Source organism: Ranitomeya imitator, chromosome 2 (genome assembly GCF_032444005.1).
Source record: "Ranitomeya imitator isolate aRanImi1 chromosome 2, aRanImi1.pri, whole genome shotgun sequence".
In the NCBI taxonomy this organism is placed as follows: Eukaryota; Metazoa; Chordata; class Amphibia; order Anura; family Dendrobatidae; genus Ranitomeya; species Ranitomeya imitator.
In genome coordinates, this window is record NC_091283.1 from 337,656,650 (window position 1) to 337,905,682 (window position 249,033).

At 45.5% G+C, this 249,033-nt stretch overlaps 2 protein-coding genes and 1 non-coding gene across 5 annotated transcripts; 2 read left to right on the forward strand and 1 right to left on the reverse strand.

Moving 5' to 3' along the window:
* Positions 1 to 15,575: 15,575 nt before the first annotated feature.
* Positions 15,576 to 15,729, forward strand: LOC138668353 (5.8S ribosomal RNA). The gene has a single exon (XR_011319179.1). It is a non-coding gene; the product is annotated as a 5.8S ribosomal RNA (ribosomal RNA).
* Positions 15,730 to 30,265: 14,536 nt separating this feature from the next.
* Positions 30,266 to 136,071, reverse strand: LOC138663641 (zinc finger protein 773-like). Its single transcript, XM_069749918.1, has 11 exons — positions 136,019 to 136,071; positions 105,257 to 105,406; positions 104,948 to 105,127; positions 104,741 to 104,864; positions 104,564 to 104,661; positions 47,494 to 47,643; positions 47,185 to 47,364; positions 46,978 to 47,101; positions 46,797 to 46,894; positions 46,508 to 46,598; positions 30,266 to 31,326 (listed from the first exon to the last, which is right to left on the reverse strand). The coding sequence occupies exons 2-11, from the start codon at positions 105,326 to 105,328 to the stop codon at positions 30,386 to 30,388; spliced, it is 2,058 nt and encodes a 685-aa protein (XP_069606019.1). The 5' UTR covers positions 105,329 to 105,406; positions 136,019 to 136,071; the 3' UTR covers positions 30,266 to 30,385.
* Positions 136,072 to 143,308: 7,237 nt separating this feature from the next.
* On the forward strand, positions 143,309 to 183,388 carry LOC138663644 (gastrula zinc finger protein XlCGF26.1-like). 3 transcript variants are annotated; one of them, XM_069749924.1, is made up of 8 exons: positions 143,338 to 143,367; positions 145,893 to 145,995; positions 158,149 to 158,296; positions 158,426 to 158,605; positions 158,689 to 158,812; positions 158,896 to 158,993; positions 159,193 to 159,283; positions 181,804 to 183,388. In XM_069749924.1, exons 3-8 carry the CDS (start codon positions 158,219 to 158,221, stop codon positions 183,042 to 183,044), a joined length of 1,812 nt encoding a protein of 603 aa, XP_069606025.1. In that variant the 5' UTR covers positions 143,338 to 143,367; positions 145,893 to 145,995; positions 158,149 to 158,218; the 3' UTR covers positions 183,045 to 183,388. The 3 variants fall into 3 exon arrangements, with proteins under 3 accessions (XP_069606024.1, XP_069606025.1, XP_069606022.1); XM_069749923.1 differs by lacking the exon at positions 145,893 to 145,995 and having other exon boundaries at positions 143,309 to 143,367; XM_069749921.1 differs by lacking the exons at positions 143,338 to 143,367; positions 145,893 to 145,995 and having other exon boundaries at positions 157,961 to 158,296; positions 181,804 to 183,187.
* The last annotated feature ends 65,645 nt before the right edge of the window (positions 183,389 to 249,033 follow it).

Sequence of the window (249,033 nt, forward strand, 5' to 3'; positions counted from 1 at the left end):
CACTCCTGTGGTCACAAGTGGTACTGCAGCTTCTGAGCTTCCTTCCTCAGGTGTTCTGGTGAGCTCATTAGCTGCTTCGTTACTTAACTCCACCTGATGCTGCTATCCTTGCTCCTAGTCAATGTTCCAGTGTTGGATCTGAGCTTCTCCTGATTGTTCCTGTGACCTGCTGCTCTGTATAGCTAAGTGCTTTTTTGCTATTTTGTTGCCTTTTTTCTGTCCAGCTTGTCTTTTGTTTTGCTGGAAGCTCTGAGACGCAAAGGGTGTACCGCCGTGCCGTTAGTCCGGCACGGTGGGTCTTTTTTGCCCCCTTTGCGTGGGTTTTGCTTTAGGGTTTTTTGTAGACTGCAAAGTTCGCTTTACTGTCCTCGCTCTGTCTAAGAATATCGGGCCCCACTTTGCTGAATCTATTTCATCCCTACGTTTTGTCTTTTCATCTTACTCACAGTCATTATATGTGGGGGGCTGCCTTTTCCTTTGGGGTATTTCTCTGGGGGCAAGTCAGGCCTATTTTTCTATCTTCAGGCTAGCTAGTTTCTTAGGCTGTGCCGAGTTGCATAGGTAGTGGTTAGGCGCAATCCACAGCCACTTTTAGTTGTGTTTAGGATAGGATCAGGTGTGCAGTCTACAGAGTTTCCACGTCTCAGAGCTCGTTCTTTTGTTTTTGGGTATTTGTCAGATCACTGTGTGCGCTCTGATCGCTAGGCACACTGTGTCTCTGGATTGCCTTCATTACACTTTTCATTAGCAGACATAACAGTTGTCCAATTTGTCCTGTGTATGCTGATACCCAATATGTGGGGGGGGAACCACTGTTTGGGCGCATGGCAGAGCTCGGAAGGGAAGGAGCGCCATTTGGAATGCAGACTTAGATGGATTGGTCTGCAGGAGTCAAGTTGCATTTGCAGAGCCCCTGATGTACCCAAACAGTACAAACCCCCCACAAGTGACCCCATATTAGAAACTAGACCTCCCAAGGAACTTATCTAGATGTGTTGTGAGAACTTTGAACCCCTAAGTGTTTCACTACAGTTTATAACGCAGAGCCGTGAAAATAAAAATTCTTTTTTTTGTTTCACAAAAATTATTTTTTAGCCCCCAGCTTTGTATTTTTACAAGGGTAACAGAATAAATTGGACCCCAAAAGTTGTTGTCCAATTTGTCCTGAGTACGCTGATACCCCATATGTGGGGGGGAACCACTGTTTGGGCGCATGGCAGAGCTCGGAAGGGAAGGAGCGCCATTTGGAATGCAGACTTAGATGGATTGGTCTGCAGGCGTCACGTTGCATTTGCAGAGCCCCTGATGTACCCAAACAGTACAAACCCCCCACAAGTGACCTCATATTGGAAACTAGACCTCCCAAGGAACTTATCTAGATGTGTTGTGAAAACTTTGAACCCCCAAGTGTTTCACTACAGTTTACAACGCAGAGCCGTGAAAATAAAAAATCCTTTTTTTTTCCCACAAAAATGATTTTTAGCCCCCCAAATTTTTATTTTCCCAAGGATAACAAGAGAACTTGGACCCAAAAAGTTGTTGTCCAATTTGTCTCGAGTACGCTGATACCCCATATGTTGGGGTAAACCCCTGTTTGGGCGCACGGGAGAGCTCGGAAGTGAAGGAGCACTGTTTTACTTTTTCAATGCAGAATTGGCTGGAATTGAGATCGGACGCCATGTCACGTTTGGAGAGCCCCTGATGTGCCTAAACAGTGGAAACCCCCCAATTATAACTGAAACCCTAATCCAAACGCACCCCTAACCCTAATCCCAACTGTAACCCTAACCACACACCTAACCCTGACACACCCCTAATTCTAATCCCAACCCTAATCCCAACCGTAAACGTAATCCAAACCCTAACCCTAGCCCTAACCCTAGCGCTAACCCTAGCCCTAACCCTAGCCCTAACCCTAGCCCTAACCCTAATGGGAAAATGGAAATAAATACATTTTTTTTAATTTTATTATTTTTCCCTAAGGTTAGGTTCACATTGCGTTAGGGAAATCCGTTTAGCGCTAGCGGATTGCGCTAACGCAATGTCTTTTTAGGTGTCGCGTTTAGTGGTCGCGTTAACGTCCCCGCTCTGGAAGATCGGGGATCGAACCTCGGGCGCGCCACAAAAGAACGGCACCTTGCTAGCGCGAGCCGAAAATGGCACGCTCTAGCGATGCGCTACACCCGAAAATCACATTGCTGTCAATGGGTGTGCTAACGGACCCGTTGCACGGCGTTAACTGTGACATTTTCGCCGTGCAACGCTGTCCGTTAGCGTTAACCCATTAACGCAATGTGAACCTAGCCTAACTAAGGGGTTGATGAAGGGGGGTTTGATTTACTTTTATAGCGTTTTTTATATCGGATTTTTATGATTGGCAGCCGTCACACACTAAAAGACGCTTTTTATAGCAAAAAAGTTTTTGCGTCTCCACATTTTGAGACCTATAATTTTTCCATATTTTGGTCCACAGAGTCATGTGAGGTCTTGTTTTTTGCGGGACGAGTTGACGTTTTTATTGGTATCATTTTCGGACACGTGACAGTTTTTGATCGCTTTTTATTCCGATTTTTTGTGAGGCAGAATGACCAAAAACCAGCTATTCATGAATTTCTTTTGGGGGAGGTGTTTATACCGTTCCGCGTTTGGTAAAATTGATTTTTCGGGTCAGTACGATTACAGCGATACCTCATTTATATCATTTTTTTATGTTTTGGCGCTTTTATACGATAAAAGCTATTTTATAGAAAAAATAATTATTTTGGCATCGCTTTATTCTGAGGACTATAACTTTTTTATTTTTTTGGTTATGATGCTATATGGTGGCTCGTTTTTTGCGGGACAAGATGATATTTTCAGAGGTACCATGGTTATTTATATCCGTCTTTTTGATCGCGTGTTATTCCACTTTTTGTTCAGAATTATGATAATAAAGCGTTGTTTTTTGGCTCGTTTTTTTTTTTTTTCTTACGGTGTTCACTGAAGGGGTTAACTAGTGGGCCAGTTTTATAGGTTGGGTCGTTACGGACGCGGCGATACTAAATATGTGTACTTTTATTGTTTTTTTTTAGATAAAGAAATGTATTTATGGGAATAATATTTTTTTTTTCTTCTTTATTTAGGAATTATTATTATTTTTTTTTTTTACACGTGATTATTTTTTTTTACTTTTTCACTTTTTCCCAGGGGGGGACATCACAGCACTCTGTCAGATCGGTGATCTGACAAACAGCCGGGCAGGATTAGAGCTGCAGCCTGATCCTGACCCGGAAGTGCTCCCTGCAGGACCCGGATGCAGCCCCGCGGCCATTTTGGATCCGGGGCCTGCAGGGAGAAGACGTTCGGTTATGATGCTATATGGTGGCTCGTTTTTTGCGGGACAAGATGATATTTTCAGAGGTACCATGGTTATTTATATCCGTCTTTTTGATCGCGTGTTATTCCACTTTTTGTTCAGAATTATGATAATAAAGCGTTGTTTTTTGGCTCGTTTTTTTTTTTTTTCTTACGGTGTTCACTGAAGGGGTTAACTAGTGGGCCAGTTTTATAGGTTGGGTCGTTACGGACGCGGCGATACTAAATATGTGTACTTTTATTGTTTTTTTTTAGATAAAGAAATGTATTTATGGGAATAATATTTTTTTTTTCTTCTTTATTTAGGAATTATTATTATTTTTTTTTTTTACACGTGATTATTTTTTTTTACTTTTTCACTTTTTCCCAGGGGGGGACATCACAGCACTCTGTCAGATCGGTGATCTGACAAACAGCCGGGCAGGATTAGAGCTGCAGCCTGATCCTGACCCGGAAGTGCTCCCTGCAGGACCCGGATGCAGCCCCGCGGCCATTTTGGATCCGGGGCCTGCAGGGAGAAGACGTTCGGTACAAGGTGAGCACATCACCGTGTACCGATCGTCTCAGGGAAGCCCGCAGGGAGCCCCCTCCCTGCGCGATGCTTCCCTGCACCGCCAGCACACCGCGATCATCTTTCATCGCGGTGTGCTGGGGGTTAATGTGCCGGGAGCGGTCCGTGACCGCTCCTGGCACATAGTGCCGGATGTCAGCTGCGATAGGCAGCTGACACCCGGCCGCGATCGGCCGCGCTCCCCCCGTGAGCGCGGCCGATCGCATATGACGTACTATCCCGTCACTGGGAATTAAGTCCCAGGTCACCTTGACGGGATAGTACGTCATATGGGATTAAGGGGTTAAAATTCAAAGTCTGTATTTTCCAAGTTAAAACTTCATAATCATCAAAGAATCCTTGTACATCATGGATGCATAGGCAGCGAAAAAGAAAGGTATAAGGCTGGTTTCACATTTGCATTTTTTGGCGCTGCGTTTTAGCGCAAAAAAACGCATGCGTTTTTTTTCTATATTTAACATTAAAAACGCATGCGTTTTTTTTTTGTATGCGTTTTGCCGCATTTGACGACGCATGCGTCGTTTCTCTGCTTGCGTTTTGTTGCAGAAATGCAACATGTAGTAATTTCTAGAGGCGTTTTTTTGCAGCAAAAAAACGTATTGCTGTCTATGGAAACGCATGCGTTTTTAAGCGTTTGGTTGCGTTTTTAAACGCATGCGTTTCCATAGAAAAAAACAAGTCTACACATTGATAAGCCACCCCCCACCATCAAGGTGATAAAGGGATCCAAACCCTAACCCCCCACCATCAAGGTGATAAAGGGAACCTAACCCTAACCCCCCACCATCAAGGTGATAAAGGGATCCAAACCCTAACCCTACCCCCCACCATCAAGGTGATAAAGGGATCCAAACCCTAACCCTATCCCTAACCCCCCACCATCAAGGTGATAAAGGGAACCTAACCCTAACCCCCCACCATCAAGGTGATAAAGGGAACCTAACCCTAACCCCCCACCAGCAAGGTGATAAAGGGATCCAAACCCTAACCCCCCACCATCAAGGTGATAAAGGGAACCTAACTCTAACCTTAACCCTAACCCCCCACCATCAAGGTGATAAAGGGATCCAAACCCTAACCCTAACCCCCCACCATCAAGGTGATAAAGGGAACCTAACCCTAACCCCCCACCATCAAGGTGATAAAGGGAACCTAACCCTAACCCCCCACCATCAAGGTGATAAAGGGATCCTAACCCTAACCCTAGGGATCCAAACCCTAACCCTAACCTGATCCACCCGCCATAATCACCTATACAGCATCACAGGGGATGACTCAGCCCCAGGGGTGGCACCTGACCGGATCCACCTGCCATAATCACCTATACGGCATCATGGGGGATGACTCAGTCCCAGGGGTGGCACCTACACGGCTCTCGAGCAGCCATGGCTGTAACGGATGGGGTACTAACTGGATCCATCGATCCCAATCAAAGCACGGTGGTTCACTTGTTAGCGCTGGGGCCTTGCCGAGCTGGCGTCACGGGTTCGAATCCTCTTGTGTCATGCATTCAGAAAGGGAAAAATCTCAGGTGTTATGTCAAGGACACTTCCAGGAGCCTGGGGAAAGTTTGCAGGAAGAGTCCTTGACACTTTGAAACATTTTGAGACAATCCTGATTTTCTAAAAAAAAATCTCACATTTTCCCTACTTCAACCTCAGGAGTCATCAATATGTTGTAAAGTACCCCAAGATAGAGTAGGATAGATAGTGTGGGTAAAGTGTGGGGTTCATGGGCGCAAAGTTGAATTTTCGGTGAAAAACCACATTTTCATACTCTAAAAATTTCAGACAAGTGTCAGACTTCCATGCGGGGAAAACCGCTGGAGGTGTACCGAGGACGCTTCCAGGAGCCTGGGGAAGCTTTTCAGGAAGCGTCCTTGGGACTTGCGTGTCCCAAGTGAGAGAGGCGAATCTGGGTGACCCGAGCTTGGCAGGACCCTTCCCACAGGGGTCCTGGTTCTCTGGAGGTTATCACTGTCAGAAGGGCACATCTTGAGACCTTACCCAGGTGAGGGCTCTCGGAAGGCGGACGCCCTTCTGTCTTTGTCCCCCCAGAGCAGGCTCGGTGTTTGTCGGAAATCCCCTGCGGACGTTGGCTGGTCGCGTGTCCCGAGTGAGAGAGGCGAATCTGGGTGACCCGAGCCTGGAGGGACCCTCCCCATGGGGGTCCTGGTTCTCTGGAGGTTATCACTGTCAGAAGGGCACATCTTGAGTCCTCACCCAGGTGAGGGCTCTCGGAAGGCGGACGCCCTTCTGTCTTTGTCCCCCCCAGAGCAGGCTCGGTGTTTGTCGGAAGTCTTCTGCGGACGTTGGCTGGGCGCGTGTCCCGAGTGAGAGAGGTGAATCTGGGTGACCCGAGCCTGGAGGGACCCTCCCCACGGGGGTCCTGGTTCTCTGGAGGTTATCACTGTCAGAAGGGCACATCTTGAGACCTTACCCAGGTGAGGGCTCTTGGAAGGCGGACGCCCTTCTGTCTTTGTTTCCCCAGAGTAGGCTCGGTGTTTGTCGGAAATCCCCTGCGGACGTTGGCTGGTCGCGTGTCCCGAGTGAGAGAGGCGAATCTGGGTGACCCGAGCCTGGAGGGACCCTCCCCATGGGGGCCCTGGTTCTCTGGAGGTTATCACTGTCAGAAGGGCACATTTTGAGTCCTCACCCAGGTGAGGGCTCTCGGAAGGCGGACGCCCTTCTGTCTTTGTCCCCCCCAGAGCAGGCTCGGTGTTTGTCGGAAGTCTTCTGCGGACGTTGGCTGGGCGTGTGTCCCGAGTGAGAGAGGTGAATCTGGGTGACCCGAGCCTGGAGGGACCCTCCCCACGGGGGTCCTGGTTCTCTGGAGGTTATCACTGTTATAAGGGCACATCTTGAGTCCTCACCCAGGTGAGGGCTCTCGAAAGGCGGACGCCCTTTTGTCTTTGTCCCCCCAGAGCAGGCTCGGTGTTTGTTGGAAGTCTTCTGCGGACGTTGGTTGGGCGTGTGTCCCGAGTGAGAGAGGCGAATCTGGGTGACCGAGCTTGGCAGGACCCTTACCACGGGGGTCCTGGTTCTCTGGAGGTTATCACTGTCAGAAAGGCACATCTTGAGACATTATCCAGGTGAGGGCTCTCGGAAGGCGGACGCCCTTCTGTCTTTGTCCCCCCATAGCAGGCTCGGTGTTTGTCGGAAATCCCCTGCGGACATTGGCTGGTCGTGTGTCCCGAGTGAGAGAGGCGAAGACTGGGTGACCCGAGCCTGGAGGGACCCTCCCCACGGGGGTCCTGGTTCTCTGAAGGTTATCACTGTCAGAAGGGCACATCTTGAGACCTTACCCAGGTGAGGGCTCTCGGAAGGCGGACGCCCTTCTGTCCCTGTCCCCTAGAGCAGGCTCGGTGTTTCTCTGTAGGATGTCCCCACCGTTTTTGTTTTTGTGTCCCAAGGTAGAGGGTGTATCCTCGCAGCTTGGCCTGAACAAACATCCACCTTCATCGGTGGGGACAGCGATGACCGTGGTTGAGCTCTTTGGGCGCGGCTGGGAGGCAGACACCCCACCCGCCCCAGCTCAGGCCCTGGCTGAGTGGACTCCGAGGGGGGCTTAATAGTCAGCCTGTGGAAGTCAGCGGAGGGCTTAATAGTCGGCCTGAGGAAGTCAGTGGAGGGCTTAATAGTCGGCCTGTGGAAGTCGGCGGAGGGCTTAATAGTCGGCCTGTGGAAGTCGGCGGAGGGCTTAATAGTCGGCCTGTGGAAGTCGGCGGAGAGCTTAATAGACGGCCTGAGTACCCCAAAAAAATCTCCAAAGTGGGGTCAAAGTGTGAGTTCCATGGGCGGAAAGTTGAATTTTGAGCGAAAAACTGTATTTTCATACTTTAAAAATTTCAGACTTCCAGGCAGGGGGAAACCGCAGGAGGTGTACCGAGGAGGTTTCCAGGAGCCTGGGGAAGTTTTTCTGGAAGTGTCCTTGACACTTCCATACTTCCAGGGGGGTGAACTCACAGGCGTTATACCAAGGAGGCTCCCCTGAGCCCGGGGAAGCTGTTCTGGAAGAGCTGTTGATACTTCCATACTTCCAGGGGGGTGAACTCGCAGGCGTTATACCGAGAAGGCTCCCCGGAGCCCGGGGAAGCTGTTCTGGAAGAGCCGTTGATACTTCTATACTTCCAGGGGGATGAACTCGCAGGCGTTATACCGAGGACGCTTTCAGGAGCCTGGGGAAGCTTTTCAGAAAGTGTCCTTGGGACTTATAAAGATTTTCAGAAATTTTCGATTTTTGTGAAAAATGACCCATTTCCCCTACTTCCACCCCAGGGGGGCGTCAATATGTTGTGAGGCACCCCAAGGCAGTGACCTGAGTGGGGATGAAGTTTGGGTCTGATGGATGAAAAACTGAAAAAAAGCGATTTTTTTAAGTTTGAGAACAAACAGAGAACTTTCAGACTTCTAGGGAGAACAAACAGAGAACTTTCAGACTTCCAGGGAGAACAAACAGAGAACTTTCAGACTTCCAGGGAGAACAAACAGAGAACTTTCAGACTTCCCGGCGGGGGAAAGCTCTGAGGCTGTACCGAGGACACTTCCATGGCCCCCGAATTGATTTTCAAGAAAGAGTCCTTGGGACTTTGAAATTTTGCAGCGAGGTGTTTTTGGCTTCCGGGAGCCGTAGAACTTTGGGAAATTCATTCCGCTCACTGGTTCAGAGTGTTTCGAGCTAGTCCAGGTCCCAGCTACGCCGCCTGGCCGCCAAATTTTGCAAAATCTAGAAACAAAAAATTGAACCGGAATGAGGGAATTTCGGACGGCCGCATCCGCCGCACGGCTCCAGGAGGTCGGACACTTTTTGACTTTGTTCCCTTTAAGTGGGGGTCGGTGTTTCGCCATGCAAATACCCACTTTTGCACACCAGCTGCAGGATATAGGAGAGAGGGGTACCTCTCGGGCCCGACTGATTTCCATTGTTTTCGTGGTTCCTAGACTCGGGTAGGCGGTTTGGTGAGTACCCCCTGTTTGCATGGAAGTTTGCACTTGCTTTGAGACCAGGCTTCCGCGGCTCCCGGGGGACTTTTGCTGGTTGTCTGTCCCGAGTCACAGACGCGTTTCCTGGGTCGCCCAAGACCGAATGGACTCTTCCCACATGGGCCCTGGTTCTCCGGAGGTGACGGATGTCAGAAGGGAGGCAAATCTGGAGTCCTCGTGCGCAAGAGGGCTCCAGAAGGGCGGATTGCTCCTTCTGACTTAGTCCCCTCAGAGCCGGCTTGGCGTTTCTCTGTGTCGGATGTCTCCCGCTTCCACGCCACCGGGGAGACCTATGAGAGAATCGCACCGTGACCCGGATTCCGTCTTGAGGGCTCCAGGGGGACTTTTGCCGGTCGTCTCTCCCGAGTCTGAGATGAGTTTCCTGGGTCGCCCGAGCCCAAATGGACCCTCCCACGTGGGTTCTGGTTCTCTGGAGGTGACGGATGTCAGAAGGGAGGCAAATCTGGAGTCCTCGTGCGCAGGAGGGCTCCAGAAGGGCGGATTGCTCCTTTTGACTTAGTCCCCTCAGAGCCGGCTTGGCGTTTCTCTGTGTCGGATGTCTCCTGTTTCCACGCCACCGGGGAGACCTATGAGAGAATCGCACCGTGACCCGGATTCCGTCTTGAGGTCTCCATGGGGACTTTTGCCCGGTCATCTGTCCCGAGTCTGAGACGAGTTTCCTGGGTCGCCCAAGACCGAATGGACCCTCCCACGTGGGTTCTGGTTCTCTGGAGGTGACGGATGTCAGAAGGGAGGCAAATCTGGAGTCCTCGTCCGCAGGAGGGCTCCAAAAGGGCGGATTGCTCCTTCTGACTTAGTCCCCTCAGAGCCGGCTTGGCGTTTCTCTGTGTCGGATGTCTCCTGCTTCCACGCCATCGGGGAGACCTATGGGAGAATCGCACTGTGACCCGGATTCCGTCTCGAGCGTGCCCGTAGCGTGTCAGAGATGTACTTCCAGGACTCTCTGGCACATGTCTTCCCTGTCTCCCTGAGGGGAAGGATGGCAGCAGGGGTTTCACCCGAGCCCCAGCTCTTCCTCCACTCGATTTGGCTCAGCGCTCCCGGGTGGGGAGGTGGTGCTGCTCGCTCGGCCCGGGCTTTGGAGCCCACGTCGGTTTATGGCGGGCGGTCTCCTTCCTCCTTTACCCCCCGGGTTTCAGTCACTCAGGCTCATCGCTTCCCGGGTGGGGAGGTGGTGCCGCTCGCTCGGCCCGGGCTTTTGAGCCCGGTCGGTTTATGGTGGTCGGTCTCCTTCCTCCTTTACCCCCGGGTTTCAGTCACTCATCCTTGGGCATGCACACTGGCCGTCACCTCCTGTTTTGTGGATGGAGGTGGCTGAGCTGTGGGGACCCAAACCGTGGTACGTCAGCGGTCCGACGACCCGCATGGGCGAATGGCGGGGCGCCCACCCACCCCGGTGTGGGGGCCCATCGTCCGAATCGCTCCCCGTGTGGGGTAGCACAATGATCTTCTCCGAGGGCGGCCTTTTGACTTCCAGATGCACAGCTCGCCTGACTTAGTCCCCTCAGAGCCGGCTTGGCATTTCTCTGTGTCGGATGTCTCCCGCTTCCACGCCACCGGGGAGACCTATGAGAGAATCACACCGTGACCCGGATTCCGTCTTGAGGGCTCCAGGGGGACTTTTGCCGATCATCTGTCCCGAGTCTGAGACGAGTTTCCTGGGTCGCCAGAGCCCGAATGGACCCTCCCACGTGGGTTCTGGTTCTCTGGAGGTGACGGATGTCAGAAGGGAGGCAAATCTGGAGTCCTCGTCCGCAGGGGAGCTCCAGAAGGGCGGATTGCTCCTTCTGACTTACTCCCCTCAGAGCCGGCTTGGCGTTTCTTTGTGTCGGATGTCTCCCGCTTCCACGCCACCGGAGAGACCTATGAGAGAATCGCACTGTCAGGAATCCCCTGACCGCTGCCACCAATTGTCAGGATTCCCCTGACCGCTGCCACCAATTAGTCACGATTCACACCGTGACCATCACCCCTACGTCACAGATCGGGGTGACTTTGGGCCAACAGACGGCTATCACATGTGCAGGGGGGCTTATCTTAGTTATCCCTCCACTGCCGGACAATGTGATGAAAAACACACACAAGGCTATTGACCTCTTAGTTTACAGCAGGGGCTTATCTTAGGTATCCCACTGCTTTTCAATATACCACGAACTGCAGGGATTTATGTATATCCCGCTTACAGTTCCACTCAACACTTGCAGTTCTCTGGCGCCCCCCTTACTCTCAGGTCAGATTAGGTACTGCACCCTGGGTAATTAGTCGCCAGACAGGCTGCCTGCTATGTACTGGCTATTGGGCACGCTGCAGCGACGCGATAAACTACTCCCGCTCAGGCAGGAACAATAATTATCAACGCAGCAGTCGCTACAACATCACCCCAAAAGCCTGCACGGTATCACTGCCACCAGCTTCGATTAAACGGGTCCGAAGCTAACCCAACACAGTAGCGTATTTCCCTTCAGAAGACTTAGGGTACGGTTTTTAGAGCATGGAGAATGAACTAATATTAAATATTATATCCCATAAAAATTTGGCAGTGCTTTATCAAAAATATTTTATAAAGATGTTACAAATGAGACAATTGCAAATATGTACAAAGGTAATTATAAAATAAACAGGGATTAAATGAGAAAAGATAACACTCACATGTTCTCAGTTCATTGCATGGCAGGCAACCATACGTCCCAGCTCATTGGACGTGCTCAGGGCTTTCCAGAAGAAGCAGCAAGCAAGCAAGGAAGAAGAAGACTGAGCTGGGGATCGTGGCAGACAGTTATAGCTTCAGCCTGTGACATCCCAGAAAGGGGTTGGATCACCTCGTCCCTCCTACCTCTTCAGTTAACTCATTTTATCCTAATCTATATCTAATTTCAGTAACTCCGCTACAAAACATGTCATAGTCATAACAAACCCAGCATTCATCTCGGATTCACGTGGGCATTCTAATGAGATCAAATATGTCATACTTGGGATACATATTTACAGAGAAATCCCTACTTCTTTACCAGACGGAGTTAGAAGCCCGTGTTTCGATGGATGGGTAGATCCACCGAGGGAGAATAAGAATATATATTTTTGTGTTCTTAACGTAAACATTGTTAATATCTTACAAAAAACAAACAAATAACTTTCATGGATCCTAGAAGTTTCTAGTTCACTTATAGCTGGACAAGAGCTTAAACGGCAGGAAATGCCGGTCGTAAATACCTTGGCTCTCCTAAAACCCCCACACTCTCTGAGAAGGAAAGCTAAACTCTGAAGTAATGGGAAGGGGGGGTTTTGAGCCCAGGGTCTGTCATGTGTTTTTGGAACCATGGTCAGAAGTGCCAAAAATCCCTCAGCTATGGTGCTAACAGGCAAAGAAACTACTACTTATTTTATACAGTTTCCTCACACGCACCATGACCCGGATTCCGTCTTGAGGGCACCCGGAGCGTGTCAGTAAATCCGGAATGAGGGACTTTCTGGCTGCCGCATCCGCCGCACAGCTCCAGGTGGTCAGACACTTTTCGACTTTGGTCCCTTAAAGTGGGGTCGTGTTTCACCATGCAAATACCCAGTTTTGCACACCAGCTGCAGGATATAGGAGAGAGAGGTACGTCTCAGCCCTGACTAATATCCGTTGTTTTTGTGGTTCCTTGAGTCGTGTAGGCGATTTGGCGAGTACCCCCTGTTAGCATGGAAGTTCGCCCTTGTGTCGAGACCAGGCTTCCGCGGCTTCAGGAGGGACTTTTGCCGGTTGTCTGTCCCAAGTCAGAGACGAGTTTCCTGGGTTGCCTGAGCCTGAACGGACCCTCCCCACGTGGGTTCTGGTTCTCCGGAGGTGACGAATGTCAGAAGGGAGGAAAATCTGAAGTCCTCGTCCCAAGGAGGGCTCCAGAAGGGCGGATTGCTCCTTCTGACTTAGTCCCCTCAGAGCAGGCTTGGCGTTTCTCTGTGTTGGATGTCTCCTGCTTCCACGCCACCGGTGAGACCTATGGGAGAATCGCACTGTGACCCGGATTCCGTCTCGAGGGTGCCCGTAACGTGTCAGAGATGTACTTCCAGGACTCTCTGGCACATGTCTTCCCTGTCTCCCTGAGGGGAAGGATGGCAGCAGGGGTTTCACCCGAGCCCCAGCTCTTCCTCCGATTGATTTGGCTCAGCACTCCCGGGTGGGGAGGTGGTGCTGTTCGCTCGGCCCGGGCTTTTGAGCCCGGTCGGTTTATGGCGGGTGGTCTCCTTCCTCCTTTACCCCCCGGGTTTCAGTCACTCAGGTTCATTGCATCCCGGGTGGGGAGGTGGTGCCGCTCGCTCGGCCCGGGCTTTTGAGCCCGGTCGGTTTATGGTGGGCGGTCTCCTTCCTCCTTTACCCCCCGGATTTCAGTCACTCATCCTTGGGCGTGCACACTGGCCGTCACCTCCTGTTTTGTGGATGGAGGCGGCTGAGCTGTGGGGAGTTTGACCCGAACCGTGGTACGTCAGCGGTCCGACGACCCGCATGGGCGAATGGCGGGGCGGCCACCCACCCCGGTGTGGGGGCCCATCGTCCGAATCGCTCTCCGTGTGGGGTAGCACAATGATCTTCTCCGAGGGCGGCCTTTTGACTTCCAGATGCACAGCTCACCTGTAGAGGCCCGCACCGCACCCCAGTGTCTTGAGGGCGGCCTCCGCAGTGGGCATCGGCGAGAGCGGCGGTGGTGGGTGGCGCTTCCATGCCACTGCCGAGCTCAGCATTTTCCAGCCTTTTCCCGAGCCCCTCCGTGGTGGGCATCGGTGAGAGCAGCAGCGGTGGGTGGTGCTTCCATGCCACTGCCGAGCTCCACGTTTTTTCAGTCTTTTCCCGAGCCCCTACGCTAGTGGGGGGATGACAGATTTGTGGGGAGGCAGGCGAGTGGGTTCTCACCGTGTGGTGTGCCCCCCGACCGAACGCCATTGCCTTCCCCTCATCCGTTGTCCTCCGAGGCAGCTCGGCAGGGAGCGCGAGAGTGAGAGTGAGACCAAGTGGACGCCCCAGAGCAAGAAGGGAGGATGGAGAAGGGAAAGACGAATCGTACACGAGGGGGCAAAGAGTTTGGCGAAGGGAGTACCTGGCGAACTGCCGTCCCGAGCTTCTTCTGTTCTCAACAGCGGAGGCATGGCTTTGGGGGGAGACGCCGCTCGGTTGGCCACCTTTGAGGTTTCGGGCAAGAGCCCGGGACGAGGGACTACGCTGTAGGGTGACGCCAACACGGCCAGGCCGACTACGCCCCACGCGACCTCCGCGTCGCTGGTGGGCTTGCGCCGGAGCCGCGGTGGACCCCGACGGCCAGCCCCCCTCTCCCACTCCTCGCGCCCTTCCGCCGGTGGGTCGAGGACCCCCGCGGCGGAGGCAGGTCTAAGCCAGACGGAGGCCCCCCACCGCCCTGGCCCCTCTCCCCAGCAGCGACTGTGTGTCGCCCCGGGAGCGGTGGGTCACGAGGCAGGGCGGCCGTGGCATCCTCCGGAGGCCAGTCACCTACGGCCCTCCCCGCGCAAGGGGTGGTTTTTACAACAGATGCCCTCCGTTCGGGAGGCCGGGTCTAAGCCAGACGGCGGCGCCGCATAGGCCCACCACAAACCTTGCCCCTCTCCCCAGCAGCGACTCTGTGTGTCGCCACGGGAGCGGTGGGTCACGAGGCAGGGGGGCCGTGGTGTCCTCCGGAGGCCAGTCACCTTGCCCTCTCCGTGCAAGGTGAGTATTTTCCAGACACCCAACTGCATCGGTGGCCTCGCACTGTACAGCGTGCACGATCTCACGGTGGCAGTGCACTCGCCGATCAGGCTCTCTTTTCTTCTGCGGGTTACGCCCCAGGATGCCGCCTGCCGGCACGGATGACAGCAAGGATTTCCCCTTCCTCCGGGCGCCCTTCCTGCTACGGGGCTTCCTTTCCGGCTTCTCTTCCTCTCTCCCTCGATTGATTATGTCCCTGCCCTTTGTACACACCGCCCGTCGCTACTACCGATTGGATGGTTTAGTGAGGTCCTTGGATCGGCCCCGCCGGGGTCGGCCAAGACCCATGGTGGAGAGCCGAGAAGACGATCGAACTTGACTAGAGGAAGTAAAAGTCGTAACAAGGTTTCCATAGGTGAACCTGCAGAAGGATCATTAACGGGCGAGAGAGAAAACCGATGAGGCGCGGAGCTGGAAGCCGTGGCCAGCCGCCCGCCAACCCCCGACGGCAGAATGCGATGGGGGCGGTGGTGGGTCTCCTTCCGCTTCGCCGGCGCGATCCGCAGGGTGGGGGCGGCAGGGGCATGCGAGGATAGCTGCCGGGTGGGCGACATCGGGAGGGTGCGGGGAGCCCCTCTCGCTCCGTCGCCCAGAAAGACGCCCGGCCTCGCGCTGACAATTTTGCCCTGCCGCAGCCCACCGAGGAAAAACGAAGCCCCCCACACGCGAAAGGCCGTCCCGGGTACCATTCTCCCGGGTGCTCGCACACCCCCTCCCCGGGGTATGCGGGTCCAGGCGGTAGGTTGAGAAGCCTCGAGCCCTCCTTCGTTCTCCTCCCCGCCGGAGGGAAGGATGGGGGAGGCCGAGCGCCCGGGGCAACAGGGCCGAGATAGAAAACCCCCTCCGAAGCACCCACACTTTTGTGGCCGGCTGACACGAGAGTGAAAGGGGGTGCCTCTGAGCGTCCCAAACCCAGAAAGCGCGGTGGATCACTCGGCTCGCGTGTCGATGAAGAACGCAGCTAGCTGCGATAATTAGTGTGAATTGCAGGGCACATTGATCATCGACACTTCGAACGCACCTTGCGGCCCTGGGTTGCTCCTGGGGCTACGCCTGTCTGAGGGTCGCCCCTCCGTCGATCGCCTCTGTGGCGCAGCTGGGGTCCCCTCGCAAGGGTGACATCGAGGGAGGCCTGAGGTTCCGTGCCCCGATGTTCTCTCCTCCTTTATCCCTTACGCCCCCCCAAGGCCAGACTCACCCGCCCTGGGCCCACCTGATGGGGTTTACCGTCCGTCACTCCCCCCGGTGCGTGCCACGAGGCTGTCTGTGGAGACACAGGGCTGCCTCCGGCGATGAGAGGGTAACGCTAAGCGAACGTGGGCGCCGAACCTCCTCCGGGTGGTGTGGATGGGCAAAACGTGGCGCCCGGCAGCCAGCTGCCGGCTCCCGGACTTGACTAAAGACCTCAGATCAGACGTGGCGACCCGCTGAATTTAAGCATATTACTAAGCGGAGGAAAAGAAACTAACCAGGATTCCCTCAGTAACGGCGAGTGAAGAGGGAAGAGCCCAGCGCTGAATCTCCATCCGCCTGGCGGGCGTTGGGAAATGTGGCGTACGGGAGACCGGACCACCCCGATGTCGCTCGGGGGCCCGAGTCCTTCTAATAGTGGCCCCAGTCCTTGGACGGTGGTAGGCCGGTAGCGACCCCCGGCGCAGCGGGACCCGGTATTCCTATGAGTCGGGTTGTTTGTGAATGCAGCCCAAAGCGGGTGGTAAACTCCATCTCAGGCTAAATACCGGCGCAAGACCGATAGCGGACAAGTACCGTGAGGGAAAGTTGAAAAGAACTTTGAAGAGAGAGTTCAACAGGGCGTGAAACCACTAAGAGGTAAACGGTTGGGGTCTGTGTGGTCTGCCCGGAGGATTCAGCCAGGCGGGTTTGGCGTCGGCCGACCCGGGTCCCGCGCTACTTCCCACCCCGGCTCGCCCCGGCAGTTGCCTTCCCCTCTCCCTCTTCTGGAGATCCGGGAGAGTGGGCGCTGTCGGTCCGCAGGCGCTGGGGGCGAATGTGGCCCGGGTGGCTCCGGCCCTCGCAGGGTGCATTTCCTCCGCGGTGGTGCGCTGTGTCCGGCTCCGAGCTGACTGTGAAGGCCTTGGGGGCGGAAAGTGGCCGAGCGGTTGACCTCCCGGTGTTACATCCCCCTCTTGGCACCAGCAGTCGCCATCGCCCGGGGCCGAGGGAGACGACTGCCTCCGTGACCTCCTCCGGAACCGCTCCGTCCCTCCGTCTCCCGGCCGGCGTCACCTCCCGCAAAGGAGGCCGTCGGTCGGAGGCGGGGGTCCCGCTGGGGGAAGCGGGGTTTGGCTACGGGGGATGGGGACCCCCTCTCCCGGCACGGCTGTCAACTGGTGCGGACTGTCCTCAGTGCGCCCCAACTGCACCGTGCCAAGCTGGGAGGGCCCACCGCCTCAGCCTTCCAGGGCTGGGGTCTGGTCGCCAGGGGTCCGCAGTGAAGTCGGCGACCCACCCGACCCGTCTTGAAACACGGACCAAGGAGTCTAATGCGCGCGTGAGTCAGAGGGCTCGACGCGAAACCCTGTGTCGCAATGAAGGTGAAGGCTGGGGCACCCCGGCCGAGGTGGGATCCCGCCGCCCGCTTCGGGGGGTTGACACGGCGGGTGCACCACCGGCCCGCTCTGTCGGGGAGGTGGAGCAGGAGCGCGCACGATAGGACCCGAAAGATGGTGAACTATGCCTGGGCAGGATGAAGCCAGAGGAAACTCAGGTGGAGGTCCGCAGCGGTCCTGACGTGCAAATCGGTCGTCTGACCTGGGTATAGGGGCGAAAGACTAATCGAACCATCTAGTAGCTGGTTCCCTCCGAAGTTTCCTTCAGTCATCCCTCGAGACAAGCTTTTGTCCTTTGCCTCCGATGTGTATCCTGTTGTGAATTCTGCTCTTGGGTTCCCTCTGGTGGTTGGAGGTGGGAATGCAGTTGTCTCTGAGTCACAGTTCTGGCCAGGTGTATCTGATAATTACAATTCGGACTGGGATATTTAGGTGTGCAGGATCCTTTAGCCCTTGCCAGTTGTCAATGTTCCTTGTGAAGTGATGGATCACTTTCTGGCTTCTCCTGCCTGCTGCCAAATTCAGCAAAGATAAGTGTTTGGTTCTTTGTATCTGTTGCACACTGCTGTGTGCTTGTTTCAGTTTTATTCCTGCTCTGATTGTAGGATTCACTGGAGTTGCAGATTTACGCTCCTACATCTATTAGTTAGATGTAGGAAGTTTTTGTAATTTCTGCTGTGGATGTTTTTGAAGGGTTTTTTACTGACCGCACAGAACTCTGTCCTATTCTATCCTATCTAGCTAGTGTGGCCTCCTGTGCTAAATTCTGTTTTCTGCCTGTGTATGTTTTTTCCTCTCCGACTCACCGCCAATATTTGTGGGGGGCGGTCTATCCTTTGGGGATTTTCTCTGAGGCAAGATAGTTTTCCTCTTTCCATCTTTAGGGGTAATTAGTCCTCCGGCTGTGACGAGGTGTCTAGGTGTGTTAGGTACACTCCATGGCTACTTCTAGTTGCAGTGTTAAGTTCAGGTTTGTGGTCAGTACAGTGGCCACCATCTCTAGTGAAAGTTCTCATGCAGCTCCAAAGTCACCGGACACAGGAGCCTGGGGAAGCTTGTCTGGAAGTGTCCTCGACACTTAGAAAAATTTTGAGAAAATTCCGATTTTGTGAAAAAAATCTCGCCTTTCCCCTACTTCCACCACAGGGGGCGTCAATATGTTGTAAAGTACACCAAGACAGTGACCTAAGTGTGGGTGAAGACTGTGGTTCATGGGCGGAAAGTTGAATTTTGGGTGAAAAACCATACTTTCACACTTTAAAAATTTCAGACAAGTGTCAGACTTCCAGGCGGGGAAACCGCTGGAGGTGTATCGAGGACACTTCCAGAAGCCTGGGGAAGCTTTTCTGGAAGAGTCCTTGACACTTAGAAAATTTTGGGCAATTTTCTGAAAAAAAAAAAAAAATCACATTTCCCCTTACCTCCACCCAAGAGGGGCTTCAATATGTTGCGGAGTACCCCGAGAGGGTCCCCAAAGTGGGAGAGAAGTGATTTTGGTCCGAGTCAAAGAGGCAAAGATGAACGTACATTTGAATAATTTTATTAATGGCAGATCAAAATTGACAGATTCACATGGGCTTTGTTCTTCTGATTGGGATGAGCCGAATATTCTTGAGTCTATACCCCTCAGTTGACTCGGTTGACTCGGTATCACTTTCCGTGAGGTCTACCACCTCGTTATCCAATTCACTGGTTGATGCCATTACTGGTGATAGAATCTCGGCATCATCACGATTTCCTGCGTTGAACACCAGCTCTTGGGCATGGCACATATCTGTCAGGGTCTTCTCCCGGTAAACTCTCTCAGCCACATCGTTTGTATGTGCCAAGTAGCATGCAAACAAGCGCTTTTCGCAATCCGTGTATTGTGACAAAGTCCATGTCTCGCATACCGTACAAGGTGGCTGGTGATGTTTGGGAGGTTGTAGCTACGGAGGAAAGCACATTGTTAGTACCGGTTGCTGCTTATGGCTGTGGGTCACTTGACTTGTGGCCACCTTACCTTGAATGGTATCGTCTGAGGCTCACGGATGGATTTTCTGTGACCTTCCCGATACACGTCACAAAAAAGTTTTTGATAGTGATAATCTTTCGGCCAGCGGTAAAGACCGGTCTGACATATTCCGCATACGCTTTGAACCACTGAAAAAGAAAAAAAAATATGTTAATGTCCAGCCAGAGGGCACCCCTCCAAAAGGTTTTACATGGGGACAAGAGAATGTTTTGCTCCCCATAATGAGTGGGGTTGCCTGGGTTCCCTGGCTTTGAGAAAAGCTTACCGATTCCTCTTCCTCTGAAAGTACAAAAGTTGCTACCTGAGAGGTGGAGCACTTGTGAGTCTTCACACCCACAATTGCCTTGTGTCTTCCTTGGTACGCGTGATGGATCCTCTCATTCCACTCTGAAACCTACGATGTGAAAAAAGGTGGAAAAATATTGAACCAGTTCAGCAAATACCGCTGACCCACAGGGCCCGACGACTTACCATCATGTTACGAACAACACCTGGTCTTTGGAGATGTTTTAGAATCAGAAGGGCCTCGAGGTACAGTACGACTTCCCGGCGATCTACTTCCGATCCGCCATCTTTCACAGCCTCGACGCTGGCTAGAAATGTTGGCCTTGCCTCCTCCAGTATGATCTGGCAGTCCTTGGGTGACTTTGATGGCTTCATCAATAGATCGTACCTGCGGGTAAAAATAAAGGCAATTAACCAACATCCAAGGTTTGGTAACAATCCGCTGAATATTGGCTCTTTTGAACGGTGTACCTTTTACTTACAGACTCTCGACAGGCTCCCTTGTACAATGATTTCTGAAGGTCTGTTGTAAAATTCATGAACACTTCACATGCCTTATAAAGTTGAGGATTCTCTATGCTTCAACATTTTGAGGGAGGTCTGGCTCGATAGACAGAGTTTTCCAAGTTGTTCAAAAAAATTATTAACCTTGTTTGGTTTTACGAGGTACTCCAGAGTAACAGATCTTGGGTTCACAAAAAATAGAAACCGTGCTACGTTTGATACCTCCTGTTGACAGTTTGGGACCCCATGGGTAACTGTTAGGTATGAGTGGAACCCCTTTAACATGGGGTGATTCAATGAGTGACGCTTGTACAATCCGGTGGCCTTGGTAGCCGTGCGGTTTTTGTCTTTCCATTCCCTTTTCTGAATACTTAAATCGCTGCCATCCACGACCTCCTCATCGCCTATGCGGACAGAAACGCTCCCTGTGTGGTCAGGCTCAGGGCACGGGTCTCCCTCCCGACTGTCTACCAGCCGTAAAAGGAAAGGCACGTCCATCTCATCCGAATCTAGCTCTGCCAGGGGCGGGGGGCACAGGTCTCCCTCCAGACTGTCTACCGGCCGTAAAAGGAAAGGCACATCCATCACATCTGAATCTAGCTCTGCCAGGGGCACGGAGCCTGGGCGGAGCTCCGGATTGTCAGTTGGTACCTGAGCGGACCCTTCAGGAGGTCAGTGGTGTGTTTTGTGACTCAAACCTAGGCTTGTTTGCTATTAAAAAGCCGCAACCTTCTAAGAAGGCGACAGTCTCCTCCAAGGATTGGAGGGGCTTGAGCTCACTGAATTGGATCGTTGTCCCCTTGTTAGCGATACAGCGAAGTTGACACTTGGCCGAGGCTATGGCGGTTTTTATCTCCGAATCAACGTGGGACCTCAGGCATACCCTTCTCAGATGTGTGGATATATATTTGGTTACCCTGTGGCACACGGGGCATGTAAGCGGTGTCCATGGGTGCCTGCGGGGGGACACAAGCAATAAAACCGGTCACCTTGCCAGCAAGCGTACAACTCCGCTACAAAGTACATTCATGTGTCTCTATGTGGCCGACAAATGTCTTCTACTCACCGCTCCATTGCAAAGGGATTCCCGCAGTCAAACGGAGCTTCTCATAATAGTTGATTAAAACGCTTTGTTTCTCTGTGTCTTGAACTGTGGCAAAATGATTTTCCTCCGCGTGAGTCAGCCACACAGGTGAAAGACGCCAGCCGAGGTGATTAAAATTAACCGGATGTGTTTTGTCGTACTCTGATATACGTCACCACGGTGGTTGAGTCAGCCCCGGGGGTGGCACCTCCATGGCTGCTAAACATCCGTAGGGTTGATGATATATCCCTAACTTTAGCACCAACCCTAACCCTAGCCCTAACCCTAACTTTAGCCCCAACCCTAACCCTAACTTTAGCACCAACCCTAACCCTAGCCCTAACCGGAAAATGGAAATACATACTTTTTTTATTTTATTGTTTTTCCCTAACTAAGGGGGTGATAAAGGGGGATGGGTATTTATTATTTTTTCTATTTTGATCACTGTGATAGGATCTCATAGTGACCAACATAAAACTAGAGGAAGAATCTTCCTCTGCCGGCCGGCACATCACGGCGGGCGTACTGCGCATGCGCCCGCCATTTTCTTCCTGGAGGAAGAAGCTGGCAACCAGGAGGGGACACAGCAGGACCCAGGGACACCGGTAAGCATAACAGGGTCCCCGATCCTCCTATTTCTCTGTCCTCTGATGTGCGATCACATCAGAGGACAGAGAATGACACCCCTATTTTTTTTTGCGGTCGCCGGTAAACGGTTAATTACCGGCGATCGCAAAACAGGGGTCGGTAAAAACCGACCCCGATCATGTTCTTTGGAGTCTCGGCTACCCCCGGCAGCCGAGACCCCAAAGATCTGCCGGGTGCCAGAAGGCGGGCGCACTGCGCATGCGCCCGCCATTTTGTTCCCGGAAAAAGATGGCACCGCCCATCGGGAGCCACGAGGAGCATCGAGGGAGACAGGTGAGTATTGGGGGCAATCGGGGACCCCATTTCTCTGTCCTCTGATGTGTGATCACATCGGAGGACAGAGAAATTAAATGGGAAATCGCGTTTTTTGGGGTTTTTTTGCGCCCGCCGGTAAACGGTTAATCACCGGCGATCGCAACCCGGGTGTCGATAAAAAACAAACCCGAATCAGGTTCTCTGGGGTCTCGGCTACCCCCAGCAACCGAGACCACAGAGAAAATCTGACTCTGGGGGGCTATGGTTTAAGTACCCTTAACTGCCGCCGTTAAAAGGCGTATTGGCAATTGTTAAGGGGTTAAATACATATAGTGATTACGTATATATGAAGATTAACTACATACAGTATACTTAGATCATCTCCAAGAGGCTTTTAAACATCATCCGTCTGAAATATCAGAAGCAACACCAAGACAGAGAACTCCTGGGAGATTACCTACACTGCATGGGCGTCCCCAATTATACAGGTATGAGCACACTGTACAGGTACCCCAGTTTTAGCATCTGTCTTAGTCATGTTTCTCTGGTCTTATATAGTGATTTACACTATGTAGTCACTCTAGTTTCACCCAGACCTTCAAGTGGCCACTTTTCAAGGTTGGATGAAACTGAGATATCATGGAGTCATCACACGAGGGGCCATAAACCCCCTAGAAAATAAAAGACACAAGGATTTAGATCAAACCACCACAGGCATAGTTTCAGTAAACTTTAATGTTTTACAATGACAAACAGCAAACATATAGAGGCTTAGAACTGTGTGTGAAGTGAACAAACATTTATCAAGATTGTGTCACTATGAGTATTGTCTGTCACATCTGTAAATGTTTTATAAGAAATGCAGCTATGTGATTGTCTGAATGCATTCAGTATACAGTATTTCAATCTTGTTTACAAATCACCATTTGTATATTCGCCATTTGTACATTTGGGGCAGCCAAACTTAAGGCTCTCAAGGAGAGAAACTAATATAGTGGACAAAGAATTAATTTTAATGAACTACTGAGCCAAACTAACAGCATTGCTTTATGAAATTTATATGAAGTGTATTGTGTCCAATGTTAGCAACCATGCAACACAAAAAGGAGCTTTTCAAGTGAGCTCTTTAAGGTACACAAATGTTATGAAGTGTTTGCCAACAAGGATGTGGTTTCACCAATGTGGGGTACCTTTTTAAAAAATATACTAGTGCCATCACAGCCCCCCTTGCCCAAACTTCACCAGCCTATAACAGTACAAAGCACGTTCACCCTGGTTATCTAGAGGCAGTTAAACAAGAGACATTGCAGGAGACAGAGTTAAGAATTAGGCCCAGTGTAGTGTGTGTCTCTGAGACTTGTAATGCAGTGTATGATCTGCCAAACAATTCCCCAATGGAGGTACCTTTTTTAAAAATAGACTAATGCCCTCGCAGGCCCCTTGGCCAAACTTCACCGGCCTATAACAGTACAAAGCACGTTCACCCTGGTGATCTACTGGCAGGTACAGGACAGATGGCAGGAGACCGAGTTAAGAAGTAGGCCCAAAGTAATGTCATGCCCAATTCCCCAATGTGGGATCATTTTAAAAAAAAAATAAGAGTGCTATCACAGACCCCTTGGCCAAAATGCACCGTACAGACCACGTTCACCCTGGTGATATAGTGTTCTGGATGATGAGGATGAGGATAAGGAGGAGGATAAGAACAAACAGACCAAATCTGGAAGCTTATACCCATGTGTGGTTGTGAAGAGGTGCATGAGAATACACCTCCCCAAAAGAGAGAATGTATTTGAGGTTATGTTTCACTGTTTCACTTGGTGGTGTACAGAAGTCTTTCCCAATCCAGCCCTTCATTTTTATAAGAGTCAGCCTGTCAGCATTTTCAATTGACAGGCGAATGCGCTTATCTGTTATAATTCCACCAGCGGCACTAAAAACCCTCTTTGACAGAACACTAGCAGCAGGGCAGGCCAGGACCTCCAAGGCGTAGAGAGCTAGCTCACGCCACATGTCCAGCTTGGATACCCAATATTTAAAACCCACAGAGGAAGGACGGAGGACGTTTGTACGATCTGCAAGATACTCCCTCACCATCTTCATAAACATTGCACGTCTTGTGACAGCACCACTTGCCTCTGGGCCGCCACGATGGGAGGGTCTGAGAAAACTGTCCCAGAACTTAGCCATTGTTCCCTTGCCTGAGCTGGATTGCACTTCTGTCTCTCTCGCTTGGACTCCTTGGCTAAGGGTGCTTGGTCACCAGAAACGCATTGATATCACATTTTATTCTCTGTAATTGCTGATGTTTTTATCCTCCACTGAACACATTTTCCAAATGAATAAAGAAAAGGTTTTCACCATCTCGTTGAGCTGGATTCCTCATCATTTCCTGGATTCTTCCACGCCCTGACACAGCGGTTCTGTGCTCCGAGTTTCCAAGGATGTCGACCATGGTGAGCTGGACTTTGTTTGAACTCCTTGGTTGTACAACAAACTGACGTCTGCTGACAGCGTTCTCAGATGAGAATTTTCTAAGTAATTCCGCTACAAAGGCCCTCTGGTACTGCAACATTTTAGTACACCTCTCTGGTTCAGGCAGAAGAGATTGGAAGTTCTCCTTGTAGCGTGGGTCTAGAAGTGTCACCAACCAGTATTAAGTGTCACCCAAAATTTTGATAATGTGAGGGTCACGTGAAATGCAGCGCAACATAAAGTCAGCCATGAGTGCCAGACTGTTAACAGGCAAGACTTCCGTGTCCTCACCAACAGGACGACTGACCAAGAGTTCCAGCGCGTGGGGACATCACACAACAGTCGGGGATCTGGAAGCTAAAAACGCTGCTGAAGCACGGCAAGGGTGGCTGAAGCTGTAGCTGACTTTCTAAAATGGGCAGACAGACAGCGTACTTTCACTACTGGCAGCCCCCGTTAGCTGTTCAAAAAAATGTTGAACCATGAGGTTAAGCACATGGGCCAAGCAAGGTACGTTGTTATGATAGGCAATTCAGTAACACAATGTACATAGCGATCAGAGCACATACAGTGATCTGACAATAACCCAAAATAATAGAACGAGCTCTGAGACGTGGGAACTCTGTAGACCGCAATTCCTGATCCTCTCCAAACACAACTAGAGGCAGCCGTGGATTGCGCCTAACGCTACCTATGCAACTCGGCACAGCCTGAGAAACTAACTAGCCTGAAGATAGAAAAATAAGCCTACCTTGCCTCAGAGAAATACCCCAAAGGAAAAGGCAGCCCCCCACATATAATGACTGTGAGTAAGATGAAAAGACAAACGTAGGGATGAAATAGATTCAGCAAAGTGAGGCCCGATATTCTAGACAGAACGAGGATAGGAAAGATAACTTTGCGGTCTACACAAAACCCTAAAGAGAACCACGCAAAGGGGGCAAAAAGACCCTCCGCACAGAACTAACGGCACGGAGGTACACCCTTTGCGTCCCAGAGCTTCCAGCAAAACAAATAGACAAGCTGGACAGAAAAAATAGCAACAATAGCAAAGAAGCACTTAGCTATGCAGAGCAGCAGGCCACAGGAATGATCCAGAGAAACACAAGTCCAACACTGGAACATTGACAGGAAGCCTGGATCAAAGCATTAGGTGGAGTTAAGTAGAGAAGCAGCTAACGACCTCACCAGATCACCTGAGGGAGGAACCTCAGAAGCTGCAGTACCACTTTCCTCCACAAACGGAAGCTCCCAGAGAGAATCAGCCGAAGTACCACTTGTGACCACAGGAGTGAACTCTGCCACAGAATTCACAACAGTACGTGTGTGCGCTCACCTTGCCTCAGAGCTGCCACAAGGTTACGGCCATTGTCACACATGACCATGCCTGGCTGTAGGTTCAACGGTGTCATCCAAACAACTGACAGCTCTTTCAGAGCTGTCCACAACTCTTCTGCATTGTGCGGTTTGTCACCTACGCAGATTAGCTTCAGCACAGCCTGTTGCCACTTGGCTGAGGCAGTGCTGCAGTGCTTCCAGCTTTGGACTCATGTGTTGATTTCAAAGATGGATGATAAAGAGGAGGAGGTGCAGGAGCTGTAGACTGTGGGGGCAACCCTGATTGACGTAGAGCCAGCAATCCTCGGCGTGGAGAGGACGTGTTCCATCCCAAGGTCCGACTGGGTCCTGGCTTCCACTATCTTAACCCTGCTGTTCTGTTCGGTCTGGGGAGACCTATTTTGAACTTTGGTATTTTTTGGGGTGTTCAAGATGCGGTTCTGACACTTGTGGTTGATTGACTTAAATGAGGATGGGTCGGTTGGCCACGGGTTTCAGAGCCGCATCTTGAATATTTTAAAGAATATTGAAGTTCAAAGTCGGTCATTTTTGACCAACAGAACAGCAGGGTTAACGCAGTGTGCCGTCAGTGAGATGTACCGTCCCTGCCCACAAGCACTTGTCCACGTGTCCGTGGTTAGGTGGACTTTCCCTGTGACAGCATTGTTGAGGGCACGGGTAATGTTGTGGGACACATGCTGGTGTAATACCATGTAAAACTAAGTATGTTGTCTACATTATTTTCTGTCCGTGCTGCTTTTTCTATGTAGGCAAGACCATAAGATCGGTTTATGTAAGATTCCGTGAACATTTCAACTCTGTTACATTCGGTAAGGGTTCGCCCAGATTCATTAAACATATTCAGGATAAACATGACTCCAATCCACGTTGCCTGCATTTTGCAGGCTTGGAAGTGGTTAAATTACCACCAAGCGGGGGGATCATAACAAAATCCTTTTAAGACATGAGGCCCAATGGATTATCAGAGCAAATGCACAAGGCCTGTTGGGATTAAACGAAAGGTTGGATTATTCATGCTTTTTATAAATGTTCTTCATTAGTGCTAAACAAGTTCTTTAGTCAGCGAATTTTTTGTACTGTGTTTTAATATTATGTCACTATGTATATGTATCTCTAATTAGAGTTGTTTTAAATTCTAAGCACATATTATTTTTTATGCTATGCAAATTGTTAACACATGTGATTTTTAATGATATGCAAATATCGCCACATGTGATCGCTTAAAGGAAATGACATACTATTCATTGTATCTGGACCCGTGGAAGCGTGAACAACGCGAAACGGCCGTCGTCCTGTCTTTTTGCCTGCATAACCTGCACTTGTCCTGCCCGCACCACCTTGTCCATGTAACTCGTTGAGAAATAAAGGACTAAGGTTATTTATCACAGATTCACTGACAAAAGGATAAATCTAAACTTTATTAATTCCAAATGTAAAACTATACCCATAATTCAATCCCTGAAGGTTAGTCAGAAGGCGACTAATAGAATAAACATATACCCCACGTCTCATTATATACACTATATGGAGGCACATAGGTGACATTACAAATATATTTTTATTTTATTTTTTTCTCTTAAGGTTGGGGCCCAATTACAGCTATTGCTGTGGGATCTGTGATTTCTATCTACTTCAATTTCTATATAACAATAGAGTATAATAAAGTAGTTATGGTCGTGACTTAACTAACATTGTGCACTGACTGTTTTCCCTAAACTGATGGATATTGTGCAGTGGTCTCTTAATTTTTTCCAGAGCTGTAGGGTGAGATGACGTATACACACTCGCTCTCCAAGCCGCTCATTTCTACGGGTTTCATCATCCTCACCAAAGGCGACTTATCAAGAGACTATTTAATATTGACCTATATTCAAGTGAGACTAGATGAAGAAAACCCTAAAATCATGTATAAGGTTATCCGAAACAGAAAACTATCCACATATTGGCAGACCCCGGACTTCAAACTATTTACCATATATACTCTTGTATAAGCTGAGATTTTCATCACATTTTTTGTGTGCTGAAAATGCCCCACCTCAGCTTATACACAAGTCATTGTCCAGAAAGCCTGCTGGGGAGGGGGAGTGGCGGCAGGAGTCGGCGGCAGTGGCTGTAACTGTGTCGCTGCTAAGGAGAAATTAATATTCATTTCTCTTATAGCGCACAGTGACAGCTGCAGTCGCCGGCTTCCAGAAGACATCATACTCACCCTCCTACACGCGGTCGCTGCATCTCCATTGGTCCCGGAGCCGGCAGCTCTTCCTGTTCCTTTGCTGAGCGATGACGTGGCACCGCTCATTAAGGTAATGAATATGCACATGTTTCCACTCCCATATGCGTGGAGCGCATATTCGTTACCTCAATAAGCGGTGCCACGAGATCGGTCAGCACCGGAATAGCTGCTGGAAGCCGGAAAGAGATGATGCCCCTGTGAGGGCACGCTGGAGGAGGGGGAGTAGGATTTTTTTTATTGTAATAGGAAGCATGCATACCTGGATGGGTGGGAGCCATGCATACAACGATGGGATGGGGGAGCTATACATGCAACATGGGACCGGGGGAGCCCATGCATACAATGACAGGACTGGGGAAGCCATGCATGCAACATGGGACCGGGGGAGCCCATGCATACAATGACAGGACCGGGGAAGCCATGCATACAACGATGGTATGGGGGATCCATGGATACAACAACAGGACTGAGGGAGCCATGCATACAACGACAGGACCGGGGGAGCCATGCATTCAACGACGGGACTGGGAGAGCCATGCATACAACGACGGGACCGGGGGAGCCCATGCATACAATGACAGGACCGGGGAAGCCATGCATACAACGATGGTATGGGGGATCCATGGATACAACAACGGGACTGAGGGAGCCATGCATACAACGACAGGACCGGGGGAGCCATGCATTCAACGACGGGACTGGGGGAGCCATGCATTCATTGACGGGACTGGGGGGCCATGCATACAATGACGGGACCAGGGGAGCCATGCACACAACGCGATGGAGGGAGCCATGCATACAACGATGGGACAGAGGGATCCATACATACAACAACGGGAATGGGGGAGCAATGCATACTAAGGGGCAAGGGGAGCCATGCATACAACGACGGGACCAGGACAGCCATGCATACAACAACAGGATGGGGGGAGCCATGCATACAACGACGGGAGGGGGGAGCCACACATACCAGGCCACGAAGTACCGTATATGCTCAAGTATAAGCTGACCCGATTATAAGCCGAGGCACCTAATTTTGCCACGGAAAACTGGGTAAGCTTATTGACTCAAGTATAAGTTGGGTATGCATTGTCCTCTAATCCCTGTCCTGGCATGTGTGGTTCCTCCCATCCTGTCCTGGCATGTGTGGTTCCTCCCATCCTGTCCTATGTGTGGATCCCCCATCCTGTCCTGGTATGTGTGGCTCCGCCTGTTGTATGCATGGCTCCCCTGGTCCCGTTGTTGTATGCATGGCTCACCCCCCGTCTGGTTGTTGCATGCATGGTTCACCCACTGTCCCATCGTATGCATGGCTCACCCCTCCGTCCTGTCATTGTATGCTTGGCTCACCCCTCGTCCCAATGTTGTATGCATGGCTCACCCCCCCCCCTGTCCTACTCACCCTCCTTGTGCAGTCGCTGCATCTCCATCCCTGCATCTCCGTCCCTGCATCTCCGTCCTGGCGCCAGCAGCTCTTCTTGTGCTGAACGGTCACATGGTACCGCTCATTAAGGTAATGAATATGCACTTCACACCTATGGGAGCGGAAATGCGTACATATTCATTACATGAATGAGTGGTATCACGTGACTGCTCAGCACAGGAAGAGCTGCCGGCATCAGACGGAAATGCAGGGATGGAAAAGCAGTGCCGGCTCAAGGAGGGTGAGTATGATGTCCCAGCCGCTGTCTCCTACCGCTGCTCTCCCTCCCCCGGGCTTTCTGGACAATGACTCGTGTATAAGCCGAGGGGGGTATTTTCTGCACACAAAAAATGTGCTGAAAATCTCGGCTTATACACGAGTATATACGGTATATAGTTTTAAGTCTGGGATCTGCCTATATGTGGCTAGTTTTCTGACTGTTTCGGATAACATGATACATGATTTCAATTATTTTTTGTCTAGTCTCGCTTGAATATAGGTCAATATTAAAAAAAGTTTCCTGATGAGTCGTCTTTGGTGAGACCGATGAAACCCGTAGATATAAGAGGCTTGGAGAGTGAGTGTGTATACGTCACCTCACCCTATATACTGAAAAGTGGGTTACATGTTTTCTCTATTAATCACCTTCTGACTAACCTTCAGGGGGTGAATTATGGGTATAGTTGGAATTAATAAAGTTTAGTTTTATCCTTTTGTCAGCAAACATGAGGAATGACAAGAGACAACCCCTTTAAAAAGATCCAATTTTAGTTAAAACTATTCCAACATTATGAACATAAAAAAAGGCTTCTTCCCTTTGTGACATCTCTGATGTTTATTAACAGTTGATTTTCAAGTAAAATATTTCCCACATTAAGAAAATGAAAAAGGTTTCTTCCCTGTGTGACTGCTCTGATGTTTAACAAGAAGCTCTTTCCGGTTAAAACATTTCTCACATTCTGAACAGGAAAAAGGCTTCTCCCCTGTGTGACTGTGCTGATGTCTAACAAGATGCATTTTCCGATTAAAACATTTTCCACATTCTGAACATGAAAAAGGCTTCTCCCCTGTGTGAGTTCTCAGGTGAGAAACACAACCTGATTTATGTGAAAAACATTTCCCACATTCTGAACATGAAAAAGGCTTCTCTCCTGTGTGCGTTCTCTTGTGAGAATCACAACCTGATTTCTGTGTAAAACATTTCCCACATTCTGAACATGAAAAAGGCTTCTCCCCTGTGTGGGTTCTCTTGTGGCTATCAAGATGCAGTCTCTGTTTAAAACATTTCCCACATTCTGAACAGGAAAAAGGTTTCACTCCTGTGTGAATTCTCTGGTGAGTAACAAAATGTACTTTATGTGCAAAACATTTCCCACATTCTGAACATGAAAAAGGCTTCTCCCCTGTGTGAGTTCTTTGGTGACTAACAAGATGTGTTTTCCGGTTAAAACATTTCTCACATTCTGAACATGAAAAAGGCTTTTCCCCTGTGTGGATTCTCTCGTGCTTAACACAATCTGATTTATTGTTAAAACACTTCCCACATTCTAAACAGGAAAAGGACTTCTTTGCTTTCAGAGCAGTTTGTTTTTTAATGCTTATTTTGTGACTTTGATTTTCCTTAGTAGTCGGTAATGAATCAGAAGACAGGACCTGTTTCATAGGATCTGATGATATATCTTTGCTGTGAAGGGATGATGGTATATCTGGAATAATAGCATTCACTTCAGTTGTATCTTGTAGGATCTCAGGATCATCAGATTTAAAAATTGAAGATGACAGCTGTCCCTTTGATCTCCTGGTACAGTCATCTGCTAAGATAAAAAAAAACAATTATTTTTTAATAAAATATCCTTGAGTTTTATATTTTTGAACATTTCTACTTAAACTGTCCATAAAAATCGCAAGCTATGTAAAAAACTTTAATTATTTACCAAGACAATGACAGTTCACAGTATAATAGAAAACCTTGCTGGATGAACCAGTAGTGTGTACTGTTCAACTCTTTGTTCATTCTGCCTCCCAAATATCGAATAAAAAGAAAACAATCAAAGTAATGTACATGAAAATAGTACCAATTAACATCTCACAAAAACAAGTCCCCACTCAGGTCCATCATCTGTCAATGGAAAAACAGAGGTTCCCAAAATATTAGTTGCTCAAAGGCTGTTGAAAAGTAACAGAGGTTCTATAAACCAATCCAGCAAAATCTGTTCTCACTTCTGAGTCTTGCAGTGTGCTCAAATAACATTTAGGATCCCTGTATTTAGCAATATTTTAGTGAGAAGAATCCACTTAATTTGCAGTGTGTGTCTCCTGGAGCCCAATCTGGGCACTATTTGTTGGGTAATAAAATGTCAAATGTGTAATTTTCACTCTCCAACATCCACTGCGTATTAATTTCCAGAAAGTGGCCGTGGAGTCAAAATATGCAATCCTCCTACACACTTGGTCAAAATTGTTGGTACCCCTCATTTAATAACAGAAAATCACACAATGGTCACAGAAATAACTTGAATCTGACAAAAGTAATAATAAATAAAAAATTTATGAACAAATGAAAGCCAGACATTGCTTTTCAACCATGCTTCCACAGAATAAAAAAAAAAAATAAAGCTCATGAAATAGGCCTGGACAGAAATGATGGTACCTCCTTCTGGATCTGGGAGGGATATTTATACCCCAATCTAAGTGATTCTGTGTCTGACGCTGAGCCCATGGAGGTAGGCGCTATCTCGTTGAAGGAAAGAGAGAGAAGACGCCGTACAGACAATCGTGTTTTTACTGTGGAGCCTCTGGACATTGGAAAAAAGACTGTCCCTCTTGTCTTTCTTCAGCTAAGCCGTCGGTAAATGCCTAAGTCCAACGATTGAGGAGGTTGACCAGACTATAGGTACATTTTTCCTCACTTGCTAAAATTCTTCTCCAGGTGGAGTTGGAACTTGCTTGCGGTCCCAGTGTGACCACCGCCTTTGTTGACTGTGGTTCTACTATTAACCTGATCGATGCCCGGGTGGTGACTCTTAATAATATAGGGACAGTCAGGCTTAACACTAGGACTACTGGACTCTTGACCTCCACTAGAGCTACTGAAGTGCAAGTAGTCAAAATGATTATACCAGTAGTCCTAGTGTTAAAGATCTTGTTAAAATTGTGGCGAATGACTCCTCTCCTCTCACCCAGGATGGAATTTGTGTTATGTCTGAAGTTTTTTTTGCTGAAAGTCCCACTCATGTGGAAAAAGTTGTTTTGTTCTGAATAATTTGCCTGCAGGTCTGGTACTGGGGATGCCTTGGCTTCAACACCAGAATCCTATCCTATCATTGATTGGGTTAAGGGGGAGATCATTCAATGGGGATGTAAGGCTAACGGTCTGTGTTGTAACTTGGCACCTCTTGTCACTCCTGTAAAATCTGTGTCAGGGTCTGTCGGTCTGGAGGGTATTCTGGAGTACATGAAGGACTTTGAGGACGTGTTTTCCGAAAGTGAAGCTGAAGCGTTACCACCACATAGACCTTTTGATTGCGCCACTGATTTAGTCCCAGGAGTCAAGTTACCCATGGCTCGTCTGTTTAACCCCTTTTTGCCATCGGATGGAATATTACGTCCGATGGCAGATTGCCTGCTTTGATACGGGCTCCCGTGGTGTCAGCTGTTTTGTACATCCACCCGTTGCTATTAACTAGTTAAATGCTGCATTTAACAAGTGCTTCCGGCCAACGGGCCGGAAATGTACACACCGCTGACCCCAGTCACGTGATCAAGGGTCAGCGGTGCGTTGGCATAAAAACCAGAGGTCTCCTGAACACCTCTTTGGTTGTTGATGCCGGATTGCTGTGAGCGTCACCCTGTGGTCGGCGCTCATAGCAATGCAGCAATTCTACTACATAGGACCTTGGAGGCTATTGAAGCATGGCAAAAGTGAAAAAAAAAAGTTTTAAAAATTATGAAAAAAATAAAAAATATAAAAGTTTCACCCCCCTTTCGCCCCATTTAAAATAAAACAATAAAAAATCAAACATACACATATTTGGTATCGCACGTTCAGAATCGCCCAATCTATCAATAAAAAAAGGATTAACCTGATCGCTAAACGACGTAGCGAGAAAAAAATTGAAAATGCCAGAATAAAATTTTTTGAGTCGCTGCGACATTGCATTAAAATACAATAATGGGCGATCAAAAGAACGCATCTGCACCGAAATGGTATCATTAAAAATGTCAGCTCAGGGGGGCGTGGCCTGGGAAGCTAACAAGACGGATGTGTTTTTAACAGCTCCCGTCCCCAGGCTGGAATCTGGTAATAAATAGACTTTTCCTGCAACAGGAGCCACCGGTAAACTATATTAAACAACACCTGCAACGAGAGAGGACACAGCGGTGACTTTTGAATCGATCTCCTGAACCCCAGAGGAACGCATACAGGGGGTGGCTGCGTTAGCCTGGTGAGTTGAGGACCCGACCCGGGCCTCGCCGCATCAGTGGCGAAAATCCCCCCTTACAACTCCTGGATACAGCACACACCGGACCTCGCTGGGACTCTGCTCATTCCCGACGGAGAGTTAAGTGCGGGTGCTGGAGCTCACCTGTGGCACTGGGACGGCAACATCCGGACCCCTGTGACGAGCTGTTCTCCTGAAAGTGACTCGCCTTTGTGCCTGTGAGGTGAGCGGCGGAGGGGGGGAGGTAGACAGTCGGGACAAGCAGAGATCCCTTCTTTCCCTCCTGCCTGAGGGTGAGGGGTTTCTGTCGGTTCGGCGCTCCTCCCCCACATCCCAGACCTCGCTCCGGACCCCCCACGAGGTCGGCGCCATCTTCTCTCCTACGGCTGACAGTGGGAACAGAGTGAAGGCGGGAAACACCCCCTCCCCTTCTTCTTCCCTCAGCATCTGCTCCTGACTGCGCTTTGGGCTGCTACACAGCAATTAGGAGGGGACTCCACACACAGGGTCCCTCCACCATCTCGTCTGGAACAGAGAGGTGCCTTTTAATGTGACCACCCCTTATACATAAGTGCCGCACGGGTTGGGAAACTCTTCTCTATAAAAGAGCAGTTGTAGCTGACTGAGTTAACTCCTTAGCATCCAGAGCTGTTATACATGAACCCTGCTGTGCCCACTTGACTCTTGCTCTAGACCCTGGTGACCAAGCCCTATACAGTTTCATTTAATTTTATTTAGTTTTTTCTCTTTTTTATTTTTTTATTAAGCCTACCATAATCGTATTCCCACGGAAGAATGACAACTTCTGCTTAACCTTCTCTCTAAGTCTGACACTTTAGACAACTCAGAGAAAATCCTTTTCTTTGCTCAAACTATGGCATTGTGCAGCTCTATTCAACTACAACCAATATGATGACCTAAGCGTCAGGCTGGCGCACATGTGGTGAGCTTCAAAGCGAGCGCTACATTTAGATAGAATGGTTAAACTTCATAAAGAGCGCCGCAACTCTTCTCTCTCTGCTACTAGACAAGACAAACAAAAAGCTATGGAGAAATTCCTAAAACACAAGCCTTCGTCAACCAGGTCTACCAGCAAGACCTCTCAATCAGGTGCCACAGTGGATGAACAAGTCAACGACTACGATTCAAGTGATGAAGCCTCAGGAAGCGACACTACACATATGGACTCTGGAGGAATCACAAAATCCTTCCTTAAAAAAGCACTAATTCAAGCAATGAAGTCATTGATTGCAGAGGTCTCAGGCCTACGAGCAGATATTCAACAAATTGGCAACAGAGTTGAGTCTCTAGAGGCCACCCAATCTTCTATTATAAGTCATTCTAACAAAATAAAAGACCATCTGGACTTCCACAAATCTCATTTAAACATGGTGTCCCTATCCATAGAGGACCAAGAAAATCGGAGTCGCAGAAAAAATATCAGAATCAAAGGGATACCTGAAAGTGTCTCTAACGAGATCCTCGAAAAATCGGCCAAGGAAATATTTGCATTATTACTGTCTCAAGAAAGATGCGATCAAATGGTCATTGAGCGGATACATCGCTCACTTAGGCCTAAACCTAAACCCGCAGATCCCCCGAGGGATGTGATATGTGGTCTCCTGAATTACCTGGATACCTCGGCAATCTTAAATGCTGCCGGGGATAATAAAAATTTGTCCTACGAAGGATCTATGGAAGTTATACCAGGACCTTGCACCATCGACTCTTGCCAAACGGAGGGTTCTGAAGCCTCTTCTTGACACACTTCGTGCGAATAAGATACTATATAAATGGTTATTCCCTTTTGGCCTGACTATACACGGCGGAGGAAAACAAGTTACAATTCACCATCCAGATGATCTTGCCAAAGTTTGGGCTACATTCGACATCGAGGAAGTGGATGTTCCTTCCTGGCTACCCTTGGATATGATGCTGAATATTCCACCCAGCCTTCGCCCCTTGTTGGATCATGGCGAGTGGTCTCCAGCCAAGAGACTTGCCTCCCCGAAAGAAGGCAAAACTGGAGCTAAAAAGAAACTGCCTCCTTGAAGAGCTTATGTGACGCTTCTGCTCCTGATCTTGGATGGGTTGCTGGACCTGATCTTGCTGGTATATATAGATCGGGTACAGCTCAAAGTTCGATTGGATAATGGAATTTGTCCTCTACATTGTCTTTGTTATAGAATTTAACGGTATTAGTTATAGTTATTTTGATCGCCACTTGTGTGCCCGTAATGGACTGTCCTGTCTGTTTTTGGAGGATGTTTTGGGCCCCTACCTCCGCCACAGATGGGATGTTTGATGTTTATATGTTACATTTTTTCTTCCTTAATGTTTTTACTACTGTTATGGTTCCCTTGTTAATTTGGTACACGTGTGCAGATGTCCTCCTAACTTCTTTTTTGGTTCATGACCGTTAGCGATTTAAAATCAGCCACCTTAGTGGTGGCCTCATATAATGTGAAGGGCATGCACTCCCCAAGGAAAAGAGGGCAACTGATGAGACTTCTGCAATCTAAAAATTCTAGTATAGTATTTTTCCAGGAAACCCACTTTAAAAAAGATAGGACCCCTGATATGTCAAGAACACAATTCCCTATATGGTATCATAATACCGGTACCACTGCTTCCAGGGGAGTCAGTATAGCATAAAAAAAATGTTCCTTTCACCTTAAAGGATATCTTATCTGATGCTGATGGGAGATATATTATGGTAAAGGGTCTGCTAGCCAACACAAAAGTTACCCTTTGCAACATCTACGCCCCAAATCAAAATCAAATTGGTTGGCTGTGTCAAGTATTGAATACCCTTAGCTTATTCAAAGAAGGGATCATAATTCTAGGTGGGGATTTTAATGTTTCTCTCAACCCAGCGATAGATTCCTCGTCAGGAAAATCCTCTATCTCACAAAAAGCACTAAGAAAACTGCATACTAGCCTGCAATCTTTAAAATTAATCGACCCATGGAGAACGCTATATCCGTCGACTAAAGACTTTACTTTATTTTCCTCTCCCCACAATAACTACCATAGATTAGACTACCTTCTAACTGAATTTTGTCACCTTCAATTGGTGAAATCTGCAAAAATAGATGTTATTTCTCTTTCAGACCATGCCCCGATTTTCCTAGAGATGATTATTAAATCACTTCCCCTCCCGTCATTTACTTGGACGCTGAACGAAACTCTGCTAAGCTCTAGTTCCCATGTAACTAAATTTTTAAACTCTATCAATCTATTCTTCAGGGAAAACTGTCTCCCGGGTACCTCCATGCCCTTGGTCTGGGAGACACATAAAGTGGTCTTGAGGGGAGAATTTATAGCCCTGGACTCATATTTGAAAAAGGAAAGGTCAAAAGAAGTAATGTCTATCCTTCATCAGATTAATACTATAGAATGGTTACACAAACGCTCTCAGACAGATAAAACACAGAAAGAACTCATTGCACTCAGAAGATCCTTGAAAGATCTTTTGAACATACATTCAGCTAAGATCTATATGAGAAGTCAACAACGGTTCTACCTCCACGGTAACAGAGGAAGTAAGCTCATGACGTCTCTCTTGAGAAAGCGTAGTGGACGAACCTATATCACACAATTAAAGGGTAGGAATGGATCAATTATTTCTGAGACCAAGGACATTGCCAAGGAATTTACACATTTCTATGAAAACCTTTATAATTTAGAGGTACCGGGGGGCATGGAGGAACCTGGGACAGCCTCGGAGGCAATAGACACCTTTCTTTCCTCTTTGAGGCTTCCCTCAATGTCTACAGATGACATTACATCTTTAGTGACTCCAATCACTCCTGAGGAAGTCTTAGAAACTCTATCTAACATTACCAACGGGAAAGCCCCGGGCCCTGATGGCCTACCAATCATCTACTATAAAAAATTAATAAAATCCCTATTACCCCACCTGGTTACACTATTCAACTCTTATATGGCAGGAGAATCTCTCCCGAAACAAGCCTTAGAAGCCTTTATCACAGTACTGCCAAAGGAGGGTAAAGATCCCAATCTTTGCTCTAGCTACAGACTGATATCCCTCCTCAACGCAGATACAAAGCTTTGGGCAAAACTCCTAGCGACCAGATTGGGTAACATCCTCCCTAGACTGATTCGCTCGGACCAGGCGGGTTTTATACGAGGGAGGGAGGGCAGGGATAATTCAACTAAAGTTCTCCAATCCATAATGTATGCTAGAAAGCGGAATCTGCCACTGACTCTTTTATCTACTGACGCCGAGAAGGCTTTTGATAGAGTGAGTTGGAGATACATGGAGAGGGTCTTGCATCGGTTTGGCTTTCCTCCTCAGTTTATTACAGCTGTTTTTTCCTTGTATTCCCTTCCCACCGCCAGGGTCCGAGTGAACGGTATACTATCAGACGTTTTTAATATCAGTAATGGTACCAGGCAGGGGTGCCCCTTGTCCCCTTCTTTGTTTATACTAGTTATCGAAACACTGATTCAGAGAATTAGACAGGAGGTCCAGGTCAGGGGATTGCAGATAGTATGGAAATAAAAACCTTAGCATTTGCAGATGATCTGCTTTTCCTCATCACTAATCCTTTTAAAGCATTCCCTATTATCCTCAATATACTTAATCAGTTTGGTAAATTATCAAATTTTAAAATTAACTACTCTAAATCGGAGGCTCTCAATATTACCTTATCAAACTTTCAGCTATCTAATTTACGTAAAATAACCCCCTTCTCTTGGTCTGCTTCCTCCATAAAATATTTGGGAGTATGGGTTACCAGGGATCCCATGGACTTGTTCAGTTCTAACTTTTCTCCCTTACTAAAGAAATTAGATACGTTGATGAAATCTTACAACTTACCCACTTTATCGTGGATAGGACGTATCAACGTATTCAAGGCGTACCTGATGCCTATACTACTATACTGCATGAGTATGGTCCCCATTCGTCTCTCCCTTACTTTCTTCAAAAAAATTAGGTCCTTAATATCTAAATTCATATGGAGAAACAAACCAGCTAGGCTTCCCTTCAAATTGTTAACATACCCCACTTCATGCGGTGGCTTGGGAGTCCCGGACCCTTATATGTAAATATAAATATAAATAAAAAATTATTATTATATGTATTGTAAAGCTATACACTTAAGTAGATGACTGAGAATCGTACTTGGCTTTGAGAGGGGTACACTAGACTTGATAGATATGGCCCTACTAGGCAATGGGGGGATCTCACTCTTATGGTCACATTCAAAACCATGGGCTTCGCTTGGTCTGGATGATATAACCTTAGCAACTCTGCATATCAGACGCTCCCTATTGAATGAATTGCCACCGGAGTCGTTTCCTTCTTCACTAACCCCTATTGCAGTCATCCCCTTTCTAGTTAATCCTAACTTTAAGGATTCATATAACTTATGGTCAAAACTTCCAATGGACTCTCTTACTAACTTTTATGATGGAAAAACCCTTAAAAATGATAGCTGGCCTAGTAATGCTCTAACCTCTCCAAAAAACTTCCTTCAAAAACACCATACTATACGTATTCTAACGCAATTCAGAAAACAATTCCCACACAAGTCTAACTGGTCGTGGTTGGATCTCATGCTCAAAACAGGACCAGCTAGATATAAAGTAATATCTCGTATATACTCCCGACTTATTACCCCTCCTCAATACTCTAAGCCCTCTTTTATTTACTCCTGGGAATCTGAATTTAATGTTATTTTTACAGACGATCAGATCTCCAAGATGTTGAGGTTTGCCAGTGGTTTTTCCCGTTGTATCCTGTTACAGGAAAACTCATACAAGGTGCTAACCAGATGGCATATGACTCCGGTCAAGCTCCACCATCTGGGTCTATCAGACTCAGACTTATTTTGGCGATGCCAAGCCGCCCAAGGAAACCATGGACACATATTTTGGGAATGTTCTCAGATAAAAAAAATTTTTTTGGGGAAAAAACTCCACGCTTAAAGAGCTAAAACTAATCATAACCAATTTGTTGGCCTCTGAGGCCATTCTCTTGTGCCCATCGAATAACTTCAGACGATCGAGGCATGGCCTTCTTCCATTGTTGCTTAGTGCTGCAAAGCACTTGATAACTCCAACGATGGGTGAGTGGTTTAACAAAATTGACCATATCCACAGACTAGAGGAACTCTCAAGTTGGGAAACATATTCTCATGAACGTTTTGTTGCTGATTGGCTCCCCTGGAAATCATTTAGATCCAGTGCGCCTTAATATTGTTCTTTACTTGTCTCTGCCCCTTCGCAAACTCCATGATATCGGTCAGTCTACTTTAGAGTAATGTCCTCACGTGTACTTGAAATGTTATGTTTATTGTTCCCCTCCCTCCCCCCATCTCCCTCCTTGTGTTTCCCCCTCAGCCTCACCCCCTTGCCCTACCCTTCCCCTCTCCATCCCTCCCCCTTTCCTATCCTTCCCAAAGGATGGTAGTTTTGGTTTGTTTAATGCCATTAATGTAATGGACATGATTTATTTACGCTAATATAAACTATGCGATTGTTCTTTGCCTTTACTTTAAATAAAGAATTTACAAAAAAAAAAAAAAAAAAATGTCAGCTCAGCGTGCAAGAAAAAAACCCTCACCCGACCCGAGATCCCTAAAAATGGGAACTCTAAGGGTCTCGGAAAATTGCACTTTTTTTTTTTTAAAGCAAATATTGGATTTTTTTTCACCACTTAGATAACAAAGAACCTAGACATGTTTGGTGTCTATGAACTCGTAATGATCTGGAGAATCATAATGGCAGGTCAGTTTAAGTATTTAGTGAACCTAGCAAAAAAGCCAAACACAAAACTTGTGTGCGATTGCAGCTTTTTTGCAATTTCACCGCACTTGGAATTTTGTTTCCCGTTTTCTAGTACACGACATGGTAAGACCAATGGTGTCTTTCAAAAGTACAACTCGTCCTGCAAAATAAGCCCTCTTATGGCAATATTAATGGAAAAATAAAAAAGTTATGGCTCTGGGAAGGAGGGGAGCGAAAAACGAAAAAGGAAAACTGAAAAAAGTTCCGGGGGTTAATTTATCTATACGTCAAGCCATGTAGGAGTACATCGCTGAGAGTCTCTGCAAGGGGCATATTCGGCCTTCTGTCTCACCTGTCGCAGCGAGGTTCTTTTTTCAGGAACTGAACAATATTAGGCCGCCGTCACACTTGGGAGTTTTACGGACATAAGAGCACAGAAAATACGTCCGTCATTAGACACATATATGTATATATATTATTACTTCATACAGCGCTAGATAGCTTTAAAGCTATTCAATTACCGGCTTTTGCTATCTCCATCATAAACCCGACATGATTTGTGACATGGTTTACATACAGTAAACCATGTCATATCACCTTTTTTTTTGCATATTCCACACTACTGTTAGTAGTGTGTATATGCAAAATTTGGCCGTTCTATCTACTAAATTAAAGGGTTAAATGGCGGAAAAAATTGGCGTGGGCTCCCGTGCAATTTTCTCCGCCAGAGTAGTAAAGCCAGTGACTGAGGGCAGATATTAATAGCCTAGAGAGGGTCCATGGTTATTGGCCCCCCCAGCTAAAAACATCTGCCCCCAGCCACCCCAGAATAGGCACATCTGGAAGATGCGCCTATTCTGGCACTTGGCCACTCTCTTCCCATTCCCGTGTAGCGGTGGGATATGGGGTAATGAAGGGTTAATGCCACCTTGCTATTGTAAGGTGACATTAAGCCAAATTAATAATGGAGAGGCGTCAATTATGACACCTATCCATTATTAATCCAATAGTAGTAAGGGGTTAAAAAAACACAAACACATTATTAAAAATTATTTTAATGAAATAAACACAAAGGTTGTTGTAATATTTTATTCAACGCCCAATCCAGTCACTGAAGACCCTCGTTCTGTAACAAAAAAAAACAAAAAACCAACAATATCCTTACCTTCCGAAGATCTGTAATGTCCAACGATGTAAATCCATCTGAAGGGGTTAAAATATTTTGCAGCCACGAGCTTTGCTAATGCAACATTGTTCGTGGCTGCAAAACCCCGGGGAATGAAGGTAAAGTAGGTCAATGACCTATATTTACCTTCATTTGCGGTGAGGCGCCCTCTGCTGGTTGTCCCTAGATCGTGGGAACTTTCCTAGAAAGCTCCCAGGCTCGAGTTCATAAGAGGCGCCCTCTGCTGGTTGTCCTCACTTGCACCATCCGCATATGGTTCTCATGAGATTCAGGGAGAATCATTTGTATGCCAAATTGGAGAAATGTGCATTTTTTTTTACAAGAAGTATCGTTTCTCCTTGCGGAGATTGACATGCTAAGCATGCCGAGATGAGGAGACTTAAAGCCGCAATGCTCCTCTGGGAAATATGTTAATTATGAAAATTGTCTCTTGTCTGCCTAGTGGAAGGTAGCAATCCTACAAGTCAATGTCAACCCTTTAATGAACCTTGTCACATGACATAGGATAATAGCCAAACGAGAATCTCAATTTGCAGACACTGTGTTTCGGGATACTGCCCTTCGTCACTGCAAAGTGGTGATCTGGTTTGGCTGTGTGAGAGGCGTCCGACCGATATCCAATAAGTATTGTTTCTCCATGCGGAGATTGACATGTTAAGCATGCCGAGATGAGGAGACTTAAAGCCGCAATGCTCCTCTGGGAAATAGGCCAATTCTGCAAATTGTCTCTTCAGAGAGGAAGAGAACTAGAACTCTAGTGCCACCTAATGGAAGGTAGCAATTTTTTTTTACAGGAACTGTCCTTTCTATGTTTAATTGTGTCAGGGGAGGGGTTTTGCATGGATCCTAAGAAGGTCCAAGCATTACGGATTGGGTGCAGCCTCATGACTTAAAGGGGTTTCAGCAATTTTTGGGTTTTGCTAACTTCTAAAGGAAGTTTATTAAGGGTTTTTCGCAGGTGGTAAAACCTTTGATGGACCTCACTCTCAAGGGGGCTGATGTGAAAAATTGGTCTGTGGCTACGAAAAATTGTTTTACTTCAGCCCTTGTGGAGTCATTTCCTGGAGGGGGACATGCAATACATTACAGTTATCATTGATAAAAATTTGGCCTATATCGAGTCTACCAAGAGATTGACCCCCAGACAGGCTCGGTGGGCGCTTTTTTTTTTCTCGATTTCATTTCACTATCACATTCTGCCCAGGATCTAAGAATATTAAGACTGATGCATTATCCCGAAGCATTAATTCTGTGTCCCCACAAGAACCTCCCTCCTCCATTCTTCAGCCAGGAGCAGTGGTGGCCGAAATCTCATCCGATTTACAGAGAGAAATTTTGGAGGCCCAAGCGCGAGCTCCTGGTAATAAAACCTCAGGTAAATTGTTTGCACCAGAAAGTTTCCGTCACAGACTCCTGCAGGAGTTCCATGATTCTGTATTGAGTGCTCATCCTGGGATTGCAGCTAACCGGGGGGCAGTTGTGAGGGGTTTTTGGCAGCCCTCAATGGTAACAGATGTCAAAAAGTTTGTGACTGCATGTAGGGTGTGAGCCCGTTCTATAATTTCTAATTGCCGGCCAGGGAATTGGTGCCTTTGCAAATTCCGGATAGACCATGGACACATTTGGCCATGGACTTTATCACAAATCTTCCTCCTTCCAGGGGCAACTCAGTGGTATGGGTGGTGGTGGATAGGTTCTCCAAACAAGCCCACTTTGCCAGCGTTACCATCAGCTGAAACCTTGGCCCGCTTATTTTTTCAACATATAGTTGGGTTGCATGGAGTGCCTGTGAATGTGGTGTCGGACAGAGGGGTACAGTTTGTGGCCAGGTTTTGGAGGGCTTTTTGTAGGAAGCTGGGGATTACGTTGTCCTTTTCCTCTGCCTATCACCTGGAGTCTAATGGACAGACTGAATGCACAAACCATTCCTTGGAGCAAATTCTAAGATGTCTGGCCTCTTCTAGACAGGAGGACTGATGTGAGGTATAGCCAGCGGCAGAATTTGCGTTCAATGGCTGTGTGAGCCAGTCTACTGGGTCTCCCTTTCAGGTCAACTATGGGTTTAACCCACATTTTGGAGAGTTCTCCTGCATGGATTCAGATTGTCCTGCAGGTTCAGAAGAACATCTCTGAGGCCCAGAGGAGATACAAACGGTTTGCAGACAGGAGGAGGGGGTCAGGGCCGGCGTTTGTAGTGGGGGAGAAGTTGTGGTTATCCACCTGCAATATCAAGCTTAAGATACCCTATATGAAGCTGGGCCCCAGGTTTATTGGCCCATACAAAATTGTGGAGGTTGCCAATCCGGTGGCCTACAGACTACTGCTGCCCGCCTCCTTTAAAATTTCTGATGTCTTCCACAGGTCCCTGTTAAAGCCAGTGGGGATGGTGAGGGAGGATTAATCGTCCAATGCTTCGTCAGTATTAGCAGAGGGGCAGTTGGAGTACTAGGTAGGGTGCATCATTGCCTCTTGGTGGGTGCGCCTGGAGATCCAGTATCTTATACACTGGAAAGGGTTTTCTCTTGAGGATCGGTCATGGGTCCCGGCCAGTTCGGTGCACGCCGATCGACTGGTGTGGGCCTTCCATGCCAGGTACCCAGAGAAGCCTGGGGGTCCAGTGGACCCTCATTAAGAGGGGGGGTACTGTCATGGTTTGGACAGGGTTCATGCCCTGCCTTCTCAGGGTTAATTATAGGTAGCCTCCTTTTGAATCGGGGAGGGATATTTATACCCACACTGAACCTGGATTCCCTGTCAGGCATACTCTCGTTTGGTCTGTATTCCTGACCCCCTGGTGTGCGTGTGCCTACTGTGTTTTGCTTTGATCTTCCGTGTATGATCTGGCCCGTTTGTTTGACTCCGCTACCTCGTGTCTCTTTTGGTCTTGGCTTCCGACCTTCGGCTTCCTCCTGACTATTCTTCTGTACCTCGTTGTCCTCCTGGTTCTGACCTTGGCACGTTATACTCCTCTCCGGCGCCGGTTGGCTCACCCACTCTCCGGCCCTCGGTCATTCCCCCTTAGTCACGTGGTTCAGGTCCTGCTCAATTCTCAGTGAGTTCTCCACCGCTCTGCCCTTGTATCCCTTACTGCGGCGAACCGCCCTCCCTGCAGCAAGTACTTCCGGGGTTTGTGACAATAATATTGTGGCTAATATGAATCTTAGAAAAAAAATACATCCAGCAAAATGTCACCAGCGATGGCGGCGCCAGCGCAGTAGCATCTATAAGTAAAAGATAGATGATACTGGACAGGTGCCACCGGTGTCATTTTGCTGGACATAGTTTTTTTTTCTAAGCCTCACAATAGCCACAATATTATAGGCATTAACAATAATAACAACACTATTATATGCATTATGTAAAATATGGGGCAGGTCACTGAAGGATCAGTAACCTATTATAAGCCAATACAGATGAATATGTAAGAAGAACACCACATAAAACCCCGCCCACAGCACTGGTACAAAGCCATGCCCAAGAGCACGAGAATCTCATTAACTTAAAACTACAAATACAGATTAAACAACAACCACAAGATGGATTTCATCACTAGGACTATCAGGGAGCTACAGACTCACACAAGTGAGGCAGGACAATCCCACTACAATCAAACTATCCTACAGAATAAACAGGTAAAAAAAAGACATAGAATAAAAAAACAGGTTACATCCACAACAAAAACGTATGTACAAGGGGAGAACTTTAAAATTAAACCAGCGTTGCATTCATTTATGGTGGACCATTGGAGCTACTATGAGTCCTGACCAGAAGATTAGAGAAAATAATATTGCTCCCCATTTCAGGAGAGGTGTGCAGTAATCTGAATTTCTTAGGACTGAAAACAATGTAATTTATGACGTGGAGTGAATCCATGAAACCAGGGCCCGAGCCATGCCAACATATTTCTTGCAGGCGTCAGTAAATGTATATTACAGCCATCAACCACGCACAGCTTAGAGATATATCATGGCACAGGGGTAATGTTTTTATGTAGTTTATCACAGTCCTCCTTGAAATAAGTTAGTTTTAATACAAATTGAATAGTCAGGATAAAGGAAAATTCTCTTGTTATTGTACAGAAATTCACACTTGGCCTCACTGCACATTTAATGTCAATCATAAAAGCGAAGTTTGGCCAGAAAGACTGGACCTGGTCTTGTAGGGACCATATGAGAAATTCAGCAGGACAGAAGGGGGAGAAGGTAGATTCACTCAATAAGATATCAGGGTTCTAGGAAGCTAACAGCATCATTACCCTCCGCTTTCTCTTACAGGCCAATGATAATCACTTCTTCAAGTGATTTTCTAACTTATCAGCAGATTCTACATACTCTGTCATTTGGCTTTGTAGTTTACAGATCTGGGCAGGTAAGGGTCAGCGTCTTCTAATCCCAGGGGGTAGGTGGATCTTCCAAGTGGTAAGTTGTGTATAAAAGGGCTTTCAATGCCCAAAGTCATTTGAACAGTTCTGTGTGGAGGAGAATGTTGTGGTCTAGAGGCAAAATGGTGATCATGGTAATACAGCCAGACTAAACCACCGATAAAGCATCCACAGCTGGTGACCGAGAAGAATCTGTGACTTCGCTGCATTTAGTGGTTACTACTCACCTGGGTAGTCATATGTGGGAATCTCCTCTTTACACCACTCATCACCCCTCACATATGTCTCTGTAGTATTAATATGAGTCAGATCTTCACCCTGAAACAAACATTGTAAAAATCACAGACAGATGGAGAAGTCAGATGTATAATCGGCGCTAATCCTGCTATCTCCATCGTTCTTATTACACAAGTATAAATCATATAATACTGGTGGATAAAACAAGACTGAGCACAAGACCTTCACAGCCGTCTACACATCATAGGGGAGATCTCATGACACCTTCTCTCCATCTACCTGATGATCCTGAGGAACATTGGGATCTTCTTGTTTATAGTTCTGTGGAAGAAGAGGACGGGGACATCTCTCTGGTATTGTTCTCTTACTGGATAGATCTGGAGAAAACACATACAGGGACTGAATACATAATTTGCATACAGATAATTAAAGGTCGTGTGTATTTAGTCCTGTCTATTACCTGGTGATGTGAGGGGCTGGGGAACCTCCATCATGACGTCCTTGTACATATTTTTGTTTCCTTCTAAATACTCCCGCTCCTCCATGGAGAAATAGATGGCGACATCCTGACATCTTATAGGAACCTGACACATACAATGATACCATCATCTCCCCGATCCCTTCATAGTGTTACTGTATAATGTCCCAGCATTCCCAGCAGTGTCACCTCTCCAGTCAGCAGCTCAGTCATCTTGTAGATGAGGTCTAGGATTTTCTGGTCCTTGATGTCCTCATGTATCAGGGGGTGTGGTGGAGGCCCCGTGATTGGGCTCAGGAGTCTTCCCCATCCCTCAGACACAGGGTCCTGACAGTGCTCACTAGAGGTCTTCTTCGCTACTGTGTGATCCTGGTTATGGAGAGACACATTAATAAATCTCACTACAGACATTTCCAGAGTCCTCACCTCTCCAGTTCTGTCCATCTGTTATTCTCATAGATAAGAATGATGTAATGTGACGTCATCAAAATCTCTCACCTCTCCAGTAAGCCGGAAGAGGATCTCTAGGGTGAGGTGTAATATCCTCTCCTCCATCTTGTCTCTGTCCATATCTGTCTTTGATGGGTAAATCAAGAAAATTCTCTTATATAGAATATCTGCACTGAGATGATCCGTTATTGTAGAGACCTGAATGATAAGAAGACGTAACATCATAAAATCCTGTGTAATAATACAATTACTGGAGATAATAAGGGAAACATATGAGGAGATTTACTATTTTACAGTATTTAGTTTTCTTCTTTACATCTACTAATAAAACCTATATATTTTCGGCCACAGACAACAAGCAGTTTCTTCCTCGGAGTCGGCAGCTGAATACGTTCCTCATAGACTCATCTTCCATAACGCTAATTCTCGTCTCATTTACCGACACTGGAATCGGCATTAGCAATACTGCAGGAGATAATCATTACACGTGACAGGAGAAATAACTACTTCATGATGAGGACGACATCTTCATCTTCTACTACGACTCTAGACACATATTTGTCCAGAGTCCGTCACTGACTCCATCACCACCGGCCGTCTATATGAAGGTTTCCCGTCTTCCCCGCACTGTAATCTTCTATCACGTTAGATCTCAGCTCTGATTCACACACAGAAGTTTGAGGCTTTTATAAAAGCTTTTTTGTTTCCACAAACTCAAGGGACAGAAATGATCTAAACCCAAAGTCTCCATATACAGTGATTTATGGGGTTTATTCCTAGCTTTAGGATTTCCCATATTACAAGAAAACTACCCAAAAAAAAAACACGGATATTAAAATGCTTCTAAAGAAACTTGGCTCCAACAATTCTTGTAAAAAGAAAAAAAAAACATGGAAAATGCAGAAGACAGATTTTTTTTTCACACAATAAACAACTGCTTTAAAAAAAATTAACTCATTTGGTCCCCAGAACATAGATGTACACCGCAGGGACAGCACAGGGGCGGCTGTAACAAAAACCCTGGTGGGGGGCGTGGCCTGGATCCGGAGATGAACGGACGCGTCTCACAGGAGCTCCTCCAGGCATCTCCTAAAAACCCCGGATAAAAGCACAAAATCCCCTCACAGAACCACCGGAACAGGTGATCAGAGGCCCCCTTACCTCGTACCTCCTGAGCGCTGTGCCAGGAGAGGTCCGGTGACAGAGGGAAGCGGGACGGCGCCTGAAGCCTTGGAGCGAGGAGACGCCATCGCCATTGCAGCCTTTCTTTGCCGCCTTCTTGCGGAGCCTGGGAGGAGAACCTACCAGCGGCGGCAGCAGACAGGAGCGAGGCAGGGAGGGAGACCGCGGCGCAGCACAAAGAGACACCGGTGAGTGTGGGAGCGCCAGCGGTGCAGGGAGAGGACGCGTGTCACAGTGGCGGCCATCTTGCACCTAAAGCCGCAGGGAGCAGAAAGACTCATGGTGCAGGCCGCATATAACGCACCCCTGCCTTCTCCATCGTCCCCTCATGTCCCTCCATACCGTGCACACCTAACCTGACCTGGCAAAGAGACGTGGAGCCACCTGGGGCTGTGGAGAATCTGACCTGGATCCCCCCCCCTCACTTTTTTTGGCGCCAAGAGGGGCAGCTACACAGCATACTGACAGTAACGCTGCTCCTGCAGCCCTGCTCACAGCTCATAAGACACTAGGCTGTCCCCCTACTTACACTGGAAGCATAATAGGGGAGAGGCAGTTGCTGCTGAGGGAGCTGGCTGTCTAATGTAGACAGGCTTGCCTCACTGATCCCCCCCCACAACCATATCTTAACCACCAAACCTACTGAGGTATATGGGCAGATCCAAAAGACGGTCTCGTTTACACCCGGATTCTGAATCTCACCCTGACAATATGGATCGCTTTTTAAATACAAATAACCAACATAGGAACACTAGATCCAAGTCTTCCACTAAGGGGTTAAGTGACAGCTCCTTCTTGCGAGATTCCTCAGCCTCTCGGAGCTCCCCTGACAGAATGACAGATGAGGGGGAAGACAACAATGACTCCTTAGACGACATGACCGGCAGTGATCTTAGCAAATTTATTAGAACACTACCCACCAAAAAAGACTTGGAAGTTTTTGCCTGCCGCATAGAGAATTCCTATAAAAAGGAGTTCCACGCGCTAAAATCGGAATTCACGTCCCGAGTGGAAGACATAGAAAAGTCTCAGGAGGCCATTTTACAGGAACTACAAACCCACAGGGAGGTCATTACCAACCACACACTACGACTAGAGGAGAGGGCGACCGGAATGGAGAACTTAGAAAACCGTAACAAGCGAAACAACATCAGAATACGTGGTCTTCCTAAGTCTGTGGGCCCATCTGATCTAGATTCCACGGTGCAGAAACTGTTTCTTGAATTATTAAATGATGAAGGAGCAGGGTCCATAGAGTTTGATCGTATACACAGGTCACTTGGTCCTAAACCATCTTCTGAATCGAGACCCAGAGATGTCATTTGCAGAGTACACTATTATAAAATCAAAGAAGCCATCATGATGGCCGCCAGACAGAGGGACACCATCAATTACTGTGGAACTCAGATTCTATTACTATCGGATCTCTCTAGGCGCACTCTGCAGCTCGGAAGAGCGCTGCGACCTCTGCTATCCCTCCTAAAAGAAAAAGACATCCCTTATAGATGGGGATTTCCGTTTCAACTGATAGCCTTTAAAGGGGGGAAGACGGCCATCTTTCGTAATCTAGGTGATCTAGCTAACTTTCTGGGCACTTTCGAATTACCAATGACTGATCTCCCCGAGTGGCCTCATTCTCCCCAACTCCCAGATATCCCCCCTAGATGGCTGAAAGCGCAGCGCACTAAACAACACAAGAAGAGCAGTCCCCCCTCGACTTCGACATGAGGGGAGCACGTTTCTCCTTGGACCCTCTCCTGTCTTGCAATGTGTATTGCTATATTTGTACCAATTTAAACATGTGTTAATGGGGTTTTTTTTTTTGAGGTGGCTAGACCCTCAGTCATTTATGACCCGCCATGTGGAAAACACTCCTTGCTGACATGTGGACCCGGTACCCACTACCGGGATAACCCTAAAGAATGGTTGATTTGCCTATGTGCCTAACTGTTTTTACTGTTAAAATTTAAATTTGAACCTAGTCCGGCCTAGATTGGATATTAGTTGACAAAGTTTGGTTTAATATTTTATTGTTTAGGTTGTGGGGGTGACGAGCAGGGGCCAGTTCTCATCTTCAGCTTCTTTCCACCCCGACTGTTGTTGTTCTTGGTGACCTTCCGCCAAGTGACCACATAATGATTTCTCTTTCTCATTCTCGGTGTTTACTCACCACGCACTTAATCTTTCTCTACTACTTTCTATCTATTTGCCCCTACCTTTTCCTTATCCCACCCTTCTTTCCTCACCCCTCTGTCCTGCTCCCATCCCAGCAAACACACAAAATCCTTCATAGGTTCTGGTCCAGATGTCCACATTACCAGCTCATTGAAATAAACACTAGTTATGACTGGAATTAAATTTTGCTCCCATAATGTTAAAGGTTGAACGTGCCCAAGAAAAGGAGATAAATTATGTACTCCAACCACAAACAACATATCTCAATCCTGATGCTCCAGGAGACGCACTTTAAAACCGGAGTGACCCCTAATTGTTCCTCTTATTACTACCCAAAATGGTTCCATAGTACCAATCCTTGCTCCAAATCTAAAGGAGTGTCCATAGGCTTCCATAAATCCTTTCAACCTGAGATCCTTGACTCACTAATAGACACGGAGGGTAGATATCTTTTCTTGAAGGTGGCCTTCGGGGCACGCACTATTATCCTAACAAACGTCTATTTCCCCAACCAGGGCCAACAGAAATTTGGTTACACTTGTAAACGACTCTTGGAAAAATTTGCAGGCGCACTGCCGATAATCCTTGGAGGCGACTTTAATCTCCCAATGGATCCCCTAGTGGATGTCTCGTCGGGTAGAACCTCTTACCCTTTGGCCTCTATTAAAAAGGTTAAGAGGCAGTTGCACGATCTACGCTTAGTGGATGTGTGGAGGGTTCTCCATCCGGGCACGAAAGACTATAGTTTTTATTCTCAAGTACACTCTACATACAGTAGAATTGATTATTTTTTCATATCCCATGGCTTACTGGACTCTGGGGTAGGGGCGGAGGTGGGATCTGTGCTATGGTCCAACCACGCGCCCATTTATTTTTCGATTCAGCTCGACCCCTCTGCGAGATCTGGATTCTCGTGGCGGTTAATTGAAGGCCTGCTGCAGGATCAGATATGCGTAGCGGCGGTGAAGCGCTCAATAGAGGGCTTTGTGGTGGACCATGCCGGGGACCCGACTTCCCCCTCCATACAATGGGAGGCACTGAAGAGCGTCCTACGGGGGGTGTTGATTTCACAAGGAGCACGTCTTAAGAGGGAGCGCCTGACAGACATTCCCGACCTTTCTACACAGATACACAAACTGGAGATGCAACCTAAAAAAGATCTTCTCCACATACTTTATCAAACCTGTCCACAGATAGACAGAAACTCCTCACAATCCTAGACCAGAAATCATGGTGCTATAGAGAAAGAATCAGAAGTCGTTTTTATCACCTTGGGAACAAGAGCGGTAAACTCCTAGCGAGGGCTCTACACCCACGAGATCCACAAACATATATCCCACACATTAAAAACGCCAAGGGCAAAAAAGTACATAGCTCCAAAGACATCCTATCCAGTTTCTATGATTACTATAAGTCCCTTTATAATATAAATGGCCAATATAGAGACCTCCCCACCCATAGCTTACAGGGGAAAATCAAATCCTATATTCAGCAAAATAAACTACCCACGATCTCCGAGGAGACTTTGGCTGATCTAGAAAACGATTTCTCTTTAGAGGAGATCTCCTCCGTGGTCGGAGACCTAAAAATGGGCAAAAGCCCGGGTCCTGACGGGTACACAGCAGGTTTCTACAAACAGTTCTTAGACCTATTAGGCCCTCCATTTCTCACAACATGCAACTTTGTTTCCTCGGCGGGTTCCTTTCCTTCGCAGGCCCTAACCGCCCACATCACAGTCATACTAAAAGCAGGAAAAGATCCATCCCTCTGTAGCAATTACCGCCCTATCTCCCTCATAAACGTAGATGTAAAAATTTACGCTAAAATGATCTCAAAGAGACTTAGTAGCCTCTTGCCCTACCTAATTAATCACGACCAGGTGGGTTTTGTACCAGGAAGGGAGGCAAGAGATAATACTATCAGATCCATTTCCCTGATCGATAATGCAAACCGAAGAGGTGACCCATTATATATCTTATCGATTGATGCAGAAAAAGCATTCGATAGAGTGGGATGGGATTTCATGTATCAAACATTGGAGGGAATTGGCTTACAGAGAAGGGCGTTGTGGAGTATTAGGGCCCTCTACGAATTTCCTTCTGCTCGGGTAAAGGTGAATGGCTCGCTGTCGGACCCCTTTCATATACGGAACGGCACAAGGCAGGGATGTCCCCTGTCCCCTTTGCTATACATACTAACTATGGAACACCTGGCAATAGCCATTCGTAACAACCCATCTATAGCAGGCATACGAATCCAATCAGAAGAGCATAAACTGGCATTATTTGCGGACGATGTACTTACGTATGTTACCTCCCCCATTACTAGTTTGCCTAATATCTTATCAGAATTACACAGTTTTGGCGCACTAAGTAACTTTAAAATCAATACGCATAAGTCCGAAATGCTAAACGTTTCATTGCCATCCTCTTTAGTCTCCCAGTTAAGCTCTTCCTTTCCATTTAGATGGCGGTCTGACTCCCTGGCCTACCTGGGCATAAGATTGACTGGTAGGTCACAACAACTATATGATGCCAATTATAAAATAGCCCTGAACAGGGCGGAACTTGACCTGGAGAAATGGAACAAATTGAATCTATCATGGCTGGGAAGAATTAACGCTATTAAAATGGACTTACTACCATGCCTTCTTTACTTCTTCCAGACCATTCCTCTGTTTCTACCAGCATCTTTTTTCTCCAGACTTAAGACAGCAATAACGAGATTTATTTGGTCAGGAAGGCGTCCGCGCTTGGCATATCATCTCCTGAGCAGAACTAAACAAACCGGGGGGCTAGGTCTCCCAGATTTTTCACTCTACAAAAGTGCATCCCTTGGAACCTGTGTTCTAGATCTATTTCACCACAAACTCAGTAAAAAATGGGTTGGCTTGGAGATGAAGCTCTCGGATCATAATCCTATAGCTCAAATTTGGAGGGAGGGAACCACAAACGCCCAGCGAAACGACATCATCACTCCCATCTGACAATTAAATGAATTAAATAACTTTCCGACTCATACGGAAACAGAATAATGGGAGATCAGGAGGCACAATATAAGAAAAATTATATTCCAAAACCAATGAATATTCAAAGTAGCTAGAAGTATTATGTTCATAGGACTGAAAATACAATATCCTGTTTTCAATCCTGTTTTCAATCTCTTTAGGAGTCAGTCATATCTATATCTTAATAACGTAAGAGAGACATTTATTGACTTCAAGCAAAGCTGTTCATCTATTGCATTCACTTTATCCCATTGTAAGTGAATATAACTGCAATTTATTGTTCTGATTCTTGTATATGCTCATGTACAACTTAATAAACTTGATTTACACAAAAAAACCCTGGCAGTGTAACCACTTGCTGCAAACATGGCATCGAAGAAGGTGTGACAGAGTTCGGCTGAATGCCCTCTGCCCCCATGTACTCGATAGTATGGGGCGGCCTAGCTACTACGATACTTACAGTATATACCCGAGTATAAGCCGAGATTTTCAGCCCATTTTTTAGGCTAAATCTGCCCCTCTCAGCTTATACTTGAGTCATTGTCCCAGGGGGTCGGTGGGGGAGGGAGCGCCAGCAGTGGCGGCTGTCACATCATACTCACCCGCTCCCGGCGCGGTCTCTACACTTCCCTGCTTCTCCGATGGTCTCCGGCACCCGGAGCTTTTCCTATGTTCAGCGGTCACATGGTACCACTCATTAAAGTAATGAATATTCATTACTTTAATGAGCGGTACCATGTGACCGCCGAACACAGGAACAAGCTGTCAGCGCGCCGGAGACCATCGGAGAAGCAGGGACTGTGCCAGGAGGGCGAGCCATGTGATATTCACCTGTCCCCGTTCCACCACCGGGCTGTGCCTTCCACGTCCTCTGGCTGTGACATTCAGGTCAGAGAAAACACAGTGGCGCGCGGCGGTGGAGTGGGGACAGGTGAATATCGCAAGTGCCGGGGGCCTGAGCCAGCGGCGACTTGGGCACCTGGCTAGCAGCGACGAGAGGTGAGTATGTCATTTATTTATTTTTTATCGCCCACCATACGGGGCATAATATTCAATGCAGCATCTTATGGGGCCATCAACCTTTGTGCAGCATTATATGGGGCATAATAGTCTATGGAGCATCTTATGGGGCCATCAACCTTTGTTCAGCACTATATGGAGCATAATATTCTATGGAGCATCTTTTGGGGCCATCAATAACCTTTTATGCAGCACTATATGGGGCATATTTTAATATGGAGCATCTTATGGGGCCCATCATGAACTTTATGGAGCATTATATGGAGCTCCTGATTCAATATGGATATTCAAAAACACTTAGTTACTGATGTCTCAATTAATTTTACTTTTTATTGGTATCTATTTTTATTTTTGAAATTTACCTGTAGCTGCTGCATTTTCCACCCTAGGCTTATACTCGAGTCAATAAGTTTTCCCAGTTTCTTGTGGCAAAATTAGGGGTCTCGGCTTATACTCGGGTCGGCTTATACTCGAGTATATGTGGTACATGCCGAATAATAGTATGTGATAAAGAAACTTGGCACTCAATTTTTGAAGATATGAGGTAATTTTAATACAGTCAAAACTGTACTACAGTATCCAGATGTTACGGTCAAACAGTGACCTTCATCAGTGTACTAACAATGGAAACAAAGAATGCAAACAAAATAAATAATGAAGTCACACATAATAAAATAAAACATACCAATAAAGACCATAAGAAAAAATGTGTGATCTTGTACGTCATACGGAGAGTGGTAATTCCACAAAACCTGAAACCTCTCAATAACAGAGTAATAATCATAGAATAATCCTCCATATTTATATCTGTAGAACACGCTATTCTGAAGAGGAAGTAGTATAGTATAGTAAAGAACCTACCTGACGGCTGTTTGGTGCGGTGTATTAATGAAGGGGAATGAGACACCGTGTCTCTTTGCATCCCGTTAAACAAATAAGGTGGTGTAAGTGGCAGATTGATTTTATTAGGAGTGATTACTCTGAGACACCCACCTATGATGTTACTACTGGCTTCGCAGAATTAGTTGACCGTTTGGGTTTTTTTGAAAAAAGGATGTGGTCTACGATATAATAGAGAGAATTAATGATGTGATCACATTACAGTTAGGTCCTTATATATTTGGACAGAGACAACATTTTTCTAATTTTGGTTATAGACATTACCACAATGAATTTTAAACAAAACAATTCAGATGCAGTTGAAGTTCAGACTTTCAGCTTTCATTTGAGGGTATCCACATTAAAATTGGATGAAGGGTTTAGGAGTTTCAGCTCCTTAACATGTGCCACCCTGTTTTTAAAGGGACCAAAAGTAATTGGATAGATTAAATAATTTTAAATAAAATGTTCATTTTTAGTACTTGGTTGAAAACCCTTTGTTGGCAATGACTGCCTGAAGTCTTGAACTCTTGGACATCACCAGACACTGTGTTTCCTCCTGTTTGATGCTCTGCCAGGCCTTCACTGCGGTGGTTTTCAGTTGCTGTTTGTTTGTGGGCTTTTCTGTCTGAAGTTTAGTCTTTAACAAGTGAAATGCATGCTCAATTGGGTTGAGATCAGGTGACTGACTTGGCCATTCAAGAATATTCCATTTCGTTGCTTTAATAAACTCCTGGGTTGCTTTGGCTTTATGTTTTGGGTCATTGTCCATCTGTAGTATGAAACGACGACCAATTAGTTTGGCTGCATTTGGCTGGATCAGAGCACACAGTATGGCTCTGAATACCTCAGAATTCTTTCGGCGGCTTCTGTTCTGGGTCACATCATCAATAAACACTAGTGACCCAGTGCCACTGGCAGCCATGCATGCCCAAGCCATCACACTGCCTCCGCCGTGTTTTACAGATGATGTGGTATGCTTTGGATCATGAGCTGTACCATGCCTTCACCATACTTTTCTCTTTCCATCATTCTGGTAGAGGTTGATCTTGGTTTCATCTGTCCAAAGAATGTTCTTCCAGAACTGTGCTGGCTTTTTTAGATGTTTTTTAGCAAAGTCCAGTCTAGCCTTTTTATTCTTGATGCTTATGAGTGGCTTGCACCGTGCAGTGAACCCTCTGTATTGACTTTCATGCAGTCTTCTCTTTATTGGAGATTTGGATATTGATACGTCTACCTCCTGGAGAGTGTTGTTCACTTGGTTGGCTGTTGTGAAGGGGTTTCTCTTCACCATGGAGATTATTCTGCGATCATCCACCACTGTTCTCTTCCGTGTCTTTTTGCATTGATGAGTTCACCAGTGCTTTTCTTTTCTTTTCTCAGGATGTACCAAACTGTAGATTTTGCCACTCCTAATATTGTAGCAATTTCTCAGATGGGTTTTTTCTGTTTTCGAAGCTTAAGGATGGCTTGTTTCACCTGCATGGAGAGCTCCTTTGACTGCATGTTTAATTCACTTCAAAACCTTCCACATGCAAGCACCACACCTCAAATCAACTCCAGGCATTTAATCTCCTTAATTGAGAATAACATAACAAAGGGGTTGCCCACACCTGTTCATGAAATAGCCTTGGAGTCAATTGTCCAATTACTTTTGGTCACTTTAAAAACAAGGTGGCACATGTTAAGGAGCTGAAACTCCTAACCCTTCATCCAATTTTAATGTGGATACCCTGAAATGAAAGCTGTAAGTCTGAACTACAACTGCATCTGAATTGTTTTGTTTAAAATTCATTGTAATAATCTCTATAACCAAAATTAGAAAAATGTTGTCTCTGTCCAAATATATATGGACCTAACTGTACATGTTAGGTAAAGAATATGACTATACCTTTAAGTCAGAGAGGCACTGTATGCAGTGGGGTACCCTCCATATTTCCTATGGTAAATTATATCTGTAATGCACAGATAGAGTGAGTGACCAATGTTGCTAATACAGAGGTATGAGTTGAGGTTGATTGTATGATCTTAAAAAAAGTGTGTCCGTACCTTAAATTTAGAGAGGCACTGTGTGCCATGGAGCATCCGCTGTGCTCCCTGTTACAAGTTGTATCTGTGATATAACGATAAGGTAAGTAACTGACGTGTCCCCATTAAAGAAGTAGTGCTAGTGTCAGAGTTTTAGAACATACCGGTTTCAGTAGAGTGGAGTCTGGTGCGTGGTCTTACGCGGTATACGCCACTTCTTGTGAACGCATGTATGTCAGGATGTGACAGTTATATCGGCGAGGGTCAGGGATAACCTCCATGTGGTACCTAACGCGAAGGGAGGCTAAAATGGAAGTGAGGTAATCCGAAAGCTTCAGTGCGTTCTAATGGGTGGAAGTGCTCAGTTAGCGCGTTGCATAGGTATGGATTTGGCCGCATATGTGTTCCAGAGCCCAATTTGGATGCGTGCCACTTATCAGAAAGTGAGCCTGGAGTTGTTTTCATTAAAGAAGGGTGAAAAAATAGGGATTAGACCTACCGGTAATTGTGTTTGCATGAGTCCATCCTGACAGCACCATGGAGGATGTCCTCCTCCTCCTTGCAGGGACAGGAAGCACACAAGAGGTTAAAAAGAACCCTCCCCACCCTCATTCCCTCAGTGTTTTAACAAGTACCACACCATGGATGATGCAACCTAACACATTTATTAAAATATCATATTATGATATATGACATGCATAATTGTTAGGTGTCGAGTTCCCACCTCTGCACAGGGGGAATCTCAAACCATCTCCGCTGCGGTCTCCCATTCTCCAGCCGCAGTGGAGTCTGCTCAGCGGAGACGTCGGTCCCAGCGTCTAGCTCAGGCTGATACTGGACGACTGGTTACTACTGCCCTTCCAGGCTCTGTCCTTCTAGCCAGCAATGTTCAGCAGCGAGCAGGTCTTTCTGGGACTAAATCCTGCTTTTCCCTTACTGACCATGCCCATTGGAGGAAGGGGGTCACATGCTCAGGTCCTGTTGTGGCTCCTATTGGTCCATCTGGAAGGTCTTGTAGCACTGCCGCTATAAAAGGTTCGCATGGCCGCTAGGCCATGTGCTAATGTACACTTGTGATTGTGTGTGTGTTGATGAGAGAAAGTCGCTTTTTAATTATCCCCTCCCTTGTGTTTGACTGCTCGCGAAAGGTGGATGATTGCTATCTAGCGCCCGACTTTGTTATCAACACTTGAACACACAAAACAGCGTGTATTTGCTGTGATCGCTAGTACGGCGCCGTGCGCTATCACAGTGCTTTCCCTACCCAAGCCTGGGTGGTTAGTGGCGTCCGCCAGAGCGGGACCGCACGCGGCACCGCACGCACTCCTGTGCATCTAAATTATTATTTCGGTTACGCTGACACCCCAGTTGCGGTGTCAAGCGCAAGAGGTTTATTTGTACTATAATCCTGAGTCTAGGGGTAGAGTTCTGTGACTCCTTGCTTGTGCTCTTTGTGATGTACTGCGGCCCTGTGACGCAACAGGGTTTGCTTTCTTCATGCTGGGTGATGATAACCCGTGTGTGAATCCATATTGTACCGCCATATCGTCCGTCATTACTTAGCAGCAGGTTCTATCTCTGCACGGTGGACCCCGGGCTGTGAACGCACCTTACTCAATCTTTCTTATTATTTCGTGTGTCCGCTAGCCCTAACAATAATCAGGGAGGGAACTAACTGTGCCGTCAGGATGGACTCCTGGAAACACAATTACCAGTAAGTCCCTCCTGACAGCACCATGGAGAATACCAAAGAAACTTTTCAGGGTGGGATCACAGCCTGGAGAACCTTAGATAATACGTCTAGTTTGTAGTGTTTACAAAACGTGTCCAGTCTGACCAGGTTGCGGCCCTACAAATTTGGCTTACTGACGCTCCAGCTGTCTGTGCCCAAGAAGTTGATAACGCTCGAGTTGAGTGGGCTGTTAATCCTACAGGGGAACTAATGCCGTGCGACTGGTATGCTAGGGAGATCACTGAAGTAATCCACCTTGAGATGGTGGACTTGGAGGCTTTTTTTCCTTTATTTTTCCCCCCAAACAGAACGAATAAACTCTGATCCTTCCTCCACCTATGTGTGGCCTCAATGTAGTCAATGACCGCTTGTCTAACATCTAAGTTCGAATGAAGGAAGTACAATCTCCTGATTTAAATTGTGACAGGACGCAACTTTTGGTAGGAAGGAGAGGTCTAACTTCATGATTATCCGGTCCTACCAAATTCGGAGGTATGGGTCTCGAATGGACTAAATTTCCCCTATCCGTTTTGCTGTGGTGATAGCCACTAAGAATGCCACCTTCATAGTTAGATGCGAGATGGATATCTGATTCCCAGAAATGACAGGGTCTGATTATAGGAAACGAAGAACTAGATCTAGGTCCCAAGGGGGAACTGAACGCCTGATCATGGGGCGCAAACGCTGAATTGCCCTGAAGAATCTTATTACCCATGGATGAGAAGCCAGGGAATAGTCGAGGAAGGCACTTAAGGCTGAGATCTGGACTTTTAGGGTACTGGGTCCAAGTCCCTTATTAATGCCCGCCTGCAGAAAATCTAAGACCCTTGGGATATATTAGGCTTTCTTCCGGAAAGGTCTCACCTGCCACCCTCCAGACCAGTAGCGTAGCTACCAGGGGGGCAGAGGGTGCGGCCGCCCCGGGCCCACCGCTCACAGGGGCCCACCCGAAGCTACACTACACTTAATTATATCAGCGTGCACAGCCCGCTGATATAGTTAATCTCCATGCTCCGTTGTAGAGCAGGGAGACACGATCTCTCTGCACTACTGCGGGCAGTGACCGGGGAGAGCCAGAGGAACTCATGCACAAGGGAGGATAGGTGCCGGCACTGTACCTGTCTGCTGGCTGACTCCAGTATACAGCAGACGGTCACGCCCACAATGCACGCTGTGTGAGCATGTCTGCTCTGCTGCAGAGAAGTCAGGAGGACTACAGCACAGCACGGCTTCTGAGTGTCCAGAGAAGAACAAGACAGTCACAGGACAGTGGTGCTGTATCAGTACAGATTTCTGTGTGTGTGTGTGTGTGTGTGTGTGTATCTGAGGCACTGTAGAGTCTGTGTGTGTGTGTGTATCTGAGGCACTGTAGAGTCTGTGTGTGTGTGTATCTGAGGCACTGTAGAGTCTGTGTGTGTGTCTATCTGAGGCACTGTAGAGTCTGTGTGTGTGTATCTGAGGCACTGTAGAGTGTGTGTGTGTATCTGAGGCACTGTAGAGTGTGTGTGTGTGTGTGTATCTGAGGCACTGTAGAGTCTGTGTGTGTGTGTATCTGAGGCACTGTAGAGTCTGTGTGTGTGTATCTGAGGCACTGTAGAGTGTGTGTGTGTATCTGAGGCACTGTAGAGTGTGTGTGTGTATCTGAGGCACTGTAGAGTGTGTGTGTGTGTGTGTGTATCTGAGGCACTGTAGAGTGTGTGTGTGTGTGTGTGTGTGTGTCTGAGGCCCTGTAGTGTGTGTGTGTGTGTATCTGAGGCACTGTAGAGTGTGTGTGTGTGTGTATCTGAGGCACTGTAGAGTGTGTGTGTATCTGAGGCACTGTAGAGTGTGTGTGTGTATCTGAGGCACTGTAGAGTGTGTGTGTGTATCTGAGGCACTGTAGAGTGTGTGTGTGTATCCGAGGCACTGTAGAGTGTGTGTGTGTGTATCTGAGGCACTGTAGAGTGTGTGTGTGTGTATCTGAGGCACTGTAGAGTGTGTGTGTGTGTGTGTGTGTGTATCTGAGGCACTGTAGTGTGTGTGTGTGTGTATCTGAGGCACTGTAGAGTGTGTGTGTGTGTGTGTATCTGAGGCACTGTAGAGTGTGTGTGTATCTGAGGCACTGTAGAGTGTGTGTGTGTATCTGAGGCACTGTAGAGTGTGTGTGTGTATCTGAGGCACTGTAGAGTGTGTGTGTGTGTATCCAAGGCACTGTAGAGTGTGTGTGTGTGTGTATCTGAGGCACTGTAGAGTGTGTGTGTGTGTACCTGAGGCACTGTAGAGTGTGTGTGTGTGCGTGTGTGTGTGTGTCATATATACTTCTCTGTGGGGTCCTGCAGCCGGGGTCAAATCTTGACCTGTCTTGTTAGTATATATATACACACACTGCATTTACTGATATGAGATCACACAAACACTGGTCTGATAGGACCCTGATCCCGGCTATAGGATATCTATCCATCCATCCTATAGCCAAGGTCAGGATCCTATCAGTACAGTGTCGGCATGATCTCATATCAGTAAATCCAAGGTAGTAAACATGAAAACCCCATTATGAAACTTTGTATTAAAAACAAAAAAGTTGAGGCTGAATATATGTATGATAAATAGCAAGACAGAAGAAAATAGAAACCGCAAATAGGTGCGTATAGGAGATCATATATTGGTGCAGGACCCTGAACAAATACTCTGTCTAGACAGCAAAACCCCCTAAGGGCAGTCTCACACGTCCAGATAATTCCGGTACAGGAAAAATCGGTACCGGAATTATCCGTGTCCGTGTGCCCATGCATTTCTGTGGCACATCAGTGTGGTGCCGCCAGTGTGCCCACTGGGTACCACACGCACCATGCTGGGTACCACACGCACCAGCATCTGGTGCTGAATCCGCCATTTATTTCTTCCCTGCAGCAGCGTTTTCTGTAGAGAAGATATGAATATTCCTTTTTTTTAAGTTTCTCATGTTTAAAATAAAGATCCATGTCCCCATCCCCCTCCCACCCCCTGTGCGCCCCCCGCTGTTCTTAAAATACTCACCCGGCTCGCTCCCTCGCTGGCGCTGCTTCCTGTTCTGGCCGCACCTTCTCATGTATGCGGTCACGTGGGGCCGCTCATTTACAGTAATGAATATGTGGCTCCACCCCTATGGGAGGTGAAGCCGCATATTCATGACTGTAATCAGCGGCCCCACGTGACCGCATACAGTACAAGGTGCGGCCAGGACAGGAAGCAGCGCCAGCGAGGGAGCGAGCCGGGTGAGTATTTTAAGAACAGCGTGGGGGGGGGGGGGGGACAGGGGGTGGGGACATGGACCTTTATTTTAAACAAGAGAAACTTAAAAAAAAAGGAATTTTCATATCTTCTCTACAGCAAACGCTGCTGTAGAGAAGATATCAATGGCGGCCTCAGCACCACGTGGGGGGGACAGCGCTTACTGTAGCGCTGTCTCCTGCACGGCACACGGACTGCACACGGACGTCTGTGTGCGGTATGTGTTTTACACGGACCCATTGACTTTAATGGGTCCGTGTAATACGTGCGCTCCCACGAACACTGACATGTCTCCATGTTTGGCACACGGAGACACGGTCCGCAAAAAATCAATGACATCTGCACAGATGCATTGATTTGAATGTGTCTATGTGTGTCAGTGGCTCCGGTACGTGAGGAAACTGTCACCTCACGTACCGGAGCCACTGACGTGTGAACCCGGCCTAAGGGGGAGAAGGGGAAAAGGAACAGACGAACAAGGGGGTGTACTTCTTTAGATTGGTAATATTCTACCTCCCTCTCTTTCTTCTGGTTGCCTTCCTTTCTATTTCCCTCTTTTGGTTCTTCTCCAGACAAGAGTATTCCTTTAGGGTTACCTGGATACATTCAGGGAGCTATGCCCATTTGCTGGACTCTATATGCACTTACTAGCGCTTTCTATTTTCTTCTATTTAGCTTTGTCATAAATATCAGAGCTGTGCAAGTATCAGCCCACAGAATCCAAGGAGTGGGAGCTATTGCGGGGGTCATTATACAACATGGGAGCTATTGTGGGTACCAATATAGAGCTAATACGGAGTCATTATACAGCGTGAATGATAATGCAGGGGCCATTATACAGTGTGGGAGATAATGCAGGGGTCATTATACAGTGTGGGAGCTACTGTGGGGGAGTTTGGGGCTACTGTGAGGGCACAAAGGAGACATTTTACTATGTAAGGGCACAGTGGTGGTATTACTATGTGAATCAGTATGAGGAGCATTGCTGTTGTACCACACTGCAGGAGCAGTAATAGGGACACATATGGCAGCGGCTCAGTATTGGGATGACATAAGGATGAGGAATTTGTGCAGGTTGAGAATAGTCCCATTGGGGACAGTGCTGAAAATGTGAAAAGTGAACTGTGTCTTTGTTGTAATCTCTGCAGCAGTCCTGGGTGGAAGAAGTGATGTCGGTCTGGTCCAGATGGAAAAGACAGGAAAAATGAACGATTCCATCAAAAAGAACGTCAGCTGTAGGTCACCATCTACAAGTGTACTGTAATCACTTGTATGCTTTGTACGACTGGTATCCACCACTATATGGTCACTGTATGGTGGTAATATCAGTGTTGGTCTTTTTGGAGATCTTTTTTTACCTACAACAGGATCATCTGCTGACGTTCTACTATGCCCACGATTAGAGTGCACCATCATAGTTGTAATCAGGGGTAAGGGGCCCACTGAGAAGTTTGGCCCCCCCTGAGCTGAACACCTAGCTACGCCTCTGCTCCAGATAGAACCTCTTCCAGATTTTAAAGTAGATTGCGGATGTAACTGGTTTTCGGCTGGATTGGATTGTGGATATAACCTGGTCAGATAATCCTCGAGCCCTCAGGATGTCCTGCTCAGGATCCAAGCTGACAGATGAAGACTCCCCAAATTCTGATGGAAGACTGGACCTTGGTGGATAATATCTTCCCTCGGTGGCAGCAGCATAGGGTGTTCCTCTGCCATAATCCCCAGAAGCGGAAACCAACTCCTTCTTGGTCAATAGGGTACAATAAGAAGTACTCTCGCTCGATCTTCCTGTATCTTCCTGAGGAAGGTTGGAATGAGATATATCGGTGGAAAAACATAAGAGAGGGATCTTCCCCAATTCTGACTCAGCGATGGCACCAATCCTGGAACCCCTCCCCGTTTAGCTCCCATTCGGTTAGCCAGATCTTTCGTCTGCGACGACGTTCCGGGATCCCTGTAGATGGATGGCTGTTATCGATAAGACTGTTCTTTCCACCCAGGAAAATATCTTCCCTGATAGTTCCTGGAGTTTTCGATGCCTGGTACCTCCCTGATGGCGCAAGAAGGATACCGCCGTCATGTTGTCCTTCAGGATTTTGATGTGTCTACCTCTCAGCTGGGCCTGACTTTGTCTTAGAGCTTCCCATATGGCGTAAAGTTCCCTGAAATTGGAGGAGCTGGATTGTATGTTTACTGGCCACTCTCCTTGGAGAATTCTTCCCTCCATGTGCTCCCCCCATCCCCACTTGCTGGCATCTGTGGTGATTGTGACGCATGGACAAGTAATCCAAGGAACACACTCCTTTAGGTTCCTTTATTGAATCCACCATAGTGACTTCTTGCCTGATGGGGATAAAAATATTTTCTCGTCCAGGGAGGATTGGTGACTATCCCAGACAGCCAGGATCTCCCGCTGTAAAACGCTCGAATGAAACTGAGCCCAGTGAACGCAGGGGATACAGGCAATCATGAGGCCCAAAACTCGCATCACAGTCCTGATAGAGATACGACCAATCATAAGCTCCTTTACTCTGCTCCGCACAGTCCTTTGTTTCTCCAGGGGCAAAAAGGCAGTTCTGCGACTGGAATCCAGCGAGACTCCCAAGAAAACTTTCTTTCTTGCCGGAGTTAGGTCTGATTTGTTCCTGTTTATAATCCAGCTGAGGGATTCCATAACTGCTATGGATTTCTCTCTGTGTTGTTGGAGCTCTTCCGCCGAAATCGCCACTAAGAGGAAGTCGCCCAGGCATGGTATGATGATTATTCCCAGGTTTCTTAGAAAAGCTACTATCTCTGAGACTAGCTTGGTGAATACTCGAGGAGCTGACACTAGGCCAAATGGAAGACACTGGAACTGAAAGTGGCAGGTCTGATCTGGCAGCCTCACTGCAAATCTCAGGAACCTTTGGGATACTGGGTGGACAGGAACCTGATAGTAGGCATTTTTCAAGTGTATTGTGCACATTAGGGCGTTTTTGTTTATTAGGTGGACCGTGGACCTGACCGACTCCATCTGGAATCGTTTGTAAGAGTATACACACAACTAATCCCACATAATTTCATGTGAGAAGGAAGAAGAGATCCCATAAGTAAAACCAATGTTTATTAATATTAATTAAAAATAACAGAATAAAAAAGCAAAATTACCATAGGGAACACCATAAGACAAGGCTATACATCAACAGTCCATACTCAATAGCAGCTAAACTGTACAGGTGGATATCCACTCCAAAGCAGCAGTTTGGTTCCACAATAAATATTAAATGACACCAGAAACCAATGGGTGGTCTGCTAGTACAGGACCTAGCCATACATAGACTGCCCTAAGAAAAAATGATAAACAATGGCTAGCACAGTGGCTTAATACATTGGCATTATTGTTGAAGGAGATAACCGAGACCAACACCACCTGACTGCAGTGGAACAGCGTGAATACCCGCTCGAAAATGATCCAAAAGTACAGTATATGTTACCTTGCGATGATGGCGTCCCCTCACCCCGACGTGCGTTTCGCCTCCTGCTTCTTCCGGGGGCGTCCATCATCATCAAGGTAACATATACTTTTGGATGTAGCACCTTCTTATGCAAATTGCTACATGGTAGAATTTGAGACTAAAATGTGCCTATCCTAACTCACTATTTCAATCACATGTCATTGTCTGGAAAAGGTACATAGACAACATTTTCTGCATTTGGAACGGTACATCAGAAACCCTCGAGAGTTTCTTTCATGAATTGAATACCCTCTGGCCTGGCCTAAATTTCACAAGGACTAGAGATGAATATCAAGTCAATTTCTTGGACATTATGATCCCTAAAGACCAAAATGGTTCACTATCCACAGACCTATACACCAAACAAATTGACAGGAATATCTTATTGCATTTTCAGAGTTTTCATCCACCATCTGTCAAAAAATCAATTCCAAAATCACAGTTCTAACGTGTTCAAAAGGTTGTATCATGCACCATTTGTACATACAGTGGGGGAAAAAAGTAGTTAGTCAGTGTTAGGGCTAGAGGAACGCACCAAATAATAAGATAGGTAGAATAAGGTGCGTTCGCAGCCCGGGGTCCACTGTGCAGAAATGGAACCTGCTGCCAAGTAATGACGGACTATATGGTGGTACAATGTGAATACACACGGGTTAACTTCACCCTGTGTGAAGGAAGCGAACCCTGTTAAGTCACAGGGCCGCGGTACCGCACACAAGAGCACAAGCAAGGAGTCTCCGAGCTCAGTCCTAAGACTTGGGATCTGAGTCTGTGTAGACTACTTGCGGTCGACACCGCAACTGGGGTGTCAGCGTAACCAAAATAATAACAAAGGAATGCACGAGAGTGCGTGCGATGCCGCATTGGCGGACGCCACTAACCACCCAGGCTTGGGTCAGGAAAGCGCTGTGAAAGCGCACGGCGCCACACTGGCGGACACAGCAACTAGACGCTGTATTAGTGTGTAACGTGCTGTTGGATAAGTCGGGCGCTAGATAGCAGTCATACACCTTCCACAAACAGTCATCCAATAGGGAGGGTTATTTAAAAAGCGACTTTCGCTCACAACACACACACGTCTACAAATGTACACTAGCGCATGGCTGTGCGGCCATGCGAGCCTTAAATAGCTGCAGCAGGTATAGGACCTTTCAAAGAAGGACCAATGGAATTGCTGCAGTACCTGAGCATGTGACCCTAGATCTCCACTGAGAGATCTTGCCCTGGGCATGCTCAGTGTGCAAAGCAGAACTTAGTCCTAGTACCTACAGGACCTTCCGTGAGAAGGACCAATGGAAGTCGCTGCAGTACCTGAGCATGTGACCCTAGATCTCCACTGAGAGATCTTGCCCTGGGCATGCTCAGTGTGTGCAAAGTAGGACTTAGTCTCAGAAGCGTCTGCTCGCCGCTGCCCAGCACTGGCTTCAATGGCAGAAGCTGGAAAAGCAGCAGCAACCCTATGCACAGCGTGAGACTGAGCAAGACACTGGGACCGAAGTCTCCGCTGAGCAGATTCCACTGCGGCTGGAGAAGAATGTGAGACCACAGCAGAGATGGTTCGAGATTCCTCCTGTGCAGAGGCGGGAACTTGACACCTAATAGTCAGCCATCAATTGTGCACGTTCTCCAACTTAACCCATTATCTACCAATGTTCTTTTTTTGGGACGCCTAATCTTTTAACTTCTAGCAACTAAGATTTTATAATTTATATAATTAGGTCCAATTTTTTGTGTTGTGTTTGTAAAATGAATGTTTTCAAAATAGGAAATCATGTCATTGTCATTTTTAATTGAATATTGGGACGCCCTTTTCTGAAAAATCCGTACATATAAAAATTTTAATTTGGCAAGTAATGGGTTAAAAAGATGAGAGAGGCCTGTAATTGACATCATAGGCAGACCACAGATATGAGAGACAAAATGAGAAATCCTGAAAATCAACTTGTCTGATATGGCAAAATGTATCTTGAAAATTATGGTGGAAAATAAGTATTTGGTCATTGACAAAAGTTCATCTCAATATTTTGTTATACATCCTTTGTTGGCCATGACAGAGGTCAAAACGTTTTCAGTAAGTCTTCACAAGGTTGGTTCACACTGTTGGTGGTATGTTGGCCCATTCCTCCATGCAGATCCCCTCTAGAGCAGTGATGTTTTGAGCCTGTTGCTGGGCAACACAGACTTTCATATCCCTCCAAAGATTTTCTATGGGGTTGAGATCTAGAGACTGGCTAAGCCACTCCAGGACCTTTATATGCTTCTTATGAAGCTAGTTCTTCATTGCCCTGGGGGTGAGCTTGGGAGCATTATCATGCTGAAAGACCCATCCATATTTCATCTTCAATGCCCTTGCTGATGGGAGGAGGTTTGCACTCAAAATCTCATGATACAAGGCCCCATTCACTCTTTCATGTACATGGATCAGTCACCCTGGTCACTTTGCAGAGAAACAGCTCCAAAGTATGATTTTGCCATCCCCATGCTTCACAGTAGGTATGGTGTTCTTTGGATGCATCTCAGCATTGTCTCCTCCAAACATGACAAGTTTTGTTTCTACCAAACAGTTTTACTTTGGTTTCATCAGACCATTTGACATTCTCCCAATACTCTTCTGGATAATCTAAATGCTCTCTAGAAAACTTCAGACAGGTCTGGACATGTACTGGCTTAAGCAGGGGGACACGTCTGGCACTGCAGGATCTGAGACCCTGGCGGCGTAGTGTGTTACTGATGGTAGCCTTTGTTACGGTGGTCCTAGCTCTATGCAGGTCATTCACTAGGTCCCCCCGTGTGGTTCTGGGATTTTTGTTCACTGTTTTTGTGATCATTTTGACCCCACGGGGTGAGATCTTGCGTGAAGCTCCAGATAGAGGGAGATTATCAGTGGTCTTATATGTCTTCCATTTTTTTATTATTGCTCCCACAGATGATTTAACCACACCAAGCTGCTTGCCTATTGCAGATTTAGTCTTCCCAGCCTGGTGCAGGGCTACGATTTTGTTTCTGGTGTCCAACAGCTCATTGGTCTTCACCATAGTGGAGTTTGGAGTGTGACTGTTTGAGGTTGTGGACAGGTGTCTTTTATTATTATTTATTTATATTTATTTAGACTGATAAGTTCAAACAGGTGCCATTACTACAGGTAATGAGTGGAGGACAGAAGAGCCTCTTAAAACAGAAGTTAGTGGTCTGTGAGAGCCAAAAATCTTGCATGTTTTTAGGTGACCAAATACTTATTTTCCACCATAATTTGCAAAATAAATCTTGCCAAATCAGACAATATATAGATTTTTTTTCTCATTTTGTCTCTCATAGTTGCAGTCTACTTATGTCGTCAATTACAGGCATCTCTCATCATTTTAAGTGGGAGAACTTGCACAATTGGTGGCTGGCTGTACCTATCACCCCTTTTCATATATTATGCACCAAACCATTAGGAAACATTGGGGCATATTATGCACTGCTTACCCTGATGTGGAAGAATTCCAACACCCCTTTTTAACCCTGCTTTAAAGGAGCCTCCAACATCAGAGACTCAATAGTCAGAGCTGACATAGGCACCTCACGGTCAGGACAGACACAAAGATTCCTCCAGAACCCCAAAACTCGCACATTCCGGTGCCTGCAACGCAACAACATTTTTAAAGGTAATGTCATTCACCAGCCACACTCTGGCAAGAGATACCCCATTAAAAATTTCTCTACCTGTAACACATCTTTTGTGATTTATTTGATTAAATGTCCATGCGGCCTACTATATATAGGAGAAACTACACAACCTGTCAAAGATAGAATTTCGAAACACAAGTCCACAATCAGGTGTAAAAATCTCCTTTTACCCTTACCACACCATTATATCTCTACAGGGCACAATGTCTCACAATTCAGATTTCAGGTCATCGAGCATGCGTAGAAATCACAGGAATGAGGGATGTCGTCAGGCCTACAGCCTGCAGTGATCCTCAACCTACTGAACAGCCGTACAGCCAGCTCTTCCCTCTCCTAGTGTATCCTCACCCACCCCCTGCAGACTGTGAGCCCTCGCGGGCAGGGTCCTCCCTCCTTATGTACTCGTGTGCCTTGTTATCTGCTCATGTTTAATGTATTTATCTATATTTGCCCCGTATTCACATGTAAAGCGCCATGGAATAAATGGCGCTATAAAAATGTATAATAATAATAATAATAATAATAATGGACAGGAGACAGACCAAAAGTTAAAGGTTTTATTTAACAATAAATGCTCTCCACACAGGGAGTAATAGGTTGCAGGGTGAAGATAGGGTATGGGACAGAACTGACAGAGTAGAAGGGAAGGATAGGGATGAACGAGAGGTCAGTAATTAAAGATAGACTTATCAATCTGTAGTCTTCTGATATGCAATGTCTCAGGGTTCCAACGGTGGCACCGACAACAGCGGTACGTAACGTCTAAAAGAAGTCTGTGAGAAGAGGGTAGCTTTCCCGTGCTCACACATATCTAGCACGGTACTAAGTCCAATGTGTGGAACCGCCGAAACGAGACTTCGCTCGGCAATGTAGCCAAGTCTTTAATGGTGAGACCCTGGCCTAACCGTAAGTTTCTCACGGTGTCGCTCACCCAGTGCGGTCTCAGGCATCGGCCCTGAGTCACTTCCTGGAGTGGAGAGTAGTTGGGGACTTTCGGCTGGTCGCCCACTAGCGGTGGACTTCTCTGCAGGGGTGCTGTCAGAACGGCCTGCACAGACTGTATGCTCTGCCTTAACAGCGGACACAGCACCCAACTCATCACTTTCCCGCCCGGGCTCTTGTTCCTTTCCCGTGCGCAGCGCTATTTATGTCTGCCCCATCTACTACAGTCACATGCACAGGCTTTTCCTGGGCTAAAAGTCTCCCCCTGCAACATGGGTGATAGCCCCGGCAGTTCTGAAACCGGCGTGAGAAAGGTACCCCCGTTCTTGTGCTTCCTCTTACATTCCCCCTCTCATTTAGCTTGCAATTCCACAGGTGAGAATTTCTTTATCTCATGCTGACATTCTTCCAGCCCTTGAACTATGTGCTGCCAAACAAACTGATCTTGATTGTAGCAAATAGAGGGTAGACCTGCGGTGGATCATTTGAAGCGCCGTAGAGTAGAAGGAGTAGTAAATTCCATTGGAACATCTGAGTTAGGTTGTCCTTGGGGACTGGCAGACTTGCTTTCCCCAGCTGAACTGTCAACATCGGGCTCTTCTTCTTCTTCATCTCTCACGAGTATTGTTGGCATTTTGTTTGGAGCATCCAGCACCTCTTGCTCTTGGTTGGGATCTCTTGATAAGCAGTGTCGTAACATGTTCCGGTGAACTATGCGAGTGGGAGCACCTTCCTTCCTCTCAGGCTGAATGTCATATACAGGCCCACCTAGCATCGACTCTTTGTTTCACCCGATATGGGTTCTTCTCCCATCGGAACTCTAGCTTGTCATGAGGGCGTCTCTGTCATACCAGAACACGATCCCAAACTTGCAGAGCTGTCCCACGTAGGGGAGCGTTTTCAGGATGTTCCAGTTCTCGAAGCTTGGTCTGTACCAGACGATGCAAGGTCTGTAACCAATGTCTATGTTCACGAACCCAGGAAGACCAAACAGAAGAGTGTAAGGCGTGTAACCGGTGGTACTGTGTCTTCGGTTTTTATATATCCACACAAGCTGGGCCACGTATTCAGGCCATCGGGCCTTCCAAGGTTCTCAACATCTGGATTAGAGTGCGGTTGAACAGCTCACAGGCTCCATTCCCTTGAGGATGGTAAGGCGTTGTCCGAGATTTCCCAATTTGATACAAATGATGTAGTTCTTCCATCAGTTTTCCAAGGAAACAGGCACCCTGATATGAGTGTATGCGTTTTTGGACACCCATACACCTGAATGAAGTTCTTGCAGATGAAATAGGCAGCAGTTTCGGCAGTTTGGTCTCGCGTCAGGGTCACAACAGCAATCTTCGTGAAGTGATACATCATTATCAAGCAATGTTCATACCTCTGATTCGCTGGGCCAATGGTCAGATAATCTATCATTAGCAATTCCAGTGGAGCAGACGTTACTATGGCTTGTGTGGGGGCCCTGTTCAGGTGGCTTGGCCAATTGGCAGCTCTGACAATGTTGACAAGTTTCTTCCACAGCTGGTTTCAAAAGAGAACGATATACCAGTCGTTGCAGCCACCTAAAGTTTTTTTATTATCAGAAATGATCCCCTCTTTTGTGCACCTCTGTGGCCACTTGAAACAGTAGCGTCTAAGGAATCACCATTTGCCAGGTGACACTTAGTTCCTGCAGTAGTAGGACTTTTCGGTAGAGAGTCCCATCACTCAACTATTAATTTTCCCAGTGCATCCGCAGGACACCAAGGGACAGAGTATCTCTCTCTTGCTGGCTGGGCAATTGCTTGGAAGACACCAATTGTGTGAGTCGAGCCAGCTCTTCGTCCTCCTGTTGTATTTGGACCCATTCATCACGGGACTGTCCCAATAGACAGGCTTGAGTCGACGTCTGCACCTGCTCCAACATGGCTGCCACCGTCCTGGCAGGGTCTCTGAATACAGGCACCTTCTCAGCCTCCAAATGTTAGTCATGGTTGGGCCCGGGTTTCCCATAATTTACTCGGGATAAGGCATCAACATGGGTATTCTCATTGGTATGCTCACCGCTTGTAAGTGATTTTGTAAGGGAACTTCGCCATCCAGGCAACCCAACGCTGTTCCAGTGCCCCAAGTTTTGCTCTCTTCAAATGGGCCAATGGATTGCTATCCTTGCGTACATGGAATTCGGAGCCGGACAGATACTTGGCAAACTTCTTCATCATGGCCCACACCAACGCCAACAACTCCAGCTTAAAGGAACTGTAGTTTTCAGAGTTCCTCTCAGAATCATGTAGGGAACGACTCACATAGGTAATCACTCGCTCTTCTCCCTTCTGGATCTGGGACAACACTGCTCTGAGCCCTTTCAAACTCCCATTTGCATACAGAATGAACGGTTGCGTGAAGTCGGCATAGGCCAGCACTGGTGCCTCCGTCAAGGCTAATTTCAGAGCTCGAAATGCTTTCTCTTGTCGTTTGCCCCATTGTACAGTTCTGTTCTTCGCACTGGAAGGCACTCCCTTTAATAATTCCAGTAGTGGTTTCACGATGCGGGTGAAATTCTTGACAAAATGCCTGAAATATCCTGTGAGTCCCAGGAAAGCTCGTACATCTTTCACGGTTTTTGGGGTAGGCCAATCTTGCACCGCAGCAATCTTTTCATGAGATGGTCTCACTCCTTCCGCAGAGACGACATGCCCCAGATATTCAATTTGAGTAAGGAACAGATGACACTTCTGAGGCTTCACTTTCATCCCATGTTGCTGTAGACGACTCAGAACTTGTTTCAGTCTCTGAAGATGTCCTTCAAACAAGGGGTAAAAACAATGATGTTGTCCATATAAATCAAAGTAGCCTCAAAGTTTAAATCTCCTAAGCATCTTTACATGAGCCGCTGAAACATACCTGGGGTGCTGGCTAGGCCAAATGGCATCTGATCAAACTCAAATAACCCCATGGGAAGTATGAAGGCTATTTTAGCTCAAACTTGCTCAAACATAGGCACATGCCAGTAGACACTGGCGAGATCAAGGGTAGTAAAGTACTTAGCATTTCCCAGAGCAGATAGGGACTCTTCTATCCTCAGCAGTGGGTATAACGATGGGGGTACCCCGATGGGGGCAGCCCAGGGGCTCTGACTCTCTCGAATCACCCCCATCTGGATCATCTGGGACAGCATACCTTTCACCTTCTGGCACATTTGAGGAGGGATCTGACGGTAACGTTCTCTTTTTCTTTTTTTAATCAGAAACATTTTTATTATCAAAATTCAAATTAACAGACAAGTTCAATTTTGTCAAAATAGACATGTTTACATATTTCAAATTACTCCCTTACTCCTCCCTCCCCTCCCCCCTTATTATACATATGAACAGCAACAGGGCAGTAATATACATCAAAATAGCATCCTATTGGGATGAGCCCCTTTCCATCCACGGTTACCACAGTGTTTCAAAGGTTTTCCCCCCTTTTCTTTTTTCATAAATACTTTTTTCCACATTAACAATATCAGACTGTCTTGCAGCGTCGGTGGCTCTTCACTTATTCACTTATCCAGTGTCTGGTGATTAATTTCAGCGCAATATACAACAATCTGGCTATTGCCAGTTTATGACAATTATGCACCTCCTCCACATAGCCCAAAATGCATACCACAGGGTCCCTTTCAATTTTACAACCATATGTTTTCTCAATTGCTTCCCCCACATCTTCAGTTCAGCCTTGGACATTGCTATAACGTGCTGAATTCCTGCCTCTTCAGACTGACATCTAGGACACTCAGAGGTCTGTCTCAACCCGGCTCTATACAGCCTATCTGAAGTTCTATATACTCTATGAAGCATAATTGAGCCAGGTGTATAAACCACAAATTCCCACAGGAAATAATAGTAGTAGATAGATATGTATATATATATAGTTTATATATAAGTGGAAAGTGGTCGATACACCAAAAAAAAGTGGATAACCACTCAGAATATATATCAGAGCACAACAAACAGAAACCTGAAGCTAATCACAAATATAACATGGAAATAATAAAAGGACAAAATTATATATATAAAAGTGCCTTTATTTAAATATATGGCAATGGCACTAACAATGTGCCTGTTCTTGGAGAAAAATTATATAGAAAAAATGACAATAATAAAATATATACGGACGGACAACAACCAAAAATAACAAATCAATGGGTATACCACATACACTGTCTCATTATACCATAAGGTTATACCGATATCTACCAGAGTCTAGACCAAAACTAATATTGGAGTATGTGCAGCCATATAAAAAAGTGCATAAAACCGAAAACAATTATAAAAAATATAATGAAAAAATAATAATAATAATAAATACCTCATACAAAGGTGGTGCCAATATATGAAAAAAATGTGAAAAATACCAAGTGTATAGCAATGTAAAAAAATATATATAATATATATATATATATATTATGGAAGGTAAATAGGTGCAAAAATTAAGTGTGTAAAATGTAAAAAAAGAATATATTGAACCTGATGTAAGATAAGAATGATATATATTGTGAAAAAATGTAATGTAATGGTCTAGAAAAGCCTATGGTAGATACAGGTGCATCACATGATATAGATATGTCCAGGAATAAAGTGCACAATACACCTAGATATGACTACATAAGGTCAGGTTGCACAATATACCTGAATATGTAAACGTGCACAATATGGCAGAATAGATATACCTAGGTGCACAGAAGTGCACGCTATGCCGTGGAAAGTTAAAGGAAAATCACTCGGACAGTGTATAACCTGAAGGAAATAATAATAGATACGTAGGTGGCAATAGAAAAAATAATAAAATAAAAGTGATTATAGTGTTACCTATAGGTGTCCGTCCCTCCAAGATACAGAGCACCCCGACGCGCGTTTCGGACGCGCGTCGGGGTGCTCTGTATCTTGGAGGGACGGACACCTATAGGTAACACTATAATCACTTTTATTTTATTATTTTTTCTATTGCCACCTGCGTATCTATTATTATTTCCTTCAGGTTATACACTGTCCGAGTGATTTTCCTTTAACTTTCCACGGCATAGCGTGCACTTCTGTGCACCTAGGTATATCTATTCTGCCATATTGTGCACGTTTACATATTCAGGTATATTGTGCAACCTGACCTTATGTAGTCATATCTAGGTGTATTGTGCACTTTATTCCTGGACATATCTATATCATGTGATGCACCTGTATCTACCATAGGCTTTTCTAGACCATTACATTACATTTTTTCACAATATATATCATTCTTATCTTACATCAGGTTCAATATATTCTTTTTTTACATTTTACACACTTAATTTTTGCACCTATTTACCTTCCATAATATATATATATATTATATTTTTTTTTTTTACATTGCTATACACTTGGTATTTTTCACATTTTTTTCATATATTGGCACCACCTTTGTATGAGGTATTTATTATTATTATTATTTTTTCATTATATTTTTTATAATTGTTTTCGGTTTTATGCACTTTTTTATATGGCTGCACATACTCCAATATTAGTTTTGGTCTAGACTCTGGTAGATATCGGTATAACCTTATGGTATAATGAGACAGTGTATGTGGTATACCCATTGATTTGTTATTTTTGGTTGTTGTCCGTCCGTATATATTTTATTATTGTCATTTTTTCTATATAATTTTTCTCCAAGAACAGGCACATTGTTAGTGCCATTGCCATATATTTAAATAAAGGCACTTTTATATATATAATTTTGTCCTTTTATTATTTCCATATTATATTTGTCATTAGCTTCAGGTTTCTGTTTGTTGTGCTCTGATATATACTCTATGAAGCATGTATATCTGCGAGAGTCTACCCGGCTCACTTAATGATAATTGGGGGATATAGTCCATAATATCTTCCCATTTATCCTCCTCTATCCTTCCCAACTCTTCCTCCCATTTCTCTTTTGCTGTGATCGGATACTTGTTTAGAAAGGTATATAACAAATCTTTGTAACTATCTGAAACCACCCCTTTTGTTCCCCCCTTCGCGGAAACATAGTCCACCAGAATATCTTTATGAATCTCCATAGTAACTGTAACTTCCAATTTTTGAATTCCCCCATTTTAATAAATTCCGATAATACTTTGTTATGCCATATTAGAGAACCACTCCCCTAGTCTTTTTAATTGCCTCCCATACCTTTTGTAGTAGTGTCAAAGTGGGACAGGCCACCTCCTAGTTCCTAAAACTACCCGTCTAAAAGACCTGAACTAATTGATCCCTTCCCAACTGAACCAAAATCCTTTGAACCGAGCCCATGCCATTCACCTCCCTCCAGCCTCTCATCTGCTGACCCTGCGCTGCCAAAAAATAGATCCAAGGGTTCAGAAATGCCAGTCCCCATCAGTCCTTAGGACTCGGCAGTAATTCCAATCGGATTCTTGGCTGTTTTTTCCCCCAAACAATGTCCCGAAATATAGAATTGATGGTGTGAAACCATCTTTGGGGCAGCAATATGGGGGCATTGTGCAGTACGTACAGTAATTGGGGCATGAGAATCATTTTAATCAGGTTTATTCTTCCAACCACTGAGAGATATAATCTACACTACGCCCCTATTTTCATTCTAAATCTATCCAGCAATGGGGACAAATTCAGGTCCACATAGCTCAAAAGGGGAAGTGACATCTGGATACCCAAATATTTAAACTGTTGGACCACTGCCAACTTACTAAACTGCCCCTCTATCAGGATATCATCGCAACCTCCATCCACCACCAGAATATTAGATTTCTCCCAGTTAATTTCAAGGCCTGATACATTCCCAAATGTCTTAAGGATGTTCATCGCTCCCAACAATAACTCCCCAGAGTCCTCCAAGAAAAGCAGTAGGTCATCAGCATACAGTGCTATTTGTTCTTCTACTAGGCCATATCTAAATCCCCTAACTGAGACCGTATTTCTAACTGTCTTCACCTGGGGCTCCACTGCCAATGCAAAAAGCAGCGAAGACAGTGGGCACCCCTGCCTAGTCCCCATATAAAGATTAAAACTTCCAGACAACTGTCCATTAACTCTAACCCTAGCAGTCGGGGATGTATATAATAGTCGCACCCATGAAATAAAGTTCGGCAAAAATCCAAAACCTCTTAATACCTCCCAAAGATAACACCATTCCACACTGTCAAACGCTTTACATGCATTCAGCGATACCACAACCCTACTACCCCCGTTATCTGACGGCAGCTGCAAGTTCAAAAATAGTCCACGCGAATTTATCGCTGTAGACTTATTTGGCATAAAACCGGATTGATCAGGATGGACCAGGTCCTGGAAAACACTCGCCAAGCGGTTAGCCACTACCTTGGCCAATATCTTAACATCTGCCGTCAGCAAGGAAATGGGCCTATAAGATTCTGCCAACCCCGAGTCCTTACCTTCTTTCGGAATAATCACCACTACTGCCTCTCTCATGGACGTCGGCAGCTCCCCTTCCTTTAACACCTCTTCAAAGATTACCTTTATTTTAGCCACCGATACATTCATCAAGTTTTTATATATCCCAACCGGGAGTCCATCAGCTCCAGGGGCCCTATTATTTGTCATTGACATGATAGCAATTTTAATCTCTTCTTCCAATCTCCTATCACAATCCTTAATCCGGGGAAGTCCCGCCACTCTAAGGAAACCTTCTATATCCCCTGATGTGGCCCTCAGTCCAGATGCGTACAATTGTTCATAAAACCTGCTAAACCCCCCCAGAATGCCCTCTGTGTCCACTATCTCAGTCCCCTCATCCATCTTTAGTTTGTATACATATGACGAGGCCCTCTGTGCTGCCGTCACCACCGAGAGTAAGTGACCCAATGCTCGTCTTCTCTGAGTGATAGGTCTTCCTAATCCACCTCTTCTTCAATGCTTCCACTTTTTCCCCAAGTAGATGCGTCTCTTGAAGACAAAAGACATCTGAACTCCGTTTTCTAACATATTCCATAATCGCCGTTCTTTGAGTCCCCTCCGACAGCCCTCTTATATTCCAACTAAGGACTTTAATTTTATCCCCCATCATATAACCACACTTTTACAAATGCCTGACCCCTTAAAATAGAATGTTGTTCCCAGTGTTTAGTAAATCCCACTTTCCAACAATAAACCCCAACCCTCTCCGCCCTCCTCCATCCCCAATATTCATTAACACAATAAACCATAACCTTTGGTATATTTCTCCTCTCTTATCAGAGAGTGGGTAGTGCAACGTCTAGCTAACCTTTCCACAGTGGCTTTAAACCACTATCTAACTACAACACCTCCCCAACTCCTCCACATATACCTATCATTATTACAATAAGTCACTCTGTAGTCCGCATCAGCTATTAAAACAGGATCCAGAGGCTTCTATATGACAACAACATCTCCATTTTCACCATCTTCCTTTCACTTCCCTCTTTCCTTGCCAGCAATAAGCATTTTATTTAAGTCCAGCCATTTAGTAGCTTCTTCTGGTGTTGAAAAAAAATGAACTGCTCCCAGGGCTACAACCCTAAACTTTGAGGGGTACAGAGTAGAGGAGATCAAATTCGGGTCCCTCAGTCTCTTTTTAACCGATCCATAACTCATCCTCTGCTTTTGCACCTCAGCCGAGTAACCAGAGTAAATAGAGATCTTTTGGCCATTAATGCAAATGTCCTCAGCCACTTGGGCACTCCTCAATATAGTGTTTCGGTCTCTATAATTAAGGATCCTAGCAAGGATAGTACGAGGGGGGGACCCCGGCGGGAGGAGTCTCATAGGAACACGGTGTGCTCTTTCCACCACAAATAACTTGGAAAGGTTATCAGCACCAATCTTATTATGCCAATAAATTAAGCCAACGGTAACATTCTCTAATGGGCGCTGCATTTCCAGTGGGGATCTCGTGGGTGATTGCCGTGGTGCACCCAAAATTGTCCTCGTGTTTCACAAACATCTTGGTATTTTCCTAACAGGCCTCCACCTGCTGTACCTGCTGGGGCGTGAGTTCAGTCAGTTCAGCTCTCATCTGTTCTAGATTCTGATGTCCTTCTTTCAAAAGCCGGGGGTCAGGTGACAATGCCGTGTCCACGGTCACCATCCAGGGGTCTCCTTGTTTGATAGTTAGCTGTACGGCCTGCGGTGGTATCAACCCTTCTGGCATGCCCGTAACGTGGGCCACTTCACTCCTGGGAGGTAAGGTTACGTCTCTCTCCCCCAAATTCACGCGGCGTACAAGTACTGTTCAGTCTTACACCGTGGCTAGCGTTCACGCTACAAGAATTTCTGGTGGTAACTGGTCGGGATTGCTCGGCTCAATCTGAACTTCCACTCTCTCCAGGGGGTTACAGGCATGGGCGGGCAGGGTCAGCACGTTTTGACCTGGCGGTATAACTCGACTGATTAAAGTAAGGGCAATTACTTTCCATGTCATCTTTCCATCACTGGAGGTCTCTTGGGCTCGGGCTGCTCTAAATAGCTGCTGAAATATTTTCCTCTGGGGCATTTGATTACTCCATCGCTTTAGGAATCTATCTGGGGGCTCACTAATAAGGGGACTTCCGAACTCCTTCAGCACAATCATGCCCAACGTGACAGTATGTTCCTTGCTTGCCTCGCCGGCTGTCAGCACCAACCCTTTGCGTCCCAAGTTCTTCCCGCAGACGACTGCATTCATCCAGACCAACCCTGCGAACAGGATGGGCAATTGATTGATTACTTGATCAACGGTCCCCATTCAGGCCGCACTGCTTCAGTAAAGTGTCGGCAGAAGTATTGAGGTCACCTGAGAGCCCATATCAACCAAACAGCTTACAGCTCATCCGTTCATCTCCACCAAGACTAGCGGGCATACCAGATTTGTGGGACTTTAAGTACTCATAACGGAACAGGCTTCGGGTGACATCCCTCAAGATTAGAGCGGAAGGCGATGAAGAGACCTTCCCCTTCGGGTGTACCACCGGGATACACGTCCTAACTCTCCATAGTTATAACATGCTGGAGATCCTCCTCTGTGACCCATCCTCATCTCTTGCCGGGGAACAGGCTCTCGACGATATTCAGGTGGACTGACAGCTATGACCAGGGTCTTTTTTGTCTCAGCCAATTCTTCGCGTATCTGCTGTATTTCCTTACACAAATCTTATACCCATTGGGGTGCAGTAACTGTGCTGACAGACACCTCCCCACTCCGGACCTTCCCCACCGAAACTATCACCCCCTGCTCTTGCTCGCGCATGTGTGCCTCACTTCCTATTTCAGAGAAGGTCATACTGTGTTTGATTCTCAGGCGTTCCCGCAAAGCCTGCTTCAGCATCACATCACGTAGGCCCGTCACTAGCCGGTCTCTCAGCACTATGTCAATGGACCCTACGCCTACTCCGTCTTTGCAAGCAATGGTAGTATGGAGTTACTGCAGCGCATTCGTAAATTGGGTCACCATCTCCTCCTCTTTTTGAACCTGTCTGAACAGACGCATGCGCAACTCTCCTACGTCCGTAGGGTCCCCATGCGTCTCAAGTATTAGTAGAACTTTATCCAGGGAGTCTCTCGCCTGTGGGGGCAGGAGCATGACAGAAACCCTGGCCTCCCCATCAAAAGCCATCATAGCCACCTCTGCTTTTAGGGCTGGAGTCCTGGGCTGCATCCTCATCATCCCCTTATGCGCACAGTCCAACTACAAAGCATGGTATTACTCCCAATAAACTTTGGGAGGTGACTTAGCATGGCCCCCAGGGAGATCCTGGATCTAGGGCCCACTCCAACTGCCTGATCTCCCGGCTCCGCATCATTGTACGACATCCCGCTGACCACGTGTAGAAATCGCAGGAATACAGGATGTCGTCACAGACAGGAGGCAGACCAAGAGTTAAAGCTTTTATTTAACAATAAATGCACTCCATGCAGGGAGTAAGGGGTTGCAGGGTAAAGATAGAGTATGGGACAGTACTGGGAGAGTGGCAGGGAAGGACAGGGACGAACGAGAGTTCAGTAATTAAAGAGGAGAGACTTATCCATCTGTAGTCTTCTGATATGCAGCGTCTCAGGGTTCCAACAATGGCACCAAAATAGCGGCACGAGACATCTCGTTGAAGTCTGTGACAGATGGGAATACAGCGGTGGTACCGACAACAGCGACACGTGATGTCTCAAAGAAGTCTGTGAGAAGAGGGTAGCTTTCCCCGTGCTCACATGTGTCTAGCACGGTACTGAGTCCAATGTGTGGAACCACCGGAACGCGGTGTAGGCAAGTCTTTGATGGTGAGGCCCTGGCCTAACCGTAAGTCTCTCAGGGTGTCGCTCACCCGGTGAGGTTTCCGGCATCGGCCCCAAGTCACCTCCTGGTGTGGAGGGTAGCGGGGGACTGTCGGCTGGTCGCCCACCTTCGGTGGACCTCTCTGCAGGAGGCCTGCGCTGATGGTATGCTCCGCTTTAACAGTGGACACAGCACCCGACTCATCACTCAGCTTTGCCACCTAGGCTCTGGCTCTTTTCCTGTGCGCAGCACTATTTATGTCCGCCCCGCCTACAAATAGTCACATGCATGGGCTTGTCCTGGGCCGCAGTCCCCCCCTTGCAACATGGGAGACAGCCCCGGCAGTACCAGAACCGGCGTGAGAAAGGTACCCCCCGTTCTTGTGCTTCCTCTTAGACACATACTCCCCCCCAGGCGTGGGGGTGATCGCGTACACATCCTGAAACAGAAAGAGCCATTCTGGATCCATGAGCTACAAACCCTTTCTCCTAAGGGTTTGAATAGGGAATATGATTTACTTTTCTTTATATGATTTGCCATTATGTGTTTCGGTACCCATTATACTGTATATTCACTATACATACTCTTTTATTCCTATGTTATGATGTTCTAGGTATGGATGTATTGGTTTTTACCCCGTCTGAGTTACCTCTTCTTTTTGATGAATCTGGCTCATTGCATTTACTAATTCTGTATGTCCTCCTTCCTACAGAGTCGCTTATATTGAACGAAATCTCCTGTTCCATGGCCTTTTCCCTCTGGATTTCCCCATCTCCATATTTTCCCACCTCTCCTGCTTGACTGCTACACCTCCACCGAGTAGAACATGCCTGTAACCCGTTCTTTTTTTTTCACTCTTCTCTAATGAAAACAACTCCAGTCTCACCTTCTGACAAGTGGCATGCATCCAAATTGGGCTCTGGAACACATATGCGGCCAAATCCATACCCGTGCAATGCGCTAACTGAGCACTTCTGCCCACTGAAACGCACTGACGCTTCCGGATTGCCTCCCTACGCGATAGGTACCACATGGAGGTTATCCCTGCCCCTCGCCGATATAACTGTCACATGCTGACATACACGAGTCCACTACAAGTGGCGGATAACGCGTAAGACCACGCACCAGGCTCCACTCTACTAAAACCGGTATGTTCTGAACCTCTGACACCAGCACTACATCATTAATGCGGACACGTCAGTTACTTACCTTATCGTTATATCACAGATACAACTTGTAACAGGTAGCACAGCGGATGCTCCATGGCACACAGCACCTCTCTGACTTAAAAGGTACGGAACCACTTTTTTTAAGAGCATACAATCAACCTCAACTCATACCTCTGTCTTACCACATCGGTCACTCGCTCTAGCTGTGCATTACAGATACAATTTACCATAGGAAATATGGCAGGTACCCCACTGCATACAGTGCCTCTCTGACTTAAAGGTATGGTCATATTCCTTACCTAAGATGTAATGAGATCATATCATTAACCCCTTTACCCCAAGGTTGGTTTGTATGTGCCAATTTTTACAATTCTGACCACTATCCCTTCATAAGGTAACTAGATGGTGGCCCGATTCTAACGCATCGGGTATTCTAGAATATGCATGTCCACACAGTATATTGAACAGCCCACGTAGTATATTGCCCAACCACGTAGTATATTGCCCAGCCACGCAGTATATTGCCCAGCCACGTATTATATTGCCCAGCCACGTAGTATATTGCCCAAACACGTAGTATATTGCCCAGTCACGTAGTATATTGCCCAGCCATGTAGTATATTGCCCAGCCACGTAGTATACTGCCCAGCCACGTAGTATACTGCCCAGTCACGTAGTATGTAACAGGTTAAAAAAGACTTAAAAATAAAAATTAAACATATACTCACGTTCCAAGGGCCCATTGTAGTCCTGGCGCTTGTGTGCGGTGCAGGCGGCAGCTTCCAGTCCCAGGATTGGTATGAGCGCAGGACCTGTGATGACGTCGCAGTCACATGACCATGACGTCATGGAAAGTCCTTCTCGCATAGCATCCTTGCCACCGGAACCTGCCGCTTGCACTGCCAAGAAGAGGACGCACGTCGGAGGGTGAGAATAACCTTTTTTTTTAAATTATTATTATTATTTGTAACATTAGATCTCTTTACTATTGATGCTGCATACACAGCATCAATAGTAAAAAGTTAGTCACACAGGGTTAATAGCTGCGTTAATGGAGTGCATTACACCGCGGCATAATGCGGTCCATTAACTCTGCCATTAACCCTGTTTGAGGGCTGACTGGAGAGGAGTATGGAGAGGGCACTGACTGCGGGGAGGAAGGAGTGGCCATTTTTCCGCCAGACAGCGCCCGTCGCTGATTGGTCGTGGCAATGGTCGTGGGCGTTTTGCCATGACCAATCAGCGACTTGGATTTCCATGACAGACAGAGGCCGCGACCAATGAATATCCATGACAGAAAGACAGACAGACGGAAGTGACCCTTAGACAATTATATAGTAGATAACTCTGGAACGTTTCCATGAATCCTGGTGATTCTGCCACTGTTTTCTCTTGACATATTGTTCTTCAAGATAGTAGTAAAATTTATTTGATATGGCTTGTGTACTTGTGAAAAAAATGGAAATTTGGCGAAATTTTTTTAAATTTAGCAATTTTCCAACTTTGAATTTTCATGCCCTTAAATCACACAGATGTGTCACACAAAATACTTAATAATTAACATTTTCCACGTCTACATCAGCACAATTTTGGAACCATATTTTTTTTTGTTATAAGGGTTAAAAGTTAAACAGCGATTTCTCATTTTTACAACATCATTTTTTTCTTTAGGGACCATATCACATTTGAAGTCACTTTGAGGGATCTATATGATAGAAAATACCCCAAATTGAAACCATTCTAAAAACTAAACCCCTCAAGGTGATCAAAACCACAATCAAGGAATTTTTGGATTGTTTAAAAAAATGAACATTTGACTTTTTTTCACAAAAAATTTACTTCAGATCAAATTTGTTTTATTTTCCCAAAGGTAACAGGAGAAATTGAACCCCAAATTTTTTTGTGCAATTTGTCCTGAGTATGCTGATACCCCATATGTGGGCCACTGTTTGGGCGCAGAGCTCGGATGGGAAGGAGCTCCGTTTGACTTTTTCAACGCAGAATTGGCTGGAATTGAGATCAGCTGCCATGTCACGTTTGGAGAGCCCCTGATGTGACAGATGTGGAAACCCCCCAATTAAAACTCCAACCCTATGGAGTTGAACTAGATGGACTTAAAGTCTTCCTTCAACCTTAATAACTATGTAACTATGTAACCCCAACCCCAACACACCCCTAATCCCAACCCTATCCATAACCCTAACCATAACCCTAACCACAAACCTAACCCTAACCCTAATCCAACCCTAACCCTAATCCAACCCTAACCCTAATCCAAACCCTAACCCCAACCCTAACTTTAGCCCTAACTCTAACCCTAATGGGAAAACGGAAATAAATACATTTTATTATTTTATTATTTTTCCCTAACTAAGGCAGTGATAATGGGGGATTTGATTTACTATTTATAGCGGGTTTTATGTTTGGCAGCTGTTACACACTAAAAGACGATTTTTATGGCAAAAAATAGTTTTTCCATCACCACATTTCGAGAGCTATAATTTTTCCATATTTTGGCACACAGAGTCATGCGAGGTCTTGTTTTTTTGCGGGACGAGTTGACGTTTTTATTGGTACTATTTTCGGGCACATGACTTTTTTTGATCACTTTCTATTCCGATTTTTGGGAGACAGAATGAGCAAAAACCAGCAATTCATGAATTTCTTTTGGGCACTTTTATTCTTCGGGTCAGTACAATTACAGTGATACCTCATTTATATAATTTTTTATGTTTTGACGCTTTTATATACGGTAATAAAAACTATTTTATAGAAAAAATAATTGTTTTCGCATCACTTTATTCTGAGAGCTATAACTTTTTTATTTTTTTGCTGATGACGCTGTATGGTGGCTTGTTTTTTGCGGGACAAGATGAAATTTTCAGCGGTACCATTCTTATTTATATTCGTCTTTTTGATTGCGTGTTATTCCACTTTTTGTTCGGCGGTATGATGATGATGTTTTTTTCCTTTTTTACGGTGTTCACTAAAAGGGTTAACTACTGGAACAGTTTTATAGGTCAGGTTGCTACGGACGCGGCGATACCAAGGTTTCATGGTTTGGATTTTTTTTTATTATTATTTATTCAAATTTTCAATTATTCAAATTTCTTTTTTATTTAATTCTATCTTCTATAGAAGCTGTCAGCGCTGCATGGAATTTATACTAACCTTAGAGACTTCGTGACATTCCCTTTGCATCACAGGATGTCTCTCAGCTCTGGAGACCCAGATGTCGTCATGACGACATCGGGTCTCCATAGCAGCGAACGAGACCTTGTGTCACACCACGGGGTCACCGATCCAAAGGCAGAGGGGCTGTCAGAACAGTTCTGACAGCCCCTCTGCCTGCTGCTGGAATGCTGCGATCGTGTTTGATCACAGCATTTCAGGGGTTAAAGTGCCGGCAGTGGTCTGTGACCGCTCCTGGCCCTTAGTGCCGGGTGTCTGCTGTGTGAACCAGCTGACACCTGTCCACGATCGGCCGCACACCACCCGTGTGCGCGGCCGATCGCTATGACGTACTATCCCGTCCATGGGCAGATAGGCCCAGGTCACATGGACGGGATAGTATGTCAGATATTAGAGGGGGTTAATGCTCTCTATTATATCGTAGACCACATCCTTATTTCAAAAAACCCAAACGGTCACCTAATTCTGCGAAGCCAGTAATAACATCATAGGTGGGTGTCTCAGAATAATCACGCCTAATAAAATCAATCCGCCACTTACACCACCTTATTTGTTTAACAGGATGCAGAGGCACGATGTCTCATTCCCCTTAATTAATACACCGCACCAAATAGCCATCAGGTAGGTTCTTTACTGCCACTTCAGAATAACGTGTGTTCTCCAGAAATAAATATGGAGGATTATTCTATATTTATCACTCTGTTATTGAGATGTTTCAGGTTTTGAGGGATTACCACTCTCCGTATGACTTACAAGATCACTTATTTTTTCTTATGGTCTTTATTGGTGTGTTTTATTTTATTATGTTTGATTTCATTATTTATTTTGTTTGCATTCTTTGTTTGAATTGTTAGTACACTGATGAAGGTCACTGTTTGACTGAAACGTCTGGATACTGTACTACAGTTTTGACTGCATTAAAATTACCTCATATCTTCAAAAGTTGAGAGCCAAGTTTCTTTATTATAATACTAGCTATCAAACCCGTTCTACGCCTGGGTGGCAAGAATTTATATTGCTATATGGTCTCCATGCTGGTATATGCTGCTTCCATCCTGCGCCCTAATCTTGTCATTTGCTGCTAATGTCTTGCAGGGCGCCCTCATCCTGTCATATGCTGCTCCCATCCTGCACCCCCTTCCTGTCATGTGCTGATCCCATCCTGCGCCCCCATTCTGTCATGTGCTGCTCCCGTCCTGCGCCCCAATTCTGTCATGTGCAGTAAAAAGTCACTGGCTTGCTGCGCTGGAGAATGATATATACATATATATATATATATATATATTCAGTAGAAAGTGGCTGGATTGCTCCGCTGACGTATTTTATATATGCAGACCCTGTAGTATAAGACAGTACCCCCCCACCAGGCAGACCCTATAGCATAAGGCAGCACCCCACCCCCCCCAGAGACAGACTCTGTAGTATAAGGCAGCATCCTCCCACAGGCAGACTCTGTAGTATAAGGCAGCACCCCCCCCCCACAAGCAGACTCTGTAGAATAAGGCAACACCCCCCCTTCACAGGCAGACTCTGTAGTATAAGGCAGCATCCCCCACAGGCAGACTCTGTAGTATAAGGCAGCACCGCCCTACAGGCAGACTCTGTAGTATAAGGCAACCCCCATAAAGAAAAACTATAAATAAGTACTGACCTCTCTTCTACCTGGTTACTGCGCTGTTCCCTGCTCCGGCTCATCTCCTGACAGCGGGCAGTGACGTCATCACGCTCCCTGTCAGTGTCTTCGTCGGTGACGTCAGATGCTGATAGCGGGATGATAGGAGGAGCGCAGTGCTCCTTCCCTTATCAATGCGGTCAGCTGCATGAGCTATATGCCGATACTGCTTACCCTGCGATGACAGGCGGGGGGCCCACTGCTGGCACCGCCCCCCGGATGCTCAGGGGCCCATAGCAACCGGGCAGCAGAGCAGTGAGATCGGTTCTCCCTGCTCTGCTGCAGAATGTAGTGTAGCTCTGGGTGGGCCCCCTCTGAGCACCGGGCTTGGGGTGATCGCCCCCTCTGCCCCCCCGGTAGCTACGCTACTGGTGGATAGGTAAGTTGTTGTGCCAGAGATCGCGGTGTGCGTTCAGTGCTTACGCATACCGCGATCTCCAGGGCCACAACCCTCATCCCGGATGCGTAACTCTGTGGGGTCCAGACTGCGCAGGCACGTTGCACTTGTGCAGTCCATAAAGGCTTCGGACAGAGTGACACTCCTAGCATTATATTATAGACTAGCTGAAGAACCCGGCGTTGCCTGGGCATAGTAAATATCTGTGGTTAGTTATAGCACCTCACTTCTCTTATTTTCCCATCATGCCTCTCATTTTCCCAATCACATCTTTCATTTTCTCCCTCACATCTCTCATTTTCTCCCTCACACCTCTCATTTTCTCCCTCACTCCTCTCATTCCCCCCTAACACTTGTCATTTCGACCTCACATCTGTCATTTTCCGATCACTCCACTATTTTCCCTCACTCCTCTCATTTTGCAATCACACCTTTTCATTTTCACCTCACACCTCTCATTTTCACCTCAGTATATACATGTTTGTCATCTCCCTTATATATAGTATACTGTTGTGAATTCTGTTGTCGGGCTCCCTCCTGTGGTCATGAATGGTACTTCGGCTGGTTCTGTCCATGGACTTCCTCTGGTGGGTGTTTCTGAGTTTCCTTCCTCAGGTGACGAGGTTAATTCGTTAGCTGGCTGCTCTATTTAACTCCACTTAGATCTTTGCTCCATGCCACCTGTCAATGTTCTAGTATTGGTCTAGTTCACTCCTGGATCGTTCTTGTGACTTGTCTTCCCAGCAAAAGCTAAGTTCCAGCTTGTATTTCTTGGGTTTGCTATTTTTCTGTCCAGCTCGCTATTCTTATTGTTGTCTTGCTTGCTGGAAGCTCTGGGACGCAGAGGGAGCGCCTCCGCACCGTGAGTCGGTGCGGAGGGTCTTTTTGCGCCCTCTGCGTGGTCTTTTTGTAGGTTTTTGTGCTGACCGCAAAGTAACCTTTCCTATCCTCGGTCTGTTCAGTAAGTCGGGCCTCACTTTGCTAAATCTATTTCATCTCTGTGTTTGTATTTTCATCTTTACTCACAGTCATTATATGTGGGGGGCTGCCTTTTCCTTTGGGGAATTTCTCTGAGGCAAGGTAGGCTTTATTTTTCTATCTTCAGGGCTAGCTAGTTCCTTAGGCTGTGCCGAGTTGCATAGGGAGCGTTAGGCGCAATCCACGGCTATTTCTAGTGTGTTTGATAGGATTAGGGATTGCGGTCAGCAGAGTTCCCACGTCCCAGAGCTCGTCCTTTATTATCAGAAACTATCAGGTCATTCCATGTGCTCTTAACCACCAGGTCCATTATTGTCCTGACCACCAGGTCATAACAGTATACACCTGTATGTCATCTCCTGTATATAGTATATACCTGTTTGTAATCTCCCCTGTATATAGTATATACCTGCTATGTGTCATCTCCCCTGTATATAGTATATACCTGTATGTCATCTCCTCCTATATATAGTATATACCTGTATGTCTTCTCCTTCTATATATAGTATATACCTGTATGTCATCTCCTCCTGTATATAGTATATATCTGTGTGTCATCTCCTCCTGTATATAGTATATACCTGTATGTCATCTCCTCCTGTATATAGTATATATCTGTGTGTCATCTCCTCCTGTATATAGTATATACCTGTATGTCATCTTCTATATAGCATATACCTGTATGTCATCTCCTCCTGTATATAGTATATACCTGTAGGTCATCTGCTCCTGTATATAGTATATACCTGTGTATCATCTCCTCATGTATATAGTATATACCTGTAGGTCATCTGCTCCTGTTTATAGTATATACCTGTGTGTCATCTCCTCCTGTATATAGTATATACCTGTAGGTCATCTGCTCCTGTATATAGTATATACCTGTGTGTCATCTCCTCCTGTATATAGTATATACCTGTATGTCATCTCCCCTGTATATAGTATATACCTGTATGTCATCTCCTCCTGTATATAGTATATATCTGTGTGTCATCTCCTCCTGTATATAGTATATATCTGTGTGTCATCTCCTCCTGTATATAGTATATACCTGTGTGCCATCTCTCCTGTATATAGTATATACCTGTGTGTCATCTCCTCCTGTATTAGACCGCATTCACACGTTATTTGGTCAGTATTTTTACCTCAGTATTTGTAAGCTAAATTGGCAGCCTGATAAATCCCCAGCCAACAGGAAGCCCTCCCCCTTGCAGTTTATATTAGCTCACACATACACATAATAGACAGGTCATGTGACTGACAGCTGCCGTATTTCCTATCTGGTACATTTGTTGCTCTTGTAGTTTGTCTGCTTATTAATCAGATTTTTATTTTTGAAGGCTAATACCAGACTTGTGTGTGTTTTAGGGCGAGTTTCGTTTGTCAAGTTGTGTGTGTTGAGTTGCGTGTGGCGACATGCATGTAGCGACTTTTGTGAGATGAGTTTTGTGTGGCAACATGCGTGTAGCAACTTTTTGTGTGTCGAGTTGCATGTGACAGGTCAGTGTAGCAAGTTGTGTGCAGCAAGTTTTGCGCATGGCGAGTTTTGCGCGTGGTGAGTTTTATGCGTAGTACCTTTTGAGTATGTGCAAGTTTTGTGTGAGGCAACTTTTGCATGTGTTGCAACTTTTGTGCATGTGGCAATTTTTCCGCGTGTGCAAGTTTTGCATGTAGCGAGTTTTCCATGAGGTGAGTTTTGCACTTGTGGCGAGTTTTGCGTGAGCCTAGTTTTTGCATGTGGCGAGTTTTGCGCGTGGCGAGTTTTGAGCGGCGACTTTTGTGTTTCGACTTTTATGTGGCGAGGTTGGTGTATGTGTGGTGAAATGTGTGCTGAGGGTGATATGTGTTCAAGCACATTTTGTGTGTGTGTTCATATCCCCGTGTGTGGTGAGTATCCCATGTCAGGGCCCCACCTTAGCAACTGTACGGTATATACTCTTTGGCGCCATCGCTCTCATTCTTTAAGTCCCCCTTGTTCACATCTGGCAGCTGTCAATTTGCCTCCAACACTTTTCCTTTCACTTTTCCCCATTATGTAGATAGGGGCAAAATTGTTTGGTGAATTGGAAAGCGCGGAGTTAAAATTTCACCTCACAACATAGCCTATGACGCTCTCAGGGTCCAGACGTGTGACTGTGCAAAATTTTGTGGCTGTAGCTGCGACGCCTCCAACACTTTTCATTTAACTTTTTACCCATTATGTATATAGGGGCAAAATTGTTTGGTGAATTGGAAAGCGCGGGGTTAAAATTTCACCTCACAACGTAGCCTATGACGCTCTCAGGGTCCAGACGTGTGACTGTGCAAAATTTTGTTTCTGTAGCTGCGACGCCTCCAACACTTTTCCTTTCACTTTTTTCCCCATTATGTAGATAGGGGCAAAATTGTTTGGTGAATTGGAAAGCGCGGGGTTAAAATTTCACCTCACAACGTAGCCTATGACGCTCTCAGGGTCCAGACGTGTGACTGTGCAAAATTTTGTTGCTGTAGCTGCGACGCTTCCAACACTTTTCCTTTCACTTTTTTCCCCATTATGTAGATAGGGGCAAAATTGTTTGGTGAATTGGAACGCGCGGGGTTAAAATTTCGCCTCACAATATAGCCTATGACGCTCTCGGGGTCCAGACGTGTGACTGTGCAAAATTTTGTGGCTGTAGCTGCGACGGTGCAGATGCCAATCCCGGACATACACACACACACATACACACACACACACACATACACACATTCAGCTTTATATAGTAGATTTGGTTTGAGACCCTACTTGAGCACCATACCAGTAATGCCACGTTACAACACTGCTTAATAATGGTGTCTGGTCCTGTAATGTACAAAGGTCTATTAGGCCGGGCCAGAGGCAGCGTCTAATAGGTTAACTTTTAACGCCCCCATACAGATTAGACAAAAGTTACATGAAAGCCCCACCTCAGGGGGTTTGGGCGACTATATAATGTATTTGGGGGCCTCCCGACAGATGATGTCAGGGCAGAGAAGGATCTGGCATCGTGAATTTCAGAGACTAATCCGTTTTGTTCTTCCTGTAGATAATCCTCCACTGGGGGAGTCTGGAGGCGACTCTCTCATACAGACCACAGGAAAGCTGGAATATTTGTGTGTATGGGGGAGTCGGGAGAGATAGCCATCTGCAAAATGACCGTTCAGCCAACACTTATCTCGTGTATGGGGCCGTTAGTATTACAGTTTTAACAACCAGAAATATCCATCAGTATAGGGAAACCAGAGTCATTGCACAATGTTAGTTAAGACACGTCCATAACAACCTTATTATACTCTACTATCCTATACACAGTGGAGTAGATAGAAATCACGGATCCCACCGCAATAGCTGTAATTGGGTCTCAAGGGGAAAAAATAAAATAAAATACTGTATATATTTGTAATGTCACCTATGTGACCCCATGTACTATATTAGTAATGTCACCTACAGGTGCTTCTCACAAAAAGTTAATTTATTTCAGTTCTTCAATGCAAAAAGTGAAACTCACATTATGTAGAGTCATTACCAGGAGAGTGATTTATTTCATGTGTGTATTTCTGTTAATGTTGATGATTATGGCTTACAGCCAATGAAAATTCAAAAGTCATTATCTCAGTAAATTAGAATAATTAACAAAAAACACCTGCAAAGGCTTCCCAAACATTTAAAAAGGTCCTTTTGTCTGCTTCAGTAGGCTCCACAATCATGGGGAAGACTGCTGACTTGACAGATGTCCAGAAGGCAGTCATTCACACACTCCACAAGGAGAGTAAACCACAAAAGGTCATTGCTAAAGAAGCCGGCTGTTCACAGAGTGCTGTATCCAACCATATTAATGGAGGAAAAAATGTGGTAGAAAAAGGAGCACAAGCTACCGAGATAATCACAGCCTTGAAAGGATTGTTAAGAAAAAGTCAAACATTTGGGGGAGATTCACAAGGAGTGGACTGCTGCTGGTGTCAATGCTTCAAGAGCCAACACACAGACGTATCCAGGACATGGACTACAAGTGTCGCATTCCTTGTGTCAGCCACTCATGACCAATAGACAACGCCAGAAGCGTCATACCTGGGCCATGGAGAAAAAGAACCGGACTGTTGCTCAGTGGTCCAAAGTGTTGTTTTCAGAAGAAAGTAATTTTTTTATTTAATTTGGAAATCAAGGACTCAGAGTCTCGAGGAAGAGTGGAGAGGCCACAATCCAAGCTGCTTGAGGTCTAGTGTGAATTTCCACAATCAGTGATGATTTGGGGAGCCATGTCATCTGCTGGTGTAGGTACACTGCGTTTTTCTCAAAACCAAAGTCAGCGCAGCCATCTACCAGGAAATCTTAAAGCCCTTCATGCTTCCCTCTCACGACAAGCTTTTTGAAGATGGAAATGTCATTCTCCAGTAGGACTTGGCACCTGTCCATGCTGCCAAAAGTACCAATATCTGGTTTAAAAACACTGGATTAATTTGCTGTTGTCTGCTTTACTGTCATTTTCTACAATACGGTTGACCAATACTATTGTATATACTTATTTTGTGTTTTGATGTAACCTATCGTTGGATTTATTTTGTTTTTCTTATTTTCTCATAGATATTCCTTACCTGACCTATCTATCGCAATTAACAACATCACGCTTTCCCCCGTACCGGAAGTCCGCTGCCTCGGAGTAACCATTGACTCTGCCCTGTCCTTCAAACCGCACATCCAAGCTCTCTCCACCTCCTGTCGCCTCCAGCTCAAAAATATCTCCAGAATCCGTCCTTTCCTCAACCGTCAATCTACTAAAATGCTTCTGCATGTCCTCATCATCTCCCGCCTTGACTATTACAGCATCCTTTTCTGTGGCCTCCCTGCTAACACCCTTGCACCTCTCCAGTCCATCCTTAACTCTGCTGCCCGACTAATTCATCTCTCCCCTCACTGCTCCTCCACTTTCCCCCTCTGCAAATCTCTTCACTGGCTCCCATTCCCTCAGCGTATCCAGTTCAAATTACTTATACTGACCTATAAAGCCATCCATAACCTGTCTCCTCTGTCATGATCCCAATGGCAGGGGATCACAAAAAGAACAAGCACAAAAGCAAAACAAGCTCTAGGGTGATGGAACCTGAGCTGACCGCGATACTGAACCTAACACACAACTAGCTGTAGCCGGGGAACGTGCCTACGATGATTCTAGACGTCTCGCGCCAGCCGAAGAACTAACTTCCCCTATTAGAAGAAACACAGACCTCTCTTGCCTCCAGAGAAACACCCCACAGAAATAGCAGCCCCCCACATGTAATAACGGTGAAATGAGAGGAAAGCACATACGTAGTTATGAAAACAGATTCAGCAAAATGAGGCCCGCTAAAGCTAGATAGCAGAGGATACAAAAGTGAACTGCACGGTCAGCGAAAAACCCTTCAAAAAACCATCCTGAAATTACTTGAACTCATGTGCCAACTCAAGAGCAACCAGCAACAAGAAATCACATATCTGCAAGCTGGACAAGACAAAAATAAAGCAAAACGTGGAACAGGAAAATCAAAACTTAGCTTGTCCTGAAGATTACAGAAGCGGGTAGCAGAGGTAAAAAGACACACTGATTACATTGATAGCCGGCGAGGAAATGACAAGAAAGCCAGGCTAAATAGGAAACTCCCATATCCTGATGGAACAGGTGGACACCAGAGACCGCAAAGAACACAAGTCACCCAGTACCACCAGTAACCACCAGAGGGAGCCCAAAAACAGAACTCACAACAGTACCCCCCCCTTGAGGAGGGGTCACCGAACCCTCACGAGAACCGCCAGGGCGACCAGGATGAGCCCCTTGAAATGCACGGACCAAATCGGCAGCATGAACATCAGAGGCAACCACCCAAGAATTATCCTCCTGACCAAAACCCTTCCACTTGACCAAATACTGGAGCTTCCGTCTGGAAACACGAGAATCCAAGATCTTCTCCACAACATACTCCAATTCTCCCTCCACCAGCACCGGAGCAGGAGGCTCAAGCGAAGGAACAACAGGTACCTCATACTTCCGCAACAACGACCGATGGAACACATTATGAATAGCAAACAATGCCGGGAGATCCAAACGAAACGACACAGGGTTAAGAATTTCCAAGATCCTATAGGGACCGATGAACCGAGGCTTGAACTTAGGAGAAGAGACCTTCATAGGAACAAAACGAGAAGACAACCACACCAAGTCCCCAACACGAAGACGAGGACCCACGCGGCGACGGCGATTAGCAAAATGCTGAGCTCTCTCCTGGGACAACTTCAAATTGTCCACCACATGACTCCAAATCTGATGCAACCTATCCACCACCATGTCCACTCCAGGACAATCAGAAGGCTCCACCTGACCAGAGGAAAAACGAGGATGAAACCCCGAATTACAAAAGAAAGGAGAAACCAAGGTAGCAGAACTAGCCCGATTATTAAGGGCAAATTCGGCAAGCGGCAAAAAGGTAACCCAGTCATCTTGATCAGCAGAAACAAAACACCTTAAATAAGTTTCTAAGGTCTGATTAGTTCGTTCAGTCTGGCCATTCGTCTGGGGATGGAATGCAGACGAAAAGGACAAATCAATGCCCATCTTAGCACAGAACGTCCGCCAAAATCTAGACACAAACTGGGATCCCCTGTCAGAAACGATGTTCTCCGGAATACCATGCAAACGAACCACGTTCTGAAAAAACAGAGGGACCAACTCAGAGGAGGAAGGTAACTTAGGCAAGGGTACAAGATGAACCATCTTAGAAAAGCGGTCACACACAACCCAGATGACGGACATTTTTTGAGAGACAGGAAGATCCGAAATAAAGTCCATGGAAATGTGCGTCCAAGGCCTCTTTGGGATAGGCAAAGGTGACAACAATCCACTGGCCCGAGAACAGCAAGGCTTAGCCCGAGCGCAAACTTCACAAGACTGCACAAAAGAACGCACATCCCTCGACAAGGAAGGCCACCAAAAAGACCTGGCCACCAAGTCTCTAGTACCAAATATTCCAGGATGACCTGCCAACGCAGAAGAATGGACCTCGGAGATGACTCTACTGGTCCAATTATCCGGAACAAACAGTCTTTCAGGCGGACAACAATCAGGTTTATCCGCCTGAAACTCCTGCAAAGCACGTCGCAAGTCTGGAGAGACAGCCGACAAAATCACCCCATCCCTCAGGATACCAGTAGGCTCAGAATTTCCAGGGGAGTCAGGCACAAAACTCCTAGAAAGAGCATCCGCCTTCACATTCTTTGAACCTGGCAGGTATGAAACCACAAAATTGAAACGGGAGAAAAACAGTGACCAACAAGCCTGTCTAGGATTTAGACGCTTGGCAGACTCAAGGTACATCAGATTTTTGTGATCAGTAAAGACCACCACACGATGTCTAGCACCCTCAAGCCAATGACGCCACTCCTCAAATGCCCACTTCATGGCCAAAAGCTCCCGATTACCAACATCATAATTCCGTTCAGCGGGCGAAAATTTTCTAGAAAAGAACGCACATGGCTTCATCACTGAGCCATCGGAGCTTCTCTGCGACAAAACCGCCCCCGCTCCAATCTCAGAAGCATCAACCTCAACCTGAAAAGGAAGCGACGCATCTGGCTGACGCAACACAGGAGCGGAAGAAAACCGGCGCTTAAGTTCCTGAAAGGCCTCCACAGCCGCAGGAGACCAATCCGCAACATCAGCACCCTTCTTAGTCAAGTCCGTCAAAGGTTTAACAATACTAGAAAAATTAGCTATGAAACGACGATAAAAATTAGCAAAGCCCAAGAACTTCTGTAGACTTTTAAGAGATGTAGGCTGCGTCCAGTCACAAATAGCCTGAACCTTGACGGGATCCATCTCAATAGTAGAAGGGGAAAAAATATACCCCAAAAAAGAAATCTTCTGGACTCCAAAGAGACACTTTGAACCCTTTACAAACAAAGAATTGGCCCGCAGGACCTGAAACACCTTCCTGACCTGCTGAACATGGGACTCCCAGTCATCGGAAAAAACCAAAACATCATCCAAATACACGATCATAAATTTATCCAGATATTCACAGAAAATATCGTGCATAAAGGACTGGAAGACAGAAGGAGCATTAGAAAGTCCAAAAGGCATAACCAAATACTCGAAATGGCCCTCAGGCGCATTAAATGCGGTTTTCCACTCATCACCTCACCCTGCTTTATCCGCACAAGATTATACGCACCCCGAAGATCAATCTTAGTGAACCATCTAGCCCCCTTAATGCGAGCGAACAAATCAGTCAACAATGGCAAAGGATACTGATATTTGACTGTAATCTTATTCAAAAGACGATAATCTATACAAGGCCTCAAGGAACCATCTTTCTTGGCCACGAAAAAAAAACCTGCTCCCAAAGGGGACAAAGATGGACAGATATGTCCCTTTTCCAAGGACTCCTTAACATAATTCCGCATAGCAGCATGCTCTGGCACAGACAGATTGAACAAACGACCTTTAGGAAACTTACTGCCAGGAATCAAATCTATAGCACAATCGCAATCCCTGTGAGGAGGAAGCGAACTGAGCTTAGGCTCCTCAAAAACATCCCGATAATCAGACAAAAATACAGGAACCTCAGAAGGAGTAGATGAAGCGATAGAAATCGGAGGTGCATCATCATGAACCCCCTGACATCCCCAGCTTAACACAGACATTGTTTTCCAGTCCAGGACTGGGTTATGAGTTTGTAACCATGGCAGACCAAGCACTAAGACATCATGTAAATTATACAGTACCAGGAAGCGAATCACCTCCTGATGAACGGGAGTCATACGCATGGTCACTTGTGTCCAGTACTGAGGTTTATTCATAGCCAAAGGTGTAGAGTCAATTCCTTTCAAAGGAATAGGAACTTCCAGAGGCTCCAGACTAAACCCACAGCGATTGGCAAATGACCAATCCATAAGACTCAGGGCAGCGCCTGAATCCACATAGGCATCGACGGAAATGGATGATAAAGAACAAATCAGAGTCACAGACAGAATGAACTTAGACTGTAAAGTATCAATGGCAGCAGACTTATCAACCTTTTTTGTGCGTTTAGAGCATGCTGATATAACATGAGCTGAATCACCACAATAAAAACACAACCCATTTTTCCGCCTATAGTTTTGCCGTTCACTTCTGGACTGAATTCTATCACATTGCATTGTCTCAGGTGCCTGTTCAGAAGACACCGCCAAATGGTGCACAGGTTTGCGCTCCCGTAAACGCCGATCAATCTGAATAGCCATAGTCATGGACTCATTCAGACCTGTAGGCGCCGGGAACCCCACCATAACATCTTTAATGGCCTCAGAAAGGCCATCCCTGAATTTTGCAGCCAGAGCGCGCTCATTCCACTGAGTAAGCACCGACCATTTCCGAAATTTCTGACAATACAGGTCCTTCTCAAAAAATTAGCATATAGTGTTAAATTTCATTATTTACCATAATGTAATGATTACAATTAAACTCTCATATATTATAGATTCATTATCCACCAACTGAAATTTGTCAGGTCTTTTATTGTTTTAATACTGATGATTTTGGCATACAACTCCTGATAACCCAAAAAACCTGTCTCAATAAATTAGCATATCAAGAAAAGGTTCTCTAAACGACCTATTACCCAAATCTTCTGAATCAACTAATTAACTCTAAACACATGCAAAAGATACCTGAGGCTTTTATAAACTCCCTGCCTGGTTCATTACTCAAAACCCCCATCATGGGTAAAGGTACCTTCACACATAACGATATTGTTAACGATATCGTTGCTATTTGTGACGTAGCAACGATATCGTTAATGAAATCGTTATGTGTGACAGCGACCAACGATCAGGCCCCTGCAGGGAGATCGTTGGTCGCTGAATAAAGTCCAGAACTTTATTTCGTCGTTGGACTCCTGCTGACATCGCTGGATCGGCGTGTGTGACACCGATCCAGCGATGTCTTCACTGGTAACCAGGGTAAACATCGGGTACCTAAGCGCAGGGCCGCGCTTAGTAACCCGATGTTTACCCTGGTTACCATGCTAAAAGTAAAAAAAAAACAAACACTAGATACTTACCTACAGCCGTCTGTCCTCCAGCGCTGTGCTCTGCTTCTCTGCTCTCCTCCTGTACTGGCTGTGAGCGTCGGTCAGCCGGAAAGCAGAGCGGTGACGTCACCGCTCTGCTTTCCGGCTCACAGCCAGTACAGGAGGAGAGCAGAGAAGCAGAGCACAGCGCTGGAGGACAGACAGCGGTAGGTAAGTATCTAGTGTTTGGTTTTTTTCACTTTTAGCATGGTAACCAGGGTAAACATCGGGTTACTAAGCGCGGCCCTGCGCTTAGTTATCCGATGTTTACCCTGGTTACCGGCATCGTTGGTCGCTGGAGAGCGGTCTGTGTGACAGCTCTCCAGCGACCAAACAGCGACGCTGCAGCGATCCGGATCGTTGTCGGTATCGCTGCAGCGTCGCTAAGTGTGAAGGGGCCTTAAGACTAGCGACCTGACAGATGTCAAGAAGGCCATCATTGACACCCTCAAGCAAGAGGGTAAGACCCAGAAAGAAATTTCTCAACAAATAGGCTGTTCCCAGAGTGCTGTATCAAGGCACCTCAATGGTAAGTCTGTTGGAAGGAAACAATGTGGCAGAAAACGCTGTACAACGAGAAGAGGAGACCGGACCCTGAGGAAGATTGTGGAGAAGGACCGATTCCAGACCTTGGGGAACCTGAGGAAGCAGTGGACTGAGTCTTGTGTGGAAACATCCAGAGCCACCGTGCACAGGCGTGTGCAGGAAATGGGCTACAGGTGCCACATTCCCCAGGTAAAGCCACTTTTGAACCATAAACAGCGGCAGAGGCGCCTGACCTGGGTTACAGAGAAGCAGCACTGGACTGTTGCTAAGTGGTCCCAAGTACTTTTTTCTGATGAAAGCAAATTTTGCATGTCATTCGGAAATCAAGGTGCCAGAGTCTGGAGGAAGACTGGGGAGAAGGAAATGCCAAAATGCCTGAAGTCCAGTGTCAAGTACCCACAGTCAGTGATGGTGTGGGGTGCCATGTCAGCTGCTGGTGTTGGTCCACTGTGTTTCATCAAGGGCAGGGTCAATGCAGCTAGCTATCAGGAGATTTTGGAGCACTTCATGCTTCCATCGGCTGAAATGCTTTATGGAGATGAAGATTTCATTTTTCAGCACGACCTGGCACCTGCTCACAGTGCCAAAACCACTGGTAAATGGTTTACTGACCATGGTATTACTGTGCTCAATTGGCCTGCCAACTCTCCTGACCTGAAGCCCATAGAGAATCTGTGGGATATTGTGAAGAGAAAGTTGAGAGACGCAAGACCCAACACTCTGGATGAGATTAAGGCCGCTATTGAAGCATCCTGGGCCTCCATAACATCTCAGCAGTGTCACAGGCTGATTGCCTCTATGCCACGCCGCATTGAAGCAGTCATTTCTGCCAAAGGATTCCCGACCAAGTATTGAGTGCATAACTGAACATTATTATTTGATGGTTTTTTTGTTTGTTATTAAAAAACACTTTTATTTGATTGGATGGGTGAAATATGCTAATTTATTGAGACAGGTTTTTTGGGTTATCAGGAGTTGTATGCCAAAATCATCAGTATTAAAACAATAAAAGACCTGACAAATTTCAGTTGGTGGATAATGAATCTATAATATATGAAAGTTTAATTGTAATCATTACATTATGGTAAATAATGAAATTTAACACTATATGCTAATTTTTTTAGAAGGACCTGTATATTTCTGCTTCATCTTGCCCCTGAGAGAGAGCCAATAAAGCTTTTTCAGCCTGAATCTCTTGGTTAGGTTCCTCATAGAGCAAACCCAATGCCAGAAAAAACGCATCCACATTAAGCAACGCAGGATCCCCTGGTGCCAATGCAAATGCCCAATTTTGAGGGTCACCCCGCTGGAAAGATATAATAATCTTGACCTGCTGAGCAGGGTCTCCAGAGGAACGAGATTTCAATGAAAGAAACAACTTGCAATTGTTCCTAAAATTCAGAAAACTAGATCTATCTCCAGAAAAAAACTCTGGGATAGGAATTCTAGGTTCAGACATAGGAGCATGAACAACAAAATCTTGTATATTTTGAACCTTAGCAGCAAGATTGTTCAGGCTGGAAGCCAAACTCTGGACGTCCATGATAAACAGCTGAGGTCAGAGCCATTCAAGGATTAAGAGGAGGATAGAAGCAGCCAGGCTGCAATTAAGACTAGGCAGCAACCTCTGGGAGAGGGGAAAACAAAAAAAAAACTTCCTCAGACTACTTTTCCTCCTACTTCAGCCAATACGATTACCACTTTTTGGCCGGCTATACTGTCATGATCCCAATGGCAGGGGATCACAAAAAGAACAAGCACAAAAGCAAAACAAGCTCTAAGGTGATGGAACCTGAGCTGACCGCGATACTGAACCTAACACACAACTAGCTGTAGCCGGGGAACGTGCCTACGATGATTCTAGACGTCTCGCGCCAGCCGAAGAACTAACTTCCCCTATTAGAAGAAACACAGACTTCTCTTGCCTCCAGAGAAACACCCCACAGAAATAGCAGCCCCCCACATGTAATAACGGTGAAATGAGAGGAAAGCACATACGTAGTTATGAAAACAGATTCAGCAAAATGAGGCCCGCTAAAGCTAGATAGCAGAGGATACAAAAGTGAACTGCGCGGTCAGCGAAAAACCCTTCAAAAAACCATCCTGAAATTACTTGAACTCATGTGCCAACTCATGGAACATGAGGAGTAATTTCAGCCCACAAGAGCAACCAGCAACAAGAAATCACATATCTGCAAGCTGGACAAGACAAAAATAAAGCAAAACGTGGAACAGGAAAATCAAAACTTAGCTTGTCCTGAAGATTACAGAAGCGGGTAGCAGAGGTAAAAAGACACACTGATTACATTGATAGCCGGCGAGGAAATGACAAGAAAGCCAGGCTAAATAGGAAACTCCCATATCCTGATGGAACAGGTGGACACCAGAGACCGCAAAGAACACAAGTCACCCAGTACCACCAGTAACCACCAGAGGGAGCCCAAAAACAGAACTCACAACACTCCTCCATATATCTCTGAACTAATCTCCCGATATCTTCCCTCACTTAATCTCCGGTCCTCCCAAGACCTCCTTCTCTCCTCCACACTTATTAGCTACCCCTTCCAACCGCCTCCAAGACTTCTCCCATATATCCCCCATCTTCTGGAATTCTTTGCCCCAACACGTCCGACTATCAACCACATTCGGATCCCTCAGACGGAACCTGAAAACCCATCTCTTCAGGAAAGCCTACAGCCTGCACTGACCCCACTGCCTCCTCATCACTACCGGAGATACTGCCTCACCAACACCGGAGCTCCTGCAACCCTCAACCTATTGTCTCCTTCCCCATAATCCTGTAGAATGTAAGCCCGCGAGGGCAGGGTCCTCGCCCCTCTGTATCAGTCTCTAATTGTTAGTTTGCTTACTGTAAGTGATATCTGTAATTTGTATGCAACCCATTCTCATATACAGCACCATGGATTCAATGGTGCTTTATAAATAATTAATAATAATAATCTGCAGTAACTGATGAAGGTCTAATTTTGACCGAAACATTTTCTGTTTACTACCTCGTGAACAACATTAAATAGTGTTATCGATCATATCAAGTTGAGTGCTGAGTTTTTGATAAAGGGGAGGAGAACCTTCCCATGGCAAAGGGTCTTTCAGCACAGCATTGTGTAGCTGGCTCTCCAGGCATCTGACACCTCCCTGACTGTTTGTCTGGGCTTTATGCTTTTCTCTTGCTGAACTCACTTGATGAGTTAGAAAATGTACACCTCTTTTTGAACAGTTATTAAAAACTTCTACTTGCCATAACTCACTGAGTGACAACAGGGGTATTATATTTGCTCTTACGAAATTATCTTTTGTTTGAGACCAAACATGACACATCTGCGTGTCACTCAGGGGCAGAAACCATTTTCCCGGCTTCTGATGGGCGTCCAGGCTGCAGAACGTTGCTGTGTGTAGCCTAAATTCTACCGATTCTGGAAATATATTTTTCCTGTTTCCATAATTATTGTGTAACCACAAAAATTGGAAGCAGCACACCGTAGTAGAATCAATTCACATGCAGTTTAATTGCGAATCTGGCAATGTTTCGGTCCCAAAGAACAGGGGACCTTTTTCAAGTCCCCTGTTCTTTGGGACTGAAACATCGCCAGATGGGCAATTAAACTGTATGTGAATTGATTCTACTATGATGTGCTGCTTCCAATTTTTGTGGTTATATTTACTAGGATTGGTACAGGCCTGGGAAGCTTTTGAACCCTGTAATTATTTTTTTGCTGCTTTTTCACTTTCTTTTTTTCTATATAATCATTGTGTGTTATTAAATTCAAGTTTGAATAGGGATTTTGGAGGGAGAATCCGCTTTGAAATGATCTGGGTAATGACCAGCTGCTGGAGGAAAGGAGGGAGAAGAGTGGATAGAATTACACAGTGTAGAAGAAGAGAGAGGGGGAAGTTTTGCAGCGGTGTCTCTCTCTGCAGGTTCACATACAGAAGTACAATGCACAAGCCAACTGGTTGTGGGACGTCAAGCAGTGCCAGCGGTGGACTTAGAACATTATCAAATGACTCATATTTCCTGACATGCGCATGTGCTGCCCCCGGAAGCCATTTTCCTGGAGTCCACCGCATAGGAAACCATGGGGGCTCTGAACTTTCACAAAATGTTGGCAAAGCCCCAGCAGCAGCGGACACCACCCGACATCACCCACAGCACCGGACACCACCCACAGCGGCTTGCCACACATACGAACACCTCCTGCGGCCTGCAGCAACGTTCCACTCTTTCCTCTTCCAGCCGCGACCCTGCTCCACAGCGGCTGTTAAAGTATATCCGCATTATAAGACACACCCCCATTCCCTCTTCCCCCCCCCCCCCCCCCCCGAATTTGGGTGGAAAAAGTGTGTCTTATAATCCAAAAAATACGGCAATACAGGAGAATAAAATAAGACTGAGCACAAGATCTTCACAACATTTACACATCATAGGGGAGATCTCATGACACCTTCTCTCCATCTACCTGATGATCCTGAGGAGCATAGGGATCTTCTTGTTTACAGTCCTGTGGAAGAAGAAGACGGGGACATCTCTCTGGTGCTGTCATCTTACTGGAGAGAACTGGAGGAAACAGATACAGGGACTGAATTCATACTTTACAAACAGATAATTATAGGCCGTTTTTATTTAGTCCTATTACCTGGTGATGTGAGGGGCTGAGGAACCTCCATCTTGACGTTCTTGTACAGATCTCTGTGTCCTTCTAAATACTCCCACTCCTCCATGGAGAAATAGACAGCGACATCCTGACACCTTATAGAAACCTGACAAACACAATGATACCGTCATCCCATCGATCTTTTCATAGTGTTACAGTGTAATGTTCCAACATTACTAGCAGTGGCACCTCTCCAGTCAGCAGCACAATCATCTTGTAGATTAGTTCAAGGATCTTCTGGTGGTTGATGTCCTCATGCATCAGGGGGTGAGGTGGAGGCCCCGTGATTGGGCTCAGGGATCCTCCCCATCCCTCAGACACAGGGTCCTGACTGAGCTCACTAGAGGTCTTCTTCACTACTGTATAATCCTGGTTATGGAGAGACACATTAATAAATCTCACTACAGACATTTCCAGAGTCCTTACCTCTCCATTTCTGTCCATCTCTTATTCCTATAGATAAGAATGATGTAATGTAACGTCTTCAGAATTTCTCACCTCTCCAGTAAGCCGGAAGAGGATCCCTAGGGTGAGGTGTATTATCCTCTCCGCCATCTTGTCTCTGTCCATATCCAGCCTTGATGGGTAAATTAGGAATATTTTCTTTTGTAGAAGATCTTCACCAAGATGATCCGATATTGTAGAGACCTGAATGAGAAGATGAGCCGATGTAACATTATAAAAATCCTGTGCAATAATACAATTACTGGAGACAATAAGGGAAACATATGAGGAGATTTATTATTTTACAGTATTTAGTTCTCTTCTTTACATCTACTAATAAAACCTATATATTTAGGTCACAGACAACAAGCAGTTTCTTCCTCAGAGTCGGCAGCTGAATACGTTTCTCATAGACTCATCTTCCATAACGCTAATTCTCGTCTCATTTACTGACACTGGAATCGGCATTAGCAATACTGCAGGAGATTTCATTACACATGACACGAGAAATAACTACTTCAAGATGAGGATGACATCTTCATCTTCTACTACGGCTCTAGAAATATATATCACTGACTCCATCACCACCGGCCGTCTATATGAAGGTTTCCCGTCTTCCCCGCACTGTAATCTTCTATCACGTTAGATCTCATGTCTGATTCACACACAGAAGTTTGAGGCTTTTATAAAAGTTTTTTTTTGTTTCCACAAACATCGGGGACAGAAATGATCAGATCCCAGGGGCGTGGCCTAGCGCGCGATGTGAGAGGACGTGTTCAGGACCTCTCCCGCTGCACCTATCGCAACAATACATTTGAGGCGCCGCTGAATGCCTATAGAGTGCCCAGGAGTGCATGGAGACCCAAGGGAATTAGCGGTGATCGGTGGAGAGGCGTCCAGGCTCGGGAATGAAGCAGAAGGAGCCGGCAATGAGGCTTACGGATCCAAGATGGCACCAAGTCTGCAGAGGAGACGGCAAAGGCAAGCGCCGCATACCGCAAGAAGTTGGAGGTGATTGCCAAGCCAGAGAGATTTGCACGGTCAGAGGAGGCTGTGAAACTGCGCTCAGAGGCTGAATGTGAGGGAGCTGGAGGAATAAGTGACTCTTGGGATTTGCTGGACGGAGGTGATGGTGCAAAGAGCAGTATGGTGGAGCGGGGGTCCCCGGAGAGAGCCCATACAGGGCCTGAGAAGGAAACCACATCATTTTCTGATCTAGCCCCACAAGCTGATGTCTGTGATTGTGGAGATGGCTGAAATGGAGGAACCGATGCTAAAAGACATATTTTCAGTGGTGATGTACTGTAAATCTGCTCTTGCTGCTCTGAACCTACGTGTGGATGATTTAAAGGGAGAGATGGTCCCACTTAACTCCGCTATGCGCAAAGTTGAGAAGAGAGTGGAGGTGGTGGAGGAGAATGTGTGGGGAGTGTTGAAGATCAGGCTAATGAACTGTTAAAAAGGGAAAAAAAAGTACATCCAGTGGATTGCAGAGTTGGAGTTTAAGACTGATGATCTTGAAAACCGTTCCCGTAGGAAAAATTTAAGAATAATAGGTGTGCCAGAAAAGGTGGAAGGGAGTAATCCCACTGAGTATATTGAGCCATGGCTGAAAAATACTGTGGGAGGTGATAGCCTCACCAAAGTATTTGCGCACAAGGTCCCTACTAGAACTCTACCTCCAGGGTCACCCCCGAGAGCTATTCTGGCCAAGATTTTGAACTATTGTGACCATGATATCCTGCTGAGGAAGCCAGTAATTGTGATGGCCTAATTATTGATGGGAACCGGATATCCATTTACCCCGACTATTCCACAATGGTCCAAAAGGATGAAGTTTGGAGAGGTTAAGAGGAGACTGCGAGACCTGACCTTGAGCTACTCAATGATCTATCCGGCTCAACTCAGGGTGGTGGCTTTGGACCGGGTGCATTTTTTTCAAAATCCGGAGGAGGCGACACAATGGCTGAATCTTACTTGCTAAGCACATTGAAGCACAGCGGACCCGCTGAAGCTGGTGTTGAGCGTTCCTGGGACAGTTATAATCCCTGAATGTTATTAAGCTATTTTCTAAAAAGTGACTGTCATGGGTTATCCTTGACATGACTCGTTATATAATTGTTTTGAGGTGGTTGTGTTCGGCGGCGCAATGGACATTTTAATTCGATATGGGTTCGTGGGAGAGGTATAGATGGGAGTCGGTTGTATTTCTAGGCTGTAAAACAGCGTTCCCAGTTCTCGTAGAGAGAAAGTAAGTTTGATCTTATATTTAAAGAGTTAATAAAGTTCCTGCAGGGGCGTGGGTAAGAAGTCAGGGCGTTGCTTCAGTTGGGATTTAGAGATGGGAGAAAAGTAGTTTTGGTAAGAGGGAAGAGGGTTGGGGAGGGGGTTGTTTTAGAGGCCATAGCGGGTATGACTTGACTCAAATTGGTGCCTTTATTAATCATAATGGGAGGTGAAATTAAAATTTTAAGTTGGAATGTCAGGGGCCTTGCAAATGCTACTAAGCACGCAGCAATATTCCATAATTTGCTGAAACAGAGACCCTCAGTTATATGCCTTCAGGAAACTCACCTGGTGGAGGAATAAGTGGATATGTTGCAAAAAAGAGATGGGTAAGAAAGGCGTATCTCTCGACGTTCTCAACCTACACCAGAGGTGTGTCAATACTGGTACATTCAAGCGTTTTGTTTGAAGAAATAGAGGTTATAATAGACAAAGATGCTCAATATGTGTTTATAGTATGTAAGTTGTTTAATAGATTAATGTGTATAGTGACTTTATATATTCCTCTGCCATATTCTAAGAAAAAGTTACAAGAGATTCTGGAAATATCAGGTAGATGGGTGGGAATACCCTTGCTTATAATGGGAGATGCGAATAACATAGCTAACGACTACTGAGATAAGAGGAGACATGCTTTGATGGGAGGGGAAGGGAATGTGACGCCTTTTGGTAATTATCTAAGGGAAACAGGATGGATAGATTTAAGGAGGGTACGTAATGTAGATAAACGCATTTACTCATGCTATTCGGCGACGTATGGCTCTCTGTCTCGTATTGATGTTAGATAGAAAACAAGGCAAACACTGAAGGCTCCAAACCACACAAATTATGTTCTCAGGAAAAAAGATCTCCTGAAGAAGGAACACGGTAGTTCCGAAACGCGTAGGATTTGGTCCTCGCTGCTCTCCTTAGCCTAGTCACGTGTTTTTTCACGTGACCGTGACGTCACGGAAGGTCCTGCTTCGGCAGAGAACCCAGCGGCTACTCCAGCGCTCATTAGTCCTAAGCGGGGAGCGTGCTTTGAGCGTTCTGCCGCCGGCCGGGGCAGCGCACAGAGCGGCTCCACCTGAAGATACACACCGGAACTACAGACGCAGCGGACTCAACCCAGAGTGGCTTCATCTGAAGACTACAACCGCAGTGGATATAGCCTAATATAATAGGACAATTGGAGGAAGCCTGCCAGTTTCTTCTATACTATGGATATAACGGACATGATTCAGTAAAGACCACCACAAGGAGCCGGTGAGTTCTATTGATTATTCAAGGGTAACAATTGGTTATACTTATCTATTTGACAACCAAAACGCTCCTGGTACCTTATGAAATAAGAACACTTGTCCACACCACGGTTATGCTCTTGTTATTCTGGTATGGTAACCTATAAAAAATCTTTTTTCCTGAGAACATAATTTGTGTGGTTTGGAGGATTTTTTGTCACTCAGCGCAGGTATTACTTGCTTTTTACTTCTGTATATAGATTTCGATACAAAAAGGTGGAATTGTATCATTACTTGCTGCCGAGTGTCTTCAGGGTTGAAGCGCTACTGGTATTTTTATAGAAACACTGAAGGCTGTTATAAGATTGTACAATCATAATATCAAATATCTATAATATAACGCTGGGAGCGTCACTCTGTCCGAAGCCTTTATAGACTGCGCAGGCGCAAGCGCCGGCGCAGTCTGGGCCTCACAGAGTGACGCTCCCGGGAGATCGCGGTATGCGTTCACACTGAACGCACACCGCGACCTCCAACAGAGAAGCAGGGACCGCCAGGAGGGTGAGTATCGGCCATATTCACCTGTCCTGCGTTCCACTGCTGAGCGCTGCCATCTTCCCGGTCTTCGGCCTGTGACCTTCAGTTCAGAGGGCGCGATGACGCGCTTAATGCGCGCCGGCGCCGTCCTCTGACTGAACAGTCACAGCCAGGAGACCAGGAAGATGGCGGCGCCCAGCGGTGGAACGGAGGACAGGTGAATATAGTAAGTGCTGGGGGGCCTGAGCTGGCGGCGATACCGGCACCTGACCCCCACAGCGTGACGGTGTCCGCGCCTGCTCAGGCCCCCGGATGGGTGCAGCACATGACAGGATGGGGACGCATGATGGGTGCAGCACATACCAGGATGGGAACGCAGGATGGGTGCAGCACATGACAGGATGGGGGCACAGGATGGGTGCAGCACATGACAGGATGGGGACGCAGGATGGGTGCAGCACATGACAGGATGGGGAAGCAGGATGGGTGCAGCACATACCAGGATGGGGGCGCAGGATGGGTGCAGCACATGACAGGATGGGGGCGCAGGATGGGTGCAGCACATGACAGGATGGGGACGCAGGATGGGTGCAGCACATGACAGGATGAAGAAGCAGGATGGGGACGCAGGATGGGTGCAGCACATACCAGGATGGGGACGCAGGATGGGTGCAGCACATGACAGGATGGGGACGCAGGATGGGGACGCAGGATGGGTGCAGCACATACCAGGATGGGGACGCAGGATGGGTGCAGCACATGACAGGATGGGGGCGCAGGATGGGTGCAGCACATGACAGGATGGGGACGCAGGATGGGTGCAGCACATGACAGGATGGGGACGCAGGATGGGTGCAGCACATGACAGGATGGGGATGCAGGATGGGTGCAGCACATACCAGGATGGGGACGCAGGATGGGTGCAGCACATGACAGGATGGGGACGCAGTATGGGTGCAGCACATGATAGGATGGGGACGCAGGATGGGGAGGCAGGATGGGTGCAGCACATATCAGGATGGGGACGCAGGATGGGTGCAGCACATGACAGGATGGGGGCGCAGGATGGGTGCAGCACATGACAGGATGGGGACGCAGAATGGGTGCAGCACATGACAGGATGGGTGCAGCACATGACAGGATGGGGACGCAGGATGGGTGCAGCACATACCAGGATGGGAACGCAGGATGGGTGCAGCACGTGACAGGATGGGGGCGCAGGATGGGTGCAGCACATGACAAAATGGGGACGCAAGATGGGTGCAGCACATGACAGGATGGGGACGCAGGATGGGTGCAGCACATGACAGGATGGGGACGCAGGATGGGGATGCAGGATGGGTGCAGCACATACCAGGATGGGGACGCAGGATGGGTGCAGCACATGACAGGATGGGGGCGCAGGATGGGTGCAGCACATGACAGGATGGGGATGCAGAATGGAGCAGCACATACCAGGATGGAGACCATATACCAATATAAATGCTCGCCACCCGGGCGTAGAACGGGTTCAATAGCTAGTAATCATATAATATAATCAGCCAATGCATGAAAAGGTGTGGGACACACTACTGCTGATAAGCTAAACCACTAAAAAATAGTGCCATAGTCCAAATGCGCAGAAAAAGTTTATTAAATAAATACAACAACGAACAAAGTCAGCAAGGTAGGGAACGTGAGATAACAAACCTCATGGAGTCTAGGAGCAAGGCAGTGATCCCCAAATGAGAGTCAGTAAGTAAAGCCATAGATGGTACATATAAAGTATAGTGGGCTCACATATAGACCTATAACACCGTCTAATAATTGTAGACGGTTTCGGTAAAGCCCTTTACCCCTGAGGAAGGACTTTACCGAAACGCGCGTCGGGATGGGCAGGAGCTGGCGTGATTCCCCATCTAATAGTGGTATGTTCACATACTTATTATCTGTATCTATACACGTCTGAGGTTTGCTTCCTTTTATTATTTATAGCATGGTCTTGATACAATTATTAGACGGTGTTATAGGTCTATATGTGAGCCCACTCTACTTTATATGTACAGTTATATGAAAAAGTTTGGCCACCCCTATTAATCTTAAGGTTAATATTTTATAAAAATTGTGTTTTTGCAACAACTATTTCAGTTTCATATATCTAATAACTGTTGGACACAGTAATGTTTCTGCCTTGAAATGAGGTTTATTGTACTAACAGAAAATGTGCAATCTGCATTCAAACAAAATTTGACAGGTGCATAAGTATGGGCACCCTTATCATTTTCTTGTTTTAAATACTCCTACCTACTTTTTACTGACTTACTAAAGCACTTTTTTTGTTTTCTAACCTCATTGAGCTTTGAACTTCATAGCCAGGTGTATGCAATCATGAGAAAAGCTACTTAAAATGGCCACTTGCAAGTTGTTCTCCTGTTTGAGTCTCCTCTGAAGAGTGGCATCATGGGCTCCTCAAAACAACTGTCTAATGATCTGAAAACAAAGATTATTCAACATAGTTGTTCAGGGGAAGGATACAAAATGCTGTCTCAGAGATTTAACCTGTCAATTTCCACTGTGAGGAACATAGTAAGGAAATGGAAGAACACAGGTACAGTTCTTGTTAAGGCCAGAAGTGGCAGGCCAAGAAAAACATCAGAAAGGCAGAGAAGAAGAATGGTGAGATCAGTCAAGGACAATCCTCAGACCACCTCCAGAGAGCTGCGGCATCAACTTGCTGCAGATGGTGTCACTGTGCATCGATCAACTATACAACGCACTTTGAACAAAGAGAATCTGTATGGGAGAGTGATGCGAAAGAAGCCGTTTCTGCAAGCATGCCACAAACAGAGTCGGTTGAGGTATGCAAAAGCACATTTGGAGAAGCCAATTTCTTTTTGGAAGAAGGTCCTGTGGACTGATGAAACCAAGATTGAGTTGTTTGGTCATACAAAAAGGCGTTATGCATGGCAGCCAAAAAACACAGCATTCCAATTTCCAAGAAAAACACTTGCTACCCACAGGAAAATTTGGTGGAGGTTCCATCATGCTTTGGGGCTGTGTGGCCAATGCCGGCACCGGGAATCTTGTTAAAGTTGAGGGACGCATGGATTCCTCTCAGTATCAGCAGATTCTTGACAATAATGTTCATGAATCAGTGACAAAGTTGAAGTTACGCAGGGGAAGAATCTTTCAGCATGACCATGATCCAAAACACCGCTCCAAATCAACTCAGGCATTCATGCAGAGGAACAATTACACTGTTCTGGAATGGCCATCCCAGTCCCCAGACCTGAATATCATTGAACATCTGTGGGATCATTTGAAAAGGGCTGTCCATGCTCGGCGACCATCAAACTTAACTGAACTGGAATTGTTTTGTAAAGAGGAATTGTCAAAAAATACCTTCATCCAGGATCCAATAACTCATTAAAAGCTACAGGAAGCGACTAGAGGCTGTTATTTTTGCAAAAGGAGGATCTACTAAATATTAATGTCACTTTTCTGGTGGGGTGCCCACACTTATGCACCTGTCAAATTTTGTTTGAATGCAGATTGCACATTTTCTGTTAGTACAATAAACCTCATTTCAAGGCAGAGACATTACTGTGTCCAACAGTTATTAGATTTATGAAACTGAAATAGCTGTTGCAAAAAAAACAATTTTTATAAAACATTAAGCTTAAGATGAATAGGGGTGCCCAAACTTTTTCATATAACTGTACCATCTATGGCTTTACTTCCTGACTCTCATTTGGGGATCATTGCCTTGCTCCTAGGCTCCATGAGGTTTGTTGTCTCACGTTCCCTACCTTGCTGACTTTGTTCGTATTTATTTAATAAACTTTTTTTACGCATTTGGACTATGGCACTATTTTTTAGTGGTTTTGTTCGTATTGATGTTTCTTTGGGGAATGAAGGGATGGATGATTTAGTGCAGGAGTGTTATGACCTGGTGGTTAGGAGCACCCGGAATGACCTGATAATTAAACCTCATACAGGACGAGCTCTGGGATGTGGGAGCTCTGCTGACCGCAAGCCCTAATCCTATCACACACACTAGAAATAGCCGTGGAGCGCTCCTGACCAGACCTAGGCGCCTCGTCACAGCCTAAGAACTATCTAGCCCTAGAGATAGAAAATAAAGCCTACCTTGCCTCAGAGAAATTCCCCAAAGGTAAAGGAAGCCCCCTACATATATTGACTGTGAGTAAAGATGAAAGTCACAAACGCAGAAATGAAACAGGTTTCAGCAAAGGGAGGCCAGACTTACTAAATAGACAGAGGATAGGAAAGGTAACTTTGTGATCAGCACAAAAACCTACAAAAGACCACGCAGAGTGTGCAAAAAAGACCTCCGCACCGACTCACGGTGCGGAGGGGCCACTCTGCATCCCAGAGCTTCCAGCTAGCAAGACAAAATCATGAAAACCAGCTGGACAAGAAAACAGAGAACAAAATAAAACTATAAGGAACTTAGCTTCTGCAGGAGAAGGCAGGTCACCAGAGAGATCCAGGAGCGAACTGAACGAATGGAAAAACATTGACAGCTGGCATGGAGTAACGATCTGAGAGGAGTTAAATAGAGCAGCCAACCAAAGGATAAACCACGTCACCTGTGTAAGGAACCTCAGAAGCAGCAGCTTCACTCATAGCCACCAGAGGGAGCCCATAGACAGAACTCGCCGAAGTACCATTCACGACCACAGGAGGGAGTTCGACAACAGAATTCACAACAGTACCCCCCCCCTTGAGGAGGGGTCACCGAACCCTCAACAGAGCCCCCAGGCCGATCAGGATGAGCCAAATGAAAGGCACGAACCAGATCGGCAGCATGAACATCAGAGGCAAAGACCCAGGAATTATCTTCCTGACCATAACCCTTCTACTTGACCAGATACTGGAGTTTCCGTCTCGAAACACGAGAATCCAAAATCTTCTCCACCACATACTCCAACTCCCCCTCGACCAACACCGGGGCAGGAGGATCAACGGAGGGAACCATAGGCGCCACGTATCTCCGCAACAAAGACCTATGGAACACATTATGGATGGCAAAAGAAGCTGGAAGGTCCAAACGAAATGACACAGGATTAAGAACTTCAGAAATCTTGTATGTCCCAATGAAACGAGGCTTCAACTTAGGAGAGGAAACCTTCATAGGAACGTGACGAGATGACAACCAAACCATATCCCCAACACGAAGTCGGGAAACAACACAACGCCGGCGGTTAGCGAAGCGTTGAGCCTTCTCCTGGGACAATGTCCCACAGGACTGCACAAAAGAACGCACATCCCGTGACAAAGAAGGCCACCAAGAGGATCTAGCCACCAAATCTCTGGTACCAAAGATTCCAGGATGACGAGCCAACACTGAACAATGAATCTCAGAGATAACTCTACTAGTCCATCTATCAGGGACAAACAGTTTCTCTGTAGGACAACGGTCAGGTCTATCAGCCTGAAACTTTTGCAGCACACGCCGCAAATCAGGGAAAATGGCAGACAAAATTACCCCTTCTTTAAGAATACCCGCCGGCTCCGGAACACCCGGAGAGTCAGGCACAAAACTCCTTGACAGGGCATCAGCCTTCACAGTCTTAGATCCCGGAAGGTATGAAACCACAAAATCAAAACGGGAGAAAAAGAGCGACCATCGAGCCTGTCTAGGATTCAACCGTTTGGCAGACTCGAGATAAGTCAAATTCTTGTGATCCATCAAGACCACCACACGATGTTTAGCTCCTTCAAGCCAATGACGCCACTCCTCGAATGCCCACTTCATGGCCAACAACTCCCGATTGCCCACATCATAATTGCGCTCAGCAGGCGAGAATTTTCTAGAAAAGAAGGCACAGGGTTTCATCACCGAGCCATCAGAACTTCTTTGCGACAAAACAGCCCCTGCTCCTATTTCAGAAGCATCAACCTCAACCTGAAAAGGGAGTGAAACATCTGGCTGGCACAACACAGGGGCAGAAGCAAAACGACGCTTCAACTCCTGAAAAGCCTCTACAGCCGCAGAGGACCAATTGACCACATCAGCACCTTTCTTGGTCAAATCAGTCAACGGTTTAGCAATACTGGAAAAATTAGCGATGAAGTGACGATAAAAATTAGCAAACCCAGGAACTTCTGTAAGCTCTTCACAGATGTCGGCTGAGTCCAATCGTAAATGGCCTGAACTTTAACAGGGTGCATCTCGATAGTAGAAGGGGAAAAATGAAACCCAAAAATGAAACCTTCTGAACTCCAAAGAGACACTTTGACCCCTTCACAAACAAGGAATTTGCACGAAGGACCTGGAACACCATTCTGACCTGCTTCACATGAGACTCCCAATCATCCGAAAAGACCAAAATGTCATCCAAATATACAATCATGAATCTATCCAGGTACTCTCGGAAGATGTCATGCATAAAGGACTGAAACACAGATGGAGCATTAGAAAGCCCGAATGGCATAACCAGGTACTCAAAATGGCCCTCGGGCGTATTAAATGCCGTTTTCTATTCATCACCCTGTTTAATTCGCACAAGATTATACGCACCACGAAGATCTATCTTGGTGAACCAACTAGCCCCCTTAATCCGAGCAAATAAATCAGACAGCAGCGGCAAAGGATACTGAAATTTGACTGTGATCTTATTAAGAAGGCGGTAATCAATACAAGGTTTTAAAGAACCATCCTTCTTGGCCACAAAAAAGAACCCTGCTCCCAATGGTGACGACGACGGACGAATATGACCCTTCTCCAAGGATTCCTTTATATAACTCCGCATAGCGGCGTGCTCTGGCACAGATAAATTAAACAGACGGCCCTTAGGAAACTTACTACCAGGAATCAAATTAATAGCACAGTCGCAATCCCTATGAGGAGGTAGGGCACCAGATTTGGGCTCTTCAAATACATCCCGGTAATCTGATAAAAACTCAGAGACTTCCGAAGGAGTGGATGGCGAAATTGACAGCAATGGAACATCACCATGTACTCCCTGACAACCTCAGCTGGACACAGACATAGATTTCCAATCCAACACTGGATTATGGACCTGTAGCCATGGCAACCCCAAAACGACCACATCATGCAGATTATGCAACACCAAAAAGCGAATATCCTCCTGATGTGCAGGAGCCATGCACATGGTCAATTGAGTCCAGTACTGAGGCTTATTCTTGGCCAAAGGCGTAGCATCAATTCCTCTCAATGGAATAGGATACTGCAAGGGCTCCAAGACCATCAAATTCAGGGCAGCGCCTGAATCCACAAATGCCATTACAGAATAGGACGACAGAGAGCAAATCAGAGTAACGGACAAAAGAAATTTAGACTGTACAGTACCAATGGTGGCAGACCTAGCGAACCGCTTAGTGCGCTTAGGACAATCGGAGATAGCATGAGTGGATTCACCACAGTAAAAACACAGCCCATTCCGACGTCTGTGTTCTTGCCGTTCAGCTCTGGTCAAAGTCCTATCACACTGCATAGGCTCAGGCCTATGCTCAGAGAATACCGCCATATGGTGCACAGCTTTGCACTCACGCATGCGCCGATCGATCTGAATGGCCAAAGACATAGACTCATTCAGACCAGCAGGCGTGGGAAATCCCACCATGACATCCTTAAGGGCTTCAGAAAGACCCCTTCTGAAAATTGCCGCCAGGGCACATTCATTCCACTGAGTAAGCACAGACCACTTTCTAAACTTTTGACAGTACACCTCCGCTTCATCCTGACCCTAACACAAAGCCAGCAAGATTTTTTCTGCCTGATCCACTGAATTTGGTTCATCATAAAGCAATCCAAGCGCCAGAAAAAACGCATCAACATCACGCAATGCAGGATCTCCTGGCGCAAGGGAAAATGCCCAGTCTTGCGGGTCACCACGTAACAAAGAAATAATGATTTTTACCTGTTGAACGGGGTCACCAGAGGAGCGGGGTTTCAAAGCTAGAAACAGTTTACAATTATTTTTGAAATTCAAGAACCTAGATCTATCCCCAGAAAATAAGTCAGGAATAGGAATTCTAGGCTCTAACATAGGATTCTAAACCACAAAATCTTGAATGTTTTGTACCCTTGCAGTGAGATGATCCACACAAGAGGACAGACCTTGAATGTCCATATCTACACCTGTGTCCTGAACCACCCAAAGGTCTAGGGGAAAAGAAAGACAAAACACAGTGCAAAGAAAAAAAAATGGTCTCAGAAGTTCTCTTATCCCTCTATTGAGATGCATTAATACCTGGGGTCAGCTGTACTGTTATGACCTGGTGGTTAGGAGCACCCGGAATGACCTGATAATTAAACCTCATACAGGACGAGCTCTGGGATGTGGGAGCTCCGCTGACCGCAAGCCCTAATCCTATCACACACACTAGAAATAGCCGTGGAGCGCTCCTGACCAGACCTAGGCGCCTCGTCACAGCCTAAGAACTATCTAGCCCTAGAGATAGAAAATAAAGCCTACCTTGCCTCAGAGAAATTCCCCAAAGGTAAAGGAAGCCCCCCACATATATTGACTGTGAGTAAAGATGAAAGTCACAAACGCAGAAATGAAACAGGTTTCAGCAAAGGGAGGCCAGACTTACTAAATAGACAGAGGATAGGAAAGGTAACTTTGTGATCAGCACAAAAACCTACAAAAGACCACGCAGAGTGTGCAAAAAAAACCTCCGCACCGACTCACGGTGCGGAGGGGCCACTCTGCATCCCAGAGCTTCCAGCTAGCAAGACAAAATCATGAAAACCAGCTGGACAAGAAAACAGAGAACAAAATAAGACTATAAGGAACTTAGCTTCTGCAGGAGAAGGCAGGTCACCAGAGAGATCCAGGAGCGAACTGAACGAATGCAAAAACATTGACAGCTGGCATGGAGTAACGATCTGAGAGGAGTTAAATAGAGCAGCCAACCAAAGGATAAACCACGTCACCTGTGTAAGGAACCTCAGAAGCAGCAGCTTCACTCATAGCCACCAGAGGGAGCCCATAGACAGAACTCGCCAAAGTACCATTCACGACCACAGGAGGGAGTTCGACAACAGAATTCACAACACAGGAGGTAGTGTATTTGCCCAGGGTCCTATCGGATCATAGTCCAGTATTTGTGTCATTATATTTGGTAGATCGGGGGAGGAGGGTTGGGATGGGATGGAAAATTCACCCTTTTTGGCTACTGCTCTTGGACATGGAAAATATTGGGGAGGAAGTAGCAGAATTTTTTAGCATAAACAAGGGGAGTGCAGGTTGTCATGTAGTTTGGGATACTATGAAGGCGTATCTGAGAGGGATTTTATTCCGAGATATTTCAAGGCACAAGAATAGGTCTAAAAACAAAGATAAAGAGGTGATGGAGCAGTTGAAGGCAGCTGAGGTAGCGCTAAGCTCCCAGCGCACAAGGGATACGCAAAGTAGGATGAAGGCGGCGCAGGTGGCGGTCAACCAACTGCATAAGCGTAAGGCAGAGAGGTTGCGAGCATTTCAAAAGGAGACATTTTATGCAAGGGGGAGAAAGTGGGGCATTTGCTATCAGTGGTGGCATTTGCGCAGCGGGATTCTTCTCATGTATATGCCATAAAATTGGAGGGGTACCATAAAATTGAGTGTTGTTACTCAGGGGGAACAAGTCTTAGAAGTCTTCCAGAAATTTTATAGTGAGCTCTATTCCTCTAGGGTACAAAAGGGAAAAGAAGAGATAGATAAATATATGGAAGAGGTTAATTTACCAAGATTAGGCAAGGAAGATAGTGAATGGATGGATAAGCCACTTGGAGAGTTAGAATTGAAGGCGGCTCTGGCAGATATGGCGGGGGGCAGGGCTCCGGGGGCAGACGGCATCCCGGCGGAGGTTTAGAAAAATTCTTCATGTAGAATTAATAACTAAAATGGAAGGAGTTTTTAATGAGTTGTTGGAGGGAGGGGTGCTGCCTCCATCTATGAGAGAGGCCATTGTAGTGGTCATCCCTAAGGCTGATAAGGATCCACAGCTGCCAGAGTCATATAGACCAATTTCACTTTTAACGGCAGATATAAAGATTTTGGCGAAAGCCTTGGCGAACAGACTGACCCATGTGATGGATAAGGTGATTCATCCGGATCAATCTGGCTTGATGTCCTATAAATCCACGGCAATCAATTTAAGGAGGTTATATCTAAATATGCAAATTCCAGCCGATAATCCTGGTAAAAGAGTAGTGGTGTCTTTGAATGCCCATAAAGCCTTTGACTGTGTAGAGTGGATTTACTTGTGGTCGGTGCTGGAACGCCTGGGGTTTGGGCCTAAACTTATCTCTTGGGTGAGGCTGGTATACTCCACTTCAATGGTAAAAATTAGAGTTAACAACAAATTGTCAGAGGCCTTTTAATTGTCTAGAGGTACTAGACAGGGGTGTCAGTTATCCCCATTGCTTTTCGCTCTGGCTGTGGAGCCTTTGGCGGCTAAAATACGAGGAGCACAAGAGATAAAGGGTTTTGTCTATTGAACGAAGGGGGAAAAAGTGGCCTTATATGCTGATGACATTTGCTCTTCTTGGAGGATTCGGAGGTGACCCTGAGTAGTGCGGTGGCTCTAATTGAGGAATTTGGGCAGTTTTCTGCACTTACGATCAATTGGGACAAATCGTGTGTTCTGCCGATAGATGGGGATAATGAAGGTCGAGGGGAGGTGGAAACTTCTACAAAATTAAAAATGGTTCAAAAATTTAAATACTTGGGGATACATATTGCCCTTCCTCTAACAAGATTTGAGGATTTCAATTTAAACCTGCTATTGCAAAAAATACGTACAAAAATTTCAGCGTGGAGTAAATTACACCTGTCGGTAGTTGGCAGGGTGTATCTGTTAAAAATGATTATGATGCCGCAACTGCTTTATGTGCTGCACAATTCTCCCGTCTGGATCCCGCAGTGTAGGTTTCATAGTGCCGCAACTGCTTTATGTGCTGCACAATTCTCCCGTCTGGATCCCCCAGTGTAGGTTTCATAGTGCCGCAACTGCTTTATGTGCTGCACAATTCTCCCGTCTGGATCCCGCAGTGTAGGTTTCATAGGATTAAATCCTTGTTCGGTGAACTAATTTGGGGGGAAAGAGCCCTAGGTTCAAACAGGAGATACTACAGAGGCCCAAAATGGAGGGTGGTTTGGCGCTCCTAATCCTTGGTTATATTTCTTATCGGCACCGTGTCAACATCTTAAAGGCTGGGGGGAGGAGGCAGGGAGGACCAATTCCTAATAGCTTGAGGTACTTACTAATAATGGGGTCTCTGAGTGAAAGTTTGGAGGGAGGTCATTTTATGAAGGCGGGTTCTCAGTACTGTACTATTAACCTAATCCACAAGGTTTGGGAAAATGTGAAGCATATCAGGGGGGTGAATGGGTTTACTAGGTTTGATCCTATATGGGGCAATACATATTTGCAGGAATTTAGGCAAATGAAGAATTTTTGGGTCAGGAAGGAGGCAGGTATTAGACTGATAGGTTAGCTAGTTAGCCAGGATAGTCTTAAACCGTTTGAGGAGCTACAGGAAGAATTTCAGTTACCGGGTTCAGAGCTGTACCAATATAACCGTATTCGTCATACATACCAGACACAAGGTAGAAAGAGGCTTATAGTGATGCAAGTAGATCTTATGCTGGAATTTATCCTTAAAGATCGAGGTACGAGGGGGGCGATTTCGGAGGTATACAGGGATCTTCTATTTACCTTTCTCATTAAACATCCTATTAAGGCTAGAGGGAAATGGGAAGCTCAGCTGGGAGAAATTGACGATGATAGATGGGAATCAATCTTGGAATAAGTGCCTAAGATTTCTATGAGTGAACCCGGGAGGTTATCGCAGCTATTTGTAATTCATAGGGTTTATAGAACCCCTGAAAGATTATTCAAGGCTGGACTGAGGTCTAACTCTGATTGCCCAAGGTGCTCGCAATCTCAGGCGGGTATACTGCACATGCTGTGGCAGGGTCCTAGGTTGTCTTCCTTCTTGATAGTGGTATTGAATCGTATTGAATTGGTGTATAGGTGCACTGTCCCTAAAAACCCATTGGTATGCATATTGGGATACGTGGAAGAAATAATAACGGACAACTCGACCAAAATAGTAATTGCACGATTGTTATTTGTTGCAAGAAAACTGATAGCAAAATTCTGGAATAGACAGGAACCTCCGGATCAAATACTTCTTCTGAAAAAAAAGCATCTACACCAAGAGAATCAAGCTGGATCTTTTCCACAAGTCATGGCCACCGTGGATTGACTGGAATTAGTGCGGCGGGAATGATGTGATGCTAAAAGATGTGTCCAGGGGTTGTGATAGTATGTTATTTGATTATGTGTACTATGTGAGGAATTTTGTTTTTTTTATGGTATGGTCTCTAAGGTAGGGAGGGGGGGGAGGGGGAGGGATACTTTACATTAAAAACTGTTACCTGAGTAAAATGTACTGTTATGAGTAATACATGTTTTAATTTGTCAGACTCAAAAAAATTAACTCATTTGGGCCCCAGAACATAGATGTACACCGTAGGGACGGCACAGGGGCGGCTGCAACAAAAACCCTGCAGTACGCAGGCGCCGGGAAAGGTCAGAGAAGAACGGCGCCTGCGCACTGCAGTACTTTACTCTGCTCTCAACAGGGCAAATCAGTACGCCTGCGCAGGAGCCGCGACAGGAAGCAAGGAAGAGGACCGCGATGCCTACTGGACCGGATCGCCCCCTCAGATGAGTATAATCTAACTTGTTTTTCTCATCTTTCAGGTTACATCGGGGGCTTATCTACAGCATTACAGAATGCTGTAGATAAGCCCCTAATGGTGGTGGCCGCAGCTTATATACAAAAAAGTAGATGACAGACTCCCTTTAACCACATGCTGCAAACATGGCATCTAAGAAGGTGTGACAGTTCAGCTAGCTTCTTTCACACTTCAGTTTTTTGGCGTCAGTCTGCTCCGACATCTTGACGGATCCGTCAAAATTGTTGAGAAAACGGTTCTAACGGATCTGTTTTTTTGACGCATCTGAGTATCTGGGAAAAGTATCTACTTTTTGGAGCATGCTCAATTGAAAAAGCGTATTGGGGCGACGGATCCGCCAAATGACGGTCACGACGGATCCGTCTCCCATATGCGGCCATTCTAGGAAATGGCGGACGCGACGGATCCGTCGCGAACCGCCATTTCGGCGCAGACAAAAAACGTTGCAATGTCCGTCAATGTCTAGACGACAACGTCCGCCACATCTCAACGGATCGGTCACATGGCGGATGGAACGGACGACCATCCGCCACAATCCGTCGCTAATGCAAGTCTATGGGAAAATAGCGGATCCGCCAAAAAAAAAAGGCAGATCCGCTATTTGACAAAAATGGCGGTTTCAAACTGACGCAAAAAGACTGAAGTCTGAAAGAGGCCTAAGTGCACTCCGCTCTCAAGTACTCGATAGTATGGGGCGGCCTAGTTACTACGATACTTACATGCCTAATAATAGTGTCTGTGATAAAGAAACTTGGCACTCAACTTTTGAAGATATGAGGTAATTTTAATGCAGTCAAAACTGTAGTACAGTATCCAGACGTTTCAGTCAAACAGTGACCTTCATCAGTGTACTAACAATGGGAATAAAGAATGCACACGAAATAAATAATGAAATCACACATGATAAATGAAACACACCAATAAAGACCATAAGAAAAAATGTGTGATCTAGTAAGTCATACGAGAGTGGTAATCCCTCAAACATCTCAATAACAGAGTGATAAATATAAAATAATCCTCCATATTTATATCTGGAGAATACACGTTATTCTGAAGAGGAAGTAGTATAGTATAGTAAAGAACCTACCCGACGGCTGTTTGGTGCGGTGTATTAATTAAGGGGAATGAGACACCGTGCCTCTGCATCCTGTTAAACAAATAAGGTGGTGTAAGTGGCGGATTGATTTTATTAGGAGTGATTATTCTGAGACACCCACCTATGATGTTATTACCGGCTTCGCAGAATTGTGTTTCCGTACCTTTTAAGTCAGAGAGGCGCTGTGTGCCATGGAGCATCCGCTGTGCTCCCTATTACAAGTTGTATCTGTGATATAACGATAAGGTAAGTAACTGACGTGTCCGCATTAAAGATGTAGTGCTAGTGTCAGAGGTTCAGAACATACCGGTTTTAGTAGCGTGGAGCCTGGTGCGTGGTCTTACGCGTTATCCGCCACTTGTAGTGGACTCGTGTATGTCAGGATGTGACAGTTATATCGGCGAGCGGCGGGGATAACCTCCATGTGGTACCTATCACGTAGGGAGGCTAAAACGGAAGTGAGGTAATCCGGAAGCCTCAGTGCATTCTAATGGGCAGAAGTGCTCAGTTAGTGCGCTGCACGGGTATGGATTTGGCCACATATGTGTTCCAGAGCCCAATTTGGATGCGTGCCACTTGTCAGAAAGTGAGACCGGAGTTGCTTTCCTTAGAGAAGTGTGAAAAAGACGGAAGACGGGTTACAGGCATGTTCTATTCATTGGAGGCGAAGCAGTCGAGCAGGAGAGGTGGGGAAATATGGAGATGGGGAAATCCAGAGGGAAAAGGCAAAGGAACAGGAGATTTCATCAATATAAGCGAGTCTGTAAGAAGGAGCGGGAGGACATACAAAATTAGTAAATGCAATGAGCCAGATTCATCAAATAATAGAGGTAACTCAGAAGGGGTAAACATCAATACATCCATACCTATAACATCATGACATAGGTTTAAAAGAGTATGTATAGTGAATATTCAGTATATATGGGTACAGAAACACATAATGGCAAATCATATAAAGGAAAGTAAATCATATTCCCTATTCAAACCCTTAGGAGAAAGGGTTTGCAGCTCATGGATCCAGAATGCTTCTTTTATTTCAGGATGCATACACGATCAACCCGAGTCTGGTGTTTGTTTTGTTTCGAAATTCTATCTTTGACAGGTTGTGTAGTTTCTCCTATATATAGTAGGCCGGTATTCAATTCATGAAAGAAAAGATTGAGGGTTTCTGATGTACCGTTCCAAATGCAGAAAAACAGGATTTTTTGGTTGCTTACCGTAAAATCTGTTTCTCAGAGCCTTCATTGAGGGACACAGGAACCATGGGGTGTATGCTGCTGCCACTAGGAGGCTGACACTATGCACAAAAAAAGTTAGCTCCTCCTCTGCAGTGTACACCCCAACGACTGGCATTATGAACTTCGGTTAGTGAGAAAGCAGAAGGAGAAAAAACAATAAGGTTGAAATAACATAACCACAAACATGAGAACTGCAAACATGAGAACAGTCACAGAACAACAAGAACCAAAAAATCCTGTTTCCTCTATCGCCTCATTGGGGGACACAGGAACCATGGGACATCCCAAAGCAGTCTCTGGGGCGGGAAAAAAAACAGACTTCCATCAGGTCAGAGGACTCCCCACTGCCGCCTGAAAGATCCTTCTGCCTAGGCTGGCGTCCGCCGAAGCGTAGGTATGGATCTTGTAAAATTTGGCGAACGTGTGGATGGAAGACCAAGTTGCCGCCTTGCAAAGCTGTAGGGAGGAAGCCCTGTGGTGCACGGCGCCCGGGTAGAGTGAGCCTTAATACCAGGAGTGGGCACTCTGTTCCTGACCCAGTAAACCTCCAAAATTGCCGTTCTGATCCAGCGAGCAATAGTCACCTTGGAAGCCGGCAGGCCTCTATGCGTGCCATCAGGAATGACAAAAAAGGAGTCCGTCTTCCGAAAAGAGGTCGTTCTAGCCAGGTAGATCCTCACCGCACTGACGAGGTCCAGCTTGTTCAACGATCGCTCCAGGGGATGAGTCGGAGCTGGACAAAAAGAAGGTAGGACGATGTCCTCGTTGAGGTGGAAGGTGTAAACCACCTTTGAAATGAAGGAAGGCAGAGGCCTCAGGACCACCTTGTCCTGGTGGATAACCAGGAAAGGAGGCCGGCAAGAAAGGGCGGCCAACTCGGAAACACGCCGGATAGAGGTGATGGCCAAAAGAAAAGCCACCTTCCAGGATAGAACTGACAGGGAAACCTCCCTGAGAGGCTCAAAAGGGGGAACCCCTCAGAACATCCAGCACAAGATTAAGATCCCATGAATCCACAGGAGCCCTGTACGGAGGGACAGCATGGGCTACTCCCTAAAGGAAGGTCTGGACCTGTGGCCGAGAAGATAACATCTTCTGGAAAAGAATGGAGAGCGCGGAAACCTGGCCCTTTAGGGAACTAAGGGCAAGGCCCGCATCCAGTCCTGCCTGAAGGAAGGCCAAAATGGAGGGAAGGGAAAAGGACATAGGTGAAACGTGGTTGGACTTGCACCAACGGAAGTAAGCCTTCCAGGTATGATAATAGATCCTGGAAGACAAAGGTTTCCTAGCCTGGATCATAGTGTGAATCACTCGATCCGAAAGGCCGGACACTCTTAGAACTGCGGTCTCAACAGCCACGCCGTTAAACTGAGTGACCGAGAATTCGGGTGGCAGATCGGACCCTGAGACAGCAGATCGGGTCTGTCTTGAAGCCGCCAGGGGGCGTCCACGAGAAGATTGACAATCTCTGCGAACCAAGATCTCCTGGGCCAATCCGGGGCGATCAGAATGACCGGCACCCCTTCCGCCTTGATCTTTTTCAACAGCTTGGGAAGCAAAGGCAGGGGTGGAAATAGATAGGGGAGCACGAACTGCGACCAAGGAATGGCCAGAGCGTTGACGCCCACTGTGTGAGGATCGCGGTTCCTGGAGACGAACCAAGGGACCTTCCTGTTGATTCGGGATGCCGTGAGGTCCACATCCGGGGTCCCCCATCGAAGACAAATCTGGAAGACCTCCTGATGCAAGGACCATTCCCGTCGCGAGGCCCTCACGGCTGAGAAAGTCGGCGGCCCAATTGTCCACGCCAGGAATATGCACTGCGGATATCACCGGGACCATTGCCTCTGCCGAGTCCCCCCCCCTGTGGTTGACATATGCCACTGCTGTGGCATTGTCCGTCTGGAACTGAATTGGCAGGCCCCTGAGAATGTTTTCCCAGTGAAGGAGAGACAGAAAGATGGCTCGAATCTCGAGGACATTGATTGGCAGGGATTACTCCTGCGTCGACCAACGACCCTGAACAGTCAGGTGACGAAACACCGCACCCCAACCGAGCAGGCTGGCGTCCGTCGTCACTACCTGCCAGTGAACTGGAAAGAAGGACCTGCCCTGGGAGATGAGAGGTCACGTAAGCCACCAGTTGAGGGACCGTTTGACACGAAGAGAGAGCCGAATCGGACGATCCAGAGAGAAGACAGACCTGTCTCACTGTGATAGAATAGCCTTCTGAAGAGGTCTGGAGTGAAATTGAGCGTAGGGGATCGCTTCCAATGTTGCAAACATCCTCCCCAGGACCTTCATGGCCGATCGGAAGTAGGGAAGGTGAGGACCTTGGAGCAGGCGAACCTCCCGGCGAAGGATAGATCTCTTGTCTTCAGGAAGGAAGTCTCTGGTCTGGCGAGTGTCGAAGAGCATGCCCAGAAAAACGAGGCGCTGAGAGGGAACAAGACAGGATATCTTCCTGTTGACAAGCCACCCAAAACGGGCTAGAGTGTCGAGGACGATGGACAGACTTTCCTGAGCCTGAGAGAAAGAGCCTTGATGAGGATGTCGTCGAAGTACGGAAAAAGTACCAGGCCCCTGACCCTCAAGATGGCTATCAGCGCTGCCATGATCTTCGTGAAAACCCTGGGAGCGGTCGCGAGACCGAACGGCAGGGCGACAAACTGAAAATGCTCCTGAACTACTGCAACATGCAGGAATTGGTGGTGTCCTGGAAATATTGGGACATGGCGGTAGGTGTACTGAATGTCTATGGAGCACAGAAACTCCTGAGCCTCCATGGAAGCAATTACTGAACGAAGGGATTCCACCCTGAAGTGTCTGAGACGAACCCTCTTGTTCAGCAATTTGATATCCAGAACGGGATGAACCCTGCTGTCTTTTTTCGGTACGACAAAAAGGTTAGAGTAGAAATCTGTGAACCGTTCCTTTTCTGGGACGGGAACGATCACCCCGGATTTGAGTAGGAAAGCGATGGCTGCAAAGAAACCCGGAACTAGAGCAGGGTCTCTTGGAGGTCGGGATTCGAAGAAACGATCCCAGGGCCGTGAAACGAACTCTATTTTGTATCCCGAGCATACAACTTCCCTGACCCATGCGTCCTCTACTGAGGAGGTCCAGACATTTCTGAAGAAGAGGAGACGGCCCCCAGCCTGGGAAGTTGGCTGGGGGCTTGTCGTGAGTCATGCTGAGGTGGACCTTCCAGACCTAGACCTGGAGGATCTACCTTGGGAGTAGTGAGGGTGCGAGGAAGGAGTGGGTCTAAAGAATACCTTCTTCTCTTGACATGCCTGTGGCCTCTGCTGTTGGGCAAAGGAATCGGATGCTGCAAAGCAACGTAAGGGCCGGAAGGACCGAAATTGCCGCCTAGGAGGAGGGCGGCGAGGTTTAGACTGGGAAAGAAGGGAACATGTGCCCCCGGTGGCATCCTTAACCCCTTTCTGACATTAGACGTACTATCCCGTCGAGGTGGGGTGGGCCCGTATGACCACCGACAGGATAGTACGTTATATGTGATCGGCTGTGCTCACGGGGGGAGCGCGACCGATCGCGGCCGGGTGTCAGCTGACTATCGCAGCTGACATCCGGCACTATGTGCCAGGAGTGGTCACGGATCGCCCCGGCACATTAACCCCCGGCACACTGCGATCAAACATGATCGCTGTGTTCCTGCGGTATAGGAAAGCATCGCGAAGGGAGGGGGCTCTATGCGGGCTTCCCTGAGAACCCCGCAGCAACGCGATGTGATCGCATTGCTGCAAGGGTCTCTTACCTCCTCCTCCCTGCAGCAGGCCCGGATCCAAAATGGCCACGGGACTGCATCCGAGTCCTGCAGGGAGGTGGCTTACAGCGCCTGCTCAGAGCAAGCGCTGGTAAGCCTGCAGGAGTGCACGTCAGATCGCTGATCTGACACAGTGCACAGCAAAGTGTCAAATCAGCGATCTTACACTATAACATGATGCCCACCCCCCCGGGGAAATGTTACAGTGTAAAAAAGAAAAATTCACATGTGTAAAAAAAAAAATTCCATATATATATATATATACACATATATACATACATACAGTTATATGAAAAAGTTTGGGCACCCCTATTCATCTTAAGCTTAATGTTTTATAAAAATTGTTTTTTTTTGCAACAGCTATTTCAGTTTCATATATCTAATAACTGTTTTGGACACAGTAATGTTTCTGCCTTGAAATGAGGTTTATTGTACTAACAGAAAATGTGCAATCTGCATTCAAACAAAATTTGACAGGTGCATAAGTATGGGCACCCCACCAGAAAAGTGACATTAATATTTAGTAGATCCTCCTTTTGCAAAAATAACAGCCTCTAGTCGCTTCCTGTAGCTTTTAATGAGTTACTGGATCCTGGATGAAGGTATTTTTGACCATTCCTCTTTACAAAACAATTCCAGTTCAGTTAAGTTTGATGGTCGCCGAGCATGGACAGCCCTCTTCAAATGATCCCACAGATGTTCAATGATATTCAGGTCTGGGGACTGGGATGGCCGTTCCAGAACAGTGTAATTGTTCCTCTGCATGAATGCCTGAGTAGATTTGGAGCTGTGTTTTGGATCATTGTCTTGCTGAAAGATCCATTCCCTGCGTAACTTCAACTTTGTCACTGATTCATGAACATTATTGTCAAGAATCTGCTGATACTGAGAGGAATCCATGCGTCCCTCAACTTTAACAAGATTCCCGGTGCCGGCATTGGCCACACAGCCCCAAAGCATGATGGAACCTCCACCAAATTTTACTGTGGGTAGCAAGTGTTTTTCTTGGAATGCTGTGTTTTTTTGGCTGACATGCATAACGCCTTTTTGTATGACCAAACAACTCAATCTTGGTTTCATCAGTCCACAGGACCTTCTTCCAAAACGAAATTGGCTTCTCCAAATGTGCTTTTGCATACCTCAGCCGACTCTGTCTGTGGCGTACTTGCAGAAACGGCTTCTTTCACATCACTCTCCCATACAGCTTCTCCTTGTGCAAAGTGCGTTGTATAGTTGACCGATGCACAGTGCCACCATCTGCAGCAAATTGATGCTGCAGCTCTCTGGAGGTGGTCTGAGGATTGTCCTTGACTGATCTCACCATTCTTCTTCTCTGCCTTTCGGATGTTTTTCTTGGCCTGCCACTTCTGGTCTTAACAAGAACTGTACCTGTGTTCTTCCATTTCCTTACTATGTTCCTCACAGTGGAAATTGACAGGTTAAATCTCTGAGACAGCTTTTTGTATCCTTCCCCTGAACAACTATGTTGAATAATCTTTGTTTTCAGATCATTAAACAGTTGTTTTGAGGAGCCCATGATGCCATTCTTCAGAGGAGATTCAAACAGGAGAACAACTTGCAAGTGGCCACTTTAAGTAGCTTTTCTCATGATTGCATACACCTGGCTATGAAGTTCAAAGCTCAATTAGGTTAGAAAACAAGAAAAAAGTGCTTTAGTAAGTCAGTAAAAAGTAGGTAGGAGTATTTAAAACAAGAAAATGATAAGGGTGCCCATACTTATGCACCTGTCAAATTTTGTTTGAATGCACATTGCACATTTTCTTTTAGTACAATAAACCTCATTTCAAGGCAGAAACATTACTGTGTCCAACAGTTATTAGATATATGAAACTGAAATAGCTGTTGCAAAAAAAACTATTTTTATAAAACATTAAGCTTAAGATTAATAGGGGTGCCAAAACTTTTTCATATAACTGTATATATATATATATATATATATATATATATACATACATATACATATATATATATATATATACATATATATATATATATATATATATATATATATATATATATATATCTTTGTGGCCATAAAAGGAAAGGGGCCCAGACACATTTCTTGCACAAGGGTGCCAAGCTGTCAGTGTCCGCCCCTGCTGTGACTTTTGAGATTGGATTAAATGTCCATGCAGCCTACTATATATAGGAGAAACTACACAACCTGTCAAAGATAGAATTTGGAAACACAAGTCCACAATCAGGTGTAAAAATCTCCTTTTACCGTTACCAGACCATTTTATCTCTGCAGGGCACAATGTCTCACAATTGAGATTTCGTGTCATAAAGCACGTACCCGGCCCCCCAGACGCGGGGGTGATCAGGTACGCATCCTGAAACAAAAGGACGCATTCTGAATCCAAGAGCTACAAACCCTTAAGGTACCGTCACAGTAGACGATATCGCTAGCGATCCGTGACGTTGCAGCGTCCTCGCTAGCGATATCGTCCAGTGTGACAGGCAGCAGCGATCAGGCCCCTGCTGTGCTGTCGCTGGTCGGGGAAGAAAGTCCAGAACTTTATTTGGTCGCTGGACTCCCCGCAGACATCGCTGAATCGGCGTGTGTGACACCGATTCAGCGATGTCTTCACTGGTAACCAGGGTAAACATCGGATAACTAAGCGCAGGGCCGATGTTTACCCTGGTTACCATCCTAAAAGTAAAAAAAAAAAAACACTACATACTTACCTACAGCCGTCTGTCCTCCAGCGCTGTGCTCTGCACTCCTCCTGTACTGGCTGTGAGCGTCGGTCAGCCGGAAAGCAGAGCGGTGACGTCACCGCTCTGCTTTCCGGCCGCTGTGCTCACACAGACAGTACAGGAGGAGTGCAGAGCACAGCGCTGGAGGACAGACGGCTGTAGGTAAGTATGTAGTGTTTGTTTTTTTTTACTTTTAGGATGGTAACCAGGGTAAACATCGGGTTACTAAGCGTGGCCCTGCGCTTAGTTACCCGATGTTTACCCTGGTTACCGGCATCGTTGGTCGCTGGAGAGCGGTCTGTGTGACAGCTCTCCAGCGACCAAACAGCGACGCTGCAGCGATCCGGATCGTTGTCGGTATCGCTGCAGCGTCGCTAAGTGTGACGGTACCTTTACTCCTAAGGGTCTAACTAGGGAATATGATTTGCCATTACGTGTTTCTGTACCCATGATACTGTATATTCACTATACATACTCTTATTCCTATGTTATGATGTTATAGGTATGGATGTATTGATGTTTACCCCTTCTGAGTTACCTCTTCTTTTTGATGAATCTGGCTCATTGCATTTACTAATTCTGTATGTCCTCCTTCTTACAGAGTCGCTTATATGGAATGAAATCTCCTATTCCTTGGCCTTTTCCCTCTGGATTTCCCCATCTCCATATTTTCCCACCTCTCCTGCTCGACTGCTTCACCTCCACCGAGTAGAACATGCCTGTAACTCGTTTTTTTCACCCTTCTCTAAAGAAAACAGCTCCGGTCTCACCTTCTGACAAGTGGCACGCATCCAAATTGGGCTCTGGAACACATATGCAGCCGAATCCTTCCCCGGTGCAACGCGCTAACTGAGCACTTCCGCCCACTGGAACGCACTGACTCTTCCGGATTACCTCACTTTCGTTTTAGCCTCCCTACGTGATAGGTACCACATGGAGGTTATCCACGCTGCTCGCCGATATAACTGTCACATGCTGACATACATGATTCCACAGTAAAAGGCAGATTGATTTTATTAGGAGTGATTATTCTGAGATACCCACCTATAAAGAAACTTGGCGCTCAACTTGTGAAGATTTGAGGTAATTTTAATGCTGTCAAAACTGTAGTACAGTATCCAAATGTTTCGGTCAAACAGTGACCTTCATCAGTGTACTAACAATGGAAAGAAAGAATGCAAACAAAATAAATAATGAAATCAAACATTATAAAACAAAACATACCAATAAAGAGCATAAGAAAAACATCTCAATAATAAAGTAATAATCATAGAATAATCCTCCATATTTATATCTGGAGAACACGTTATTCTGAAGAGGAAGTAGTATAGTAAAGAACCTACCCGACTGCTGTTTGGTACGGTGTATTAATTAAGGGGAATGAGACACCGTGCCTCTTTGTATATCGGTCTAAGTGGCGGATTGATTTTATTAGGAGTGATTATTCTGAGATACCCACCTATGATGTGGGTATCTCATAGGTGGGTATCTCAGAATAATCACTCCTAATAAAATCAATCCGCCATTTACACCGATATACAAAGAGGCACGGTGTCTCATTCCCCTTAATTAATACACCGTACCAAACAGCAGTCGGGTAGGTTCTTTACTATACTACTTCCTCTTCAGAATAACGTGTTCTCCAGATATAAATATGGAGGATTATTCTACGATTATTCCTTTATTATTGAGATGTTTCAGGTTTTGAGGGATTACCACTCTCTGTATGACTTACAAGATCACACATTTTTTCTTATGCTCTTTATTGGTATGTTTTGTTTTATAATGTTTGATTTCATTATTTATTTTGTTTGCATTCTTTCTTTCCATTGTTAGTACACTGATGAAGGTCACTGTTTGACCGAAACATTTGGATACTGTACTACAGTTTTGACAGCATTAAAATTACCTCAAATCTTCAAAAGTTGAGCGCCAAGTTTCTTTATCACAATATTTGTTTTTTGACCCTACTTGAACACCATGCCAGTAGTGCCACGTTACAACACTGCTTAATAATGGTGTCTGGGCCTGCAATGTACGAAGGCCTATTAGGCCGGGCCAGAGGCAGCGTCCAATAGGTTACCTTTTAACGCCCCCATACAGATTAGACTAAAGTTACATGAAAGCCCCACATCAGGGGGTTTGGGCGACTATATAATGTATTTGGGGGCCTCCTGACAAACAATGTCAGGGCAGAGAAAGATCTGGCTTCCTGAATTTCAGAGGCTAATCCGTTTTTCTTCCTGTAGATAATCCTCCGCTAGGGGAGTCTGGAGGCGACTCTCTCATACAGACCACAGGAAAGCTGGAATATTTGTGAGTATGGGGGAGTCGGGAGAGATAGCCGTCTGCAAAATGACCGTTCAGCCAACACTTATCTCCTGTGTATGGGGCCGTTAGTATTACACTGACAGGCAGTGATGATACACGGCAAATACAGTAGTACAGTGCATCACCGGAGCCAGCAGAGGCTTGTATGTTGTATGATGCACTAATCAGAGGTATTTAAATAAGGTTTAAAGTGAAGGAAAAACAAAAAAATCACAATTTTAACAACCAGAAATATCCATCACTATAGGGAAACTAGAGTCACTGCACAATGTTAGTCACATCACATCCATAACTACTTTATTATACTCTATTATTCTACACACAGTGGAGTAAATACAAATCACAGGTCCCACAGCAATAGCTTGAGTTGTGTCCCCAACCTCAAGAGGAAAAAAAAAATATATATATATTTTTGTAATGTCACCTATGTGCTCCCAAATATTCGTAATGTCACCTACAGGTGCTGCTCACAAAATTGGAATTTCATCAAAAAGTTAATTTATTTCAGTTCTTCAATACAAAAAGTGAAACTCATATATTATATAGAGTCATTACAAACAGAGTGATCTATTTCACATATTTATTTCTGTTAGCCCATTACTTGCCAAATTAAAATTTTTACAAGCACGGATTTTTCAGAAAAGGGCGCCCCAATATTCAGTTAAAAATGACAATGACATGATTTCCTATTTTGAAAACATTCATTTTGCAAACGCAACACAAAAAAATTGGACCTAACTATAAAAGTTACTAAATCTTAGTTGCTAGAAGTTAAAGATTTGGCGTCCCAAAAAAAAAGGACATTGGTAGATAATGGGTTAATGTTGATGATTATGGCTTATAGCCAATGAAACCCCCAAAGTCATTATCTCAGAAAATTAGAATAATTAACATAAAACACATGCAAAGGCTTCCTAAACATTTAAAAAGGCCCCTTAGTCTGTTTCAGCAGCTCCACAATCATGGGGAAGACTGCTGACTTGACAGATGTCCAGAAGACAGTCATTGACACACTCCACAAGGAGGGAAAGCCACAAAAGGTCATTGTTGAAGAATCTAGCTGTTCACAGAGTGCTGTATCCAAGCATATTAATGGAAAGTTGAGTGGAAGGAAAAAGGGAGGTAGAAAAGGGTGCACAAGCAACCGGGATAACCGCAGCCTTGAAAGGATTGTTGAAAAAAGGCCATTCAAAAATTTAGGGGAGACTCACAAAGAGTGGACTGCTGCTGGAGCCATTGCTTCAAGAGCCACCAAATACAGACATATCCAGGACATGGGCTAGAAGTGTCGCATTCCTTGTGTCAGCCACTCATGACCAATAGACAACACCAGAAGCGTCTTACCTGGGCCATGGAGAAAAAGGACTGGACTGTTGTCAGTGGTCCAAGGTGTTGTTTTCAGATGAAAGTAAATTTTCCATTTAATTTGGAAATCAAGGTCCCTGAGTCTGGAGGAAGAGTGGAGAGGCCACAATCCAAGCTGCTTGAGGTCTAGTGTGAAGTTTCCACAATCAGTGATGGTTTGGGGAGCCATGTTATCTGCTGGTGTATGTTGAATGTGTTTTATCAAGACCAAAGTGAGTGCAGCCGTCTACCAGGAAATTTTAGAGCCCTTCATGCTTCCCTCTGCCGACAAGCTTTTTGCAGATGGGAATATTCATTCTCCTGCAGGACTTGGCACCTGTCCGCACTGCCAAAAGTACCAATACCTGGTTTAAAATCAATAGTATAACTGTGCTTGATTGGCCAGCAAACTTGCCTGACCTTAACTCCATAGAGAATCTGTGGGGTATTGTCAAGAGGAAGATGAGAGATACCAGACCCAACAATGTAGACGAGCTAAAGGCTGCTATCAAAGCAACCTGGGCTTCCATAACACCTCAGCAGTGCCATAGGCTGATCAACTCCATGCCACGCCGCATTGATGCAGTAATTGATGCAAAAGGAGCCCCGACCAAGTATGGAGTGCATTTACTGAACATACATTTCAGGAGGCCAACATTTCGGATTTTAAAATCATTTTTGAAGCTTTTGTTAGAAAGTATTCTAATTTACTGAGATAATGACTTTTGGGTTTTCATTGGCTGTAAGCCATAATCCTCAACATTAACAGAAATAAACAAGTGAAATAGATCACTCTGTTTGTAATCACTATATAATATATGAGTGTCACTTTCTGTATTGAAGAACTGAAATAAATTCACGTTTTGATTATATTCTAATTTTGTGAGAAGCATCTGTACACGTCCATTGCTTCAGTCATGGGGAGTGACAAGCCGGAATGTCCCCATTGGAGTTCCTGAATTCTGTGGGGTCTCCTGGATGTCCCTGCAGGGGCTCACTATAAGGATAGGAGCTCCGATAATGTCACTGAGGAACCTTCACCACAAATTATGTAACGGCGCAATGTCGTGTGTCCGAGTCTCAGCCCAGCGTTACCGAGGCCACTATTCTTATGGGAAACTAAGGGGGAAATGTTTCCATCCCGCATCTCCCCCCTCGTTACCAAGTGGCACGTCCCCCATTATAGGCGTCTGCAGCCCCCAATCCGACCTGTATTTACTATGAGCAGAAACAAAGCACAAGGTCAATCACTGACTGGAGCCGAGGAATCTGGGGGAGACGTCACATGGGGAACACTGCTTGTTCTAGGGCGGAGACCCCAAAATCTCCATATATGAGGGGAAACGGGAAACGCTGCTTACCAGAAAGCTCCAATAGACGACGGCGCATCTGTAATCAGCCTGACCCCTCTGCAGCTGTTATGTCACTGTACACACCACACAGGGGCCCCAAAAGAGCCTCCGCAGTGCCCCCCCCCCCCCCCAACCCCCCCCCCTGGGTTAAGTAATGGGGAATCTCAAGCACCTACCTCCACCTGCAGAGCCGCACTCCAGTATATGGCTGCTCTATGCGCACAGGACCTGTGATGAGGTCACAGGAGGGGAGGAGTCAGGGGTCACATGATCAGGGGTCTCAGTGTATGCAGGACTCTGCTGTGCTGGTTGTCATGGTGCTGGGTGAGGGGAAGTTTATGTGTGGGGTCAGGAGGGGTTTACAGGGTGGATGTAGCAGAGCCGTGTGTGTACGAGGTGTACGGAGCAGAGCCGTGTGTGTACAAGGTGTACGGAGCGGAGCCGTGTGTGTACGAGGAGTACGGAGCAGAGCCGTGTGTGTACAGGGTGCACGGAGCGGAGCTGTGTGTGTAAGAGGTGTATGGAGTGGAGCCGTGGGTGTACGAGGTGAACGGAGCGGAGCCGCGTATGTACGACGTGTATGGAGCGGAGCCGTGTGTGTACGAGGTGTACAGAGTGGAGCCGTGTGTGTACGAGGTGTACGGAGCGGAGCCGCGTGTGTACGAGGTGTACGGAGCAAAGCCTAACTCAATATTATCCAGGTAAACTTCCGCAAATCTACTCACCAATGAGAAAAAAATATACGGTCATTTATGAAATTTTCAAAGACTGCCGGAGCATTGCCTAATCCGAATGGCATCACCAAATTTTCATTATGACCCTCAGGTGTATTGAATGCGGTCTTCCATTCATCACCCTGACGTACATGTGTAAGGTTAGATGCCCCTCTCACATTAAGTTTTGTTAGCTCCAGAGAATTGGTTAAACAGGTCATGTATAAGGGGTAAAGGATAGGGATTGTGAACCGTGATTTTATTAATCTCTCTAAAATCCAAGCATGGATGCATCCCTACATCCATTTCACAAAAACTGCCCCATGGCGACTGGATGGTGGATGTCTGCCATGGATGCGTCAGAGGCTGCAGACCGTTGCACTGCATCTTGCAGCAGAAGGTCTCAGCATGTTGCTTTGCTGACTAGTAGTCTCCTCCTCCATCTGATGGTGTCATTTGGATCCTGCTGGGAGTTGCGGGTGTTATTTCTATTCCTCCCTTGTAAAGGCTTGGAGCTACAGCTGTCGGCCACCTTCCTTTTTGGTGTCTGGAGGACGTCTGGTGTTACCTCTCTGAGTCTCCTAAAGATAAGCCTCACCCTGCTTGTCTATCCCAGTTGTCTGTAGTGTAGTGGGGATTAACTAGTGCTCATTTTATCCTACCATATGCAGGGCTTACTGCTAGGGTCAGGCAGGGCTTAGGTATCCTGCTCGACAATAGGTGCCTATTTGGGCAATAACCTATTTGGGGTCTTAGAGCAGACATAGGTGACGTTGGTTCTGCCTATGGGTCTCCACTCCCTGCTTCCCTAGCGTTGGGCTCACCTTCCCCTTATTCTTTTGTGTTGCACTTAGTTTGTCTTAGGCGAGTTTCACATTTGCGTATCTGTGCATAGCGTTTGATCCGCATGCGTCTTGCGTACCTATCTTTGTGTACGCAGGGACATGCATTAGTTCGCATGCGGATGCATACGAATGCGTCATTTTGCGGTGTGCGGTGGGTCCAGCGAATGCAACATGTTGCATTTTTTGAGGTGTCAATTATGTGCAGTAATTCGCCTGCGGATGAAGTGCGTCAAAACAACGCATTACTGTCTATGGGAACGCATTGGTACGCAAGGACATGCATACGCATGCGTTTCATGCGCTTGCATACTTCAGACTGCGCATGTCCAGGAACTGTTTTGAGACAGTTTCCTCACGTACCGGAGACACTGACTAACGTAGACACATTGAAATCAATGTGTCTCTGCACATGTCAGCGTGTTTTCACGGACCGTGTGTCCGTGTGCAAAACACGGAGACATGTCAGTGTTCGTGGGAGCGCACGGTTTACACGGACCCATTAAAGTCAATGGGTCCGTGTAAAACATGTACCGCACACGGACGCTGTCCGTGTGCAGTCCGTGTGCCGTGCAGGAGACAGCGCTACAGTAAGCACTGTCCCCCCCACGTGGTGCTGAAGCTGCCATTCATATCTTCTCTCCAGCAGCATTCGCTGGAAAGAAGATATGAAAAATCCTTTTTTTTTTGCTTTTTTCGTGTTTTAACTAAAGATCCCTGTTCCCACCCCCTGTGCGCCCGCCTGCTGGTAATAAAATACTCACCCGGCTCCCTCTCAGTGTCCTGTCCTCTCAGCACCAGCTTCTCCTGTATGAGTGGTCACGTGGTGCCGCCCATTACAGTCATGAATATGCGGCTCCACCTCCCATAGGGGTGGAGCCGCATATTCATGACTGTAATGGGCGGCACCACATGACCGCTCATACAGGAGAAGCTGCGGCGAGGACAGGACGCTGCGAGGGAGCCGGGTGAGTATTTTATTAACAGCGGGCGGCCGCACAGGGGGTGGGAGCGGGTGGCGACAGGGATCTTTATTTAAAACACAAAAAAAAAAAGGATTTTTCATATCTTCTTTCCAGCGAACGCTGCTGGAGAGAAGATATGAATGGCGGCTTCAGCACCAGATGCAGGGGACAGCGCTTATCTCTAGCAATGTCTCCTGCACGCTCCGTGTGGTACCCAGTCGGCACACAGGCGGCACAAGTGTGCCGCACGTGTGCCACACTGATGGCCTACGTGAGCTCACGAACACACGGACACGGATAATTCCGGTACCGATTTTTCCAGTACCGGAATTATCTGGACGTGTGAGACTGGCCTAAACATGCGTTTGTATGCATTTTGGCATGTGTTTGAGCATGCAGATGATACACTGCACACAGAAAGGCTAATGTGAACCTAACCTTACACCTTGCGTGACATTAACACTTGCTGTTCACGTTTGCAAGAGGAAAAAAAATAAAAATCTGACACTTTTTGTGTTTTTTGTGTGTTTGTTTTTTTCTTTTGCTGGGTTCATCGATTCTGTTTTAATGCTAGCAGAGCAGCTGCAGAGGTTGGCACTGGAGGTGACTGACCATCGTTCTGAAGTTCAGCGGCTGTAGGATCCTATTGTGGGCGACCCTGAAGGTAGGTGGGTCCAGCTTGAACCCAAATTTGCCCTCCCAGACAGGTTTTTTGGGAGTAGGGACAAGTGTTTTGTGTTTAAGGAGGCATGCAAATTGTACGTTAAACTGCATCCTTACTCCCCTGGAGATGAGGAGCAACAAGTTTGAATTATTTTACTGTTGCAAGAGGAACCTCAGTCCTGGGCGTTTTCTCTACCACAGGATTCTATATGTCTGCAGTGTGTGGAAGAGATTTTTAGGACCCTAGCCCTTATCTATCATGATCCTGACCATATGTCTTTGGCTGAGTCCAGGCTGCGTCGCATTCAGCAAGGGAATCGTTCAGTGGAGACTTATAGCTCTGAATTCCGCAGGTCGTCAACGGGTACCAAATGGATTGACCCGGCTCTTAGAAGCCAATTCCTTCAGGGCATCACTGAAAGGATAAAGGACGCTTTAGCAGTATATGAAACTCCTGTGTCATTGGAGGCTGCCATGTCCTTAGCTATTTGTGTGGATAGACGCCTGCGAGACAGATGGGTAAGACCACCTACTTCTGAGTCCTCATCTGGGACAAGATCCCGGTGTTGGAGGAAAGATCTGGGGGTGAACCTATACTTGCAGAGTTAGAGGAATGCATGCACTTGGGATGTGCATTCACGTTAAGCACCCGCTAGGACCGTGGGGTACTCAGAACCGGGCCGGTTCTTAAAGGGATGTGTCACAGTGGCAGTGACCCAGTCCGTGGCCCTGGGCATCCAATAAAAGGGGGAATTAACAGAAATGGTCTAATGTAGTAGTGTTCGTGACGCCACCTGTGGTACTTGGCCAGGGGTGGCTGGCGCTGCTTAAAGGGGTCCTCTGGGGATGGTATTGCAGCAGAGATGGTCTACTTCCCCATAGGGAGAACTTGGTCCCCAGGGCTCCCGGTGAAGTTGGTAAGGATGATAGCTGGTGAGGTGCAAGAAAGAATTAGAGGACACATGGTTGTAGTCTCTTTACCTTCTACTAGTAGAATGCAGGCACAGTCCAGGGCACAGGTAACAGGTGATGGTGAGGTCCGGGCAGCCTGGAAGCGATTAGGAGTCCCCCTAGCCAGGTGTAGTTTGAAACCTTCCTTTCTGAACTGTGTTCTAAGTTCCTTGCTGTCTGAGACTTCACACAAGGTCCTCTCTTTCTCTCTGTCCCTTTCAGGTGGACACTACCCAATTGGCAGGCAATGCGAGCCTTTTTATAGGTGTCTCATCTCATGGTGACACTGGGCTCTATCGGCTGCTGTGCCTTCGGGTGTAATTGTGGCGAGGGGACTTGGAATCTCCTGCCCACCCGTTTCTGCTGTGGGGCATACAGTTACCCCCACAACCTGGGCATTCCAGCCTCCGGTTTCTGCGTTGATTCTGGAGTGAGCACACTTGCAGCTCCACTCCCAGTATCTTTCCTCTCCTTTGCCTCTTCTCCTCTCACTGTCTCTTACAGACTGTCTGACTCTCCTCTCAGGAGCTGCAGAACCTCATGTCTGCATGGCTCCAGCTCTCCTTACAGACTTTCCACTCCTCACTGAAGCTATGTGCACATGTTGCGGATTAGGCTTAGGCTTAGGAATTTCTGGTGCGGATTCTGCCTCTCCGCAGCATTTTTTGTGCAGTTCCGCAGCATTTTTTGTGCATTTTTGCTGCAGTTTTCTTGTGGATTTGCTGCGGTTTTTACCCCTGCGGTTTTCTATAATGGAATGGGTACAAAAACGCTGCAGATTCACAAAAAAGAAGTGACATGCTACTTCTTTTAAACCGCAGCGTTTCCGCAGCGGATTTTCCGCAAAGTGTGCACAACATTTTTTTTCTCATTGATTTACATTGTACTGTAAATCAATTGCGGATCTGCAGCGTTTCTGCACCTCAAAAAATGCTGCGGATCCGCAGAGAATCCGCAACGTGTGCACATACCCTAAGACTGATTAGTAACTCCTCCTTCACCCAGAATATTTAGGGAAGCTACCCTTAAACCGAGTCTAGAGCTCCCCCTTCTGGCCTGGAATCAGAACAGTGTTGTGTGTACGTGTTACTTGTTAAAGGGACCCTTGTCGCTTCCAGGCATGGCATCACCCTCCCCGTGAGTAAGGCATTACCACTGTAACAACCAGCTTCCTGGGGTGTTACACATGTCTCGTGTTTCCCACAATATTTGCAAGAAAAAGGGTGTATTTTTTGTGGGAAGAAGGGACATTTTATTGGAGCATATCCTGCAATTCCAAGCAAAAAGAGACTCGATTAACCCTTGGGAGCCTTGAGCTTGATAATCAAGGGGTGTGTTCATCATCAACCTGCAATTCTCATTGTGTCCTGACAGCAGAGGTGGTGCTAGAGGGTGGGTCTGAAAAAATGTCTGTATTTGTAGGCAGTGGAGCTAAGAGTCAGTATGGTGGATGCTGAGTTTGCTATAATTCATGGTTTTGTCTGCTCTAACTTGGCTAAACCTATTCCTATTCGACTCAGCACCACTTGCACAGAGAACACTGACACAAATTGTTCTTAACATAAGACTGAAGGTGGGGACTTTTCATTATGAAGTAATCCCTTGTTATGTCCTGAAGGATCTCCACACTCCAATGGTTCTGGGTTTGCCTTGATTGGTGAAGCATAATACAACTGTGGATTGGCAATCCAGAGAGGTTGTGAAGTGGGGAGATTACTGTCTTGGTAGCTGCCTAAACATTTCCTCTTCTGCTATAGCTACAGGGATCTTACCAACATTTTTGTCTGGCTTTGAGGACCCTGCCCCAATTTTGTAGAAGGGGGTAGGCATCTCGACCTTGTTCACTAACCTGGAGGGTTATGTGTTCGAGGCTCAGGGGGACGCCATTGCCTCCTGCCCTTCAGGGAGGTTATTTGTGCCGTTTAAGTTGCGCTGCATTGTAATGAGAGAATTTCATAACTCTGTACTTACTGGCCACCCGGGTGGTAAGGCAACCACGGATCTCCATTCTCGTCGTTTTTGGTCGTGGAGGTTGCATCAGGATGTGGTTGAACAAGTGTCTACCTCCAATGTTTGTGCACATTCTAAAGTACCACATACCTGTCCATCTGGTCCTGTTTTGCCACTTCATCTTCATAACATGGTCTTGGTGACATTTGTAAAGGATAATTTGTGGATTAACTCCGTGCTGCCACAATGATACAAATTCAGATATATTAAAGAATTCAGGTGGTTTATTCAACGCGTTTCAAGGTCTATCTGACTTCATGATGTCTATGTGGTAAATATCCTGATGAAGGGGTCAGATAGACCTTGAAACGCGTTGGCCGGCCCGTGGATATGCAGTAGCCGATACACACATGCTTTTGCTTTATGCCATCAGGTGAGCAGCTCCTTGTTAAAAACTACAATTAATCCGAAGGATAAGACCCTATTTGCACTTTTTTATCTCCTTAATTTACTAACATGGTCTTGGGAGACAGGTATAAACGTATGACTGTCAGTAAAGAGATATGTGGAACCTCTTGAGCCCTCATCCCTAGCGACTCCCCCAATAATGGTTGATGGAAACCTGGAGTTTCAAATTTTGCCTCCTACATCGTTCCTTACAATACTTGTTGCATTGGAGGGGTTATGGTCCAGAGGAAAGGATGTGGGTTTCTGCATCAGAGGTGACTGTCCCCAGGGTGGTTCGTTCTTTCCATCACCTCTAATCCTAAGAAACCTTGTCTTGAGTGTCCGTAGGCCACTCGTAGAAGGGGGGGGTACTGTCACGGATGTGTCAGAGGCTGTAGACCATTGCACTGCATCTTGCTGCAGAAGGTCTCAGCAGGTTGCTTTGCTGACTAGTAGCCACCTCCCCCGGCTGATGGTGTCGCCTGGATCTGGGTGCTTATAACTCCCAACTTCCTGTTGGGAGTTGCGGGTGTTATTTCTATTCCTCCCTTGTGAAGGCTTGGAGCTACAGCTGTCGGCCACCTTCCTTTCTGGTGTCTGGAGGACGTCTGGTGTTACCGCTCTGAGTCTGCTAAAGATAAGAGACAACCCCCAGTTCATCCATCCCATATACCGCCATATAGTAGACGTCCGGTAACTGGTGATAATTCCCTCATGTGTGGGGTCTATTTGTCTCCAGAGAAATCACACGTTACATTCCACACATAACACTGTGCAGAAAAGGCGGCGCGGGGTAATTGTGCCAGTAGTGAGGGGAAATAATGGCGGAAATGTCACTGACTGAGGAGAAGTTTCCATGTAGCGTCTGCACTGCGGATATCAGTCACTGAGGCCCCTGATCATGTGACCCCTGACTCCTCCCCTCCTGTGACCTCATCACAGGTCCTGTGCGCACAGAGCAGCCATATATGTGGTGGCGGCTGTGCAGGTGGAGGTAGGTGCTGGAGATTCCCCATTACTGAGCGTGGGGAACATTAACCCCTTCTGCACTGAGACTCTTGGTGTTTTCGGCATTTTATACGAATCATTATGATTTTGTTCTGTTTCCTGTAATAGATACATACGACCCAACTATGGAAGACAGGAAGTGAGGAAAGAGATTGTTCTCCTAGAACAGGGCCCCTTTCTTGCCCCTCACATAGTGTAATGCCCCTGTAAGCAGGGTTCTTCTCCCACAACCAGCTGCCTCGGGCACTGTACCATGTCCTGGTACCTCAGATTCTTCTCCGGCACCCTTTCCTTTGCTTGGCACCAAATCTGTTTTGGCTTTGGGGCTATGGCCTTTATAATATCAGAAAACTACGTCAAGGTCACCTGACCAAGTGTACCATCTAGACTCTTCCTTCCTGAAACTCTCCCTCTTCCCATTGATTTTGCAGTGTCCCATCTGTATTGCAGATGGCAGTCTTTTTGTACAAATGCTGCACATGATGCCCCTCACGCAGTATAATGTTTCCACAATACTGGCATCTCACATAAAAGATATTTCCACACTACAACCATCCTACCACACACAGTGTAATATTTCCATCCCCCTCACTGACCACAGACATCTAATTAATAAATTCTCTCTTAGCCTCATTCTTGGTGCAGATACTAATGAACTCGGGAGCTATGAGATTATTACCATGCGATAGTTGGATGGGCAGGGGCGTAGCATCCATAACGGTAGCCCACTCAGTCACTATTATGCCCATGAATTGAGAGGGCTCAGTGGGATTTGATATTGGTCATCCTCTTCTTCCCATCATTACAATTTCAGCAATATCCACATTCTCATGATGGTGATACCATTGAATAGAATAGTGAATCGGGGAGTCAACAGCTCCTGATCCACCATTCAGCCTTCTCCTGTGAGTCTGAGACTCTGTGCACTGCAGGCACAATGATGTCACCACATCACACCTGTAGTATGGAGCCTCAGTACACACACTGCCCAGACTGGAGCAGTGCACCTCGGAAACAGGGTTGGGTTGAGTAGTGTGTGTGTGTGTGTCTGTGTGTGTGTGTTTAAGCATCAAGAATTGTGGGGCAGCTTAAGAGAAGAGCTGTTTGGGCTCTCATACTGAGTATATGGTTTGCATGGACCATTATCCTGGATAAGGGGGGCTGTGGTGGACTATAAATGTCTCCATACTGTTTGGGGGTCCTTATTTTCTGTAGCAGGTTGTGGTGGCCATAATACTGTGTGAGGTGCTGTGGGGGCCGTCACACTGTGTGGGGTCTGTGGAGGCCATCATACTGTGTGGAAGACCTCATTCTGAGCTACATGAGCACACTTAGAACAGTTTCCTTGTGTTGTAGCTGTTTTTGTTCTGACCCAAAGTCAGATATGTCGGATCAGCAGTGAGGCTGAATTAAGAGATTAGGCTCTCAGATAACGAGCGCTCAGAGAAAAGCATGCACACTGGTTGTGATCAAGTCACTTTTTCTAGTTTATTCGCACTAAAAGCAGTATTTTATACAATTTACAGTAATGTAACTCATGTAGCCCTCCCTGTTACCCAGGTCATGATGACCTTTATCACTAGCTGAAGAGCCTGGCGTTGCCCGGGCATAGTAATGAACTGTGGTTAGCTATAACAAATTATAATAATTATATTGCACACAAATTGTCGCTGTATGTCATCTCCTCCTGTATATAATGTATACCTGTGTGTCATCGCCTCCTGTATGTAGTATATACCTGTGTGTCATCTCCTCCTGTATATAGTATATACCTCTATGTCATCTACTCCTGTATATAGTATATACCTGTCATCTCCTCCTGTATATAGTATATACCAGTATGTCATATCCTCCTGTATATAATGTATACCTGTAAGTCATCTCCTCCTGTATATAGTATATACCTGTATGTCATCTCCTCCTATATATATAGTATATACCTGTTGTTAGAATCTGTTTTGTTTTTTGACCATCCGCCATCTTGTTGTGGGTTTCTGGCTGCTGGTCTTTTTCCTATGGTGCTGGGTGGCCTTAGGTCAGATGATTGTATCACCCTTTATTACCCAGCAGTTGCCTCCCATTCCTTGCTGGACAACAGTGTTAATCTGCTAGAGTTTTGGCTATGTGGTTTGATAGCTTTCTGTGTTTGATATTGTACAGTTCTGGGACCCCCGGTTCTGCTATCTTTAGTTTCTGTTTTCAGTTGGTTACTGCAACCGTCTGTGTTTTCTATTAGGAGGTGACCTGTTTTTATACCCAGTCCTTAGATCTTTCAGGGACCTCCTGCCCCCTATCTATAGGTCTTCGCTGAGATTAACCTAGGATCCTCGGTGGGTCTATTCACAAGGAATGGGTCACCCACTCCATCGTAGGGTATCAGCTTAGTCTCAGTGCAGGGTCAGTTTTCACCCTTCTATCCTAGTTCTGTGTTGCAGTTCCGTAACAGTTTGTCCAGGAACACATAAAAAAATAAATAAAAAATTCTCTCCCGGATTCCTTCAATATGTGCAGCGTCCAGGAACTTGCTCAAGGCTTGCAAGGGTTAACTTTGGAAGTAGCCGACCTGCAGCGGCATGTGAGTAATTACTCTGGAACACTCTCTGAAGATCCTAAGGTAGGATTACCTGAGTTTTTTTCTGGTAAACGGCAGTCATTTTTTATGTTTAAAAATGCATGTTTACTATATTTGCGGCTTAGACCCAGATCCTCTGGGAGTGAATTACAGCGTATGGGGATTATTATGTCTTAATTGTGAAATGAACCCCAAATCTGGGCATTTTCATTACATCCTGATGATCCTTGTTTGACATCAGTAGTTTTTTTTCTGCTATGGGGTTGTTATGATGATCCTGATTGGGTCACATCAGCTGAGGCAGTGCTCAGATGGCTTAAACAGGGCCCTGTTGATGCTGAGAGGTATTGCATCCTGTTCAGTCGATGGTCCGCAGAGGTCAGGTGGAATGACCCAGCACTCAAGAGTCAGTTTTTAGCAGGTTTGAGTGAAAGAGTTAAAGATTTGCTCATTGCACCTGATACTTTGGAAACTGCTAGGCAGTTAGCTATCCGTGTGGATAGAAGACTGAGAGGCAGACAGAATGAAGAGAAGGCTCTTATAATGCTGAACCCCGTCTCTCAGGATAGCCCCGTCGACTACGGGGAACCGATGCAACTTGGGGTGATGTCCTCTCATTCCCAGGAGAGGGAGAAGAGGTTTTCTGAAGGGCTACACTTGTATTGTGGTAAGGCTGACCATTTCATTAAGCAATGTGAGGTTCGCATAAGGAAAGAAAAAAAAAAATAGCTCAGTTGGAGTAACGCTCCAGTTCGTGTTGCTTTTTTACGATCCACAGGAGTTTCTTATTCTGGTAATACCACATATCATGGTCATTTCCTTGATTTTCAGGTAATGGTGGATTGTGGTTCTGCACTTAATTTGATTGATCAACAATTCCTAGACAAATATAAGTTTGATTCTGAACCATTGTCACCTCCTATACCTGTTGTGGCTATTGATAACACTCCTCTGGAACATGGGTGTATTTCTTGAAAGGTTACCGCGTTCCCACTTATGAATATGGAACATCAGGAGTGTATAGACTTGTTTGTTCTTGCTAAATTACCTTGCTCAGTCATCCTGGGTTTACCCTGGTTAAAAATGCACAATCCTTTGCTGGACTGGTTGTCAGTACTAGGTCCTGGAGTCAGGGGTGTTATGGTAATTGTTGTAACGTCCACATTGCTGCTGTTGTAAAGAAGGACCTACCTGAAGCCATTCAGGATTTCTGGAGGCTATTTTCGGAGGTTGAGTCACAAGTTCTACCACCCCATAGAGATTACAACTGCGCTATTGAGTTCATCCCAGGTGCCACACTTCCTAAGAGTCGTTTATTTAATTTGACAATTCCTGAGAGGGAGGCCTTAAAGGAATACATACAGACTAGTTTAGCTGCAGGTCATGTAAGACCCTGTTATGTATGCTAATGACAGGTGCTATGAAGGCAATTCAGAAACACAGTGTGCTTAGCGATCAGAGCGCACACAGTGATCTGACCAATACCCAAAAATAAAAGAACGAGCTCTGAGACGTGGAAACTCTGTAGACTGCACACCTGATCCTATCCTAAACACAACTAAAAGTGGCTGTGGATTGCGCCTAACAACTACCTAGGCAACTCGGCACAGCCTAAGAAACTAGCTAGCCTGAAGATAGAAAAATAGGCCTGACTTGCCCCAGAGAAATTCCCCAAAGGAAAAGGCAGCCCCCCACATATAATGACTGTGAGTAAGATGAAAAGACAAAACGTAGGGATGAAATAGATTCAGCAAAGTGGGGCCCGATATTCTAGGACAGAGCGAGGACAGTAAAGCAAACTTTGCAGTCTACAAAAAACCCTAAAGCAAAACCACGCAAAGGGGGCAAAAAAAACCCACCGTGCCGAACTAATGGCACGGCGGTACACCCTTTGCGTCTCAGAGCTTCCAGCAAAACAAAAGACAAGCTGGACAGAAAAAAAGCAACAAAAAAGCAAAAAGCACTTAGCTATACAGAGCAGCAGGTCACAGGAACAATCAGGAGAAGCTCAGATCCAACACTGAAACATTGACAAGGAGCAAGGATAGCAGCATCAGGCGGAGTTAAGTAATGAAGCAGTTAACGAGCTCACCAGAACACCTGAGGGAGGAAGCTCAGAAGCTGCAGTACCACTTGTGACCACAGGAGTGAATTCAGCCACAGAATTCACAACAGTACCCCCCCCTTGAGGAGGGGTCACCGAACCCTCACCAGAGCCCCCAGGCCGACCAGGATGAGCCGCATGAAAGGCACGAACAAGATCGGAAGCATGAACATCAGAGGCAAAAACCCAGGAATTATCTTCCTGAGCATAACCCTTCCATTTGACCAGATACTGGAGTTTCCGTCTAGAAACACGAGAATCCAAAATCTTCTCCACAATATACTCCAATTCCCCCTCCACCAAAACCGGGCCAGGAGGCTCAACAGATGGAACCATAGGTGCCACGTATCTCCGCAACAACGACCTATGGAATACATTATGTATGGAAAAGGAGTCTGGGAGGGTCAAACGAAAAGACACAGGATTGAGAACCTCAGAAATCCTATACGGACCAATAAAACGAGGTTTAAATTTAGGAGAGGAAACCTTCATAGGAATATGACGAGAAGATAACCAAACCAGATCCCCAACACGAAGTCGGGGACCCACACGGCGTCTGCGATTAGCAAAAAGTTGAGCTTTCTCCTGGGACAAGATCAAATTGTCCACTACCTGAGTCCAGATCTGCTGCAACCTATCCACCACAGAATCCACACCAGGACAGTCCGAAGACTCAACCTGTCCTGAAGAGAAACGAGGATGGAACCCAGAATTGCAAAAAAATGGAGAAACCAAGGTAGCCGAGCTGGCCCGATTATTAAGGGCGAACTCAGCCAACGGCAAAAAGGACACCCAATCATCCTGGTCTGCAGAAACAAAACATCTCAGATATGTTTCCAAGGTCTGATTGGTTCGTTCGGTCTGGCCATTAGTCTGAGGATGGAAAGCCGAGGAAAAGGATAGGTCAATGCCCATCCTACCACAAAAGGCTCGCCAAAACCTTGAAACAAACTGGGAACCTCTGTCAGAAACAATATTCTCAGGAATGCCATGCAACCGAACCACATGCTGAAAGAACAAAGGTACCAAATCAGAGGAGGAAGGCAATTTAGCCAAGGGCACCAGATGGACCATTTTAGAAAAGCGATCACAGACCACCCAAATGACTGACATCTTTTGAGAAACGGGAAGGTCAGAAATGAAATCCATCGAAATATGTGTCCAAGGCCTCTTTGGGACCGGCAAGGGCAAAAGCAACCCACTGGCACGAGAACAGCAGGGCTTAGCCCTAGCACAAATCCCACAGGACTGCACAAAAGTACGTACATCCCGTGACAGAGATGGCCACCAGAAGGATCTAGCCACTAACTCTCTGGTACCAAAGATTCCAGGATGACCAGCCAACACCGAACAATGAAGTTCAGAGATAAGTTTATTAGTCCACCTATCAGGGACGAACAGTTTCTCTGCTGGACAACGATCAGGTTTATTCGCCTGAAATTTTTGCAGCACCCGCCGCAAATCAGGGGAGATGGCAGACACAATGACTCCTTCCTTGAGGATACCCGCTGGCTCAGATAAACCCGGAGAGTCGGGCACAAAACTCCTAGACAGAGCATCCGCCTTCACATTTTTAGAGCCCGGAAGGTACGAAATCACAAAGTCGAAGCGGGCAAAAAATAACGACCAACGGGCCTGTCTAGGATTCAAGCGCTTGGCAGACTCGAGATAAGTCAAGTTCTTATGATCAGTCAATACCACCACGCGATGCTTAGCTCCTTCAAGCCAATGACGCCACTCCTCGAATGCCCACTTCATGGCCAGCAACTCTCGATTGCCCACATCATAATTACGCTCAGCGGGCGAAAACTTCCTGGAAAAGAAAGCACATGGTTTCATCACTGAGCAATCAGAACCTCTCTGTGACAAAACCGCCCCTGCTCCAATCTCAGAAGAATCAACCTCGACCTGGAACGGAAGAGAAACATCTGGCTGACACAACACAGGGGCAGAACAAAAACGACGCTTCAACTCCTGAAAAGCTTCCACAGCAGCAGAAGACCAATTAACCAAATCAGCACCCTTCTTGGTCAAATCGGTCAATGGTTTGGCAATGCTAGAAAAATTACAGATGAAGCGACGATAAAAATTAGCAAAGCCCAGGAACTTTTGCAGACTTTTCAGAGATGTCGGCTGAATCCAATCCTGGATGGCTTGGACCTTAACTGGATCCATCTCGATAGTAGAAGGGGTAAAGATGAACCCCAAAAATGAAACTTTCTGCACACCGAAGAGACACTTTGATCCCTTCACAAACAAAGAGTTAGCACGCAGGACCTGAAAAACCATTCTGACCTGCTTCACATGAGACTCCCAATCATCTGAGAAGATCAAAATATCATCCAAGTAAACAATCAGGAATTTATCCAGATACTCACGGAAGATGTCATGCATAAAAGACTGAAACACAGATGGAGCATTGGCAAGTCCGAACGGCATCACTAGATACTCAAAATGACCCTCGGGCGTATTGAATGCAGTTTTCCATTCATCTCCTTGCCTGATTCTCACCAGATTATACGCACCACGAAGATCTATCTTAGTGAACCAACTAGCCCCCTTAATCCGAGCAAACAAGTCAGATAACAATGGCAAGGGATACTGAAATTTAACAGTGATCTTATTAAGAAGGCGGTAATCAATACACGGTCTCAGCGAACCATCCTTCTTGGCTACAAAGAAGAACCCTGCTCCCAGTGGTGATGACGATGGGCGAATATGTCCCTTCTCCAGGGATTCCTTCACATAACTGCGCATAGCGGCGTGTTCGGGCACGGATAAATTAAATAATCGACCTTTAGGGAATTTACTACCAGGAATCAAATTGATAGCACAATCACAATCCCTATGCGGAGTTAGAGCATCGGACTTGGCTCTTCAAATACATCCTGATAATCAGACAAGAACTCTGGGACCTCAGAAGGGGTGGATGACGAAATCGACAAAAATGAACACAGAGCAGAAAAAAAAAAAAAAAAAAATGATGTCAGAACTTTTTCTTTCCCTCTATTGAGAATCATTAGTTTGGCTCCTTGTACTGTTATGATTGCTAATGACAGGTGTTATGAAGGCAATCCAGAAACACAGTGTGCTTAGCGATCAGAGCGCACACAGTGATCTGACAAATACCCAAAAATACAAGAACGAGCTCTGAGACGTGGAAACTCTGTAGACTGCACACCTGATCCTATCCTAAACACAACTAAAAGCGGCTGTGGATTGCGCCTAACAACTACCTAGGCAACTCGGCACAGCCTAAGAAACTAGCTAGCCTGAAGATAGAAAAATAGGCCTGACTTGCCCCAGAGAAATTCCCCAAAGGAAAAGGCAGCCCCCCACATATAATGACTGTGAGTAAGATGAAAAGACAAAACGTAGGGATGAAATAGATTCAGCAAAGTGGGGCCCGATATTCTAGGACAGAGCGAGGACAGTAAAGCGAACTTTGCAGTCTACAAAAAACCCTAAAGCAAAACCACGCAAAGGGGGCAAAAAAAACCCACCGTGCCGAACTAACGGCACCGCGGTACACCCTTTGCGTCTCAGAGCTTCCAGCAAAACAAAAGACAAGCTGGACAGAAAAAAAGCAACAAAAAAGCAAAAGGCACTTAGCTATACAGAGCAGCAGGTCACAGGAACAATCAGGAGAAGCTCAGATCCAACACTGAAACATTGACAAGGAGCAAGGATAGCAGCATCAGGCGGAGTTAAGTAATGAAGCAGTTAACGAGCTCACCAGAACACCTGAGGGAGGAAGCTCAGAAGCTGCAGTACCACTTGTGACCACAGGAGTGAATTCAGCCACAGAATTCACAACAAGAAACACACCCACCCAAGGCCTAGACAGCAGTCCGGCACAGAGGCTCATGAGTAGGCGTACAAAGACACTAGTACCAACTGCGTGTCATCTGTTAGAGCCAAAGCTGCTGGGAAACATCGAAGCTAAATTACAGAAGAATCAAGCTAGGCAAGCTTTCTATTACAATAAATCTGCAAAGGATCTGCCTGAGCTCCAGAGAAATGACAACATTCGGCTGCAGCCAAGCACCACATTTGACAAACACTGGCAAAAGGCAAAGGTTGTCCAGAAACTGGGACCTCGGTCTTACGAAATTCTAACAGACGACGGAAGAAGACTAAGGAGGAATCGAAGATATTTGAGGAAAACGCAAGAAAGAGATGATTCATGGCCTTTTGAACAGTATCCAGACACCCAAGACAACGAGGCAGCAAGTACAAGTCAGGCACCAACAGTGACAGCTGACCATCAGGGTGAGGACTCTGGCCAGAGACAGACAATATCAGAAGAACTACCAGATGTAGAAAGTGACACATCTTATATTACCAGAGCTGGAAGAATTAGCAAAAAGCCGGCGCACCTCAAAGATTATATCTAACTGGACGTACTAGGTTAATTTCTAACTTGGTCATAGTATACATTAGTTTAGTATCTTTTATTGTTCCTCTAGTTAAAAGAGAAAGGATGTAGCAATATGTTATATGTTCATGTGGCCTCTAGGGGTCTCACTACTTTTATGTGTGTTCTATATTCTTTGTTTGGAACTTGTTGAATGTTGTTGTACTCGGAATTCATGTAATGGAGGTTGAGACATGATGTGAATAAAGAGCCTGGAGATACTCACAGAGTGTGATTTATGACAGGATTCCTCAAACAGAACAATATTGAGACACCCATCACTTGGGTGTCCCAATATGGAGGTCAGTGAACTCCCGCCGCTTGGAATTCTGGGATCTGGACACATCTGGATGGAACAGGATGTGAAGACATTACATGGTAAGTATTGTAGGGATCGTACTTGCTCAGGTGCAGAGGGGGCAATCATAGGGTTTATTGCTCCACAAACCCACATAACAAACAGAAAAAAAAACAAAAATAGCCTTTAGCTCAGGCAAAAAAAATACAAATGTCCACTTCCTCAGTTCTGGAGCCTCAACACACATTGGAGGATTTCACCTCCCCACATACAGGTCCTGTGTTAAGCCTTGGCCTACATTATATAGCTGTAACCACACCCAGGAACCCATCACATGATTAGTGACATCACCGCAGGTCCTAGTGGTAAGGTATATGGGTAGCCAGATCCTCTCATCTCTCACAGCTACCCGTGACCAGGACCCAAGTGCATTAAATGATCCCTTAGTGCTTATGTGCAATAAAATACCACAAAGAAAATGGTGTAGTAGTCCAAAGAATGGTATAAAACGTAAACTTTAGTTGGAATGCAAAATCAAAGGTCAAACAGAAGCAGTAAAGAGTTAAAATCAGCAGCACATTCGTAGTTACAGAATAGGGGGACAAAGTGGCATCACATAACAGCAATATAGATCAAATGTAGTTTAGTACTCCATCAGAACTAAAGCCCCCGTCACACACAGCGAGATCGCTAGCGAGATCGCTGCTGAGTCACAAGTTTTGTGACGCAACAGCGATCTCAGTAGCGATCTCGTTATGTGTGACACGTAGCAGCGATCAGGCCCCTGCTGTGAGATCGCTGGTCGTGTCGGAATGGCCTGGACCATTTTTTGATCGTTGAGGTCCCGCTGGGTAGCACACATCGCTGTGTTTGACACCTGACCAACGACCTCGCTCACAGGACGTCCCATTGAATCATCATGAAATAGCATCGTTCTACAGGTCGCTACAGTTCACCGCATCGCTGCTGCGTCGTTGGGGAGATCGCACTGTGTGACATCTCACCAGCGACCACATAGCGACGCTTGAGCGATCCCTGACAGGTCGTATCGTTGTCGGAATCGCTCAAGCGTCGCTATGTGTGACGGGGCCTTTACAAACACTCCATATATAGCATATAAGACCAAACAATGGCACTAAGGGAACCATAACCAGGCTTAGGGAGCATGTTAATAAAGAAATGGAAACCTACCATATAGTGAGTCTAAAACTGAAAAGTGGGATGTGCAATATTATTCGGCCCCTTTACTTTTAGTGCATCAAACTCACTCCAGAAGGTCATTGTGTATCTCTGAATGATCCAATGTTGTCCTAAATGCCTAATGATGATAAGTATAATCCACCTGTGTGTTATCAAGTCTCCATATAAATGCACCTGCTCTGTGATAGTCTCAGGGTTCTGTTTGAAGCACAGAGAGCATCATAAAGACTATGGAACACAACAGGCAGGCAACAACTGTTGTGGAGTAGTTTAAAGCTAGAGTTGGATACAAAATTCTTTCCAAAACTTTAAACATCCCAAGGAGCACTGTGCAAGCGATCATATTCAAATCTACCAAGACCCAGACGTTCCTCTAAACTTTCATCTCAAACAAGGAGAAAACTGATCAGAGATGCAGCCAAGAGGCCCATGATCACTCTGGATGAACTGCAGAGATCTACAGCTGAGGTGGGACAGTCTGTCCATAGGATAACAATCAGTCGTACACTGCACAAATCTGGCCTTTATGGAAGGGTGGCAAGAAGAAAGCTATTTCTCAAAGATATCCATAAAAAGTGTAATTTAAAGTTTGCAAAAAGCCACCTGGGAGACACACCAAACATGTGGAAGAAGGTGCTCTGGTCAGATGAAACCAAAATCGAACATTTTGGCAACAATGCCAAACGATATGTTTGGCGTAAAGGCAACACAGCTAATCACCCTGAACACACCATCCCCACTGTCAAACATGGTGGTGGCAGCATCATGGTTTGGGCCTGCTTTTCTTCAGCAGGGACAGGGAAGATGGTTAAAATTGATGGGAAGATGGATGGAGCCAAATACAGGACCATTCTTGAAGAAAACTTGTTGGAGTCTGCAAAAGACCTGAGACTGGGACGGAGATTTGTCTTCCAACAAGACAATCATCCCAAACATAAAGCAAAATCTACAATGGAATGGTTCACAAATAAACGTATCCAGGTGCTAGAATGGCCAAGTCAAAGCCCAGACCTCAATCCAAACGAGAATCTGTTGAAAGAGCTGAAAACTGCTGTTCACAAACGATCTCCATCAAACCTCACTGAGTTCGAGCTATTTGCCAAGGAAGAATGGGCAAGAATTTCAGTCTCTCGATGTACAAAACTGATAGAGACATACCCCAAGTGACTTGCAGCTGTAATCGCAGCAAAAGGTGGCGAACAAAGTATTAAGTTAAAGGGGCCGAATAATATTGCACGCCCCACTTTTCAGTTTTTGATTTTCCAGAAAAATTTAAAATAACAAATAAATTTCGTTCAACTTCACAATTGTGTTCCACTTGTTGATTGTCCACCAAAAATGTACATTTGGTATCTTTATGTTTCAAGCATGATATGTGGGAAAAGGTTGAAAAGTTTCAGGGTGCCGAATACTTTTGCAAGGCACTGTGTATGTGTATATAATATATATTTATATTATATGAGGCTTTGCATGTGGAATGGGTGGGGCTTGATATACATGCATACATACTCTAAGTTTTATATACAGCTCTGGCCACTGCACAAGCTTATAAAAATCAGCTTCTCTACATGTCTGACAGCCATTCTATTCCAATGCCAGTTGAATTCCAGTCAGAGTACACTTCATTCTACTTAATATGCTTCTGATTAGGTGATCATCTGAACCAAATCTTATTTAACGAAGGAGAGTATAGAAAACACTGCTGTGGTCTTCACAATCCTCTTGCAATAGGACAAGCTGGATGGCAAAACAAGTGCTAGTAATATCCTAAAAGTAATAGGAATGAAAAAATAACTTTTAATCATGCCACAGGAGTTGAAAAGAAAATCTTAAGTGAGGAAAAGAAGGGCTCAATTCTGGCTTTAATAGCAGAGGGATACAGTGAGCATCATGTTGCCTCCATCCTTAAAATTTCTAAGACGGCAGTCCATTACAACAAGATCAAGCAGCAGATATTAGAGACAACAAAGCTACAGAGTGGCAAAGGGCGAAAACGACTCTCCACTAACTGGGATGACCGTCATCTTATTCGAATGTCACTCAGCAACCGCAGGATGACATCAAGTGACCTACAATAGGAATGGCAAATGGCAGCTGGGGTGAAGTGCACAGCAAGAACAGTTCGTAACAGGCTCCTAGAGGCAGGGCTCAAGTCATGTAAAGCTATAAAAAAGCCTTTCATCAATGAGAAGCAAAGGAGAGCCAGGCTAAAGTTTGCCAAAGACAAAAAGGATTGGACCATAGAGAACCGGAGTAAGGTAAAGGTAAAGCTTCAGGATGGGGTCCCAATTACTGAAATCCTTGAATTTCTAGAGAAGGGACTAGAATGGGGCCTTGCAGTCAGTACTTTAAAAGTACAAGTGGCAGCTCTAGGAGCACTATATAATCAGGATGTTGCAGGTAACCCATGGGTAGCACGGTTCACCAAAGCCGCTGCAAGGTCTAAACCGATGGCTAGCCAGGAGTTATGATCTTTGGATTTAAATCTTGTCCTAACAGGTTATCCCATTTGATCCTATAGATTCAAACCCTCTTAAGATCTTATCTTAGAATAGGGAAGAGGAAAGATTTCACACCCTAGACATGAAAAGATGTCTGGTTCAGTACCTAGAGTCCACCCAGAGATGTAGGAAGGAAAGATCTCTCTTAGTATGTTTCCAGGGACCTAGAAAGGGACTCAAGGATTCCAAGAATACCCTGGCGAGATGGATAAGAGATGCGATAGCCTTGGCCTATTCATCCAGTGGGAATATCGTTCCAGAGAGTCTGAAAGCTCATTCCATGAGCAATGGCGACCTCATGGGCGGAAAGGTCAGAGGTATCAGTAGAACAAATCTGTAGGGCGGCCAACTGGTCATCACCTTCAACCTTTTTTAGGCACTATCGGCTGGACCTAGCCTCTTTGTCTGACTTGACCTTTGGAAGAAGGGTTCTTCAGGCTGTGGCCCCTCCCTAAGTTACAAATCTCTGTAATTCTCTCTGTGATGCTGTCATAGGGGATAGAGAAAGACATAGTTGCTTACCGGTAACAGGATTTCTCAGAGCCCATGACAGCAGCCGCTTATTCCCTCCCATCACGTGTGTGGTGAGCATGTTTTACTGTTCGTAGTGTCTTTATGTATAGGCATGGTGGTTTTATTTCTGATAAGCAGTATGATAATGTATATATATTTTTATTGTTGTCATTAACCTGGAGGCCCTCCGATGCTTTGTAAACCAACTGATGCGAGGGAGAGGTACCGCCCTTTTATCTGTAGGTTCCCTGTCCCTGAAGGGCAGATCCCCTCTCTCCGTGATGCTGTCATGTGCTCTGAGAAATCCCTTTACCGGTAAGTAACTACGTCTTTCGATGCCATGTTTGCATCAAGTGGTTAAACCGCCAGGGTTTTTGTTGCAGCTGTTCTGGGGCCCAAAAGAGTTTTTTTTTAAACAATTGTTTATTGTGTGAAAAAAATAAAATGTCTTCTGCTTTTTCCATGTTTTTTTTTCTTTCTACAAGAATTGTTGGAGCCAATTTTTTTTAGAAACATTTTAATATCTGTTTTTTTTTCTCCTGGTGTTTTTCTTGTAATATAGGAAAGCCTAAGGCCAGAAATAAACCCCATAAATCACTGTACATGGAGACTTTGGGATAAGATTTCTGTCCTGTTGTTTGTGCAAACAAACAAACCTTTTATAAAAGCCTCAAACTTCTGTGTGTGTGAATCAGACCTGAGATCTATCGTGATAGAAGATTACAGTGCGGGGAAGACGGGGAAACCTTCATATAGATGGCTGGTGGGGATGGAGTCAGTGACGGACTCTGGACAAATATGTATCTAGAGCCGTAGTAGAAGATGAAGATGTCGTCCTCATCATGAAGTAGTTATTTCTCCTGTCCCGTGTAATGAATATCTCCTGCAGTATTGCTAATGCCGATTCCAGCGTCGGTAAATGAGACGAGAATTAGCGTTATGGAAGATGAGTCTATGAGAAACGTATTCAGCTGCCGACTCCGAGGAAGAAACTGCTTGTTGTCTGTGGTCTAAAACATATAGGTTTTATTAGTAGATGTAAAGAAGGAAACTAAATACTGTAGAATAATAAATTTCATCATATGTTTCCCTTATCTTCAGTAATTGTATTATTACACAGGATTTTTATGATGTTACATCGGCTCATCTTCTTCTCATTCAGGTCTCTACAATATCGGATCCTCTCAGTGAAGATTTTCTACATAAGAGTTTTCCTGATTTACCGATCAAAGATGGATATGGACAGAGACAAGATGGCGGAGAGGATATTACACCTCACCCTAGAGATCCTATTCCGGCTTACTGGAGAGGTGAGAGATTCTGATGACGTCACATTACATTATTCCTATCTATGGGAATAACAGATGTACAGAACTGGAGAGGTGAGGACTCTGGAAATGTCTGTAGTGAGATTTATTAATGTGTCTCTCCATAACCAGGATTACACAGTAGTGAAGAAGACCTCTATTGAGTGCTGTCAGGACCCTGTGTCTGAGGGATGGGGAAGACCCCTGAGCCCAATCACGGGGCCTCCACCTCACCCCCTGTTACAAGAGGACATCAATGACCAGAAGATCCTAAAACTCACCTACAAGATGATTGAGCTGCTGACTGGAGAGGTGACACTGCTGGGAATGTTGGGACATTATACAGTAACACTATGAAGGGATCGAGGGGATGACTGTATCATTGTATGTGTCAGGTTCCTATAAGGTGTCAGGATGTCTCCGTCTATTTCTCCATGGAGGAGTGGGAGTATTTAGAAGGACACAGAGATCTGTACAAGAATGTCATAATGGAGGTTCCCCAGCACCTCACCTCATCAGGTAATTGACAGGACTAAATACAGACGGACTATAATTATCTGTATGTAAAGAATAAATTGAGTCCCTGTATGTGTTTCCTCCAGATCTATCCAGTAAGAGGACAACACCAGAGAGATGTCCCCATCCTCTTCTTCCACAGGACTGTGAACAAGAAGATACCAATGTTCCTCAGGATCATCAGGTAGATGGAGAGAAGGTGCCATGAGATCTCTCCTATGATGTGTAGATTGCTGTGAAGATCTTGTGCTCAGTCTTGTTTTACCCACCAGTATTATATGTTTTATACTTGTGTAATGTGAACGGTGGAGATGGCAGGATTAGAGCTGGACATAGACTTGACTTTCTCCATCTATCTGTGACTTTTACAATATTTGTTTCAGGGTGAAGATGTGACCCATATTAATACTACAGAGACATATGTGAGGGGTGATGAGCGGTGTAAAGTGGAGATTCCTACATATGACTACCCAGGTGAGTGGTAACCACTAAATGCAGAGAAGTCACAGATTCTTCTCGGTCACCAGCTGCTTTATCGGTAGTGTAGTCTGTCAGTATTGCTGTGATCACCATTTTGTCTCTAGACCACAAGTTTCTCCTCCACTCAAAACTGTTCAAATGACTTTGTGCATTGAAAGCCCTTTTATGTAGAACTTACAACCTGGAGGATCCACCTACCCCCTGGGATTAGAATATGCTGACCGTTACCTGCTCGGTTCTGTAAACTATAAAGTCATATGACAGCATATGTAGAATGTGCTGTCAAGTTAGATAATCATTTTGAAGAAAAGTATTATGATGGCCTGTAAGAGAAAGCGGAGGGTAATGATGCTGTTGGCTTCCTAGAACCCTTATATCTTATTGGGTGAATCTATCTACCTTCTCCCCTTCTGTGCTGCTGAATGTGCTTATATGGTCCCTACAAGACCAGGCCCAGTCTTTCTGGCCAAACTTCACTTTTCTGATCGCCAACATTGAGTGAGGGCCAAGTGTGAATTTCTGTACAATAACAGCAGAGTTTCCATTTATCCTGACTTTTCAATTTGCATTCAAACTTACTAATTTCAAGGAGGATTGTGATAAACTACAGGAAAACCATTATACCTGTGCCATGATATATCTCTAACCTGTGCGTGACTGATGGCTGTAGTATACATCTATTCACACCTGCAGGAGATGTGTTGGCTCGAGCCCTGGTTTCATGGCTTCACTCCACATCATAAACTCCATTATGTTTTCGGTCATAAGGAGTTCAGATTACTGCTAGAGATGAGCGGTGTTCGAGTCGAACTGTTCGCCAATTTCAAATTTGAGTTGTTTGGGCGGTGTTCGAGTCGTTTGACGAACTCGAACAATTTGCTTAAAATTCGGCTGTTCAAGTTTCTGTTTGATAACTGTTCGTTCACCAAAAGCCTAACTTGATTTGCACATTAAAACTGTTTATCATTGTTAATAGACTGTTTCTGTGTATGGGGGGCTGGGGAGCGGGGGATAGATCTGTGCTGAAATAACGCCGATCTCCATTTTTTTTTTCTTTCCCACATTTACAGTGGGGCGGTGCAGTCTCTCAGCCTATCAGCAGTGCACACACACAGCAATGTGCATGTGATGCACACAAGCAAGGGCATGTGTCATTGGCTGTGTATGTCATATGTCCTTGCCCTATAAGAACCAGCCATTTGGCCCGTCGCCACCATTTCCTCACTGCTGCAGCTTAGTGTTAGACGGCACCGCTGCTGCTGTGGGCGCTATACAGACTTAGGGTACCGTCTCACAGTGGCACTTTTGTCGCTACGACGGTACGATCCGTGACGTTCCAGCGATATCCATACGATATCGCTGTGTCTGACACACAGCAGCGATCAGGGACCCTGCTGAGAATCGTACGTCGTAGCAGATCGTTTGGAACTTTCTTTCGTCACTGGATCTCCCGCTGTCATCGCTGGATCGGTTTGTGTGACACCGATCCAGCGATGCGTTCGCTTGTAACCAGGGTAAACATCGGGTTAATAAGCGCAGGGCCGCGCTCAGTAACCCGATGTTTATCCTGGTTACCATCGTAAATGTAAAAAAAAAAAAACAGTACATACTTACATTCCGGTGTCCGTCAGGTCCCTTGCCGTCTGCTTCCCGCACTGACTGACTGCCGGCCATAAAGTGAAAGCAGAGCACAGCTCGCTGTGCTCTGCTTTCACTTTATGGCCGGCAGTCAGTCAGTGCGGGAAGCAGACGGCAAGGGACCTGACGGACACCGGAATGCAGACGGCAAGGGACAGACACCGGAATGTAAGTATGTACTGTTTGGGGTTTTTTTACGCTGGTAACCAGGGTAAACATCGGGTTACTAAGCGCGGCCCTGTGCTTAGTAACCCGATATTTACCCTGGTTACCCGGGGACCTCGGCATCGTTGGTCGCTGGAGAGCTGTCTGTGTGACAGCTCTCCAGCGACCACACAACGACTTACCAACGATCACGGCCAGGTCGTATCGCTGGTCGTGATCGTTGGTAAATCGTATAGTGTAACGGTACCCTAAAAGTGTTTTTTGGAGCGAATTTTCAGAGAGATAGGTTTAGGGAGTCGGGAGGAGTCGGGACTAGTTGTAATATCAGCCCTTTTCAGGGTAGGTTACAGCAGTGCATAGCACTGTTTGCCAGGCAGGTCTGTGCCAGTGCTGTGCAAGTGTTTGTCACAGCATTTGGTGTAATCTAGCTCAGCCAATCCTTTTGGGCTAGTAGCAGTGTCTGATAGTCATCTGAGTAGCCCGCCTGTGAAGCTAGCTACACCGCCTGTGTATCTCAATTTTTACTGCATCTAACCCAGTTATTAGTTTAGGGCCTAGGAGCCGTGTCTGCACATCAGCAGAGTAGCCCGCCTGTGAAACTAACTATACCGCCTGTGTATCTCTATTTTTACTGCATCTAATCCAGTTAATAGTTTTGGGCCTAGGAGCAGTGTCTGCACGTCAGCAGAGTAGCCCGCCTGTGAAACTAACTACACCACCTGTGTATCTCTATTTTTACTGCATCTAATCCAGTTAATATTTTTGGGCCTAGGAGCAGTGTCTGCACGTCAGCAGAGTAGCCCGCCTGTGAAACTAACTACACCACCTGTGTATCTCTATTTTTACTGCATCTAATCCAGTTAATATTTTTGGGCCTAGGAGCAGTGTCTGCACGTCAGCAGAGTAGCCCGCCTGTGAAATTAACTACACCACTTGTGTATCTCTATTTTTACTGCATCTAATCCAGTTAATAGTTTTGGGCCAAGGAGCAGTGTCTGCACTGTCCGACGAGCCCTGGTGCAATACGTTATGACGTATATGAAAACACAAAAGCGCACAGAGAGGTAAAAAAATACTCTGTTGTAAAAAAGTCACAGTAAATAAGCAAGTGCTAGTCAAAAAATGAAAAAATACAGGGTATTTAGTTAATACTTTTTTTGCAAAAAAAGTATGTTAAGCTGCTCCACCAATCGCCAAGATATACCCATAATAGAGCAGTCCTGTCTAATGTATATAGTCCCACCATGCATGGTCTGTCCATGCATCGGGACACCTGCATCCATGGCATAACTGGTTCTACACCTTGCCTCCTGATGAACCGTATGAAGGGGAAACGCGTCGGGCCGATTGGCTGGAAACGAAGTGTCTTTGGGCTAACACCCTTCTTTGCTTTCTTTTGAATTATCCATCAGTGCCTATAAAATTGCATATCGCTGAAAGTTTTTTTGATATCCGCTTTGATGGACTATTTATCAGTATTTGAACCAGGCTTTAATTGTTTGGTGATTTGACCTCCCCTTTGTTTATCCTCTATTTCTTCTGGAGTCCTATTGAATATAGGTTGTGTGTATCTATGAAGTGGCCATCATAGCCAACACATTATAGGATTCTTCATGGCTATATGCAAGTGCAATTTTTTAGCTATAGCCTTTTTCTGGTTATTAGGAATTTATGCATGGGGGAAGTAAAGTATTTTGTGCATTATAACTTTCTTTTTACCTAGCACTTTCCTTTCATTTCTTTTATAATGCTTATTGTTTTTCCACCTATAGCTTGATAGGAATTAATAGGGCTAGCTGGGGATAGCCATCGTTAAGTGGGGGCACCAAAAAAGTCGCTTCTATCAGGGTGCCAACCTCCACTGACAGGAAGGGATGGCAGCCAAGCGTTGGGATACTGCTAGGTTAGGTGCACGGCTAGATCTATTGTGTTTCAGTGGGATTAGGTATTTTTAATGTTTACGCTAAATAAAATATTCTTTTAAGGGACTACATGTTACACAGTTGATTATTTTCCCTGACTTTATATTTTTTTTGTGTTCGCATTATCAGCATGACCATTCCGGTGATTTACATGCTGGAGCACACCTTACACAGTGATCGGAGTCAGGTGGTGGAGCAAGAGGAGGAGGAGGAACAGGAGGAGTCGTATGCGGAAGGGATTATATCTCCAAGGTCCAGACTGTCGGCAGCACCAAGGTGGCTGGCATTGCAGGCTGGGAGAGAGGGATTACCGAGGGCGCATGGTAGCAGCCAAACTGTTGAGGAAGGTGCAGGAGGCGAGGAAGAAGTGGAGGACGAACTGGCACTGGGCATGGAAGACTCATCAGATGAGGGAGACCTTGATCAAATTTCTGTTGTGCGAGGTTGGGGGGAGAGGGCAGACAAAGGAAGCATGATTCTCACCTCGCCACCACCAAGACAACAAGGACTTGGTCCTCCTGGATTCGCAAGACATGAGTGCCTTCTTGCTGCACTACCTGCAACATGACCCTCGGATTGTCAGAATCCGAAGTAATGCCGACTACTGGGTTACCACACTCTTAGATCCCTGTTACAAAAGCAAATTTGGCAAAATAATTCCTGCCATAGAAAGGGATTCACGCATGCAGGAGTATCAGCAGAGACTGTTACAGAATCTAACATCTGCTTTTCCACAAAACACCAGTGGTGCACGTAGTCAATCTCTGAGTTCTAACTTGCTAACCATGGGACTATCAAGTCATCACTCTAACCGTAACAGTAACATCGTATCTGGTGGTAACAGCAATTTTTTTCCAATTGTTTCAATATTTTTTTAGACCATCCTTTGCAAAGCCACAGGAGACGGAAGAAATCTGATGCACAGCCAACGCCTAGAGAGGATGGTACAAGAGTATCTCCAAGTTAACATCGATGCCATGACTGTGGAACTGGACCCTTGCTCATATTGGGCTTCCAATCTTGAAAAATGGCCTGAGCTCACCACTCACGCCTTGAAGATCTTGTTGTGCCCCGCAGCCAGCGTTCTCTCTGAACGTGTGTTCAGCGCTGCTGGTGGTGTGCTGACAGATAAGTGCATGCGGCTGTCCAGTGACAATGTAGACAGACTAACATTCATCAAGATGAACAAATCCTGGATCCGCAAGGACTTTTCTACCCCTGTCATCTTGGGGAGACTAAAAGCTTGATGATTTTTGAAAATCACCTCACCAACCGTTTTAAAAAACTCTGGCGAAATTGATGCCACTTATTGAAAGTGGTGTCTGTGGCCGAATTTTTGGAAAAAATGGAGACTCTTTTATTTAGTCCCTTTGCTGAGTTTTACATGACGTTGCCATCGTCAATTCCAGGTGGGTGGGGTCGTCTGCAGAGTTGTTTACTCATACTATGGCCTGGGATTCAGAGGTCTGCTCCAAAGCTTCAGTGTCTGCTAGTCAGCAGAGTAACCCAGCCACCCACCGCCTGTTTACCTAAGTACTATTTTTAACGGCATCTGGCCCAGGAAATCCTTTTGGGCCTAGTAGAATTTGGTGCTACTCAGCAGCGTACCCCACCCATGAAGCAAGCTACACCGCCTGTTTACCTAACTACTATTTTTTAACGGCATCTGGCCCAGGAAATCCTTTTGGGCCTAGTAGCAATTTCTGCTACTCAGCAGAGTACCCCACCCATGAAGCAAGCTACACCGCCTTCTTCCTTTCTCAATCTAACCCCTCGGCTCTGGGGTGTCCACTCTCCCTCCAGCTCTCTCCTTCTCACAGGTGGACTACCGCGTGTATTCACACTGTGGCGAATATTTTGGGCCAGGCATAAGAAGTCGTCGAGGTAATGGATAATATGTGCCGCCTTAGAAACGTCCATGACGACACATTCGAGGAAGCAACTAAACGCCTCAAATAGTGAGCAGGATACGGAGCATCCCATAGGCAAACAGCGATCTATGTAGTATGCTCCTTCACAGAAGCAGCCCAATGGAAGGACACTATTTGGAGGCACAGGTAGTAACTGGAACGCCCCCTCAATGTCTGTTTTGGCCATTAGGGTGCCCCTTACCAACTTCTTGACTCGCCTGATTGCCTCGTCAAAGGAGGTACAGTACATAGTACTGTACTTGGTTCCGTGTCGATGTTGTCGTTTACTGACCTCCCCCTTGGATATGACAAATGGTGGATTAGTCTGAATGTATTGGGTTCATTTTTTGGCACAACTCCCAACGGGGGTACCACTACGTCTTCTAAGGAAAGTGTTCTGAATGGACCCGTCGCCATTCTACCTAAAGATATTTCTGTTTTTCTTTTTTTTGTTACGACGTCTGGGTGTTGGTAGAGTGATTTTAGATTTTTACTCCAGCCTTTCTTGATTTTAGAAGGGCATGACATGCCTATATCTGTGTCTCCTCCTCCTTTTACTCCTCCACCTCTTTTCTTTTCGCATTACTATATGTAGTTGTGACTTTTCCATGTGTTTGTTGTGTCTTCTGAGCAGTTTGTCAACTTTTGGACACCTTTTAAGGTGTTTTCTATGTGTTTTCCATGTGTTTGTATGTGTTTGTGTTTGTCTGCCATTGGTTTCAATGGGGTTCGACGGTGTTTGTGGAACGTTCGACGAACATTCGTCGAACACGTCCCTGTTCGATGAACCGAACCCGAACACTAGGGAGGTGGCTCAACACTAATTACTGCACAATCTCTCCTGAAATGGGAAGCAATATTATTTTCTCTAATCTAGTGGTCAGGATTCATAGTAGCTCCAATGGTCCACCATAAATGAATGCAACTCCGGTTTACTGTTAGAGTTCTCCCCTCATACATACTGTATGTTGTCCTTCAGGATCCTTCCTTTCGATCACAGCAATGGTCTTTGTCAAAGCTCTCAGCTGCGCTTTGACAAAGATCACTGCTGTGATCGAAACTCGTCGCTCTGTCTGCTCATCTGTCATTCATTGTCCCGGATTCTCACATGGAAATTGTAATGATTTTCTAAATAAAGGAGTATTCATTTTTTATCAAAAGAGCCGGAAGAGATGTCTTTTTTTCATTTGTCTACAGTAGTTAGTGTCCAAAATACTCTGATTTAACCTCTTCCTGCAGCCAGTTTTGTGTTCTTAATCAGGCCCCATCTTTAAAATCTGACGTGTGTCACTTTATGTGGTGATAACTTTGGAATTATTTACAAAGGATAATAGAAAACAAATGGATCTTACAAATTAGTTTCCAACTTCGCACAATACCCTACATACGATTGTACACTACTGTCTGGCCACATAGCAGTGTTCAGAAGGGAAGGAGCGCCATTTAGCTATTTGAATGCAGATCTAGCTGGAATAGTTTTCAGTCACACTATATTGGGTCAACTGGCAGCTCAAAAGATATCCACTATCTTGGCACTATCTTCTCAGCTTTCCATATCCCAAGAATTGGCTTGCTCATCACCCTTTAACGCCCTTACATCGAATCTGGGGTTCCTAGGCTTGGACCATGGTGTTACTTGCTATTCTGTAGTATTAGAAGGCAAGAAGAATAGTCAGGTAGCTGGGTCAGAACCAAAAGGACAGAATACGGGATCAGAAGACACAAGAGTAGTCAGTAAACGAGACATGGTCAAAAAAGTAAACAAATACTCAAGCCGGAAGCTGAGCACAGAGGATTGAACCAGAGGAGAACAACGCTGTTTCTGGCAGATTCTGGCCATATGCTTTGCGCTTTAGTGAGGTGTGGTACTTTCCAATTGGCTGAAATTGGGAGCAGATTACTCCAGCTGGACAGCAGGAGCAGATCTCAGATGAGATTGGACACACCATATGCAGAAGCCCTAATATAACTAAACGACAGAAAACCAGAATAGTCGAAATCCCCATAAAGTGATTCCATTTTATAAACTAATTTACTGAGGGTTATAATCTATACACGTGTTCAAAATTGTTGGTACCCCTCGTTTAATGACAGAAAAACCCACCCACAATGGTCACAGAAATAACTTAAATCTGACAAAAGTAATAAAAAATCTATGAAAATGAACAAATGAAAGTCAGACATTGCTTTTCAACCATGCTTCCACAGAATTTAGAAAACAATAAAACTCATGAAATAGGCCTGGACAGATATGATGGTACCCCTGAAAATGTGACAAAAGGGACATGTTAAATCAAGGTGTGTTCACTAATTAGCATCAAAGGTGTCTTCACTCTTGGAATAAGTGAATGGGCCTCTATATAGGGCTACAGATACTCACTGTACTGTTTGATGACATGGTGTGTATCACACTCAACATTGACCAGAGGAAGCGAAGGAAAGAGTTGTCTCAGGAGATTAGAAAGAAAATTATAGACAAACATGTTAAAGGTAACAGTTATAAGACCATCTCCCAGCAGCTTGATGTTCCTGTGACTACAGTTACAAATATTATTCAGAAATGTATTATCCATGGGACTGTAGCAAACCTCCCTGGATGTGGCCGCAGGAGGAAAATTAATGACAAATCATGGAGACGGGTAATAAGAATGGTAACAAAAGAGCCCAGAAAAACTTCAAAACAGATCAAAGGTGAACTTCAAGCTCAAGGAGCATCAGTGTCGGATCCCATCATCCGTTGTTATATGAGCCAAAGTGGACTTCATGAGAGACGACCAAGGAGGACACCATTGTTGAAAAAAAAAAATCATAAAAAAGCCCGACTGGAATTTGCCACTCTATATGTTGCCAAGCCAGAAAGCTTGGGAGAATGTCCTATGGATAGATGACACAAAAATGGAACATTTTGGCAAGGCATGACGATCACGTGACGGGGGTCAGCGGTGCACGTACTTCCGGACGCATGCTTGTTAAATGCTGCTGTCTGAGCTTGACTGCGGCCTTTAACTAGTTAATGGGTGCAGACGGATCGCGATTCCGCTTGCGCTATTGCGCGCATATGTCAGCTATTGCTCTACGTATACATGTGTGAGCAGGCACCATCAAATCTTACAATGTAAAGGGGGGGATCACCATGTGCATACCAACAACAGTATAGTTTAACAAGAACAGCAAGCGTATGCACAGTAAATGGGATCACCACACCATATTATAGCAATATAATAAATCTTTATTTAGAGAACAACATGAACAAAACATTTTAAAAACATCTAAAAACAAAACGGACATAAAGGGTCCATGAATACAATATATGTCATGAATACTACAAATACATCAACATCCCCCACAGCTTAATATACAGATTTTGCCAAAATAAGGCGTAAGAACACATCTGATACTGGCACCTTCACCCCACCCTATATACACACTCCAAAATAAATCTAGGAACTTAGTCCCATACAAGAACTGTTCCCCAAATAAGGGTGGGTAGGGAGAAGACTGAATAACCTGATGATACTCCCACTAAATACACCTCTAAAGGGTGATACCAGAGATCTTACCTAGCCCTAGTGAAGTCACCTATGCCAATAACCACAGCCAGCAAACGTGTCAGGAAAGTAAAGCTGTGTGGGTAGTAAGACCCACGCGTATCGACGCTCAAGGCGTCTTTCTCAAGGTCGCTCTGAAGTTACTTACGTTGTCCCCCAATACTTATAGTTAGTCAATCATGCAGGAGGCGCCTCCCAGCTGTGCCACAGCATGGCGGCGTCGGAAGTTCCAGCCGGCGTCCTAGGTGGTGGACTGCGCAGGCGCTGGAAGGAGGAGGACCCAGAGGGCTGTGCGTCTCAACCTGACATGCGCAGTAACCCTCCAATTCAGATACGGTCGCCATGGAGACCACCCGCGCTGACCGATCACATTAAGTACCGATAGTGGCACCAGATACGGGTGTCTTACTGCCGGTACAGTTCCTGGGCATAAACGCCACCCTCCCACCCCAATAGAGGGGGAGTTCCGCAAGCAGATATAGACCCAGGTTGCGCACGTACTCTAGATTAGGAGGAATCTCCCCCCGTCTGACCGACATCCAGCGGCATGGTGATATATATAAAACAGAAAGACATATAAGTCTATATCCAATCCCAATTGGGTCACTCACCATGCCGCGGATGTGAGCGAGATGAGGGTCCTGCACTGGACCTCACATGACCTACCGCAGAGTTCGCACTTGGCTGCCAGCGTGATTAGCCCATAACACACAAGGCAGGGGCCTGTTTTAACGTTATAATAACTCTAAAACATATCTAACACACACAAATTGAACTACCCCATACATACCAACAAGTATCCACCCTGGCCAGGGCACAAACACAGACATACAGACACACACCCACCAAAAACAGCTGGTGCGATAGAAAGACTATATTATATTATGCAGAAATGCCGTCTCTTTGGGTTATTAGTCAACAAGAGATAGTATGCGCTAACGCCCACAGTACATGCACAACAGAATGCCCCCAAAACAGTATCTGCACAGGGGCAAGGTACTGCCAGCTCAATGTGGTGAGAGATACTGGTAAATTTAGGCATTTGGAATGAACCAAGGGGCATAAACACGCCCTACCATGACGTGTCAGACGTGACCTTGAGAAAGACGCCTTGAGCGTCGATACGCGTGGGTCTTACTACCCACACAGCTTTACTTTCCTGACACGTTTGCTGGCTGTGGTTATTGGCATAGGTGACTTCACTAGGGCTAGGTAAGATCTCTGGTATCACCCTTTAGAGGTGTATTTAGTGGGAGTATCATCAGGTTATTCAGTCTTCTCCCTACCCACCCTTATTTGGGGAACAGTTCTTGTATGGGACTAAGTTCCTAGATTTATTTTGGAGTGTGTATATAGGGTGGGGTGAAGGTGCCAGTATCAGATGTGTTCTTACGCCTTATTTTGGCAAAATCTGTATATTAAGCTGTGGGGGATGTTGATGTATTTGTAGTATTCATGACATATATTGTATTCATGGACCCTTTATGTCCGTTTTGTTTTTAGATGTTTTTAAAATGTTTTGTTCATGTTGTTCTCTAAATAAAGATTTATTATATTGCTATAATATGGTGTGGTGATCCCATTTACTGTGCATACGCTTGCTGTTCTTGTTAAACCATATGTCAGCTATTGAAAACAGCTGACATGTCGCAGCTTTGAGGTGGGCCCACCGCCGAAGCCCATCTCAAAACGGGGGATACTGCCAGCTGACGCACTATTCCGTCAGCTGGCAGAAAAGGGTTAAAGTGCTAATGCTTCATTAGTTGCCAAACCAGATTCACTTCATTTTATCCTGTAAACTTTTCTGTGTATCTATTTTTATCAGGCGCACATAAGGCAAATGCTGTCAGGCTGAACTACCTACTATTGCTCTCCTGTGAGTTGGTAAATTAGGCACATCCTCATCTATTCAGCCTTATTATTGTGAAATCTGCAGTAACTGGCCTATATAGGTGCACCACTGTTGAGCTCTACACCAGTCATATGCAATCTAAAATAGAACAGCCATTAGCCTTCCCAACATGTTTCGCCTTGCGGTGTCTACAGGGGACTGAGGCTATAATGATCTGATGGGTCTGAACTAGACCTTTTATCACCTCTGTTTGCCACATCACTTCCACAGGTTAGCCAATACAATTTCTGTCTTTTACTACCAATGCCCATAATTCTCTCTTTTGACCAATAGGTACTCATGGTCTGCTGTATCAGATTGTCACCTGTCCTGTGATTGGTTTTCACTCATATAAAAGCCATCCCTACAACCTCTTCATTGGGGGGGACCATGAGAGCCAATCTTATGGCTTATTACCCATCTCACCCCATCTTGTATTGTTTACTACTTACCTGGGGGAGACTAGTTCTGGGGGACTGCGGCATAATTCTCCAGTGCTTCCTCTCTCTCCATTTTCCTATAGACTGTTCAATCTATTTGCGCTTCAGAAAACTGAGCGCATGCGCTCGCCGTTACGCTCTTCCAGCTCGACGGCTTTCAGTAAGCCCGCCCACGTTCAATATCAGCGCATGCGCTGTGGTTCTGATGTAATCTATACCACGCACCTTCCTTGCATCAAATTCAACCTAAGTCGGTGCGAATAAGAAGATGTTTGGGGCTCAATATAATTATGCTCCTTGTTACCATATATACATTACCATAGGATCATGTATATATTATAATCATCATTATAAGGTACTAATCAGGTCCCAACACAAATTATATATATCTCCTGCAATAGATTTTTTTGAAAGTTATTTTATACATCCACTGGGAAAGGATTTTACTCCTCAGTATTATTTAAACTGGGAGGATCTTATATAGGTTTGACCAGCCTGCAAGAGGTGGTCATTGGCTTCATATGGTTAGATCTTTTACTGGGACTCAGGCCAAATAACAATTTCTTTTACTATTTAAATATTAATGGTTTTCATCCACTTCAGTTCATGAACAGGTGACAATGCTTTCCCCTTTACAGGGCACACTTAATCTACAAGGGACATATACAGTGGGGCAAAAAAGTATTTAGTCAGTCAGCAATAGTGCAAGTTCCACCACTTAAAAAGATGAGAGGCGTCTGTAATTTACATCATAGAATTCACATAGGTTGCCCCTCAGTAGAATACCCCTGAATTGGGGATATAAGTACCACTAAATACTAGAACATAAATCACATAGTTTTGGTGATAATACTACACAGCAATCCCAAAACAAAAGGTACTTTCTAATAAAATATAATTTATTATACAAAAATAAAACATACATAGACATCAAATGACAAAAAATATATAAACACAAAATCACAAAAATTCACAAAAAAAGGGTACAAAGACCATTAAAAAGAGGGACATATCCATAGGAGAACCACTAAATACTATGATGCTGCGGTGCTGTGAAGTAAAGAGAGGCAAAATACCTCACTAATAGAAAAAGATCATAGTCTAGTATGGACCATATGTAGTATCATGTGTTCCTGTCCAAATTTTTAGACCATCCTATATTGTACAAGTGACACATATGGTACTCTAAGGGGAAAAACCCCTATGACTAAAGTGATAAGTGCCGATATCGGCATAAAGAGATGCTAGTTACCCGCAGTATGCAGTGTAGTCTCTCCTCGGCGTCCCTCTGCCCCAACGCGCGTTTCACTGACGGCTTCTTCAGGAGGCGTGTCTAGGCAGGGGGATAGCCGGTTTATATACGCAAGGGAGCTATTCTCATTGGAGAAAACATAAGCAATAGGTGGGTCCTTGGTGCAGTCACTTCCGCTTTAGCCCTACTACCAGTGCACATCGCGCGTGCGCGGAAAAGTCCCCGCGAACATAAAGGTGCATATATACATAGTAACAATCTGATCACCCCAGTTGAAATGCAGCTGGCGTTGCGCATGCGTGGGAAGTTACCGCACGCACCAGTATATGCGCGCGGAAATCCCCGTAAATACTATAACCGGCCATAGCGCGTGCGTACTTAATGCCAAAATGTAACAGGCATTGCGCATGCGCAATAAATCCCCACCATATAAACAGCAACCGTATATCACGCACGCGCCAAATGCCGTACATCGAAGTATGCTTCTAAGGTGAGTATAGAGGATTATCCACGGAGATGTTTAACAGCACAACCGCTAAAAATGTGATACAGCGCTATAAATGTGATTCGGCTCCGCTACACTAGGGGTGACTACAGCGGAAACCATAATATACAACCGATGGACCAACCTATAAATGTATAAGGAGCAATATCAAAACTGAAAATAATAAAAGGGGAGGAAATACAGCAGCCCATATGACAATGTCACGGCTACAATAAAAATTACCTGGATGGATATCATAATGTGAAACTAATGGATCAAACTAAAAATACTGAAAGTGCAAAACTAAGCTACGGATAATAAAAGGAGGAGATACAACGGCACATGTACCAATGGTAGACTGGTGAAAAAACGGAGATGAGTCGCAGACAGGCGGTATCCAGGACCCATCATCAATTTGATGACAAGGACCATGGAAGCGCCAAGGTCCGTCCCCCATCTCCTACCAAAGTCCACACATCGAGGCATGTGCTCCACTCCTAATAGGAAAAACTGAATTAGATTGTAAGGCCGAATAAGACCGACATAACGCAATAATTTCATGATTAGTGATGATAACGTAAAAACCAATCTTTTGCCGTTATATAAGAGGAATTAATGCAAAAAGTGCCATGTGCTAAAGTGCTTTAAATATCTTACTCAAGGTTAAACTGTACTAAGCTGAATGATTACTGATATAATCCATATAAACCATCATATGATGGTACATATATATAAGAATAGCACCTAATTAGTGCACTCAAATGTGACATATAGGTGCTGGGTAAATTACATATTAGTGCCCTATTTTTGCATACAGTGCTGGGTAGACAACATATTAATACCCTATTTTAACATATGATTAATAATTAGCAACAGTACTAAAAAACAACCACAAAAGGAAATGAGAAGAAAAAATAAACTAAAAAGGGCTAAAGGAAACCCATAAGTGAGATACAAAAATTGTCTCACAACATCAATTTATTGCTTCCATGGTAACTGTAGATGATGTTTTGAACCCGATGGTAGTTGGATACGATAATAGTTGGATCTGATAGTCCTCCTTTTCCAGAATTGTACTTTGCTCCTGATATACTCCATATCAATCAAAACATCCACATGCGTAACAAACAAGATGAAATTACTAGAATAAAAAACACTTAATTAGTAAACGTACACTACGAAAACATTTAATAATACATTTAATAAAACCCCTACCTAAAACTACCAGCAATAACATAATACTCATAATTGAAGGTGAATCAAGGTACCTATAAGAATGCTCCAAACCCGAAGCTTTCGTTAAGCCCCTCTGGTGTGAGAGTGCCCAGTCTATATATCCACTGGCATTCTTTTTTTGCTAGTCTCTTTCCAATGTCTCCCCCTCGAGGACCCAAATTGATGGAGTCAATACCCTTAATTTCAAGTAGTTTGGAATTACTCTGATGGAATCTCTTAAAATGCCTTGGAAGGGTTTTGAGCGCACTATCATCATTGTTAGTTTTAGCCTTCTCTATATCCAGGCAATGTTCTCTTACCCTAATTTTCAACTCCCGGCTGGTCATGCCAATGTAGATTTTCTTGCACGGACACTGTGCATAATATATGACCCCCCTTGTGGTGCACGTAATATTCGCCCTGATTTCAAATTTTCTAGTACCCTCTTGATTATAGAAAGAAAGGCTTTTGTGCATGTTTGCACACCCTTTGCATAATCCACAGGGAAAAAATCCCTTACGTTCTCTTAATCTCTTGTTGGTATCTTGTCTTTTTGGATCATAGGTGCTGTGTACTAAAATGTCACGCAAATTAGGGGCCCTTCTTGCCACAAAAGAGGGGCATTCAGGTAAAATCTTTTTAAGAACCGTGTCCGTTTTTAAAATTTGCCAATGTTTTGATATGGCTGTTTTCAGATCATACCAGCCTTCATTATAATTTGTAATAAATCTTACCTGTTGGTCATGTTTATCACCAGTCGAAATCGGTTGGTTTTTATGCAGCAATCTTTCTCTAGGAGTATCCCTGGCTCTCCTATATCCCTTTTCAATAGTCCTTCTGTTGTAACCACGATCTTGAAATCTTTGTTTTAATGCATCAGATTGGATTTCAAACTCAGACTGTTCCGAGCAAATTCTCTTCACTCGAAGAAACTGTCCAATGGGTATTCCATTTATGGTTGATTTCAGGTGTGAAGAGGACGCGTGGAGTAATGAATTAGTGGCTGTTGGTTTTCGAAAAACCGTGGTGGAAAGGCATCCATGAGGTTGAACTGTAATTAGAAGGTCCAAAAATTCTATTTGATGTCCAAATTTATATGTCAGTTTAATATTTTGTTCATTGTTGTTAAGTCTCTCCATCATGGTTTCTAATTCACTACAGTGGCCTTCCCATATAAACATAATGTCGTCGATATAACGAACCCAATGATGGATTCGTTCGACGCCCTGAATTTCTTCTCCTTGGAAAATTGACCACTCCCACGCCCCCATAAATAGATTGGCGTATGAGGGGGCACAAGATGCCCCCATCGCTGTACCCTGTAGTTGCAGGAACACTTTCCCATTGAAGGCAAACGCATTATGGGTGAGGACAAATTCAAGCAGTGTCAGTATCAAAGTAGCCATATTTCTGTCGATATTACTGTGTGTAAGATATCTCTTGACGGCTCTAAGTCCGTCGGTATGCCTGATAGAGGAGTAAAGGGCCTCCACATCTGCAGTCACTAGGACCATATTTTCCGTTAACTGGATATTCTCCAAATGTCCCAGGACTGCTGTTGTATCTTTTATATAAGACGGCAATTGTGTGACCAAAGGTTGAAGATAATGCTCGATAATGTTGCATATGGTTTCACATAGGCCCTCATTGGCTGCTATGATAGGTCTGCCTGGCGGATCGGACTGATTTTTGTGCACTTTCGGCACCAAGTACAATGTGGCTAATCTTGGATTTAGTTTTTCATGTATTTCTACCAATTTTTTAGGGATGATGTCGTTTTCAAATGCCTCCACAAGGATATCAACCAATTCCAACTTATATTTAGTGGTAGGGTTGTATGTGAGTTGTTTATATTCCCTCATATTGCTTAGCAATTTATTGGCTTGAATCTCATAAAGAGTGTTGGGCCAAATGACGATGTTACCTCCCTTATCAGCCATTTTGAAAACGACATCATCCCACGTTGCAAGTTCCTCAAGTGCTTTTTTCTCTATTATTGTAAGGTTATTCCTAGAGCTCTTCCTTGTCCGTTTAATCTTTTCAATATCTGCCGCCACCATTTTTGTAAATGTTTCTACTGCTGGTACTAAGGTTAAAGAGGGGAACTTATGTGATTTATTAATAAGCTGCATAGGAAACCTACTCACATCGGGTTCGTTTTCATCCAAAAGAGACTCCAGTACTTCCAGGGCTTCTTGTTCCTCATCATTTGTGGTATTTTCTCCCATATCCTCCTTGTGGTGCAATTTTTTCAACACTATTTTCCTAGAAAATAAATGTAGGTCTTTAATGGCCACAAATGGATCTAGAGGGGCTGTGGGAGAAAACGTCAATCCTTTTTGCAATACTCTCATTTGAGGTTCAGTCAGGGTATGTTGGGATAAATTAATTACCTTGACTCCGTCCCCTCGATAGTTGACGTCATTTTGGAATAATTTCTTTTTTGAGAATTGTCTGGTACGGGGGCCTCGGTAGCTGGATTCCCCACCTTCACTCGTAGATGAGAGCGATGTGATAGAGAGACTTCTTGATGCTTCTCTGGGTATTGGAGCCTTTTTGATTTGCCATCGGAAAATTTTATTAGTTTCAAAGTCCATAAGATCCCTATTATATTTTTTCTGTTTATTTTGACTAATAATCTCTTCCCATTTCTCAATATCCTTGTCCAAATTTGATATTATTTCCTGTAAGGACTCCACTGTAAAATCCTGTTGTAGGGATTTTTGTATCATTTCTATTTCTGTCTCTATGGTCTTTAGAGTTGCAGCATTTTTTTCAATTATAATACTGATAAACTCAAAAGAACACGTATTTGCTGCCTTAATCCACTTTTGGATTAAATTCTCGTCATCTAAATCAAACGTAGGAAATAGATTTATTCTTAATCCTCTCGGGATGATCTTCTGGACAACATAATTTTCTAATGTGACCTTAGTCCACCAGATTTTAGTCTTCTTATGTAATAGATTTTTATATTTCCTGAGAGTCTCTTGATTACTGCTGGAAGTGAAAGTAGACCCAGGACCTGCACCCTTTTTAAAAATATTTGTTGCTTTCGCCTGCCAAGAACTCTCTTTGGCTTTAAAATCCATGTGGATGGGCTCTGTTTGAACAACAGTAAAATACAATACAATTCACATAGGTTGCCCCTCAGTAGAATACCCCTGAATTGGGGATATAAGTACCACTAAATACTAGAACATAAATCACATAGTTTTGGTGATAATACTACACAGCAATCCCAAAACAAAAGGTACTTTCTAATAAAATATAATTTATTATACAAAAATAAAACATACATAGACATCAAATGACAAAAAATATATAAACACAAAATCACAAAAATTCACAAAAAAAGGGTACAAAGACCATTAAAAAGAGGGACATATCCATAGGAGAACCACTAAATACTATGATGCTGCGGTGCTGTGAAGTAAAGAGAGGCAAAATACCTCACTAATAGAAAAAGATCATAGTCTAGTATGGACCATATGTAGTATCATGTGTTCCTGTCCAAATTTTTAGACCATCCTATATTGTACAAGTGACACATATGGTACTCTAAGGGGAAAAACCCCTATGACTAAAGTGATAAGTGCCGATATCGGCATAAAGAGATGCTAGTTACCCGCAGTATGCAGTGTAGTCTCTCCTCGGCGTCCCTCTGCCCCAACGCGCGTTTCACTGACGGCTTCTTCAGGAGGCGTGTCTAGGCAGGGGGATAGCTGGTTTATATACGCAAGGGAGCTATTCTCATTGGAGAAAACATAAGCAATAGGTGGGTCCTTGGTGCAGTCACTTCCGCTTTAGCCCTACTACCAGTGCACATCGCGCGTGCGCGGAAAAGTCCCCGCGAACATAAAGGTGCATATATACATAGTAACAATCTGATCACCCCAGTTGAAATGCAGCTGGCGTTGCGCATGCGTGGGAAGTTACCGCACGCACCAGTATATGCGCGCGGAAATCCCCGTAAATACTATAACCGGCCATAGCGCGTGCGTACTTAATGCCAAAATGTAACAGGCATTGCGCATGCGCAATAAATCCCCACCATATAAACAGCAACCGTATATCACGCACGCGCCAAATGCCGTACATCGAAGTATGCTTCTAAGGTGAGTATAGAGGATTATCCACGGAGATGTTTAACAGCACAACCGCTAAAAATGTGATACAGCGCTATAAATGTGATTCGGCTCCGCTACACTAGGGGTGACTACAGCGGAAACCATAATATACAACCGATGGACCAACCTATAAATGTATAAGGAGCAATATCAAAACTGAAAATAATAAAAGGGGAGGAAATACAGCAGCCCATATGACAATGTCACGGCTACAATAAAAATTACCTGGATGGATATCATAATGTGAAACTAATGGATCAAACTAAAAATACTGAAAGTGCAAAACTAAGCTACGGATAATAAAAGGAGGAGATACAACGGCACATGTACCAATGGTAGACTGGTGAAAAAACGGAGATGAGTCGCAGACAGGCGGTATCCAGGACCCATCATCAATTTGATGACAAGGACCATGGAAGCGCCAAGGTCCGTCCCCCATCTCCTACCAAAGTCCACACATCGAGGCATGTGCTCCACTCCTAATAGGAAAAACTGAATTAGATTGTAAGGCCGAATAAGACCGACATAACGCAATAATTTCATGATTAGTGATGATAACGTAAAAACCAATCTTTTGCCGTTATATAAGAGGAATTAATGCAAAAAGTGCCATGTGCTAAAGTGCTTTAAATATCTTACTCAAGGTTAAACTGTACTAAGCTGAATGATTACTGATATAATCCATATAAACCATCATATGATATAATCCATATAAACCATCATATGATGGTACATATATATAAGACCAAGGACCCACCTATTGCTTATGTTTTCTCCAATGAGAATAGCTCCCTTGCGTATATAAACCGGCTATCCCCCTGCCTAGACACGCCTCCTGAAGAAGCCGTCAGTGAAACGCGCGTTGGGGCAGAGGGACGCCAAGGAGAGACTACACTGCATACTGCGGGTAACTAGCATCTCTTTATGCCGATATCGGCACTTATCACTTTAGTCATAGGGGTTTTTCCCCTTAGAGTACCATATGTGTCACTTGTACAATATAGGATGGTCTAAAAATTTGGACAGGAACACATGATACTACATATGGTCCATACTAGACTATGATCTTTTTCTATTAGTGAGGTATTTTGCCTCTCTTTACTTCACAGCACCGCAGCATCATAGTATTTAGTGGTTCTCCTATGGATATGTCCCTCTTTTTAATGGTCTTTGTACCCTTTTTTTGTGAATTTTTGTGATTTTGTGTTTATATATTTTTTGTCATTTGATGTCTATGTATGTTTTATTTTTGTATAATAAATTATATTTTATTAGAAAGTACCTTTTGTTTTGGGATTGCTGTGTAGTATTATCACCAAAACTATGTGATTTAAATTTACATCATAGGTAGACCTCAACTATGGGAGACAAACTGAGAAAAAAAATCCAGAAAATCACATTGTCTGTTTTTTTAACATTTTATTTGCATATTATGGTGGAAAATAAGTATTTGGTCAGAAACAAACAATCAAGATTTCTGGCTCTCACAGACCTGTAACTTCTTCTTTAAGAGTCTCCTCTTTCCTCCACTCATTACCTGTAGTAATGGCACCTGTTTAAACTTGTTATCAGTTTAAAATGACACCTGTGCACACCCTCAAACAGTCTGACTCCAAACTCCACTATGGTGAAGACCAAAGAGCTGTCAAAGGACACCAGAAACAAAATTGTAGCCATGCACCAGGCTGGGAAGACTGAATCTGCAATAGCCAACCAGCTTGGAGTGAAGAAATCAACAGTGGGAGCAATAATTAGAAAATGGAAGACATACAAGACCACTGATAATCTCCCTCGATCTGGGGCTCCACGCAAAATCCCACCCCGTGGGGTCAGAATGATCACAAGAACGGTGAGCAAAAATCCCAGAACCACGCAGGGGGACCTAGTGAATGAACTGCAGAGAGCTGGGACCAATGTAACAAGGCCTACCATAAGTAACACACTACGCCACCATGGACTCAGATCCTGCAGTGCCAGACATGTCCCACTGCTTAAGCCAGTACATGTCCGGGCCCATCTGAAGTTTGCTAGAGAGCATTTGGATGATCCAGAGGAGTTTTGGGAGAATGTCCTATGGTCTGATGAAACCAAACTGGAACTGTTTGTTAGAAACACAACTTGTCGTGTTTGGAGGAAAAAGAATACTGAGTTGCATCCATCAAACACCATACCTACTGTAAAGCATGGTGGTGGAAACATCATGCTTTGGGGCTGTTTGTCTGCAAAGGGGCCAGGACGACTGATCCGGGTACATGAAAGAATGAATGGGGCCATGTATCGTGAGATTTTGAGTGCAAACCTCCTTCCATCAGCAAGGGCATTGAAGATGAAACGTGGCTGGGTCTTTCAACATGACAATGATCCAAAGCACACCGCCAGGGCAACGAAGGAGTGGCTTCGTAAGAAGCATTTCAAGGTCCTGGAGTGGCCTAGCCAGTCTCCAGATCTCAACCCTATAGAAAACCTTTGGAGGGAGTTGAAAGTCCGTGTTGCCAAGCGAAAAGCCAAAAACATCACTGCTCTAGAGGAGATCTGCATGGAGGAATGGGCCAACATACCAACAACAGTGTGTGGCAACCTTGTGAAGACTTACAGAAAACGTTTGACCTCTGTCATTGCTAACAAAGGATATATTACAAAGTATTGAGATGAAATTTTTGTTTCTGACCAAATACTTATTTTCCACCATAATATGCAAATAAAATGTTAAAAAAACAGACAATGTGATTTTCTGGATTTTTTTTTCTCAGTTTGTCTCCCATAGTTGAGGTCTACCTATGATGTAAATTACAGATGCCTCTCATCTTTTTAAGTGGTGGAACTTGCACTATTGCTGACTGACTAAATACTTTTTTGCCCCACTGTATACTCAAGGAAGGTCCATATATTTTAAAAGGAAGGCATTATATGTAAAACCTTTGTTTATGCCTTAGGGCGTCTTGTATTAGGCCGCGATCACACACACAGCGAGATACGGCCGAGTCTCGCAGGTTAATACCAAGCTCTGGCACCGGCACTCCAGAGCGAAGCGTGCGGCCGCATAGCAATACATGGGGCCGCACGCTCCGCTCTGGTGCCAGAGCTTGTTTTTAACCTGCAAGACTCGACCGTATCTCGCTGTAGTGTGACTCCGGCCTTAAACTGAAAAATGCAATTTGCCTCCAATTGTAGCAAAATTGTATCCATGTCACCATTTCAAGGGCCCAAAATGATGTGTCTGTTTTCCCATACCTTTCTACTAAGGGGGTTCTGATGAAGACAGGTTCTCATGTGGGTGGATTGGGGAGTATCCAGTTCTGTATTGATAGAACTATTTCCTCTGATATCGCTGTAGCAGATGGACTGCCTTTAATTTCATCTAAGGTTTCAAAAACTGTATCTCTCCTCCAACATTCTAGTAATACATCCTGTCCAATTTCCGATGTCTTTTTTGGACAATTTCTTTTTCCTTGCTTTGTATTCTATTTCAAATATTTCTGGATAGATTCATAATTTCAGGATGATTTTTATATGGTGTTAATTTGCCATATAGTTTACATATCTTTTTCTTACTATCATCAATTGTTTTTTCCTTTTCTCAATGATAAAGGTTTTAAACATAGCATCCCATTCAGTCAGGGTGACTTTATCACCTATATCTACAGATACAGATTTGTATACAGGCAGCCCCTTTGGTATGCTATCTATCATAAGCCAAAGAGCGTTTAAGAGTGGCAGTTTCCCATCGAACAAACAGTTGAACACCACGATCCACTGATTCATCCTATAAGGTTTTTTATTAGACTGTAAACTGTCATTGTCCTGGTGAATAATATAAATATTTTTGCATAACTTGCCATTTGTACAGACATTTTAAGTAGAAAAATATTAAATTCAAGGATATTTTATTCAAAAATACTAATTGTTTTTTTCTTGGCAGATGTCTGTACCAGGAGATCAGAGGGACAGCAGACAGCTTCAATTTTTCAATCAGATGATCTTAATATCCCACAGGATACAATTGAAGAGAATGTCATTACACTATCCCTTCACAGCAAAGATCTGTCATCTGATCCTATGAAACAGGTCCTGTCTTCTGATTCATTACCGGCTACTAAGGAAAATCAAAGTCACAAAATAAGTATTAAAAAACGAATTGCTCCTAAAGCAATAAAGCTATTTTTGTGTTCAGAATATGGAAATAGTTTTCCCCTTGAAAAGTCTAGTCTTAAGCATAAAGAAATTCACACAGCAGAGAAAAGATTTTCTTGTTCCATGTGTGGAAAACATTATAACGAGAAATCACAACTTGTTAGACACCAGAGAAATCACACCAGGGAGAAGGATTTTTCATGTTCAGAATGTGGGAAATGTTTTATCCATAAGTCAGATTTTGTTAGACATCAGAGAACTCACACAGGGGAGAAGCCATTTTCATGTTCAGAATGTGGGAAATGTTTTACCCAGAAATCAGGTTTTGTTAGACATCAGAGAACTCACACAGGGGAGAAGCCATTTTCATGTTCAGAATGTGGAAACTGTTTTACAAGTAAAAGGGGTCTTATCAAACATCAGAGAACTCACACAGGGGAGAAACCATTTACATGTTCAGAATGTGGGAAATGTGTAGCAGAGAAAGCAACTCTTGTTACACATCAGAGAACTCACACAGGGGAGAAGCCATTTTCATGTTCAGAATGTGGGAAATGTTTTACAGAGAAAGCAACTCTTGTTAAACATCAGAGAACCCACACAGGGGAGAAGCCATTTTCATGTTCAGAATGTGGGAAATGTTTTAACAAGAAATCAGGATTTGTGACACATCAGAGAACCCACACAGAGGAGAAGCCATTTACATGTTCAGAATGTGGGAAATATTTTACAGAGAAAGCAACACTTGTAAAACATCAGAGAATCCACACAGGGGAGAAGCCATTTACATGTTCAGAATGTGGGAAATGTTTTACAGAGAAAGCAACTCTTGTTAAACATCACAGAACCCACACAGGGGAGAAGCCATTTTCATGTTCAGAATGTGGGAAATGTTTTACAAATAGATCAACTCTTATTAAACATAAGAGAACTCACACAGGGGAGAAACCTTTTTCATGTTCAGAATGTGAGAAATGTTTTACAAATAAAAAGGGTCTTGGCAAACATCAGAGAACTCACTTGCAGTGATGGATTCCATTTTCCTTGATATCTTTTCTCCAAAGCCTCAAAATTTTGGTGAAATCTCTCACTGTGCTTGTCGGTCACTGTGCCGCAGTTTGGTGGAAAAAAGTCTAGATGCGAATGTAAAAATGAATCTTGAAGGACATGTTACAGCCAAGATCCTTTATATGTTTTGAGGAGATTTTTCACCAACTCTTTATAGTTATCTTCTCATGAGTTTCCCCAAAAATTTAGTTGCCACTAATGTGTATGCTATTCATGCTGCTTTTTCCTTGCCTTGCAATAAACTTAGAAACTCCTTATCTTGAAGAAGCTTACCAATCTGAGGTCTAATAAATATGCCTCCTTTATCTTTGCTTCACTTAATCTTAAAAATGTATCAATGGGATACTTGAATGCTTTTACATTTTTATGCATTGCCTTTACAAAGTTATTCATTAGGCCCAAATTGATATGCAATGATGGTAGCAAATCTTATGTGGGTCAACAAGTGCTGGTTGCATGATTTTATTTACTCCGTTGCTGATGTAAACATCAGAGTCTCTTTTATTGTAGTGACATTCTCTGACTGTCACAATTAGACTGGCGAGTGACCTGGGACCAGGGGCACCTGTCCTGGCTCTAACACTAAGTTCACCCTGTTCCCTGGGATACTTCAGATGTTGAAGGGCAAGGGCGGAGGTCCTGGCGGCTATCTCCTAAATTAGTCCTTCATCTGTCCCCTTCCTCCATCCAGGGAAGAGGGGGCGCTACTGTGCACCACAGTACAAGAACCGGACAGACAGGGTAACAAAGACAAGGGTAAACTGAAAACTCCACACACACAAAATATGCAATCACATATAGCAGAGGTATTCACAAGTGTGTGTAGGGAGGGGGAATAAAGCTAAGCAGGGAAAGATAAGGAATTACCAAGCGTACAAACCAGACAACTTTCGCTAATAAACTCCTCCAGCACTCCATCTCAAAATCAACTTCTCCCAATACTATGTCTTGCAGCAATTGCTAACTCAGACAAGTACTTGGTAATTGAGCCGAGATGTTATAGGGAAAAGGAGTCGCTAAACGAGCACAGCTAAACGCTGGAATTTCCAACATGGCCGATTATCCCTGTGATGGAAATATATATAAAACATAGATTTCACTTGCATATATACTGAGAGCTAGTATATACACTATAATCAATTGCTTAAAATTGCCGCTGCAAACCAGACAGCGTCTTGGGATTTTTCAGACATAAAGAGGAACTGAACACCAGATGTCCCGAGCTGATGTCTCAACTATTATCCTAATTGCAGGAAAAGGCGACAGTTACACTATAGTTGCTTAATCAGCCAGTTGCTATGCCTTAACCACAATCTTCCAAGTATTCAGATAACCAATAACAGAGAAGATTGACGATATAATAATTAACTAACTTCCCCTTTCTATATGCAACTATAAAAAACATGTATGTACAATAAAGCATCCATATTAACCCCTTTCTGACCTTAGACGTACTATCCCGTCAAGGTGCCCTGGGCCTATCTGACCCTCGACGGGATAGTACGTCATATGCGATCGGCAGCGCTCACGGGGGGGAGCGCCGCCGATCGCGGCCGGGTGTCAGCTGCCTATCGCAGCTGACATCCGGCACTATGTGCCGGGAGCAGTCACGGACCGCCCCCGGCACATTAACCCCCGGCACACCGCGATCAAACATGAGGGGTTTCCACTGTTAAGGCACATCAGGGGCTCTCCAAACGCGACATGGCGTCCGATCTCAATTCCAGCCAAATCTGCGTTGAAAAAGTAAAACAGTGCTCCTTCCCTTCCGAGCTCTCCCGTGTGCCCAAACAGTGGTTTACCCCAACATATGGGGGTATCAGCGTACTCAGGACAAATAGGACCACAACGTTTGGAGTCCACTTTCTCCTGTTACCCTCGGGAAAATACAAAACTGGGGGCTAAAAAATAATTTTGGGGGGAAAGTTTTTATTTTTTTATTTTCACGGCTCTACGTTACAAACTGTAGTGAAACACTCAAAGCTCTCACAACACATCTAGATGAGTTCCTTAGGGGGTCTAGGTTCCAAAATGGTGTCACTTGTGGGGGTTTCTACTGTTTAGGTTCATTAGGGGCTCTGCAAACGCAATGTGACACCTGCAGACCATTCCATCTAAGTCTGCATTCCAAATGGAGCTCCTTCTCTTCCGAGCCCTCCCATGCGCCCAAACAGTGGTTCCCCCCCACATATGGGGTATCAGCGCACTCAGGACAAATTGGAAAACAAATTTTGGGGTCCAATTTCTCCTGTTACCCTCGGGAAAATACAAAACTGGGGGCTAAAAAATAATTTTTGTGGGAAAAAAATTTTGTTTTATTTTTACGGCTCTGCATTATAAACTTCTGTGAAGCCCTTGGTGGGTCAAAGCGCTCACCACACATCTAGATAAGTTCCTTAGGGGGTCTGCTTTCCAAAATGGTGTCACTTGTGGGGGGTTTCTACTGTTTAGGTACATTAGGGGCTCTGCAAACGCAATGTGACACCTGCAGACCATTCCATCTAAGTCTGCATTCCAAATGGCGCTCCTTCCCTTCCGAGCCCTCCTATGCAGCCAAACAGTGGTTCCCCCCCACATATGGGGTATCAGCGCACTCAGGACAAATTGTACAACAAATTTTGGGGTCCAATTTCTCCTGTTACCATCGGGAAAATACAAAACTGGGGGCTAAAAAATAATTTTTGTGGGAAAAAAATTTTGTTTTATTTTTACGGCTCTGCATTATAAACTTCTGTGAAGCACTTGGTGGGTTAAAGTGCTCACCACACCTCTAGATAAGTTCCTTAGGGGTCTACTTTCCAAAATGGTGTCACTTGTGGGGGGTTTCAATGTTTAGGCACATCAGTGGCTCTCCAAACGCAACATGGTGTCCCATCTCAATTCCTGTCAATTTTGCATTGAAAAGTCAAACGGCGCTCCTTCCCTTCCGAGCTCTCCCATTCGCCCAAACAGTGGTTTAACCCCACATATGGGGTATCAGCGTACTCAGGACAAATTGTACAACAACTTTTGGGGTCCAATTTCTTCTCTTACCCTTGGGAAAATAAAAAATTGGGGGCGAAAAGATAATTTTTGTGAAAAAATATGATTTTTTATTTTTACGGTTCTGCATTATAAACTTCTGTGAAGCACTTGGTGGGTCAAAGTGCTCACCACACCTCTAGATAAGTTCCTTAGGGGGTCTACTTTCCAAAATGGTGTCACTTGTGGGGGGTTTCAATGTTTAGGCACATCAGAGGCTCTCCAAACGCAACATGGTGTCCCATCTCGATTCCAGTCAATTTTGCATTGAAAAGTCAAATGGCGCTCCTTCGCTTCCGAGCTCTGTCATGCGCCCAAACGGTGGTTTACCCCCACATATGGGGTATCGGTGTACTCAGGACAAATTGTACAACAACTTTTGGGGTCCATGTTCTCCTGTTACCCTTGGTAAAATAAAACAAATTGGAGCTGAAGTAAATTTTTTGTGAAAAAAAGTTAAATATTCATTTTTATTTAAACATTCCAAAAATTCCTGTGAAGCACCAGAAGGGTTAATAAACTTCTTGAATATGGTTTTGAGCACCTTGAGGGGTGCAGTTTTTAGAATGGTGTCACACTTGGGTATTTTCTATCATATAGACCCCTCAAAATGACGTCAAATGAGATGTGGTCCCTAAAAAACAAATGGTGTTGTAAAAATGAGAAATTGCTGGTCAACTTTTAACCCTTATAACTCCCTAACAAAAAAAAATTTTTGTTCCAAAATTGTGCTGATGTAAAGTAAATATGTGGGAAATGTTACTTATTAATTTTTTCTTTGTGACATATCTCTGTCATTTAATTGCATAAAAATTCAAAGTTGGAAAATTGCGAAATTTTCATAATTTTCGCCAAATTTCCGTTTTTTTTTTCACAAACAAACGCAGGTACTATCAAAGAGTTTTTACCACTATCATGAAGTACAATATGTCCCGAGAAAACAATGTCAGAATCACTGGGATCCGTTGAAGCGTTCCAGAGTTATAACCTCATAAAGGGACAGTGGTCAGAATTGTAAAAATTAGCCTGGTCATTAACGTGCAAACCATCCTTGGGGGTAAAGGGGTTAATGGAATGTTCTTCTGTCACCTTGGTGTACAGTGTCATTCTTGAGCTCTAAAATACTTAGCCTAATTAGGAACGACCGTGGCACACACGGGGATAGATTTATCATAACCAAATTTCCTTCACATTTGATGCCTGAATGTGTGGCTGGACGAAACACACAGGGACCCTTTTGACTGGAGACATGGGGATGTCAGCCTCGGCTCATGGGACAGAGACTGCAGCTCCATAGTAAGGTAAGAAAATTCTGTCACCTTGCCTGAATGTTCCCTGTGCCCAGCCCAGGTCTATACCTCTTGCCGGTCGGGTGTGGTCACCACCGAATTCCCAGGTAGTTTAGAAAGTCCACGCCCTTAACCAAACCTTGGGATAAAAGCCAAAGTGTCTGCTGCATGCTATGTTTTATGTGTTTATGTTTGTGTAGATCCAGGAGATAGTTGGAACAGTGACTGTTTTGCTTGAGGTTGATGGGAAACGGACACAGGAAGCCGTCTCACAAAAGTTATTACAGATTCCAGTGCACCGGAGGGAGAGGAATTCCCAGATTTCTAGGCACGGATGGTAAAAACATAGAGGGATATCACAAATTCCAATAGCCGGTGAGCCAGGCTGGACCCGGAGCTGAAGTTGATATTCCTGGGCATCTGAGTGACCTGAGAGACTGGCAGTTGTCGGTTACCAGAACAGCTTGTACGTGTCACAGAATAATAAAGAGGTCTTCGAATCTCCAGGACATCTGTTTATGTTTATGTGAATTGCTCTCTCTTTGAATATAGAGTTGTAACAGAAAGCATTTTGTCCACTTCCCCGCTTGTTAGCAGGAAAACATCCCTTGTAAATCACACTGCCACATCTGCCTGTTGCTGTTTCCTGTTTTTATACTCTGAGATAAGTTTAGCTTTTAGGATCTGAGCTCTATCTGTGACCGTGCTATGTGATACATGATTTTGGATACACCAGTAGAGCAGACAAAAGGGGAAGTGAGTGCATCTGAGCATAGACAAAGTAAGGTGAAAGAGGCTGTATCAACGCTCTAAAGTTTTTTGGAATGGGGAATACGCAGGGGAAACGGGAGGGTTTCTTACTTCCCGATGAGAAAACTGCCCCCAGATAGTAGCTGAACGGGAGGGTGTGAAGCACCTTACTTTTCGCTTTATAAGACGCTACGGATTATAAGACGCACCCCAAATTTTGAGGAGAAAAATAGGAAAAAAAGTTTTTTTCTAATAAAATGGTGGTGCTTCTTATAATCCATGCATCTTATTGCTTACCGGGGGTGGTGGCTTCGGTGAAGCGGGGTCGCTGCTGGAGGTGGCAGGAGTGGGGTGATGATACAGGCCGCAGGTTGGGATGAAGGGATGTGCGGCAGTGCTGCTGATGTCTGGCGCTGCTGCCCGGTGCTCTCTGGGTGTCTCCGGTGCCCAGCGGCGCTGCGGGGGTGTCTGGCGGTCCAGCAGCCAGTGTCCAGCGCTGCTGCCCGGTGCTCTGCTGGTGTCTCCTGTGCTGCGAGTGCCCGGACAGCTCTGTTGCCTAGTGCTCTGCGGGTGTCTTCGGTGCCCGACAACGCTGCGGGGGTGTCCGGTGGTCCTGCTGCGGGTGTCCGGCGCATCTGCCCGGTGCTCTGCTGGTGTCTCCGTTGCTGCGGGTGCCCGGATGACGCTGCTGCGCGTGTCCGGCACTGCTGCGTGTGTCTGGCGCTGCTGTCCGATGCTCTGCTGGTGTCTCCGATGCTGCTGGGGCTCTGCTGACATTTTGTGAAAGGCGAGAGCCCCGGCAGTCCCATGATTTCCTGTGTGGTAGACTCTGGTAAAATGGCCGCTGAGGGGAGTGGCGCATGCGCAGATGGATATCTCGGCACTGAGATCTCGGGAGATGAGATTTCAGTGCCCAGCAGATAACGAGAAAGGAGGAGGTGGTGGGGAAAGGAGTAATAAAGGAGGTGGAGGAAGAGTGACAAAAGAGGAGATGGGAATTCCTCCTTCTGTGTGTCTTGGGAAGGCATGGTTGGAACAATGGCACCTTCTCCCTGTAGTGAAAGATGTTGAGCGCCACACACTGCACAATTCTCCCTTTACCATGGATTCTGTTGGGAGCAGACTGCATATGTCCAGTATTTCCCCTCCCCATATGGGGGAGGCGCAGATGGTTTGACACCTTTCCCCATCTGGGTAATTGGGCATTGACTGGGTATCCACCCCAGCCAACTGGGTACCCAAGTAGTATCCTTGACAGTATGTACTCCACTTAACCACTTTCTGTGTCTGTCAGTCAATTTCTGGATTGTGCAGAGCAAGCCAAGGAAGTCCAACCACAGCTGAGGGCAGGCCCTCAGGCACGTAGCAGTTTAACACCTCAGAGTGTATACCCCCCACCTGTAGCTGCAAGTCACGGACCACGTAATGTGCCCCTGTTTTAGGGGGCAGAGTCAATAGAATTAATTTCTATAGGTCTGGACAATGTATGTGGGACAAAGCCTTGGTCCTGGATGAACTTAGCGTTGACCAAATTAAACCTTGCCCCACTGTCCAGAAAGGCGGAAACATCCACCTTATTTCCACCCATGTGCAAAGTAACTGGTAAAAAAAATGAATCTTACCCACCGAGGTAATAAGTAAACCCGGGTTGCCAACCTCCCCGCAACTCGGGCCCACTTGTTTTTCGGGCAGTTGTTTGAATAGACGTCTGGATGGACATGTGCTCCCAAAATGGCCCTTTTTACCACAACAGAAACACACACCCCTTATGCCAGATTGAGACACAGCACCCACCTACATGGGTTCCACAATAGGCTCAGTTCTGACCACCCTCGACCCCAGACCTCCGACCCCCTGGTGACTCCCTATGCCTTTGGCAAAGACGGTGATCAACTCGGGTCACCAGAGATATGGCTGCCTCAAGGAAGTCAGGAGTCTCATAGAGAGCTAAAGCATTTCTTACTCTCACTGAGAGGCACTCACAGAACTGACTTTGGAGGGCTGGGCATTACACCTAGTGTCCGTGGCCCACCTCTGGAATTCGGAGCAATATTCCTCAGCCAGGTGATCTTCTTGCTGAAGTTGGCATAGAGAGGACTCAGCCAGGGAGACACTATCGAGGTCATCATACACAAGGCCCAGAGCCTGAAAAAATCCCTCCACCATCTGGAGTGACTGTGAGTCAGATGAGAGAGAAGACGTCCATGCTTGGGGTCCCCCTGGAGGAGCAAGTTTACAATCCCCACCCGTTGACCCTCTGTACCTGAGGATACCAGACGCAACCTGAAATAAAGTTTGCAGGCCTCACAGGACACAGCAAACTTGTCAAGCCCCCCAGAGAAGCTGTCCGGTATAGCGACCTTGGCCTCCACAAAGGTTTGCCTAGAGAGCGAGATCCCCACACCAGATGTAATAGGGTGCTGTGAAACCACTGTGCGTAAATCCACAACCTCCAGACTGAGCTGCTGCAACTGCCCTGTCAGAGCCGAGATAGGATCCATCACGGATCAGAAAAATTGATTGCAGTATGAGTTAGGGTATGTGCACACGTCAGGATTTTTTCCTGACAAAATCCGGAGAATTCTGCCAGAAATCCGCGTGCTTTTTTCACGCGGATTTCTCGCAGAATTTGCGCGTTTTTGACGCTTTTTTTGCGCTGATTTTTTGCGGATTTTTCCGGAATGTCCATTTTGATAGGAAATCCGCAGAAAATCCGCAAAAAGATAGAGCATGTCCGGATTTTTTGCAGTATGCGTTTTTTTTGCGGAAAAAAACGCTAACATATGCACAAAAAATGCGGAATGCATTCTAAATGATAGGATGCATAATGTTAGCGTTTTTTTAGCGGATTTATAGCGTTTTTATGGTGAAATTCCGCAAAAAAAACACTAAAAATCCGGACGTGTGCACATACCCTTAGTCACGAATCACGAACACTAGGGGGTGCCCTTGCTCGCTCTGTATCCTAGGATACTTTAGATGATGTCGGGGGCCTCTGCCCTTGCCCTATCTCAAAGATTAGCCCTTTGTCTGTCCCCATCCCCCACCCAGGGAAGGGGGGGAGCTACTGTGCACCGCAGTACACCAACTCAACAGACAGGGTAACAAAGACAAGGGTAAACTGAAAATTCCACACACACAAAATATACACTCTCACATATGGCAAAGGTATTCACTAGGGTGTAGGGAGGGGGCAGAAAGCAAAACAGGGAAGGATAAGGAATTACCAAGAGTTCAAAACCAGATAACGGTCGCTAATAAACTCCTCCAGCTCTCCTTCTCAAAAACAACTTCTCCCACTCCTATGTCTTGTAGCAATTTCTAACTCAGACAAGGACCTGGTAATCAAGCCCAAATTTTATAGGGAAAAGGAGTGGCTAACCGAGCACAGCTGAATGCAAGATTTTCCAACATGGCCGATTAATCCTTGTTCTGCTGGAAGAAATAACCACATTTAATACACTGGATAAGTGCTTCTTCTCAGCTGTGGTCTTCTGGCTTTGCACTGTTGCGGTAACCCCATGACGACTATCCCATTCGCGCAGAAAGCAGCAGTGCTTTGTGCATCTGTCCTGGAGATCAAGTAAGAGGTCAACCATCTTGGTGGCATGTGAGAACAAGCAGACGGAGGAGTTCCTGCCGAGCATCTAGCTATTTATCTGATATAGAATCTCTAGAAAATTCGGTGTTGCCAATCCTCCATCTATTGTAGGCTTTTGGGGAAAAAACATATTCAGTCTTCGCTCTTTACCTCTCCTACAAACAAAATGGTGGGAAAACTAACCACTTTTTTTAATTTAGTTATATTTTTATTGCAGTTCTGGTACTAACATGCTGGAGGCCCAGAGCATCCAGCCACGCGGCCTGGATTCTCTCATTTGTGGCCACAGCGTTTCTTGTAGAATAAATCCCTTTCTCATACAGTCCTGTAGTAATGACTTTGTTCTCACGTTTTGTAAAAGGGTTCGTCTGACTCCATCTTATTATGATGCTAGTCACTTCTCACGGCTAAGCCATGAGTCGGAGTGGTCAAGGAGTCCAAAGTCAGAAGCCAGGAGGGTATGTCATAAACAGAAGGAAGAGACAAAAGCGTAGTCAGGTAGCGTTCCAAGGTCAGAGTACCGGGAGATTAATGGATCAGAACTGAAGGGGTTAAACAGGCGGATGGTCAAAACAAAGTCAGGCAACAGATCAAGCAAAAAGAGCACAAGGCATACAGCACAAACTTCAAGATGAATATACATCTGGCAGTGGACTGGGAGAAGCTGCTCAGTTAAGTAGGCATTGCAATTACCCGGGATAGTGAACACCTGAGATAGCCAACGCCTACCAGTCACAGATTGGCTAGTCGAGCTGTCAATCAACACACTCACAGTTCGGCATGCCCCTGTACCAGATTGGATGGCCATGCTGTCTATCAAAGTACTGACAGCTTCAGCACATACCGGATTGGATGGCCGAGCTGTCAGTAACTGCATCCCAGACACCCTGAAGGGTGGAACCATGACAGTACCCCCTCTTCTAGGGGGGCCACCAGACCCCCAGGCTTCCCAGGAAATTTTAGATGAAAGGCCCTGACTAACCGATCGGCCTTCACATCTTGAGCACATACCCAGGATTTCTCCTCTGGTCCATATCCCCTCCAGTGGATGAGGTACAGGAGGGAATTACAGACCCTTCTAGAATCCACAACCCTCTGAACCTCATACTCCAGGCCACTATCTACTGAAAGAGGAGGAGGCGGGGATGAAGGAGACAATGCAGAAGGGACATACTCTTTTAATAGGGATTTATGGAATACGTTAGGGATGCGAAGGGATGGAGGGAACTTTAATCTAAATGCCACAGGATTGACCACCTCTAGGATCTCATATGGACCAATAAACTTTTGACCCAACTTCGCTGACGGCACTTTAAGTTTAATGTTCTTGGACGACAACCAAACCTTATCCCCAATCTTAAAAACAGGACCCACCGAACGTCTTCTATCGGCCTTTCGTTTTTGAGGAATCTGAGCAGTCCCATTCAGTATTCTTCTGAACCTCCCTCCAGACATCCCCAAGTCTCTGTACTGGACCTCCACCCCAGGGCATTCAGAAATGATCCTAGAAAGTTCACCAAAATGGGGATGAAAAGTATAATTACAGAAGAATGGTGAGGTTCCGGTAGATTGATTTACTCGACTGTTAAAAGTAAACTCAGCTAGAGGTAAAAACAAAGACCAGTCCTCCTGTCGCTCTACTGCAAAGAACCTTAAAATGTGTTCCAACTATTGATTTGTTCTCTGTCTGACCATTGGCTTCAGGGTGATAGGGAGATGAAAATGACAATTCAATCCCTAGTTTACAGCAAAAAGTTCTCCAAAATTTAGAGACAAATTGTACTCCCCTATCAGACACAATGTTCAGGAGGATCCCTTACAATATGAGAAATAAACAACCTGGAGAGTGTCTCTGCATTATGTAATCCTGACAAAGGAACAAAATGAGCTTGTTTGCTGAATCAATCAGCTACCACCCAAATAGCAGTTTTCTCATCAGACAGAGGCAAATCTATAATGGAATCCATGGATACACGAGTCCATGGTCTTTCAGAAAAAGGCAATGGAGCCAATTTCCCTGCCGGCTGGCTATGACTGACTTTGGCATGTGTGCAGACTTCACAAGCAGATACAAAATGTTTAATATCATTATGCATGGCGGGCCACCAAAAAAGTCTAGCAACAGCTTTCCTTGTGGCAGTAACCCCAGGTTGACCAATTAAAACTGAATCATGAAATTCCTGTAACACCCGCAATCTTAGGTACACAGGCACAAATAATTTGAACTCCGGGGAAGAGGAAGGAGCAAATGACTGGACTTTACAAATCTCCTTTTCCAATTCTGAGGTTACTATAGACACCACAATACCCTAAGGAATAATGGAGGATGGGGGTTCTGGAGAAGAAATGGAATCTAGACTACGAGATAAAGCATCATCTTTCACATTCTTACACCCAGGCCTGAATGAAATAGAAAAATTAAATTGAGAGAAAAACAAGGACATCTGCCCTCTGGGTGTTAACCTCTAACTGATTCAATGTAAGCTAAATTCTTGTGATCCGTGATCAATGTAACTCGATGATCCGCCCTCTCCAAACACTGCCTCCATTCCTCAAAGGCCAATTTGACTGCAAGTAACTCCCATTACCCACATCATAATTTCTCTCTGCCGGTGAAAATTTCTTAGAAAGAAAAGCACATGGACGTGGTTTCTCAGAGTTTTGGGCCACTGTGATAAGACTGCCCCCACCCCAATCTCTGATGCATCCACCTCCACAATGAACGGTTCTTGAAGATCTGGCTGGATCAGAATGGGTGCTAATAAAAAACATTCTTTCAATCTTTCAAAAGCCCTGATAGCACCCGGTGACCAAACTTTAAGTGTAAGGTAAGTGGTTTAGCAATCTCTGAAAACTCCTTTATACATTTTCTATAATAGTTGTCGAATCCCAGAAAATGCTGCAAAGCCTTAAGATCATGAGGTTGAACCCAATCAATTATGGGCTGTACCTTCCCATGGTCCATCTTAAACCCTTCTGCTGACAAGATAAACCTCCAAGTCCCTCTAAAATCAAGTTTAGCAAACACCCTGTGTTAGGGCTAGCGCAACGCACCAAATAATAAGATAGATTAAGGTGCGTTCGCAGCCCGGGGTCCACCGTGCAGAGATGGAACCTGCTGCCAAGTAATGACGGACTATATGGCGGTACAATGTGAATACACACACGGGTTAACTTCACCCTGTGTGAAGGAAGCGAACCCTGTTAAGTCACAGGGCCACAGTACCGCACACGAGCGCAAGCAAGGAGTCACCAAGCTCAGTCCCAAGACTTGGGATCCGAGTCCGACTAGACTACTTGCGCACGACACCGCTAATGGGGTGTCAGCGTAACCAAAGTAATAAAAGATGCACGAGAGTGCATGCGGTGCCGCACTGGCGGACACCACTAACCACCCAGGCTTGGGTCAGGAAATCGCTGTGAAAGCGCACGGGGCCGCACTGGCGGTCACAGCAATTAGACGCTGTATGGTGTGTAACGTGCTGGTAGCTGAGTTGGGCGCTAGATAGCAATCACCCACCTTCCGCGAACAGACATCCAAGAGGGAGGGGATTTTAATGAACGACTTTCACTCACAACACACACACGTTTACAAATGTACACTAGCGCATGGCCGTGCGGTCATGCACAGCTTATATAGCTGCAGCACGTTCAGGACCTTCCAATAAAGGACCAATGGGAACTGCTGCAGCATCTGAGCATGTGACCCTCGATCTCCAATGGGAGATCTCACCCTGGGCATGCTCAGAAGGGAAAAATCAGGACTTAGATCCCAAAAGCGTCTGCTCGCCGCTGCCCAGCACTGGCTTGAATGGCAGAAGCAGGCAAAGCAGCAGTAACCCTATGCACAGAGTGAGACTGAGCAAGACGCTGGGACCGACGTCTCCGCTGAGCAGACTCCACTGCGGCTGGAGAAGAATGGGAAACCACAGCAGAGATGGTTCGAGATTCCCCCTGTGCAGAGGCGGGAACTCGACATCTAACATTACCCCCCTCCAAGGGTCCCCCCCTCCCTGGACCTCGCTACGCTCAAAGGCAGCAATGAGCTGTGGAGCTTGAATGTGTTCAGCAGGCTCCCAGGACCTGTCCTCTGGGCCATAACCCTTCCAATCCACCTAATAGAATTTTTTGCCACGTACCACCTTGCACCCCAAAATAGCGTTCACCTCGTAATCGTCCGTAGACGAACCCGATGTCCCGGCAGATGACTCGGAAAACCGGGACATGTATACGGGTTTCAAGAGGGACACATGAAAGGTGTCGGTGATACCCAAGCATGGAGGAAGGGCCAGACGGTAGACCACATGGTTAACCTGTTTGAGGACCTTGAAGGGACCCAAGTAGCGAGGTGCAAACTTGGTGGACTCAACACGCAGCCTGATGTTACGGGCAGAGAGCCACACTAAGTCGCCAGGAGCAAAGGTCGGAGCGGGGCGCCGATGAGCATTGGCGGAGGACCTCATTCTCTCCTTGGAGGCCCGAATGGCATCCTGAGTTCGGTCCCAAATGTCCCGTGCCTCCACAGCCCAGTCTGCCACCCTGGAGTCGGCGGAAGACACAGGCATGGGCACAGGGACACGCGGATGCTGGCCGTAATTTAGGAGGAATGGAGTCTGACCGGTGGAGTCGGCTACGGCATTGTTAAGCGCAAACTCTGCCCATGGTAGCAAGGATGCCCAGTCATCCTGCCTGGCAGAAACAAAATGTCATAAATATGTGACCAAGGTCTGGTTGGCCCTCTCTACCAACCCATTCGTCTCGGGATGATATGCCGAAGAGAGATTCAACTCAATACTGAGTAGACGACAAAGCTCTCTCCAGAATCGAGATGCAAACTGGGGACCAAGGTCACTAACAATTTTGTCTGGCATACCGTGTAGGCCAGATGTGTCAAACTGCATTCCTCGAGGGCCGCAAACCATGCGTGTTTTCAAGATTTCCTTAGCTTTGCACAAGGTGCTGTAATCATTATGTGTGTATGTGATTAAACTATCACCTGTGCAGTACAAGGAAATCCTGAAAACATGACCTGTTTGCAGCCCTTGAGGATTGCAGTTTGACACCCCTGGTGTAGGCGAAAGATATGTTTGATAAACAACACAGCCAGAGCACGTGCAGAAGGTAGCCGTGGAAGAGGCACCAAGTGCACCATTTTGGAAAAATGGTCGGTGATTACCCAGATAATGGTGCAGTTACGAGACTTGGGTAAGCCCACTACAAAGTCCATCCCGACCATCTCCCAGGGCCTGTCCGCCACTGGCAGAGGGTAAAGCAAACCAGCTGGCCGTTGCTGAGGGGACTTGTTCTTGGCGCAAGAGACACACGCCCGAACATATTCTGCAACATCACAAGCCATATGCGGCCACCAGTATGTCCTCGCCAGTAACTCAGATGTTCTTTTGGAACCAAAATGTCCACCCACCCTGGACGAGTGTGCCCAAGAGAGAACCTCCGGTCGCAAACTAGATGGTACAAAAGTCTTGCCCGGAGGCACAGACTCTAGCGAAACTGGGGCCACAGTTCTCAAGCTCTCGGTGGGGACAATAAGCCGAGGCTCCTCTTCCTCCTCCACAGATGACATAACGGAGCGAGAGACAGCGTCGGCCCGAATGTTCTTCTCCCCAGAAAGAAAATGGAGGGTGAAATGAAACCGGGAGAAGAACAAGGACCATCTGGCCTGGCGAGAATTTAACCTCTGTGCTGTCTGCAGGTACACCAAATTTTTATGGTCTGTGAAGACTTGGAAGGGAAAATGAGCTCCCTCCAAGAGATGTCTCCACTCTGAGAAAGCCAACTTCATGGCTAGCAACTCCCTGTCCCCGATGGAATAATTCCTCTCTGCTGGTGAAAAGGTCTTAGAAAAGAAGAAGCAAGGATGCTTCTGACCTTGAGCATCCTTCTGGAAGAGGACTGCTCCAGCACCAACAGATGAGGCATCCACCTCCATGATAAATGGCTTATCTACATCGGGGCGATGTAGGATGGGAGCGCTAGCGAAATGTGACTTTATGGAGTTAAAGGCTTTGGAGACCTCAGACCACAATTTGGGATTTGCCCCCTTCTTGGTGAGGGCAACCAAGGGAGCTACCAAAGTTGAGAAGTGCAGAATGAACTGGCGATAATAATTAATGAACCCCATAAAGCGCTGCACCGCTTTAAGAGAATGGGGTTCCTGCCAGTCCATCACAGCCTGTAGTTTGGCAGGATCCATAGCCAATCCTTGGGTGGAGATGATATAGCCCAGGAAAGGTAAGGACTCCTGCTCGAACATACACTTCTCCAATTTGGCATAGAGGGAGTTTGCCCGTAGGAGGTCGAAGACTTTGCAAACATCTCTCCGGTGGAAGTCAATATCTGGAGAGTAGATGAGAATATCATCCAGATAGACTACGACCGAGGTGGAGAGCATATCCCGGAAGATGTCATTCACAAAGTCTTGGAAAACGGCTGGGGCATTACAGAGCCCGAAGGGCATCACCAGATATTTATAGTGCCCATCCCTGGTGTTAAAAGCCGTCTTCCATTCGTCCCCCTCACGGATGCGAATCAGGTTGTAAGCACCCCGCAGATCTAATTTAGTAAATACCCTTGCTCCCCGAAGCCTATCGAAGAGCTCAGATATCAAGGGCAAAGGATACTTATTCTTAACGGTGATGGCGTTAACACCCCTGTAGTCTATGCATGGACACAATTCCCCATTCTTCTTCTGCACGAAGAAGAACCCTGCCCCAGCAGGTGACACTGACTTCCTAATGAATCCTCTTGCCAGATTTTCCTGGATGTACTGTGACATTGCCTCTGTCTCCGGGAGAGATAACGGATAGACTCGACCCCGGGGAGGCTTAGCACCAGGCAAGAGATCAATAGGACAGTCATAGGGGCGATGGGGCGGAAGGATCTCCGCCGCCTTTTTGGAGAACACGTCTGCATGAGACCAATATTGCTTGGGGAGAGAGGAAAGATCTGCGGGTACCTCTGTAGTAGCAACCTGAACGCACTCCCTCTGACACCTACCCCCACAAGATTCACCCCATCCCAGAATTCTGCCTGAGGACCACTCGATATGAGGAGACTGGTACCGTAGCCAATGTATTCCCAACAGGACCTCATCTATTCCCTCAGGAATGACGAGCAAAGATATAATCTCCTGATGGGATGGCGACATGGACAGAGTAAAAGGGATGGTCTGGTGTGTTATCTGTGAGGGCAGTGTCGACCCATTCACCACTCGTACCGTTACTGGTTGAGCCAGCATAACCAGGGGTATTGCGTGACGTTGGGCGAAGGCAGAAGACATAAAATTGCCCTCCGCCCCAGAATCCACGCAGAGCTCTACCGAGTGAGTGAATGAGCCTATTGTTATTGTCCCCTTAAAGGACAGTTTGGAGGCAAACGTCGCTGTGTCTAATGTACCTCCACCCACTACCACTAGACGTTGACGTTTCCTCGACCGCTGGGAACATCTGGTGGCAAGATGTCCTGACTGCTCGCAAACATGACAGACCTTGCGTGCACAAGCGGTCCGGGACTTAGATCCCGCTCGTGACACTTCCATGGCCTCATGTGACTCAGGAACCAGGACCGGAGATTCCAGAGGTTTGGCGAAGGTAGGAGCCAGCCGAAACCTCTACCTACACTGGGCTCGTTCTAACCTCTGCTCGTTAAAATTGAGGTCAATACGAGTAGAGACAGTTATTAACTCCTCCAGTGTGGCAGGAATCTCCCTAGTGGCCAGAGCGTCCTTAACGTGATCAGCCAGCCCCCTCCAAAATATGCGGATAAGGGCTTTATCCGACCACTCCAGCTCAGAAGCTAAAGTGCGGAAATGGACGGCAAAATGGCTGACCATGGACTCACCCTGAGTTAATACCAGGACTTGGAGCGCAGTATCATGGGTGACTTGAGGTCCTAAAAAGACCTGTTTCAGAGTGCTCAGGAACAGTGGAGCACTCTGCACCACATGATCGCCACGCTCCCACAACGACGTAGCCCATTCCAACGCCCTGTCCGACAAGAGAGACACAATAAATCCCACCTTTGCTCGCTCTGTGGGAAAACGTGCAGCCAGGAGCTCGTGGTGAATAGAGCACTGACTCATGAATCCCCTACAAGATTTGCTATCTCCAGAACATTTTTCTGGAGCCTTGGGCGGACATACCGCCTGTTCAACCTGTGCAAGCGCACAGGGGCCCAGAGCAGGAGGGGGCCCCCGACGGGCATACAAAGCAATGAGGTGAATGACAGCCGGCGGCAGTATTACTGCTAACAGGAGAAGCAGGGGGGCCCGCTCTGCTGCACGCATGTGATATGACAGTTAAACGGGCCCCCTTCCTCCCCTGCTAGCATATATTATGCTGCTGTTCAGCCGGCTGTCACTGCTGTGGTCTGCGGTGAGGTGACGGGTGGCAGACGCTGGACCAGGAAGAGAGGACGGAGGGTGAGGGCCTCTCAGTCACAATGAGTCACTGAAGCTTGCTCAGGACCTGTGATGAGGTCACAGGAGGGGAGGAGTCAGGAGTCACATGATCAGGGGCCTCCGTGTATTGCAGGACTCTGCTGTTCTGTCATGGTGCTAGACGGTAAGCTTATGTGTGGGGTCGGAGTTGTTTATAGTGTGGATGTAGCAGAGCCGTGTGTGTGTGTACGAGGTGTACGAAGCGGAGCCGTGCGTGTGTATGAGGTGTACGGAGCGGAGCCGTGTGTATGAGGTGTACAGAGCAGAGCCATGTGTGTGTGTATGAGGTGTACATAGCGGAGCTGTGTGTGTGTATGAGGTGTACAGAGCGGAGCCGTGTGTGTATGAGGTGTACTGTTGTGAATTCTGTTTTCGGGCTCCCTCCTGTGGTCATGAATGGTACTTCGGCTGGTTCTGTCCATGGACTTTCTCTGATGCCTGTGGGTGTTTCTGAGTTTCCTTCCACAGGTGACGAGGCTAATTCGTTAGTGGGCTGCTCTATTTAACTCCACTTGGATCCTTGTCCTATGCCAGCTGTCAATGTTGTAGCATTGGTCTAGTTCGCTCCTGGATCTTCCTGGTTACCTGTTTTCTCCAGCAGAAGCTAAGTTTTGCTTTACTTTTTTCTTGTTTGCTATTTTTTCTGTCCAGCATGATTATGTGAATTTTGCCTTGCTTGCTGGAAGCTCTGGGACGCAGAGGGGCGCCTCCGCTCCGTTAGTCGGTGCAGAAGTTATTTTTCCCTGCACTCTCTGTGTGGCTTTTTTAGGGTTTTGTGCTGACTGCAAAGTGACCTTTCCTATCTCCTGTCTGTTTAGTAAGTCGGGCCTCTCTTTGCTAAACCTATTTAATCTCTGTGTTAGTGATTTCATCTTACTCACAGTCAATATATGTGGGGGGCTGCCTTTTCCTTTGGGGAATTTTCTCTGAGGCAAGATAGGCTTATTTTTCCTATCTCTAGGGCTAGCTAGTTCTGAGGCTGTGACGAGGCGCCTAGGTCATGATAGGAGCGCTCCACGGCTATTTCTAGTGTACGTGATAGGATTAGGGATTGCGGTCAGCAGAGGTTCCACTTCCCAGAGCTTGTCCTGTATTCATGTGCTATCAGGTCTTTTCTGGTGCTCTAACTACCAGGTCCACTATTTGTTCTAACCACCAGATCATAACAGTACAGCTGGCCAAAAGTATTGATGCATCTCAATAGAGGGATAAGTGAAGCTCTGAGACCATTTATTTTTCTTTGCAGTGTGTTCTGTCTCACTTTTCCCCTTTACCTCTGTGTGGTTCAGAACACAGGTGTAGACATGAACATTCAAGGTCTGTCCTCTTGGATGGATAATCTCACTACAAGGGTACAAAACATCCCAAGATTTTGTGGTTCAGAATCCGATGTCAGAGCCTAGGATTCCAATTCCTGATTTATTTTTTGGTGATAGATCTAAGTTCTTGAATTTCAAAAATAATTGTAAATTGTTTCTAGCTTTGAAACCTCGCTCCTCAGGTGATCCTGCTCAACAAGTAAGGATCATTATTTCTTTGTTACGTGGTGACCCTCAAGACTGGGCATTTTCCCTTGCGCCAGGAGATCCGGCATTGCGTGATGTGGATGCGTTTTTCCTGGCGCTCGGATTGCTTTATGACGAACCTAATTCAGTGGATCAGGCAGAGAAAATCTTGCTGGCTCTGTGTCAGGGTCAGGATGAAGCAGAGATATATTGTCAAAAGTTCAGAAAGTGGTCTGTGCTCACTCAGTGGAATGAATGTGCCCTGGCAGCAATCTTCAGAAAGGGTCTCTCTGAAGCCCTTAAAGATGTCATGGTGGGATTTCCCATGCCTGCTGGTCTGAATGAGTCTATGTCCTTGGCCATTCAGATCGATCGGCGCTTGCGTGAGCGTAAAACTGTGCACCATTTGGCGGTACTATCTGAGCATGGGCCTGAGCCTATGCAGTGTGATAGGACTTTGACCAGAGCTGAACAGCAGGAACACAGACGTCGGAATGGGCTGTGTTTTTACTGTGGTGATTCCACTCATGCTATCTCCGATTGTCCTAAGCGCACTAAGCGGTTCGCTAGGTCTGCCACCATTGGTACGGTACAGTCAAAATTTCTATTGTCCGTTACACTGATTTGTTCTTTGTCTTCCTACTCTGTTATGGCATTTGTGGATTCAGGCGCTGATGGACTTGGAGTATGCTAGGCGCTGTGGTTTTTTCTTGGAGCCCTTGCAGCATCCTATTCCATTGAGAGGAATTGATGCTACGCCTTTGGCCAAGAATAAGCCTCAGTACTGGACCCAATTGACCATGTGCATGGCTCCTGCACATCAGGAGGATATCCGTTTTTTGGTGTTACATAATCTGCATGATGTGGTCGTTTTAGGGTTACCATGGCTACAAGTCCATAATCCAGTATTGGACTGGAAATCTATGTCTGTGTCCAGCTGGGGTTGCCAGGGGGTACATGGTGATGTTCCATTTTTGTCAATTTCGTCTTCTACTCCTTCTGAAGTTCCGGAGTTTTTGTCGGATTATCAGGATGTATTTGATGAGCCCAAAGCCAGTGCCCTACCTCCTCATAGGGATTGCGATTGTGCAATTAATTTGATTCCTGGTATTAAGTTTCCTAAGGGCCGATTGTTCAATTTATCTGTGCCAGAACACGCCGCTATGCGGAGTTATATAAAGGAATCCTTGGAGAAAGGCCATATTCGCCCGTCGTCATCACCGTTGGGAGCAGGGTTCTTTTTTGTGGCCAAGAAGGATGGTTCTTTGAGACCTTGTATTGATTACCGCCTTCTTAATAAAATTACTGTCAAATTTCAGTATCCTTTGCCGTTGCTGTCCGACTTGTTTGCTCGTATTAAAGGTGCTAGTTGGTTTACCAAGACAGACCTTCGAGGGGCATATAATCTTGTGCGTATTAAACGGGGCGATGAATGGAAAACAGCATTTAATACGCCCGAGGGCCATTTTGAGTACCTGGTGATGCCATTTGGGCTTTCCAATGCTCCATCGGTATTTCAGTCCTTTATGCATGACATCTTCCGAGAGTACCTGGATAAATTCCTGTTTGTGTATTTGGATGATATTTTGGTCTTTTCGGATGATTGGGAGTCTCATGTGAAGCAGGTCAGAATGGTGTTCCAGGTCCTTCGTGCTAATTCCTTGTTTGTGAAGGGGTCAAAGTGTCTCTTTGGAGTTCAGAAGGTTTCATTTTTGGGGTTCATTTTTTCCCCTTCTACTGTCGAGATGGACCCTGTTAAAGTCCAGGCCATTCATGATTGGACTCAGCCGACATCTGTGAAGAGCCTGCAAAAGTTCCTGGGCTTTGCTAATTTTTATCGTCGCTTCATCGCTAATTTTTCTAGTGTTGCTAAACCGTTGACTGATTTGACCAAGAAGGGTGCTGATGTGGTCAATTGGTCTTCTGCGGCCGTGGATGCTTTTCAGGAATTGAAGCGTCGTTTTTCTTCTGCCCCTGTGTTGTGCCAGCCAGATGTTTCGCTCCCGTTTCAGGTTGAGGTTGATGCCTCTGAGATTGGAGCAGGGGCTGTTTTGTCGCAAAGAAGTTCTGATGGCTCGGGAATGAAGCCATGTGCTTTCTTTTCTAGAAAGTTTTCGCCTGCTGAGCGCAATTATGATGTTGGTAATCGAGAATTGTTGGCTATGAAGTGGGCATTCGAGGAGTGGCGTCATTGGCTTGAAGGAGCCAAGCATCGCGTGGTGGTCTTGACAGATCAAAAAAATTTGACTTATCTTGAGTCTGCCAAACGGTTGAATCCGAGACAGGCTCGATGGGCGTTATTTTTCTCCCGTTTTGATTTTGTGGTTTCGTACCTTCCGGGCTCTAAGAATGTGAAGGCTGATGCCCTGTCAAGGAGTTTTGTGCCTGATTCTCCGGGTGTTTCTGAGCCGGCAGGTATTCTCAAAGAGGGGATAATTTTGTCTGCCATCTCCCCTGATTTGCGGCGGGTGCTGCAAAAATTTCAGGCTGATAGACCGGACCGTTGCCCAGCAGAGAAACTGTTTGTCCCTGATAAATGGACTAGCAGAGTTATCTCTGAGCTTCATTGTTCAGTGTTGGCTGGGCATCCTGGAATCTTTGGTACCAGAGATTTGGTGGCTAGATCCTTTTGGTGGCCTTCTTTGTCACGGGATGTGCGTTCTTTTGTGCAGTCCTGTGGGACTTGTGCTCGGGCTAAGCCCTGCTGTTCTCGTGCTAGTGGGTTGCTTTTGCCCTTGCCGGTCCTGAAGAGGCCCTGGACGCATATTTCTATGGATTTTATTTCGGATCTCCCCGTCTCTCAAAAGATGTCGGTCATTTGGGTGGTTTGTGATCGCTTTTCTAAGATGGTCCATTTGGTACCCTTGTCTAAATTGCCTTCCTCCTCTGATTTGGTGCCATTGTTTTTCCAGCATGTGGTTCGTTTACATGGCATTCCGGAGAACATCGTTTCGGACAGAGGTTCTCAGTTTGTTTCGAGGTTTTGGCGATCCTTTTGTGCTAGGATGGGCATTGATTTGTCTTTCTCCTCGGCTTTCCATCCTCAGACAAATGGTCAAACCGAACGAACTAATCAGACGTTGGAAACATATCTGAGATGCTTTGTTTCTGCTGATCAGGATGATTGGGTGTCCTTTTTGCCTTTGGCTGAGTTCGCCCTTAATAATCGGGCCAGCTCGGCTACTTTGGTTTCGCCGTTTTTCTGCAATTCTGGTTTCCATCCTCGTTTCTCTTCAGGGCAGGTTGAGTCTTCGGACTGTCCTGGTGTGGATACTGTGGTGAATAGGTTGCAGCAGATTTGGACTCATGTGGTGGACAATTTGACATTGTCCCAGGAGAAGGCTCAACGTTTCGCTAACCGCCGGCGCTGTGTGGGTCCCCGACTTCGTGTTGGGGATTTAGTTTGGTTGTCGTCTCGTTATGTTCCTATGAAGGTTTCCTCTCCTAAGTTTAAGCCTCGTTTCATTGGTCCGTATAAAATTTCTGAGGTTATCAACCCTGTGTCATTTCGTTTGGCCCTTCCAGATTCTTTTGCCATCCATAATGTGTTCCATAGGTCGTTGTTGCGGAGATACGTGGCGCCTGTGGTTCCATCCGTTGACCCTCCTGCTCCGGTGTTGGTTGAGGGGGAGTTGGAGTATGTGGTGGAGAAGATTTTGGATTCTCGTATTTCGAGACGGAAACTCCAGTACTTGGTCAAGTGGAAGGGTTATGGTCAGGAGGATAATTCCTGGGTTTTTGCCTCTGATGTTCATGCGGCCGATCTGGTTCGTGCCTTTCATTTGGCTCATCCTGGTCGGCCTGGGGGCTCTCGTGAGGGTTCGGTGACCCCTCCTCAAGGGGGGGGTACTGTTGTGAATTCTGTTTTCGGTCTCCCTCCTGTGGTCATGAATGGTACTTCGGCTGGTTCTGTCCATGGACTTTCTCTGATGCCTGTGGGTGTTTCTGAGTTTCCTTCCACAGGTGACGAGGCTAATTCGTTAGTGGGCTGCTCTATTTAACTCCACTTGGATCCTTGTCCTATGCCAGCTGTCAATGTTGTAGCATTGGTCTAGTTCGCTCCTGGATCTTCCTGGTTACCTGTTTTCTCCAGCAGAAGCTAAGTTTCGCTTTGCTTTTTTCTTCTTTGCTATTTTTTCTGTCCAGCATGCTTATGTGAATTTTGCCTTGCTTGCTGGAAGCTCTGGGACGCAGAGGGGCGCCTCCGCTCCGTTAGTCGGTGCGGAAGGTATTTTTCCCTGCACTCTCTGTGTGGCTTTTTTAGGGTTTTGTGCTGACTGCAAAGTGACCTTTCCTATCTTCTGTCTGTTTAGTAAGTCGGGCCTCTCTTTGCTAAACCTATTTAATCTCTGTGTTTGTGATTTCATCTTACTCACAGTCAATATATGTGGGGGGCTGCCTTTTCCTTTGGGGAACTTTCTCTGAGGCAAGATAGGCTTATTTTTCCTATCTCTAGGGCTAGCTAGTTCTGAGGCTGTGACGAGGCGCCTAGGTCATGATAGGAGCGCTCCACGGCTATTTCTAGTGTATGTGACAGGATTAGAGATTGCGGTCAGCAGAGGTTCCACTTCCCAGAGCTTGTCCTGTATTCATGTGCTATCAGGTCTTTTCTGGTGCTCTAACTACCAGGTCCACTATTTGTTCTAACCACCAGATCATAACAGTGTACGGAGCAGAGCCGTTTGTGTGTGAGGTGTACGGAGCGGAGTCGTGTGTGTGTATGAGGTGTACGGAGTAGAGCCGTGTGTGTGTATGAGGTGTACGGTGCAGAGCCGTGTGTGTGTATGAGGTGTACAGAGCGGAGCCGTGTGTGTGTATGAGGTGTACAGAGCGGAGCCGTGTGTGTATGAGGTGTATGGAGCAGAGCGGTTTGTGTGTAAGGTATACGGAGCGGAGCCGTGTGTGTGAGGTGTATGGAGCAGAGCTGTGTGTGTGTATGAGGTGTACGGAGCAGAGCTGCATGTGTAGGAGTAACTATGCGTGGCCATTATACCATACCTCCCAACTTTTGAAGCTGGGAAAGAGGGACAAAGTTGGCGGCAAATTTTAGGCCACGCCTCTGACCACACCCATTCAGTAGTCACACCCATATCCACATCCCAACCACACCCATTTAGCACTGCTGATCACACTGTTCATAAAGAATAATTATAAACAAAAAAATATGGCCACACAGTGCTCCATACTGTATAATGGCCGCACATGATGCTCCATACTCTACAATGGCCACACATGATGCTCCATACTGTACAATGACCACACATGATGCTCCATACTGTACAATGACCACACATGATGCTCCATACTGTATAATTGCCTCACATGATGCTCCATACTCTACAATGGCCACACATGATGCTCCATACTGTACAATGACCACACATGATGCTCCATACTGTATAATGACCACACATGATGCTCCATGTATAATGGCCACACATGATGCTCCATACTGTATAATGACCGCACATGATGCTCCATACTGTATAATGACCCCACATGATGCTCCATGTATAATGGCCACACATGATGCTCCATACTGTATAATGACCGCACATGATGCTCCATACTGTATAATGACTGCACATGATGCTCCATACTGTATAATATCCGCACATGATGCTCCATACTGTATAATGACTGCACATGAGGCTCCATACTGTATAATGACCGCACATGATGCTCCATACTGTATAATGACTGCACATGATGCTCCATACTGTATATTGGCCGCACATGATGCTCCATACTGTATATTGGCTGCACATGATACTTCGCACCGTATAATGGCCACACATAGCTACTCCTACACACGCGGCTGCGCTCCGTACACTTTGCACACACGGCTCCGCTCCGTACACACGGCTCCACTCCATACATCTCATACACACACGGCTCCGCTCCGTACACCTTGTACACATTCAGCTCCGCTCCGTACACCTTGTACACATTCAGCTCAGCTCCATACACCTCATACACGGCTCCGCTCCATACACCTCATACACACACGGCTCCGCTCCATACATCTCGTACACACGGCACTACTCCGTACACCTCGTACACACCGCTCCGCTCCATACACATTGCACACGCTGCTCCGCTCCGTATACCTTGCACACACACGGCTCCGCTGCGTACACCTCATACACATACGGCTCCTCTCCATACATCTCGTACACACACGGCACTACTCTGTACACCTCGTACACACACGGCTCCGCTCTATACACATTGCACACGCTCCGTATACTTTGTGCACGCATGGCTCTGCTCCGCACACCTCGTACACACGTGGCTCTCCTCTGTACACCTCGTACACATGTGGCTCCGCTCTGTACACCTCGTACACACGCGGCTGTGCTCCGTACAGCTCATACACACGGCTCTGTACACCTCTTACACACGACTCCGCTCCATACACCTCTTACACACGACTCCGCTCCGTACACGTTTCACATGCTGCTCCGCTCCGTACACCTCGTACACACCCAGCTCAGCTCCATACACCTCGTACACACGCGGCTGTGCTCCGTACAGCTCGTACACACGCAGCTGTGCTCCGTACACCTCGTACACACGGCTCCGTACACCTCTTACACACGACTCTGCTCCGTACACGTTTCACATGCTGCTCCGCTCTGTACACCTCGTATACACGCGGCTGTGCTCCGTACAGCTCGTACACATGCGGCTGTGCTCTGTACACCTCGTACACACGGCTCCGTACACCTCTTACACACGACTCCACTCCGTACACCTTGTACACACGCGGCTGTGCTCCATACACCTCGTACACACGCGGCTGTGCTCTCTACACCTCGTACACACGCGGCTGTGCTCTCTACACCTCGTACACATGGCTCCGTATACCTCTTACACACGACTACGCTCCGTACTCCTTTCACATGCTGCTCCACTCCGTACACCTCGTACACACGCGGCTGTGCTCTGTACACCTGGCTCCGTACACCTCTTACACACGACTCCGCTCCGCACACCTTCACAGTACGAGGTGCACCGAGCGGAGCCGCGTGTGTGTATGAGGTGCACCGAGCGGAGCCGCGTGTGTGTACGAGGTGCAGCGAGCGGAGCCGCGTGTGTATACGAGGTGCACCAAACAGGGCCGCGTGTGTGTGTGTCTGTGTACGAAGTGTACTGAGCGGAGCCGCGTGTGTGTGTCTGTGTACGAAGTGTACTGCGCGGAGCCTCAGCCGTGTGTGTGTACCGAGCGGAGCTGCAGCTTGTAATTAGCACATGATGATACAGTGACTGACTGACATAGGGGCTTAGGCTTAGCACTTTTATGCCTGGGGAAATAAAGCAGCCACATTGATTAGTGTTGTCACTCTCTCCCAGGGAGCTGCAGCTGCTCCTCCTGCACAATGCACTGGACGGAGTGAGTCATCTCTGTGACATCCACTACTCACTGATCTGCATCTGTCCCATTAGCAGCCTCCAGTCCTCTCATGGTCTGCTGCTTACATTGCCGCCGGCACCCAGGCTGTGTCCGGCTGTGTTATGTTCACCTCAGGTGTCCCCTCTGGCCCTCTCTGAACTGTGAGGCACACTGGAAGACTCAGGAACACACCGACGGGGAAGGGGCGTGGCCTAACAAAAGGGGCGTGTGACAGCAGCTTCAACTGTTCTGTCTGCGGGAAGCTCTGCGTCCCGGGCAGGACAGCCGGGACAAGCATCAAATCCGGGGCAGTCCCGCACAATGAGGGACGGTTGGGAGGTATGATTATACTGTGCGCAGTATGCCATTATACAGTATGTAGTATCATGTAGGGCCATCATACAGTATGGAGCATCATGTGTGGCCATTATACAGTATGGAGCATCATGTGTGGCCATTATACAGTATGGAGCATCATGTGCGGTCATTACACAGTATGGAGCATCATGTGTGGCCATTATACAGTATGGAGCATCATGTGTGGCCATTATACAGTATGGAGCATCATGTGTGGCCATTATACAGTATGGAGCATCATGTGTGGCCATTATACAGTATTGGAGCATCACGTGTGGCCATTATACAGTATGGAGCACTGTGTGGCCACATTTTTTGTTTATAATTATTGTTTATGAATAAACAGTGCAATCAGCAATGCTAAATGGGTGTGGTTGGGATGTGGATATGGGTGTGACTAGTTGTGAAATGGGTGTGCTCAGAGGCGTGGCTTAAAATTTGCCGTGGTTCACTGCGCGCGCTGCAAACTTTATCCCTCTTTCCCCTCTTCAAAAGTTGGGAGGTATGGACTTTAACTGTGCCCCTACTTGTATATGTTTGAGGAAAAGGTGTGTGTAAATGGGTGTGGCTTAAAAATGGCTGTGGTTTTCCTACACAAACACAGAACCTGTTGTTAAAAATTTGAGTCCCACCCCTACCTATATGCTTACATAACTTGGTTGTGCTATGGAGGGGGGGGGGGAGGGGGCGGGGAAGATTTCTTGCACAGGAGCCCTCTGCAGTCTGTGTCCGCCCCTGGTCGGAACAGGGGTGGCACTGGACAAGGTAGCTGCAGCCACGCTAGCAGCCTGTACAGCAACTGCGGTAACATCCACAGCTGAGGTTGAGCTCTTGAGAGCCGCCAACCTACCCTCCAGCTGCTGGATATACCGCAAGGATTGCTGTATGTCCGTCAATACTAGCCAGACCCTGGCGCTAGTATAATGTTAGGGCTAGCAGAACGCACCAAATAATAAGATAGATTAAGGTGTGTTCGCAGCCCGGGGTCCACTGTGCAGAGATGGAACCTGCTGCCAAGTAATGACGGACTATATGGCGGTACAATGTGAATACACACACGGGTTAACTTCACCCTGTGTGAAGGTAGCAAACCCTGTTAGGTCACAGGGCCACGGTACCACACACAAGAGCACAAGCAAGGAGTCACCAAGCTCAGTCCCAAGACTTGGGATCCGAGTCCGACTAGACTACTTGCGCTCGACACCGCTAATGGGGTGTCAGCGTAACCAAAGTAATAATAAAAGATGGACGAGAGTGCATGCGGTGCCGCACTGGCGGACGCTACTAACCACCCAGGCTTGGGTCAGGAAAGCGCTGTGAAAGCGCACGGCGCCGCACTGGCGGTCACAGCAATTAGACGCTGTATGGTGTGTAACGTGCTGGTAGCTGAGTCGGGCGCTAGATAGCAATCACCCACCTTCCGCGAACAGACATCCAATAGAGAGGGGATTTTAATGAACGACTTTCACTCACAACACACACATGTTTACAAATGTACACTAGCGCATGGCCGTGCGGTCATGCGCAGCTTATATAGCTGCAGCACGTTCAGGACCTTCCAATAAAGGACCAATGGGAACTGCTGCAGCATCTGAGCATGTGAAAAAGCAGGACTTAGATCCCAAAAGCCGCTGCCCAGCACTGGCTTCAATGGCAGAAGCAGGCAAAGCAGCAGTAACCCTACGCACAGAGTGAGACTGAGCAAGACACTGGGACCGACGTCTCCGCTGAGCAGACTCCACTGCGGCTGGAGAAGAATGGGAGACCGCAGCGGAGATGGTTTGAGATTCCCCCTGTGCAGAGGCAGAAACTCGACACAAAACACCCTGGCCCCCAGAAGCTGATTTTATAGGTCAGAGATGAGTGGAAGTGCGTAAGAATTTTTAACCATGATCTTGTTTAGTTCTCGGAAATCAAAGCAAGGATGGAGACCCCTATCTTTTTAACAAAGAAAAATCCAGCTATAGGGCAGGAGGATGACCCTTTTGTAAACTTTCGTTAACATATTCTTTCATGGTGGCACGTTCAGGCCCCAACAAATTGTAAAGGTGAGCTTTTGGCATCTTGGTGCTAAGAATCAGATCAATAGCACAATCATAGGGCGATAGGGATGCAGTATCTCCGCCTCTTTTCTCGAGAACACATCTCTGAAGTCCTTCAGGTGCTCCGGAAGACCCTCCAGGCTAGCGGAGCATATTTGTGCATTTTTAAGACATTTTTTGTAACACTTTGGGCTCCATTTCACAATCTCCTTCTGACACCAATCAATAACTGGATTGTGAATCTGCAGCCATGGAAACCCTAGTACCAATCCAGCAGGTAAATTATCCAACACAAAACAGGAGATGGATTCAGAGTGGAGAGCTCCCACTTGGAGAGTGAAATCCACCGTTGCTCTCTCAACCACATTGTGAGCTAACGGTGTCTTGTCAAGGGCGATGACTTGAATGGATCTTTCCAATCTAACTGTCCCTAAGCCTAACTTCAGAACCAGTCCCGAATCAATAAAGCTAGCAGCAGATCCACAGTCAATGAATGTCAATGTTGATAACACCTGGTTCTCAAAGGAAATCATCAAATTTAATAGTACTTTATCAGAAGAAGAAAAAAGGTACCTGGAAGTCTGGGTGACCTCCTCGTCCGTCACCCAGACTTAGACGTTCTCCCGATGGTTTCATTTGGCCTTAGTCATGGCCTCCATCTGAGAACAAGGGGTGTCATGGAGGACCAGAGCATCTTTGAGTGTCTTGGAAAGGCCTCTTTGGAACTGGAATCTGAGAGCACATTGTTCCATAGAACTTCTGTGGACTACTGCAGGAACTCAGTACAGTAGTCCTCAGCTGTGCGACTCCCCGTGTCAGGTTTATGATCTTTGCCTCTGCAACCTGGACTCTGTCGAGTTTGTCATATCAGACCTAAACTGTCAAAAAAGGCATCAACGGAAAACCTTTCTGGGGCATTTGAGGATAAAGAAAATGCCCCACGCATTAGGGACATGATTATTCCCACTCGCTGGAACTCCTCCCCTGTTGACCAGGGGCGCAGGGTAGAAAATAACTTTCAGCTCTCCCTGTCCAGGTCCGTAGACACACACTTACAATGGTGTATGTTACTATTACCTGTTTGAAAGACACCAGCCACACCAGTCAAATTCTAGTACCCAATGGATGGAAATATAACTAAATTTTGGGTACCATAGACATCAAATCACTTTATACGGTAATTAACCATGAAAAGGACTTCCAGGCAGCAAATTTCTTTCTCCACTCTTTGGGTTCCAGGAACTCTAGATACAATTAATTGTAGATAGTATTGAATTTATTTTTAAACATAATTACTTCATGTATGAAAAACAATATTACTTGGAAACATAGGGCACAGCAATGGGTACACATTTTGCACCCAGTTATGCAAATTTATATGTAGGCAATTGGGAACAAGAACACATCTTTATAGACGGCCTAGTGCATAAGAGACTTAAACTCTGGCATCATTTTATAGACAACATTTTATTTATTTGGGAAGGTACCGCAGCTGACCTACATCTGTTCAGCTCTGTTTGAGCTTGAACATTAATAACCTTGGCCTGGAGTTCACACCCACCATTAGTAATATTAGAGTAAACTTCTTGGACCTGTTTGTGTGGAAAGCAACAAGCTAATAACTAAATGCTACCGTAAAGATGTAGACTCAAACCGGTTTATACATATCACCAGCTGCTACCTACCAATTTGGCTAACAAACATTCCTAAAGGCCAGTGTGCAAGAATTAGGAGAAATTGTACGAATATTGAAGATTACGATACCGAAACCAAACACCTCACAAAGCAGTTTGAGGAAAAAGGTTACCACTTACAAGCTTTGGACAAAGCTAGACAGCTGGGTTGTATACCAAGGGAAATTTTAATTCAAAAACTCAATCTAATCCCAATCCACCCAACCTGCAACAACAAATCAACCAATTACCCATAATAACACAATTTAATTCCGGGTACAAGAAATTCACCAGCATTATCTGCAAGAAATAGCCTATTTTGCAGGGTGACAAAAGTATTGGGGAATTATTACAAGCTAATCCAAGATTTGTATATACAAAGGCCCAAAACTTAGGCCCTGCTCCTAGCCCAAACCATGGAGGCAGTCTTTTCAAATAAAGCATTAACCTCAAGAAAACCTATACCCCAGAGATTCGGGTTCATGCCATGTGGCAAATGTTCTTGCTGTAAATGCACATCTTTTAAAAAGACACTTCCTACCACTTTTATGGACTCAAACAAACTAAAGGAGTTTCACATTAAGAGTACCATCTGTTGTCAAACTACAGGGGTTATCTATATACTTAGGTGCTCCTGCGAAAAAATATATGTAGGTCGAACCAAGAGGCGTTTAACAGATAGAATTAAGGAACATTTGGATAACATTTGTAAGGGTTTTAAAGGGCATCCCTTATCCTGCTATTTCTTAAAAAAACCTAAACATTCCTGTGTGTCTCATTTTGTGGTATCCAAACAGTTCATCAAAATTCATGTCTAGGATAGAAATCAAATGTATCTTTACGCTTGACAGCCTAGCCCCAAAAAGGATTAAATTATGAAATTGAATTATATGCATTTTAACCTCTTCATTACATAACAGAAAGGTCCACACCCACAATTGTCAACAATTAAAAGGCTACAATGGGAACGTATATAACATACATATTCTTTTAACTCTGTTCATTAATAACAGTTTGGGTCCTGAAACTCTATAACTATTTTAAATGTTCTGTATTATTATTTTTGACCATTCTTAGGACTTCATTTTTACAGAATTATAGTGATTCATATTACGACACCTTCCGATACTTACTTGCTTCCTAGTCTCTTGCTGTGTCCCTCCTCCTATTCCGGGTCCTCGGCCAGGCTGGGGATCGGGCTCCCCGCACTTGCGCGCTATGCCACTTAGGTCGCGGTCCTACGCACTCCGGGCTTCTTCAGGATGCCAGGTTGTACTGACCCGGAAGTGCTGTCCTGCCAGGGCAGCGGCCTCTGTGTATATTAGGTCGCTTCCTGCTAGAGGAAGCACCTGATTATTATTGTGCCTATCCGTGCTTCCTCCAGGTCCACTTTGGTTTCAGTAATCAGGTCCCTGTATGCTTCCAGTGTGTGTGTGTGCGTGCTCTGCTCTGTCCCTGTATGCATCCAGTGTGTGCGTGCTCCACTCTGTCCCTGTACACTTCCAATGCATGCGTGCTCTGCTCGGTTCCCGTACGCTTCCAGTGCGTGCTCTGCTCAGTCCCTGCATGCTTCCCGTGCGTGCTCTGCTCTGTCACTGTACACTTCCAGTGTGTGCGTGCTCTGCTGTGTCCCTGTATGCTTCCAGTGTGTGTGTGTTCTGCTCGCTCAGACCCTGTATGCTTCCAGTGCGTGCTCTGCTCTGTCCCTGTACTCCTCCAGTGCATGCTCTACTCTGTCCAGAATCCGGTACCCTCTGTGTGAACCCTGCTGCGTCCTGTCTTCAGGGTTTTTCTCTGTGGCTGCTCCACCCATCTGGTCCTCCGTCTGGTCCTCGGTGAGTACCCTGATTCTCCTCATTGTCCTCGAGCCGTTCCTCTGGCACAAGCTATCGCGGTGTATCTCTCTCCTAGGCTTGCCCTTAATGGTCCCTGTATAGGGGTCAGTTCCACCTGGTCAGCTAGCCTGGGAACGGTCGTCACCACGATCCAGTGGGTCCATTCCAGGAATCATAACAGTATAATCAGGCCATGGACCCCGCTGGTGCCTCGGATGCTGCTCAGAAGGAGTTGGTGTACTTGCGGGAGAATCAGACGCATCGTAAAGTAATGTCGTTCATGAAGTCCATGGAATCTCAGTTGTCCGCTTTACAGACCTCTGACCCTGGGAATGCTTCCCAGCTCGTCAGTCTCCAACAGGAGCTAGTTCAGCAGCGTGACATCCAGACTCACATATTAAGTTATATGGCTTCAGTGGATGACCATCTGCTCTCCCTTCAGTCTGCCACCACAGCCTCTGCCCAAGCTCAGTCTTGTAACCGTGATCCCTCTCCGCATCCTCCACCCTGTCTTGGTAAACCACCACGGTATAGTGGTGACCCCAAGCTGTGTCGGGGTTTTGTTGAATCAATGCCGCATACATTTTGAATCATTGGCGCACCAATATCCCACAGATCGGGCAAAAGTGGCATTTGTGGTTTCACATTTGGAGGGTGAGGCTCTGGCCTGGGTAAATCCCTTGTGGGAATGTGATGATCCCATAACCTCTCAATTGTCTACCTTTTTAGAGACCTTTCGCAAAGTGTTCGACGAGCCTGGTCATGTAGCCTTGGCCACTGAGGCTCTCTTTAATCTCCACCAAGGCTCCCTTATGGTTGGGCAATATGCTATTTGTTTACGTGCTCTGTGTTCGAGCTGGGATGGAATAAAGAGGCACTGGTTGGAGCATTCTGGCATGGGTTGTCATGTCGGATTAAGGATGAATTGGCGGGTCGGGATACTCCAACCTCCCTAGAGGATTTGTTCTCTCTGGCCACATGTATTGACTTACGCTTCCAGGAGCGCTCCCGTGAGTACGTCCGGGAGAGAAGGTACCATCGTCCAGTTTCCTCCATTAATAGATCTCTCAGCCCGTGATCTGTGGCGTCCTCTTCCATTCCTGCGCCTGAGCCTATGCAGGTGGATCAGGTCAAGATGGCGGATCAGCGTCAGAAAGAGAGGGTTGCACAAGGGCTTTATTTTTATTGTGGTAGTGCTTCGCATTTACTCCGTTCCTGCCCTGTTCGGCCAGGAAACTCCTCCACCTAGGTCAGGTAGGAGAGGCCTTCCTGGGTGTGCGTGACTCATCTTTAACTTTAACTATGTCTGTCCAGATAACGTCTGTGATTGGGCGCTACTAGGTGTTGGCGTATTTGGATTCAAGCGCGGCAGCAACTTCATTAGTCTGGAGGATGTCAAGAAGCACCAGATTCCTGTCAGGACCCTGAAGGAGCCATGTCTGATTTCATCTGTGGATGGAAGGCCATTACAAGAGATCATCTCGAAGGTTACGGAAGAGGTGGAGTTGCAGGTGGGGGCTCTACATCGTGAGAGAATCGCGTTCTACGTCTTGCCCAATTTGTCCCTTGCAATTTTTCTCGGGCTACCTTGGCTGAGGGCGCATGAACTTATCCTGGACTGGCGCTCGGGGAACGTCCTTCGTTGGGGCCAGCACTGCCATGATCAATGCCTGTTATCAGTTCGCCCTGCCAAAATTTCCTATCCCATCTTCACTCCGGCCGAATTACTAGTCACTTATTGGTCCTTAGTGGATGTCTTTTACAAGAGGGAGGCGGAGAGTCTTCCCCCGCATCAGCCATATGATTGCCCGATTGAACTCATTCCTGGCTCCACACCTCACAGGGGTAGAATCTATCCGCTGTCTCCAGTTGAGTCGCAAGCAATATCTGAGTATATTAAGGAGAATCTGGCCAAAGGCTTTATCCGAAAGTCTTCTTCTCCCGCTGGCGCTGGATTCTTCTTTAAGAAGAAAGACTGCTCACTTTGTCATTGACTACAGAGGGCTCAATGAAATTACCATCAAGAACAAGTACTGTTGTGAATTCTGCTCTTGGGCTCCCTCCGGTGGTTATGAGTGGTAGTGCTGCTGTCTGTGGATCGCAGCATCTATCAGGTGTGTTCACTTTTGCAATTTAAACTCAGCTATTTAGTCCTGCTTGATCCTTTAGTCAGTGCCAGTTGTCCATTGTTTTTGGAGGATTCACATCCCTTTCTGGTCTCTCCTGTTTGCTGTGCTTTTCTTCAAAGATAAGTCCTGGCTTTGTTTCTGCTGTCCACATGCTGTGGGCCTTATAGTTCTGTGCATTTTTATGTATTATCTTGTCCAGCTTGTCTGTGAAAGGATTTTTTGCAGCCAAGCGGTATCTCTGGAGATGCAGATATACCCTCCATGTCTTTAGTCAGATGTGGAGTTTTGTATTTTCTGTGGTGGATATTTTCTAGTGTTTTAATACTGAACGCATAGTTCTCTGTACTATACTTTCTATTTAGCTAGTATGGCCTCCTCTGCTAAATTCTGATTTCAGTCTGCGTATGTCATTTCCCTCTCCTCTCACAGTCAATATTTGTGGGGGGCTGTCTTTCCTTTGGGGATTTTCTCTGAGGCAAGATAGTTTTCCGTTTCTATCTTTAGGGGTATTTAGTCCTTAGGCTATGTCGAGGTGTCTAGGGAGCGTTAGGTACATCCCACGGCTACATCTAGTTGTGTTGTTGAGTTCAGGGTCTGCGTTCAGTACAGGTACCACCTTCTCCAGAGTAAGTCTCATGCTGCTCCTTGGCCACCAGATCATAACAGTACAACTGGCCAACAATGAGTTAATTGCATCTCAGAAGAAGGGAGGACAGGTTTTGAGCCATTTTTTTTCCTTAGCCTGTTTTTTCTATTCCTCCCTCTTAATCTCTGGGTGGCTGCGGAACCTAGTAATAACATGAGTGTTCAGGAGTTAGTTTCTCGTGTGGATCAGCTTGCTGCTAGGGTACAGGGTATTTCAGATTATATTGTTCAGACTCCTGCCTTAGAACCTAAGATTCCCACTCCTGATTTTTTCTTTGGTGACAGATCCAAACTTTTGAGTTTCAAAAATAACTGTAAACTGTTTTTTTGCATTGAGACCCCGGTCCTCTGGTGATCCCATTCAACAGGTTAAGATCATCATATCCCTGCTGCGTGGTGACCCACTGGATTGGGCATTTTCCCTGGAAACTGGCAATCCTGCTTTGCTTAATGTTGACTCTTTCTTTCAAGCATTGGGGTTATTGTATGATGAGCCTAATTCTGTGGATCAAGCTGAGAAGATCTTGTTGGCCCTGTGTCAGGGTCAAGAAGCGGCAGAATTGTATTGCCAGAAATTTAGAAAATGGTCTGTACTGACTAAATGGAATGAGGATGCCTTGGCGGAAATTTTCAGAAAGGGTCTTTCTGAATCCGTTAAAGATGTTATGGTGGGATTCCCCATGCCTGCTGGTCTGAGTGATTCTATGTCTCTGGCCATTCAGATTGATCGGCGCTTGCGCGAGCGCAGAGTTGTGCACACTGAGGCGTTGTCCTCTGAGCGGAGTCCTGAGCCTATGCAGTGTGATAGGATTTTGTCTAGAGCTGAACGTCAAGGATTCAGGCGTCAGAATAGGTTGTGTTTTTACTGTGGCGATTCTGCTCATGTTATTTCTGATTGCCCTAAGCGTACTAAGAGAATCGCTAGTTCTGTTGCCATCAGTACTGTACAACCTAAATTTCTGTTATCTGTGACCTTGATCTGCTCATTATCGTCATTTTCTGTCATGGCATTTGTGGATTCAGGCGCCACTCTGAACTTAATGGACTTAGAATTTGCCAGACGTTGTGGTTTCCCCTTGCAACCTTTGCAGAACCCTATTCCTTTAAGGGGCATTGATGCTACACCGTTGGCTATAAATAAACCTCAGTTTTGGACACAGCTGACCATGCGCATGGCGCCAGCCCATCAGGAAGATTGTCGTTTTCTGGTGTTGCATAATTTGCATGATGATATTGTGCTGGGTTTTCCATGGTTACAACTACATAATCCGGTGTTGGATTGGAAGTCCATGTCTGTGACTAGTTGGGGTTGTCAGGGGGTTCATGGTCACGTTCCTTTGATGTCAATTTCCTCTTCCCCCTCTTCTGAAATTCCTGAGTTTTTGTCAGATTTCCAGGATGTATTCAATGAGCCCAAATCCAGTTCCCTTCCACCGCATAGGGACTCTGATTGTGCTATTGACTTGATTCCAGGTTGTAAGTTCCCTAAGGGTCAACTTTTCAACCTGTCTGTGCCAGAACATACCGCTATGCGGAGCTATATTAAGGAGTCTTTGGAGAAGGGGCATATACGGACATCTTCTTCACCATTGGGAGCAGGGGTTTTTTTTTTGTTGCCAAGAAGGATGGCTCCTTGAGACCCTGTATTGATTATCGCCTCTTGAATAAGATCACGGTCAAATTTCAATACCCTTTGCCTACTGATTTGTTTGCTAGGATTAAGGGGGCTAGCTGGTTTACTAAGATTGACCTTCGAGGGGCATATAATCTTATTCGTATTAAGCAGGGTGACGAATGGAAAACTGCATTTAATACGCCCGAAGGCCATTTTGAATACCTTGTGATGCCATTCGGACTCTCTAATGCCCCATCTGTGTTCCAGTCTTTCTTGCATGATATCTTTCGGAGTTATCTTGATAAATTCATGGTTGTATATTTGGATGATATTTTGATTTTTTCCGATGATTGGGAGTCTCATGTGAAGCAGGTCAGGATGGTATTTCAGATCCTCCATGATAATTTGTGAAGGGGTCGAAGTGCCTCTTTGGAGTACAGAAGGTTTCTTTTTTGGGCTTCATTTTTTCTCTCTCATCTGTAGAAATGGATCCGGTTAAGGTTCAGGCCATTCATGATTGGATTCAACCCACATCTGTGAAGAGCCTTCAGAAATTCTTGGGCTTTGCTAATTTTTATCGTCGTTTCATTGCCAACTTCTCCAGTGTGGTTAAACCCCTGACCGATTTGACGAAGAAAGGTGCTGATGTGACGAATTGGTCCTCCGCGGCTGTTTCTGCCTTTCAGGAGCTTAAACGCCGATTTACTTCTGCCCCTGTGTTGCGTCAGCCGGATGCTTCTCTTCCATTTCAGGTTGAGGATGACGCGTCTGAGATTGGGGCAGGGGCCGTTTTGTCTCAGAGGAATTCTGATGGTTCCTTGATGAAACCATGTGCATTCTTTTCTCGGAAGTTTTCGCCTGCAGAACGCAATTATGATGTCGGCAATCGGGAGTTGTTGGCTATGAAGTGGGCATTTGAGGAGTGGCAACATTGGCTTGAGGGGGCTAAGCACCGTATTGTGGTCCTGACCGATCATAAGAATCTGATTTACCTCGAGTCTGCCAAACGGCTGAATCCTAGACAGGCTCGATGGTCCCTGTTTTTCTCCCATTTGGATTTTGTGGTCTCATACATTCCTGGTGCTAAGAATGTTAAGGCGGATGCCCTCGCTAGGAGTTTTTTTCCTGATTCCCCTGGGGTTCTTGAGCCGGTCGGCATTTTGAAGGAAGGGGTTATTCTTTCTGCCATCTCCCCTGATTTACGACGGGTTCTTCAGGAATTTCAGGCTAATAAACCTGACCGCTGTCCAGTGGGGAAACTGTTTGCTCCTGATAGATGGACTAGTAAAGTGATTTCTGAGGTTCATTGTTCTGTGTTGGCTGGCCATCCTGGGATTTTTGGTACCAGAGATTTGGTTGGTAGGTCCTTTTGGTGGCCTTCTTTGTCGCGGGATTTGCGTTCTTTTGTGCAGTCCTGTGGGATTTGTGCGCGGGCTAAGCCTTGCTGTTCCCGCGCTAGTGGGTTGCTTCTGCCTTTGCCGGTCCCTGAGAGACCTTGGACGCATATTTCTATGGATTTTATTTCAGAGCTTCCGGTTTCCCAGAGGATGTCTGTTATCTGGGTGGTTTGTGACCGGTTTTCTAAGATGGTTCATTTGGTACCTTTGTCTAAATTGCCTTCTTCTTCTGATTTAGTTCCGTTGTTTTTTCAGCATGTGGTTCGTTTGCATGGCATTCCGGAGAATATTGTGTCTGATAGAGGTTCCCAGTTTGTTTCTAGGTTTTGGCGGGCCTTTTGTGCTAAGCTGGGCATTGATTTGTCTTTTTCTTCTGCATTTCATCCTCAGACAAATGGCCAAACCGAGCGAACTAATCAGACTTTGGAAACCTATTTGAGATGCTTTGTGTCTGCTCATCAGGATGATTGGGTGGCTTTCTTACCATTGGCCAAGTTTGCCCTTAATAATCGGGCTAGTTCTGCTACCTTGGTTTCGCCTTTTTTATTTGTAATTTTGGTTTTCATCCTCGTTTTTCTTGAGGGCAGGTTGAGCCTTCTGATTGTCCTGGTGTGGATTCTGTGGTTGACAGGCTGCAGCAGATTTGGGCTCATGTGGTGGACAATTTGGTGTTGTCTCAGGAGGAGGCTCAGCGTTTTGCTAACCGTCGTCGGTGTGTTGGTTCCCGGCTTCGGGTTGGGGATTTGGTCTGGTTGTCTTCCCGTCATGTTCCTATGAAGGTTTCTTCCCCTAAGTTCAAGCCTCGGTTTATTGGTCCTTATAAGATTTCTGAGATTATCAATCCAGTGTCTTTTTGTTTGGCCCTTCCAGCCTCTTTTTCCATCCATAATGTTTTCCATAGATCTTTGTTGCGGAAGTATGTGGTGCCCGTTGTTCCCTCTGTTGATCCTCCGGCTCTGGTGTTGATTGATGGGGAGTTGGAGTATGTGGTTGAGAAGATTTTGGATTCTCGTTTTTCGAGGCAGAAGCTTCAGCATCTGGTCAAATGGAAGGGTTATGGCCAGGAGGATAATTCTTGGGTTGTTGCCTCCGATGTTCATGCTGACGATTTGGTTCGTGCCTTTCATTTGGCTCGTCCTGATTGGCCTGGGGGCTCTGGTGAGGGTTCGGTGACCCCTCCTCAAGGGGGGGGGGTACTGTTGTGAATTCTGCTCTTGGGCTCCCTCCAGTGGTTATGAGTGGTAGTGCTGCGGTAGTTGGATCGCAGCATTTATCAGGTGTATCCATTTTTTTGCAATCTGGGCTGGGCTATTTAAGTGCTGCTTTATCCTTTAGTCAGTGCCAGTTGTCCATTGTTTTTGGAGGATTCACATCCATACCTGGTCTCTCCTGGTCTGCTGTTCATTTCTTCAAAGATAAGTTCTGGCCTTGTTTTTGCTGTCCACCTGCTGGGGACCATATAGTTCTGTGCATTTTCATGTTTTGTTTTGTCCAGCTTTGTCTGTGAAGGATTTTTTGCAGCCAAGCTCTGTCTCTGGAGATGCAGATATACCCTCCATGTCTTTAGTCAGATGTGGTGATTTGTATTTTCTGTGGTGGATATTTTCTAGCGTTTTTATACTGACCGCATAGTACTCTGTTCTATTCTTTCTTTTTAGCTAGTATGGCCTCCTATGCTAAATTCTGATTTCATGTCTGCGTATGTTATTTCCCTCTCCTCTCACAGTCAATATTTGTGGGGGGCTATCTATCCTTTGGGGATTTTCTCTGAGGCAAGATAGGTTTCCTGTTTCTGTCTTTAGGGGAAGTTAGTTCTTAGGCTGTCGAGGGGTCTAGGGAGTGTTAGGTACCCCCCACGGCTACTTCTAGTTGCGCAGCTAGGTTCAGGGTTTGCGGTCAGTACAGGGACCACCTTCTCCAGAGTCCGTCTCATGCTGCTCCTAGGCCACCAGATCATAACACCTGTGGCTCTTTGTTAATCTGTTCCTTTGCTTGAAGAGCTATTCGAAACTTGCTTGACTTCTGTCTGAAACCATATGAACTTCGTCTGGATAGAGATCATCACTGCCCTGTTGATTTGTTCCCGCCCTGACTGAGCTTGATTGGACCTGCTATATATACCTGGCCCTGTGCAGCTTTCTGTTGCTGAGTATTTTGTGTGCTCAGTCTAACTGAGTGAAGCAATCTATGAGCTCCTGGTTGGAAGGTGTCTTGCTGGCATCTCTCTGCTTCTTACTAATATTCTGCTGCTACTACCCTGAACTCCTGCTGCTCATACGGACTTGTTGCACGTGTGTAATACAGACTGGCCTTTGCTCGGGCTGTTGCCTGCATCTGCGGATATACTGAACAATCACTGCCATATATTGCATCTCCAGAGGTCTTTCCACGGTCCAGTCACTTGTATACATCTCCTTCAGGCCACTGACCTTCAGTCCTGTATCGCTAGTAACGTGACAGGATACTCAGCCTGAAAATGGAGGCCGCTGGGGCAGAAGCTATGGAGACACGTGTCAGAAAACTGCAGGGTGCAATGTCCAATCTGCAAGCCGAACAGATGAATGGAAAAGCACGGATGGACGCATTTATTATACAAAATGACCATAATGTCCAGAATCTCCAACAAACTATCCAAGATCTGCAGAATACGGTACAGGTGTTGACTGCCCGAATTACACAGCTAGAATGACAAGCTTCCGTCTCAGCGTCTGACAGGCCCCCAAAATTGCCACCGTTTCGTTTTGGGGGTGATCGAGATAAATTTTGTGGATTTTTTAACCAATGCTTTCTGTTCTTCGATACACATCCTAATCAGTTCCCGACTGATAGGTCAAAGGTGTTATGCATCATTATGCTGTTAAGCCACAAAGCGATCGCTTGGGATAATCCTCTGTTTGAGACCCGGGACGCATGTTTAGACAATTTGAATGACTTTATCCGGGCGATGCAGCAGATGTTTGATGACCCAAATCATGCAGCTACAGCTGAATCAACGTTGCTGGCATTACGACAAGGCAAACGTCCAGTCGCAGAATATACTATGGAGTATAGGAGGTGGGCCGTCGACACTGAACGGAATAATGCAGCAAAAGTAACCTTCTTTAAAAGAGGACTTTCTAGTGCAATAAAGGACGAACTTGCCCATGGAGAACCCCATCAGATTTGGATGATTTCATCAAACATTGCATCCGGATTGATACCCGTCTGTCTGAACGACGACAAGAGAAGTGGACTTCCATGAATCGCTCAACTAACTCATATAACCCTCCCCTGCTATCGGTCATCAAAGAAGTGCCTAGCCAGAATTCCCGGGATACAGAACCAGAGTATCACGATCCAGAGACGAGCGAGTGCAGAATGAAGAGAACAAAGATTTAAAGAGAATCTATGTCTGTACTGCAGGGAAGCAGGACATTTTCTCATTAACTGTCCAAGTCGTCCCACAAGCCGCTCACGAAAGATGGTGGCGGCCATAATGGACCCTGACTCCTCCGACGAGGAGTCTTTCATTTCAGAGACTGATTATGCTAAGGATGAGATCCAGTCTGTATCATCCATAGCCCCACATGTTAGGAAAGAGAGCCGAGAATCCCATTATTTTGTAACTATCAAACTGAAGGTCAACTCCCTGTGGATCACTGCATCAGCCATGATCGATTCTGGGGCTAGAGGGACTTTTATGGATTCTGCATTTGCTCAAAAACATGGCATAGAGGTGCAGAAAAGACTTTCACCTATTGTGATGGAGACAGTAGATGGATCTCCACTGAATTCGGGGCCAGTGGACCAAGAGACAGGAGTCTTGGAGATTTATATTGAGCCATAGCACCGCGAGATGTTGACATTGCTAATTATTTCTTCCCCACATTTTCCCATTATATTAGGTCTGCCCTGGTTACAGAAGCAAAATTCTAGCATCGATTGGGAGATGAAAAAGATCAGTTTCCACATAATGGACGTTCGGGCAGAAGTTCCAAGTGAGTCAACATTAGAAACAGCCCAGAATTCAGAATTACCTCAGCTACCAGCGGTGTATGAAGATTTCCTAGATGTCTGTGACAAGAGGGGAGCAGATACACTTCCCCCTCATCGACCATACGACTGCCCAAAAGAGCTACTCCCGGGGGCGGCTATACCATTTGGAACTATCTACCCTCTAGCAGGTCCTGAACTAAAGGCTCTCAAAGAATTTATTGAAGAAAATCTAAACAAAAAATTAATTCATCCATCATCCTCGCCCGCTGGAGCTCCTATGTTCTTCGTTAAAAAGAAGGAAGGAACACTTCGGCCAGTAGTGAACTACAGAGAGCTATCCCTTACCGTTGATCCTGGAACTCCTAGAAAAGGTGCAATGTCCGAAGATCTTCACTAAGTTAGATTTACGTGGGGCATAAAACTTAGTACGTATAAGACCTGGAGATGAGTGGAAAACAGCTTTCCGTACCCGATATGGACACTTTGAGAGTCTAGTGATGCCCTTCGGACTTTGCAATGCTCCAGCTACCTTCCAGCAATTGGTGAATTATATTTTCCAAGACCAGTTGGACCAGTTCATGGTCGTTTATCTAGACGACATTTAGATTTTTTCGAACTCTGTGGAAGAACATCAGACGCACGTAAGACGAGTGCTAGAACGTTTAAGAGATAATTCATTGTACATTAAATTGGAAAAATGTGAATTCCATCGATAAGAGATCCAGTTTTTGGGATACGTCATTTTTCCTCAAGGATTACGGATGGATGCTAAGAAAACGCAAGTTATCACCGAGTGGCCTATCCCAAAAAATGTGAAAGAGGTCCAGCGTTTTGTGGTTGTAACGGGGTCTACTGTGCTGTAGTACCTCTTTCAGCACCCCCCGTGTTTCAGGAGGTCCACTCTGCTTTTGCTGGATTCTGAATGAAGGACGCTGGCTGGAATTCCTTGATTACGTGAGAGCATATAAAAGCTGACTGCTACTCCACATATTTCCAGTCTAAAAGAACACACTTTATTCACAGCACACAGAATATATAACACAGATACACAGGGCAGGCCAATAGAAAAAGCAGGCCAGACATACATTACAATAGCCGCAGGGGGCCGGAGCCTGCTGATATTTACTGTGGGAATTACATAGGTGGGGGAGGTCAGAAGGAGAATATCTTACCCCTCTGACCAGGGGCGCAGCCTGTGGACTGATGCATTTCACATGGAACCTATTATACATAATATATACTGCATAACATATTCTTGGTGCTGGGGGTTCTGTAACAGTGGTGTTCACCAGCGATTTCTCATTTTTACAACAAAATTAAAAAAAAAAACATTTTTTTAAGGGACCACCTCACATTTGAAGTCAGTTTGAGGGGTCTATATGGCTGAAAATACCCCAAAGTGACACCATTCTAAAAACTGCACCCCTCAAGGTGCTCAAAACCACATTCAAAAAGTTTATTAACCCTTCAGGTGCTTCACAGCAGCAGAAGCAACATGGAAGGAAAAAATGAACATTTAACTTTTTAGTCACAAAAATGATCTTTTAGCAACATTTTTTTTTATTTTCCCAAGGGTAAAAAGAGAAACTGGACCCCAAACGTTATTGTACAATTTGTCCTGAGTACGCTGATACCCCATATGTGGGGGGAACCACTGTTTGGACGCATGACAGGGCTCGGAAGGGAAGGAGCGCCATTTGACTTTTTCAATGAAAAATTGGCTCCAATCTTTAGCGGACACCATGTCGCGTTTGGAGAGCCCCTATGTGCCTAAACATTGGAGGTCCCCCACAAGTTACCCCATTTTGGAAACTAGACCCCCCAAGGAGCTTATCTAGAGGCATAGTGAGCACTTTGAACCCCCAGGTGCTTCACAAATTGATCCGTAAAAATGAAAAAGTACTTTTTTTTCAAAAAAAATTTCTTTTAGCCTCAATTTTTTCATTCTCACATGGGCAACAGGATAAAATGGATGCTAAAATGTGTTGAGCAATTTCTCCTGAGTACACTGATACCAAATATGTGGTCACAAACCACTGTTTGTGCACACGGCAAGGCTCGGAAGGGAAGGAGCGCCATTTGACTTTTGAATGAAAAATTAGCTCCAATCGTTAGTGGACACCATGTCGCATTTGGAGAGCCCCTGTGTACCTAAAGATTGGAGCTCCCCCACAAGTGACCCCATTTTAGAAACTAGACCCCCCAAGGAACTTATCTAGATGCATGGTGAGCACTTTGAACCCCCAGGTGCTTCACAAATTGATCCGTAAAAATGAAAAAGTACTTTTTTTTCACAAAAAATTTCTTTTAGCCTCAATTTGTTCATTTCCACATGGGCAGCAGGATAAAATGGATCCTAAAATTTATTGGGTAATTTCTCTTGCGTACACTGATACCTCACATGTGGGGTAAACCACTGTTTGCGCACACGGCAGGGCTCGGAAGGGAAGGAGCGCCATTTGACATTTTGAATGAAAAATTAGCTCCAATCGTTAGCGGACACCATGTCGCATTTGGAGAGCCCCTGTGTGCCTAAACATTGGAGCTCCCCCACATGTGACCCCATTTTGGAAACTAGACCTCGCATGGAACTAATCTAGATGTGCGGTGACCACTTTAAACCCCCATGTGCTTCACAGAAGTTTATAACGCTGAGCTGTGAAAATAAAAAATCATTTTTCTTTCCTCAAAAATTATTTTTTATCCCGCAATTTTTTATTTTCACAAGAGTAACAGGAGAAATTGGACCCTAAAAGTTGTTGTCCAGTTTGTCCTGAGTACGCTGATACCCCATATGTGGGGGGAACCACTGTTTGGGCACACGTCAGGGCTCGGAAGGGAAGTAGTGACATTTTGGAATGCAGACTTTGATGGAATGGTCTTCAGGCATCATGTTACATTTGCAGAGCCCCCACAAGTGACCCCATTTTGGAAACTAGACCCCCAAAGGAACTTATCTAGATATGTGGTGAGCACTTTGAACTCCCAAGTGCTTCACAGAAGTTTACAATGCAGAGCTGTGAAAATAAAAAAATCATTTTTTTCTTCAAAAATTACGTTTTAGTAAGCAATTTTTTATTTTCACAAGTATAACAGGAGAAGTGGACCCCATTATTTTTTGCTCAGTTTGTCCTGAGTACGCTGATACCCCATATGTGGGGGTAAACCACTGATTGGGCACATTTCGGGGCTCGGAAGGGAAGTAGTGACGTTTTGAAATGCAGACTTTTATGGAATGGTCTGCGGGCGTCATGTTGCGTTTGCAGAGCCCCTGATGTGCCTAAACAGTAGAAACCCTCCACAAGTGACCCCCATTTTGGAAACTAGACCACCCCAAGGAACTTATCTAGATGTGTGGTGAGCACTTTGAGCCCCCAAGTGCTTCACAGAAGTTTATAACGCAGAGCCGTGAAAATAAAAAAGCATTTTTCTTTCCTCAAAAATTATGTTTTAGCAAGCAATTTTTTATTTTCGCATGGGTAACAGGAGAAATTGGACCCCAATAGTTGTTGCCCAGTTTGTCCTGAGTATGCTGGTACCCCATACAGTATGTGGGGGTAAACCACTGTTTGGGCGCACGTCAGGGCTTGGAAGGGAGGGAAAACCATTTGGCTTTTTGAACGCAAAATTGGCTGGAATCAATAGTGGCGCCATGTTGCGTTTGGAGACCCCTGATGTGCCTAAACAGAGGAAACCCCATAATTCTAACTCCAACACTAACCCCAACACACCCCTAACCCTAATCCCAACTCTAGCCATAACGCTAATCTCAACCCTAACCCCAACACACCCCTAACCACAACCCTAACCCCAACACACCCCTATCCCTAATCCCAACCCTAATCCTAACCCTAGTCCCAACCCTAACCCTAATCCCAACCCTAACCACAACCCTAACTCCAACACACCCCTAACCATAACCCTAACCACAAGCCTAATCTTAACCCTATTTCCAATCCTAGCCCTAATTCCAACCCTAACTCTAATTCCAACCCTAACTCTAAGACTATGTGCCCACGTTGCGGATTCGTGTGAGACTTTTCCACACCTTTTTTGAAAAATCCGCAGGTAAAAGGCACAGCGTTTTACCTGCGGATTTACCGCGGATTTCCAGTGCTTTTTGTGCGGATTTCACCTGCAGATTCCTATTGAGGAACAGGTGTAAAACGCTGCGGAATCAGCAGAAAGAATTGACACGCTGAGGAAAATACAACACAGCGTTTCCGTGCGGTATTTTCTGCACCATGTGCACAGCGGATTTGGTTTTCCTTAGGTTTACATGGTACTGTAAACCTGATGGAAAACTGGTACGAATCCACAGCGGCCAATCCGCTGTGGATCCGCAGCCAAATCCGCACCGTGTGCACATAGCTTAATTCTAACCCTAGTTCTAACCCTAATTCTAACCCTAACCCTAGCCCTAACCCTAGTTCTAACCCTAACCCTAGTTCTAGCCCTAACCCTAGTGGAAAAATAAAAGTAAATATATTTTCTTTATTTTAGTATTGTCCCTACCTATGGAGGTGATAAAGGGGGGGTTCATTTACTATTTTTTGTTTTTGTTTTATTACAGTGATCAAAATGTACCTGGAACGAATCTGCCGGCCGGCATATTCGGCGGGCGCACTGCCCATGCGCCTGCCATTTTGGAAGATGGCGGTGCCCATGGAGAAGACGGGCGGACACCGGGAGGCTCGGTAAGTATGAGGGGGGGATCGGAGCACGGGGTGGGATCAGAGCACGGGGGAGTGGACAGGAGGACGGGGGAGCGGACAGGACGATGGAGGGGAGCGGAGCACAGGGCGGAGGACTGGGGAGGAGATCGGTGGCGGGGGGCAGATCAGGGTTTCCAGCCATGGGCAATGATATTGCAGCATCGGTTATGGCTGGATTGTAATATTTCACCAGTTTTTATAGGTGAAATATTACAAATCGCTCTGATTGGCTGTTTCACTTTCAACATCCATTCAGAGCAATCGAAGCCATGGCGGGGGGGGTGAAGCGAAGTACCACTCCCCCTGTCCCTGCAGATCGGCTGAAATTGGAGTTAAACCTTTCACCCGATCTGCAGGGACGCGATCCATCCATGACGCCACATAGGCGTCACAGGTCAGATTGGCACTGACTTTCATGACGCCTACGTGGCGTCACAGGTCGGGAAGGGGTTAAAAATGAAATTCATGCCGGCTCCCATATTACGCCATCCTGACCCAGAATTGGCATTTATCATCGACATGGATGCCTCAGACTGTGCGGTCGGTGCTATCCTCTCTCAGAGGACAGGGGAAAAATAGTTGCTGCATCCATGTGCATTTTTCTCACAACGTATGTCCTTAGCCGAAAAGAACTATGACGTGGGTAATAAAGAATTGATTGCCATTATATCAGCATTCAAAGATTGGAGACATCATCTTCAAGGGGCTGCACAGCAAATTTTGGTGTTGACCGATCATCGTAATCTACGTAATCTAGAGTTTATCAGGTCTGCAAAATGCCTCTCTCCTCGGCAGACCCATTAGAGTCTGTTTCTGAATCAGTTTAATTTTGTAATTTCATATCGACCAGGCTCCCGCAACAAGAAGGCAGACGCATTATCCCGAATGTTTTCAAGTGATGTTAACCTCGCAACAACACCCAAACCTATTGTGACCGATACTAAAATCGTCGGAGTAATACATGATGGAGATTTACTGGAAGATCTGTAAGGAGCAGTCGAAACAGACTCTTTTCTATCACGTCCATTGGGGGACGTACATCTATTTTTCAAAAATCAAGTATGGTCTGATGGTCGATGACTATATGTACCAGAAACAGCTCAGTTAAAAGTTATACAACTAGTGCACGACTGTAAAGTTGCAGGGCATAAAGGGGTACAGAAAACACAGGAGTTTTTGTCATGTTTCTTTTGGTGGCCGAACTTTCAAGAAGATGTGAAGAAGTAGGTCAAGTCCTGTGATATCTGTGCCAAACATAAGACCCCACGTGCATCTCCTATGGGGCTACTGCAGCCTCTCGCCATTCCAACACAGCCATGGGGATCGATTTCAATGGACTTTATAGTGGATCTACCTGATTCTAAGGGAAAGACATCCATCCTGGTAGTAGATCGACTTACAAAAGCAGCGCATTTTATCCCGTGTACAGGTCTGCCTTCAGCAAAAGATACAGCTTATCTGATAATTTGCAATATTTTTCTTCTCCACGGAGTGCTGGATGAAGTTGTCTCAGATCGAGGTGTGCAATTTACATCTAAATTTTGGCGCAGTCTGTGCTCAGCACTAGACATCAAGGTAGATTGTCAACTGCTTATCATCCGCAATCTAATGGTCAAACAAAACGTACAAATCCGATGCGGGAGCAGTATCTTCATTGTTATATTTGCCATCTGTAAGACGACTGGGTAGATTTGTTGCCATTTGCGGAGTTTTCATACAATAATTCACAGAATGCCTCTACGAAACAGACACCATTATTTGCAAATCTTGGATATCATCCAAATATCCTTCCCAAGAATCCTGTGGCGCCATTAATACTAGCAGTCACAGAAAGAATCTCTCTCCTACAGAAAAATCTGAATGTCCTGAAAAACACATTAAGGGAAGCTCGGGAGAAATATTAAAAAGCTGCTGACAGGTATCGTAAACACACTCCCACGTTTAGGATTGGAAATCGAGTGTGGTTATCCACTAAGAATTTGAAATTGAAGATTCCTTCTCCTAAATTAGGACAGAAGTTTGTGGGACCATACAAAATTAATAAGATTGTGAGTCCATTGGCTGTACACTTACAGCTACCAAAATCAATCCCGTATTCCACGTGTCTTTGTTGAAAGCCACCACAGCCAATCCATTCCCAGAGCGATCCCCTCCACCTCCCGATTCAATTGAAGTGGACGGAGAAGATCTTGGATTCTCGAATTCATAGAAATGGTTTACAATATTTGATCAAATGGCAGGGCTACGACATGGAAGAAAATTCATGGGAACCGGTAGGCAATGTCAATGCTCCCTGCTTGATTAGACAATTTCATCAGCGGTATCCTGCAAAGCCTGGGCAAATTGCGTCCAGAGGCCGCCGTTAAGAGGGGAGTATTGTTAGAATTTGAACCTGTGACTCTTTGTTAATCTGTTCCTTTGCTTGAGGAGCTATTCGGAACTTGCTTGACTTCTGTATGAAACCATATGAACTTCGTCTGGATAGAGATCATTACGAAGCAATCTCTGAGCTCCTAGTTGGAAGGTGTCTTGCTGGCATCTCTCTGCTTCTTACTGATATTCTGCTGCTACCCTGAACTCCTGCTGCTCATACGGACACATGTGTAATATAGGCCGGCCCTTGCTCGGGCTGTTGCCTGCATCTGTGGATATATTGAACTATCACTGCCATATATTGCATCTCCAGAGGTCTTTCCACGGTCCGGTCACTTGTATACATCTGCTTCGGCCACTGACCTTCAGTCCTGTATAGCCAGTAACGTGACATCCCCTTGCTCCCTCTCTCTGGAGCATTCTGGAATGCCCACTCAATCTGCAATAAGCTTCATGTGATTCATGACCTCTTTCTCTCTCACAGGCTTGCTTTCCTCGGCCTCACAGAAACATGGCTAACACCCTCTGACGCCGCCTCCCCTGCTGCGCTGTGTTACAGCGGCCTCCATTTCACCCACAACCCTCGCCACGAAAACAGACATGGTGGAGGAGTGGGTCTTCTCCTTTCTTCTAACTGCACCTTTAACCCAATCCCACCTCTACCCCTGAAGTCCACTCTGTCCACATCTACTCTCCCTCCAACCTCCAAGTAGCCATCATATAGCAGCCCCCGGGCCTGGCCACTGCCTTTATTGACCAACTCGCTACCTGGCTTCTTCATTTTGTTTCCACTGACATTTTCACTATCATCATGGGTGACTTCAACATCCCCACTGACACCCTTCAGTCAACAGCCTCCAAACTCCTGTCCCTTACTTCATCTTCAGTGGTCTTCCTCAGCCACCCACACAGAAGGACATACATTAGATCTGGTCTTCACCCGTCTCTGCTCTCTATCTAACTTCACCACTTCCCCTCTCCCTCTATCCGACCACCATCTACTCACTTTGTCATCCCTGTCCTCCTCACCCATGTCCAGCAACATGCGCATGTCCGCAGAAACCTTGCACACCTAGACACCCACACGCTCTGTGACTATTTTACCACTGGCATCCATATCTCCACTCCACGACACAGACAGTGCTACTGCTTTCTACAATGGGGGTGACTGACATCCGAGATTAGGGTGAAGTATCTGTTCCACCACCATTATGGCCTCTCTGAAGTAACTACCTCTGTGCCTATCCCTTTGCCTGCTGGGCTCCTTTTTAGGTGATTGTATTCATGTTTTTCAGGGAAATCCCTATTTTTTGTGGGATGTATTGTATTGATATTATGCTATTTTCATGATGGCAGCATGTATACATCTCATTAATTGTATTAGCCTGAATAAATTGGTTGCCTTTCTAGTTCTTTAACATTCTATTAAGGGTTAAAAGACACTGAGTGTATCTGTTATATTGAGCGTTGTGGCATGCAGTAGGTTTTTTGAGTATTTAACTCATTATTGTATGACCCATACGTTTTGTGACTATTGTCCAAGTAGGGACTTTTAAATGTTTTTAAACCTGTTTTGTATGTGGTGATTCCCAATAAAAATATATTTTTTGTATTGTAATCTATTTGGCGATCCCTGTTCTTTTATGCATATGCATTTTTCTCTATGTTTCTATGCTGCTTTCTACAATGCCACTCTCCCATCACCTATTGACGCGTCACCCCTCTCTTTCATGGCAGAGTGCGACATATAAACAGACAACCCTGGCACAATAACGCCACTAAAAAGCTCCGGCAAGTGTCCAGGGTTGCAAAGCGGTGTTGGAAGAGAACAAATTCGCAAGAAGACTTAGCTGCATTCAAACAGGCAACACTCACTTTCAAATCTGCTCTCACCTATGCTAAACAGGCCTACTTCACAACCCTCATATCTTCCCTATCCTACAAACCCAATTATTCAACACTTTTAACTCTCTCCTCTGCCCCCCGCTGCCCCCTCAAACCTCCCTCATCTCTATTGAGGACTTTGCCACACTTAAGATCGACCAAACAAGGCAAGTCTTCATTGGTCAACCACCACAATCCCTTTGTATACCAGACCAATGCCCAAACCCCATACCCTATCCAACATCACTGAAGGGGAGCTTAATTGTTTCGTCTACAAATCACACCTCACCACCTGTGCGCTCGACCCCATCCCATCTCCTCCCCAACCTCACGGCCACTCTTATACCATCCCTAACCCACCTCTTCTACCACTAACTTCTGGTACCTTCCCTTCAGCTTTCAAACATCCCACAATCACGCGTATCCTTGAAAAGCCAACCCTCGATCCAACTGCTATGTACACCTATCGCCCAATATCGCTGCTCCCATTCACTTCCAAACTCCTGGAGCAGCACGTCCACGCTGAACTTTCCTCCCACCTGTCATCTAACTCGCTCTTTGACAATATACAATCTGGTTTCCGCCCCCATCACTCAACTGAGACAGCCCTGACCAAAATTACTAACGACCTACTTACAGTCAAAGCTAACGGACAATACTCTATACTCCTCCTCCTAGACCTGTCCTCTGCTTTCAACACAGTTGACCACTGCCTCCTACTACAATCCTCTCCTACTTTGGCATTAAAGACCTCGCCCTATCCTTGATCTCTTCATTCCTTTCCAACTACACATTCAGCGTCCCGCACTCCCACACTACCTCCTCATCCCACCATCTCTCTGTTGGAGTCCTCCAAGGCTCTGTTCTTGGACCCTTACTCTTTTCAATCTATACACTCATAAAGTCTCATGGATTCCAGTACCACCTATATGCTGATGACACTCAGATCTACCTCCCTGGCCCAGAGTCATCTCTCTGCTTTCCAGAATCCCGGAATGTCTATCAGCTATATCCTCCGTCTTCTCCTCTCGCTTCCTCACACTCAATATGGACAAATCTGAACTCATCATTTTTCCTCCATCTCATAGATCTTTCTTAACTGACCTATCTATCGCAATTAATGACATCACGCTTCTCCCCGTAGCGGAAGTCTGCTGCCTCGGAGTAACCCTTGACTCTGCCCTGTCCTTGAAACCGCATATCCAAGATCTTTCCACCTCCTGTCGCCTCCAGCTCAAAAATATCTCCAGAATCTGTCCTTTCCTCAACCCTCCATTTACTAAAATGCTTGTGCATGCCCTCATAATCTCCAGCCTCGACTACTGCAACATCCTTTCCTGTGGCCTCCCTGCTAACACCCTTGCATCTCTCCAGTGCATCTTTAACTTTGCTGCCCGACTAATTCATCTCTCTTCTCCCTACTCCTCCACTTCTCCCCTCTGCAAACCTCTTCACTGGCTCCCATTCCCTCAGCGTATCCAGTTCAAATTATTAATACTGACCTACAAAGCATCCATAACCTGTCTGCTCCATATATCTCTGAACTAATCTCCTGATATCTTCCCTCACGTAATCTCCGATTCTCCCAAGACCTTCTTCTCTCCTGCACACTTATTCGCTCTTCACCCAACTGCCTCCAAGACTTCTCCCGCATATACCCCATCCTCTGGAATTCTTTGCTCCAACACGTCCGACTATCAAACACATTTGGATCCTTCAGATAAAAACCCACCTCTTCAGGAAAGCTTACAGCCTGCACTGACCCCGCTGCCTCCTCATCAATCCCGGAGCTACCGCTTCACCAACACCGGAACTGCTTCAACCCCCCAACCTACTGTCTCCTTCCCCACCATCCTGTAGAATGCAAGCCCGCAAGGACAGGGTCCTCTCCCCTCTGTACCAGTCTGTGATTGTTAGTTTGTTTACTGTAAGTGATATCTGTAATTTGTATGTAACCTCATCTCATGTACAGCATCATGGAATCAATGGTGCTATATAAATATATAATAATAATAGTATTTATTTTATTTTTTGAGGATAATGTTTCAAATGGGGAGGCGGTCTTGTTACTGTGCAGAGCAACACTGTCGCCTTTTTTTCTTCATCTTGTGTAGTTTAGAATTTGGGAAAAAATAAGTAATGTGTACTGTAAGCGGAGCTCTAGATAACTGTGTTCTTTCCTGCAGAGATGAGCCCTGACTGGAAGAAATGACAGCGGTCTGTGCTGGATGAAGATGAAAAGCAAAGATGAAGGACTTCACCTAGATACCTTACTGGTGAGTCAGTGTATTACCGGTACACTTACACTATATACTGTATACTATATTCAGTGGTCCTGTGTACAATGTCACCAGTGATCACTGTATTACTTTTACACTATACACTATATACAGAGCTCCTGTGTATAATGTCACCAGTAATTACAGTATTACCTGTACACAGACGATGCATACTAAATACAGATCTCCTGTGTATAGTGGCATGTTTGGTGATATTAGTATTGTTTTTTTATTACTGATCAATATTTTAGTATTCAGTCACTATGTGGTGGTAATATGTTGTGCGGCCATGGTGTGGCGGTATTTGTTCCTTTTATGTGCTATTATTTGGTCAATATGTGGTGGTAATATGTGATCTGGTCATGGTGTGGTGGTATTTGTTCCTTGCATGTGGTATTATTGGTCACCATGTGTTGGTAATATGGTGTCTGGCCGTGGTGCAGTGGTATTTGTCCCTTGTATGATATTATTGGTCATTTTAAAAATTTAAAAATAAATACAAATATACCTAAATTGTATTGGATATTTTAACAAATGAATAATAGGATAGAGTAGTGTAGGGCAGTGCCAAAAGAGTGTACTTTGTCGTGGTGGCAGCTTAAAAAATCTTTTGACTGTGGACAGTTTGAGTGGTGGAGTCTCAAGGGGACCCAAAAAAATTTTGGCAGTATGGGGCCCTGAAATTCCAAGTGGCAGCCCTTTCTCCATGACATGCCTCAGCTATCTGTGGGCTACAAATTGTGGCATTTGAGGCCTTCATTGAACTTTTTTGCTGTGCGTTACACTAGTTCTATACACTATTTTACAGTAAAAAATAAAAATACAGGCCACATATTTCAGAGTGTGGTATCTCTGAAAATATAGTTTTGTTGCTAATTATTATGGCTGCTTCATGACTGTCTCAAATGCACCAACTACTACCACCATCATCATCTTCTGCCTAACGGCAGTTATTGCGCAGATAGAAAGTCTTGAGGAGCAGAGGGTGAACGCTTGGGGGTGATGTACCCTTGTCAGCGGATTATGAAGGTGAAATCTTCTAGATTAAATCATGACTGGAAGAGCAAGAGCACATGTAAGAGCATGGGGCCATGACTCACAACAACCCAAGCCTGGTGTTTCTGGGCCGGATTCTGACAATCCATCACCTACTAATACTGAACTTGTTGGATGAGGAGGTCACAAAGGAGTCCCTGCAGTCTGAAAAACAGAAGCTATACAATTAGAATTTTTGGCAGGATTTCAAGATGTGTCTATTTGAGAGCGTGGTGGTTGTAGACGTGACTTCCATGATATGGGTGTTTCCACTAGACAATCCATCCAACATGTAAGGCTAGGGTCACATTGCGTTAGTGCAATCCGTTTAGCGCTAGCGCTAGCGGATTGCGCTAACGCAATGTTTTTAAAGGGTCGCGTTTCGGGGTCGCGTTAACGTCCCCGCTCTCGCAGATCCCCGATCTGCGAGAGCGGGGAACGGACCTCGGGCGCGCCGCGGACGCTGCAAGCAGCGTCCGAGGCGCGCTACAAAAGACCGGCGCGTCGCTAGCGCGTGCCGAAAATGACACGCGCTAGCAATGCGCTGGTACATTGCGGGCAATGGGAGCGCTAACGGACGCGTTGCATGGCGTTAATTTCGCCGTGCAACGCTGTCCGTTAGCGCTCTGACCAAAACGCAATGTGACCCCAGCCTTATTGAATCAAAATCTTTTTTTTCTCGCAACTCTATTCAGCTGTGCACAAACTATGTCAAATTGCTAGCTAGATCCCAGTGGGTCTTGTTACAGTACCATGTTGACTACAGTCCACAGATGTTATCTAAATCCCGAATGTCAACTCTCCTTTACCAGCATGATGAATTAATAGGAAAAGCACGTGGTTTTGATGGAGCTGTTCTTTTCTTGCCAAAGAAACGAAATGAGATCAATTACTTTAAAAAACGACTTAACAATTACTTCACTAACTTGCTTTAACTGTTACATTATATTCCGAAGGCTTCTGAAGTTGATGAATATTATTATTATTATTATTATTATTATTTATTGTTATAGCGCCATTTATTCCATGGCGCTTTACATGTGAATATGAAGCAAATATGTATTATTATCACCCAAATGATGTTACAGAAGTCAGAACAGACAACCTATCTGTGTGGCAAGGATTTACCACCAAAATTTTGAATTACGATGCTAGTATCATGTTGTGCATTGATGTGAACCACAAAGTCATTCAAAGTGAAACTGTTATTGATGTAATGTACAATTTGCACTCAAAAATTGGATCACATGCCAAAAAAGTTCGATTTTGGTTTCATCTGACCAGATCACCTTCGTCCACATGTTTGGTGTGTCTCCCAGGTGGCTTGTTGCAAACTTTAAACAACACTTTTTATAGATATCTTTGAGAAACGGCTTTCTTCTTGCCACTCTTCCATAAAGGCCAGATTTGTGTAGTGCACGACTGATTGTTGTCCTATGGACAGACTGTCCCACCTCAGCTGTAGATCTCTGCAGTTCATCCAGAGTGATCATGGGCCTCTTGGCTGCATCTCTGATCAGTCTTCTCCTTGTTTGAGATGAAAGTTCAAACAGAACCCTGAGACTATCACAGAGCAGGTGCATTTATACGGAGACTTGATTACACACAGGTGGATTATATTTATCATCATTAGGCATTTAGGACAAGATTGGATCATTCAGAGATCCACAATGAACTTCTGGAGTGAGTTGTATGCACTGAAAGTAAAGGGGCCCAATAATATTGCATGCCCCACTTTTCAGTTTTTGAATTTCCACGAAAATTTAAAATAACCAATAAATTTCATTCCACATCACAATTGTGTTTCACTTGTTGTTGATTGTTCACCAAAAATTTACTTTTGTTATCTTTGTTTGAAGCATATGTGGGAAAAGGTTGAAAAGTTCCAGGGAGCTGAATACTTTCGCAAAGGCACTGTACTTGTTCTCACCCACAAAGCTCTCCACAGTGTGGCACCCCCTCACATCTCCTCCCTCATTTCTATCAGCCTAGATGATCGATGCACTCTGCAATCCATTTTCGACTAACCTCTGCACTAATCCTTACCTCACGCTCCCGATTCAAAGACTTTTCCCGCATTGTGACAATCTTATGGAATGCTGTACCCCAAGAAATTCAGAGCAGTCCCAACTTGCAGTTTTAGGCACTCCCTCAAAACAAATTTGCTCAGAGCAGCGTATCACATTCCCTAATCCAAGTCATTTTATGTGTAAGTGTGTGTAGCCCATTCACTATCTCTATGTACCCCCCACTTCCTGAAGATGGCTGGACCATCAATGTATATACTGTACATCATTGTGAATACACACCTGTAGTTTATATCTCCCCCGCCTCTTTGTAGATTGTAAGCTCTCACGAGCAGGGGCGTTTTATTTTGCTTTAATTATTGTATAATTCTTAATTTTGTTACTTATGACTGTATTGTTTGAAACTGTTAAACTGTAAATATGTTGGCGCTATATAAATAACGATTATTATTATTAGAACACAGAGAAGCGGGATGGTGACGCTAATTATGTCGTGTCCACCGCTCACCATCTTGGCGGAGTGCTCAAAGTTTTGGAGGATAGTACATATGTCTGACATCCATGTCCACTCCTGAGGTCTTAAGTGTGGAGTCAGAACGGAATACAGCCACCCTTGTTGATGTTGGTAGTCAACGACAGCCCTCTTTTGTTCACAAATCCTTTCCAACTTATGCAGTGTAGAGTTCCAACTTGTGGGGACATCACACACCAGTCGGTGAGCCGGAAACTGCAAACGGGCAGACTTTGACAAGCAGATTCAGCAGCTATGGATAGCTTTTGAGAAACCGTTGAATGAGGTTAAGCACATGGGCAAGGCATGGTACATGTGTGAGCTCGCTTCGCCTCAGAGCCGACAACAGGTTCCGGCCTATGTCTCATACGACCATGGCTGGCTGTAGGTTCAGCGGTGTTAGCCACAGATCTGCTTGCTCTTTCAGAGCTGTCCACAACTCTTCAGCATTGTTCCGTTTGTCACCTAAGCATATTAGCTTTAGCACAGCCTGTTGCTGCTTAGCTGAAGCAGTGTTGCAGTTCTTCCAGCTTGTGACTGATGTGGTAATTTCGGAGATGGAGGCGGGGAGGTGCAGGAGCTGTAGACTGTTGGGGAACCCAGATTGACGTAGGTCCTGCAATCCTTGGCATCATGAGGACGTGTTCCATCCAAAGTACCATTATTCCACAGCCTCTACTTGCTGCAAGGCCCTTCACGGGCTTCCTATTGCCCAGAGGCTACAGTTCCAAACCCTAACTATGACATACAAAGCCATCCACAACCTGGTCTCCTCCATACATCTGTGACATGGTCCTACAAGGTCCAACTTCCACTGTTAACCCAGTGTAGCAGCAGCGAGATGTACCATCCCTGCCCATAAGCATTTGACCACATGTCCAAGGGTAGGTGGACTTTCCCAGTAACAGCATGCTTGAGGACCACGGTAATGTTGTGGGACACATGCTTGTGTAATGCTGGGATGTCACAGTGGGAGAAATAGTGGCGGGTGGGGACCGAGTACTTTGTGACGGCCAACGCAATAAAGTTGCGTAAAAAATAAGTCTCCACCAGCCTAAAAGGCAACATTTAGAGCGCAAGCAGTAGAGAAATGTGGGAATTTAATAGTGTGGCCTGTAGGCCGTTGGCTCCCTATTTTGGCTTGCACTTCAAGGACTCGGGTAAGGACAAATGAATGCTGCGCTGGTACAAGCATGTGGAGGTGCTTGTTGCTGTTGCTAGCTGAGTGTGTGCAATGACCGATACAGGGCAGGAGGCCTCTTCGCATGCACCATGAACAGGGAATTAGCTTGCACGCACAACAGTGGAAGAAGCAGTGGTATGACCCGCAGACATCAGGCAAAACATTCGGGTGCTTTGCTGCCATGTGCCTGATCATGCTGGTGGTGGTCAGGCTGGTATTTTTGGGAGCCATGCTGATGCGGGCATGCCAAGTGGTATAAATGGACTGTGTGGTAATCAGCACAGTCTTTAACCCCTTAGCGACCGCCGATACGCCTTTTAACGGCGGCCGCTAAGGGTACTTAAACCACAGCGCCGTTAATTAACGGCGCTGTGGAAAAAGTGAATAGCGCCCCCCAGAGTCGGATTTTCTCCGGGGTCTCAGCTGCCGGGGGTAGCCGAGACCCCAGAGAACATGATTCGGGGTTTTTTTTACCCACCCCGCATTTGCAATCGCCAATAACTAACCGTTTACCGGCGATCGCAAAAAAAAAAGCGATCTCTTTTTAATTTCTCTGTCCTCCGATGTGATCGCACATCAGAGGACAGAGAAAAGGGGTCCCAGGTAGCCCCCCGATACTCACCTATCTCCCCCGGTGCTCCTCGTGGCTCCGGGAGAATCTTTGGGGTCTCGGCTGCCGGGGGTAGCCGAGACCCCAAAGAACACGATCGGGGTCGGTTTTACCGACCCCTGTTTTGCGATCGCCGGTAATTAACTGTTTACCGGCGACCTAAAAAAAAAAAAAAAAGTGTAATTCTCTGTCCTCTGTGATCGCACATCAGAGGACAGAGAAATAGGGGGATTCGGGGACCCTATCATACTCACCTATGTCCCTGGATCCTCCTGCTGCTCCTCCTGGCTGCCGGGGAAAAGAAAATGGCGGGCGCATGCGCAGTGCGCCCGCCATCTATTGCCATCTGCCGGCAGACAGGAGAAGAGCAGTTGGGGCTAAAATTAGAGTTAGGGTTAGGGCTAGGGTTAGGGTTAGGGCTAGGGTTAGGGCTAGGGTTAGGGCTAGGGTTAGAGCTAGGGTTAGGGCTAGGGTTAGGGTTAGGGTTAGGGCTAGGGTTAGGGCTAGAGTTAGGGCTAGGGTTATGGCTAGGGATAGGGCTAGGGTTAGGGCTAGGGTTAGGGTTAGGGTTGGGGCTAAAGTTAGGACTAGGGTTGGGGCTAAAGTTAGGGTTAGATTTGGGGTTAGGGTTTGGATTAGAGTTGGTATTAGGGTTAGGGTTGGCATTAGGGTTACGCTTGGGATTAGGGTTAGGTTTGGGATTAGGGTTAAGGTTAGGGTTGTGATTAGGGGTGTATTGGGATTAGGGTTAGGTTTGAGGTTAGGGTTGAGATTAGGATTAGGGGTGTGTTGGATTTAGGGTTTTGATTAGGGTTATGGTTAGGGTTGACATTAGGGTTGTTTTGGGGTAAGGGTTGTGATTACCGTTAGGGTTAGTGATTAGGATTATGGATTAGGTTGAGATTAGGGTTAGGGGTGTGTTGGGGTTAGGGTTGGAGCTAGAATTGGGGTGTTTCCACTGTTTAGGTACATCAGGGGGTCTCCAAACACGACAGCCAATTTTGCGCTAAAAAAGTCAAATGGTGCTCCCTCCCTTCTGAGCTCTGCCGTGCGCCCAAACAGTGGGTTACCCCCACATATGGGGCATCAGCGTACTTGGGATAAATTGGACAACAACTTTTGGGGTCCAATTTCTCCTGTTACCCTTGTGAAAATAAAAACTTGGGGGCTACAAAATCTTTTTTGTGGAAAAAAAAATATTTTTTATTTTCACGACTCTGCATTCTAAACTTCTGTGAAGCACTTGGGCATTCAAAGTTCTCACCACACATCTAGATAAGTTCCTTGGGGGTTCTAGTTTCCAAAATGGGGTCACTTGTGGAGGGTTTCTACTGTTTAGGTACATCAGGGGCTCTGCAAACGCAACATAACGCCCACAGACCATTCTATCAAAGTCTGCATTCCAAAACAGCGCTCCTTCCCTTCCGAGCTCTGCCGTGCGCCCAAACAGTGGTTTACCCCCACATATGGCACATCAGTGTACTCGGGATAAATTGGACAACAACTATTGCGGTCCAATTTCTCCTGTTACCCTTGTGAAAATAAAAACTTGGGGGCTACAATATCTGTTAAATATTAATTATTCTTATTTTTATTCTGTACCGAGCACATGGTTTCTTGCTGACACTATCAAAAGCTATTTCTGTGTATGTAGCTCAGAGTATAAGTTAACTCCATATACAGAAGACACGTGATCTGTAGAAACCATATAAATAACGTCTCTAAGGAGGGTGGGGGGCTTTTTGTCACGTGGGACGGTCACCTCCCTGCCTTCACCATCATTCTCCATGGACATGAGACAAGACACGAGGAACAACAGCTGTTAGCTACTCCATGCCGTGATGACTTCAGACTTCACACAGACAGATGACTTTTCAGGACTTTGGGAAAGATGAGTATCAAGACGAGCGCTGATATCTACACATGGACAATCTATTTTTATGTTTTCTGCAATTTGGTTTTTCTGTGGACTAGTCAATAAACCACTATACTTTCTTCAGAAAATCATGACATTTTTCTTTTAAGAATAACGCACCTTGTTAAGTCTTGATTAGATATTTTTGGTAAATAACGATTTTTAACATTTGGCCTAGCCAGCCAGTTTTGATTTTTTGTGCTATTTTTGCGTGAATTTCCTTCTTCTTGCACACGGGGGAAGACAGAAGAGTTCCGCTAGATTGTGCAAGTATTCAGGAATTCCACTTCAAAACTTCAAGTCACAAAGAACTCATACAAGAACCTACGAATTACGAAGACTTTAACAGGTGTCAGACAGATTGACAGCAAGCACTGGTAGTGCTGAAGATAGATGTGCTAAAAATAGCCGTGCTGAAGTCCGGAGCCCAGCGTTGTAAAAGCAAAGGGATTACAAACTGAGATTTCAAGGTAAGACAAATGGATTTGATAAATTCATATGCTAAATCAAGTCAGATAGAATTTGTAAGTTTGTACGGATCTAGCTTAGAAATATTTTGGTCTAATTTATTTTCAGAATGCAGAACCGCGAATTTGAATTTAGATTCTAAGCTAATGTTTAGGAAAAAAGAAAAAGAGCAATTGAAAAATATTTTACATATGGTTTATGTATTTAACGAGTTTGTGACAGAGAAGTCCAAAAAAGACAGTGTAGAAAGAATTTCTAAGAAAACGAATGATGTTCCCAAGATTGACTGTAATGAGAAGAGTGAGAAAGATGTGACGCACGTATCTGTAATGACGATGACCACCCAAAGTGACATTGACTTTGTGACACAAGATGAAAAACAAGATGGAGGAAGTGAAGGAGACATGACAATTGACAAAGATGATCTACGAGGGACAGATGTACAAGGGCCACTAAAAATAGACGACTCAGAGGCCCAACTCCAACTTAAATCTAGGAAAATCCTGCTAAAATTATGCAAAATCATTCCTGCATATGATGACAAAATCCATGTGTGCAGAAATTCAGAGATATTTGAAAGTTTTGCTGATAAGTTTGATTTGACTAATCAGGAGAAAAATAATTTGTTTAAAATTTGGCTGCCAGTAACTTTTATGAGAAGATATTCATTAGAAATGCAGAATGAGGAGTATGAAAATATGACTGATGTAGAAAGATTAAGAATTTTGATTTTCTGTGGATTAAAAGAAAATTATCCAGATCTTGATATTCTTCTAAAATTGAAGATTGGCCAGAAAGAATGTACTTTTACATTCATGTCCATTTTTGAAAGGACTTATAAATTGGTCTGTACGAATTTGAATCAACAATCCATGATAAATTGTTTTGTAAACAAATTTAAATTCTTAAATCCTGTATCTCGTATAATTGCTACACAGAAAAATTCTTTATACGAATGCGCCCAATCCCTTGATTTTTCTAGAAAACACGAGAATCTTGAAAGGAAAACACATTTTACTAAGTTTTTGAAACCAGTCAGAATTCAATCTTATCAAAAGCCAAAATCAAAATCTTCAAATCTGATCCAAAATCAAATCTATGAAGTACGAAGAAAATTACATATTTGTTACAAACCGTATGAAAAGATTCAGGAGTCTATTAAAGAAATTTCTCTGAAAGATTTAAAATCTGAAGGGTCAGATCTGTCTCTAAAGATGGCGGAGACTGACAGACGGAAGCAGGTGAGTATCCCAGGGGGAGCTCAGCTGAACACTCCATTATCACAGCAGCTCTTCAAAGAGTCCATAGGGTTAAAACTGACCTTACTAAATTTAGCATTTCAGCAGATTATCGACAAACAGCCAAATTTTGGGATAGGAATTGGCTAAAAATTAATTATATTATATGAAGAGTTATACAATGTATTATTTATTAATGTAATTATTCTATTTCAATATAATTCTGCAGTTACATATATTAATATAATATACAGTAAATACTGTAGCATATTTGTATAAGTAGAGATTATATTAACTGCATTTTTATATATATAGCGAAATAATTAAAATATACTCCAGTAAAAAAATATTTAGAATTACAATTAAATACATTTATTAAGTATATACATATGTATAAGATATCTAAATTATTTTGTTTTGAAATAAATATGAAAATAACCTTTATCTTTTATTTTCCCTTAGAATTTTACTTTCAAAGCGAGGATTGAACAAAAAATACCTGTTTCATGAATTTATGTCTTATTCACACAGGAAGCTATATTAACTGCATGATTTTTATATATTTAACACTTAAAAATAAATAATATATCTAACAACCAAAAAAAAAAAAAAAACATGTGTGTACTACATGTTTTTCTGTAACATTATGTTTTTTTCCTCTCACTGCATGGTGTGACAGCTGTGAGTTAAGGAATATCATATAGCCTTGTTTTTTGATTTTAGGAATTTTCCTCAGCCTTACATTCAAAGGGTCTTAGTTACAGGCTTGTACCGAAATAGCGTTAGAACATTCAACTCAAGTTTCTTGTAAATGAGTCCAGTCCTTTCTATAGTTTAAAACATACTGATACTGTTAAATAATATTTGGGGAATATTCAAAGGAATATTAGAATACTAAATTTAATAGATTACAATGCGCATTGATTGATAATTAGGATACAATATTTTGGGTTAATATACATGTTTTTTATTCTTTGTATGTGAAATGTATTGTGAACGTCTATGTGAGTCACATGTGACAGGTGAGAGAACATATGAGCAGCTGCTGAGTGAATTTGACATGAGATGTGATGTAAGAGTGACCAGAGCGTGGTATGTGGAATGTGGAATGTGTATGCACAGTTTGACTGAGGCCTCATGATTTATGGTATGTCAGAAAAAAAAAACCAACAACTGTGTGTTTAAAAAAAATAATAATAATAGGATTCAGTTAAATTATTAGAATATTAAGATATATTTAAATATTATTATGCAACATATATTTCTTTGGTGATTATTATTTAATAAGTACAATAATACATCAATATGATTTTTCTAGAAAACCTACATTTAGAATAATTTTTCCAAATTATAATTTTATGATATTCAGTGTTTTTTTTTTATAGTTACATAGATAAGTACACATCTTCAAACAAATATATGGCACAAGCTGATATGACAGTTCTAAAAATAATGATTTTTCACTTGGGTTTTTACAAATTAATTTTTTCATAAAATAATATTTTTTTTATATTAAGGGGGAAATGTGTTTTTGATCCTGATCACATCATCACATTTCATCAATACCTCTTTTTCACACATTTTAATAAAGAAGAAATATTAATAAGGTATTATTGGGTACAATAACAATAAATATTATAAATATCATTTTTTTCTCTTATGAAGGGTATTATATGCAAAGTTGCATAATTTCAATATTTTGGTGTTCCAAGGTTATGACAACATCTACATGAGGAAGTATTAAAGGAGTGTGTTACTGAAGCATAATCTCAGCATTTGTCATCAACATATAAAGGCCTTATTTTTATTTTTATTTTTATTTTTTATTCTCATTTTTATTTTTCATTTTTTTTCCACTTTTCTTTCAATTTTTATTTTTCATTCTTATTTTTCATTAAGGAAAAATCTATATTTCATAAAGTAATGTCTAATACAAGAATATTGCTTGATCAAATATAGTGATCATATGGTTTCATTATATAAGAAATGTTTCAATTCTGAGTTAAATACAACAATTCATTCATTCATTCATTCATTCATTTATTTATTCATATATATATATTCTTATTTTGGTTCATGACTATACATACTTACATATTATTGGTTTACTGAACATAAATTAATAAAGTTTTAATAATAAATATCAGCACTTGTTACATAAAAGACACACTGACATCTATGGGTTCAAGAAGAAATTACACCTACGACATAAAAATGTCCAATCACATGAAGAATATGGTAAATAATATATCATTTATTATTATTATTATTATTATTATTTTATTTTCTAAATATAAATTTCATATTAATATAATTTAATAATTATATGGATATTATTGATTGCTATGGTACGCTGTGATGTTATAAGTTAGGGAAAAGAACCAGATTTGGTATAGAATAGGGAATGAAGACTTCAATCAAGATACCGGAGATACGTTAATAAAGACTTTACATTTTTCTAAATTCAATTGATTCTTAAAAATTGCAAGAAGAAAAGCCGTTATCCAGAAGTTCCACAAGGTAACAATGCTATGATTTCTGAGTAATAATAGACTGTGTCAAATACAATTAATGTCACCATTCACAACTACAGCATCCATCACTGACAACTGAGTACAGTATCAAAGATGAACTGTGTTATTACGTTCTTATCACGATCCAGTGGTTTCCTATCACCTATAAGACTTCCATGAAAGCTGGTGAACACTCAGGTAATTGTCAGGACGCTACAACCCTGACATGTGTCCTGTGCACTAAGGACTGGTTATGGTGCTATGTTTGGCAAGGAAGAGTCAATGTAACCCTTGCTGTGCTGACCAAAGACGTCACACCTGTCCCAAGACCAGTGCGGACGATATGAGGATTCCAGATGATTTCCAAGGCGAGCCAATGTAAGTCCAGGTCTCTAAAAGTGACACTGCACAGATATTAAAGCTACATTTCATCTATGGACTTTGTTTTCTTATCAACATTTGAATTTATGGACTTTGATTGACACATGACACACGGTCTCTACATATCTACATGCTATCATCTATTGCAAAAGACATATTAAAGATTGTTTGAAAGAACCAAGAAGAAGAACCAAGATGAAGACCAGATGACATCAGATGACATCACACCTGAGATGCTTCAAGTAGATATAGGGAAGTATAATATATATTTTATATGAATATTAGTCACGGCTTACCATAACACGAATTACCATAACATGAATTACCATAACATGAATTTACATATCATTATATTATTGAGAACATATAACGATATTATTATTAATAATATTATTTATTACATCATTTTGCCAAAGAAGAAAGAAGATTTTATTAATATTTTAATTTGAGGGTTCCAATCAATGTCTGTCACCCTCAAAAGGGGGAATTGTTAAATATTAATTATTCTTATTTTTATTCTGTACCGAGCACATGGTTTCTTGCTGACACTATCAAAAGCTATTTCTGTGTATGTAGCTCAGAGTATAAGTTAACTCCATATACAGAAGACACGTGATCTGTAGAAACCATATAAATAACGTCTCTAAGGAGGGTGGGGGGCTTTTTGTCACGTGGGACGGTCACCTCCCTGCCTTCACCATCATTCTCCATGGACATGAGACAAGACACGAGGAACAACAGCTGTTAGCTACTCCATGCCGTGATGACTTCAGACTTCACACAGACAGATGACTTTTCAGGACTTTGGGAAAGATGAGTATCAAGACGAGCGCTGATATCTACACATGGACAATCTATTTTTATGTTTTCTGCAATTTGGTTTTTCTGTGGACTAGTCAATAAACCACTATACTTTCTTCAGAAAATCATGACATTTTTCTTTTAAGAATAACGCACCTTGTTAAGTCTTGATTAGATATTTTTGGTAAATAACGATTTTTAACAATATCTTTTTTGTGGAAAAAAAAATATTTTTTATTTTCACGACTCTGCATTCTAAACTTCTGTGAAGCACTTGGGCACTCAAAGTTCTCACCACACATCTAGATAAGTTCCTTGGGGGGTCTAGTTTC

What these genes read in the sequence shown, in the direction of transcription:
- LOC138663644 (XM_069749921.1), top strand. Translation starts at nt 158,069, where the DNA reads ATGTTTCCCTTATCTTCAGTAATTGTATTATTACACAGGATTTTTATG. An exon ending in TATTCCGGCTTACTGGAGAG is followed by an intron (nt 158,297 to 158,425) that starts GTGAGAGATTCT and finishes CTCCATAACCAG; the next exon opens with GATTACACAGTAGTGAAGAA. An exon ending in TTGAGCTGCTGACTGGAGAG is followed by an intron (nt 158,606 to 158,688) that starts GTGACACTGCTG and finishes TGTATGTGTCAG; the next exon opens with GTTCCTATAAGGTGTCAGGA.
- LOC138663641 (XM_069749918.1), bottom strand. Translation starts at nt 105,328, where the DNA reads ATGGACAGAGACAAGATGGCGGAGAGGATAATACACCTCACCCTAGGG. An exon ending in TCTTCCGGCTTACTGGAGAG is followed by an intron (nt 105,128 to 105,256) that starts GTGAGAAATTCT and finishes CTCCATAACCAG; the next exon opens with GATTATACAGTAGTGAAGAA. An exon ending in ATGTTCCTCAGGATCATCAG is followed by an intron (nt 46,599 to 46,796) that starts GTAGATGGAGAG and finishes TGTTTGTTTCAG; the next exon opens with GGTGAAGATCTGACTCATAT.